The sequence below is a fragment of the Megascapheus bottae genome, chromosome 22 (genome assembly GCF_031878675.1).
Source record: "Megascapheus bottae isolate mThoBot1 chromosome 22, mThoBot2.hap1, whole genome shotgun sequence".
Lineage (NCBI taxonomy): Eukaryota > Metazoa > Chordata > Mammalia > Rodentia > Geomyidae > Megascapheus > Megascapheus bottae.
Window position 1 is genome coordinate 16,713,949 of NC_143530.1, and position 260,380 is coordinate 16,974,328.

General features: G+C 40.3%; 26 protein-coding genes, 1 long non-coding RNA gene, 29 other non-coding genes and 4 pseudogenes across 63 annotated transcripts; 28 read left to right on the plus strand and 32 right to left on the minus strand.

Moving 5' to 3' along the window:
* Window positions 1-5,048: 5,048 nt before the first annotated feature.
* LOC150048233 (putative vomeronasal receptor-like protein 4) lies at window positions 5,049-5,939 on the minus strand. Its single transcript, XM_090355272.1, has one exon. It carries the CDS (start codon window positions 5,937-5,939, stop codon window positions 5,049-5,051), a length of 891 nt encoding a protein of 296 aa, XP_090211398.1.
* Window positions 5,940-16,427: 10,488 nt separating this feature from the next.
* Window positions 16,428-17,327, plus strand: LOC150048234 (vomeronasal type-1 receptor 4-like; annotated as a pseudogene).
* Window positions 17,328-24,765: 7,438 nt separating this feature from the next.
* On the plus strand, window positions 24,766-25,707 carry LOC150048235 (vomeronasal type-1 receptor 4-like). Its single transcript, XM_090355273.1, has one exon. It carries the CDS (start codon window positions 24,766-24,768, stop codon window positions 25,705-25,707), a length of 942 nt encoding a protein of 313 aa, XP_090211399.1.
* Window positions 25,708-26,527: 820 nt separating this feature from the next.
* On the plus strand, window positions 26,528-30,281 carry LOC150048236 (putative vomeronasal receptor-like protein 4; annotated as a pseudogene).
* Window positions 30,282-37,708: 7,427 nt separating this feature from the next.
* On the plus strand, window positions 37,709-38,680 carry LOC150048237 (vomeronasal type-1 receptor 4-like). Its single transcript, XM_090355274.1, has one exon. It carries the CDS (start codon window positions 37,709-37,711, stop codon window positions 38,678-38,680), a length of 972 nt encoding a protein of 323 aa, XP_090211400.1.
* An 8,422-nt stretch (window positions 38,681-47,102) lies between these two features.
* LOC150048238 (putative vomeronasal receptor-like protein 4) lies at window positions 47,103-48,005 on the plus strand. The gene has a single exon (XM_090356201.1). It carries the CDS (start codon window positions 47,103-47,105, stop codon window positions 48,003-48,005), a length of 903 nt encoding a protein of 300 aa, XP_090212327.1.
* Window positions 48,006-52,791: 4,786 nt separating this feature from the next.
* LOC150048239 (vomeronasal type-1 receptor 4-like) lies at window positions 52,792-57,855 on the plus strand (annotated as a pseudogene).
* Window positions 57,856-63,551: 5,696 nt separating this feature from the next.
* LOC150048240 (putative vomeronasal receptor-like protein 4) lies at window positions 63,552-64,454 on the plus strand. Its single transcript, XM_090356199.1, has one exon. The coding sequence runs from the start codon at window positions 63,552-63,554 to the stop codon at window positions 64,452-64,454; it is 903 nt and encodes a 300-aa protein (XP_090212325.1).
* Window positions 64,455-65,118: 664 nt separating this feature from the next.
* Window positions 65,119-65,212, minus strand: Trnai-uau (transfer RNA isoleucine (anticodon UAU)). The gene is made up of 2 exons: window positions 65,175-65,212; window positions 65,119-65,154 (listed from the first exon to the last, which is right to left on the minus strand). It is a non-coding gene; the product is annotated as a tRNA-Ile (tRNA).
* Window positions 65,213-68,157: 2,945 nt separating this feature from the next.
* Trnav-aac (transfer RNA valine (anticodon AAC)) lies at window positions 68,158-68,230 on the plus strand. The gene has a single exon. It is a non-coding gene; the product is annotated as a tRNA-Val (tRNA).
* Window positions 68,231-71,700: 3,470 nt separating this feature from the next.
* Window positions 71,701-71,773, plus strand: Trnaa-agc (transfer RNA alanine (anticodon AGC)). The gene has a single exon. It is a non-coding gene; the product is annotated as a tRNA-Ala (tRNA).
* Window positions 71,774-73,492: 1,719 nt separating this feature from the next.
* On the plus strand, window positions 73,493-73,565 carry Trnam-cau (transfer RNA methionine (anticodon CAU)). Its single transcript has one exon. It is a non-coding gene; the product is annotated as a tRNA-Met (tRNA).
* A 4,309-nt stretch (window positions 73,566-77,874) lies between these two features.
* Window positions 77,875-86,078, minus strand: Znf322 (zinc finger protein 322). The gene is made up of 3 exons (XM_090356184.1): window positions 85,831-86,078; window positions 84,989-85,074; window positions 77,875-82,077 (listed from the first exon to the last, which is right to left on the minus strand). Exon 3 carries the CDS (start codon window positions 81,887-81,889, stop codon window positions 80,684-80,686), a length of 1,206 nt encoding a protein of 401 aa, XP_090212310.1. The 5' UTR covers window positions 81,890-82,077; window positions 84,989-85,074; window positions 85,831-86,078; the 3' UTR covers window positions 77,875-80,683.
* Window positions 86,079-91,382: 5,304 nt separating this feature from the next.
* Abt1 (activator of basal transcription 1) lies at window positions 91,383-94,757 on the minus strand. The gene is made up of 3 exons (XM_090356243.1): window positions 94,505-94,757; window positions 93,729-93,928; window positions 91,383-93,591 (listed from the first exon to the last, which is right to left on the minus strand). Exons 1-3 carry the CDS (start codon window positions 94,740-94,742, stop codon window positions 93,229-93,231), a joined length of 801 nt encoding a protein of 266 aa, XP_090212369.1. The 5' UTR covers window positions 94,743-94,757; the 3' UTR covers window positions 91,383-93,228.
* A 1,524-nt stretch (window positions 94,758-96,281) lies between these two features.
* Trnay-gua (transfer RNA tyrosine (anticodon GUA)) lies at window positions 96,282-96,371 on the minus strand. The gene is given in 2 exon segments: window positions 96,282-96,317; window positions 96,335-96,371. It is a non-coding gene; the product is annotated as a tRNA-Tyr (tRNA).
* A 1,174-nt stretch (window positions 96,372-97,545) lies between these two features.
* Trnay-gua (transfer RNA tyrosine (anticodon GUA)) lies at window positions 97,546-97,634 on the minus strand. Its single transcript is given in 2 exon segments — window positions 97,546-97,581; window positions 97,598-97,634. It is a non-coding gene; the product is annotated as a tRNA-Tyr (tRNA).
* A 2,054-nt stretch (window positions 97,635-99,688) lies between these two features.
* Trnaa-agc (transfer RNA alanine (anticodon AGC)) lies at window positions 99,689-99,761 on the plus strand. The gene has a single exon. It is a non-coding gene; the product is annotated as a tRNA-Ala (tRNA).
* Window positions 99,762-101,605: 1,844 nt separating this feature from the next.
* Trnay-gua (transfer RNA tyrosine (anticodon GUA)) lies at window positions 101,606-101,693 on the minus strand. Its single transcript is given in 2 exon segments — window positions 101,606-101,641; window positions 101,657-101,693. It is a non-coding gene; the product is annotated as a tRNA-Tyr (tRNA).
* A 2,561-nt stretch (window positions 101,694-104,254) lies between these two features.
* On the plus strand, window positions 104,255-104,327 carry Trnak-cuu (transfer RNA lysine (anticodon CUU)). Its single transcript has one exon. It is a non-coding gene; the product is annotated as a tRNA-Lys (tRNA).
* A 589-nt stretch (window positions 104,328-104,916) lies between these two features.
* On the minus strand, window positions 104,917-104,988 carry Trnap-agg (transfer RNA proline (anticodon AGG)). Its single transcript has one exon. It is a non-coding gene; the product is annotated as a tRNA-Pro (tRNA).
* A 1,073-nt stretch (window positions 104,989-106,061) lies between these two features.
* Trnai-aau (transfer RNA isoleucine (anticodon AAU)) lies at window positions 106,062-106,135 on the minus strand. Its single transcript has one exon. It is a non-coding gene; the product is annotated as a tRNA-Ile (tRNA).
* Window positions 106,136-106,714: 579 nt separating this feature from the next.
* Trnaa-cgc (transfer RNA alanine (anticodon CGC)) lies at window positions 106,715-106,786 on the minus strand. The gene has a single exon. It is a non-coding gene; the product is annotated as a tRNA-Ala (tRNA).
* A 3,755-nt stretch (window positions 106,787-110,541) lies between these two features.
* LOC150048255 (high mobility group nucleosome-binding domain-containing protein 4-like) lies at window positions 110,542-116,324 on the minus strand. 3 transcript variants are annotated; one of them, XM_090356244.1, is made up of 2 exons: window positions 116,088-116,324; window positions 110,542-112,186 (listed from the first exon to the last, which is right to left on the minus strand). In XM_090356244.1, exon 2 carries the CDS (start codon window positions 112,133-112,135, stop codon window positions 111,860-111,862), a length of 276 nt encoding a protein of 91 aa, XP_090212370.1. In that variant the 5' UTR covers window positions 112,136-112,186; window positions 116,088-116,324; the 3' UTR covers window positions 110,542-111,859. The 3 variants fall into 3 exon arrangements, with proteins under 3 accessions (XP_090212370.1, XP_090212372.1, XP_090212371.1); XM_090356246.1 differs by lacking the exon at window positions 116,088-116,324 and adding an exon at window positions 115,941-115,972; XM_090356245.1 differs by lacking the exon at window positions 116,088-116,324 and adding an exon at window positions 115,883-115,942.
* A 121-nt stretch (window positions 116,325-116,445) lies between these two features.
* Window positions 116,446-116,518, minus strand: Trnav-cac (transfer RNA valine (anticodon CAC)). Its single transcript has one exon. It is a non-coding gene; the product is annotated as a tRNA-Val (tRNA).
* A 532-nt stretch (window positions 116,519-117,050) lies between these two features.
* Window positions 117,051-117,123, minus strand: Trnar-acg (transfer RNA arginine (anticodon ACG)). Its single transcript has one exon. It is a non-coding gene; the product is annotated as a tRNA-Arg (tRNA).
* Window positions 117,124-120,521: 3,398 nt separating this feature from the next.
* On the plus strand, window positions 120,522-120,595 carry Trnat-agu (transfer RNA threonine (anticodon AGU)). The gene has a single exon. It is a non-coding gene; the product is annotated as a tRNA-Thr (tRNA).
* A 2,848-nt stretch (window positions 120,596-123,443) lies between these two features.
* Window positions 123,444-123,526, minus strand: Trnal-cag (transfer RNA leucine (anticodon CAG)). The gene has a single exon. It is a non-coding gene; the product is annotated as a tRNA-Leu (tRNA).
* Window positions 123,527-125,965: 2,439 nt separating this feature from the next.
* Window positions 125,966-143,633, minus strand: Btn1a1 (butyrophilin subfamily 1 member A1). Of its 5 annotated transcripts, none has more exons than XM_090356248.1 (9): window positions 143,324-143,633; window positions 140,910-141,179; window positions 138,796-138,822; window positions 131,163-131,510; window positions 130,113-130,394; window positions 129,144-129,287; window positions 128,547-128,567; window positions 128,433-128,459; window positions 125,966-127,771 (listed from the first exon to the last, which is right to left on the minus strand). In XM_090356248.1, exons 2-9 carry the CDS (start codon window positions 141,031-141,033, stop codon window positions 127,098-127,100), a joined length of 1,647 nt encoding a protein of 548 aa, XP_090212374.1. In that variant the 5' UTR covers window positions 141,034-141,179; window positions 143,324-143,633; the 3' UTR covers window positions 125,966-127,097. The 5 variants fall into 5 exon arrangements, with proteins under 5 accessions (XP_090212374.1, XP_090212373.1, XP_090212375.1 ...); XM_090356247.1 differs by lacking the exon at window positions 143,324-143,633 and adding an exon at window positions 131,726-131,813 and having other exon boundaries at window positions 140,910-141,048; XM_090356249.1 differs by lacking the exon at window positions 138,796-138,822.
* A 4,363-nt stretch (window positions 143,634-147,996) lies between these two features.
* Window positions 147,997-157,301, minus strand: LOC150048261 (butyrophilin subfamily 2 member A2-like). Of its 2 annotated transcripts, none has more exons than XM_090356253.1 (7): window positions 157,066-157,301; window positions 155,611-155,958; window positions 153,241-153,522; window positions 151,863-152,027; window positions 150,840-150,860; window positions 150,719-150,745; window positions 147,997-149,601 (listed from the first exon to the last, which is right to left on the minus strand). In XM_090356253.1, the coding sequence occupies exons 1-7, from the start codon at window positions 157,142-157,144 to the stop codon at window positions 148,979-148,981; spliced, it is 1,545 nt and encodes a 514-aa protein (XP_090212379.1). In that variant the 5' UTR covers window positions 157,145-157,301; the 3' UTR covers window positions 147,997-148,978. The 2 variants fall into 2 exon arrangements, with proteins under 2 accessions (XP_090212379.1, XP_090212378.1); XM_090356252.1 differs by having other exon boundaries at window positions 151,851-152,039.
* Window positions 157,302-161,743: 4,442 nt separating this feature from the next.
* LOC150048262 (uncharacterized) lies at window positions 161,744-166,534 on the minus strand. The gene is made up of 4 exons (XR_016539236.1): window positions 166,434-166,534; window positions 165,655-165,819; window positions 164,880-165,010; window positions 161,744-162,282 (listed from the first exon to the last, which is right to left on the minus strand). It is a non-coding gene; the product is annotated as an uncharacterized LOC150048262 (long non-coding RNA).
* Window positions 166,535-168,946: 2,412 nt separating this feature from the next.
* Trnaw-cca (transfer RNA tryptophan (anticodon CCA)) lies at window positions 168,947-169,018 on the plus strand. Its single transcript has one exon. It is a non-coding gene; the product is annotated as a tRNA-Trp (tRNA).
* A 1,725-nt stretch (window positions 169,019-170,743) lies between these two features.
* On the plus strand, window positions 170,744-170,815 carry Trnam-cau (transfer RNA methionine (anticodon CAU)). The gene has a single exon. It is a non-coding gene; the product is annotated as a tRNA-Met (tRNA).
* A 444-nt stretch (window positions 170,816-171,259) lies between these two features.
* On the minus strand, window positions 171,260-171,332 carry Trnar-acg (transfer RNA arginine (anticodon ACG)). Its single transcript has one exon. It is a non-coding gene; the product is annotated as a tRNA-Arg (tRNA).
* Window positions 171,333-171,746: 414 nt separating this feature from the next.
* Window positions 171,747-171,828, minus strand: Trnas-aga (transfer RNA serine (anticodon AGA)). Its single transcript has one exon. It is a non-coding gene; the product is annotated as a tRNA-Ser (tRNA).
* Window positions 171,829-176,335: 4,507 nt separating this feature from the next.
* Window positions 176,336-176,408, minus strand: Trnar-ucg (transfer RNA arginine (anticodon UCG)). The gene has a single exon. It is a non-coding gene; the product is annotated as a tRNA-Arg (tRNA).
* Window positions 176,409-178,492: 2,084 nt separating this feature from the next.
* On the plus strand, window positions 178,493-178,564 carry Trnaw-cca (transfer RNA tryptophan (anticodon CCA)). The gene has a single exon. It is a non-coding gene; the product is annotated as a tRNA-Trp (tRNA).
* Window positions 178,565-180,503: 1,939 nt separating this feature from the next.
* On the plus strand, window positions 180,504-180,574 carry Trnag-gcc (transfer RNA glycine (anticodon GCC)). The gene has a single exon. It is a non-coding gene; the product is annotated as a tRNA-Gly (tRNA).
* A 293-nt stretch (window positions 180,575-180,867) lies between these two features.
* On the plus strand, window positions 180,868-180,939 carry Trnam-cau (transfer RNA methionine (anticodon CAU)). Its single transcript has one exon. It is a non-coding gene; the product is annotated as a tRNA-Met (tRNA).
* Window positions 180,940-181,341: 402 nt separating this feature from the next.
* On the plus strand, window positions 181,342-181,423 carry Trnas-uga (transfer RNA serine (anticodon UGA)). The gene has a single exon. It is a non-coding gene; the product is annotated as a tRNA-Ser (tRNA).
* Window positions 181,424-182,365: 942 nt separating this feature from the next.
* Window positions 182,366-182,437, plus strand: Trnaq-uug (transfer RNA glutamine (anticodon UUG)). The gene has a single exon. It is a non-coding gene; the product is annotated as a tRNA-Gln (tRNA).
* A 1,361-nt stretch (window positions 182,438-183,798) lies between these two features.
* Trnas-gcu (transfer RNA serine (anticodon GCU)) lies at window positions 183,799-183,880 on the plus strand. The gene has a single exon. It is a non-coding gene; the product is annotated as a tRNA-Ser (tRNA).
* A 2,009-nt stretch (window positions 183,881-185,889) lies between these two features.
* Window positions 185,890-185,962, minus strand: Trnar-ucg (transfer RNA arginine (anticodon UCG)). Its single transcript has one exon. It is a non-coding gene; the product is annotated as a tRNA-Arg (tRNA).
* A 4,875-nt stretch (window positions 185,963-190,837) lies between these two features.
* Window positions 190,838-190,909, minus strand: Trnam-cau (transfer RNA methionine (anticodon CAU)). The gene has a single exon. It is a non-coding gene; the product is annotated as a tRNA-Met (tRNA).
* A 691-nt stretch (window positions 190,910-191,600) lies between these two features.
* On the plus strand, window positions 191,601-192,758 carry LOC150048276 (histone H4). Its single transcript, XM_090355386.1, has one exon. The coding sequence runs from the start codon at window positions 191,721-191,723 to the stop codon at window positions 192,030-192,032; it is 312 nt and encodes a 103-aa protein (XP_090211512.1). The 5' UTR covers window positions 191,601-191,720; the 3' UTR covers window positions 192,033-192,758.
* Window positions 192,759-198,619: 5,861 nt separating this feature from the next.
* LOC150048277 (histone H2B type 1-C/E/F/G/I) lies at window positions 198,620-199,102 on the minus strand. The gene has a single exon (XM_090356255.1). The coding sequence runs from the start codon at window positions 199,082-199,084 to the stop codon at window positions 198,704-198,706; it is 381 nt and encodes a 126-aa protein (XP_090212381.1). The 5' UTR covers window positions 199,085-199,102; the 3' UTR covers window positions 198,620-198,703.
* A 285-nt stretch (window positions 199,103-199,387) lies between these two features.
* Window positions 199,388-200,029, plus strand: LOC150048278 (histone H2A type 1). The gene has a single exon (XM_090356254.1). It carries the CDS (start codon window positions 199,482-199,484, stop codon window positions 199,872-199,874), a length of 393 nt encoding a protein of 130 aa, XP_090212380.1. The 5' UTR covers window positions 199,388-199,481; the 3' UTR covers window positions 199,875-200,029.
* Window positions 200,030-200,188: 159 nt separating this feature from the next.
* LOC150048279 (histone H3) lies at window positions 200,189-201,531 on the plus strand. Its single transcript, XM_090355387.1, has one exon. It carries the CDS (start codon window positions 200,977-200,979, stop codon window positions 201,385-201,387), a length of 411 nt encoding a protein of 136 aa, XP_090211513.1. The 5' UTR covers window positions 200,189-200,976; the 3' UTR covers window positions 201,388-201,531.
* Window positions 201,532-204,841: 3,310 nt separating this feature from the next.
* On the minus strand, window positions 204,842-206,570 carry LOC150048280 (serine/threonine-protein kinase VRK3 pseudogene; annotated as a pseudogene).
* A 4,607-nt stretch (window positions 206,571-211,177) lies between these two features.
* On the minus strand, window positions 211,178-211,558 carry LOC150048281 (histone H2B type 1-C/E/F/G/I-like). The gene has a single exon (XM_090355388.1). The coding sequence runs from the start codon at window positions 211,556-211,558 to the stop codon at window positions 211,178-211,180; it is 381 nt and encodes a 126-aa protein (XP_090211514.1).
* An 893-nt stretch (window positions 211,559-212,451) lies between these two features.
* LOC150048282 (histone H3) lies at window positions 212,452-212,862 on the plus strand. The gene has a single exon (XM_090355389.1). It carries the CDS (start codon window positions 212,452-212,454, stop codon window positions 212,860-212,862), a length of 411 nt encoding a protein of 136 aa, XP_090211515.1.
* Window positions 212,863-213,107: 245 nt separating this feature from the next.
* On the minus strand, window positions 213,108-213,425 carry LOC150048283 (histone H4). Its single transcript, XM_090355391.1, has one exon. It carries the CDS (start codon window positions 213,417-213,419, stop codon window positions 213,108-213,110), a length of 312 nt encoding a protein of 103 aa, XP_090211517.1. The 5' UTR covers window positions 213,420-213,425.
* A 3,429-nt stretch (window positions 213,426-216,854) lies between these two features.
* LOC150048284 (histone H1.3-like) lies at window positions 216,855-217,697 on the plus strand. Its single transcript, XM_090355392.1, has one exon. The coding sequence runs from the start codon at window positions 216,892-216,894 to the stop codon at window positions 217,549-217,551; it is 660 nt and encodes a 219-aa protein (XP_090211518.1). The 5' UTR covers window positions 216,855-216,891; the 3' UTR covers window positions 217,552-217,697.
* Window positions 217,698-223,296: 5,599 nt separating this feature from the next.
* Window positions 223,297-223,711, minus strand: LOC150048285 (histone H3). Its single transcript, XM_090355393.1, has one exon. It carries the CDS (start codon window positions 223,705-223,707, stop codon window positions 223,297-223,299), a length of 411 nt encoding a protein of 136 aa, XP_090211519.1. The 5' UTR covers window positions 223,708-223,711.
* Window positions 223,712-224,922: 1,211 nt separating this feature from the next.
* LOC150048286 (histone H4) lies at window positions 224,923-225,255 on the minus strand. The gene has a single exon (XM_090355394.1). It carries the CDS (start codon window positions 225,232-225,234, stop codon window positions 224,923-224,925), a length of 312 nt encoding a protein of 103 aa, XP_090211520.1. The 5' UTR covers window positions 225,235-225,255.
* Window positions 225,256-228,735: 3,480 nt separating this feature from the next.
* LOC150048287 (histone H2A type 1-B) lies at window positions 228,736-229,287 on the minus strand. Its single transcript, XM_090356256.1, has one exon. The coding sequence runs from the start codon at window positions 229,279-229,281 to the stop codon at window positions 228,889-228,891; it is 393 nt and encodes a 130-aa protein (XP_090212382.1). The 5' UTR covers window positions 229,282-229,287; the 3' UTR covers window positions 228,736-228,888.
* Window positions 229,137-230,040, plus strand: LOC150048288 (histone H2B type 1-H). The gene is made up of 2 exons (XM_090356257.1): window positions 229,137-229,354; window positions 229,554-230,040. The coding sequence occupies exon 2, from the start codon at window positions 229,586-229,588 to the stop codon at window positions 229,964-229,966; it is 381 nt and encodes a 126-aa protein (XP_090212383.1). The 5' UTR covers window positions 229,137-229,354; window positions 229,554-229,585; the 3' UTR covers window positions 229,967-230,040.
* Window positions 230,041-237,959: 7,919 nt separating this feature from the next.
* On the plus strand, window positions 237,960-238,311 carry LOC150048289 (histone H4). The gene has a single exon (XM_090355395.1). The coding sequence runs from the start codon at window positions 237,960-237,962 to the stop codon at window positions 238,269-238,271; it is 312 nt and encodes a 103-aa protein (XP_090211521.1). The 3' UTR covers window positions 238,272-238,311.
* Window positions 238,312-240,339: 2,028 nt separating this feature from the next.
* On the minus strand, window positions 240,340-241,765 carry LOC150048290 (histone H2B type 1-C/E/F/G/I). The gene has a single exon (XM_090356258.1). It carries the CDS (start codon window positions 241,750-241,752, stop codon window positions 241,372-241,374), a length of 381 nt encoding a protein of 126 aa, XP_090212384.1. The 5' UTR covers window positions 241,753-241,765; the 3' UTR covers window positions 240,340-241,371.
* Window positions 241,766-252,311: 10,546 nt separating this feature from the next.
* Window positions 252,312-253,036, minus strand: LOC150048291 (histone H2B type 1-C/E/F/G/I-like). Its single transcript, XM_090356260.1, has one exon. It carries the CDS (start codon window positions 253,034-253,036, stop codon window positions 252,656-252,658), a length of 381 nt encoding a protein of 126 aa, XP_090212386.1. The 3' UTR covers window positions 252,312-252,655.
* Window positions 253,037-253,756: 720 nt separating this feature from the next.
* Window positions 253,757-254,462, minus strand: H1-4 (H1.4 linker histone, cluster member). The gene has a single exon (XM_090356259.1). The coding sequence runs from the start codon at window positions 254,414-254,416 to the stop codon at window positions 253,757-253,759; it is 660 nt and encodes a 219-aa protein (XP_090212385.1). The 5' UTR covers window positions 254,417-254,462.
* Window positions 254,463-260,380: the final 5,918 nt, after the last annotated feature.

The window sequence follows — 260,380 nt, forward strand, 5'->3', positions numbered from 1 at the left end:
ATGGTATGTATAAAATCTTTTTGTGCTTTAAATATATAGTAAAAACAATGAAAACTATATTTCAATTAAGTTATTATCCTTTGAGTATTTCAACTAATTAATTCATAATTTAGAGAACTGAATGATCAGTTCTTGAACTAATTAATTTATTACTACTTTGAACTTAAGCAAGGTGAAGCACGGGAATATAGAAGTAGATTTTTCTATCATAAATTCCTATTTGTTTCTTTTTTATTTATTTTATTTTATTTTTTATTATCTAGGTAATGTATAGAGGGATTCCAGTTACATTTGCCAATAGATGCATTACTTCTCACACACTGATACCCCCTCTTATGTGAAAATAGGACTTTTTTAATCAAATTTCAAGACTGAATAAAATCCAAAAATTTCAAATTCATATCTGACCTACAAACTTAAACCAAACTATGGATAGTTTACAAGAATAAAATAACCCGGTATGTACAGTCTACTCATAGTATTTACATTTATTCTGCATGCTTGGAATACAACTTTTTAAGCATTCTACTTCTACTCTCTATCACATATAAATGGATTTATTATGTTTCTTTAATCTGAAGAAGGAACTTGGAAATATGAACTGTAGGAACATGGACTTATTCCTCATTTTTTAATCAGGTGACTTTAAGAATAGCAGCTACTATCTATTAATTTCTGCTTCAACTCTTAAATTCAGGTGACTAGAGAATTTCTGATACAATGTGTAGTACTCATAAACTGGCAGTTTGAATTGAACACCTTTGTACAACTAAAGATAATTTTAAAATTTTAAACAGACTTTCTAGATGCATTAAAGAAATTAAAACACAATCCCAAATTTCTGCCACATAGTGAGTTATGCCAGTTTCAATAAGAACAAAATCATTGCTTAATATAGCTGGACTAGTATGGGGTTAATGTTAACTGCAATATCAGGAGTTCTTAAAAATGATTGTACTTGTTGGACATGGTGCTACATGACTAGACTTCTAACACAAAGAAGGCTGAGACAGGAAGTTGGAGAGTTGGGAGCCAGTGTGAGCTGCACAGTGAGTCCATATCAAAGAAAGAAAAATATGAGTATCTTTAAAAGGTCTAGAACTCATGATGAACTTGATTGAAGCTTTTTCCTTATATCTTTCTATAGATTCCCAATATTTCCCAACAATTACTTCACTGTTTTACGATTTCAAAATCTTTAACAAAATAACAGAAATGTACCAAATAGTGGATAAACAAATTTTATGGCTTCTAATGATGCTGACAGTCATAATATTAGCAGGCAAAATTGGATACCAAAAAAACAAAGACCTTCTGTCTTCACACTGGAGAAAGCACAAAGTGAGAATCTTATGGAAAACTCACTGGGGAGCTTTCTCCTAGATCCTGAATCTCAGGTCAGAGATGTTCAAACAATTCTAGAAGAATATCTACTAGAATAGTCTCTTTCATTTCCTTGATCACAGTTGAGACCTTAGACATTAGAAAGGAAAGTAATATCTAAGACTAATAGGTCCTCTTATCTATTCTCTGTGTTAGTCAAGGCAGATTAACATTTATATTCCCTTGGCATCTGTGAATATTTTTTTCTAGTCCTGGGGTTGAGCTGAGGGCCTGAGCATTGTCTTTGGACTTTCTCAAGGCTAGAGCTTTACCACTTGAGCCTCAGCACCACTTCTGACTTTTCTATGTATGTGGTACCAAGGAATGGAACCCCGGTCTTCGTGCATGCTAGTCAAGCACTCCACCACTAGGCCAAATCCCCAGCCCGTGAATAAATTTTTTAAAAGCACATCTACCTACCTGAGCTGTTGTGTAGACAAGTTCTAGGTTAATTCTTTTGCTACGACGAGGCTTTTCATACTGTATTTGTACTTCAAATTTTATAGAACTTCTGATGCCGAAAATATACCATGAAGACTTCAATTTGTTATGCCCCTGCCAAGAAGAAGAAAACTCTGCAGGATCTCAGTCCCTAAGGTACAACTTTTCTCTCCCTCCCCCAATTACCATATTTTTTGTCTCAGAAATTATCTCAAGTTTAATTAGGGATTAATTATTTTAATGAGTGGATGCAATATGACAAAGTGAACAACAAATCAAGTTTCTTAACTTCGCCTGCCCAAAGTTCTAAACTGTAAACCAACAAGAGACATAGAATTAGCCATGTTTTTTTTTCACAAAACACAAAAAAAAGCAAAAATGATTGTCAGATAAACAGGTATTCATGAATTGAAATAATTTATAGTACTAACTTGTTGATATTACTCAAGGAATTATACATATTAAATACAACATCTCCCAAAGTTTCAGTGATATCTTCCATGGTAAGCAGCTATCAAATGGATATGGAAGCAACAAAAGGCCAAAACAATTTTTAAAATTGAACAATTGAGTTAACATAGTACTTGACTTTAAAATATAGTACAAAACTATATTAATCAAAATTTTATATAACTGTATATAAACTAATAGAATAAGCTCAGAATTATCCTCAAATATATAGAGTCAATTGATTTTATAGGACACTAAGAATATAAAATGAGGAAAATGTAATTAAGTCTCTGCAATAAATGATGTTTCAAAACTGACTATTCACAGAAAGTGAAGTTAAATCTTTATTGAAAAGTATTAATTGAAACCAACTAAAGTTGCTATAAATATTGAAGCATCATACTTGGAACTGTAAAATTCCTAGAAAACAAATGAGAAGCTCATTGAAATTGTCCTAGGCAATAATAATTTTGAAAACAACAGAATACACTGAAGCAATAGTCATACAGGTTTATATTAAATAAAAAGCTTCTGTACAACAAAGAAACCAATCTATAATTGAAACAATATGGCAGAAAACAGTTATGAATTATATACCATGTAAGCATACACACACACACACACACACACACACACCACCACCACCACCACCACCACCACCAAAAAAAAAAAAATACCCTTGTTTAATTTAACCTAGTTTAATGTAACCCCACTTGAAAGAGCTTGGAGTTCCTCATACGATGACTCTCAACAGACTCTACAAGCAAGCATCTTACTGTGGACCAGAAAAATAAATAAATAAATTACCAGGAAAAGCTTACCTACAAGACAAAAGTTACAGTGATACTCAGTGGGCACTATGTTGAAAATGAACTACACCATTTGTGGGGGAAGAGGGTCTGGAGGGGAAAAATTGGGAGCAAATGAGAGAACATGTGACATTGTTCAACAAGAAATGTACTCATTAACTGACTTATGTAACTGTACTCTCTCTGCCTGTCACCTTCACAATAAAAGCAAACCAACAGCCAACACCAGTGGCTCATGCCTGTAATCCTAGCTACTCAGGAGGCTGAGATCTGAGGATCATGGTTCAAAGCCAGCCTGGGCATGAAAGTCCGTAAGATTCTTATCTCCATTTAATCACCAGGAAACCAAAAGTGGTGCTGTGGCTCAAGTGATAGAGCACTAGCCTTGAACTGAAGAGCTCGGGGACAGCACCCAGGCCCAGAGTGCAAGCCCCATGACCCTCCTACACACACACACACACACACACACACACACACACACACACACACACACACACACCCCAATCAGATAAAATAGCCAGGAAGAGAGGAAAGGACAATGCTTCTCATCAACCCAGCATAGGGCTTGTCATCACCCACAAGGTCACCACTGGGAATCTTCTCCTAGGCTGCTCAGTCAGTAGGGGTTCCATTGAGCCCACAGGTTTTCTGGTCATTTGGGAAGAGAGTGACTATTACACTTTCAGCAAAGCACTGTCTTCACCCTCAGTGCCAGTGGCACCAGTGATGTTCACAGTGGACCTAGACACATTTCACATGGCAGTGGACATGCAGCCATGGATTTGGGGCAGGCGCCTGGGAATTCCTAGGCCCCTTTGACGCAAGCAAAAGCTTTGTATGTTCATGGTAGGCCATGCAATAAACTTGAACAGAAATGGAGGTCAGAAAAAGAAGTTCTTTGCTGCACTTACACGGTATATGTGACAGGATGTGAGTTTGAGCCTCAACTGGAGAGTCTTTTTCAAATGCAAAACAGTGTCCTTTGAAGGAGAATCTTTCCCCATGCTTTCCTATGCATTTGGTATATTGGTATGTCTTTGGTATATTTTGAATTGACTCATGGTGTGTGTGTGTGTGTGTGTGTGTGTGTGTGTGTGTGTGTGTGTGTGTGTGTGTGTGAAAGAGAGAGAGAGAAAGAGAGAGAGAGAGAGAGAGAGAGAGAGAGAGAGAGAGAGAGTATTTTCTGATATCCTACATCACCATTTTGTACTTCTTCTGTATTTCTGTACTCACCAACAGAACTTTTGTACTATTTTGTTCATTGTTTCTTGTATATTCCCTGGCACATACTTTGTGAATACTGAGTAACTAAACTGAGGAGATGATTTAAAGTTCATATAAAGGTGAAAAATAGTGGGATGTTTCTACTTGATTAAACGCTTTGGGAAAAAATAAAATAGTGATTTCTGGCACAAGAGACATCTGCTACATTTTCCCTCCATGTAAACAAGAAGCCAAAGTCCCATTATAGAAATAGAATGGGATATAATGAGTGATTGTTGTCCTTAATGTACTATGTTATTTCTCATCTCTTTTGCTGTCCCTTGTATCTCATATTGTTACAATATTTCACCTTGTTAACTGATATATTTTATATATGCTTAATTGGTTATTTGAAATTGGATAGGGAAGGGGGGAAATCAAGATGAGCAGAGGGAGGGGGAAGGGAAATGGGGACCATGACATGAAAAAGGGTATCAGTGTATGTGAAGTAATGCATCTTCTATCTGGTAAATATAATGTAACCCTTCTATTAATTACAATAAAAATATATGGAAAAAAGAAATTGAATGGAAAGCTAAAAATCTGGGAATAATCTGTATTTTCAACTTGCTGAAAACTCTGAACTAGTCTTAGGTTGCCTAGTACCAGTATTATCTTGAAAAATATTACTGTAAGCTTTGATTATCTTTAACATGCTGATAAAATAAAACATTGGGTATAGAAAATAACTAACTGTATTTCTTAGTGAAAATCTGAATATTTAGCAGCATGACTATCTCTGATGATCAGGACTAAGGGGCTGAGACTGGCATAACCAAGTACTAGCACAATCTTAATATTCATTATGTTGGAATCGTTTGTAATAGTGGAACCTGTGTAAAATGATAAAATGAAATCTGCCCAATAAAAGATAAGGAAGCAGGCCATGAGAATGAGAGTACTTAAAGTAGCTCTGATTTCTGGGCTGGAATGGTTTGCCAACCTGGAGCTATGAAGGTAGAGGACTCGCTTGTGATGTTTATACAGATAGAAAGCCATGTACCCACTGCTCCAGCCCATGAGACTCTGAAAGAACACATCCCGAAGAGTCATGAGGGAGAGGAAAAGCCATCTAACTATTTGCCTAGATGGTAGCATATAACAATGGCTAACTTCAGATCTGTTCATATTATTGACTGCTGTGATATAATGGAGCAAATTGCAACTGATCAGAGAATTAAAGGTCCAAAAGAGGAGGAGATAAGTAAGAACTTGCCATGCAGTCTGTGGTTTGAGCTTTCTCCACAAGGTGGTTCTGGGACTGATGGTGATGGCCTGGAATGTGCTGAGGAGGCAGGTGGTGCAGATGGACAGACCTCGAGCCACTCTTCCCAGATAAATCAAAGTTTTACAACCTGTATTTCCTATAAAGTTTCTGAAAGAAAAAGCTGTGGCTATGTGTCTTATCCCTGTGCTACAGATAAGGATTGCATTAGAAAAAGCCAAATGGATGATGATAAGGTCTATGGGTTTTCTTTCAGCACCAGTGACAAAAGTGTACACATGTATCACAAACACGAGGATGTTCCCCACGATTCCAGGTCCAGTAAGAGAAAGGTAGATTATCCTCTGAATGATGCTTCTCCACATCATCTCTGGACTTCATGCTCTGCACTAGGAGATACATTTTGAGAAACACAAATGAGTGGAAGGGCGTGTTTCAGGTGTCTGAAGTGTCTCTGTGTGTAGTGATAATAGGTTCTGAACTATGTGAATGTGCACACTTGTTTCCCAACAGGCACATGATATCAATATGTGCTTTTCTTCTTCATCTTTTCTTGCTACCTTTCATAGGGAAGTGAGGATAACGACAATTTGGACAAAATTCTATGTCAGCACCTCCATCTTCCTTTCTCAAACATCCTTCTCTGTGTCCTGCATATCTAAACTTTACATGATGATTGACTTGATAGACAAGTGCTAAATGAAGAGAATCTCATTTAAATGTCTCCTTCTTTGTAAAGTGAATACCGAAAAAAATATGATTCTTGTGGGTTTTGTTAGTGCTCTACCCAGGCTGGTTTTTCCATGCTATTCATATTCATTCATCAAGGAAATATTAAGCAAACAAGAAGTTCGTAGCTTCTCCAAAAATTATACCTAGGCAACTTTAGAGCTTTCCAGGAAATATCCTGTGATGTCCTCCTTCTTCCAACTGAGTTTAGATCTGGGCCTTACGTGCAACAAATGGTTGCATGTATTGGAGAACAATCCAGTTCCCCTTACCTCAAAATAAGAGTAAGATTCTAATTAATTTGTGCTCACAATCTTCTATATATGTAGAATCTGATTGCAGCTGATTTTTTTCTATTACATGTGCTCTATTTTTGCACTTTAATTTCCTGAAAAATCTCCCGTAATAAAATGTCATGAGAAAGTGGTGCTGTGGCTCAAGGGATAGGGTGGTAGCCTTGAGCTGATGAGCTCAGGGACAGTGCCCCAGCCCAGAGTTCAAGCCCCACTACCAACGACAAAAAAAAAAATGTCATGAAATAAAAAATCCACCATTTTGATTCTGAGGTGCTTGTCCTAAGAACTCTAAACTAAAGACACAACTTCTGATTCTATATTTCAAATGTTGTCAAATCTAATATGTATCTCAGTCAGGAATTTCCTGCCTGTGAGTCAATTCGTACTAGCATCTCACACTGTATTTTGTGAAACAACTTTATAAATGTTTTCTCTCTTTTGTTTTTTTCTTGCATATTATATTCCAAATGAACTTTTGAATCAAAAAAATCCGTTCCTTTCACTTCGCTTCTTACAAAACTGTAAAAGCTACACGGGACAATCTTAACAAATTTGTCCTCGTCAATTTGGAACCCTCTCATTACCAGAAATAAGTCTAAATTTATTGTATTTTTGAAACAAATGTAACATTGGCACTTACCTTGCTGCACGAGTATCCATAATGATCCAAAATTAATCTGTAACTAACTCCAGTCACCACACTGCATACCTAATTGCTATCAATTTATCATAAAGCAGCCTAGAATTTGGTTTCATAAACTTGTCCTGAACTTACCAGAATCATGCTGTATTGCCTGTGTATCTCCTGCTGCTCTCCACAGGACTATGAGAATACCTGAGAGATGTCATCTTTCCGACTCGTAGCTAAGTTACCTAACAGCTCCACATATCAAGTGCTCAAAAAAATAATTTAAAATCTCCAGCTCTGGTATAGAAAGTAAACTGAGCCAGATTTGGAGGATTAAAGGGCATATTTTTTATGTCATATGTGACCTAAGAGATCTCTAAGGGAAGCTTGCAACAGCTAAGCACTCTGTTATTAGCAGTACTAAGTATTATGGCTGTAATACAAAATGACTAAAATATAGAACAGGCAACATAGATCTGTCTTACTCTTTGAAATAGGAAAATCTGGAAAATCTTCACAGATGTATAGAGACAAAAAGAATAAAAGACAGGGGCTGTGAGTATGGCCTAGTGGTAATAGTGCTTGCCTAGCATGCACGAAGACCCAGGTTCGATTCCTTGGTACCACATACATAGAAAAAAGCTGGAAGTGGTGCTGTGGCTCAAGTGAAAGAGTTCCAGCCTTGAGAAAGTCCAAGGACAGTGCTCAGGCCCTGAGTTCAGTCCCCACAACTGGCTAAAAGAAAAAAGAATGAATGACAAAAGGAAATACTGAAGGTATTTGAGGTAGGCCTCACACACCTTATCCACTCAAAACCATTGTCTAAGGACTAGGAGTCACTAGACTGGCAGGACTGTATGAATTTACCCAGCTCAAAAACTGTAAAATACCAAGAAGAATCACACGCACGCACACACACACACACACACACACACATACACACATTTAAATATGGCAGATGTAGTAGACATATCTATATATCTATATATGCATACATGCACACACAGATATATTTGGCTGATATATATCTATATAAATGTTTATATATTTCTGTGGATATATTTCTCCATTATTTTCCAGCACTCATTTTACCTTTCCAAAATTTTTAAAAACCTCCTCTAAAAGATGGCCTTATAGAGAAAAATACAGAAATGCACCAAAAATTAAATTTTAAAATATTATGGACCTTAGTTCTGCTGATAGTCATAATATTAGCTGGTGACATTGGAGGCAAGTGAAAACAGAGTTTTACCTAATGGCCTGAAAACCCCTTGTATCTTTCTTTTCAAAGACCACAGAGAAAGAGCTTTGTGGTAAACCTACCTTATAGCTCTCTGATGATGCCAGATCCTAAAACATAAAGTCAAAGATATTCAAGAATTTTTACAGGGACATGAGGATTATACTCTTAGTTTTACCTGGCTCAGGTATATAGCTTTAGACATTAGTAAAGAAAAGAAAATACTAAAATCATAGGCCTCCTCATTAAGTCTTTATAGACTCAATCAAATATATAAAGCATAAAAATTAGCATTTATACTTCAAAGTGAAACTCACATGGCACATGTGAATAAATTATACTACTATCTGTTCTACTCACCTCGTAGCTATGATCTAAAAAGCACTGAGTTAATTCTTCTGCTATGATGAAGCTTCCCATGTCATATTTGCAACTCAGAATTTGTAGAGCCCTTGTCTCCCATGGAAGATCATGAAGGCTTTAAATTTCTCTATTATTAACCTGTCAGAGAAGGAAACCCTCTGTAGAATCTCAATCAGTGAAATAAAACTTTTCTTTTCCCTCTACAATTAACTACATTTGTTTGCCTTGGAAATTATCTCAAACTTAATGAGGGTTTCATTATTTTAATAGGAGGATATGAAATGGGAAAGTGAAGAGCAAAACAAATTTCTTAATTTCAACTGTCCAAAGTTCTGTTATCAACTAGCATGGAGAACAGCTCCTGAAAGAGAATGGGTCAATTTCATTTCTTTGTCAAGCATTCTTTTCTTTCCTTTTCTTTTTTCCAGTTCTGGGCTTGAACTCACATCCTGGGCACTGTCCCTTTGAGCCACAGCACCACTTCTGACTTTTTCTGTGTTTGTGCTAGTGAGGAATTGAACCCAGGGCTTCATGCATGGTAGGCAAGCACTCTGCTACTAGGCCACACTCCCGGCAGCTCTTTCTCAAGTCATTCTTTAAACACAGGAACTTAATAAATGCTGGTCATTATTGAGGGCTCTGCCTTCTGAGAAAGTCACAATCTGAACAAGACAAGAATAATTTTGCCTTATTTCTGCTCATTGGTACTGTTGGTCTTTATAATAATTAAAAAAAATAAGAATCCAGCACCAGAATTTGAATCAAACCCTTTCATATTTGCTTTCATGGCTGGTTTTCTACCACCTGAGCTACATACCTAGCCTGAGTTTTGTTGGTTATTTTGGAGATGGGGATTTCTATTTGGATTTGCTCCACCCACAATCCTCTAGGTCTCAGTCATTTTCATTTATGGCACAAGTATTTTGAACCTCTTTTTATGCCAAGTTCACTTCTAGGTAATGAGAATAAAGTCATGTGAAAGAGCACTACCTAGCAGCCTACTTCCCAAGCCAGCCAAGTGCTGTTCACACTTCTGGGAAATACTGTAATTCTCACTTGTAATCTCAGCCCTGGATTTTCCATCCTCTCTGTCATGGACTACAGAGTTCCTCTTCAGCAGTAGAAAGGGTATATTTGGTTACAAATATGTGCTTGGGTACCAGGAGTTTGGCCTGGTGGTAGAGTTCTTGCCTAGCATCCATGAAGACCTGAGTTTGACTCCTCAGTATCACATACATAGAAAAAGCTAGAAGTGGTGCTGTGACTCAAGTGGTAGAGCTCTAGCCTTGAGAAAGCCCAAGGACAATGCTCAGGCCCTGAGTTCAAGCCCTGAGACTGTGTTTGGTGCCTTATACAGAATGGATTCATGCACTTGTTCTTAATAAACAAGGAACAAATAACTACTTATGGGAAACATCTTGAACTTCCAAGGTAACTTTTCTCCTCCAAGTCTGTGTTTTGCAACTTGAAGAGAAATCACAGTCCCTGTTATTGATCATCACTCTATAGATCACTTTATGTTTCTGTTTAGAAAAGAACTTGAGGGGAACAAGCAGAAATGACTTATTCTTTGTCTCAGCCTGTGACCCCCATGCTGAGGAACAGCTTGAAACTGCAACCAAAATAGAGATCTAGGAAATGGAAAACTCTAGATAACAAGATTTGGCTAGTTGCTTGCTTTCTCAATTCAGTTTTCCTGTCTGTACAATTAGACCCTAATTACACTAAGTCAGTAACTGAGTCAAACAAATGTAATAGTTGTGGAGCGAGAAGGCAAGTTTTACTTTAGGGAGTAACAGTCTGCCATGGGCTTCCTTCCCCTGACAGGCTGAAAATGTCTGCTGTGGAAACGGAAGCCTTCATGGTACTTTAAAGCATCCAACAGCTCTACAAATCTAGAAGTTACAAATAAGACATGGAAAGCTTCTTCATGCTAGAAGGACCAAACCAGGGTTTGTCTGCGCCATGATACCAATGTGAGTAGAGCTGAAATTATTTTACTTAGATTTAAAAGTAAGAAAACTATAGAAAGAATCAACAAAACAAGGAGTTGGTTCTTTGAAAGAATTAACAAAATTGACAAGCCCTTAGCAAATCTTACCAAAAAAAGAAGAGAGCATATCGAAATAAACAAAATCGCAGATGAAAATGGTAATATCACGACAGAAATTACCAAGATCCAGAATATCATGAGGGAATACTTCTCAAACCTTTATGCCAACAAATTTGAGAACCTAGATGAAATGGATGAATTCCTAGCCAATATTAACATACCCACACTGAACCAAGAAGAACTAAGCCAACTCAACAGGCCTATTTCAAGCTCTGAAATAGAAATGGCAATTAGAGAACTTCCACCTAAGAAAAGCCCAGGGCCAGATGGATTCACAGCTGAATTCTATAAGGTCTTCAAAGCAGAGCTCACACCAATACTCCTCAAGCTCTTCAACGAAATTGAAAATGAAGGTTCCTTACCAAACTCATTCTATGAAGCCAGTATAACCCTCATCCCCAAACCAGACAGAGATTCATCAAAGAAAGAGAACTATAGACCTATATCTTTGATGAACATCGATGCAAAACTTCTCAACAAAATACTGGCCAACCGTCTACAACAACTCATCAAAAAAATTATACACTGGGCCCGGGAGTTTGGCCTAGCGGTTAAAGTGCTTGACTAGCATGCACAAAGACCCGGGTTCGATTCCTCGGTATCCCACATACACAACCAAGCCGGAAGTGGCAGAGACAAGACAGAGAGCGAAAGAAGCCAGCTGAGCTGAAGTGAACAAAAAGCCCAACCGAGTGGTGGCCGGAGCGAGCAGGACCGGAGCGTGCGGGAGCGACCCGAGCCAGAGCCAGTGAGGCCGGAGCAAGGGGGGCCAGAGCGAGAAGGGGAGCGAGCAGAGCCAGGAGCAAGCAAGAGCTGGCCGGGCCAGGGCGAGCAGGCCAGAGCAAGCCAGGGCGGGAGCGACCCGGGCCCGGAGTGGGAGTGAGCGGGGCCAGGAGCAGGGCCGGGCCGGAAGCTGGAGCGACCCGGGCGGAAGCAAGCAGGGCCAGAGCGAGCGGGGCCTGAGCTAGAAAGGGGGCCTAGCCAGGCCGGGGCCGGAGCAAGCTGGGCCAGAAAAAGAGAAAGGGGCCAAAAAAAAAAAATTATACACTATGATCAAACTGGATTCATCACAGGGAGGCAAAGCTGGTTCAACATACGCAAATCAATTAATATAATTCAACACATCAACAGGAGCAAGAACAAAAATCACATGATTGTCTCAATAGACGCGGAAAAGGCATTTGACAAGATCCAACACCCCTTTATGTTAAAAGCTCTGGAGAAACTAGGAATCCATGGAACATTCCTCAATGTAATAAAGTATGAGAAACCTACTGCTAGTATTACACTTAATGGTGAAAATCTAAAGCCATTCCCTCTAAAATCAGGAACGAGACAAGGATGCCCACTCTCTCCACTACCCTTTAACATAGTATTAGAATTCCTAGCCAGTGCAATAAGGCAAGAAGCAAGCATAAAGGGGATCCAAGTAGGGAAAGAGGAAATAAAACTATCCCTCTTTGCAGATGACATGATTCTGTATTTAAAGAATCCTATAGACTCTACTCCCAAGCTCCTTGAGCTGATTCAAAGCTTTGGAAGAGTAGCAGGCTATAAAATCAACCCTCAAAAATCAACTGCCTTCCTTTATGCCAACAGTGAGAGGAACGAGGCAATAATCAGGAAAGAAACTCCTTTCACAATAGCCTCAAAGAAAATAAAGTACCTAGGAATTAGCTTAACTAAGAATGTAAAGGACCTTTTTGACGAAAACTTTAAAACCCTAAAAAAGGAAATTAAAGCAGAACTAAGAAAATGGAAAAACCTCCCATGCTCCTGGATTGGAAGAATCAACATTGTGAAAATGACAATCTTGCCAAGAGCTATCTACAAATTCAATGCAATACCCATCAACATCCCAATGTCATTCTTTAAAGAAATAGAAGAGGCAATCCAAAATTTCATATGGAATAATAAAAGACCCCGTATAGCAAAAACACTTCTTAGCAGAAAGAACAGCGCTGGAGGAATTTCAATTCCAAACTTTAGACTCTATTACAGAGCTATAATTCTCAAAACAGCTTGGTACTGGCACAGGAACAGGCCTGAAGACCAATGGAATAGAACTGAGGACCCAGATATTAAACCACAGACCTATGGCCACCTAATCTTTGACAAGGGAGCCAAAAAAATAGAATGGAAGAAAGACAGCCTCTTCAACAAGTTGTGCTGGCAGAACTGGTTAAGCACCTGCAGAAAACTAAAGCTGGATCCTTCTTTGTCACCTTGCACTAGAATTAACTCCAAATGGATCAAAGACCTGGAGGTAAAAGCTGACACACTGAAAACTCTACAGGAAGGAATAGGAGATACACTAGGCCTCCTTGGCACAGGTCGAAACTTTCTTAATAAGGACCAAGAATCACAACAAATCAGAGAAAGGCTGGATAAGTGGGACTGCATTAAACTGCAGAGCTTTTGTATGGCAAAGGACATAGCTAGTAAACTAATCAGGAAGCCTACAGAGTGGGAGAAGATCTTCACCAACCAAACAACGGACAAAGGCCTCATATCTAAAATATATCAACAACTCAAAAAATTGAATCACTCCAAAACTAACCTCCAAAGTAACAACCATCCCATTAACAAATGGGCCAAAGACTTAAAGAGAGTCTTCTCTGAAGAAGAAACAAAAATGGCCTATAGACACATGAAGAAATGCTCAACATCTCTGGTCATAAAAGAAATGCAAATCAAAGCAACTCTAAGATTCTACCTCACTCCAGCTAGAATGGCCAGGATCAGGAAAACGAATGACAACAGATGCTGGAGGGGATGTGGCCAGGAGGGATCACTACTACACTGTTGGTGGGAGTGCAAACTCATTCAACCACTATGGAAAGCAGTGTGGCAGTGCCTCAAAAGGCTAAACATAGAGCTCCCCTATGACCCAGCAATTCCACTACTTGGCATTTACCCAACCACCCAGAAACAAGGACATACTAAACCCACTAGCACAACAATGTTTATTGCAGCACTATTCACCATAGCAAAGATATGGAACCAACCTAGATGTCCCTCAGTTGATGAGTGGATCAACAAGTTGTGGTATTTGTACACAATGGAATTCTATGCTGCTGTCAGAAAGAATGACATCGCCCCATTTGTTAGGAAATGGAAAGACTTAGAAAAAATCATATTAAGTGAAGTAAGCCAGACTCAAAGGAACTTAGGCTCAATGGTTTCCCTCATTCGTCATAATCAGTAGAAACCTTGGGCTCTACTAGCAGAGATTTGCAATAGAGCAAAATCTTGATACATAAGGACATATAATGTAAGCTAATTGAAAGGACCTCTAGGATAGTGAAACAAAAGCCATATAATGAATGATTGTTGTCCTTAATGTACTATGTTGTCTCTCATCTCCTTTGCTGTCCCTTGGTTATCTCATATTGGTATAGTATCTCACTTTGTTATCTGATATAGTGAATTTATTTGTATTTGGATATTTGAAATTTGATAGGGAAGGGGGGAAAACCAAGAAGGGTGGGGGGTGTGGGGGGGGGAGGGAAACGGGTACCAAGACATGTGAAAGGGTATCAATGTATGTGAATTAATGCACCTTCTATCTGGCAAATATCATGTAACCCTTTTACTAATTACAATAAAAAAAAGATTTAAAAGTAAGATACATTTTTGTATATGTCCTATGTAAAACTTCTTTACAAGAATGATCTTAATTTCTCTTTTAGTATGTGAATTACTGAGAGGATTCATAAGCCAGAAGGACCTCACTCTTCTAACAGCTTGGTATGTTTAATTGAGGGATAGGTTGATACTTTTAATAGAAGTTACTGCAGCAATACTGGAACCTCTTGTCCCTATGTTCAAGGTAAGTCCTTGTGTTGCTCCAAAAGTTAGAATGATAGAAGAGCTTTGTTTTGTTTGTTTTTAGATTCCAATGTCATCATCATTATGCCTGTCATTATTATTAGCTTTCATAAAATGTGTTTACTTCTACGTTTGTTACATTTCTACATTTCATTTATTTTATGTTACCTGTTTCCTAGATGCATATGCATATGTATTTACTATGTTTAAATACATTGAGGCAGTCTTTATTATATTTCAGGAAGGAAACAGAGTTCAAGGCACTCACTGTCGTTCCTACAGTCATGAGGTTATCGGGTACCGAACCCAGGTAAACCCCCATATTCACACAGTTCATCTACCAGAGATCTTTTGCACAGGGAAATGTAAATAAAACCTTTAATGTTGAAGGAAGAAAGGAAGCGAGAAGCCTTGATAGTTGCCTCCCAAGTATATTAAATTTACACAAATTCTGAGGATTGAATCAGCCATTCTGGCTTCCTTAACTGGATATACTGCTCATCGTTTGAAATATTGTGAGGCTGGAGATTTTAGATGCAAAGACAAAGTATCCTATCCAGGCCTTCAGTCTGAATATCAGAAACTTAAAGAGTTCACAATCATAATAGAACTACTACTAATGATGTTAAAGGAAAAAGCCCACTTATAAAATTGGCTGTCAGTTTAACCAAAACCTTTATTTTTCACAAGGTCGTACAACAGTTGTCAAATGCCAGCATGATTCCTTTTTTATGACCTCATTTCACAGTGATGAAGCCCCTATTTACTTTCCTCCAAGAAGTTATTATAGATGATTAAATTCCTTCTTCTCATGACAGCTCATAGCAAATCCTCTTCTACCTAATCTACTCTGATACGTTTCAATACATCGAAAACAGATGCAGGTTTTTTAGGCCTCTGAGGTCACTGAAAGGAACCTAGACATCTCCTTGAAACATATTTAGAAGTCTAAGCTTCTTGGAGTTCACTTCCCTGGCTGCAGTCAGTTGACCATATAAACTTTTTAAAGGACATAATCCTGGATATCTTTGGTTCATTATGCTTAAATTTAAACTTGACACTGAAAAATAAAACCAAAAAATCACTGAAGTTTGCAAGCATTGAGGTGACAGGATTAGTTTAGTTTAAAAAATATGTAACTCTGGCCAGGCATCAGTGGTTCACTCCTGTAATCCTAGTGACTCAGTAGGCTAAGGTGAGCAAGAATTGAAGTTCAAGGATAGTGTCTGGATCCTCAGTTCAAGCCCCAGGAGCCAGAAAAAAAAAAAAAAAAAAACCTGATACCAGATGTTGACTCATGCCTATTATTCTAGCAGACTAAGATCTGAGGATGGTGGTTCAAAGCCAGCCTGAGCAGGAAAGTCTATGAGACTCTTATCGCCAATTAACCACCAAAAAGCTTTTGGAAATAGAACCATGACACAAGTGGTAGAGTACTAGCCTTAAGCACAAAAGCTCAGGGACAGTATGTAGGCCCTAAATTCAAGCCCCAAGACAACACACACACACACACACACACACACACACACACACACACATCATGAGTGCCAAAGGTATACCATAAATTGTTATAATGTGAAATTTTTGAAGGTATGTACGTGATCATTAGTGGTGCATTCTTTTAAAGGTATCTATTGGATCCAAGTTTCTCTGCCTATGAAGCAATAAATAGTTTTGAAGCTGCTCAAGGCACTACTTTTCGTCCTTCTAACAGGACTTGGGATTATAGGAAACATGTCTGTTTTTGTGTATTATCTGTGCGGTTTAGGGGACGGAACTAAGAAGAAATCTATACAATTGATTCTCATCCATGTGGTTCTCACAAATATCATAATACTTCTTTCTAAAGGATTGCCAAGCACTATAACAGCTCTGGGGTTGAGGAAATTTCTAGATGCTCTAGATTGTAGAATTATTGTTTATCTGGAGAGGGTGTCACAGGGTCTTTCCATCTGCACCAGCACTCTCCTCACTGTGGTCCAGGCCGTCACCATCAGTCCCAGATGTTCTGTGTGGAGGAGGCTCAAGCCAAGGTCAGCATGGCGCCTCCTTGCCTTGTTGCTCTCCTTTTGGATACTCAGTTCCTTCATTAGCATGAACTCGCTAAATTCCATCATAAATACTAGTTTAGTCAAATCTCAGTTTGGTGGAAATGAGTACTATTGTTATGCTATACCAAGAAGTCAGAAAATAAACAGTATTTTCCTCATTCTCGTGGCTATGAGAGATGCTGTGTTTCAGAGTGTCATGGCTGGAGCCAGCGGCTACATGGTATTTCTACTCTACACGCACCACCAGCGTGTTCTATATCTTCAAAATTCCAAGCTTCTCTACAAAACTCTTCCGGAAATAAAAGCTGCTCAAAGTGCTCTTCTGCTGATGCCTTTTTTTCTTTTCTTTTATTTGACAGGTTGTTTGATCTCTTTATACTTAACTATAACCTTAGAGCCAATTTCCATATTAATACGTGCTCAAGAATTTCTGACCCTTGGTTATGCATTTCTCAGTCCATTTGTTCTGCTTCACAGAGAAGGACATCTGGCTAAATGTTGGTGAGCTTAGTGCAGAGATAAAGACTGAGAATGTCTGAGCTTCATCTTTAAGCTGGGCTGAAAAACTTTTCCATTGTGTTATTCTGTATGAGAACTAAAAAGCAAATCAAACAGTTTAACATATGATCATTTTTTTCTCCAACAACAATCCTTTTGACCTGTTTGTCTGAGCTGATTCAGAGTTCATATAGCTACCTAGAGTGAAATACAAATCTTACTCTCTCAATTTTCATGAATCCTATTAGTATTTCTGAGTCCTTTATGACCACTGTTCTAGTAATAGAGAAAAAGACAAAAAAAAAGCCAGAAAACCAGACAGACAAATTTTATCAAAATTACTCACCTTTAAAAACTTTTTTCTGGAAATCAACTTTCCATAAACTAGGAGAGATTGTGAGGCATGATTTTTATTTTTAGTCTTTGTGACAGGATATAATGTAATTTGATAAAGTGAAATTATATGTCTAAGGTTAAAATTGCTTTTGTTGTTGTTTTGCCAGGTCTGGGGCTTGGACTCAGGCCTAAGCACTGTCCATTAGTTTCTTTTGCTCAACAGTAGCATTCTAACACTTGAGCCACAACTCTACTTCCTGTTTTTTAGGTACTATATTGGAGATAAGAGTCTCATGAAATTAACTTTCCTGCCCAGTCTATCTTTGAACTGAGAGACATATCTCTCGGCCTGCTGAGTGGCTAGGATTACAGGCATGAATTATCAGCACCTAGTATAGGTTAAAATTCCTTTTTGTTGCATTTAGAATAGTGCTATACACAGAGTGGGTGCTTGAGTTGTTGGGATTTGTTTGTTGTTTTTCTTTACTGCAAACTGGTAAATATTGTGTTTTAGATTGAAACAATTAGTTTACATTTGTTTCTGATACCTTTGATAAAAACAGATGCACAAAAAAGACATTTGATGAATTAAAGCATTTTTTTAGACTATGGAAAAATTACTAGTGCATTTATCCCTTTTGTCTAGTATTTCTATTTTAAGGAAATTAAACTACAAATACTCCTTGAGAATTACATAAGTACAACATTATATAATGTAGTATTCATTATTTCCTAAACATAAGTTAATTAAAAATAGAAAATGGACCTACTTTTCCCTCTTGGCTGCTGGACAATATTCCTAAGAATCCACCTATAGAATTGACTTTTATGGAATGTGTGAACCCAGTGGAGACTTCAGTCTGTATGTAGAATGACATGCAAGATGTAATTTTAATCCATGGAAGATGAATACAAGACTAATGTGATTCAAACTTGAATCCAATATGTTTAATTTGATGTTAAATACATGAGGAAACTGAGAAATAGAAGAAAAACTTTACTTTTTATGCAAAAACGTAATGAACAAACAGTTGGAAAGTTTGTTTTAGTATTGTGTATCTGCTAAATTGTTAAGATGTGAATTTTGTGTTTTTCAAAATGAATAAATTATGTTTATAAGTCAATTGTGGCTACTTTCTAGATATTACTTATTCATGTCTTAGTGTTCTCAACAATACAACGCTATCAATCTTTTTATTATAAAAGCATCTATGAAGTTGGTTGTGTTAGCTCACACTTGTAATTCTAGCTACTCAGGAGGCTGAGGGTTACAGTTCAAAGCCAGCCTAAGCAGGAAAGTCTGTGAGACTCTTCTCTCCAATTAACCACCAGCAAACTAGAAGTAGGACTGTGGCTCAAAGGTGTAGAGTGCTAGTCTTGAGCAAAAGAGCTGAGGGGACAGAACCTAATCTCTGAGTTCAAGTTCCATGACTGACAAAAAAAAATGTGACTAGCTGAAAATAAATGTAATTATAAATGAAAATTTTAATTCTTGTTTTCTTGTGGTGAAGCCATTAAATACAGGTATTTGAATGTGTAGTTCTAGCAACTAGGTATCAGTTGAGGACGTTTAAAAAAGCTATTTATGATACTTCACTTATTGTAATAGACTAAGAGCACAAAATCTTTTCATTCGTACAGATAGGTTTACACTATATTCTTTAAAGAATTCTATCAGATTTCATTGTTATGCCTGACTATTTGGCTTAAACAACTTTGCTTAACCAAGGTGAATGATTACTTCACTTTGTTTGTTTGTACTTTATACACATACTTTTTTAATATATTCCATTCAATTTCTCTACCATTTAATTCTTCCTTGGATTTTTTGATTTATATACGTTGTTGAGTAGGTTTTCACAGCTTCATGCTTGGTTGTCATTGAATTCAATAGAATCTGTGAAGAAGAAGAAAATTACATTTGTATTGTGAGATAAAAACAAGTCATGAGAATGAGAGCTGTTCTGTTTTGTGGGCTGGAATTGTTTGCAATTCTGAAGGCAGAAGAACTTGCTGTGATGTTTATGCAGATGGAAAGCCATGTACTCACTGCTGCAGCCCAGAAGACTGAAAGATCACATCTCAAAGAGCCATGACTTACCTAATTAATTACCTAAAGTAATATAAAACAACACTCAAGAAGTAGAAAAAAAGAAAAGAACATAAGGAAGAGAATAATTTTTAAAACCCTATTACAATATAAAATTTTGTAAATAAAATTAGATAAAGTAAGGAGAGGAATAAAAACTTTTTTTTCTTTTCCTTGAGCTTGAATTACTGAGGCTTGAATTAGGCATTGAATTAGGTATCGCCCCTTAGCTTCTGCTAATCTGTACTGACACTCTACCAGCTTAAGGCATAGCTCCATTTCTGGGTTTTGCTAATTAGCAGGGAGATAAGAGTTTACAGGCTTTCTGGTCAGGACTAACTAAACACTGCAATTCTCAAATATCAGGCTCCTGAATAACTAAAATTATAGGCATGAGCCACAGACATCCAGTTCATAGGACATCTTGAAAATTAAAATATAAACACACACACATTTATGTATAATATATATGTATGTATATGTGCAGTTGTTGCTTAAGGTTTAAGACAAGACAAAGAATTGGAGAATTCTCCTCTGGTCCTCTAGCATTGCCATGTGGGGAAGTGGTGATGTGAAGATGGACACTATTATACTTTCTTCTGGTCCGGTTGGTTTTACATGTGAGATCATGGCCAGGCCAGTCCAGGGTCAGTTGTCAGCTCCGTTTCATGTGGAGAACTTTTGCTGGTCTCAATAATCAACGGACTATGAGCTAGGCAAGTTTCCACTTGTCTTAAAGACCAGCTTATGCAAGAATGGGTAATAAATATCAAAATGAGCTATGTCCTCTAAATGGGAAAGATAGGATACTGACTTCCTTGACATTAAATTTCTAAAGAAGGCCCTGAGGTCTTGAAAAGAAAAAAAAAATCTCCGTTGTCAAACTAACACGTGCACTGTATAGCTTTTAAATAAATATATGTGTGTATATACACATATGCAAATATATGTATAAATATAAATTCAGATGTGCTTACAAAAGAATTTTCAATTTTCAAAACAATGTAATCTAGTAAAAGTGCAAAAGAGGAGCATTCTATTGCACCAGGAAATTTAGTGACTTTATATAATTACTTTATATAACCATTTGTATTTTCTCTTACACATATAATTTTCCAAGTGCTTAATTCATCTCTGCCTTGATTGCCCTATTCAAATAAAAGGACCAAAACCAGAATTAACTCAAAAACCCATCTTTTTGTGGCACAAGCATTTTGAGTGCCTTTGTTAGGTAAGGAGAATACAGCCATATAAAAAAATAAAGTCAGACCAGTGGCGAGGAGCCTGCTTCACAGGCCATCCATAAGCTATTCACATTTCTGGAAAATGTGAACATTCATTTCTAATCCCAGCCTTGCGGGAACATATTTTGCCATTTTTTTTTCATCAGGAACTAGAGAATTCTGCTTTGACAGTAGAGTCAGAAATGAAAGACTATTTGGGGATATATTTGAACTAGAAATATAGTTGTTGTTATACTATATATAGCAATATGTGGGCTTATCTGATTATTGAGTCTATTTGTTCATTAATAATCAAGGAATAGCTGGGCGCTGGGCTCACACCTATAATCTTAGTTATTTAGGAGTCTGGGATCAAAGGATCATGGTTCGAAGCCAGCCCAAATAAGGAAGTCCATGAGACTCTTATCTTTAATTAATTACCCCTCAAAAAGCCAGAAGAGGAGCTGTGGCTCAAGTGGCAGATTACTAGCCATGACAAAAAGGTCAGGATTAGTGCCCAGGCCCAGAGTTCAAGCACCAGGAAAGACATACATACATTGTACATACATACATACATACATACATACATACATACATACATACATACATACATACGTAGTACGTACATGTGTATGTACGTGCGTACATACATACATACATGCATACATACATACATGGAATAAATAAACACTAGGAATAAATAACCACTTATGGGAAACACTTTGACCTTCCAATGGGCCTAGTTAGATCAAGATAACTCTAGTCTCCTCCTTTGTATTGGTTGCTTGATGTGAGATCACAGTCCCTGGTATTGATCATTTTATATTCCTGAGTTTGAAAAGAGGCTTGAGAAAAATTGAAATGATTTGTTCTATGTCTTAGATTCTGGTCTCCCTGCTGACTGATGGAGTGTTATAAAAGCAAATATTGGTCTGGGAAATGGGATACAAAGATATGGCTAGTTGCTCAATTACTGAATTCAGTCTTCCTACCAGTACAATTAAATCCTAATTACACTAAGACTTCTGAGCCACATAAATTTAATAGTTGTGGAGGGAGAAAGAAATTTTACTTAAGGGATTAAGATTCAGCACAGAGCTCCTATCTACCTGACAGGCTCACAACTGTGGAATAATGAAGCCTTCACTACTTTATGGTGACCAAGTGCTCTACAAATCCTGAAGCTACAAATAACACTTGGGAAGTCTCTTCTTGCCAGACAAACCAACCCAGTAACTACTGGGCAGCTACGAAGGGGTGTAGAGTCAATAATACTTTGATTTACTTATAGATCCCATATAAAATTTCCTTACAAGCATCAATCTTAATTTCTCTTTTCCATGTAAGGTAACGTGAGGATTTGTAATCCGTAAGTATTACACTCTTCTAATATCTCGGCATAACGTAAATGAATGATGGATTAGAGGATAATAGCTAATATAGCTAATATTTTTGCAAAAAGGCTTGAGTATTCTTGACCTTATGTTCAATGTGAGTTTTTGTATAAAGTTTTCATTACATGTTCTTTCAAAAGTCAGAATGGTATAAAGCTTTGTTCTTTTTTAAAGATTCTAATTTCATGTCACCATTATTAACTTTTAAAACTTAGGTTTACATCACTTTTGTTATATATCTGTATTTCCAAACAGATGTTCGTTTTATTTTCTTTCATGTTCCCTTCTCTCTATCTCTCTCTCCATATATATGTATATATATATGTGTGTGTGTGTGTATTTAGAATGAATGTATTCTTTCTGCATCCATCTTCAAATTTCTCTTTTAAAACATACTGTGATATCATAATGTAAATCAACTTCATTCCTTAAATGTTTGTTTGATATAGGACCTACTAGCCATTATGAAAAATATATAAGTGATCTTTTAAGAATTATAATTTTTCAGGCTATTAATTATTATAAATTTAAGTACTTCAATTGCATTTTATGTATGTTTTATGAAGCAAAGATTAATAATAACATTCTATTACTGAAAAAATTTTAAGTCTTCAATGTGTGTATTTACCTGCCTACCTTCATTATGAATCTGACTATAAAACTTGCCTTTTTATTTATTTATTTATTTTGTCGGTCATGGGGCTTGAACTCTGGGCCTGGACATTGTCCCTGAGCTCTTCAGCTCAAGGCTACTGTCCTAACCCTTGAGCCACAGCCCCACTTCTGGTTTTCTAGTGGTTAATAGGAGAGAAGAGTCTCACAGACTTTAGTGCTTGGGCTGGCTTTGAACCACTATCCTCACATTTCAGCCTCCTGAGTAGCTAGGATTACAGGTGTGAGCCACCGCACCTGGCTAAAAGTTGCCTTTTAAAATTGTGTTTCTCTAGCCAATCTGGGACCACAGTCACCTCCCCCCTTTTGGATATTATTCATTTCATTTCTGCAGAAAGAAAAAGTACTGAGGTTTGTCAGAAATTTTCCAGATCTGCTTTGGAGGCTACTATTAGAGAAGTGAGAAGAAACTGGAAAAAATAGAAATCTAAGGATATATATTTTAAAATAGTTCACCACAGGTTAACTATAGTTCCTATCAGGTTTGAGATATTTTCAGTGCATCCATTTAAGAGACTTCAATCTCTGAAAGATTTAACCAATGTAATATTTAACCAATGTTAATATTGCCATACTGCTTGTTAAAGCCCATCATTAATTAGTATAAATGATATTTTACCCAATCAAGATTTTTTAATACAATCAGGATATCTTTAGGTTCTTCATATTTAAGAAGAAGAAATAGAGATTGAAAGGCACTAACTGACATTCCTACAGTCACGGACTATCTGCTCTCAAGTCCAGGAGCCTTCAGGACAAAAAGAAATTGTTAAACCTTTAATATTTAGTAGGAAAGACAGGAGGAAGTCTTGACCATTGTGTGGCAAGCATATAGAATATGAACAAATCACAGATGAAACATTTTGGCTACATTTATCTTGGATATATTATTCATTTGAAACAATATGAGACTAGGGATGCTAAGTGTGGAAAAATAATATTTAATGCTGGTTTGAAATTGATAATCAGAATCTTAGATAGGTAAAGATCAAGTTGTACTACTGCTAAGAGAGTTTACAAAAGGATACAGGTGGAGCCAGGAGTTTGGCCTAGTGGTAGAGTGCTTGCCTAGCATGCACGAAGACCTGGGTTCAATTCCTCGAAACCACATACATAGAAAAAAGCCAGAAGTGGTGCGGAAGCTCAAGTGGTAGAGCTCTAGCCTTGAGAAATTCCAAGGACAGTGTTCAGGACCTGAGTTCAAGCCCAGGGCTGGCAAAGAAGAAGAAGAAGAAGAAGAAGAAGAAGAAGAAGAAGGGTAAAAGAGGCCATAAATTTAACTGAGATCATTGTTTTTCCAAAGACTGTGAAGCAGCTTAAAATGCCATCATTTGGCCACTTTGGTGCCACAAAATAAGGAATAGGGTTCTATGTATCCTGCAACTTTACATATATCAGAAAAGTGCCATAATGTGACTTTTTTTGCAGATAACATATACAATGATTACTGATTTGTTCTTTAAAAGACATCTGATGAGTTCTGGAGTTTGGCCTAGTGGTAGAGTGCTTGCCTAGCATGCACAAAGCCCCGGGTTCAATTCCTTGGTACCACATACATAGAAAAGAAAAAAAGCCAGAAGTGATGCTGAGGCTCAGGTGGTAGAGCTCTAGCCTTGAGAAAGTCTAAGGACAGTGCTCAGACCCTGAGCTCAAGCCCAGGATTGGCAAAAAAAAAAAAAAAAAAAAAAAGACATCTGATGAATCCAAGTTTTCTGCTTCTAGGGTAAGAAAATGGATTTGAAACTGATCAAGGGACTGATTTTCCTACTTCTAACAGGACTTGGAATTATAGGGAATGTCTCTGTTTTTGTGAGTTATACGTGCAATATCAAGCAAGCTACCACTAAGAAGTCTGTACAATTGATTCTCATGCATGTGGTTCTCACAAATGTTTTAATGCTTCTTTCCAAAGGATTGCCAAGGACAATAACAGCTTTGGGGTTGAGATATTTTCTAGATGTTACAAGCTGTAAAGTTATCCTTTACGTGGAGAGGGTGTCACGGGGTCTTTCCATCTGCACCAGCACTCTCCTCACTGTGGTCCAAGCCATCACCATCAGCCCCAGAGGTTCTTGGTGGAGGAGGCTGATGCCACGGTCTGCATGGCATATCCTCCCCATACTGTTCTTCTTTTGGATGCTCAATTCTTTCATTAGCATGAACTTGATCAATTCTGTTAGAAATTCAAACCTGAATGAATCTCACCTGATTAAAAATGGATACTATTGTTTTGTTCTACTAGGAAGTCAGAAAATAAACAATATTTTTCTCACTTTCATGGCTATGAGAGATGCTCTTTCTCCAGGGCTCATGTCTATGGCCAGTGGCTACATGGTATTTCTTCTCTACAAGCACCACCAACGTGTTCTCTACCTTGGAAACTCTAAGCTTCTCTACAAAACCCCCCCAGAGATGAAAGCTGCTCAAAGTGTTCTTCTTCTGATGCTTTGTTTTCTTTTCTTTTATTTGATGGACTGCTTGCTGTCTTTGTATTTAATTGTTACTTTAGAGCCCATTTCCATACTAGTACATGTTCAAGAATTCATAACCCTGGGTTATGCATTTCTCAGTCCTTTTTTACTGATTCATAGAGATGAACATCAGCCTGAATGGTGCCAGGCTTGGCGGCAAAAAAATGGCATTGAAAATGTTTGTGTTTCATTAATTCTTTAGCTTTCTCAGGTTATTCTGTATGAGAAGTTAAAACACTTTAAAATGCAATTATTCATTCTCAGCAAAACAATCTAATTGACCTGCTTGACCCAGGTGACAAAGATCTCATAAACACCTAGAATAAAACAGAAATCTTGTTCTCTGAAATCTGCCTAATTCTGGCTAATTCTCTGAAGTAGCCTAATATTTGTCATGACCACCATTCTAGTAGCAGAAAGTCAATAAATAGACAAAGCTAATTAAAAATTAAAAATTTTTAATTAAAAATTAGCTTTCCTGTAAGCGACAAGAGAAGGTAGGGCAACTTGTGAGGAAGAAGCAGTGATTTTTATTTTTAGTCTCCGTGAAAGGTTCTATTGAACCTAGCACACAGTGTGTGCTTGAGGTTGCTTTGTAGTTCTTGATTTTGTTTTGACTGTAAACTGTAAGTTTTGTGTTTGGATTAACTACGTTAAAATTGTTTCCTAGAAGATTTGGTCTATTGAAGAAGTTTTTTGTTACGGAAAAATTATGAGTGAATTTGTCCATTTTGCCAAGGTTTCAATTTTGAGGATATGAGATTACAAATGTACTTACTTTTTGAGAATTCCAATAAGAAAATATACAATTCAGTGTTAATTATTTTGTAAGCATCTCTTAATTAAAAGATAGCAAAACAGGCATTTTCCTGGCTGTTAGAGAATATTCAGAAGTACCAGTATATAGAATTGGATTTTGTAAAATTCATGAAACCAATGACTTCAATTTGTATTCATATAGAATAAAATGATGGTGCAATTTTAGTCAATAAAAGATCAATGCAGTACTAACGGGATTCAAAATGGAGTGTGCCATGTTTAATTTGATGTTAAATACAGATAGAAACGGGAGCAAAACAGTAGAACTAAGTAAATGAACAAACAGAAGAAAAAGTACGTTTCATCATTATATATTTCCTAAGTTATTAAAATGCAAACCTCAGGTTTTTTCAAATTGAATAAGCTATGTTTGAAAAGCATTGTGAATTGTTTCTGGACATTACTTACTAGTGTCTTGGTACTCTCAATAAGACAATGCTGTAAGTATTTTTAGTGTAAAAGTCTCTGGGGGGGGGCAGGAGTTTGGCCTAGTGATAGAGTGCTTGCCTAGCATGCACGAAGACCTGGGTTCGATTCCTCGGTACCACATACATAGAAAAAAAAGCCAGAAATGGAGCTGAAGCTCAAGTGGTAGAGCTCTAACCTTGAGAAAGTCCAAGGAGACAGTGCTCAGGCCCTGAGCTCAAGCCCATGACTGGCAAAAAAAAAAAGTCCGTGAAAATCATTGTGATTATTTCTTAGTTTTGAATAATTTAATTTTTCACTTCTTTTTTTATATATTTTTATTGTAATTAATAGAATGGTTACCTTATATTCACCAGATAGAAGGTGCATTACTTCACAAACATTGATACCCTTTCTCATGTCTTGGTTCCCATTTCCCTCCCCCAACCCCTGCCTAATTTTTCACTTCTTAAAGAGGATCTGACTAGTACAGTACAAGTGTTTGAGTTGAGTATGGAGTTCTGGCAATTAGATATGGATTGCAGCATTTGTGTGCGTGTGCTTGGGAGGAAGAAGAGGAAGGGGAGGAGGGGGAGGAGGGGGAACCAGTGGAGGGGGTGTGCTGGTCTTGAGACTTGAACTCAACACCTGGGCTGAGACACATCACTTCTAGCTTTTTGTGGTTACTTTGAGGTAAGGGTCTCTCAAACTTTCCCTGCCCAGGCTGGCTTCGAACTTTGATCCTCAAATCCCAGCATTCTGAATAGCTATAATTACAGGGATGAGCCACCATGCCAGGCTAGATGGAGGGCAGTTTGAGAAGTTATTAATGCTAATTTACTTTGTATAAAAGCTTAACAGGACACAAACTTTACATTGATACAAATAGGTTCACACTATATCTTTTAAAGAATATTTCTACCAGATTTCATTATTGTCCCTGAACATTTGTGTTTAAACAACTGTACTTAACAATGAATGATTACTTCATCTCAGTTGTTTGTAAATTATATATGCTCAGCTTAACATACACGATGCAATTGCTCTTCTATTTAGTTCAACCCCAATCTTTTTTGTTTACATATTTTCTTTTATGAGGTAAGGTTTCCTAAGTTCATTTTGAGCTGTCCTTGACCTCATAGTTCTATAGAGTCTGTGTAGAGAAAGAAAATATTTTTACCATGAGGTGTAAAAAATTAGCAAAAATGACAACAGCTTTAATATTTGGAATAGAATTGTTTGGAAAGCTGGAGCTAAAAAGGTAGAGGACTCGCTTGTGATGTTTATTCAGATGGAAAGCCATATACCCACTGTTCCAGCCCCTGAGACTTTGAGGAATCACATCTTTAGTAGCCTAAACCACCTAACAACACCCAAGAAGTAAAGAAAAAAGAAGAAGATGAGAAGAAAATAATATAAAAATATCTGTTTACATAATAAATAAAATATATAGATAAAATTAGAGAAATCAAGAAGAATAAAAACAAAGGACATAAAATGTTTTCAAATAAAAAGAAACTATTGACATATATGTGCTATAACATATATACATTTATTATTTTACTATATGGAGGGGTTATAGTTACATTCGCAAGATAGAAGGTGCATTAAACATATATACATTTTTAAACTACACATACGTGTGTGTAGTGTGTGTGTGTGTGTGGTTTAAAAAATGAAAGAATTGGAGAAGTCCTCTGGGTCCTTTGATACTATAACCTGCCAAAGGTGGCAGTAGTGATATGGTGTTAGACACTATTGTATTTCCTACTGTTTCAGTTGGTGCTGTATGTAGGCCGAATGCCAGGCTAGTCACCAGTCGGTTGTCAGCTTCAGGGCATAGTGGGAGCTAAAGCTGGCTCTAATGAGATTTCTCTTTCTGTGGCATATATGTTCATAATGTCATTTTGAATACTAGTAGGCAAAAATCTAATTTTCTTCCCAGATTTTTTATCTTCATAGCATTAAAAAATTCTTCTTTGTACAACTACTTGAAGATAATAAAAACATTTAAGTAAAAGTAAAGTGTCATGTTAAGAGTTTGGCCTAACGGTAGAGTACTTGCCTAGCATGCACTAAGGCCCAGGTTCAATTCCTCGGTACCATATACATAGAAAAAAAACAGAAGTGGTTCTGAGGCTCAAGTGGTAGAACTCTAACCTACCACTAGGCCAAACTCCCGGCCCCGAGGTCATAAATTTATTAGGAAATAGCATGTTATATATAATGTTTTTCAGGAACCTTTTCATTAAAATAAATAGAAAAAATAATCCCTTAGTTTTGATTGTTGTTGCTTTTTTGGCCGTCGTGGGGCTTAGACTCTGGGCGTGGGCCCTATCCCTGAGCTTTTCAGCTCAAGGCTATCACCCTGTCCCTGTGTCTGGGTGTTGTCCCTGAGCTCTACAGTTCAAGGCTACTGCTCTCCTCCTTGAGCCATAGCACCACTTTCGGTTTTCTAGTGGTTAATTGGAGTTGAGTCTCATGGTCTTTAGTGCCCGGGCTGGCTTTGAACTGTGATCCTCAGATCTCAGCCTCCTGAGTAGCTAGGATTACAGTATGAGCCATAGCACCTTCCCCTTAGTTATTTTTGATTCTCAAACTGTTGATGTTGTTATTTTTACTAGATCTATTCGTGGAGTCGGAAGATGCATGGACTAATTTCATCCAGAGAGTGATCTTCCTTTCTCTTAATGGAGCGGGAATTGTAGGGAATACCATTATACTAACGAAATACATGTATACTCTTGTCATAAGTCCTGAGAAAAACCTATAGGCCCTATCCTCATCCACTTGGCTTTTTCTAATTCAATCACTATTTGTAGCACAGGGATAGGAGAGATACATAAAAGTGATGCTTTTTATTTCAGAAATTTTCTAGGTGATATTGGTTGTAAACTTGTCATTTATCTGGGAAGAGTAGCTCGAGGTCTGTCCATCTGCACCACCTGTCTCCTCAGCATGGTCCAGGCCATCACTGTCAGTCCCAGAACCACCCTGTGGAGAAAGCTCAAACCACAGACTGCATGGCAAGTTCTTCCTTATCTCTTCTTTTGGATCTTTAATTCTCTGAGAAGCGTGAACCTGCTACACTATATCACAGCAGTCAATAGCACAAACAGATCTGAAGTTAGAAAGAATGTTGGCCATTGTTATATGCTACCATCTAGGCAAATAATAAGATGGCTTTTCCTCTCCCTCATGGCTCTTCGGGATGTGATCTTTCAGAGTCTCATGGGCTGGAGCAGTGGGTACATAGCTTTCTATCTGTATAAACATCACAAGCGAGTCCTCTACCTTCATAGCTCCAAATATGTGAACAATTCCAGCCCAGAAATCAGAGCTACTCTAAGTACTCTCATTCTCATGGCCTGCTTCCTTGTCTTTTATTGGGCAGATTTCATGTTCTCCTTCTACATGGGTTCTACCTTGAGAAATGATTTAATAATGCTAAACATTAAAACATTTCTAGGACTTGGATATGCTGTTTTCAGCCCTTTCGTCCTAATCAGTCGAGATATCTGGGTTGCTAAATCCCAGAGGGCTTGCCAATAGGTACAGAAGTTATTTTCCACTCTAACCCCTCCATGAGCTACAGGTGTATACATTAGGAATCACCCAAGTCTGATAATAGGAAAAGTGCACTGTTCACTCAGCAATTCTAGGAAGCTGGGCAGATTCTTGTCAGCCTCCCATCTCTATCAAGTATGTGACGTTTCGCTTCTTTTTTTCCCTGGGAAAAATACTTGAGGTAACATCACTGCCAGAAACCAGTATTTCCTTTTTTTCTCACCAAGTTTTTTTAATCAACTAAGCCTCCCAAACTATTTGCCACCTTTGTATTCCCTCAAATGGGCTCAATCCTTGTCAGCTCCACTCATACTTACTAAGTGCATGCAGAGGCCTAAAAGCACATGAGGAAGAAGAACAGTCTCAGGCAATATTTATGGGAAGCTGAGTTGTAGGACGAAATAAACATGACCAGTGAGAGACTCTACACTATTTAGCAAAATGGATTCAGCTGACTATTGCTTTTTGTTACTTGATGCTAAAAGCCTTAAGGAAACTGATGATAAGAATAGACAGTATAACCCACTTCCAAACACATTAAAGAAAGCTTCTCCTTCAAAGGAGGCTATGTAGAGTTTGAAAAGGAAGCTCTACATGGAAGACACATCTGTAGTCGGTGTCCATACAGCAGTATTCACAATAGCAAAGGAATGGAAACCCCTTGAATGTCCATCCACTGATGCAGGGATTTTTTTTTTTAAAGAAAACATGATACACAACATAACAAGGCTCAACCTCGTGTTGGTCACATTAAGCAAACTAAGCCAGGCTCTTCAGGACAAGCACCACCGCATGATCTGACTCTGTGGTAAGATGTCAAAAAGGGATGTCAAACGAGTTGAGAGTGCAATGGTGGATACCAAAGGCTCCAGAGGAGTGCTGGAGAGAAGAGGGTGGGGAAATGTTCATCAAGGGATACTAAGTTAAGTGTGATCTGAGTAAGGAGTTTGGGGGTCTCTAAGGGGAGTATAAAACAATGATAATATAATGTATATTTCTAAAATGTCGAAAGAAAATATTCTGAATGCTTTTTTTAATCATAGATAAATGTTATTCACTGGAAGAGAAATGTGGGTTTGTATTGATGTAAATATTATACAATGAATACATATGTCAAAATAGCAAACAGGGCCGGGTACAGTGGCTCACACCTATAATCCTAGCTACTCAGGAGACTGAGATCTGAGGATCTTGGTTCAAAGCCAGCCCAGGTACTTATGACCATGAGACTCTTATCTCTGAAGAACCATTAGGAAACCAGAAGTGGTGCTGTGGCTCAAGGGGTAGGGCAGTAGCCTTGAGCTGAAGAGCTCAGGTACAACATCCAGGCCCAGAGTTCAAGTCTCACGACCACCAAAAATAAATAAATAAATAAATAACAGCAAACAGTGCCCTTAAATATGTATCACTTTGTGTCATTTAAATAAACAAATACATAAAAAGAAATGAATTAAGTTGATGAAACATCTCTCCCAGAAGCTGAAAGTTTGAAATCCTCTCAAGTTTTACTGAAAGACCTATATCTCTTTTTAAAGCTAAGACACATACATGAGGAAACCTGATTATCTCTCAGCCAGTATTGCCTTTCTCCATAGGGAAATATAAGAGCCTCAGTAAGCTATGTTAGCAGTCTTCCAGAATTTAAACATAACTATCTATGCTGAATACCACGACTAGAACTCTTGATCTGACACTTTCAATCATTGGCTGGTGCTCTACCAACTGAGCCATGCCTCCAATGCCAAATCTTTTCTTTTCTTTTACCAGTCCCAGGGCTTTGAACTCTGGGCCTGGGCACTGTCATTGGACTTTCTCAAGGCTAGAGCTCTACCACCTGATCCACAGCACCACTTCTGGCTTTTTCTATGTATGTGGTACTGAAGAATCGAACCTGAGTCTTCATGCATGGGCACTCTACCACTAGGCCAAACTCTCAGTCCCAAACTTTTCTTAGGTGACATTTAAAGGACAGTTCTTTAAAGACATTTAAAAGGAGACCATGGTACATGCCTATAATCTCAGCTAATTGAGAGACAACAATCAATCAGAAGGATCATGGTTCAAGACCAGTACAAGGGGAAAAAAATGTTTTAAGTAGCTAGGTCTCATTTCAACAAAAAGGTTGGATGTGGTATGGATCCCAATTACATAAAAAGTACAGGTAGACCTGGAAATTGGTGGCTGACACCTACCATCATAGCTACTCAGGAGGCTGAGACCTGAAAGCAGCTTGAAGGCCGCCTGGGCAGGAAAGTCCATGAGACACTTCTCCCATCAACCGGCAAAAAGCTGAAGGTGGAGCTGTGGCACGAGTGATAGAGTGCTACTCTTGAGCAACAAAAGTTCAGAGACAGTGTCCAGTCACTGAGTTCAAGCTTTAGTATGGGCACAAAAACATAAAGAAAAACTGGGGGGGGGGGGGCGGTGGAGGATCAAAGTTCAAGGCTGAGCCACAAGCAAAAAATGCTATACCCAGTCTGAAAAATAAAGCCTAAAAGGAATGAGGACGTAAATCAGTGTGAGAATGTTTGCCTAGCAAAGGATAGGCCCTGAATTCAAACCCCAGTACTACATGCGCGCACACATACACACACAAACACACACACATGAAAAGAAAAAAAATCACTAAAAATTTAAAATAGCAGGGAGTGGCGCTGTGGCTCCAGGGGTAGGGTGGTAGCCTTGAGCAGAAAAGCTCAGGGATAGCACCCAGGCCCAGAGTTCAAGCCCCACAATTGACCAAAAAAAATTTTTTAATACCAATAATCTGTAAAATTACCTAGAATAATGCTTATATATACTTGGATGAGAAGTGTGCATTAAGAGTAACATATTAAAATAATTATTTACTTATATCAAAGCAGATTTCTACAGAACTTACTGAAGAAAATGTCAAATTCTGTGAAAGGGAAGTATAAGAAAAACTACTATAAATAAAACTCATATTAATTATACTATGAAATTACTATATGTAATACCACGAAGTTAAAACAGAATAACTTAAATGGAACACAAGTTGAAAGTGAAAGAGACTAAAAATAGAGAATTTCAAATGCAAATTTTATTTTGTTCACTGATGCACATAGGTTAACAAACAGAAGTCATAAGTAAACATATCACTAGTTAGAAGATGAAAACCCAGAAACTTTAATCTATTGTTAAGAAATCATCATCAGATCTCAAAATGTATGATAGCTTTCATGTATAAATATAAGTGAGAGTGACAAAGTTCTAAAAAATATCCATTTTACATTTTTAATCATCATCAGAATGTGAAAAAAACTTATTCCAGATTATTTTATTTGGTGTCATATTAGTTTTTCAAACCATGAAATCATCAACATAGTTATTTTATAGTATTTCTGAAGATAACACTATTAAAAATTGTAATGAAATTCCATTACCACAAACAGAAGACTATTTATCGGCTATCCAAAAAAAAGTTGAAGAGAACAGTCAACATTCATTAAAGATATTATATGGGGAAAAAACACCTAATGGGATAGAATCTCACATCTATCTAACTAAAAAATATTGGCAAATGCCTAAAACATGCAATACGGCTATGGGAATAAAGAGCAACACTCAACATAATTCTATCACAAATTCATGCTGTTCTACTTGAGTTTCCATGCATCACTCAGGCATAATCTTAAAACCTTAGGTTATTCATATCTCAAAGAAGCTTCAAAGAGCTCGGCATCAGTGGACTTAGGCCTGTAATCTTAGCTGATCAAGAGGCTAAGGTCTGAGGATTGTGATTCAAAGCCAATTCAGTCAGGAAAATCCATAGGCTTATTTCTAATTCACCACCAATAAGCCAGAAATAGAGCTCTGACTCAAACAGTAGAGTGCCAGCTCAGTGAAAAAGCTAAGAAACAGCACCGAAAGATTAAATTCAAGTCTCAATATAGGCCAAAAATATACAGAGAAACAAAACAAGAAACTAACAATAGATTTTTTTTCATCAGGAAAACAACTTTAATCATCTTCAAACAAAAATGTAAGCACAAGTAAGAATTTGAACATGATAAATGTTAAAATTGGTTCTAAGCAAACAAAATTAAAGTTGTGGGAGAAAATAAAAGCAACTAAAAATGTTCTAATCTATTTGTTTCATCCTTATAATAACATTGAGAGAACATCATACTCTCCATTTAACAGATGAGGAATTTGAAGTCAAAAACTTAATGAATTTGTTGACACTCTCTAACAATAGATTCTAACACACAAGATGGATGCCAAGTACATCAAAATGAGGTGGCTCTAACTAAACTGAAGGTCAGAATAAGAGCCAAATTGGGAATCACAAGTCATTCTTTCCGTGTTATCTAATAATTCGATTTCACCCTCAGTAGGGCCAGTTAACATCAATGGTATGAACGGTGATAGAGAGTGGAGGACATCTGAGCAGGTTCTAGGACAACTACATTGTGATGTAGAGTCAGAAAGATGATAAGCTTCCATGATTGATCTTACTCTGTCTCTCAGAGTATGGTCTCCATGGTAATTCACAGCTTGGAACTGGGAAGGCAAAGACAAGTGTGGAGATCTGGAAAACTCCAGATATGGAAACTTGCTATGTGTGTTCACTTTCTCACTTCACCTCCTCCTACTAATTAAATCCTAATTGAATCTGAGAAAACTTCTGAGTCAAATTGGTGTAGTAATTGTGAGAGGGGAGGAAAAGTTGTCCTTCGGGGATTTACAACCTTTACAGGGTGCCATTTGTGAAAATTCATGTCTCCATGGTGCTTTCTGAGAGCCAGGAGTGCTACAAATCTTGAAGGTACAAATAGGACCTGGAAAGTCTCTTCTTGACAGGACTAACCCAGAGTTTGACTGCACCACAGCTACCAAGGTAATTAAGCCTTCTTATTCTTGGATGTGCTTTCCCATGTAATTTCCTGAGAAGAATAAAATTTAATCTTTCTATGATTAGGCAAAGAAGATATAGAGGATCTCTGATCCATAGGACCTTACATATCTGGAACCAGAAAGATAGAGAGGACCAAACTTACCAATGACATTCAAGAAATATTTGAAGCTGGGTGCAGTGGCTCACGCCTGTAATCCTAGCTACTCTGGAGGCTGAGATCTGAGGATCAAGGTTCAAAGCCAGCCCGGGCACAGAAGGATCTGAGACTCTTATCTCCAATTAACCTCTAGAAAATGGGAAGTGGCCCTTGGCTCAAGGATAGTGTGATAGCCTTGAGCTGAAGAGCTCAGGGACAGCACCCAGGCCCAGTTCAAGCCCCATGACCCCCCTGACCTCCCAAAAAAGAAAAGAAATGTTTGAGCATCACTGTTGCTGTGTTCAGCATCTAGTATCATGAGAGTGCTCTGGGGTAGATCTTTCGTATTCTTTACCTTGTCTTCTTTCAAGTACCAAAAACATGAGGTTTTCTTCTTCAGGTTGCTAAGGAAAAATCTCTGTTTTCCTTAATTTCACCTGATACTTTGACACTGTCAGCATCATTAGATTTCATAAACTTTGTTTGTGTAAGATTAGCTGAATTATTATATTTTCAATCATGTCATCTTTTCCCTTTCCATTATGTTTCCAACTCCCTCAGTGCCTTTGTCTGTAAAATGAAATTATTTTTTCTACAACTACCTTTAAAGCTTTCCTATTCTAACACACAATATTATCCCATACACGAAAGACACCTTCTTTCCTTAGATGTCTATTTCTTGTGAGGGTATGTTAACTACTATAGTAAGTATTTTTCTTTGTGCACACACACGCACACACACACACACACACACACACACACACACACACACACACTTGTACTGAGACTTGAACTCAGGGCCTGGTTGCTGTCTCTGCTTTTGAGCTCAAGCCTAGCATTTTATGACTTGAGCCATAGCTGTACTTCTGGCTTTTGCTAGTTAATTGCAGAGTCTCACAGCCTGCACGTTGAAGCTGCTTCAGACTTTCAGGTGAGAGACAGTTAAAGCAATCTTTAATAATTCGTGGGAAATAGCTGAGGTAGGCTTCCTTAAGAGGCCTGTAAGTCACTCAGTTGTACTCAGATAATTCCTAAAGACCATAGGTGAGTGTAGAGCCTTGTGCCTATAATCCTAGTCACTCAGGAAGCTGTGATCTAAAGGATCAAGATAAAGCCAACCAAGGCAAAATATTTGTGAAACCCCTTCTCAATCAGTAGCTGGACTGGCTGCATGGCACGCACCTATCATCTCAGCTACATAGGAGTCCATGACAAGGAGGGTCACAGTTTCAGACTAGCCTGCTCAAAAAAGTTCAGAAAACTCCCTCACAGTAAAAGAAGCTGAACATGTTAGCACACATTTGTCATCACAGCTATGTCAGAAAGCCTAAAATAGGGGCCTGGAACATAGTGGTGGAGTGCTTGCCTAGCATACCCAAAGCCCTGGGTTCCATTCCTCAGTACCACATACACAGAAAAAGCTGCAAGTGGTGCTGTGGTTCAAGCGGTAGAGTGATTGCCTGGAGAAAGCCCAAGGACAGTGACTAGGCCCTGTGTTCAAGCCCCGGCACTCACAAAAAACAAAAGGAAGCCTAAAATAGAACTGCAGTTCTATTTAGGTGAGTTCTATTTAGGTGAGGGCCAGCCAAAAAGTAAGATCCTATCTCAAAATAACCAGAGCAAAAACAGGGCTGAAGGCATGATTCATCCGTAGAGTGCCTAGGTAGCACCTATGAAGCCCAGAGTTCAAACTCTACTACCACAAAAAAAAAAAAATCAGAGCAAAAACTAACTCTGAAAATAATTATGTCACCAAAATGTAAGAGTGAAATGAAAACAGAGCAAAATAAGAAACAATATGGAAAATTAAATGTGGCTAACATTGAGACATTTAAAATGTTGAAAGAACAGGATTTTGTGAGTGTTTTAATATAGGGTATGAGAAAGGCAGACAGGTTACATTTGGAGTGGATTGATTAAAATATGATAGATTGGAACAAAAAAAAAGGAAAGAATAAGTTGTGGTTGGAAAAATTGGGATTTAATTAAGCTGTGCTGAGACTGCACACAACTGGATATACTAGGGTCTGGGCAAGAAATTGGTTTTGCTGCTGCAAAGCTAAAAATAAGCCTGGATAGAAATTTTGAATTTTTGTATGTTCTTTTATCGGATTTATGTAAGTGTAACCCCTCTGTATATCACCTTTTTTATAACAATAAAAATTAAACAGAAAATTTAGATTTTTGAATGTTATTCTTCAGGAAGGCAGAGACTGTATAGAATGACCCAGAAAGAGTGACACAGAAATAGAGTTCTCCTAGATAAAAATTCGCACCATTATGTGTATAATGGTTACTGTATATGTACCAGAGCTATGATCTGAACTGAATTTTGCAGATATATATCATCAAGGAGGAATTTGCTGGATCCAACCTTTTCTGCCTTCGACCTAAGAAATGGGATTGAACCTAATCGAGGGAACAATCTGCATTTTTCTAACTGGACATGGCCTTGTAGGAAACATCTCTGTTTTTCTGAATTATATTTTCAGTTTCTGGGAAGGTACCGTGAAGAAATCTGTACATCTTATTCTTATCCATTTGGCTTTGACAAATATCATCATGCTGCTTTCCAAAGGGATGCCAAAGATATTAGTAGCTTTGGGCTGGAAAAATTTCCTAGATTCTACAGGCTGTAAGATGATTGTCTTTCTAGATAGGGTCGCTCGTGGCCACTCAATCTGTACCACCAGTCTCCTCACAGTGGTTCAGGCAATCACTATGAGTCCAATAGCCTCCCGGTGGAGAAGGCTTAAGCTGAGGTCTACTTGGGACATTCTTCTCTTCTTGCTTGTCTTTTGGATTCTCAATTCATTGATAAGTACGAACTTACTCCATTCGATCAGAAATATCAACATGAATGCATCACAAATCAGTATAAATAATTACTATTGTTATTTCCTACCAGGGAGAAAGGAAATACAATGGATTTTTCTCATGCTCATGATCCTCCGTGATATCATGTTTCAGAGTGTCATGGGTGGGGCTAGTGGTTACATGGTATTTGTTCTCCACAAGCACCACCAGAATGTTCTCTACCTTCACAACACCCAGCTTCTCTCCACAACTCCTCCTGAGATGAGAGCTGCTCACAGTGTTCTCCTTCTCATGCTTTGTTTTCTTTTCTTTTACTGGACAGAGTGTGTGTTTTCTCTACTTTTAAGTTCCTCCTTGGAGAATAATCCTATGGTGTTAAGTATTCGAGAATTTCTGACCCTTGGTTTTGCAATTCTCAGCCCATTTGTGCTGATTCTCAGAAATGGAAATCTAGCTAAATGTTGGCATTCTCATTGGGAAAGAGAGAAGTTGAAAAAAATGTCTACTTCATTCAACTTTTTAGTATGTAAATTTGCAAGAACTCTTCCTTAATTCTGTTATTCTGGGTTAAAACAAGATCGAATCAATTTGCTTAAGTCTGTAATGATTTGGGGTCAGCCAAACATGCTAATAACATGGAGCCCTGAGTTGGTCCAGAACTTATAGACAGTTATGGTAATGCAAAAACCACATTTGCTGTTCTATCACTCTCATAAAGAGGGCTTAATTAGAATTTGTGGGACTTGTCTCTTACTATCACTATTCCAGATACCATTTTGGAAATTTTATCTTCATTACTTATGCATGTGTCCTTTTTACTCTAGACTTCTATATCTAGGATCAAACCATACAGATATACTTGTTCTTTGACAATTCCCATTTTTTTAAGTGCATACATTGCATTCTTTGTTACTTTATAAACACAATGTGATTGAAATAATACCAGAACTTGTGGCAAGGTGAGTGCCAATATTATATTTGTATGGCTGGGATTTAAAGCAATTCAGAAGTTTAATAAGTAAGGAATGCCAAATTGTGGAAGACAAACAGAATTGACATCATCAGGAGATGATATAAACCTAAAGAAGCAAAATAAATGGCTTTCTGTTTCAACAATTTGAATATAACAAAAGAGAAAGAGAAAAAGGATACTATTTCTAAAGATGTTATATAAATCATAGCACCTTGTAAACAGATCCCATGTGTAATTCTCATGAAAGACTGGGAATACAAATTAAACCACAGTTAGTCCTTTTATGAAACAAAAGGCTACATTTTCTACTTCTCAATTTAAACTTCCTCTATCTCATCATGGCAGGGTCTACCTACAACATTCATAAAGAAGGATATAGTATATGACCTACCCAAGTAAGGTGCTTCAGTTGACCTACTAGCTTGGGGGTGTTTCTAGAGAAAACTAAAATTCTTTATTAGCTCATAAAACTAAGCATAGAATTACCCTATGACCCAGCCATGCCAGTCTTGGGCATATAACCAGAATATGACAAATCAGGGTACAGTGAAGATGTTTGCATATCCATGCCCATTGCAGCAGTTTTCACTATAGCCAAGTTATGGAAATAGTCCAGATGTCCCACAACTGATGAATGGATCAATAAAATATGATATAGATATATAAATATAGATATTGCAATTTTACTCATCTCTCAGAAAAAAATACTGTCATTTTCATGGAAATGAGTGGACCTAGAAAAATTATAAAGTTAGGCTAAGAAAAACAAATGGCACACATTTTCTCCCATATATGGAAGTTAGATCCAAAATACAAACATGTTTGATAACACATGCAGAGTTTTACATATCTATATACAAACTGATGGAAAAATGGTATACTTTGAGGAGGTATGATTTCAATGTTGTAATTCCTCTGAGCATCTAACAAATTTTTTCACAAAACAAATAACCAGAAAAATAGAAATGTGTTGCCGGGGCCAGCCAGCACCGAACTGGGATTCCTGAAATAGGGGGCAAAGGGGCAGGGACTTGGAAAAGAACTAGACAAGAGACAAACAGATGGGGTCGGGAAGACTACAGCCCAAGTCAGCAGCCCAAGAAGGCTGGGAGCTTAAGACTGTAGCACTGTTCATTTCTAAATCAAGTCTTATATACTTTCTTGAAACCAGGAAACTGCCAAGGGTTACATTCTTACAAAGGGGTAAATCTCAGATCAGTTAAGCAGGACAAGGCCATAAAGCAATAAATTGATAAGGTCAGGGAGCTCACAATACAGACAATGTAGCTCAAAAGTTCCTAGGCATGGCACCATACATGACAGCTCATATCTTTGTGTGGTTATCTTACTGAGTTATGCAGCTTCATGGGTCAGTCTGACTCCATACTCTGGCTCCCAACAATGTGTTGGGGGAGGATGCAGTTGTATACAATGTACACTATGTAAAACTTTAACTGCTGTAACTTGAGGGGGGGATAGAAGGAGGAAAATGGAGCAAAAAATTGAAGAGATGACATTCATCAACATGCATTTTACTCATAACTTGACTTGTGGAATTGTAACTTCTTTGTACAACTACTGAACCTCAGCAGCCTGGCGAGGTTGTGGAGAAAGAGGAACCCTACTGCACTGCTGGTGGGAATGTAAACTAGTTCAGCCACTCTGGAAGGCAGTTTGGAGGTTTCTCAAAGAACTGAAAATAGACCTTCCCTACAATCCCACCATACCACTCCTGGGCATCTATCCTGAACATCATAACCCAAGATATGATAAGGACACCTGCTCAGCTATGTTCATCTCTGCACTATTCACTATAGCCAGACGATGGAAACAACCCAGATGCCCTACTGCACATGACTGGATACAAATATCGGGGTTTTTAGCACTTCTTGCCTCCTGACCCACAGGAGGGACAAGGAGAACACGCCGAGGCCGAGAAACGTTAGGGCCGGCTGGCCGCCTTCACCCAGCCCTCCCTCTCCAGAGGGAAGACGCAGACGCGCCAGGGAGACTGTCACAGCAAGACTCATTTATTGGGAAAGTACAAGGGGCTAAAGTAGGATCAGGAGTCTATCAGCATATAGGTGGGCAGGGCAAGGGGAGGTAGGTGCGGTCCGAGAGGGCAGCGGGGCCAATCCCAGGGTTCGAGGTAGCCTTATTTTACATCACAAACCACAGCCAAACCTCCCAACGAGGCGACAGGCAGGTTGGCCCACTTTCCTAATGTGACGTACCCTATATACAAAAAATGTGAAAAAAATATATATATATATAAATATATATATATATATACACAATGGAATTCTAAACAGCCAACAGACAAGATAAAATAATGGCATTCGCTGAGAAGTGGATGAAACTAAAGCAAATCATGTTGAGTGACATAAGTCAAGACCAAAGGAACAAAAGGCGCATGGTGTCCTTAATTTGTGGATATTAGATCCAAACAGCACAAGAGCAATGGCTCAATATTTGGGTACCCAAGGTTATGGACATGGTCTTGGAGATATAAACATAACTACATAAACATAAAAATCTGTGATGGGCTATATACCCTATAGACATAATGTTTTATTACATAGATTAATATGTACCTATGACATACAAACCCTCAGCTTAATTTTAATTATGTTCTAAAACCTAAGTTCCAGTGATTGTACATAGAGATTCCCTTCTTGAATACTTGTTTGTTAATCATGACATTTGAAGTATGATGTAAAAATCAATGTTAATAAATTCTTTAATAAAAAAAGAAACCTAAAAAAAAAACCTCAGCAGCTGAAGCTGGGAATTATAGCTAACATGTAAAGCAATTGTCAAGCATGTAAAAGGTGCTAAGTTTGATCCCTACTCCTATAAAAGGAAGCTCAATAGCAAAATAATTCACACAACATTTTAAAAAATGGCAAGAAGAACCAGAAAGAAAAAAAACTTTCTTGAAAATGGCATATTTGTGTGTATACACATTTCCTAAAGAAAACATAAATGTTCAACAAAATACAAATTACAACTATAGTGAGATATCACTTCCCTCCAAGTAAAATGGCAATCATCAATAGACATGATGATTCAGTGAATGATATGATAAGGGCATTGAAAATTGAACTCTTAAATGCTGTAGGTAAGAATGTAAATAAATTTAGACGTTATGAACATCAATACAGAGTTTCCTCCAAACACTGAAATAGAACTACTAACTACTATGTTCTATCAAAACAACTACTGGGTGAAAATCAAAAAGAAATTAAAGCAGCAGTGTAGAGAAGAAACACCTGCATGCCTGTATTTACTGCAAGCAATACTTAGCTAAGAAATAGAAACAACTTAAATTCCTACCATTGATGCAAATATAAAATGTGTTTATAGGGGCCGGGAGTTTGGCCTAGTGGTTAAAGTGCTTGCCTAGCATGCATGAAGACCTGGGTTTGATTCCTCGGTCCCACATACATAGAAAAAAGCCGGAAGTGGTGCTGAGGCTCAAGTGGTAGAGCTCTAGCCTTGAGAAAGTCCAAGAACAGTGCTCAGGCCCTGAGTTCAAGCCCCACAACTGGCAAAAAAAAAGTATACAAAATAAAAATTAAAAAAAAATAAAAAAGAAAGTATATACATTGTAGTCAATAAATAAATTCAGCCATAAAAGACACCATGTCATTTGGAATGACTTGGTTGGAACTGTTATTGGTTGACCATCATATTGTATAAACAAAGCCAAGCACCAAAAGGTAATTCCACAGGATCTCACTCATATGTGAAATATTAAAAAAAAGAGAAGTTGATATCTTAGAGGTTCAATCTAGAATAGTTGAGTGGATGCTAGAGGCTGGAGAGAGTAGTAAAACGTTAAGGATAAGGAAAGTTTGAGCAAAAGGTACTAAATTATAGCTAGAGCTTAAAGTTCTGTGGTGTGCTATTACATACCTACATTGCATACATTTCAAAAGCTGCAAGAAAAATATTTTGCATGTTTTAACTATGAAGTAGTAAATATTGGAAGAAACCTATATGTTCTGATGTGCATGTTATACAGTATTAACAAAAGATCAAGTCTTAACAAAAGATCAAGTGGTGCTCTGCTCTGGTGGCTCTCATCTGTAATCCTAGGTACTTAGGAGGCTGAGATCTGAGGATTGTGGTTCAAAGCCAGCCCAGTCATGAAAGTCCATGAACCTCTTATTTCCAGTTAACCACCAGAAAACCAGAAGTGGCATTATGGCTCAAATTGGTAGAGTGCTAGCCTTGAGCTAAAGAGCTCAGGGACAGCGCCTAGACCCATGTATCCTATTGATACTGAATGAGAGGATTTTTTTGGTGACTACTTAGTTATTGTTCTTTAAACACATACACTCCTCACCTTTTCAGCAGGATATGATTTTGCAACTTGAAGTTTCCTTTCAGGTCAGTGTAGGACTTGTATCACTTCTAAAAACATGATGTTATTCCCAAGTTAACCTAAGCAAAGTGGTCATATTTATTTACATTCCTTTGCATCAAGGACTAAAAAAAGTTCTCCTTGGCAATAAACTCAATAATAAATACATAGAACATTCCTAAGTGCATATACATTATAGAAATGTTCTTGAAATTTCACATGAAATGATTTTTTAGAGGTAGGCCCACATTTTTCACTTCATTTATTTAAATCTCTTTCTTGCTCATTTCTTCTTTACTTCTCTACACACTTAGTGTTGCTGAAGATTGAAACAGGGCCTTGCCTGTGCTAGGCAACTTGTCCTTACTGAATTACATCTTCAAGCCTTACCATGTTTCTCAGCACCATTTGTGTAAGCAGAGAATATACTAACTTATAGAAAGATCTTTTACTGCCATGGGACACAGATAGCACAATGTGATGGTAGTCCCATGCAAGTATTTAGTTGCACATAAAGCAGACTTTCCATGAGTGGCCATCATTTATTCTGTTTCAATGTTTATAGAAAGCTTTGAGAATTAAGTGACTTGGTCTCTGTCTCAGAGCTCATCTCCATGCTACTTCACAACTTGTAGCTTTGAGGAGAATATAGGCCTGCTTATTAGATAGTGAAACCAGTGGCTCAGAGATAATAAAAACTAAATACAGAAGTTTGGCTTGTTGTTCATGTTCTCTTTTATCCTACAAATAAGTCCTAATTAAGCCTGAGCTTACACAATAATTGTGTAGGGAACAGAAACGTTCTACTTCGGGGACTGAGATTCTGCAAAGCTTTTCTTTTCCCTGACAACGAGACAACTGTGAAAACTGAAATCACCCTCACCCTTGATGGGAGCCAAGAGACTCACAATTGCTGAAGGTATAAATCTGGCCTGAAAAGCCTCATTCTTATCTCCACTAACTACCAAAAGAGCCTGAAGTAGAGCTGTGTTTCAAGTGGTAGAACACTTGAGCAAAACAAACTCAAGAATGGTGCCCAAGCCCTGAGTTCAAGCCCCAGGAACAGCACACCAAATGTAAGTAAGTAAATAAATAAATAGAAGAAGACTACTTTGTAAGAAGGAATAGAATTCTTTGGACAAGAAATCTGTACCAGATTATACACTAGAAAAAAAAAGCTATGTCATAAAACTGTATATCATCCTTACTAATGCTTTTTTTTTTTTTTCAAAAAGATGTTTGCTAAATCCAAGATTTTCTACTTGTAAAGAGGCAGAGGAATCAGGTTGCAAACCTTGTGAAGGGAACAAGCTGCATTTTGCTAACTGGACTCTGGTTTTGTGGGGAACAACTCTGTGTTTGTAAATTATGTGCATAATGTGTGTAAATTATATGTACTGAGAAAATTCCTATAGCCACTATTCTTAGCTATTGGGTTTCTACAAATGCCTTTCTCTAAAGGGATTCCAAGTACAATAGCAGCTCTCAATTTGAGAAATATCCTAGGCGCTATAGGCTATAAGAATGTTGTTTAGTTGGACAGTGTGGTACCAAGCCTTTTAATAAGCACAACACTCCATTCAGAGTGATCTGAGCTGGAGATGCTCCCGCTGAGATCTGCAAGACACAACTTTCCCTTGTTCATATGGTTGCTCAGTTCCTTGATTAGCATACACTTATACTCCCCCAGAAATACCAGTATAAGTACATTATGCAATAGTGCAAACAGCCAGTTATTTTCTACCAGAAGTACAAGAAAGTCAATGGATTTTTTTTCTCCCAATGTAATGCTACATTGCTGACTGTTATGAAATCGGCCAGTTGGCTACATGGTATTTCTTTTCCACAAGCATCACCACCTCATGTTCTCTACCTTTGGAACTCTGAGTTTCTCTACCAAACTCCCTGAGATGAAAGCTGCTCATGCATTCTCCTGATTCTTTGTTTTGTTTTTTCTTTCTCTTTTTGTTTTTTTGACAGACTGTTGGAGATTTTTTCCTCTATGTTTAAGTGCCTCCTTGGAATTGGAGAATAATTTCATGTTGTTACTTATTCAAAAATTTCTGATCCTTGTTCTCTAGTTCTCAACTTCTAATGCTAACTCACAGAGATGACCTTTTGGATTCATGTAGACACACTTAGTAGTAGAGAAACACTGAGAAAATGTCCATTCCATCTACCTATTAGTAAGTGTGAAAGAGCTTTTCATTGTAATTCTATATAAAAACAACCAGAGTGCGACACATGTTTCTTTCACTCCACCATCCACAGATGTTGAATTGAATTCTAAATTTCTTGATACTGATTTTTCACTGCTCTTATTCAAGTAGTATCAAGCAGTACAACCATTTGATACATTTTTATCAAGATTATTAGTGCATATGTCCTTCCATTTATTGGAATTTATCATACTCATTGAGAATTACAATAGGAGGGGCCAGGAGTTTGGCTTAGTGGTAGAGTGTAGAGTGCTTGCCTAGCATGACGCTTTGGGTTCAAGACGCACTGGGTTCGATTCCTCAGTACTGCATACACTGAAAAAAAAAAAAGAAAGAAAGAAAGAAAAAGAAAAAAAAGCTGTAAATGGTGCTGTGGCTACCATTGACCTTGAGGAAAAGCCCAAGGACAGTGCTTAGGCCGAGTTCAAGCCCCGGGATTGGCAAAAAAAAAAAAAAAAAGTAAAAAAAAAAAGAATTATAATAGGAAAAAGTATACATTACAAACATACAAACATAGGATAACTGAAATACTAGCAAAGGAGATATTTTTGACTAATTGAAATATCCATAGAAATTCAACTAAGGAAAGATAATTCATAGAACTTTAAAAATAACACAAGCCTGCCACGGGTGGCTCATGCCTATAATCCTACAGTGTTAGTCTAACCGGACCCTTCTAGTCGCTGTCTAAATTACTTACATTTTATACACAAGGAAGTTATTCCATTTGGTCTAAAACAAGGAAGTTATTCCATTTGGTCTAAAACAATTTTTCTGGAGAAAAATACAGCTCTGTATTAGCAATATATTCATTACAAAAATGATTTTTAGGGTGATAATGAGAATCCTAGTGGACTCCAGTACAAAACAGTGACATTTGTTGTCTATAAATAATAAAAAGGAGGACTTGTCAAAGCTAGTAGTTTGGATCATGTTGGCTTATTGTTTTTACTCTTTTTATTGCAATTAATAGAAGCGTTACAGTTATGTTCACCAGATAAAAGGTGCATTACTTCACACACATTGATGTTTTAGTCCCCATTTCCCTCCTCCCACCCCCTCCCTCATGTTGGCTTAATCGAGTGATGCTGCCCTTGGTTTAGCTTTGTCTCTAAGAAGATAATCATCTAAATTTTAAATAAGTAGGATACAAAGAGGGACTTTTGTAATGGTAAGTGAATGTATGACCAGGGAATTTATTTCCAAACTGTATTTATCATCCCTCTGTATTAGAGAAAACAGGTAAAGGAGTACAAAAGAAAAACAATGAGACCTGCTAAGAAATACATATATATTTACATGTTTTAGAAACTGTTCTTTTCCCTATCAATGGAAAATATATGCTTTTAAGTCTGTCATTGATATTTGTGTTTGTTAAAATGAATTTCCTAGTTCTGAGTATGAAGTCTGAAGATGATATGGAATAAAGTAATTCAAAAAATCATCTTCTTTACTCTCACCGGACCTGGAATTGTGGGGAACATCTTTATGCTTGTGTTACATGTTTGTACTTTTGTTATGGGTCTTGACAAAACACCCATAAATCTTATCCTCATCCACTTGGCTTTTTCAAATATGATCATTATTTGTAGCATAGGCATAAGAGAAATAGCTATCACTGCTTATTTCAGAAATTTGCTAGACAATTACAGTTGTAAAACTGTCATTTATCTGAGAAGGATGGCTCGAGGTCTGTCCATCTGCACCACCTGTTTCCTCAGCATGGTTCAGGCCATCACCATCAGTCCCAGAAACACCCTGTGGAGAAAGCTCAAACCACAGACTGCATGGCAAGTTCTTCCCTACCTCCTCTTCTTTTGGATCTTTAATTCTCTGATAAGCTCGAACCTGCTACACTACATCACAGCAGTCAATAGCATGAATGGATCTGGAACAGAAATGTATATGGGCGATTGTTATATGCTACCATCTAAACAATGGATTAAATGGCTTTTCCTCTCCCTCATGGCTCTTCGGGATGTGATCTTTCAGAGTCTCATGGGCTGGAACAGTGGATACATGGCTTTCTATCTGTATAAACATCACAAGCGAGTCCTCTACCTTCATAGCTCCAAATATGTGAACAATTCCAGCCCAGAAATCAGAGCTACACTAAGTACTCTCATTCTCATGGCCTGCTTCCTTGTCTTTTATTGGGCAGATTTCATGTTCTCCCTCTACATAGGTTCTACCTTGAAAAATGATTTCATAAAACTAAACATTAAGACATTCCTAGAACTTGGATATGCTGTCCTCAGCCCCTTGGTGCTGATCAACAGGGATGTCCATATTGCTAAGTCCTGGGGGGCTCACTGAGAAGGACAGAAATCTATACTTCTAATGCTATACTCTGTAGACCTTCCATACATTCAAGATACATGTATTAGGAATTTCTAAGCGCTATTGTTCTAATATCTCAGAACATTAAATTAATCAAGGGTTATACCAACTGATAAACCTTGTTTTTTCACTAATCATTTCTTAAGCAATCTAAATCTCATTTAATGGTTCTAGGAATTGAAAAAATCACTATCTTAACAGTCTCCAATTCTACCATCCCTATCATGTGGCTCCTATTTTTAAAAAATACTTTCTAATCATTATTTTGTTGTTTCCTTAAGCCAGAACTTAAAAAAAAAACACAAGAATTTACTTTTTATTGTTCTATAACATAGAAAATCCACAAACAAGATGCTGGCAGTTTATATATCTAGTGAGGGCAGTTTCTGGTTCCCAGATGATACTTTCTCTTGTTTTACTTTTTTGCTTGAATAATTTTTATTGTTATTATAAAGGTGATATACAGAGATTTTGATTACAGCTAAATAATTCAGGTAATGAGTATATTTCATGATAGACAACGGTCTCCCCTTCTATCTCTCGCTCCCAATTTTATCCTCATCATCCCCAGTTGTATACTTTTTTTGCCGGTCCTGAGACTTGACCTCAGAACCTAGGTATTACCCTTGAGCTTTCTCAAGGCTAGCACTCTACCACTTGAGCCACAGCACCAGTTCCAGCTTTTCTGTGTATATTGTACCAAGAAATTGAACCCAGGGCATCATGCATGCTAGGCAAGCACTCTACCAGTAGGCCACACTCCAGGCCCTGTATAGTTTATTTTAAACACAGTGTCTACTGAGTACCATAGCTGCATTTTGTTCACCTTTGCCCTTCCTTTATTGTGTCCTCTTACCCTTCCAAAGACATAAACAAGACAAAAAGAAAACAAAAACATCCACAAGTAAGTGAAAAAGAAAAAAAAAGAAGAAAGAAACTCATTTCCATTTTCTGAAAGTCTTTTTGATAATTATTATTTTATTTGACACAGACATTGTACCTTTGTGTTTCTCTCCCTCTTTTGGTCTCATTGTGTGTGAATGCTTAGAGTCTTGAATAATTGATCATGCCTCACTGTATTTTAGATCTAGCTTCTATATATGATAGAAAACTTGTATGATTTGGGTCTCTGAGTTTGGCTTACTTTGCTTAACATGATTTGCTCTAGATCCAGCCATTTTTCTGCAAATGACATAATAATATTCTTTCTAATGGCTGTGCAAAATTCCATTGTGTATAGGTACCACATCTTTTTTTGTTCCACTCATCTATTGTAAGATATTTGGGCTTTTTCAATAACTTAAGCCAGAACTTTTAATCAGGTTAGAGACCCTTACTATTTACCACTTGTGTATTCCTGAAAATAGATTTTATCGCTCATTTTCTAAAGGTAGTAACTTAATATATACTGTGTTCTTTGGACTCGATAAGGAACAATAAACCTAAGAGCAAAACCTTAAAAGCAAAATAGGAAAAACAACTGTTCAGAGAGAGCCTTTATTTTTTTTTTGTTCAGTTGTGGGGCTTGAACTCTAGGCCTGAGCGTTGTCCCTGAGCTCTTCAGCTCAAGGCTTGAGCCACAGTGTCACTTCTGGTTGTCTAGTGGTTAATTGGAGATAAGAGCCACTCAGATTTCAGTGCCCAGTCTGGCTTTAAGCTGCAATCTTCAGATCTCAACCTCCTGAATAGCTATAATTATAGCTGTGAGTCACAGACCTGAGACTGGCTTTTAGGACAAAGAAGTGATGATCGATGAAAGAAGCTAACTCACGATAGCACAAGAGATTCAATGCACAACTGATTGTCCTTAGTTGATTCCCAAAGCACTGTGAGACAAAAATTCCAAATACGCTCAAAATGTTGAAGTGTGGTCACCAAATACAAAGGAAAGCAGGAGCAGATGGTTTTCTTTCAAAGGATGCTGCCTATCTGGGGTTTGAAAATAATGTTCCAAGTGAGACTTAAACTTCCCCTTGTACATCCATCCCTCTTATGTACACTAAAGTTTAATGACAACATGCCAACTGATGGTTCTCTTCTAGCCATCTCTCGCTGCTGCTCACATTCATTACATGACCCCACTCAGAACATCCAGCATTCTTGCCAAGATCTCCTGCATATGTAGCTGTCAGTCGTCAGACTATATTTTCCCTGAATGCCTGCAAAGGTTGGCTGAACAGCTCTGAAGTTCATAGTGACCGCAAGTTTTGAAGGCAAGTTAGCATGCTCCAAGGTGGCTAAGGAAAGTTAGGACACTGGGTATTTCCATTGCCTTGGGAGACTATGTGAGGATTCTCAGTGGTGACCGGGTGGGTGAGAGGGTCCCTGGGGTGTGTGTGTTTGAGAGCCCTCCTCTTTCGCTGCTTCCTGGTACTTCTCTCTGTGTTGGATGGTGATTATTGGCACATAGGGCCAGAATAGACCTGTGAGAAAGACAAAACCCCTTCAACAAGGGGATACCAAAGTCCTTGCTTTCTGCTAACTCCCACTCCCCCCTAACAAATGTATTAGAAGGTGAAGAACATGGGGGGGGAAGAATTTCAAGATAGAAACACAGAACTTTCCTGTGTGCCTAGCAATCAAACATCAATTAGGAAACAAAACAGCCATTGCATAACACAATGACAGTCACCTGTCATGGAAAGGCAAGGAAGGGCAACTGTAAATTTTAAACATTTAAAAAGCAGATAAATCCAGAAATATTGAATTTCAGATCTATAAAACAACCCTGACAGAGCACTAGGCATGTTGAGAGTAAAGGAGGAGAATCCGGCCCCACCCCTAATACCAGTGGATTTACAAGCAAAAAAGAAAAGAAAGATTGGAAAAATTCAGAAACGTGCAACAAATGTCACTCTACAAACATAAATTTTAAAGCAGATGATTGACAATGCAGATAATGATAACAGGGCTACGAAATTATTTCAGAAGCTATCTTAGTCAAACCTCTTGGATGGGGACATATTGAACATTTTTATGCATTCAAACGTCAGAGACTTATCACTGACTAAATTAATGATAACCAGACCCAGGAATGATTACGGACCCTGGAAACTGGTCATGACTTGCCCTCAGCTTGCTTAACACAATCCACTATGAGCTGACAGCTGAGCTACAAAACAGAAATAAAGACTGAAATACCAAAGGTGGAAACAATTGTACTGCAGCAACACAAAGTGTGAACAAATGCTGGTTATCTGAGAATAAAAGCTAGGATGTTAAAACAAAGAACTGGGAAGCTAGAGCACAATCAGAATCAATCAGAATCGCATGCCTTAGCAAGCTAACAAAGGCAGTTTGGGTTTGAAAAAAGCGCCTTTGAAGTTGCTTTGTACACTTCCACGTGGCTGGAGAGATTGATGGAGAACAGTTGCTGCTCAGGATTATCTGCAAGGAAGAAACAGAACTGGAGGATCTTCGGGATTAATTGGCAGATTCTGAACACCCTGCACCAACTCCTATACATCCAATTCTTTCCATACTGAAACAACTCTATTGACTCCTTGTATTTCCATTGTATTGCTAACTCCTCTTAAAATCTTCTTACTCATAATATGCTGCCCTCATATGTCAACATTCTGACATGCCTATTTGATGGAGAGACTAACAACTCAAAAGACTGAATTATAATTTCTCTTTCAAGAAGTCTTCCTGTGAAATTTCCAAGCTGTGAGTTGCTATCCCCTGGAATTACTCACTATGATTTTATCATAGTGTTTTGCATCCAAAAGCAAAATCCTGGTTTCTGATTGAGAGAATTGACTGGAGAAGCTTGGTCCAGATAAAGTGTTACCCATATATCTGAATGCAAAGCCTATCTCTGAAATTGATTTCCCAAAATAATCCTGGAGAGCAGTCACCAGGATGTTGCTTATTGGGTGTTTCAGAAGTTTTTCCCAAAGATGTTTAAGAACTGATATAAGTGTACTCATTGTCTTACTTATCTAATTGTAACCCCTCTGTACAACATCTTTACAATAAAATTAAATTTCAAAAAAAAGAAAAGGCAAGAATTGATAAAGATGAGAAAGACATAGGTAAAGAACTCAGGGCCTGGGCACTGTCCTTGGACACTTTTTGCCCAGGGCTAGTGTTCTGACACTTGAGCCACAACGCCACTTCTAGCTTTTTCTGAGTATGTGGCACCAGAGCTTCGTGCATGCTAGGCAAACACTCTACCACTATACCAAACTCCCGGCCTTTTGTTCTTATTTTTTTTTAATCAAGAAGAGTTTGTTGTTGTTGTTTTGCCAGTCCTGGGCTTGAGCTCAGGGCCTGAGCACTGTCCTTGGACTTTCTCAAGGCTAGAGCTCTACCACTTGAGCCTCAGCACCACTTCTGGCTTTTTTTCTATGTATGTGGTACCGAGGAATCGAACCTGGGTCTTCGTGCATGCTAGGCAAACACTCAACCACTAGGCCAAACTCCCGGCCCTCAAGAAGAGTTTTGACAAAGTGAAGACAGGTCTAGAGCAATGGAAAACCCTAGATACAGAAGCTTAGTGAGTTGTTCACTTTCTCCTCACATATCCTTTGAGAATTAACACTAAGACAACTTCTGGGATATACAAATGTAGTAACTGGGGAAGGACAGGGAGAGCTACACTTTAGGGACTTATTCTGTGGAGGATTTTTCTATTCCCCAACAAATTGACACTTGTGGAACTGAAATCTCCATGGTAAAACACATCCAAGCTGTCCGAGTCTGTACAACAAAAGGTACATATACGATCTGAGAAGCCTCCACTTACAAGGACTAACCCATGACTTCTCTGTGCTACAGCTCCCACAGTAAGTAGATCTAGAAATACTTTGATTCATGTGTCCTATGTAAATTGTTCTCAGAAGCATAAGTCTTGATTTCTTTTGACTATGTTCAGGAGAAGATCTGTTAATTCCAGGACCTACCATTGTTTCTGGTATCTCAGTACATATACCTGGGAGCACATGAAGGAGACCATTTCCCAGAAAATGCTTTTTCTCTGGATTCAGAAGAAGGCTTTGGGTAAGACTTTGAATAAGATTCTACCTTTCCCTTCTTCTAAAAGTAAAAAAGATATAAAGACTTCAGGTTACTAGGAAAAACTGAGGAGGGAAAAACTCACATTACACATACATTATACCTCTCTCAGAATTATGGATTTTCACAAAATTTGTTCATCTAAATTTTGCTGCATTTTATATTTTCATTATACACCATTCACACTTAGTTGTATTTGTATTTAATCTGAAGGCATTCTTTCTGCATTCACCTTTAAAGTTTTCCTGTTCTAACTTGCTATGGCTCCACACATATAAATTAGCTTCGCTGTTTATATGCCTATTTAATCAGTGGATTTACGACAATTATAATGAATATCTAACTGTTTCTTCAGGAATTGCTAATAATATTACTGTGTCTGACTTTGTTACCTGGTACGTTGTATATCAGTTTATTTGTTTATTTGAAATAGGAAAGGGAAGAGGGGAAAACAAGATGATTGGGAGGGGATTGGGGGAGGGAAATGGGGACAAAAACATGAGAAGGGGTATCAATGTGTGTGAGAAGTAATGCACCTACTGCCTGACAATAAAAAAAAACCCAACAATAAAAAAAAGAATTGCTAATAATAATTTTCCAAGCAGCTACTAGAATGTAGGTATGTTATTTTGTTATTTTCCCTGGACCCAAGTGTTATACAATAGGGAGAAATGGTTACATTGGATTACTGGAGAAAAAGCAACCTGTATCTACCTCATCTCCTGGGTGTTAAATCTGGATGGGGCGATACACATGCATCAGAATGCAAACTGTCTTTTAAAATTGTTTATGGTACATTTTTTTTTTTTGCCAGTCCTAGTGCTTGAACTCAGGGCCTGAGCACTGTCCTTGGGCTTTTTCCTCAGGGACAGCCCCCTACTACTTGAGCCACAGCACCACTTCCGGCTTTTCTATGTATGTGGTACCAACGAATCAAACCCAGGTCTTTGCGCATGTTAGGTAAGCACTCTACCACTAAGCCAAACTCCTGGCCTGTTTATGGTGCATTTTTAAGATGTTTGAAAAATTATTCATGTCATTTTCATTTTATTCCCTCAGATAGTTCTTAATATATGGAACTACATCATATAAACCCAGGAACAGGCCTGGATTCAAACTGTTCATGCTGCCAGGGACCTTCAGGATAGAAAACCTAAAGCAACCTTTCAATATTAAGTTTGGTTTTGGGGTTTTTTTTGTATTGTTTTAAAGCACAAGGGGAAAGCTTTAAAATTGTATTCCAAGGATGTGGAATGCATACTAATTCCAGAATGAAGTTTCTTTCATTCTGGATATACTGTCTATAGTCTGACAGATGTCCTTTTGTTAGATGCAATGTTGGAGCTTTCAGATGAGAAAAAGTAATAACCTATATTCAGTCCTGAATTCTGAAAATTAGAGGTTTATACTAATAAAAATCAGAATATCATTAGGATGAACCAGGAAAGGCAAGAAGGCAGGAAGGGAGAGCCAGGAGCATAACCTAGTGGTAGAGTGCTTACCCCTGGTACTACATACATAGAAAAAGCTGGAAGTGGTGCTGAGGCTCAAGTGGTAGAGCACTAGCCTTGAGAAAGTCCTAGGACAGTGCTCAGGCCCTGAGCTCAAGCCCCAGGACTGGCAAAAAGAAAAGAAGAAAAAAGGAAGAAATACTTGCATTGTATATTCAAAAGAATAATCCTGCACCATTAATAAAGAAATGGAAAGACTTGGAAAAGAAGTGGTAAGAGAAGTAAGTCAAGCCAGGCTCCTGGTAGTTTATACCTGTATCCCTAGCTACTTAAAAGGCTGAGATCTGATCATCACGGTTCAAAGCTAGCCTGGGCAGAAAAGTCTCCCTGAAACTCTCATCTCCAATTAACCACTCACGAACTAGAAGTAGCACTGTGGCTCAGCCTTGAGCAAAAAACTCAGGGACCATGCTCAGGCCCTGAATTTAAGCCCCATGGTTGAGGAGGGGTCAACAAAATAAATACCAGGAAATGGGTACTTGCAAGGAGTGGGCAGGAGAGAGGGATAGAAGAATGAACAGGAAATGAAAAATAAGGAAAGGGTTGAATCAAAGGGATGACACAGGTAAACATACATTGTATATATAAACTGCTTTTGTGAATGGCAAAAAAAATATTTGATACATAAACTAAAAATGAAGGAAAGTGAGAGAAGGGGTAAGATGGGAGGGGCAGGAGAGAATGTTCAAAGGGATGACAATCAAGAGATACTGTATTCATTAACTGCTCTGTTGAATAGCAACTCCTTTGTCCAACTACTTAAAAGAAAATAAAAATGGATTAAACATAAAAAAGAGAAAGAATGAAAAGACACAAGGGAACTCAGTTACAAATTTAACTGAAATTCTTTTTCTCCACAGTTGTAAGATGTCATTATAACCTCCTGAGTGATCTCCTACAAAGTGGTGATGCCACCACCTTCTCTCCTACCTGAAGGTATTATTGCAGATTCCTAACTGATAACTTCATCTCATGACAATAACAACTAATTATATTGTCCTAATCCACCTTGATATATATCATCACATTCAGAACAGATCCAGGCTTCCTTTTGGAAATGTCTGCTGTCTCTCAATGCTACTCAGACCTCTTCTTAAAGGCTCTCTTAGGCAACATTACAAGAGTCCTCTAGGACACTCTCCCTGACTGCAACAAGTCGATTATACAAATTTCTCAAAGACTTGTTTTGGATATTTTTGGCTGATTATATTTGATCACTGGAACTGATAGCAAAAGCTCAAGCAATTTAACTTCAGACTAAAGACTGAACAAAAATCACTGAATAGCGAGCACGGTGATTCACGGCTGTAATCCTAGCTACTCAGGAGGCTGAGATCTGAGGATGAAGATTCAAAGCCAGCTTGGGCACAAAAGGACCTGACACTCTTATCTCCAATTAACCTCTAGAAAACAGGAAGTAGGGCCGTAGCCTTGAGCTAAAGAGCTCAGGGACAATGCCCAGGCCGAGTTTAAGTCCAATGATCCACTGAAAAAAAATCATTGAATATTTGTTTAAAAATCACTGAATATTTGTGAGCATGGAAATTACAGAATCCATTTGAAGTTTAAATAAACCACATTTCCAGAAACATTAAAGTACATGCATCAAAGATATATAACATAGGACCAAGACCAAAAAAAGTAGAAACTGACATGCTCATCAAAATGTAAGATAAAGTAGATCATTGAAAAACCATAAAAGAATGTTGAACAAAATATAAGACACTGAAGGTGAAAGGCACTGGTGATTCACTTTTGTAATCCTAGCTATTCAGGAGACTAAGATCTGAGGTATGTAATTCAAAGCCATCTCTGTCAGGGTAGAAAAATCTATGAGTCTCTTCCATCTTTAAAAAGCCATAGAGTTCCAGCCTTGACCAAAAAAAGCCAAGTAAAAGCCTGAGACACTGAGTTGAATACCCAGTCATGGTGCACATACACACACTCTAAAAGAAGATATACCAGAAGCTGCAATGTAGATAAATTTTATATATTAAAGTTGAAGCAACATGATTTTACAAGTATACATATGCAGTATGTGAGAGAGACAGTTACCTATGAATCCCAACCTTTTCAAATTGGATGATGAGAATATACCTTGAAATTAAAAAAGAACGAAGAGAGAAATTCAGATTGAGAGCAGTCATAGCTGTCAATAAAGGCTAAATAAGAAATTCAGATCTTTTTAACCCCATGTATACCATGAAAAAGATCAGCAGAGAGAGGAAGAGAGAGTTCTTTGGATAAAGTTCATCCTTACATCCATCATGAAATATTTTTAGATGCACATAATCATTACTGATACTTTTTTCACAAAGGTGTTTATCAGATCCACGTTTTTCTGCCTGAGAAGAAACAAATGGGGTTGAAATTGGTCAAGGGGCTATTTTTCCTTTTTCTAACAGTATTTGGCCTTGTAGGAAACATCTCTGTTCTTGTCACTTATATGTGTCATTTTGGAAAAACCACTAATGAAAAATCTATACAATTTATTCTCATCCACATGGTTTTTACAAGTATTGTAATTCTTTTTTCCAAAGGATTGCCAAAAACAATAGCAGCTTTTGGCATAACAAATTTCCTTAGTGATACAGTCTGTAAAATAATTGTTGATCTTTCAAGGGTGGCCTGGGGCTTTTCAATGTTTACCAGCAGTCTTCTCACAGTCGTCCAGGCTATCATTCTCAGTCCCAAAGCTTCTGGATGGGAGAGGTTCAAACCCACGTCTATCTGGCATGTATATCCTTCATTGGTCTTCTTTTGGCTATTCAACTCCTTTATAAGCATAAACTTGCTCACATCAGTTACATGGCTATGAATACGTCACAACTTCATCAAAGTGACCACTATTGCTTTTTTACACAAGGAAATGAAAAAGGAAACAAGATTCCTCTCACTTTTATGGCTCTGAGAGATTTTGTGTTTCAGGGCATCATGGTTGTGGCCAGTGGCTACGTGATATTTCTTCTCCACAAGCACCACCAGCGTGTTCTCCACCTCACAGTTCCAAGCTTCCCTGCAAAAATCCTCCTGAAATAAAAGCTGCAAAAAGTGTTCTTCTTCTGATGCTTTGTTTTCTTGTCTTCTATTGGGCAGATTGCCTTGTTTCTTTATATTTAACTTTCTCCTTAAAGAATGATTCCATAATTCTATATGTTCAGGACGCTTTGACCATCGGTTATGCAATTCTCAGCCCCTTTGTGCTGATCCACAGAGATGGACATTGGTGTACTCACAGGAACAGAAAGGTATTGAGAGTATTTCTATTTCCTTCCTGTTTTAAGTCTGAAATTTAAGTCTAAGAATTCCAGTTCTGTCATGCTGTATATAAAATAAAAATCACAAGGAAGGAATCAAACATGTGAGAGTTTATCTGTAACAATCTTCTTGTCAGAAGTCATTCCCACCTAGTATGCAAATAATAATTTCCGAAATAACAATTTCCACTGCCATCCTCCTGAAGTGGTTTTAATTCCATTAGTGGAAGCATGCTCTTTCACTACCACTGCGCTCCAAAAAAACACAGCAATAATTTGATCAAGTCAGGCACCAGTGGCTCACACCTGCAATCCTAGCTACTCAGCACTGAGATCTGAGGATCAAGGTTCAAAGTCAGCCCAAACACAAAAGTCCGTGAGACTCTTATCTCTAATTAACCACCGGAAGTGGCATTGGAAGTGGCACTGTAGCTCAAAGTGATAGAGCACCAGCTTTGAGCTGAAGAGCTCAAAGAGACGGTTCCCAGGCCCAGAGTTCAAGCTCCATAACCAACAAAAAGAGGGAAAGAAAGAAAGAAAGAAAAAAAGAAAGAAAGAGAGAGAAAGAAAGAGAAAGAAAAAAAGAAAGAGAAAGAAAAAGAAAGAAAGAGAGGGCAAAAGAGAGAGAGAGAGAAAGAAAGATAGAATCTCTGGATCAATGGAAGAGAACCTACAGACTTTGAGAGAATCTTGTAAATTCGCATAGCGGAGAAACGATATTTTCCAAGTTGTCAAAAATACAATTTTTTAATGAACAAATAAACTACATTTGAAAACAAATTGTAGTTTGAGCCTAGCTTTCATTACTTACTGCCCTGGTACTTCCCACAATGCTCAGTCTCTATTATTAAACAGCTACAAAATAATCTAGTTCTACATTAATTTAAATAGGGAATTTTGCTCTTTGTCTCTTCCCCTGCCATCATCCAACAGAGATATTTAGGCTAAATACATGGCTCTCACAATCTGATATGTCATGAAGTAATTTTGAAAAATAATGACAGTCTACTCATTATAGATGCTTAGAGGAAACAAAAATCTTAGAATTAATACAAATAGACAATCAGCTCATTTTTAAAAGAATTTTCCATCTTTTTATTTTAGCAGTACTAGGGATTAAACTCAAGTACCAAGCAGGCACTTTACCACTTGAACTATACCTCTAGTCCCTTTTTACATTTTTTTTTAAAGAGAGGGTCTTGCTTTATGCCCAGGCTGGCCTTGGCAGTGACCCTGGGGATATTATCCTATGTTGCCTGTGATAGCACTGTGTACTTTCCCAGAGCTGGGATAACAGGCACACAGCACTACATCACTGCACACAGCCAATAAAATAAAGTCCCACAAACGTTTTTTTTTTTTTCCAAGCCATATTCAAACTTCAATAAACCAATCTCTGCCACACAAGTAACTAAGATTTCAGGCTTAAGCTACTCCCCAGGTATACTGAGGCTTACATTGCTCTAGTTAATAATGGGGAGGAGAAAAGAGAAGAAAGACGAAGGAGAGACAAAGGGAAGGGGAGAGGATGAGGAATGGAGAAAAGAGGACAGCAAGCAGAGAGAAGGGGTTAGGACAGGAGGAGTGGAAGGGAGGGAGGTAAGGCAATACTGAAAAGTGAGAATTAAGTTGAGAAAATCAAAGTGAATCTAAAACCCTGAGCATAGGGCTGGGAGTTTCACCTAGTGGTAGAATGCTTGCCTAGCATGCACAACAACCTGGGTTCAATTCCTCAGTACCACATACATAGAAAAAAGCCAGAAGTGGTGCTAAGGTTCAAGTGGTAGAGCTCTAGTCTTGAGAAAGTCCAAGGACAGTGCTCACAGGCCCTGAGCTCATGCCTAGGACTGGCAAAAATAAATAAATAAAAAAGAAAATCCTGAGCATAACCAAAAATAACTACGTGATGAAAATTGTTGCAAATCTAAATGAGTGGGAAGCAGAGAAGAAAACCAGGAAACATGACAAATTAGAACACACCAATGTGGCTAGTAGCTCTGATAACCGTCTTTCATTTATCAACGTTATAGATTTGTAACCAGGAATATAGAGGTAAGAACATGAACTCTGCAATGATTTTGCTCATAAAATCACACATGAGATTTAAAGAGCAAAATGGCTGAAGACATCTTAAATCTGGTGACGTGAACCTTCAGATCAAAAAGTTAAGATTTAAGGGCCCAGATCCAAATTCCAATAATAACATGTATGTTATTATTTGTATTCACGTAAGGAACCACCTGAATAAAAATGTATGCAAGCAGATCTACCAGATTGTTTTCAGTGATAGATACTCTGTGTACGTGATGAAGTAGTGGTGTGCTTCATTTCCTGGTGCTAAAATGGTTTCCCAAAAGGAAACAGTGGAGAAAGTAAGTTCGTGGGTATATTTAGATAATGGATATGACTATTGCAGTAAATGTCTGTATGTTTATGTGATATTCTCTCTCTGAGTGTTTTTATATTGCAATAGTGAAATATTTAGGCTGCTTTTGTATATTTAACAAATATGTATTTGATGTAAACAATGTGATGTTTTAATACAGTCATTACAACCATTGGTAAATAGCCTATTATTCATATAGAGAACTCTGAGAGAGGACACTTAAATATATATCATTCAGCAGGGGCGCAGGGGCTCACGCCTGTAATCCCAGCTACTCAGGAGGCTGAGATCTGAGGATCAACATTCAAAGCCAGCCTGGGCACAAAAGGACCTGAGAGTCTTATCTCCAATTAACCTCTGAAAAACAGAAAGTAGGGCTTGGCTCAAGGGTAGGGCTGTAGCCTTGAGCTGAAGAGCTCAGGGACAGCACCCAGGCAGAGTTCAAGCCCCATGAGCCACAAATATATATATATATATATATATATATATATTTCATTCATAGACAAGCCTCAAATATATGATATGAGATGTATTCATTGAAATTTACTGCATATACTGCTTCACTGAAATCCTTCCTTTTCTCTCTCTTTCTTTCTACCCTCCAAGGCCACAATTCTATGAATTTGAATTCTTTCTATTCTAGATGCAAGTGTTATCATGAAATATTTATCTACCTTTGGTTTATCTCATTCAGCATAGTATTCACTAAGTATACCCTACATGATCATAAATGGCAGAATTTGCTTTCTTTTTCAGACTTTGCCCACTCATCCAACAACAACATTAAGATTGTTTTGTCATAAGTAAATGTACCAAGTTACACTCCCACCATCAGTGTATAGAGGCTTAGTCTTTTCCACTTCCTCATTGACACTTATTATAACTGGGCCTTGGGATGGGGGTGTTTTGTTTTGTTGGTTTATTTTTTTGTTCCAATACTGGAGCTTGAATTTAAGGCCTGGGCCCTGTCCTTTAGCATCTTTTCTCAAGACTGGTACTCTGTCAATTGAGATACAATTCTGCTTCTGGCTTTTGATGGTTAACAAGAGATAAGAGTCTCACCAATTATCCTGGCCAGGCTGGCTTCAAACTTTGATCATCAGATCTCAGCCTCTTGCGTATTGAGGCTTATAGGTATAAGTCATAGTTATCTGGTTCCATTCTAACAAGAGTGAGATAGTATTTTGAAAATGTTTAGCAAGCTAACCTGGAAAGGAAAATATTTGAGAGTATTATCCCCAATAAACTGCTCAGAAAAGACCAGAAGTGGTGCTGTAGCTCAGATGGTACCTAGGCCCTGAGTACAAGCCCCAAGACCAGCAAAAAAAAAAAAATCAAAGACACCTGAACCCTTTGGGAAACCATTCATCATTAGAGTGCCTCATTATCACACATTCACAATGTAATTAAACTCAGCAAGTTTCTGGGCTCTGCAAATGATAGAGCAATAGGGGGAGGGCAGAGTTGTGCCTCAGAGAGAGAGATTTATAAAAGAAGCCTTTCCCTTTGGTGAAGCCAAAACTCATGGAAGTAACATCTTGACAATAGCAAGAGTTGACTGTGAGCATGGAGACTTAGAGAAGGGTAAACAGGACCTGGCTGATACTGCTTGATCAGAACACCTACCCCCAGCTACAGAGAATACATAGGTGAGTGCTCCTCACACGGAGGGTTGGGGCTGCCTCTGCCTTTGGAAGGAAAACTGCAGAGGCTGTGCTGCTCAGGGTCTGCCTGGTTAGAGGGAAATGTCGGAGCTCCTTTGTCACTTAGGGAAGCAGAAGGTGTTAGGAACTAGGAAAAAGACTGCCTAGCACTTCCCATCTACCACCCACAAGCCTCTGTTTCAGTGGCCCATGAGGGAGCCTCTGTACAGCAGTGTGTATGATTCATGGTATCGGAAATGGCTCTTTCGTCCCAAGACAGGGAGGTCATCAAGACACTAGGCCTCGATGCTATGTCATCTGGACGTGGGAAAGCCCTCGCTCTCTACATTCTCCCTGAAGCCTTGGTATGCTTTTTATTCAAGTTTGCATTTTCAGGATGGGGCTTTTTATGCCCTTTTTATTTTGATTTTATTTATTCCATTTTTTAAATTCCTAACCCTAAAATATGGCAAAGCTGTAACTACAGATAATTGTAGAAAAAAAGCCTCAAGGACACTTCACAACATTACCTGGATGTGGAGAGGGGAGTACATTTAATATTGTTGAGCACTTACCTAAACACTACATAATCTCAGTTCATTGAATTCTGAAATTTTACTTGTATACTACAAAGCATCATTCCTAGTTTATAAATGAGAACACTCAGTCTTAGACCACGTATATTACTTCAGTCATGATTGTAAGAATTGGAAAAGGCAGCATTTGAACTTCAGAGCGCTATCTGCATAAACCTGTTCTTGTGACTCTTTAAGTTTATACTTCTCAAATTTAAGGATAACACTAAAAATATCTAAAATCCATACCCACATGTATACCTGCTGTAGAAAACTCTGACTTGGCTAGATGCATACAGACTGTATTTTGTTATATTTTTATCAGGAAAGGGGGGAGATAAAAGCTTCCCAGGAGAAATAGAAAGAACAGAAGATGAAAGAAGGAGAGCAACAGAGCTTCTATCTGCTGGCACTAATGTGGAAGATTGGGAGGACAAAATTTATGACATAGTCCCACCTTGAGGCTGGACTTTCTCATCCCTCTATCTAACTAACCTCAGGGCTACTTACAACCAGGATGTGCATTCAGTCAAATATAGGCGGGTATTTGGAGGAGCTATAATTCTTTAATATTCTCAATATTCACCTGAGAAACGAGTGTGTATTGGGGGGAAAGAGGAATCTGGAATCTGGGGAGGTTACCAATAAACTCCATTAAAGTGAGAGAAATTATTAGATATGATCGTGAAAAAGGAAGAAAGCATCTAAACAAATACTTGGAATGATGGCTTTGAAGCTGACAAAATGATGTTGCCTTTTGTTCAGCTTTTATCTAGGAAGAAAATGGTCATGAATTTTAGAAACAGAATTGTGGTTTGGGAGGGTGGAAAGAGAGAGAAAAGGAAGGATTTCAGTGAAGGAGTATATGCTTTCAAGTAAATAAATCTCTCAGAATGGTAAGTGGATGCATTATCTTGGTATTTGTGTCCAACTATGCTTATTGTGTCCACGTCATGGGAAGCAACAGAGGAAGCAAAAGGACAAAGAATGAAAAGAGATACCTGCTAAGCAATATATATATATATATGTTTAAATATTTCAGAAACTATTCTTTTTAACATTCATTAGAATAAAGGCATTTACTTATATTTTTCAAAATATTTGTCCTAGTTTGGTGAATGAAGACAGAAGATGATTTGGAATAACATCATTCAAAGAATAATTTTCTTTTTGCCTAATGTCCCTGGAATTGTGGGGAACGCCTTTTTATTTGTGAGACATGTACATGTTTTTGTCGCAGGACCTCACAAAAAACCCATAGACCTTATCCTCATCCACTTGACTTTTTCTAATGCAATCATTATTTGCAGCTCAGGTCTCAGAGATATAGCCACCATTTTTGATTTCAGAAACTTTGTAGATAATATTGGTTGTAAACTTTTAATTTATCTGGGAAGAGTAGCTCGAGGTCTGTCCATCTGCACCACCTGTCTCCTCAGCATGGTCCAGGCCATCACTGTCAGTCCCAGAACCGCTCATTGGAGAAAGCTCAAACCACAGACTGCATGGCAAGTTCTTCCTTATCTCCTTCTCTTTTGGGTTTTAAACTCTCTGATAAGCTCCAACTTGCTCCATTACATCACAGCAGTCAATAGCATGAATGGATCAGGACATGTAATGTACATTGATTATTGTTATATGCTACCATCTATGCAAATAGTTAGATGGCTTTTCCTCTCCCTCATGGCTCTTCGGGATGTGATCTTTCAGAGTCTCATGGGCTGGAGCAGTGGATACATGGCTTTCTATCTGTATAAACATCACAAGCGAGTCCTCTACCTTCATAGCTCCAAATATGTGAACAATTCCAGCCCAGAAATCAGAGCTACTCTAAGTACTCTCATTCTCATGGCCTGCTTCCTTGTCTTTTATTGGGCAGATTTCATGTTCTCCTTCTACATGGGTTCTACCTTGAGAAATGATTTAATAATACTAAACATTAAAACATTTCTAGGACTTGGATATGCTGTCCTCAGCCCCTTGGTGCTGATCAACAGGGATGTCCATATTGCTAAGTCCTGGGGGGCTCACTGAGAAGGACAGAAATCATGGGCTATGCCATTCCTGCATAAACTCTCTCTCTCTCCATATGTGCGTGTGTGTGTGTACACATATATACATATATTCATATATGTGTGTGTAATGTATATAGTTTATATATAAACAGTATGTATACACATATAGAAATGCTTTACGCTAATGTTCTAGTGTATCTGAACATTAATCAAGGCTTATAACAATAGGTTCAATTTAAAAAAAAAAAAAGGAGTGAGTCTGGGACTAAACCATCTAATTATTTTGCAATTTCCGGGCAATTGGATAGGATTCTTTTCATCTTCATCCTATCTGTCGTGTGGCTTTTAGCTTTCAGGTTTCACTGGGAAAAAATACTGGCAGCAAAGGTGTTTCCGGATATCAGTTTTATTTTCCCCAAAGCCAGAGCAAGAGAGAAATAGGGAAGAAAGGGGTCAGACAATAAACCCTTCCCTGAGATGGACTTGCAGAGGAGAGTGATGAAGACAATGACAGCTTCTTCTGCAGCACACCGGATTCAGCTAGGCAATCCTGCGGCTCTGAGTTTCATACGCGCTAATGAAACTAATAATAAATGCGGCGAGACCCTCCTACGCATGTTAACTAACTCTCTTCTCAGAAAGATTCCCCCTTCAAAATGAGGCTCGGTCGGAATTGAAAATGATGCTCCAGGTGAGGCTCGAACTCACAACCTCGGCATGGCCCGCTCACATACTGTTATATAAGTACCGCGCGCTAACCGATTGCGCCACTGGAGCACCCTGGCTGCATTTCCGGTCGTTTTGTACACAGGAGCCTCGGCCGTCTCGGCTTACGTCACTATGGCCTTAGGACTCCCCGCTAGGTGGAGCCGTGGAAACCGGGACAGCGTCTTCCCGGACGCCCGAGCGGCGGACGGCGCTCCGCTGCAGGGTCGCGGGCGCTCGGGCCCCGCGGGCGGCGAGCGGGCTCTGCCTCCAAGGCCAGGCATAGAAAAGCGCGGTGGCCTGGCGGTCCACGGAGTGGCGATCTCTGGGTCGGGCGAGAGCCCCGGCCTCTCCCCGCCGTCGCCGGCCTGCCTGGCGGTTCCGTGCCGGGAGCCGGTGGGAGGCAGCTCCGAAAGAAACGCGGCAGGAGAAACCCCCGGATCTGGAGAGTTCAAACGAGGGGATTACTACTGCACCCCGCCATTCTAGGCCCACTGCGTGAAATGAAGCTAGATTTAAAAGAAAAACAACCACCACAACACGCTGTAACACAGGTTAAAAACATCCCTGTATTACAGTGTTTTTTCTTTTCTTTTTTTTTGGGGGGGGAGTGGGGGGACCCAGAAGTGAATTCCCCAGAAGGGAATGCCTCTGAGTTTACCCAGAGGTGTGGGTTCTCTTTCTCATAAGTGGGCTGGAGTGAGAGCAGTTTGTTTTCTTTATGCTTGTTTTGCAGTTTCAAAAAAAAAAAACGGAATATATGGTATCTATTTAAACATAGATGAGAGAGATCTACACAGTGAAATAACGTTTGATTAATATGTACAAGGTGAAATGACCCCCAAAGCAAGCTAGCTAAATAATTTTGTGGGTGTATGAGAACACCTGAAATCTCCCGTAGCTAATTTCCAGTATTAAGTAGTTATCGGTGCTGAGCATTAAGTCGTAAGCTTATTCATTCTACGAAATCAATTAATTTTTATTATCTTTAGTTGCACAAAGGGGCTTTCATTCAACAGGTCGGTTTGTGGATACAATGTATCTATGGGCCATTGACCAACAGCTCTTCATTTCCCCACCTCCCTACACCTGGTAAACATAGGTCTACGCTGTTTTTATGCATCCTTTTTTTGGGGGGGGGAGATGGGGGTTGGTCTTGTGGCTTGAACTTGGCCTGGGCCCTGTCGCTGAGCTCTTCAGCTCAAAGCTACCGCCCTAGCCCTTGAGCCACATCCGCACTTCCCCTTTTCTCATGATTAATTGGAGATAAGAGTCTCACAGTCTTTAGTGCCCGGGCTGGCTTTGAACCACGACCCTCAGATCAATTCAATTTTTTAAGGCTCAACAGAGTGACATGAAATTTTTTTTTCTTTCCCTTCTGGTTTGTTTCACTTAACATAATAACACTATCTTTAATAATACCTCCATTTCTAAGAATAAAATTTCATTATATATTTGCTTTATTCATCAGTTGATAAGGTTGGCTATGTGTCTTGGCTATTGTGAATAATATTTCAATAGGAAATGGCACTGTGGGTCAAGTGGTAGAGCACTTGCCTGGAGCTGAAGAGTTAGGGAACAGCACCCAAGTTCAGAGTTCAAGCCCCACAACCAACCAAGTAATAATGTTTCAATGAACATAGAAGTGTAGGTATCACTTACAGGTCCCTGATTTTATTTTCTTTGAGAATATAAAATCCTGTATCTCTTCATCCTGAAGAGGCATAGCTGGATCATATGGCAATTCTATTTTTAATTCTTCAGGAATGTCTAATATTGTTTCTCATAACGTTTTCACTGACTTGCATTTCATCCCAACACTATACAAGAATTTCTTTCTCTCCACTTCCTCCCTTGCACTTAACTTTTGTTTTTAAAGTGTAGTTATCTTAAGTGTGGAGATCTCATTTTGGTTTTGATTTCCATGCCTGTGGTGGTTGGTGATGATGAGCGCTTTTTCATACACTTGTTGGCTGTGTGTCTCCTCTTCACCCCAGCTTCTTCTTTGGCTTCCTAGAGAGGTAATCTACCACTTAAGCCATGCTCCTAGCCCTTTTTGCTTTGGCTATTTTTCTAAGGAGGGGCCTTTTCCCCCCAGGGTATTTTTCACCCAGGCTAGCCTCAGACAACCATGATCGTCCTATCTATGACTCCCCAGGAATCGCCTACCACCTCATCTGGCTTATTGGTTGAGATGGGAATCATGATTTTTTTTTCTTTGTTTGCCAGAACCTTGCCTGAATTGAGATCCTCCCCTGCCTCCACATCCCCAGCAGCTATGATTATAAGGCATGAAAGCTTTTCCAGCTTTCTAAAAGTGTCTATTCATACTTTGTTTTTTAATCATATTATTTGACTTTTTTGGTACTGAATTGGGTATGTGTCTTACATATTTCGGAAATTATCCTTTATAAAATAGTTTACAAACGTTTGCTTCCATTTTGTCTCATGTTACGTATTGTTTTCCCCTGCTCTTATAGTTTGACCCTATTTCTATGTTTTTGCTTTTATTACCTGCATTTTTAGTGTGGTATCCAAAAATTATCACTAAGAGCAACTTCAAGCACATTTGTTCCTATTTTTTTTCTTATTCTCAAGGTTTTAGTTTCAAGTCTTCCCATATTTTATGCATTTTGAGTTGCATTTTCTGTATGGCATAAGGGCCCGATGTCATTCCTTTGCCTACAAATACAATTTTCCCAATTCCATTTGTTGAAGAGCATATTCTTTCCCTGTGTATTTTTTATTTGCTTATAAAAATCAATCGACTGTGTATACGTGAATTTATTTCTAATTTTTAAGTGTTCTCTCTACAAGAAAAATGCGATATATATATATGTGTGTGAGGTAAGGATTATATTCAATTCACTTGATTTAACAACTCCACAAGTGTAAACAAATATTGAAACATTATATAGTATTTCACAAATACATACATTTACTGCCCAATTAAAAATATTTTAAAAACTTGCATTGAATACATCTTCTGAAATTCAGAAAAGAGCCACCTACAGCGGGTTTCCGTAGTGTAGTGGTTATCACGCTCGCCTAACACGCGAGAGGTCCTCGGTTCGAGACCGAGCGGAAACAATCTTTTCTGTCCCCACCAAGCTTAGATTTGAGTTTTTGAGCTCCTTTCAGAATTCAAAGCCAGAGTCCACCTCCCAGCTGGCCACGCCCACTACATTCTCATAGGCTAGCGCAGCTCTTTGGAACCAATGAAAATCCAACTTCTTTAGTGTTGCCATTGGAGAGGTTGCAATTTACCGAGTGCTCCCCTGAGTTGGGGCATGCTCATTTCTCCCAGGAAATCTGAAAAGTGAAATTTGACGAAACCGAAGTTTCCTTTTTTTTTCTAATTATCTTTTCTTAATGTCTCAGTTATTTTCACACAGATACGTTTTGTGCTCTTGTCCTGGGCTGTTTTTGAGTAAATACATACTTAGTGGAGTGTATTTAATATCCTTGATATTTACTGTGTATGAATTGCGGGCAATAGCAGATAGTGAATTTGAGTGAAATTGGATGAGTGCGTAGAAGGTGGAGACTTCAAGTGGGGGATTAGCTCACGTGGAAGTGTCTGGTTAGCATGGAGAGATAGTGGGATCAATACCCATATTCTCCAGAGTTTACTATTTAGACTGCAGATTTTCTGATCTCTTGGGGGAAAGAAAAAGGGAAAAGAATGTTTCAGACATCTTTATTAACGACCTATGAATAGAAGTAGTCAGGGCTGACAATGGTCCCAGAAGCCCCTGAGAATAGAATGTGAACATGGAGATTATTAGGGAGTAGGCGAAAAAAGTGAAATTATTTACTGAGCACAGACTAGGATAACGAGAAAGCTCTGGACATAAGAACTGCACAATATTTGGAATGTTCTTACTAAATTGAACACTTAATATAACAACCTGGGAAAGTGTGATATATTCCATAAGGGAAATTAAACAACGGAGTCACAGCCATCTCGGCTCCTACCCAGATTCTGGGGCAATAAATAATTGAGTCCCTGACACCCTGACAGCTGGCCAGGAAAGGGGAAATCTGCCCACCCGTTTCCAGGCCTAAGAGCTATATCTGGCTATAAGGGGAAAGCCGAGAGGGCTTGCTCCGAGGAATATGTTCGGCTAGTGGAAGGGAAGCCCTGCTCCCTGCACTATGCTCAACACCCAGATGAGGCCCACTCTCTACCTTTGTTCTCCTTCAAGGGCCTGCGGTTCACAGACCAGCTGATTAGTCTTTAAAGACAAAAGTAGATAGGCCAAAAGGGAGTAAAAGTCCAAAAAGTAAAGTCCAAAAAGTAACCTGATCAAAAGCTGTTAGATTCTTGTGAAGGGAAAGGGAAAGTTATCTGGGCTGTAAACTTTGTTTCTCCCTCATAAGTCACAGAGGAAAAGGAATGTGAAATGTGAAATGGTTCCCCAAGTAAGCATTTATCTGTAATTCCTAAATTTAGTATTTGTTTGAACAACCATTCATTAAATCTCTAGATTTAAATGAGATTTAAATCTCTAGATTTGTAATTGATGTAACATTTATCATCTGGTATCTGCATTTGCCTATCTGTAATTGCTAACACAAAATTTTGCTTGTCTGCATTCTTGCATACACTCACCACCTGCATGTGGTTCTTAGCCTTTAAAGACCCTCTTGAGTAAAAGCTTGGGGCTACATTCTGCTATCCGACTAGTTGGGTGTAGTCCCATGATAAAGAACCTCTTGCTCTGCTTTTCTGAGTTGTTGGCAGTATTTTAATTGATGGCAATGTTTTTGAGAATTAGGATTCTCATCACTTAACCTTTATTATACTTTTACCACTTTATCTTCCTTCAGCTTTACCCATGTCCTTAATGATTTTTCTCTATTCCAGCTCATTCATTCTTTTATTCATGTAATGAAATATACTGACTTGAGTGGCACAGTAGCTCATGCCTATAATCCTAGCTATTCAGGAGGCTGAGGATATAGTTTCAAAGCCAGCCCAGACACAAAAGGACCTGAGACTCTTATCTCCAACTAACCTCTAGAAAAATGGGAAGTGGGGCTTGGCTCAAGGATAGGGTGGTAGCCTTGAACTGAAGAGCTCCGGGACATCACCCAGGCTGAGTTCAAGCCCTAAAGCCCTATGACCCCCTTTTCCCCCAAAAAAATCCTGATGCTTTCCTTCATCAGACATTAACTCAGAAATTCTTCTGTGTCACCTAGGTTTATGATTTGCCCCACAAATCTCAACACCTAATGTGTTTGTAAATTGTAGATACTTCCTGCACACATTTTCTACAATCTTTCATCTTTCCCATCCTCCATCTCTTCATGCATTCTGCTGTTGTGTTGCTGGATGATGGATTCTGTATCACACACTGAAGTGGGAAGTGGCCAAAAGGCACACTGTTCTATTACAGACTAGACAAAAGTAATGTGACCAACCTTCATCTATAAATATCTTCAGAATTTCACTTTCTGTCTAATTTCAGGTTCCTATTACCAAGCTCTGCAAAATTCAAACTAAAAATCATACCCAAAAATGTTGCTTTAAATGATTTAAGCCATCTGCTCAGATTCCCACACACACCTAAAGTTCTTCAGCTTGTATAATAATCTGATACATCTCAAGGTGCCCATCAGTCCTTCTTACTCAATGTGTACTTTACACACACACACACACACACACACACACACACACACACACACAGAGAGAGAGCTCCACTGAACCGGTATAGTTCTTCACATATTTATTCTTGAATCTAGTTCACGTCTCATGCGCATCCTTCAATGTACATTTCTTATTCCTTCACTTTGGTATGATCTTGCCCTTTTTTCTTTACAGTTTTTATGTGTCATTAGTCTTTGCTGTTCTCTCATTAATTGTAGATGTCTAACTTCTACACCACATGACTTTGCAAGAAGTGAATACCTATTTTGGACAGAGGGGATAAAAAGAGTAAGCAAGGTGGTTGCTGTAGCATAATGGTTATGAGAGGCCTTTGGTTTGAAACTGGAAACAGGTAGGCTAAGCTTGGTCTTGTGTCTTTTTCCCAAAAATTTGAGAATCTGAAAGAAACACACACACACACACACACACACACACACACACACACACACACACACACGCACACACACACGCACACTCACACTGCCCACACCAACCCAGTCTCCTCCTCGAGCTTTAGCTACAGGAAACCAGTGATAATCCCACACCACCCGCTCCTGTTCTACTTCTACTAGAATAGCTCTTTCCCTTCTTCTGGGTGGAGTTTTAGCTGCAACATACTTGTTGTTGTTGTTGTTGTTGTTAATTGTATTGTGGGGGTATTACTTCTTGCCGTAACATACTTTATTCAGATCTGGAATGTAAGCCTTGAGATCATGGCTATTCCAGAGTTTTCTTGCTGCAATATATTTTTTTTCTTTTACCTTTCTTCTTTTGCAGCAAATGCATGGCCACCGTGTCCTGGTCTTGGGTAATGAATGAGGAAGACCCTCAATCCAGCAGTAGTTTTCAAGTCCCATGTTCTGGACACTTGAGTCTCAGGAGCAAGGTGAAAATTAGGACATCCAGTGGGGAATTAGCTCAAGTGGTAGAGCGCTCGCTTAGCATGTGAGAGGTAGTGGGATCGATACCCACATTCTCCAGGTTTTACTGTTTGAACTTCAAATTCCTAATATCTTCTAATGCAATAGCAATCCGGACATTTTTCTTCTACAAGATACAAGTCTGGCAATATGCCTGCTGATGAACGGTTTATCCATTCTACCAATATGTTTTCTAGATTTGTGGAGTCATCAATGTGTTTCTCTTTTTTCTGCTTTTATTATTTTTTAATCCCAAGAAACACACAGAAACAATTTTTCCAAACTCAATAGTCTGTAGTCTGTACTCTGTACTAAGTGACTGACACCAGTCTTTCTACTTTTTAACTTCCCCTTTAATTTCCCTTAGAATTGCTTTTCAGTCCAACTGAGACAGTAACCATATTTTCACTTTAAGTTCTCTCATAGCTGCAGTCATGAGCTACTCCATTGTATCTTTGGGAAACATTTGATTTTAGGAAATGGTGGCTTTTGTAAAAGACAAGAAAGGTTGTTTACCATCGGGTTACAGACCTATTGTGGATGGATTAAGACTGTCTGGATGGATTGAGACGGGCTGTCCTGAACCTTCACCATTGGTAAGAAGCAGTTGCAGGCTACAACAGCTGTGTCCTAATTCATTTTCTTTTGCTTTGCTTTTTCTCTATCTTCCTTAAAGATCTTTACATTTGACTGACACTTGCCTTTTTTTTTTCAAATAACTAACCAGATCTTATTTTATAGTTTCCTCCTCTGTTTTTCTTGTGTCATTTTTATTATGTTGAGTGCACTGACTTTTTTCAGTGTTTTGTAAATAAAGAGTAAAGACATAATTTTAGAGATCGGTTTTTGCATAACCTAAACAGCATGTCAATTATAGGCACCCATTTTCATTATCTTCTAAGAAAACAAAATGTGCTTTTAGGTTTTTTTCTAAAGTGAATGAAAACGAATCTCTTCGGGATGCTTTTAAGTCTATTACTTCAATAATACTTTTTCATTTTATTTTATTGTATTTAAATATTAATACTTTTGGATTTTATTATATTGATCTTTTGCATTAACATTTTATATGAATGTGTGTACACAGTTGAACCCATATGTTAGTTCATTAGTGGACCATATTGAGGAGTACATACAACCCCTTATAGTTTATTTCTTCTGGCTTCAACTATAGCTTGCTGGCTGTACTCTGAAAGGCCATCTCACCAGTGTTCCAGGATTCTCTCAGACTCCCTAGTGATACCTTTACTTTCAGTTTGCATGATTATTTCAAGACCAACAGGATATCATCCTAACCCATAACTGCATCTCTTCAAACCTGTGTTAGTAGGAGGAAGAAATATTCACTATTGCCAAAAGGCACCATCATCCATACAAATACCCAAGCCACAGACATATTTAAGAAACGCACATTTAAATTAATATATCTGCAATCCTGTTTATTTAGGCATGTTTGGGAACTATTTGTTCATTCAACTGCTCTTCAGTAATAACCTACAATTTTGGCTGAGTATATTTATGCATAATGAAATCATCTATTGACAACTGTGAGAGAACAAAGATCCAGATCAGTTTAAAAGGGGAAATTTTAATATAGAAATTAGTATATATCATAACTTCAGTGTGAGGCTCTTTTGAGCAAGAATTACAAAAGGAATCTGTTGTCTTCTTTGGAAATATCTAAGGACTAGTGAGCCAGGGCCAAGAGATCCAGAAAGTAATCTGAAGAAAAGAAATAGATGATTCTTGTAAAGTCAGTCTAAGTTCCATTTCATGTCTGTCCTCTTAGCGCAGTGGGCGGCGCGTCAGTCTCATAATCTGAAGGTCCTGAGTTCGAGCCTCAGAGAGGGCAGTTTTTAAACCAGCTTTTGTTTTCTTTACACAAACTTCTCTTAACATTAAAATCACAAGAATGTTCTACAGTACCTCCCTTGGCTAGAGCTGGAACTTCATACCTTCTTTCCTAAAACAAGGAGACAGTACAATTGGGTCAAACCCAATTGGAGCCTCTATGGTTGGGGAGGGAGTCTGGATCCACTTCTTAAAGTCTAGAGGCCTCCCTGCCTTCAGTTGGATTACGCCTTGGAGGCGGTGGAGCACTGGAGTATATTAAACTGTCCCGAAAGGCCAGGTGAAGTGGAAAACTGACTAGATCAGAAATAACCAAAAGAACAGAAGCAGGATCCTAAGTCGCTGGCACCGTCGGAGGAGCCTAGAACGCCCAAGCGGGGGCTGGGCTACTCCACTCTTGGGTGAACCGGTTGACTTCTTTTATACGTCTGGATAAAGATGGAGAAGACACTAAATTTCTTTTTAATTTCATGGCATATAGAGCAGGAAATACTGGACTTCTCTGACATTCTGAAATCCGATCGTTTCTCGTTTCCCCTCCAATCCATACTGCAGGGCTGGTAACGTCTTAATGGACCCACCAACAGACAGTAAGCCGGGAGATGAAGAAGGCCAGGAAAGACCAAGGAAAGGTCTCATAGATGCTCATAGAGGAAGGGCTGAGCCCAGCGTGGCACTTCCATCCCTGTGATGTTCCCTGCTTTAGGCGTCTAGAAATACAAGTCCCCAACTCCATAAATGAAGGAGCCCCGTGCTGCCTGGAGAACTGAGCTCCGAGACAAGGAAAGCAAAAAAAGAGAACCTAGAGTATGGGAGAATAAGTGGACTGAGGTCTCAGTGTAGATCTGAACTTGAAGGGGTATTGGTTGCGAAGCATCCCAGGTTCTTACATTCAGAGACATTTATAGGAGATAAATTCACACAGGAGAAAGTTGGAGAGGGCAGGGAAGCCTGGCGTCATGAGCTAGCCCAACTGCTGGGTTCCCATCCCCACCAGACTTGTCACGTGTAATGCCAGTGGAGCAATAATCTCAGACACACTCCAATGATAAAGGGAAATGGTATAAGGTCAGGACTATTTGTGAAGGGAAAGTGCTGAAGGTTCCACAACAGGGGTGGTTGAAACTACCAATGCTTTATGTGGAGGAAGACAGCGACACCTTGTGGTGCTAGTAATTATTTATCCTTAAATGTCATGCACTCAAAAAAAAAAAAGATAAAGCAATCAAAAATAGAGGTTCTTTATTAAATCTTCGTTCTTCAGTGGAGATCTATGATCCTGTGTGAACGAACAAAGTGAAATTAAAGCACTTCGGCTATTTATCTAAAGAAGGCACATGCCAGTACTGGGACTTGAACTCAGAGTAACTCAAGGCTAATAACATACCACTTCAGCCACAACTCCACTTCCAGCTTATTGCTCGTTAATTAGAGATAAGTCTCAAGTACATATGTGTTCAGAATGACTTCAAACTGCAATCCTAATATCATGCCCTTCACAATAGCTAGGATTACAGGTATAAGCCAGCCTTGGGTGACTTTTGAGCTGCAAACTGTTCAAGCTGGATGTTTTTTTTATTATTATTTCATTCTGAACCTTTTTTGGGGGGTAGGGGTGGGGGGCATGGGGCTTGAACTTGGCCTGGGCTGTCCTTGAACTCTTCAGCTCAAGGCTACCACCCTTCCCCTGAGCCAAGCCCCACTTTCTTCCCATTTTCTAGAGGTTAACTGGAGATATGAGTCTCAAGTTCTTTTGTGCCAGGACTGGCTTTGAACCTTGATCCTCAGATCTGAGACTCCTGAGTAGTTAGTATCACAGGCTTGAGCCACCGCCCGGCTTGACTTTTTTTTTTTTTTTTTTTTTTGGCCACTCTTGGGCTCAGGGCCTGAGCACTGTCCTTGGACTTTCTCAAGGCTAACACTCTACCACTTGAACCTCAGCACCACTTCTGGCTTTTTTCTATGTACGTAGTACCAAGGAATTGAACACAGGTCGTGCATGCTAGGCAAGCACTCTACCACTAGGCCAAAACTCCTGGCCTGGCTTGAACCAAAAGAACAAATAGCAATCAAAAGTATGTGTGTTTGGGCTATTTGAAAAAATTTTCTCAAAAACCAGAATGTGACTTCAATAAAAAAAAAAAATTCCTTCAGAATACTTCCAGTGGGGTAGGGAGATATTTTCAAGTGAAACATTAGCATTTGGAAAATTTCATGAGCTTCTAGTTTCACAATCATTAGACACCTGATGACACTGCATGGTATTAAGGAATGCCATATACTGAAAGTATTCAACACCTTGAAAAACTAAGTATCAGTGGAACAATATCACTAACACCTAACAAACTTTATTATAAAATTAAACTATGTCCTTTGTCACCTGAAAAATTAAAGTTTTCTAACAACATACCTATGTAGATATGTTTTGCTTAAACCAAAACCTATTATCTACTTCAACAATTTGAATGTTGCAGGCATAAAAAGTTAATTATAGCTGGGCGAGGTGGCTCTCGCCTGTAAATCCTAGCTACTCAGGAGGCTGAGATCTGAGGATTGAGGGCTCAAAGCCAGCCCGGCCAAAAAAGACTGTAAGACTCTTATCTCCAATTATCACTAGAAAATAGGAAGTGGGGCTGTGGCTCCAGGGGTAGGGTGGTAGCCTTGAGCTGAAGAGCTCAGGGACAGCGCCCAGGCCCCGAGTTCAAGCCCCACCACTAACAAAAAAAAAAAAAAAAGACCTATTAAAGACTCAGGCCTGGTTGGAGTTAGTAGAGAGCCAATTCTTAAAATAGAATTTGTTGGATCACAAAATTAAAACATTATATTGGGGTGCTAACACCTTAGAAAAAGCTTTGATTCCTTCTGTTTGTCTGCACAAAGGAGTAGCTTATCTTGTTTTGCTTCCAGTTTTGAGGCCAGTTGCTGTATATAATGAGTAAGTACAGATTGGTAGTTTGGCTGGCTATAACAATATTCCGGGGGGAAGGGGATTTCTAGGGATTGAACACAGGGTCTTGGACATGGCAGTCAAGTTCTATATAGTGCACTTACTTTAACATCCTCAGCTCAACATTTTTAACACATCTTTTGTCTCTGCTTTCATGAGCATATTAATTCTCCATTAAAATACCAAATACTAATACCGACAGCTGGGCACCAGTGGCTAATGCCTGTAATCTTAGCTAGAAAAGAGATTGAGAGATCAGTTTGAAGTCAGCCCTGTGAGACTACCTCTAATTAACTAAAAAAAAAAAAAAGCCAGAAGGGAAGCTGTGGCTTAACGTGGTAATAAAAGCTCAGGGAAGAGCTCAAGCCGAGTTCAAGCACCAGGGTTGCCACAAAAAAAAAAAAAAAAAAGCCCATAAGGGGCTGACATTGTCCCTGACTTACCTGACTTACAGAATTATAACCCCGTACTACAACTCCTCTATAAGTATTTGTTAGGGACCAGGAGTGAGGCCTAGTGACAAGAGTGCTCGCCTAGCATGCACCAAGCCCTGGATTCGATTCTCAAGTACCACACATACAGAAAAAACCAGAAGTGGAGCTGTGGCTCAAGTGGCAGAGTGCTAGCCTTGAGCAAACAAAAAAAAAAAAAAAGTGTTCAAGGAGGACAAAGGCTCTCAGTTCAAGACCTGGGACCAGAAAAAGAAAGAAAGAAAAAGAAAAAAGAACAAAGTTGCAATTTCCATTTTCCTTTCTTTTCATCTAGCCATCTGTCACAACTTCCCCTCTTTCTCCTCACAATAGAAGCCTCTTAGAGCTCTAGAACTTATCTTCTAGCAAAGCAAACAGATACGAACTGGGGGAAAAAAAACGCTGTGTGTGTTTATGTGTTTATGTGTGTTAGTGCAACCATTTTTGTAGCACCTCCCTCAATTCCAACTCAACAAGTAAGTAGAACTGAAGCCAAGTACAGAATTTACTAGAAACTGCAAACTTAAGGCTCTTCCTTAATTTTGAGCATGTCAGATATGCACATGAACAGATGTTTTATTAGCTACTGAATTTTAGAACCCCACATACACTCAGTTCAAGCTACTGTTCCTCCCTATACTATTCAACACACTGAGAGAGGCTCCAAGAGGAACTGATGTCCACAGAAAAACCTAGACAATACTCCTTTTCACGTTTTCCATCCTCGTCCCTTCAGTATCAAACAAATTGCAGAGATGGTCCAATGATAACCACATCACCAGGCCTAAGCATCACATGAACATCTGCTTTATGCTAATACAGGTGTGCAGAAATGCTATTTTCTCACAGCACAATAGAGACAAAAACTAGAGCTTTTCAGAACAAATGTTTATTTAAGGATTAAAGGAAAACAAAAACTTTAAAGCATCAGAGTACAACTGAATACAATTTACCTCATTTGGTCTGAATCTTAAAAAAGTTACTCTAACTACTTACCTGAGGTAGATTTAGGTTGGCACTGCTTCAAGGGAACCTCCATCCATCCCAGAAGTTACCTTCTAGCTTTAGTTACAGGCTCCCAAGTGGTCCTCTCCAACCTCAGGTCATGCTACATGTTATATCAACACCTTTCCTTCCATGGTTAAAAAGCACTCATACCCCCAAAGTTCTCCATTTGAGGGATGGTCCATTGTTAACTTACTTACAGACTAGAAACAATTATAAGTAAAATTAGTTGAAAGAAGAGGCAAATAATTGCCCTGCTAATGATACCAACTGCACCCTTCCATAGTGATAATACACAGCCATAAGACTATTCTTCATTACCATTATGCCACACAACCAGTATTCTTTTTAAGTATTACAACTGTCGTAACTCATATGAATGATTCAACATGGTTTTTCACTAAAGAGGAAAAAAAATTTGTACTTATCACAATAGGCAATGTTTTTCATGGTATAAGCTAGTTATAAAAATTACTGAAACATGTCAGATCAAATTAACTTACAGTACTTGTATCCTAAAAGAAAAATCCTAGAATCAGATTATTTACTATCTTTATAAGCTATATCCACTGACCCTAAGATTATCATGATCATCATCAGGATCAAAGCTCACAGCCACAGTTAGCAGTGGCCAACTCTCTGAATCCAAATACCAACAATTCTTCTTTGGAGTTCAGGGATCTGTTGGATAAATTAAAGCCAACAGAGGAGTCTGACTAGCAACAAAATATTCACATTTAGAGTCCTATTTGCTGCAGAAATCGAAAACATATATTTAAAATTGTCTTTTAATCTGAGTGAAGAAAAAACTGAGAAGGAATCATTTATATATGAATACAAAATTTCTAGATAATGTTAAAAAAACTGTAATTACCCTGTTTTAACACATGCTTATCCTTAAAACTCCAGGGAATTTGTCAACTTCTTTCCCCTTCTACCACTTAAAATCCTGTATTCCAAGCCAAATATATACCTTATTATTGTGGTGACTGCAATCCTTCCCCTGGGATTAAAAGGTACTGTTCTCTTTCCTTGGCAGAACTGAAATAAATGAAAAATGTATCATTATGTGGCTTGATTTCTATAAAAGGAGAATGGAATGAAAATGATGCCAGCTTTGGAGTCAAGATGTTCAAAGTCTTACTCCAACACTAATAATGTATTATGTGTCTTCTCTGTGCTTAGAGTTAAACTGATCTTGACTTCCTAGGAGATAACTGAGGGTACTAATCATTGGAAGAGATGACAAATCAAACTACAACATTGTAACTATTATCCTGGAATTTGTATTATGAGTTGAAAAGAAATAAATCTCTTCAGTTTAATATGTCAAATGTCAATAACCTGGAAGACATTTTATGAAAGAGAAAATATTTCAGAGTAGGCCTCCACCTCACTACAAAACAAACAAACAAAAAAAAACCTGAGTAGTCTGCTGCTTTATGAGACTGATTCTGCAAAGGGAAAGCCATTGGAATAGTTCTGATCTATGATAACTACTCCTAACTTTTAATTCATTCTTTTCACAGCCTGTAAGAGTCCCATGTTATTCCTGTAGCCAAGAATAAAAAAGGAAATAACCAAGAAGCAAAATCTATAGTCCTTTCCCTCAACAGTAACACATCCCATATCTTATATCACAAGATTACAGTCCTTTCATTTACTGGATGTTTGAGTTTTAAAAAGTGAAAGTAAAGCAATCATTAAGTGGTTCAGATAAACAAAAATCATCTTTACCTGAGTAACCCATCAGATTTATCTGATCTGCCTTAGCTCCTTCCAGAACAAGCATCTGGGTTTTTTTTTTTTTTAAAAAAATGACTTTCATACTAACTGCATTTAAAGTTATCTCTATCATAGGGTTCAACTATGAGAACAGTTCTCATACAAATAATATGTACATAATTTCTCACCCACAATTAGAACTCACTGGAGCAAACTTTTCTGCAGAATAGGTTCTTTGGGGGCTCAACTAAGTAACACCAGAGCTTCTAGCAGTTTTTCAGACTCAAAAGTGTATATGGTTTATTTTGTTTTGTACTTATGAGTTCCCTGATGTACTACCACAAGAGCTGATCACAAGCTTTTCTCCTTCACATACTTCTAAGGTCTTCAGATTTTTTTCTTTTGGTGTAAACGGAAGTAAGGCTCTCCAACAAATGTTTTTGCCACACTCAAAACGAGTATATAATTTTTCACCATTACTCTGATGGGTAAGAAAGTCAGAGTTCTTTTGGAAGCCTTTTCCACATTTACTTGTCCCAAGGGTGTGTTTTCAGATGTCCAATGAGATGTACATACTGGCTGAACCACTGTTGACACTGACGGAATTTTGTTTTCTGGTGTACATTCTTTTAGGAGGAGAGCTAAGCACTAGAAAGCTCTCTTACTCACATGATTAGGGTTCCCTACCTATATCAATCTTTCTGTGAGTTATCGTTTGAACTCAGACTAATGGTTTTCCAAAACACAGCTCATTTCTCGAGTTTCACTGGACTAACAGATAAGGTTGTTAGGAGAGCTCTGTGAGTAAAGCCTTTCTGACACTTTCTACAAGTGCAAGTTCTCTGGTCCCCACTGAAGTCTGAGCACTGAGGAAAGTCTGAGGTTCTCCAGAGATCTTCATCTTAGTGAGTTCTCTGGAATGTGAATGCATTTTGTGTGTGTGCATGTGTGATGGTATAACTTCTTTTCTAGTCAAGACATTTGTGACACTTCAGATGCATGTGGTGGGTTGAGCTCAAGATCTGTCTCACTCACATTACAGATATATGGCTTTTCACCAATGTGTACTGTCTGATGTTGAAGGGCAGGGGTCTGATGGTAGCTTTTATCACATACACTGTATTTGTAACAGAGCTCCTCTGTCTGAGTTCTCATTTTCTGTTGGGAAACAAAGTCCATCCCTAAGAGGAAGCCACTCTCACACGCAGACCACTGATGTGGTTTCTCTTCCATGTGAATTCTCTGGTGTACTATAAGGTCTGAGCCACAGTCAAAACTTTTTTCATATTCAAGGCATTTAAAAGTATGAGTGTGAGTGGCCTGGTGTCTAATTAGGTTGGCACTCCGAGTAAAACTTCTCATACATTCCAAGCATTTATACGGCTTCTCACCTGTATGGACTCTCTGGTGGACAATGAGATCTGATTTCTGGCCAAAGCATTTTTCACAGGCACCACACTTATAGGGCTTCTCCCCAGTATGAACTCTTTTATGCACAATGAAGGCTGAACGGTGTCGATAACTTTTCTCGCATTTATTACATTTGTAGGGCCTTTCACCAGTGTGAGTTCTCTGGTGGCTAATAAGATCAGATTTCCCACTAAAAGCTTTTTCACACTCTAGACACTTAAATGGTTTCTCACCTGTGTGAGTTCTTCGGTGCCTTATGAGGTTGGTACTACGACTGAAACACTTATCACACTCACTACACAGATACGGTTTCTCGCCTGTATGGCTTCGCTGGTGGACAAGCAGATCTGAACTCTGGCCAAAATTCTTGCCACAAATGTCACATGTATAGAACTTTTTACCTGCATGGGTTCTCTGGTGACCTGAAAGGGCTAAATGGTGCCAAAAACTCTTCTCACATTTGCTACATTTATAAGGTTTCTCATAATTGTGGATCCTCTGGTGTGAAAGAAGATCTGAGCTTTGGATGAATGTCTTCTCACACATATCACATCTGTAAGGTTTCTCCCCCATATGGATTCTCTCACACATAATAAGTGCTAAGTTTTCACAAAATTTTTGTTCACATTCAAGGCACTGGTGTAGGTGATGATCTATTTGAGTAATTTCATGTACATGAATAAAAATCTTTTTACCCTTCTGAGGGCATACATGATATAACTTCCTTTTTGGAGTTCTCTGATTATATCTCTCTTCTGAAGTGTACATTTTCTATGGCTCTCTTCTAGGAACTTTTCCACTGGTCCTCTTGACCCATCATTGCTTTCACAGTCATTGTCTTGATAAGAACTTAGAAGATATATCTGTTTCAAACCTTTCGATCATAAGTAATTCACTTTTACCAGTTTCCATTTCCAGTATCATCCACATTATTTTCTTATTTGGTATCTCCAAATCTGTGAAACAAAGTAAAGACCTTATTAATATTCCTACAACTAAGAAAAGAATTATCAGGCAGAGAGTGTGGCCTAGTGGTAGAGTGCTTGCCTAGCATGCATGAAACCATGGGTTCAATTCCTTGGTACTATATACATAGAAAAAGCCAGAAATGGTTCTATGGCTCAAATGGTAGAGTGCTAGCCTTGAGAAAGCTCAAGGACAGTGTCCAGACCTTAAGTTCAAGCCCTAGGACTGGGAGGGAAAAAAAAGAATTCTCAAAATTAAAGTCACTGTATGTAGAAAAGACATAAATTCTGTCTTAGTGTCCATAAATGTTCTGTTTTGCCTGAACCCATTACCTGAAATGCTTGGGAACAGAAGTGCTTTGGATTTCAGAATATCTGCATAAATATGAAATGTCTCTGTCATTCAAGTCTTTACAATGTACCCAGAGGACAAACTTCAATATAGTCTACCTGTCTAGCTTTTTGAATGCCTGTCTTTTTACAAGTTCTACTCTTCCCTAGCTGTTCCTCATTTACATATATAGCACTCCACCCTTCGTTTCTTCTTCCTATGGATTTCTTTCTCCAGATATGTATGTGGTTCTTTCTTAATGCCTTCAGTGACTATCTTTGCAGATACCACTTCTCAGGGAGCTTTTTTCTAGCCACATTACTTAAAGTTGCTAATTGTCCCAACAATATCTACTCCCCTTTTCTGCTTTATGTTTCTCAATGTCACTTACCATATTCTAACAAACTATATAATTCACTTATAGTTTGTCTACTGTTAAAATATGGAAAGGGTATTTGTTTTATTTGATATTATTTTCATTACTACTAGCACACAGTACTTAATCTGCACAAGCTGTGTCTGAGTGAATTTTCATTGAAATTCTCCTTTTTTCTTCATTTGGTAAAGAAAAAGGACTGAAATTTTACAGCAAATGGAAGCCACTCGAAAGCAATACAGTCTGTAAGCTAGTAAAGGTACATTTCAAAAGACTGAAGAAATTGTTTTGCATCTGATTTATAAATGTAGACATATGTATTTATACATTTGCCCTAAGTCTTTAAGAAAGCTGTACATAGCAATGCAAGCCTGTAATCCCAGAACTCAAAAGGTTGAGACAGGAAGCCTTCAAGTTCTAAGTCATACTGGGAATATAGTGAATCTGAGGCCAACATTGATTACACAGAAAATCACTCAGTTTCAAAAGCAAGAGAGAAAAACAAAATCCATAAGATACGTAATATAAAAAGTGAACCTTAAGGCTGGGAGTTTGGCCTAGTGGAAGAGTGCTTGCCTAGCATGCATGAAGACTGGTGTTCCATTCCTCAGTACCACATACATAGAAAAAGCTAGAATGGTGCAGAGGCTTAAGTGGTAGAGATCTAGCCTTGAGAAAAAGAACCCAAGGACAGTGCTCAGGCCCTGAGTCCATGCCCAAGACTGGGGGGAAAAAAAAGTGAACCTTAAAGTAAACTATGAAATTTGATTGATGAAGTGTCCATGCAGGTTCAGGGATTATAACAAATGTACCACTCTCGTGTGGGATACTAGTGAGTGGGAAGCCTCATCCTGTGTGTGTTTTAGAGGGACAGAGGACACATGGGAACTTTCATACTCTCTATGAACCAAAAGTAGTCTAAAAATAAAGTCTATTAATGAAAGAATCAAAAAGAAAATTGGGTGTGGTGATATTCTCCTATAATACTAATTACTTAAGAGGCAGAGGTGAGAAGATCATAATTATAGCCAGCATGAGTGACACAGTGCAACCCTGTCTCAAAAAAAACCTAGGGCTGGAAAAAAATACCTGAAATACTGTTTTTAACAAATCAAGTTGGCACACATTCAAAGGTATGATAGTATATACATATATAACATACACAAATACATATATGGGGGCAAATATATTTACATGTTGCTGCTCACAGATACAACCTGCCCAGAGGGAATAACTAAGTATACTTTCACACTTGACTCACCAATCCCATTGTGACTGAACATACACTTCCAATAATATGAAAATATAAAGTCACCGTTATTCAACAGAAACAATGTTTATAACTGAAAACAAGAAACTTAAAACAATTTAAAGTAAGTAGTTGAAATAAACCATGGCATAGTTACTGAACAAACCTTGGTACACCCAATATAATGGGATACCAGGTAGCTATAAAAGGGATGAAGGGAAATTTCATAAATTGACAAAGTAATTTCCAGGAAAAAAAATAATAAATTTTAAGTTGTAGCCAGCTTGGGCAAGAAACTTCTCTTAGTTTTTTTTTTTTTTTTTTTTTTTTTTTTCCGCTGGTTGTGGGACTTGAACTCTGGGCATGAGCACTGTTCCTGAGCTCTTCAGCTCAAGACCACCACCCTACCCCTTGAGCAACAGTGCCACTTCCGGTTTTCTGGTAGTTAATTGAAGATAAGAGTCTCAGGGACTTCAGTGCCCGAGCTAGCTTTGAACTGTGATCCTTGGATCTCAGCCTCCTGAGCAGCTAGGATTACAGGCTTGAGCCACTGAGTAGGGCTCTGAGACTCTTACCTACACTTAACCACCAACAAGCCAGAAGTGGAGCTGTGTAAGAGGCTAACAAATGACTGCTTTCTTTTTCCATGTATCTTCTCCCATACCTTTTGATACTGTTTCCCTATCCCCAAACCCACATTAATATAAAAATGTACAACCTGGCCGGGAGTTTGGCCTAGTGGTAGAGTGCTTGCCTAGCATGCATGACCCAGGTTCGATTCCTCGGTACCACATACATAGAAAAAAAGCTGGAAGTGGTGCTGAGGCTCAAGTGGTAGAGAGCTCTAGCCTTGAGAAAGTCCAAGGACAGTGCTCAGGCCCTGAGCTCAAGCCCAGGACTGGCAAAAAAAAAAAAAAAAAAAAGTACAACCTACAATATCACTTACCATAGCAAGAAACTCAAGATTGTTTTACTTTTGATGTCAAAACGTCTCTAGTCCAGAACTATCACAACACTCAATGCTTCCCTCTCCTAAAAGAAAAAAAAATCAGTAATGTAGAAGACAATTTTGTTAAGTTATTTTTTTCCCCACAACTAGCCATTTAAATATCGTCCCATTTACTTTCTAGTCTTGGCAGCATTCTTTATACCTTACTTCTTTCTACCATTGCTTAGTTTCCCTGGCAAAAAGTTCATTCCTCATCTGCTCTACACAAAATGTCAAGAACCCTTCTGGATGACAAAATATAATTTACTAAAAAAAAAAAAAAGCCCTAAGCCTTGTTGCCTTGTTTCTGTTTGTGTTCATTTTTCTCCTTCAACTACAGCCACTACCTGGACCACAAACTGTAACTGTGATTATATATAATACAAAATTATATGTACTATAGGATCTCCAAAATAGTATGAAACGATTAAATAATTCTGCAAATATATTCCAATGCAACAAAACTAATCCCTTCATTGAAGACTGAGGAAGGTTCTGTTCAACGTCCTTTTCCCCCAACACTTTCCAATATATACGAAAGCTACAAATTTCTTAGAAAATTGTTTATTATGATATCTAGGATCGACAGAACTAAAATCTATCCTTTTAACTTTCCACTGAGCATCTACTGTCAGCCCTCCGTCCCCAGGGAGCCGGATCCAGGTTCTTGTAGACTCAGAGAACAGACCCCCTCTCATCCGGGGGGTCCCTGGGTGCTGCCATGCATTCCTGCCCCCCGACACAGACCTGTCTCTGGGCTGTGTAGGCCGCATCCCCAGAGCCCCATCCGCTGCGCTTACCGGCAGCGGCCAGTGCCGCCCCTCGGCCTACGGAGGGCACTTCCGGTTACTCTCCAGACTCCCGACTCTGGGCTTTCCGGCGGCCGCAGACTCCGCGGCGGTGGACCCAAGGGCCCAGCTTCCGGAAGACAAGGATCGAGAAGTTTGGGGAGCTGATGACACCTAGGAGCAGCTCCCTTTGCACGGCTAGGCTAGGGCCAGGTCGCCCAGGGGGCACTTTAAGGGCTTCCAAGGCCAGCAACGCTAGCCCTCACGGTCCAGCTGAGAAATCACCGACCGAACTCCGCCTCCGCAAGTCACGTGAGTTCCAGCAGGACTCCGGCAGGCCGCCCCCAGGTTTGGGACCAATAGGATCCGAGCCTAAGGAAGGGGGCGGAGCCTAGAGACGCCTGCGCCCTGGGGTCTTCACTTATGCGCTGGGGGTTGTGATTGCACAGTGAAAGACTGAGACCACTGGTTTTTGCGACCCCACCAACTCCTTGGTGCTCTACAACTGGAGTCTGCAAAACTTAAGTAGTCTCCAGAATGGTTGAAACAGTTGGTTCTGTATTTGTATTCTGGGCAGTGAGAACTTGGAGGGGAGTGATGGGACTGGCCATTACACTCGTCATCCGTCATTTCTGTTTCACTGGTTTCTTGAAGATGCTCATATCAAGTTCATAGCATCTATTTCCACCTGAATACCAATTTAGCCATCTCTACTGGCTCTGTGTTTGACAGCCACAAAGGTGCTTATGCTGCCCTCTTGATGATTTTGCTCTCAGGTCAACAAGAAAATGAAGAACTTCCTTTCTGGAACTGGGTGAATATACACATACACCGCGCCCCCTACTCCCCACCCATGGTTCAGACACTTTCCCTAGGTGGCCCTTTCAGCCACATCCTGACAAATTCAGAGTTTTAGCTGCAAAGTTCCTCACCACACAATTGCTATGCCTTTCTGTGTACAGGACCTTTCCTTTCAAAGAAAAGATAAAAACAAGAGCAATTTTCAACAGAGTATTCCTTTTTTTTTTTCTAGTCCTGGAGCTTGAACTCAGGCCTGGGCACTGTCCTTAAGCTTTCTCAATGCTACCACCCTACCACTTGATCCACAGTACCACTTTCAGCTTTTTCTGTGTATGTGGTAGGAAGGAATCAGATCCAGGGCTTCATGAATGCTAGGCAAGCACTGCACTAGGCCATGCTTCTGGCTGGCATTCCAATTTTTAAAACCACTCACTTCTAGTAGCAATGATTGAGAACAAGAGATTAAAATTCTGTCTTCTAAAACACCAAAGTTATACTCAGATCTACAGAAATCTCTACCGTGTTTGTGTTTTTCCTCTCATGTAGATGAGTAGAAGAAAAGGTAGGAAAATGGGGGAGGGTATACCTAAAATCTGAACAAGAAACTAGAAATGATAGAAAAGAAATTTGCTGAAGATCTGCGTAAATCCATCTCAAGCTCACATGAGCTCAAGACACGGTTTTTGGCAAAAAGCTTTCACACTTTGTGCATCACAGCTTATTGGTTGGCATGTTACTATGGAGCAGCTATGCTAATATGTGTGGCCCCCTTCTAATTGTGCCTTTAGCCAGAATAAGATGGTCTAGTTTTCATCATATTCTGCCCCCACTCCCACCCCCACCTTTTGTTTTGCGTTTTGTTGAAACTTGAACTCAGAAGCCTGGGCATTGTCCCTTGATTGCTCAATTCTGGCACTCAGTCACTTAAGCCACAACTCCAGATTTTTGGTGGTTATCTGGAGAGAAAAGTCTCTTATATTTGTCTGCCTGTACTGACTTTAAAACTTACTAAGTATTTGGAATTAAATAAGTTTTCACTGGAGAAGTCAAAGATACAATACTGATCTCAAAAAGAAGGAAAAAATGAGGCTTTGAAAGGTTATTAGTAGAATAACTAAAAGATGTATCTACAAATACCAATAAGGACCACTTCCTATTCAAAAACTTAAATGAAACTAATAAAATGCATGTGTTTGGATTTTTTTTTGCCAGTCCTGGGCCTTGAACTCAGGGCCTGACCACTGTCCTTAGGCTTTCTCAAGCTAGAGCTCTACCACTTCAGCCACAGTACCACTTCCAGCCTTTTATATGTATGTGATACTGAGGAATCAAACCGGGGTCTTCGTGCATGATAGGCAAGCACTCTATCATTAGGCCAAACTCCTTCCACTAGGCCCAGCTCCTGTGTTTGGATTTTTAAGAAAACCAATGAATTACAAAGATAAATACTATAAAAACAAATAATGAAAGTACATTACAGCTTGGTGCTGCATACCTGTAATGTTAGCACCTGGGAGATGGAGACAAGAGGACCCTAAGTTCAAGGGCAGCCTGGGTTACGGTGTGAAAAAACATTTCCCTTTTTCTTTTTTCTTCATGGTATCCTCTGATCTTTTCAGTCACCAAGAATGTTTTCATTATTTTGCATTGTAAGTGGGTAGTACTGGAGCTGGGAGTTTGGCCTAATGGTAGAGTTATTGCATAGCATGCATGAAGACCTAGGTTTGATTGCTTGGTACCACATATACATAAAAAAAATCCAGAAATAGTGCTGTGGCTCAAGTGTTAGAGCTCTAGCCTTGAGAAAGTTCAAGGCCCAGGGCTGGTTAAAAAGAAAAGTAGGTAGTCCTACCATTGTAAGTTTATCATACTATTTTTAAGTATGTGTTCCAATTATACATTATTCCATATTTAATTTATATGCAATTTTTAATGTAACAAGATGATTTAAGAAGTACTGATTGGGCAGGAGTTTGTCCTAGTGGTAGAGTGCTTGCCTAGCATGCACAAAGACCTCGGTTTGATTTCCTTGGTATAACATATGTAGAAAAAGCCAAAAGTGGTCTGTGGCTCAAAGGATAGAGCTCTAGCCTTAAGAAAGCCCAAGGACAGTGCTTAGGCCTGGAGTTCAAGCCTCAGGACTATCAAAAAAAAGGGTGATGATTAAAATAGTGAATGACTTTGGAAATATGTTAAAAATAAAAGGAGAACTTCCGTGACTTAAATATGTCGAAATCAAAAATAGTATGCTGAGGGGAAAGAATGCAGTCATACTATTCAGTTATATCTCACAAAACTAGAAAATCTGAAAGGGGTCAGGACTAGGGAGAATGATGAAAAAGGTAATACAGAATAAGATGAACTGTACATATAAACTGACATGTTGAATGATAATCCCTTTGTGCAACTACTTAAATACAATAATATGATTTAAAAGATATAGTGAGCCCAGTGCTGGTGGCTCCTGTTTGTAATTTTAAGCTACTTAAGGAGGGTGAGATCTGAGGATTATGGTTCAAAGCCAGCCTAGGAAAGTCCATGATTCTTTATTGCCAATTAACCACCAAAAACTGCAATTGGAGCTATGGCACAAAGTGGTAGAGCACAAAACCTTGAGCACAAAACCTTGGGGACAGCACCCAGGTCCAGAGTTCAATCCCCACAACTGCCAAAAAAAAATAAAAATAAAAAATACAAGGAATAATGAGTTGATAGAATGAATTATTTCTCAGTGTAACGGTGAAATCAAGACTATTTCCTATTTAATATATAATTGACTCATCGTGTATTTTATATATATATATTCTTAGTAATAAAATTTTAACATTATGCTATTAGAGTATAGAAGTCCCAGTATATCTCTATAATTTGTATTAGTATTAAATAGCTATGTTAGCTAGCTTACTACATCATTTTGATGGATATGTAATACCACTATTAAAAATTTTTGTCAGATGTCACCAAGGTAACCAAATGACTTTGTCCTTTGGAGTCTGCTAATCACGGTAATTTCTACCTTTCACTACTTGGTACTTTGCTTCTAGGTCTCAGGGAAACACATGCAGTTTTACACTTTTCCAATTAAGTAATTATTTAACTAGGCTCCCTGGGTCTTCAACTTTGTCAGACTCATTAAAAGTTTTCAGTTCCCATAAGATACTTCATTTAATGAACCATTAAATGCTGTTTTTACCAGGAAGTTTTCCTCTTTGCTGAACCTCAAGACCCAAGTGCTTAGCAATCATCTAGCTGAGATGATCACCTCTTCCAGTGTCAGAATAATAGGACAACTCAAGAAAGTTTCTGGAAAGTTTAAAACATACATATAACAGATCTCATTATGAAAGACAGATAAGAAATGATACTATTTAACCTAATAATGGACTGGTACAATATACAAGTTCAAACAAAAAAGTTACTTTATTACATTCAAATAGTTATACAAAATGTTTCAATTTATCCACTTACATATACAATGCATCTGGTCTCCTATTCCATCATTCTCCATCCCTCTTCTACCCCACCTACTGGGAGATTGTCAATATTATATCCTTTCAAACTTTTTATTTTTCTTTTACCCTATTACCTGAGTTCTCTTCCTCTTTGCCTTTTTTTCTGTGATTAAAGTTTTTCCCTTCTACAGCTATTTCTTCAATCTTTTTCTTCCTCTCTCCCATACTTACTTGACTTTTAATTCCCACTCCATCTTTTTTTTGTCTGTTGTGGGGTCTAGATGTTGTCCTTGAGCTCTTCAGCTCAAGGTTTCTCTGCCTTACCCCTTGAGCCACAGTGCCACTTCTGGTTTTCTGGGATTAATTGGAGGTGAGTTTCAAGTACTTTAGTGCCCAGGTTGGCTTTGAACTGAGATCCTCAGATGTCAGTCTCCTGAATAGCTAGGATTATAGCTGTGAGCCACCGCACCCAGCTCCATATTTTCTACTGTTGTGTTGCCTATTTCAGAAACTTTCATAATAGCCCTTATATGTTTGTGCTAAAGTTTACACTGTCATTCTTATTTTGAAACAAAAATTATGTTGAAAGAACGAAGTCTCTCAAATCACAGTGGCAGGAATTTTCACACATAAATCCAGATGGGAAAAACAAGAGAGAAAAAGTGCAAAAGCAAAGTTATGATATGAATACATGTCAAGAGTGATGATGTAACAAATGGGAAAGTTGAACCTCACCTAACAAAGCAATAAATTCAAGAATCAAAGTGATGAACACCACTTTCTAAACTGCTTAGAAACAAACTGCAGTGGATTAACTCTGAAAGTAGTTGAGGGAGTTAGTATGAAGGATGAGGTGCTAAAAACCAGAATTATTGTCAAACCCTTCCCATGCTATCCTGGCAAAAAATTGAAAGCTTCTTATGGGGCGAGAATAGCAGAAGATTTGTGGATTGGGAGACACACTAGAGATATTAAGGAATTCAATTCAAGCTGGGCGATGGTGGTTCTCGTGGCTCGTGCCTTTAATCCTAGCTACTCAGGAGGCTGACATCTGAGGATCTCGGTTCAAAGCCAGCCAGGGCACAAAAGTCTATAAGACTTTAATCTCCAACAAGCCACCAGTGGCACTGTGGCTCAAGTGGTAAACCACTAACCTTGAGCTGAAGAGCTTAGGGGCAGCACCCAGGCCCAGAGTTCAAGCCCCATGACTGGCAAAAAGAAAAACACACACAATTTTAGGCTAGTTTTAGAAAAAAAAAATATATATATATATTATATATGCATATATGTGTGTGTACATATGTACATATACACATATATGTACATATATGTGTATATATACTGTATGTACAGATCTGATAAGATTGAATCTATGATTTTTAAAAAATCTGTTTTGAGAGCTTTTTTTTTTTGGTCAGTTGTGGGACTTGAACTTTGGACCTGGACACTATCCCTGAGGTCTTCAGGTCAAGGCTACGGCCCTATCCTTTGAACCACAGCACCACTTCCAGTTTTCTAGTGGTTAATTGGAGATAAGAGTCTCACGGACTTTAGTGCCCAGGCTGGCTTTGAACTATGATCCTTGGATCTCAGCCTCCTGAGTAGCTAGGATTACAGATGTGAGCCATTGCGCCTGGCGCTATTCTGATTTTTAAGTTAGAAATTGAAGATAATAAATCTAAAGAACACACATAGTAAAACTTAAATATTTATAATCACAGTCTACCACTTTTGGTCTGGATAATTTATATGAGACTGTGTAAAGATTTCTTAGTTTATAATGATACCCAAGCTTTTCGCTCCTTTTACTTAAAATATTTTATTGCTACTACAAGGGTGACGTACAGATGGGCAGCAGTTACAGAAGTCAGGTAAAGAGTACATTTCTTTTTGGATAATGTTACTCTTTAGCTCCTTTTAATGTCTTAACCTGACTAAGTGAGGCAATCACTTAGTTTGTGAACTAGTTTGTGAACTCCTCAGCTAATCCACAATGTGAGTGCCCCTCAGAGCACTGTTCTCAACTCTCTTCCTGGTATTTGCTCACCTTTACAATGATTTGAATACACTTTATACAGGAAGTACTGTTCCCAATTGTTGGAGCAAACCTGAATCCTTTGAGACTTCTGCTGTCATTTTCCCAGCTCAGTTTCTAGGAAAGAACTAGGAAAAGTTGAAATCTAACCCATCTCTGAAGACTGATTACAAACCAAATCCATACTGAAAGCATTCCACCACTACCATGGGCCCCACTCTACCACTTATGTGTTTCTATCATAATACCAATTGTCACTGTTTCCTCACACAGTGGCTTAATATATGTTGCATTATATGATTGATAAACTGAGCTAAGAAAGTGGGTAGAAAAAAAAATCTGAATCAAAATGATGGACTACAGATTCCAAGACAAGGAGACAGAATGAATGTAAATGAATGGAAGATAGAAGTCAGTCTCACCTCTAAAGCCAAAAAGGCTCTGAAGAGGGCCAGGAGTTTGGCCTAGTGGTACAATGCTTGCCTAGCATGCATGAAGGCCCAGGTTCGATTCCTCGGCACCACATACATTAAGGAAGAAAAAAAAAAGCCAGAAGTGGTGCTGAGGCTCAAGTGGCAGAGCTCTGGCCTTGGGAAAGTCCAAGGACAATGCCTGAGTTCAAGCCCAGGACTGGCCAAAAAAAAAAAAAGGCTCTGAAGGTATTAAAAAAAAAAATCTACAAATATATGTTGGAAAGAGGTTCCCAACCCATTAGCTATATCTGATAATTTTTTCCTAAATACAATACATATTGCTCCTACCCTTACTGTAGTCAATATACAGACTAATGTTGACCACTCTAGTTGAAACTAAAGACCACTTAGGAGGCCAGAAGTGACCCCACCAGGAAAAGGACAAGAAACCAAAAGTCAAACAAGATGAAACAGGCATTTGCTGCAGTCATAATCATGTTAGTATGACTAAATTATTTCATTCTGGCACTTACAGAGTTGAAGTACAAAGAAGCTTAACAAAAATTCCAAGTCTGAGACTTCACCAGCAACTTCCTGGACTGAGAAAATGCCCTGCATGGGCAGTCCTTCATCACTCTAGCATGAGGTAGACAGAAAGCAGGGCAGGGCTGGATGAAGGCCACTCTGTCCTTTAGGAATCCTTGTCTTGCTAGGATTCCTCTGTATTCTCTGCAGATGATGGGGCTCCAAAAATCCTGGCAAGGAGACCTCGGTTAGAACGAGCCTGGTCCTGGACATTAGCTAGGCGAGCCCTTTCACGTCCTCCTGGACGTGCAGCTTTCCTGGCCCTGAACTCCTGTTCTGTGGGACGCTGGGCAAATGCCCAGGAGCTGTCAGGCCGAGCAGTATCACCATCAGCAGCAAGGAAGCGTTTTCCTCGTTCCACACTTTGAAGATAGAAGTCAGTCTCACGCTTGGCCTGAGCCACCTCTGCTCTTAGGCGTTGCCGGCGTACCTGGCGCTCAAAGGCAAGGTGTTCACTGAGATGGGACCATGTAAAACGGTGCAGATACTGTGGGCAAGGAAATTTAAGGGAAAAAAAAAGTTCAAAATAGGGCAGATCAAATGGGCCAACAAGCCATCACAGGATCAGGATCTCTTGGGGAAGAGGGAGAATGAGAAGTATAGGACCCATGCCTATATCCTCACCTTAAGATTCCACAGATCATAACGGAAGGGGCTGCGCTTGCGGGCACCCATGGGCGTGTTGTGGAGACTGGCTGCCACCCTCTTGGCTATGCGCTTGTCTCGGAACTCCACCCATCCCTCAGTATAGTCCTTGCTGTATTTGGATCCCTTTTTTCCTGCCGAGGCTGCTGCTGCCTTCTTCTTGCGTCTCACAAACCGATCTGGGGAGGGGGATCAAAGACAAAACAGTAGTCTAGGAGTCCCAGGCAATATTCCCTCTCACGCAACCTCCCACTGGCCAGAAGTTTTTCACAATAACCTGTGAGGTCTCACTCAACCTTCTATTCAAACAATATTCCTTAATCAGGCTTCTGAATGGACCCGAATCAGCACAGGCTTCTGAATGGACCCGAATCAGCACCTAACCCCAGTTCCAAATAATGTCTGTAAATGGGGGCGAGCGACGGGTAATCACACGTTCTCCTTTGTCTCCTTTGTAGAAACACCACAGGCTTATTTCACTTGTACTCATTTAACAAGTCCATAAAAACTGTGCTACAGAGGTGTGAGGAGCCAGAATTAGAACTCAAATATTAATAATCCAAGAATTAAGGCACCACAAGGAACCTGAGACTAGGCCGCCGCTTTTCCCCAGCGCCCGCGCCCTCGCCTCCTGGAGGTTACCAGCCAGAAGCAGGGAGCTAGCGCCCCCTAAAAGCCTCAACCCGGGTAGGAGACGGGGCGGCCAGGTGTGCACCCCCCTCCCCGCCCATCCCCACCTGGACCCAGGCACTTACCTTCAGCCTGGAAGAAAACGCGTCCGACCTCACCGTAGGCGCTGAGAAGATTGCGGACATGCAAGGGCCGGAATCGCGGCGGGATGTGGCCCAGATAGACAATTCCTGGAACTATCCGCTTCTTGTGGCCGCGAGCCGCATCTTCGGGTTCCTCCTGCTCATCCTCCGACTCTGGCTTCGGGTCTTTCCCTTCCAGAAGCTCTCGCTCGGGAGAGGCCTTCGAATCCTCGGCCTCCATGTTGGCTGATACGAGTAGCACGACAGCCGTAAAGGAGCGAATTGCCATCTGACGCGCGTCGCGTGCGACGGCCTGCAGTGAGAGGGCGGGGCCAATGAGTCAATTACCCAATGAAATAAACAGTATACTTTGGCTTGCGGTGGCGGGCGGGGCCGAGGAGGCAATTACCCAATGAAATGAAGCCATACTCTCGGGTACCGGAAGAGGCCGGGAGTAGTAGCCAAAGGAAGTGTGGTGTCCGGACCGAAAGTGGGTTTGAGTGTTGGAGACGGTGTGGGAAATTCTCCAGCGGCTAACAGACATTATTCCTGAGCTGGCGAAGAAGCCGAAGTGGAAGTAGATGTTGGGTTGTTACAAAAACCAAAATTTCTTAAGAGGCAAAAACGGCGTCGCAAGGGCCTTCCAGGAACTCTAGAGAACTTTTTGTTTGGAGTTTCTGTCTTCTCACGAACAAGAATTCTGGTGCGAGTGCCAATGCGGCTGATGTGTCTTAAAGCTTATAAGTTTCAAGCTACAAGTTGAAGTGTTGACGTTCTCATTTTTTTTCTAGTTTTGTCTTTTTTTTTTTTTTTTAACTATCAAAACTCTTTAGCCGGGGCCAGTGGCTCACGCCTGTTATCCTAGCTACTCAGGAGGCTGAGATCTGAGGATCGCGGCTCAGAGCCAGCCCAGACACTAAAGAACATGAGACTCTTCTTTCCAATTAATCACTAGAAAATGAGAAGTGGTGCTGTGGCTCAAGGGGTAGGGCGGTAGCCTTGAGCCGAAGTGCTCAGGGATAATGCCCAGTCCCAGAGTTCAAGCCCTACAAAAAATAAAAATAAAAAACAAATAAAATAAAATATATAGTCGACTTTAGGGTGCGGGCCTAGGATATTTAAGAACCGTGGAAACATACCGATCCTTGCTGTGGCTTAACTTCCTCCTTGCTCCAACCAAGTAACCCAGAGGACAGAAGCTGGGGGTTAAATGTGTCCAAAGTTAGAGATGAAAATATTAGCTGGACGGGCCTTGGGCTCATTTCTAAAGCCCCAGGGAAGTTTTTGCATGCCTGTTTCATTAACTTTACTGAGAACGTTCTAGCAGCTGCCTGAGTTTCTTTCATAACAGTGCGCTTTTAATTCATAACACTGAACGTCTTCCAACAATATCTGTGAGTGAAAACGGCACATCATGGGGTTACTTCAAAAGATCAGAAACCTAAGAGATGGGGATTCATGGGGACCGATAGTACTAGCGTGTGTCCTGAGTGTCTATATGTTAAATGGTAGCCTTCAGTGCTGCTTTTCTTGTTTTGTTTTGTTGTACTTCATATGTTAGGGATTGTTAGTAATAACATGTCTATTAACGTTAAGTACTAATGTGACGGAAGGGCCTAAAGGGCCCAAGGGCCACCCAAATCTCCAAAAGAAAGTGAAAAAAAAAGACATGCTTGTTGATCCAAATTGTCTCTCATTCCCCATTCCTGCTGTTATTTCTCAGTCGTCGAAAGTCTTGTCTGCTTGCTGTTGACTTCAGTCAGACATTCAAAATAAGTACTCCTTCGAGCCGGATTCGAACCAGCGACCTAAGGATGACCAACTTAAGAAGCCCTACAGTCCTCCGCTCTACCAACTGAGCTATCGAAGGAGACCTATCAAGGAAGTTTTTAAACAGTCTAAAGTAGTTTAAACAAGTGGTAGATGGTTTTAATTGATGCCTGTACTTTAGTCCCTTTTGATTGATAACAACAGTCAAAAGTTCTTGATGTAAGGAAACTTGTAAAGCCGATCAGACTAGTAATTATACGATCATATGGAAACCTTTCCTTGAACATTGAAGGTTTGTGCTTTTTGGTGTGTTTCACATTGGCCTTTAAAAAAAAAAACACCCATGTATTTTTATTTTAAACCCATGTATATTCCCTGTGGAGATATATAGGTAGAACTACCTCCTTTATTTTACTCATCCTCCCAACTCGTCTCCTTAGCAAAAGTGAGGCCTCAGCCTTCCATAGTTGCCCAGAAACTCCGTGTACCGTCACTGTGGAGCCGACTAAGAAGATCCCCGCAGTGTCCCTCTTTCCCCTCACCCCCCCTTCTTTTCTAATTCATGCGTATATCATTCATATATATATATATATATGAATATATATCTGCTGGGGTGTGGATGACATTGCTGTACAATTTCTCACTCCGATTCGTTGTAATCACCAAATGGGATTTCTTCCCCCTTTTCATCCTTAACGCCGATTTTTTCTGAGCACCGCATCCAGGGGTGGGGAATCTTGATTAGGAGTGGTAAGATGGGGGCGCGTGAGGCGAAGCGGGCTGAACGAAGGTGAGCGCCGAACTTTCTTTTGGTTATGTTTGAAACGGTCTTGAATCAAGTTTATCCAGAAAGCGCCCGGATTACAGAGGGTCCCAAAGGCTGTCTCCTAGCTTGTCTTCAGTAAAGAAGAAGAAAGAGAAGTGTGGGACTCTTGCAGGTCGGTGGCATTTCTCACCCTTCCAGGCTCTCACTGAGCTCTGGTTCGCGTTCGCTGGACTTAGGGTTAACTCAATAAGAGGAAGGGAGGGCGGGGTACTGCATGGAGGAGAGGGTGTTGTGAGAAATGGAGGAAGTAGAATTTCCTTCGAAAACCCTTTTCCAAAACCAAACTACCCTTGCCATGTTTCTGGTTTATTCTGGACAGACTTAACACACATAAAAGAAAAAGACCGGTTTATGTCTGAAAGCATCTGAAAACCAGTTTGCTTCTTAGATCATTATATTCTTATTTTAAACAGCTTTGGTCTAAAGGTTAAGAAAAAAAATGTTTGTGTCCTTCGAGCCGGATTCGAACCAGCGACCTAAGGATACCCAACGCAGATCCGCTACAGTCCTCCGCTCTACCAACTGAGCTATCGAAGGAAACACAACAATACCTCCTCTGGAATGTCCTAAAATAAAGTCCATCATGATTATTGTTTGATTAAATATCAAGTATGTTGTTAGAGAAGTGTTCTCTGTAATGATGTTGATAGTTTATTTCACAGGCTTACATATGTAAAACCCATTTTAATTTTGTAGAGTTCTTCAAGACATCAGGACATCTTAAAACAAAAACCCTCGTAAGATTTCGTCTCCTCCTCCTCCTCCTCTAGATATTTCGAGTGAATCTCATAGATGCCACCTAAGTCCTGCTGTGTTGATTGCTTCTCATTTGTCTCTCAGAAGTGCCAAAGTTTGTTTGATAAATAATAGTTTGCCCTAAATTCAGACAACTAAGGTGAAGAGGATCCTAGGGCTGTAAACAGAGAATGGCAGGGGTGTATTTGGTGCCTCTCTCCTTTCAGAAAGTCAATTGGGAAATTGAGTAGTTTAATAACTAATGAAAATTGAATGTGAACTGTAAGATGCTCCAGATTTCTCCCACACTTCTGGACATGCAAGATGTTGAAGAATTTGATACTTAATCCAATGTTAAGGAAAATCAGAACTCCCAACTCATGGCTGCAATACTCAAACTAGTCAGTTTAGTCAGTGGGACCAAGCTATGAGATTGGGTTAATATTCTTTCCAATTCCATTCTGGAAGGAGAGATTTTAAATAAAGCCTACACCAGGTAAAATTCATTAAGGAACATGTAAGGAAAAAATTAAGTTGGTCAACAATATTTGATAAGTATGAAAAACTAAGATTTTCAAATATTTTAACTCATAATTTCTTAGATACAATAACAATGTATCTCTGCCTATAAAAATTAGTAAATTAAAGGGAATCTTCTCTATACTAAGCACAAGACAGATTATTTTACTAAAATTATTTAACCTCTCTCAAATTCTTTTTTTTATTTTTTTACAGATTTTCCCTGTTGAATTGCACCTTAGTGTAAAACCTTAAATTAACTATAAAACATTTTTGTGAAACATCAAGGACATGTTTCTCTATGTTACACACTTTTCCAAATGGTTTTTAATGGGGAACTTTATTGTTAGTCAACCTTCCTTTAAACAGGAACTTTGAAGGAAGGACTTCTTCCCACAGGGACATATACCCCACTTGTGAGCCCTGTTTGTAATGAAAAAAGAAAAGGGAGAAGGAGAAAGAAGAAAAGGAAGGAAGAAAGGAAGGAAGGAAGGAAGGAAGGAAGGAAGGAAGGAAGGAAGGAAGGAAGGAAAGACGACCAGCCACCAAGTATTAAGGACAATCCAAAGAAAGTCTTGGAAAGTCTGCTAGGAATGGCATGGAGTCATTTTCTTACATAAATGTCACCTCCATTTCAATACTATATCATCTTGCTCCAATTTCACTAAACCCAGAAGAGGAAGTCTCTTTTGATGGAATTTCGGGAAAAGAAGCAATCAAGACGTCATGTCTCAAGCCGTAAATAGATTAGCTTATCTTTGGGTATATATGTATACTCTTGAAATTTGGATGTCTTTGCACATTCTTGAAATTCGGCCTACAAGAGCCAGAATGAAGAGAAATTAAATGATGAAGAGCGCCCCCTCGAGGCTATGCGGGCCCCGACAAGCAGGTCTTTCGAGGCATTCAAAGGCTCCTACTTAAATGCAAAATATGCGTTGGGGACCAGTAAACATTTTAGGGGTTCGAGGATTGATTGGGAAGTATTGTGTGAGCAAAAGCCAAGCCTCGTTGCGTGAGAATTTTTAATTTTCCTTCTTGGTTGAATCCACTGTTTTCTTCCAGGACCTGGTTTCCAATCATAGGATCCCAGCATTGAATTCTTGCTCAAAACACTTGCTTCTGCAGACTCGGCTCGAGGGTCCATCAGACTCTGTGGTCCTTTCGGGTCAGCACCCGGCATCTTTCAAAGTTCCGGGTGGATTTGACTGTCCAAGAGCTGCAATCCCACCCTTTTTCTTATTGGTCCATGGTAAGTGTCAATCAAAATGTCAGCGAGTCCTGAATGACTTCCTGATATCAAAAAGAGTAAAGGCTACAACGCAGCAGCACCAGGTGGGGAATTAGCTCAAATGGTAGAGCGCTCGCTTAGCATGCGAGAGGTAGCGGGATCGATGCCCGCATTCTCCAGTTTTACATTTTTTTGGCCTTTACTTCCATATTTTTGGGGGGTTGGAGGGTTGGGGTAATGTATTGAGAGAGGGGTTACAGTTACTTTCGCCACGTAATAGGTGCATTACTTCTCACACATTGATACCCCTTCTCATGTTTTTGTCCCCATTTCTCTCTCCCCACTCCCTACTTCCATATTTTTACCACTGTCTTTTGAAACACGAACAGATAACAACAGATGGGTTCCTTGAAGACCCAGATTTTTCGCTCATCAGCCATGAAGAGTTAGGAAAACGGGGTGTTTTTATGAACCAAAGGATTTCCTTTATGCTTTGCGGATCCGAAGCATTCAAAGATCTGAGTTTTGGGTTCCTGACAACTAAATTTGCAAAGCTACATGTTAATTATTTATGTGTTAATATTCCATTTTTGTTCACAGAATCTATTCATAGATTTCAAATAGTTATGATTAGCTAATGCACTTAGGTTTCCTTATCAAATGGTGGGAAAAAGTCAAAGATTATGTATGTTTGAATTTGGTTTTATGGTGTTTTATTTTGTTTTGTTTTGTTTTTTCCATCCACTTTCCCTGTTTCCTAGCTGTGTCTAAGTGGTGGTAGTGGTGGTGGTGATTCCGGTTTACTACAGGCAAAATGCTGCCCAACTGTAGCCCAGAAATTGTAATCTACTTCTTTGAAAAGGAAATTAGCCGTTTTCTTTTGCCCTAGACTGGCTTTCAAAAAACAAGCTGTCAGATTAGACCTTTCTTTAGCCTTGTCTAAACAAGAGTAGTGTGAAATGCATTTTAGGAGTGTTCTCAAACCACAACCCTAATTCAACAAGCTTGGGGTTTCTTCTATAGTCATCATTAATTCTCCAGATGAGTATGATGCATTCCAAAGTAATAGAATTATTGACTTAAAACATAAAAGCTACACATACTGCTAGATACAAAAATCTTCATACTTTTCTGTATTTTGATCTAACATATTTAGCGTTACTTTGATGAAATATCTGCATAAGCAAGGATTCTTCCATAGGAACTAAGATCACATTTTTAAGGGAGGCCTTAGATTAATTTGAGATTGGCACAAATCTCAAATTTTCAAGTGAATTCTACTATTCAGAGATTCTCTATTTTTTCCAGATAAACCCCTTGTGGACAGGAAATCCGTTTTTGCCTTATTTTCTTAAAAGTGTTTTGTTTTGTTTTGTTTTTTCTCTTTCAGCAAGGTTATAAAACCTTTCAGTACATTGAAAATCCACCATGCTATTTGAATTACCACCACCTGGGTCTCCAATCCAGCGTGGCCCAAGCACAGAAGGGCTGTGAAAAACTCCTCCAGGTGATTCTGATGTGCACCATCTTTCACAAGAGCGGTCCCCAAAAGATGACATAACTAAGCAAAGGCCTGAATTTTATTCCTGCCCCCAGACCCTATGGGAGGCGCACACCGGCGTTCCAGCTACTCGGAATTTTCAGCCACCAGGGGGCGCGCGAGGACCACCGATTACCGGCTGGCCCGAGTATTTTTCTACCAGTGGTCGCTACGCCTGGCTGGGCACCCAAGGTGGAGGAGTGACGATGGTCCTCTGGACCCCAAGTTTAATGGGAAACGCCTCTGCTTCGCTTTTGTCAGGACTGCGGACTTTTCTGAAGATTGAATTACATGAACTCCGAGGGTCGACGTCAGATAGGGAATACTAAAATCTGCTCGAGGATTAACGTTGTACTTTCCTGGCAGATGGACAATAGTTTCAAAAACTATTGGTGCGACCGGAATAGATCCCTGGGAGAAGGAGAACCTTTCCGAAAATGCAAATGTTCCATATGAAAGTGGAAACCTCCAAAAAGAGTGAATTCCTTCGAGCCGGATTCGAACCAGCGACCTAAGGATGACTGGGATTGTCTTCTACAGTCCTCCGCTCTACCAACTGAGCTATCGAAGGACTCACACGAAATGCCTCTCCCGCTGGGGATGCCATCTCTGTGCCAAGCTGGGAACGCGAGAACGTTATTCAGATTAGTGGCAGTTACTTTTGCTTTTTAATTTGATTTATATATTTTTTTTAATTTATTTTTAATTTAACACTCCTCTGGAACACACTCGGAAGCCCCAGTGCTGCGGCGGATGCTTTTGCAAGGGAAAATATTCCAAGGAGGCAACCGACAGCCTCAGCCATAGATCTCTTATAGTGATTAAAGACCCCTCAACTTCATCTAGAAGCAGAATTTTAAATGACTCAATCTACAGTGTCAGCGAGGCTCCCTGGCAAGATGGTTCAGAAGGGGAGCAAGAAACAGGTTAATGGAACCCTTCAATACCTACTAAAATGTTCTTTCTTCGACCTAAGTTTCCTGTAAATCAAATGATCACATTCATTCTTAACGCTGCAAAATCCTACCAAGGTGGGGCTACAACAATAGATTTTTAATTGAAACATTTAAAGTAGTAGTTTTCAAATATTACTTGATTTGGGATTAGTAATACAATTAGTAAATACTAGTTGGTTGACTATTGCATCCCACTTGGTTCTGGTTTTCTGTGACTCTCAAAATGGCTACCATACTCCATTGACCGTTGTTGAAGAAGGCATCGCCATGAAATATTTTAGTAGGACCCCTGTATTAAATATGACATTGTTCACACAATTGACCGAATGAGAAATCCTACTTTACAGATGTATTTAATATTGTTCATTGTGTCTGAACACTTTTATAAAAGGTTACATGCACAATTATTTTACTCACAAATTTATACTCATCGAAGATTTAATTAGTTAATAGAGAACGATACTGTTGCATCTACTGAAATTCTAGTATTATTTGCAGAAGCATAAAGCAAAGCTTCATTCTTCATTCTTTCTCTCTCTCACTCACTTCCCCTTTTCTCTTCTGCCTCTTCCCTATCACTAAAGCCTTTAGAGAGACCAGATCACACAGAACTTTGATCATGAGACTTTCCAGCCTACACACAGTGGGAAAATGAATTCCTGTTGCTTGAGTCACCCCGTTTAAATTCTTTTTATTATGGCAGTATTTTTTTTAATCCCTATACTCTTCAAAACTTCAGTTGCAGTTTAAAGAACCAGATCGAGTCAAATTGGTTCGTGCTCAGAGCTGGCTTTGGCCTTGGACATGTGGCCGTGAGTGTGGGGCTCAATTAAGTTTTTATGTTAACCATTAAAAAAAAAATACAGCCAGTGACCATAACAATAATACTAATAATTTTTAAAGATAATTCATTTCAAACTGTTTTTGTTTGAATCATCGATTGCTGCACACCACAAATGAGGACCTATGTCTTATTAAAATTAGCAATATTGTTTTCATATTTAGGACACTTCTTTATAGTGCTTCGAATACTCAGAAAATAAACATTAAGCAGAGATTGCTATGTGAGTTTTGGACTCTAGAATGAAACATAGAATAAGTAACTACAACATAGTCTGAATTTTCATGATTATCTTTGAATACTTTTAGCAAGTACAATATTCATATGAATCAAATATATTTGCTTCTTAGAGTTTACTGGATAGACATAGAAGTTTTAAACCATCCATTCTCATCATTATCTCTTTTTCCCCAACTAGTCTCTCCATTTCTGCAGTGCCAGAAAGTTAGAATGTATCTGAGGATTGAAATATTATTGTATATATCAGTCTACTGTCTTAGGCATTATCTTTAAGTCAGGGGCTGAGTTATATTTATGTTTTTATTTACAATATCCAGCACAGAAAAGATAATAAAAATGTGTTCAACTGACAAAATGTCGAAAGGCATTCTTTAAAGGCGTATTGGAAAGCAAGTGGTCAGTGAACTTTAGGAACGTAACTGCTGTGGTTAAATTCATTTTTATATTGACTCAAGATTCTTAGTACGCACCAGTAATACATTCAAATACTAGAAAGTCCATCTTTCCAATTGAAAACATCTAATCCCTTTTCTAAACTATAGGGGCAATTTATCTAATAGATAACCCTGCAATCGTTTTTGTTTTTATCTGAAGAAATTATTTTTAAACTCGATATAATACATTCCATGGAGCAAATGATATATTAATGTGATTGTCATGTATTGTCACAAGGAACTTCTTAACTCGTACCTTGTTTGTATAATTGTCTCCTAAGACTATGTTCTAAACACGAAAGGCAGGAGGGGGCAAAATGGACCAGATGTAGAAAGCCTCAGTAAATTACAAAAAAAAGAGCAGAGAAAGTTTCTGGACTTTATGAACTAAGCTCTAGGATTTTTCTCCCAGCTCGGCTAGCTCCGAAAATTATCATTGTTGGTGACATTTAAGTGGCATTCAGAATCCCATCTTAAATCCTGTCTATGCAAATTGCTAATAAGGAAAATGTAAATTAAGGCGGAATACATGTAATATGCTAATTATTTTAGTTTCATTTCATTTCACCTATGAAACGAATGAAATTGTCATAGTTGTACTTTAAAGGCAAAAAAGTTACGTAGTCTCCTAATATGTTAGGGATAAGCACCAAACACAAGTGCCCGGCTAGCTCAGTCGGTAGAGCATGAGACTCTTAATCTCAGGGTCGTGGGTTCGAGCCCCACGTTGGGCGCTAAACCTTTTCATCTTCGGGCTTTCTAAGGGGCATATTTTTGCTCTTCTATAAGTTTCCCAGAACGATTGTCAAGTAAGTTTTCATAAGCAGTTCATTCTTTGATGGAGTTTGAAAATACTGTGATCTGCTACTGAAAACAGAGAACTTTTACAGCCTGCTCTTCTTTACAAAGTTTAATCTCCAGGATTCCTGGCGGTAGGTACTTCTCCAGCCACTTAGAAATTATAAAGCATTCACATGGGCAAGTTCTATCTGATACATGTTATCAGGTAGAACGGTGGTAAAGAATGAACGAACTTTTTACGTTGAGTAAATTCTTCAGGTAATTAGGAAGGCTAAGTCTCGCCGAAAAGCTTTTATGATGTAGAGAAAGTCAGAACTTTCCCCAAGAAACGGTCATTTAAAATTTGAAAATGCTCTCCTTTTAATTAGAAGTGATTTCAACAAAGGAAAAATAAATGGGATCAGAGTTGCTAAATTCCTAAAGGTATGCTAGGATTGGTTAGTTTAATGGAAGCTGTAATTTAGATTATGGGACAATTGTTGTAATTTGGCGGTAGAAATCCAAAAGACGGTAATAAAAGCAGGGCTCGTCCGGGATTTGAACCCGGGACCTCTCGCACCCTAAGCGAGAATCATACCCCTAGACCAACGAGCCACATGGTAAGTGCGGCTCCTTAGGGGTTTTAAATATGTAATACAATTCTCCGCCTCGTGCATCTGAAAGTAGTTGTAATTACATTACCCTTCAGAGGAATAAGGTAATACAGTCCTAAAAGTTTTCCTACATAATACGTCAATATAATTTAAGGACTGTAAAAATACTCGTCTTCACAAGGGACACTTGCCCTATTGTTTAAAAAAAAAAAACCCTGGCGTTTACTAAAAACAAGCAAACCTTGACTTCTTTCTCAAATCGACTGAGTCAAAAGTCTCTGATCGGCTGCATAACCGACCCATCGACGTGAACTTGACACTAGCTGGAGGCCCCCTCTTGCACTTCCTAAAATCCACCCTGAGCCTCATGATTTCATCCTGGCAGATTTCATGAAATATAGTCAAGTATGAAAATTCCTTCAACAGAATTGCCAGCGATGAGACTGAGTTAATAGCGAGGGATCGATGGGCAAGGGATTCACTGGGATATGTAGTTGGATGTGAATAGAAAATAGACTTACACAGAGGCAGGACACCAGTGAGTGTGCCAGGACGTTTGACAGAGGCTTAAGTCGATTCTGTAAAGGGCTTAGTTCTTTCTCGCCTGAGAAATTAGAAGATAGACAGTTTTTAAAGTTTTCTATTTTATTTTTTCTCTAATGGATGCGTGCTTTTAGGTTGCAGAGAATCTTCCACTGGAAAATCGGAGGATAACGGGCATTGCCTTCTCACACATACTCCAACTTCTTATTTGCTCGATGTTTTCGGAGTACTTCGAAGGCAGTGTTTGACCACTAAACAGATTGATGACGCCCTTTTTTCTCTTCTACAGAATTTAAACCGAATCCAAAGGTGCCATCGTTCAGTTTCTGCTTCTCTAGATAGAGAAAGCTAGTAGCACTTTTACAGGGACAAGTACTTTTAAACGTCCACAGAGACAGCCTTATGTGTGCTCATTTATTTCTTTTTAAAATATTTGTGGCAAAGTGACAAAACGTTCAATAAGAATGTTTTACTTTTTCTTAGTAAATATTTGTTACAAGGTCATGGGGATTAAGATGTGTAAAAGCTAAATGGCCCGTACGGGGATCGAACCCGCGACCTTGGCGTTATTAGCACCACGCTCTAACCAACTGAGCTAACCGGCCACTGCGTGGGGAACAGCTTTAAATTTTTACTACTGAGTATAGACGTTTTAATAAGTTACCGTATTGATGGTAAAATGAACTACATTGGATTTACCTATAAGAAGCTACAATTGGGAGGTAATGTGTGTAAGTAATGTTCCTATCTGGCGAATGTAGCTGTAACCCCTCTATTAATTACAATAAAAATGGGAAAAAAGCTACAATTCATCCTTTCCTCAACATCTGTCCTAATTTTTTTTCAATCTCTGACATAAGTAAGAAAGTAAACGATTTTTCCTTCATATATTTTCCCTATCTTCAAGCCAAGATCGTTTCCAGCCATACTTCACAAATGTTCATTCATTTGTGGGTTCGGGTCAGTTTTCCAGACTGCTCCATTTCTGCCATCTCTGCACTAAATGTGGATTTTAAGCTCCAAAACCGTTTGTCCCCCATGTCTTACAATGTCATAAAAGCTATCCCATTTCCCTTACTACTGACAGTTCTGTACAGGGTGGCTGAACAAGAGAATCATAGCAAAATCATCCAAAACATGGAAGAGCGATTTTATGGTCTCTTAGTGGTAAGTAAAATATGTACTGGAGATGCCGGGGATCGAACCCGGGGCCTCATACATGCGAAGCATGCGCTCTACCACTGAGCTACATCCCCAGGTCCCTTCTCCACCCCTTGCTGATCTCCACACTTCTTTGAAACTGGCTCACTGCCCGCTCTTTCCCTGCCTTTCTATATCATCAACCCCGTTTCTGAAATTTCCTTTAATCATTCAACAAAATTCTAATATGAGATGTATCCAGTCCTTGGATATTTGTCAAATTCCGTATTAAGAAGCTAGCTGAAAAGCTGGCCAGACAAAAAAAGAGTAAGACTCAAGAACATTTTTCTAAAAAACAAAGAATAAAAATAATCGAAGCTAAAGCAGTCAAAAGAAGTCTTGCCTTTTTCGTTTTAGTAAAAAGCATCTAAACCAAGAACCTACTAAACTGAAAAGATTTCTGTTTTTCGTTTTACCTTGAGGTCCAAAGTGTGTTTGACTTACTCCCATAAACCCTAGCAACAGATCAACTTTTGCTTGTGCCTAAATGTAGTGGGATGTATGTGTGTGTAACAAAAACTGTGCTTTAAGTCTTGACAGAATCCCCTGTGTTGTATTTATTTGTATATGATGTATGTGGTATAGCATCTACCTAGTGTTCGTGATACCCGATTTCTACAAACCATTTATATACTAGACAGCCATTAAGTGACAACAGGTTAAACATTGTTTCCACTTCTCACTATTCCAAATCTCTGTCCTCACTATTCTCTTCACCTTGAAATCTTTCTCGAAACCATTTCTCTCCATTACTTTGGATATCTTCAAAAGCATAAGAACTACTGACCAGAATTTATCGTTGAGACTCATAATTCCCTGTGGGTGTTATGTTTTCATGTCTTGAGCACTTCTATGGTGCCTCTTAAGAGCTGGTGAAGGTGGTTGGGGGGAGAATTTCCATCTTTCAAATATTTATCCTGTAATAAAATTTAATATTTCCTTCATTTTAGAATAGAGAAAACAGACCACAGTCCAAAGAGAACTACGTCTTTTTTTTTTTTTTTTAATTCGGTCTTGGGGATTGAACCCTGAGCCCGGGCACTGTCCCAGTGCTCAAGGTTGCCCCCCTACCCATTTTCTAGAGGATAATTGGAGATAAGAATCTCAGGTCCTTTTGTGCCCAGGCTGGCTTTGAACCTTGATCATCAGATCTCAGACTCCTGAGTGGCTCGAGAGTCTTCGTGGTCGACTGTACTTACATCTTCATTACCATGAAAAATCATAGCTTCCATTCCACAGTAACCTTTCCAAATATCTAACATTTTAGCCCTAGAACAAGACTTGGTGTTTGATATGAATGACAAAATGAAGCAGACATAGTACTATGCAATTGTCTTGATTGATAATTTTCAAGCATAATTGCCTTTTTTCAATGTTTTTCACACGATTTTGAACCAACCAACCAACAAACAAACAAACAAAACTCTAGAGCATTATCCTGAACTTTGAAACTGAAGACGTCCCGCAAATGCTCCTTACCTCGTGAACAATCCCCCTCCCTAACCCCCACCCCAAACCCCTCTGCCTGGTGTGCCTTCTGCTGTAACTCCACTGAAGAGTGCGTGGAATCACGAGGGAGTGAAACCTGACTCACGTGTCTGAGGGGCTGAGAAGCAGTAATACCTTAAGAGAAGTCAGGGTTGCAGCTTCCCCTATCAAACTAGAGAAGGAGGAAGCCATCCACTCACCTGCCCCAGGTGACATGGAAGGGCGGAGATCAACCAGAGCCTTGGAGTTGCCGGAAAGAGAATTCAGCTTGAAGATGTTTGTTTGTTTTTGTTGTTGTTGTTTTCTGGCTTTTCCCTGGGGCAACTCAAGAAAGGAGCCCCTAGGCCCTTTTTATGAGCTAAGATGACTGGTTGAACCATTTTGAGACAGGAGTGGCAGGACTGTACCACGATCAGTGGAACCAAAGTTGAGGAGGAGGAAATGTAGAGGCACAAAGGCAGATAAAGATGTCTCCTTCCCTCTGGAAGGCCTCCAGGGCCAGTGCCACGGGCACTGATTTTTAAAATTTAATCTTAAAAAAAAAATCTCTTCAGACTGATTCACATTAGGCACCTGGTGATTATAAGACAGGATGTGAATTTATGAGTTTACTGATAGGATGATTGGCTCAAAGCTATCTGTAAGGTGATCAAAGAGGTTTGAAGGGAGATGTATGTTCCTAATTTAACCTTCCTCACCTCAGGAATATTGCCTATGTGAGTATATTTTTATTCTTAATCGACACATAATGATTGTACATATTTACGTGTGGTATTTCAATGAATGTACATCAATGTGTTATAATTCGATAGGGTAATTGACATTTTTATCCCTTCAGATATTTGTCACTTCTTTCTGTTAGGAACATTCAAAATCCTCTTATTTTGAAATATTCAGTTAATGATCATCAACCTGTTATCTGTGCTACATATAGAACACTATAAGTCATTCCTTCCATCTATCTCCTGCTTCAAGAATACAAGATCTGTGGGTCGTAATTTGAAGCCAGACAGGCAGGAAAAGTCCCTGAGACTCTTATCATCTTCAATTAACCTCAAAAAGTCAGAAGCAGAGCTGTGGCTCTAGGACTAGAGTGCTAGCCTAGAGCAAAAACAGTTCAGGGACAGCGCCCAGACCTTGAGTTCAAGATCCAGTACACACACAACTATCTTCCTTGTGTTGCTGGAGAGAATTAAAATTATAAATTCCATAATTATGTTTCTACTGCCATTTCATTACTACCCTGTTTAACTACAAATTACTATTGTTTAGTTTGTAGAGTACTGTTATTCTATTCTAATGCTATCTTAGAGTTTCTTAATTTACTCAAAACCCAAACTACATAATATATAAATATAAATATGTATTTTTGTGTATGGAATAAAATGGAGTAGGGATAGCTGAAGAGAAAAGATGGTAATGCTTGAATAGAATTTCCAGAAATTCATTATTATAAAGGAAAATATATAATTCTAGTTTCAGTGTATACAACACTGATTTTAGTAAAGGAACCTCTTCACATAAATTTGTGAACTTTCTCAACCTTCCTCCCATCTAGAAAATAAGCTTCAAAAAAGCAGCACCATTATTTTTTCTACTACTGTATTTCCAGCACCTAGAGTACACTGAGTACTGAAATTAATATACAAAGAATATATGGTTGTGAGTAGCTCACAAGAATACATAGATATAAGGAGTTTAATAAGGTGGCTAGATACACAAACCACAACCAGCAATTAGCTGAAAGCAAAAAACAAAAAAACCCAATATACACCAGATATAATAACATCAAATAATATGTACTAGATATATACCAAATGTAACATTAAATATTATAACATCTCCAGGAAATATTAACACAAGGCATTTATGGAGGTTATATAATTTATTAAATTTATTAAAATATTTAAAAGGCTTAAATATTTTGGAAGACTCAACATTATAAAGATGACATGGCTCAACAAATAAATCTATCAAAATTCCATGTGATTTAGAACTTATCTAAGAAGCAAGTTAGAATTTGTTAATCTAATATAAATAGTATAGAAGAGAAAATAATAAAATTGCCAACATACTCGGGAGGAAGAAAAATTTGGTAGTGACATTGAAGGTAGAACTGATTAACATTGTGATAAAAATGTATAGGCATCTTGTTCTATTGTTATTATAAAGGTAACATACAGAAGGATTACTGTTTCATAAATTAGATAACCAATACATTCCTTTCTTCCTTTTTCCTTTCTTTCTTTCTCTTTCTTTCTTTCTTTCTTTCTCTTTTTTTCTTTTTTCTTTCTTTCTTTCTTTCTTTCTTTCTTTCTCTTTTTTTCTTTCTTTCTTTCTTTCTTTCTTTCTTTCTTTCTGTTTCTTCTCTTTTTTTCCTTTCTTTCTTTCTTTCCTTCTTTCTTTCTTTTGTCAGTTGTGGAGCTTGAACTCAGGGCCTGGGTGCTATCCCTGAGCTCTTTTGATTAAGGCTAGTGCTCTATCACTTCCAGTTTTCTGGGGATGAATTGGAGATAAGAATCTCATGGACTTGCCAACCCAGGCTCTCTTTGAATCATGATCCTCAGATCTCAGCCTCCTCACCAGCTCCCTTCCTTCCTGCATCTTGATTTTTTTTTTTTAGGCTGTAATAACTAGGATTGAGATTAGACAAGATTAGACAAACTAGCCATTGAGATAGATAGGAACCATTAACAAACTCATAATTGCATAGAAAGTGGATTTACAAAAGAACCAATGCTCTAGATCAGTAAGAGGAAGGGGAAAGACAAACTTTTCAGTGACTAGCATATGGAAAATTATGAAATTGAATTTTTAGTTCATAATTTGTACAAGGTCAACTCAGGGTATTCTAAAGATGTGTACAAAGGAAAAGCTTTTACAAGGCAATAAGAATATTTCTCAACTTTGGGTATAGAAATAATGTCCCTTCCCACAATCCAATTTATCCTTAGCTTTGTATACTATGTTTCAGAAAGTTACTTCCTGTAGGGCTGAGGCAACTTTTTATATCTTCAAAGCTCCAATTTCCCAAAATGTCACTGTAAAAGTCAACAAAAAGTCCTTGGAACAGGACAAGGTTACTGAAAAGGGTGGGCATGTCACATGAGGCATACATATAATCGCCACAAACTGTGGCAGGATTCTCACCAGGATGATTCAACAAAAAGCCAGAATCTTGGCTTATCCAAGATTCAACATCAACTTGACGTTATCATTAGAAAGCTTGAGTGTTGTCAATTTCAGGGCTGCCATGGCCAAGACTGTTGGCTCAATGCAGGTATGACCTATACTGATGGAGTAAAAGAGGAGACATCAAGTTCTACCCCTCCCCCCACACACATTGTAAGGCTTCTTTGCCAGATGCTAAAGTGAGAGAGAGGAAGACACTCTTTCCCAAGAGCGAAGGACAATCGTCAAAGACCAGGATAGGAACTCCTAGTTTCTGTCATTTCAGTTCATCTTCCGAGACATACTTTATTAGTGGTATTTTCCTTTTCCACAAAAGACAACAACAAAGTGCTCTGTGTACTAATAAGATACCTTTCAAAAAAAAACCCCAAATTTTACGTTTTTATAAAACTTGATTAAAAAAAAACTTGTAACAGATACTACGTAGAAAGCTATCAAAAATACACACTTCACTTGGCATCCCCAGTGCCTTCTGCTTTTTGTGACTGGACTGTGGACGCCTCCTGGGTTTTTGCAGGGTTGTTCCCATCTTTGCCAGCCTCTGCTTTCCCCTTTCTCCCTTTGGGCAGCTTTTCTCCTTTCTTGGCAGGAGCCTTTGTAGGCCTGGGCTCTGGTTTGGGAGGGGCAGGCTTAGCAGACAACCTAGCTGATCTTCTCTTCGGCTGCTCATCCTTCATCTTGGCTTTATCACCTTTAGCATCTCCTTTGACCTTTCTCTTGGGCATGGTGGCAGCAGATGGCTTACCAGTAACAGGATGCTTCTTTTTCTCACGTTCCTGTAGAGGGTTATTGAGCAAAGACATAAAAGATGTAAGCCAGAAAGGGAAAATAGGGGCAAATTTAACATTCAAAATTAAATTAGAGACTGTAGACAGTAGAAAGCATGTCTAGCAAGTGTCAAGCCAAGTTCAAATTCCAGGACCATCAAAATTATATATATATATATTATATATAATATATATATAAAATATATATAATAGATATATATACAGACACACACACATACATACATAGATATTATATAGATTAGAGCTGGGATGTAGCTCAGTGGTGAAGCACCTGCCTAAGAAGTACATACTGGGTTTGATCCCAAGTGCCAAAAAAAACAAAAACAAAAGAAAAGAAAAAAATATATTAACAAAAAACCCCACCAAAATTAGACTAAAGTTATGTGTAAAAGATGTAAAGAGAGTAAAGTTGGGCAAAGATATTTGACACACAAAGGGTAAAGGATTATAATCAAGAATAAAATTTAAAAATATAAAAATGGTTTGCAAATCCCTAAGAAAAGAACAAAATGTAAATTTGAAACCTAAAGAAAAAGTGACAAGGGGTTGAGGTATGGCTTACTTGGCACAGCACTAACCACTGAGCCAAAGGGTTAGATACCAAGTTCAAATCCTGGTCTCACACCTTAAAAAGAAGAAAAGATGACAAAGAAAGTATTTCCTTTGAAACATAAATGGTAAATACACACACAAAACATGTAATTGGGAAATAACACTGAAGCAACAGTGTATATATTTCATCCCCAACAGATAGGGAAATTAGTTTTGTTTGACAATACAAAGAGATCATGAGATACAGAACAATCAAAACACACACAACACTGCTGCTGAGATTATAGGTGTGCAAATTAGTGTACCCGTGCTAGTGATGTTATATAAAGCAATTTCATTTCTGTGAGTTTTCTTAAGGAATTATTAAAGCCATGCCTACAGACCCCTATAAATGCATTTATGGAAGTATTATAATGTATGTGTATGTGTGTATGCCTCTGTGTGTGTGTGTGTGCCAGTACTGGAGATGAGGCCCTATCCCTTAGATTTTTCGCCCAAGGCTGGTGTTCTACTACTTAAACCATGGCAGCATTTCTAGTTTTTCCTGGTTAATTGGAAACAGAGTCTTGTGGACTTTTCTAGCTACACTGGCTGGCTGTGAGCAGTGATTCTTCGATGTCATCCCCCTACATCCCTAAGATTACAGGTGTGAGTTACTGGCACCCAATTAGCAATATTATAATTTCAAAAACTAGAAACTGTAAGTGGTGCTGTGGCTGAAGGGGTAGGGTGGTAGCCTTGAGCTGGAGAGCTCAGGGATGGCTGAAGAGTTCAAGCCCAAAGATCAAGCCCAGAGACAGACAAAAAAAAAAAAAAAAAAAAAAAAAACCAAACAACTAGAAACCACCCAATGTCTATCAGTGGAGTGGAATGGTAAATACATTTTGGCAATATTCAGTAGCAGAAATAAATAATTATAGCTTTATGCAAAAACAAATACAAACATGATGCTAAGTATTGCAAATTGCAAAAGAATAAGTAAAATGTAGATCCATTTATAAGTGTTAAGTCTATGGCAAGTTTAGACTATAGATAATTACTAAAGCAAAAATGAAGCCAAAGATAAATATAAAAACTGGAATGGTGATCAACTTTTACAGGGTTAGAAAGGGAATGGGGATTAGGTTCAGGAATATGAGGAGGGGGTAAGATTGGTATTTCCTTATTTGAAAAGGGGTAGAGAGGCACCTAGCTGGTGTATTCTCCATATACTGCTCAGAAAACAAAAAGTTGTGCTTACTCAAGAACAGAGTACTAAAAAATACACGTAGTCCAAAGCATAAATTCATAGCCCCACAGGCAGGAATATAATGTTTCTTCTCTGTAGCTATTGAGGGTAGAAACATCATTCAATACTATAAAATTAGACTAGCTGGGTGGGGGGTAGGTAGTTCCATAGCAGAGCATTTACAGGAAGGGAGGAGAGAGGAAGGAAAAGAAGGAAAGGGAAAATGAGTTCCGTTGCAGACTTTCATAAGAAATGTCCAGCAGTACGGAAACTACGGAATGTGAAGATACACAATTTAAAGCTCTCACTTACGCTTTTCTCTGTCGACAGAATGTTTCCCTTGAGTAATTTTAACAAATATTTAATTAGTCCTCAACAATGAAAGGTTATTGTCATCATGTCTTTGGAAAATAACTCCAATATCTTGAAGTTTCTTGCCCTTCAAAGTCATTTCTCAGTTTGAGGCAGGAAGACTTGAGAACATACTGGCTTGTATACTCAAGTCTGTCTAAGGTGTCCATGAGCTAAGTCCATCTTATCTGACACACACTCCTGCTCTATCTCCAGCAAGGCTTATTTTACACCTGCAAGGCTTATCCTACGTTCTCTGGTGGTTACTGAACTGAGTTTGTGGGAGGTAGCTTCAGTTTGGATTCTATTCTAACCTACTCCCAAATCAGAAAGGTACCTGCCTGACTCTTAACAATGGAGAGGATACTCTGAGATAATTCATATGTGTAAGTATCTCCAGGAGAAAGAGGCCCATGAAATCTCCAGGGCTTATTTGTTCTTCAGAAGCATGAAAATGTCATGTAAGCTTCTCTTGGAGTTGAGAAAGAATGGGGATGGTAGGGAAGGAATGAGTGGGTGAAGAAGGGCAAGGTAGTTAAAAAGATTGGACTGCTGCAGTAGCTTGCACAAATACATATATCTGGAAGGAAGAAGAGTGAACCATAGATTCCCAGTCCTCCACCTGCAATTGCTGCAAAGCTTCCCAGCTAAAGTACTTCTGCCCATGGCCATGAAAGACTGGGAAATAACAATGCTGTCATATTTTTAGGTCCTGGGACTTTTGTTCCCCCTCAGATCACCACATTCATTTGTATTTCTGGATGACACAGAGGGATTTTTGATAAAGAAGTATTGAATAAATTGCTAGGGAGTACAAGCCCAAACTTCTTGTCTTGCTAACCAAGACAAGATCTAAAAAACAAAACAAAACAAAACATGAAAACACTAAATAAGTGTTTTTCAGAAAAGGTATATCAACAACAGAGCAACAGAGTTGGGTAAAGTAATACCTACCCAAGATGCCAGTTTTAGATAAAAATGATAATAAAACATCATTGGATAAGAATTTCCCCTGCTTTTTTGTCTGCTTTTGTTTTTATGGTCCTAAATACATCGCACATCTGCATCAGTTACCCAGGGAACTTTAAAGCACTAAATTCCTAGGTTACACCTGAGGCAGTTAGATGACGACATAACCAGGCATTTTTGTCATAAAAGCCATCATCCAGTGAAGATGGAGGCCGGCCATATGTCAGGGAGGGGGACGAAGGGCAAACACCAGCGCGTTTTCAAACCCAAAAGTCACAGAAGCTGCAAGTTAAGCCACGGAATCCACAGTTCTGTTTTTAACTTGGGGATTTGTACTGGTGTATGTATTTAATTACTTCATTTTGTGGGGGGAGGGAAGGAAACAAGACCAAAACGAAATAAGACAGCCCCCCTTCAGCGTCCCCTCGGCGGGCTTCCTAAAGGAGCTTACCGGGCCTAGGCCAGGCTAGCCCAATCCTGCCCGCCACGACCTCTCCCAGGTCACAGCTTGAGGGCTCAGTCCTTTCAGATTTCTTCCAGTCCTCCCTCCGATCTGCTCTCTAATGGCCCCGGGGACTACTCACGCCCAAGGGTCTGTAAGTTCCACTCGTCCCGTGGCCTCGGCCTCACCCACGGACTCACCCAGGATTGATGCCGCAGATGCCCAGGAGCTGAGAGGGGCCCGGCAGAGGCCCAGGTACGGAGGGCGGAGCCCGCCTCCGCCCCCCCCCCACACACACACCTTTTTATTCTTTTTGCTCGGGCACTCAGGCCCCCCGAGGCACCTACCTGAGCCTCGTGGGCACCCAAGGGCCTAGGGAACCGGAGCTACCGTTAGTCACGCCTCTGGCCCGGGCGAGTTAGGCCGGCGACCTCGCGGATCCTGGAGATGGCAGAGGCCAGAGGCTTAACCAGGCCGGCAGGAAGACGAGGGGAAGCAAGGATGCTCTTCCGGGGCTGCGGCCCGCAGGGTAACACGCGGGAGCCGGGGACTGCCGGTTTTCCCCACGTGGCAGCTGCCTCCGTCCTGAGTCCTGGAGCTGGCAACTGAGGAGACCTGGGCCGACCTGCGCTGCTGAAAGGGAAGGAAATGATTTCAACCGTTTTCTAAAAGTTCAGTAAGGAAAATTTTAAAAATGGAAGACTATGTTTCCGCCCGGTTTCGAACCGGGGACCTTTCGCGTGTGAGGCGAACGTGATAACCACTACACTACGGAAACTCACTGGCAACAAGTGCCCTCTAGCTCCTAGTTCATGCAAGAAAACACGCCCTCGGCCCTCTGGCCAGTAAAAAAGTCTATTATGTGCGCATGCGTCTCTCGACGCCTCTAAACCCAAAGACTACAGGAGCAAAGCATTGTAAAGCATCTCTATCTAGCTTTTGTACAAATTGTTAATTTATCCTACAAATCGCTCGATGGGAGGCAAATAGAGACTTTTTATTGTTATAATTGCTTAATCTGAACGCCCAGATTTTCATGCCTTCCCATTGCCTACTGGATTAATTCAACTTTATTATTCAGTCAAAATGAACCCGCGTGGCGCAGCTTGGAGACAGAGCGCATTTTTTAATCAAAAAGTTGGACAGACAACTTGTTCAAAAAATAATTGTTCCCTCTCTTGTCAAAAGGAACACGGCACTTAGGTTTCTGTAATTTCATGCTAAAGGTTGAGTGTGGATGCATTTTCTTATTTTGCTTATTCCAACTGCTGTTGGAATCCGAAGGGAAACAAAAAAGTAGCTGCGTACACCGAGCCAGCCAGGAGTCGAACCTGGAATCTTCTGATCCGTAGTCAGACGCGTTATCCATTGCGCCACTGGCCCCACGCATGGACGGCATACTGGCGGATGTCGGGTTGTAAGAAATCAAGCTGCACCTGCACCGTCTGACTTCCAGGCGCACAGATTCCTAGCTACGTTTGCAACACACGCCATCTTTACTCATATTTTGCCTTATTTCTGCAAAAAAAAAAAAAAGACTGTGAGAGGCAAAACTCGCATCTTCTCTCTGCTCCATGATCACGTCGCCATTCATTCCACCAAAATGACTGCTAAAAACCTCAAAGAGATGTTTACTCCTGTCCACAACAACAATAACAGTAGTAGTAGTAATAATGCGACCGTGGTGAGACAGATGGCAAGACACTAAATAAATAAACCGTGATAAGACTTGGAGGGGAAAAAAAAAGAATAAAACTGTAAAACAAAACAAAACAAAAAACCCTGGCAGGCTTAGCTGCCAAATTGTTTTTGGTTTTGTGGTTATTAAGTATGGACATCGTGAGGTGACATCATAAGGTGACGTCATACGGCGGCTCTCCCACCTTCGTGTGGGAAAGTTCAGCTCCACGGAAGATCGGGGCTGCTCTCTATAGACAGTACCTGTGCTATTAAATTGACTCCTAGCTCGGTTCACTGAATGCTGGTGACTATTGCTGGGGGATTCAGAGCCCCCCAAAGTGGCGGGGATAGTACAAAAACAAGGAAAGGGGTTTAGGAAATTGAAAGTCGTCAGAGTGGTTTGATCTAACTTTTTTCTTGTATCTCTGTCGTTTGTTAAATCCTCCCCCCACCCACCCACAAAATTCCAAATTCCAAAATACAAAGAAAAACTATCTTGTCTGTATGATTTGAGAAGAAAACCAGTTATAGCAAATTATGTTATAAATTACTTTTGAATTGTGATGGATTTCTTTATTAATGTACTAGATATATAGCCTTCTCTATCTAATAAACAGATTCCAAGTTAGTAATGGAATAACTGACATTTTAACAAATTTGCAACAATTACATGTCAGTGTGAGAATATGATTTCCAGTAGTGATACTCCTGAGGACTGAAATACTCTGTGATTTGAGGCCTGAATTCACAATGGAAGAAAACAAAATTATAGGAACAAGTTAGATATTTATCTTCCCATTAGTTTAGCAGACTATTCTATACCTATTTAAAACAAAAAGGATATTTCTAATCCAAAATGGGAGTTGGTGCTTGTTTCAGAAATGAAGCAAATTTGGGGTAACTTCTGGCCCAGTTTTACTCGGGTCGCATACCAGGATGAGGAGGCATTGTCTGGAAGTTCTGGGTCCTGGTCTGTGTCCCTCAAATGGCTAAAACCATCTATCCATGTTTGCTGTCCTCAGTATTTACATTTTTTAATCCTTCATTTGTTTTGCATATTTGGAAAGCTGACTTAAATTTTACAACCATGTTCACAATAAGGTATACTTGCTTTAAGTGTACAATTCCATAAATCAGGTTATAAATTCAATAAATCTCCTTTTTTTTTTCCTTTCATGGTCATTGAGCCTAATCTCAGGGACTAGGCACTGTCCCCAACTTCTTTTGCTCAAGGCTAGCACTCCACTGCCAGTTTTCTGGTGGTTAATTGGACAGGACTTTGCCTGGGTTGGGTGGTCCTCAGATCATCTGAGTAGCTTACAGGTGTGAGCCACCAGTGCCAGGCCTGTGACTCTTTCTCTGGGAGTATATATAATTTAAATTGGTTTACTGGATTAGTGGTTCTGAAACTCAGAGTCAATCTCTTGAGCACCACCACACCTGATTAATGTTTAATTGAATAATCATGTACTACAGCCTAGCCACATTGATATACAAAACTATGAGACAGTGGAGTGTTTTCCTGTTTCACAGTGCAATGGGTTTTACTTGTTCGCTTTTTTGCTTTTGTTTTTTAAGTTTTGCTTCCATGTAAACCTGTCTGCCACTCTCACATTTCTTTACATTCCTATCAGCAGTACAGGACACAGAGATCTCCGAATTCAGCTGTGTGGAACAGAGCCAATATAATATTTCCATGGTCCTATCTAGTCATAATGGAAACAATAGAAAATGGGGTTCACATTCAGATTTGTAAGAAAGGTTTAGTTATCTTCAAGACTTGTGTCTGACTAAACAATTCTGTTTTCTTGGAAATTCTGTGCAAGCACATCAGCAGCTCGTGAAATGAAAAATGAACCCAAATATTAGCTCTGTTGTTGGCATCTACCACCTTTTGGTGAAAGCTATATTAGAAGTGACTATGCTGTTAGGATAATTTTGCCTTCAAATACAGTAATAATACGACAGCTCTCAAGTAAAACGATCAGAATTGAAAGTTCACTTGGGAAAAGCTTGTGACTTGTCAGTTTCACTAAATTCCTTCGTTAAAATTACATCCCAATAACTGATTTGATAGGTTGGGAACAAATAAATATACTCCCATAAACCACCATGATCATTTAGAAATTCAGATTTAATAGATACCTGAGTTAAGTTGGGAACAAATAAATATACTCCCTCTCATAAGCTACTATGATCATTTAGAAATTCTAGTGAACATTCTCGACATCAAATCAGATCTTTAAGCAACATCAGGACTAGTAGCCTTCTGTCCCTTTAGAGTTGTAAGGTAATTAACAATGTTGTGACTGGTTTTTGTTTGTTTTGTCAGTCGTGTGGCTTTGACTCTGAGCCTGGGTGCTGTCCCTGAGCTTTTCAGCTCAAGGGTACCCCCCCTACCCCTGGAACCACAGCTTCACTTCTTATTTTCTAGCTATTAATTGGAGATAAGAGTCTCACATTCTTTAGTGCCCGGGCTGGCTTTGAACCTCGATCCTCAGATCTCAGCCTCCTGAGTAGCTAGGATTACAGGCGTGAGCCGCAGCGCTGGGCTACTTGTGACATATTCTTAAAAGGACACTCTGGAATTCCATTCAGCTTAATCTCAGGAGCAAAAAAATCTGGGAGATGAAACCAAACTGGGGTAAGGAATGATCCGAATATTTAAATCCAGTGTGATTTAAAAGTCATGAAACAGCTTGCTTCTTGCAAGGATCGGGTTTTGGTGCTGGAAGTGTTGGGACACAAATGCGTCCAGAGATCTCTCCACGCCCACCCACCCCCACCTGCACCCCCACGCCCACTTCCTACTTCCCCCTCCCTGGAAGCTCCAGGTCAGGCCGGTTTCTCTGCAAAGTCCTCTTGCGCAAGCCCGGGTTTCAGACAGAAGCGCATGCCTCTCCTAGCCCACTCGGAGCGGACTGTGCTCCGGCACAGGGGAACGGTCTCCAAGGTCATTGGGGGAGAAGAAGGGCGGGGGGCGGGGGGAACTAAGATTCATCTTTAGGATTTGGAGAAACATCTACCAAGTTAGCAAGTGACGGTAACAAAAGCAAACATCATTCCTTTTCTATGTTGATTTGAAAAGCAGGAAGCGTGCTGGCTCCGTGGCTTAGCTGGTTAAAGCGCCTGTCTAGTAAACAGGAGATCCTGGGTTCGAATCCCAGCGGGGCCTTTTTGATGCTCCTTTGGCTTTGAGTTGAACGTACGACAGAGTTTATTTCCAGGGAGAAATTTACCAAACTATTTTATATGGATCCAGCACTTTCAAATTTTCGTTCTACATGCAATTTTTTTTATCTGCAAGTCCAAAAGAAAGCAAGAAGAACAGATAGCAAATTTTCAAAAGGCTAAAAGACCATCATAAAAAAAATAATACAAAGAACATCTTAGCCTATGGCCATTCTACTTTATTTTCTGAGGAATTCCCAAATAAATGCACTCTCACAATCTATAGGCATGTTTTTTGTTGTTTGTTTTGTTTTTAGAAAAGCCAGCCTTTGGAATGAGGACAGTATATAACTAAAAAAGTGAGAAGCTAGCTATTCAGATAAGGTGAAACCAGTTTAGAGTTTGCATATGCAGTTTTGAAATTTTTGTCTAGATATAACCATAGGACTGTAAACATATTCACCATTCAAAGCCTTCTGTACTACACAGTGTTGGGACAGTTGAAAAGAGTCAAGTGTTTCATGCTTTCATTTAAAAAAGATAAGGTACTGCCAAAGCAATTGCAGATGGTATGTGAATAGGTTTATTGGGCCTCAAGCTGGTCTACCATCTTACCCCTTGAGCCACAGCCCCACTTCACTTTTTCTACTGATTAATTAGAGATTAATTGGAGATAGTGCCCGGGCTTGCTTTGAACCCCAATCCTCAGATCTCAGCTTGAGTAGCTAGGATTACAGGCAGGAGCCACCGTGGCCGGGTCATGTCTATCTTTGTACCAGCCTATCTACTCCTGGATACAGGGGCTCTCTGTCCTGTTTCTACTTACAACAACACAAACCAGCACAGAAACTAACCAGCCACTGTGGGATTGTTCATGTGTCAAGTCAAGAGACCACAGGATTATAGATTAAACACTTTTTCTGGGTTATCTCTGAGGCCGAAATTAGCCTTTAAATCAATGTACTTAGTGCAGTAGTTTTCCCTCTCCATTCTGGGTGTGCATCATTCAATTTATGGTTAGTAGTGAATGGCTGAAGAGGTGGCACATCTCATGTCTTTCAATTTTACCTTTGCAAAAAAAAATATATACCATTTGTCAGTCATTTTTTAATCACTAGGCACTTTTATAAGAACATTATATATAATAATTTAGGCAAACAGGACAGCATACTTCTGAAGTAAGGTACAAGGATGGCCTGCATTTTAAAGTAGAGGGCACTGGGCACAAAGATGAAGTTGGTTGCTTGGAAGGTCATGTAGCTCATAAGTGACCATGGTTGAATTCACAGCTGAATCCAGGAAATCTCAATAGAATCGCACCAACGTGCCAGCATGCCAAATACTTTCAAGTGGCTATTACTCTAGGAGTTACACCGTTTTGCCATTTCCTGCTTTATATTAAGTTTCCAGGACCAAAGTCCTGGCAAAGTCAATATCTCATTTAATAAAACATTGCAGTGGGTAGAAATTGAGTGACTTATGTGCTAGTTAGATATGGAGAGGGAATCTCATTTGTTCTTTTCTAGTCTTGTTGATGTCTATCAACAACTGAACACCAATTCTTTTTTCTGATGATGATCAAATAAGATATAAATTCATAATTCTGATAGTTTATACATTAATCTGTCAAGTCAGACAAATTTTGAGTATCAATGACCAAAAAACAGATTTACCTATTTTATAGGTTATTATTATTATTCGATGGAATTGTTTTTACTTTAAGTAAAAAAAAAAATCCATTCATCATAGGTTTTGGGTTACTTAGAGCTTTGCAATGATTCAAAATGGATATATTGTACCAAGACATGTGAAAGGGTATCAGTGTATGTGAATTAATGCACCTTCTACCTGGCAAATATCATGTAACCCTTTTACTAATTACAATAAAAAAAAGAAAAAAAATGGATATATTACATGCATTTTTTGTAATCGCAACTATTTATGCTTGATGTGAACAGATGAGACATTTAAAAAAATTCTTAAATTTGAGAGATATTTCTGGCGACATTATCAGCTGTGAACTTCTGTACCTCTAAATGAGCCTTTTATTCTGAACTATAAAATTAGAGGATTGGGAAGTGGTTTTGTGGCTAAGGTAGGGTGGTAACCTTGAGCTGAAGAGCACAGGTACAAAATCAGACCCAGAGTTCAAGTCCTGCAAATGATTTAAAAAAAAATAATAAAATTAGAGGATTGCCAGACTTCATCACCTGAAATTCATTTCTATTGTTCTTTTCTTAAGTAAAATTCTTCTGTATTCACAAGAGAAAATACAAGAAGATGTACACTGATAAAACCCCTGCTTTGTAGTGGCGAGACATTGGACCCAATCTGGGAGGCATTCTTGGGGCAGTAGGTAACTTCACACACTAGCTCTCTCCGCAGCAATTAAAAGCATTTGGTCTTGATCACGCTCAACAACATAGCTCAGAACTGTAATGCCAAAGGAATAAAGTAAAAATAAAAAAAAAACCTATAACATTACAAATTATGTATCTTAAAGACGTGCTCTACAAAAAAAAAAGTCCATTTCTGGGTAGTGGGGATTTGATGGTGGTGGTGGTGTGGGGGTGTAGGATGAGGGGAAAAGACTGAGAAAGAGAATGGAAACAGCCTATAAGTAAATAAAACAAAAAAGGTGACTTGTGACCATCAATGAGTATTCTGTATACGGTGTAAATGCCAATTAACATTCACTCATCATTGCCTTTTCAAGAGAGAAGAAAAATAGAGCTAGGAGGACGTAGAAAATAGGACTAAGTACAGAATGTTTTCATCCAAGTGCTTAAATAATTCACAGAGATAGCATCTAAGTATGGACTTCTAAAACCTTAGACGAAACAAAAGGCTATTGTCAGGAGTGGGATTCGAACCCACGCCTCCAGGGGAGACTGCGACCTGAACGCAGCGCCTTAGACCGCTCGGCCATCCTGACTTCCACATGTTTCGGCTTTCCAAACTCACTTTTGTCTCTTTCTAATGTTATTTATGCTTCCAGTCCCCCTTATCCTACTTGTTTCTTCTCTTCTTTTCTCTACGTTAGATATTTTGGCGGTATTACAGTGTGAACTACTACGTGACGTGGCGGACCTGAGGGCGACGCGGGGTGGATAGGAGTGGCCCGGGTGGCAGAGAGCCCCGATGTGAGCACCAGCTAGAGCCCGGGTACTGGGCCGCTGCAGCGGCTGAGAGCCTGGTCTGCACCGGGCATCGACAGGGCATGAGGAGGTTTTCTTTCCACTCTCCAGAGTTCTCCTTAAAACATCGATAACCCAGGCTGAACTCAAGGTGCTAAAATGCCTTGCTTACATTGACATCTACTTCCCAGAGGCTTTACACTTATTCCCCTTTGTACTGAAATTGGATGCTCTGCTGGCCCTCCTGGATCCTCTGGGTTCTACTTTAAATCCCCCAGTTGCTGTTGACCTTAACCACGGGCATTTGGCTTCCTTGTATACACTAAGGATCTGTGTACTTTCCTGTGTGCAGGTTATAGTACATACATATTTTAAAATACACACGCACGCGCGAAACCAAAACAATGTTTTCGTTATCTACTAAGCCTAGAGCGTTAGTGTCAGAGGTCACCCACTTCAATTTTAGCGTTTAGCAGTCAGGAATGTTAAGCGAACTAGAGTTCAGGTTTCAAATAGTTTTAGATCTAGTCAAGCCTGGAGGATCTTGAATACCTCATTTTGCCTCTGTGGACCTGAAAAACCACTTTTTGAATATTTTCCAATTTGTTGATTTAACTGCTAATTTCATTGTGAATTATATTTATAATTATGATTATAATTATATTGTGAATATTTCTAGAAAATCAGATAAATCCAAATTCTCTGCACTGTTTGCTCATACTGGGTTTGAGGTTTTGCTATTTAGCTCATGGTAATTATGATTCACACCCTACTTGAAAATATTCCTCACCACATTAGCCAGTGAAAAAATTCACCAACAATGCTTTGGGCACTGTCCCCAAGCCTCTTTGTGCTCAAGGCTAGTGCTCTACCATTTGGACCATAGCACCACTTCCCCCTTTTTCTGAGTAGTTTGTTGGAGATTGGAGTCTCTTGGACTTTTCTGCCAGGGATGACTGTGAACCTAATGGTCAGAACTCAGCCTCAGGAGTAGCTAGGATTACAGATGTGAGCCATGGGTGCTTGGCTGATATTTCATATAATCCTCTAAGACACTAGTTCTCTTCTGAAGAGATTTTTCAGAACTACCACCTTCCCTATCTCAGACCAATGAAATAATGTCTGGTAGAGCCACCTAAAGTGGATTTTTTTTTTTGGCCCTTGTTACCTCCTGGTATTTCTAATAGTATCCATGTTTTAAGACCATAGTAGTAAGGTTCATTTTAGATAAAACTTTGAGTCGTTTAAGGAGTCAAAAAAAATATCTAAGCCTATATAACACAGAACTCCAGCCCAAAATATTTGTAAAACATGGTACAGAGCAGGAAAAAAACAAACAAACAAACAAAAATAGTTTACAAAGGTTGCTCAAAGGCCGCATGTGCCTGTATACCAACGTTGAAGGATATGAATCTCTGTAAATAACCAGAAATGGCCACATCCAAAAAAAAAGTGTTTCATAGTGCCTGAAACAGTAGAGTCCTTTTTTTTTTCTTCTGGGAGATAAGATGGGAATAATCCATAGAGAATACTAAAATCCAATTATTAGATTAGATTAGAGAGGATGTATGATTATGTTTCTCTTCATCTTAATGCCAGGTCTCTCTTAGACAATGCAGGTATTCTCTAAACATGTGACTACCAGAGTTGGCATTTGTCAGCATGAAAGAGCTATTATTTTAGTGGTATATTGTCATTAGTCTGATCTTGGGTAGTAGAGTGGAAAAGCTTGTTTCTGGTTTGACTAGAATAACTACATTAGATAGTTTGTGGAAGTGAAGCAAATGCTTCTGACTTCATAGTATCACTCATTGACTGCCTCAAGTGACAGGCATTGGTGAGGTGGCAATTCTTTTCTTTGAGGCAGCTTGGAAACAGAATCAGACTACTGATTCTACTTCCTCATCATTGGGCTACAGCTCTGATACCTGGTGCCAGCTGGCAAGGAGCCATTGGCAGATTCATATATCTGATAACTTCTTCCTCAAAGGTGTGACATCCAAAGAGGCTATACTTGGGATACAGAGAGGAAGAAACATAGTGTTCCCTAAGATTGTATCTCAGGACTAAGCTTGGGATTCTATCACAATAGAAGCTTGTGATAGAATCCCAAGGTTAGTCTTGTGATAGAATCTTGGCACTGCCTGGCCAGTCGTATTCCTTAGGAGATCTCTCTCCTGTTTTGCATTGTTTCAGTCCCAATTGTTGGGATAAAGAAAGTCCAGAGATTTCCTTGATTGATCAGACAGACTTATTTATTAGGTAAAGATGGGCAACCCCCAATCTGAAAGCTAGAAAACTACCTTGGAATTGGTACTTAAGAGCTTGGATACATGGAGTCACTGGCAAAAATGAAACAAAAAACAAAACAACCCCATGTATACAGAAAAAGCTCAGGGACAAACATAAACAGGTTTGATCAATCCAGCTGTGTGGAGCACATGGTATAGCGTTTGGGAACCCTTAAGATGCATGTAAAATGAGGGTAGAGAGCTGGGTGAGGAGACATTAAGCAGTGGTAGAATGCGGAAGTGGATGTGGCTCACTGAAGGCATGAGAGGTTTGGACACTGGACTGAGGACTGAGAGGGTGGACTGAGAGGAGGCTCATGTCACTGTAGGATGCTAAACCAAAACATGAGAACAAGAAATTTGTGGCCTCAACAAAGTGAGAATGGGTTGACCCTCAAGACATAGGAAGAAATAGGAAGGTGTAGAGAGAGAAATAGGGCCTGAAACAAGGCTGTGTAGACAACCTGTGGACTTTGTTAAACATTTTTGCCTCTTTCTGACTAGTCCTCTGGCTCTGCTCATTCTGCTTCTTTCTAGTCTCCATTCCCCATGGCTCAGTTCCACAGGTATAGAAAAAAAAAATCTACCATGTAGGATATAGCTCAGAAAATGATTAGAAATTTTCTAGAGATAGAATAGTATATCTCATTTTCCTTCATCATAGTATCCAATTTCCTTAAGGGTATTTTACCCTAAGGTCTTCCATTTTCTAGTACCTTTTGGGTTTTCTTCTTGCTTAAAACCTCATTCTTGCCATGCATCTATTTCAAACACAGAGATTTTCTGCCACAACCCTAGCTGATGGAAAACCGTCTCTTTCAGCTGTTTGCTTCCACTTCTTCCCTGTGGATTCTGGTCTTAAGGAATCAGCGAGAAAAAAAGTAGTTCAGGCATCACCTCCTCCCCACCCTCCAATATTGGTATAGAAACAGATTAGCAGTAGCAACATAATCATCCTAGATGACATAATCAATATTCAGCAGGAAGAACAGGGCCTATGGGACACTGTCAGCTGAAGCCTTGGGGTGATGGAGGAGAGGAATCAGAGCAAAAGAAAACTGATGAGCAGGGATACTTCTTAAGGAATCCCTTGGTTGGATTGGGGAGGGATTAGTTTTGAATGGAGAGTGTCAATATCTCCAGAGGGAGAATCTTCCTTCATAGGGGACAAAGGGATACCCTTAGAAAGTTCCTGACAATTAGCAATGACTGTAACCCCCTCAGGCCTATCAACAACCGGACAGATGGTCAAGGGTTTTTTACCACAGGACCATAGGCAAAAGAATGGCCGGAGAGGGCCAGAGAAAGAAATGCTGGGAAAAGTATAGATATGCGATCCATCAGTCATGTTATAGAAGGAGATGTCCCCTGATTCATAGTTCAGGAAAACTCCAACACGGCGAGGCAATCCTGCTAATGGGAGAGGGGTCCGAAGTGGTGTAAGGGCCCAGTACCCATTTCCATACAACTCCACAGCCCAGAACCCATTTTCAGGAATCATGGGGTCAAATCCTTTCTTTATCACATTCTCCCTACACACACCGATAGCCCAATCGGTCCTGTCTCCCACCTCCACCTCCCAGTAATGGCTTCCAGAAGTGAAAGTCTCACGGCCTAACACACAGGGCCAGGAGTCAAATCTTTCTGGTCTGTCGGGCAGTTTCTGTCGTGAATCTTCCAGTCGAACAGATTTTGAGTCTTCATACAGAAAGAGGTGAGGATGGGCTGTGTCTGGATCCAGAGTCACATCAACTGGAGACAAAAATATGAGCACCAGTGAACGTTAAGGGACCCCCCACCCCTCTCTCTCTCACTCTCTCTCCCTCCTGGGTGCTGTCCCTAAGCTTTTCGGCTTCCACCCTACCCTTGAGCCAAGCCCCTCTTCCCTTTTGTAGAGGTTAATTGGAGATAAGAGTCTCAGGTTCTTTTGTGTCAGGCTGGCTTAGAACCCTGATACTCAGATCTCAGCCTCATGAGATTACAGGTGTGAGACAACAGAAAACTGGAAGTAGTGCTGTGGCTCGAGGGGTAGGGAGGTATCCTTGAGCTGAAGAGCTCAGAGACAAAGCCCAGATCCAGAGTTCAAGTCCCACCCGACAGACCAAAAAAAAAAAAAAAAAGGAAGTGTTGTTAAGAGCTGGCAGGTGTCAGGGGAAAGCTGCCTTGCTGGCTTAAGAATTTGAATATTCCTCCTAGGCTCCAAACTCATTAGTAATAAGGTAAGGATTGATCAACCCTAATGGGATGGTGACAGAAGGGGCCTGTCTCCAAGGGGCCTCTGGGAGCTTCAAGGAAAGTGCTGGGGTATTTGCTATCACCTTGTCCCCTTCTTTTCCAAGTGACTACATAACTTTATTGTCATGTCCAAGCTTCACAAGGCCTCCAAGGCCTTGAGAAAATCCGAGCCACTAACCTGCATGCAATGTAGCCTTTTTCAATTCTGCAATGAAACAGAGAGATTGTCAGTGACCAGTTATAAAATAAGAGAGAGAAACTCTGAATAAAATAATGACCAGACAGAACTTACTGAGTTCTTCCAGCAGTTTCTCTGGAAAACAAACAATATAACTTTAGTGACGTTTTTATAATAAAACAAATGGTAAGGAAAGCACATAAAGGAGGAATTGTTTGCTCATGACTACCTGATTGCTGCAATGTTACCCATAAGTAAGGAACACTATTTGGTTCTATTTTGTTTTCTAAGAAATATTCAGGAAGTTCCTTCTGACTTGGGATTAGCTCTTTAATAGTAAAAAATATTACAGGGAAACTAAGAAGCCGAGGCAATGAGTAAATATCAATTAGAACTAGCTTTGAGATTTGGAGCCTTGATTCAGTGGCTAGAGCAATAGCTAAAGGACGTGTCAGGTACCAAATTTGAGTACTAGTTTGAACCAAAAGAAAAAAAAAAAAGACAAAGAACTAGTTTTGACTCTAATTGTACCCCAGATCTCTCTTCATTATATTAGGTATCTGCTATTTAAGAAGACTTATAATTCTTTCCAATTTGCAGAATTGTACAATCAAATATCTTCTGGTTAAAAGGTATTTTAAAGACCATGGATCTCAACTTCCTCTGAAACACTCCTGACAAGTACTAGTCCTTGTGGGTTCCATGACTTACCTGTAGCACTGGATTCACTTTTCTTCTCTCTTTCCTTGTATAGTCTCCAAATAAAAAATATAGAGCCAATGGTGAGAAATCCTAAGACGATTAGCACAAGAGCCACAGACACAATCCAGGGAGTCAGTCTTGGGAAGAAGGGAGCTAAAACAAAATCCCAAAAATACTGGTTGGGAAACACTAAGTAAAGCTTTTCTCCTGATGCTACAAGGAAAAGGAAGAAAAGATGGGACCCTCCCATGGCAAAATCATGCCTATAATACCACTGTAAAGTTTTCAGAAAAGAAAATGGAGTTTGGGAAATGCATAGAAGACAGAGAGGTATGAAGAGTCATTTGGTAACAGAAAATGTGGGATAAAGGATATTATGATCTAAATCATGTTATAGAAATTCCTGTGTTCTTCAGGGTAGGAATTTATTTTTATTCTTCTGATTAAAAAAAAAAACAAGTTGTTGGCTGTCGCTGGTGGCTCATGCCTATAATCCTAGATACTCAGGAGGCTGAGATCTGAGGATCATGGTTCAAAGCCAGCCCAGGCATGAAAGTCGTGTAAGACTCTTATCTCTAGTTAACCACCAAAAAGTCCAAAGTGGCATAGTGGCTCAAAGTAGTAGAGTGTTAGCCTTGAGCTGAAGAGCTCAGGGATAGTGTCTAGGCCCAGGGTTCAAGTCTCATGACCAAAATTAGTTGTTCAAAGGCTTTACCACTCAACATATCAGTTTATAAGTACAATATGCCTTGAGAATTACAGATTTTGCTTGTCAACTCAGATATATTTTCTAAAATGAAAAATCGGAAATTTCTATGAGTTTTAGGTATTTATGCTTTCAGAATCCTTATTCTTCTGGTTAAGTCAATGAACAAGCTCTTAGGTAGGAAGAGTAGACAACTCTGCTATGAGATCATACCTTAAGGAAGTGTATGTCCCTGAATATCAACCCAGGATTCCAACACTGGTTGCACTAACCTGGTATGGAAATTCTTGCTTCCTTCTCCTGGCCAAGAAGGAGATTCTGGATAGAACAGGACACATTCTCTGTGGGGTTACTTCCAATGATCACGGAAGCTACCACAGTGAATAGGCCTTCTTCATCAGGATTCTTGGACTCTGACGTGGATGATAAAGCCCCTCCTGTGGGAGTTCTCCACTGCACCTGAGGCTCTGGATACCACCCCACCGAGGTGCACTCTAGCCGCACTTGTCCACTCTCTTGAACTTCCATACTGATGTGAGGGTCAGAGCCTAGAGCTATAAAGAGAGAAGCTGGACTTAATCTTTCAGTGGATGACCTTTTGGGAGCCTCATAATCATAGTTAGAGGCAAAAGAGAGGTAGAAAAAAGAATGGGAGGCTGGGAGTTTGGCCTAGTGGTAGAGTACTTGCTTAGCATGCATGAAGTCCAGTGTTTGATTCCTCGGTACCACATACATAGAAAAGCCGGAAGTGGTGCTGTGGCTCAAGTGGTGGAGCACTAGCCTTGAGAAAGCCCAAGAACAGTGCTCAGGCCCTGAGTTCAAGGCCCAGGACTGGCAAAAAAAAATGAGGGAAAAGCAGAACATAATTGAAATAGCCAGGCATGGATGGTAGCTCATGCCTATAATCCTAGCTACTCAGGAGGCTGAGATCTGAGGATCAAGGTTCAAAGCCAGCCTGGGCACAAAAGGATCTGAGATTCTTATCTCCAATTAACCACTAGAAAAGTGGGACTGTGGCTCTAGAGGCAGGGTGGTAGCCTTGAGCTGAAGAGCTCAAAGACAGCACCCAGGCCCAGAGTTCAAGCCCCATGACCACCTCCACTAACAACAAAAAAGATAATTGAAATAAGGCTCTGGAAAGATGATATTTCACTTTGTTTCCCCTACTGAGCTCACACCCCTTCCCAGTTATCTCCAACTACAGACCTGCCAACCCTCTGCAAATGATTTGGGGATGAATCTGATGGCTTCCATAGTAAGAGACCCATAGGAAAATAAACTCAGCATGGCAGTTAGGAAATGTGAGACTTCAGAGCACTCACCAGCCACTTTCAGATGCAGGATGGCCTCTTTATAGCTTTCATTCTCCCTGAAAAAGCATCGATACTCCCCATCATCTGAGGCCCTGACACCATGTATCCTCAGGGCAGCATGCCCAGTGGTGATATTGTCCTTCATCAGTGTCACCCTCCCTCGGTACTCAGGCATCTGCTCCCTGTCCTGCTCCTGCTGGTTCTGGTACAGGAGCACTGCCGGTGACAATGTTTGTCGGAACCACCGCAGCTCCATGTGCTCAGCACTCACGTTTCTGGAGAGATGACAAGGCAGCTGGGCGTCTGCACCCACCGCAGCTAGGATGGGCTCCTGGGGTCCAATCACATCAAAGTAAGCTGCCAAAACAAGCAGGGTCAGACCAGATGATGGGATGGGAATTGGCCACCCATTGAGAAAAGGTCCCTATTAAGAGGCAGCATTCCTTGCACTGATTTTTTTCCTGTGGTATTTTGAGGGGAGTCCATCTAGACCCCTTTGGAGGTCTCTAGAGACCAGTTTAATGTAGTGGAACATTTCAGAGAGAGAGAAAAAAGGGCGGGTGGAGACTTACCTGAATCCAGCTTGGGTAGCTGCAGGAGCATGAAGGAGAGCAGACACCCGGAGAGGCAGGAATTTGAAAAAACTGCCATCTGACCTTTCTGAGGCAAGAGGACAGGGATGTGAGTCTGCCAGGAGGTTCAGCCTGGATGAACAGCCAGGAAGGAACAATGGACTCTGTAGACCCTGTGTTCTGCATTAATCAATAAGTTCTCACCCCACCCGGAGGGTTCTTGTCTTTTTTATTTGAAGACCCGCTGTGCCTCTCAATCCATGGTATCAACCATCAGTCCCTAGCCTTCCTGTTTGGTCAAGCACATTCAAAACAGTAAACAGGGTCCTGCTGTACCAAAACAGACATAATCTCCAGACAGGAGCTGTGGGGTACTATAGGCATTAATGAGTTGCATGTAAATGAACACATCTTGGAGTCACTGTATTAAAGAAAAATAATAAAGGTTTATTTATAATAGAACAATTCCTTATTAGTTCTTAGAAATGATATTAAAAGCTGGGTGCTGATGGCTCATGCCTATAATCTTAGCTACTCAGGACACTGAGATCTGAGGATCATGGTTTGAAGCCAGCCTGAGTAAAAAAAGTCTATGAGACTTTTCTTTTTTTTTTGGTGCCAGTCCCGAGGCTTGAACTCAGGGCTGGAGCACTGTGCTTGATCTTTCTCAAGGCTAGAGCTCTATCTCTTGTACCACAGCACCACTTCCAGCTTTTTTCTATGTATGTATCCATGAGACTTATCTCCAAATAAACACTAGAAAACTGGAAGTACAGCTGTGGCTCAAAGTAGTGGAGTACTAGCCCTGAGCAGAAAAGCTCAAGGACAGTGCCCAGGCCCTCAGTTCATGCCACATGACTGACCAAAAAAAAAAAAAAAGCGGTAATAAAGAAAAAGTCATGAGGATTGAAACAGACAAGTGACAAGTGTTGGAGAAAAAAAAAGAGAGAAAATGAGGGGAAGAGATAGAAGAAGAGGAAACTACAGAATGTGAAGAAGGCCCAATATTAGTGAAGAAGTTGGAAAGAGGTAACTGTACCTTCCTGCTGTTCACTTGCAGAGGGTCTAAGTAACAGCATCTACTAACTGGATAATCTTAGAGGAGAAAGCACAAGGAGTCACTGGCACCAAGTGAAAATGCTGGTTCTGATTCTGAGAGCAAAAGTTAAAAGCCAGCAGAAGGAGGAAGGGGGAAGTGCTCTCTGGAAAGCCTACCAGGTGGCCTGGTATATTTATTTGTAGGGGGGGAGAAGTTTTCCACAGACATAGAGAGCTATGGATTTGTGATCTTCTGCTCAGAAATCAGAATATCCATAAATGAGATGGATACAATTACTGAACTTCAGATTATATGGGGAAGGAGAAATGAATCAGCTAATCTTGCGATTAACTTTCAAGAGAGATTTTGTTTCCCAAGGAAAATTTACAAACAATTGTCACCATGTCTTTTTTTTATCCTCATCATTAAAATGCTATCTTTTTTCTTTTTTCTCATTCTCATGTATGTTGAAATTTAAATTCTCTGGTAAGTTGAAACTGGGAATTCTGAAGAAATAAAGAGCCAGTGGTCCACACATAGTAGTGTGTGTGTGTGTGTGTGTGCATTTGAAGTAACAGAAAGGCTCATAAAAGATTGTTTTTGGAGCAATGGCAAGAGGGATTCAAATTTGCCAACCACTTTTTATTAGTTTCTTTGGAAAAAAATATCAGCAAAATTAAATTAAATAATTTAAATAATGTATGAAGTCATTATCATTGAATGTAAGCTGGGAATGTATATATAAAACATAAAATGAAATACCTGTTTCTTTCTGTGAATAGTTGATTACTGAAAAAATATCAATAAACATGAACTTTCTTATTGGTTCAGTTCTTTTGTTCTGAGCATTCAACAGACGTTCCTTTTGGCTTTAGTTATTAAAAGATTTTCCTGTACTGAGAAACTGAAAGTTTGGGGCCAAGTTTAAGTGCGTACTGGGAGTCTGGCAGTCAAGTCTGACTGCCTGTGGTCAAACTGTCAGCCAAGTTCACCAGCTATCCAACCAGGTAGGTTAACTGGTACTTTTTACAACATGGATATCCGGCAATACAAAGGAATTCCACACACTAGGAAGAATTGGAAGGTGAGCATGTGTCAGAAAAAGGTAACTAGAGATTCTCACTGAGGTTCTGTAACTATTTGTTACAGGATTTAGGCTTAGGTTAGAAGAGTTGGAGAAAGTTCTATAATGAAAGAGCTTGTTCCTGAATGTCAAGAAGTGGGGGATATTTTTATTTATTTATTTTTTGTCAATCCTGGGGCTTGAACTCAGGGCCTGAGAACCATCCTTGGGTTTCTTCTTCAAGGATAGATAGCTCTCTTCAACTTAAGCCACAGCACCACTTCCAGCTTTTCTATGTATGTGGTACCAAGGAATTAAATCCGGGTCTTTATGAATGCTAGACAAGCACTCTACCAGTAGACCAAACTCCCAATTCCAGGATAATTCTATAATTGGGTATTAGGTTTTATTAGGTTTTAGAAGTGGGAGGAACAAAGTGGACTAAAGTTATAATTAGTAAAGAAGCAGCTTGTCAGGTGCAGTGGTTCATGCCTGTAATCCTAGCTACTCAGGAGGCTGAGATTTGAGGATCAAGGTTCAAAGGCAGCCCAGGCACAAATGAGACTCTTATCTTCAATTAACCTCTAGAAAACAGGAAGTGGGTCTTGGTTCAAGGGTAGGGTAATAGCCTTGAGCTAAAGAGCTTAGGAACAATGCCCAGGCCTACAGGTAGGGTGGTAGCCTTGAGCTGAAGATCTCAGGGAGAGTACCCAGGCTGAGTTCAAGCTCCATGAACCACAACAAAGAAAAAAAAAAAGGAGCATCTGTCATTTTGATTAGCTGAAAGGAAGAGGTGACCATTTTAGTTGTGCAGTGTTCTTGTCTGCGCTGTTAACATGGCTATGGAGTGGTCGTATTTTAAGTTATCCAATCACAATGTCAGAATAACCTTGCTTTTTAATTGGTGCAAAAAAATATTTAAATAGGAAACATATAACTTCGTACTGCCTGGCCAGAGCCTGCCAGGCTTACTTTTGTTTTTTTTCAGTCAGAGCCTATAATGTCTTTCAGCTCTATATAGGTATTTGATGATGGCTTTTTGTTGCTTCTTTGTTGTTTTGTTTCCAGACAGGGTTTCACAGCTCAGATTAGCCTGGAACTCACTATGAAGTCTAGGCTAGCCTCAACCTCACAATTCTACTGCCTATCCTTAGTGATGGGATTAAGCAGGTACTACCATGCTATTTATTCAAGGCTAGCACTCTACCACTTGAGCCACAGTGCCACTTCTGGCCTTTCCCATTTATGTGGTACTGAGAAATTGAACCAAAGGCTTCATGCATGCTAGATAAGCACTGTACCACTAAGCCACATTCTCAGACAACTTTTTAATATTTTAAAGCAATGTTAAGGATGAAATCTAGGGCTTTGGGGCCGGGAGTTTGGCCTAATGGTAGAGTGCTTGCCTAGCATGCACGAAGACCCAGGTTCGATTTCTTAGTACCACATACATAGAGAAAGCCAAAGGACAGTGCTCAGGCCTTGAGTTCAAGCCCTAGGACTAGCAAAAAAAAAAAAAAATCCAGGGCTTTGTGCATGGGAAGCAGTTAATCTTTGACTTAGATTCCCACCCCATTTTTGTCAGTGTGTAATACTTTTATGAAAACAGGATTCTTATTCCACTATTTCCACTGACTTCATTAGGTGTATGTTTGTGCTTTATTAAAGTTTAAAAATATAATTTGAAAATGAATAGAGCTCTAAAACCCTAGCCTTCTCTTTTATTATGCACTGTAATTAACTTAGAACATAAATTCTCAGACACTTCAATCTCATAACTTCTTTGTGCTCTTGAAAAATATATATTTTATTTACTTATTTTTATTTATGTGGGTTAGATTTATCAATAGTAAATTAAAAATTAAAACAGAACATTTTGTATTAATTTTCAAAAATAAATGCAATATTACAAATGCACACATTTCAGGTATCAGAGAACAACTTGGAAAATGCCAAGGACCAGAAGAAAAACTTCAGTAAAAGCCAGGTGATGGTGGCTCAAGCCTGTAATCCTAGCTACACAGGAGGCTGAGATCTGAGGATCTGTGCCCCAGCACCAAAGTCCCTGAGACTCTTATCTCCAATTAACCACCAGAAAACTGAAAGTGATACGGTCACTCAACGTGCTATAGCACTAGACTTGAGCTGAACTGCTCAAGGACAGCGCCCAAGCCCAGAGTTCAAGCCCTATGACTGACCAAAAATAAGTAAATAAATAAATAAATCTCAGGGACAGTGCCCAGGACCTGAGTTCAAGTGCCAGGCCTAGCATGCACGCATGCGCACATGCACACACACGCAATGAAAAAAGTGAGCTAGATAACATTAAAAGAAAATAATCTATAATACAACATATTATTTATACACATATAAAGAGTGGCTAGGAATCAGAAATGTAGAGAAGGATGGTGAATGGTAAGAAAAGCTGTTTGAAGGTAACAGTGGGAAGACTGGGCTTGGCAAACAAGAAGCTAAGTATCTGAGTGATGAGAGTATTAAGTAATAGTTTCTGTAAGATGAAAGAAGACAGAACTCAGATCAAGATATGGCAAGTGGAAGGAATATGGAGTTGGGTCACTCTTGAATTCCACCCAGAATCTCCCTAATACTGCTATGTTGAAGATGCACTCCATCCTCATATCTCTAAGCTTGTCTTTGTTAGCCTATTATGTGGAGTCAAAAGAAGGGCTGAATTTTGTTACCCTCATAGGTATAGAACACAAAAAAATCTAGAAAATGTATACCTGCCAAATTCTACGAGGCCATCCTGGGTTTCATTGTTGGTCTGGTTTGTCCTTCTCTTTTTTTGTGTCCTGTCTGGGTAACATTAAATGGGCTTCCTTATAACCTTCGTGTTCCCTCTTCACTCCTTTTTTTATGTACATAATGCAAAGCATACCCCTTCATATCACTGTTATTCTGGACATCAAGCTGTTTCCTGATGCACTCTTCCAGTCATTCTTAATTTGATTTTTATTCCCAATATCTTAAAACTTGCCTTATTTAGAGGCTGGGGGTTTGGCCTAGTGGTTGAGTGCCTGCCTAGCATACACGAAGACATGGGTTCAATTCCTCGGTACCCCATACATAGAAAGAGTCAGAAGTGGTGCTGTGGTTCAAGTGGTAGAGCCCTAGCCTTGAGAAAGCCCAAGGACAGTGCTTGGGCCCCAAGTTCAAGCCCCAGGACTGGCAAAAAAAACCAAAAAAACATAAACAAAAACTTGCCTTACTTAAAGCACATGAAGAAGTCCCCCTATAATCTGCCAATCCAGTTGTATCCCAGTTTTCTTAAACCTAAACCCTGTTCAATACAGGAAGCAGAGGGTCTGGATGGTAGGGACAACTACAGTCTCAGGAGAAAAGATAGATACTAGAAAGAGGTTCAAAAGCTGAGGCCACTGGTTAAAATGGATGGCTGCTTAAAGGATCTTGCAAATGGATTGAAGTCTACCCCTATAGGCACTTTTTTTTTGGTGGGTCATGGGGCTTGAACTGTGGGCCTGGGCACTGTCCCTTAGCTCTTCAGCTCAAGGCTACTGCCCTACCCCTGAGCTACTGCCCCACTTCCAATTTTCTAGTGATTAATTGGAGATAGGAGTCTCACATTCTTTAGTGCCTGGGCTGGCTTTGAACAGCGATGTTCAGATCTCAGCCTCCTGAGTAGCTAGGATTACGGGTGTGAGCCACTGCGCCCTGCTCAGGCAGACTTTTTTTTTTTAAATGGCAGACAACAAAATCTCTTTAAAAATCCCTGGGTAACAATAACTGACCCCTTGAAGCCCACCAAAAACTGGACATATGGTTAGGGGTTTTTTGTCAGAAGACCACACACCAAGAATAAAGGATAAAGAGCACCACAGAAAGAAGTTTTGGGGAAATATACATATGAGATTTGGTATTCACATTGTAGAAGGAGACAGTTCCTGATTCATAGTCCAAGAAAATTCCAACCTTATCAGGGGCTACTGTCACTGAGAGAGGGATCCGGGGTGGAAGAAGGGCCCAAAACCCTTTATCAGACAACTCTATAACCTAGAAGCCCTTCATGGGAGACATGAGGATAAATCCTTTCCTCTTTGAATCTTCTTTACATATTCCAACCAGCCAGTCTGTCCTGTGTCCCACCTTCACCTTCCAGTAATGTCTTCCTGAAGTGAAAGCCATACACCCTAACACAGAGGGCCAGGAATCAAACCTCTCTGGATTGTCAGTTGGGTTCTGATGTGAATCTTCCATGTGAAAAGACTTAAAATCCTCAGAGAGAGGAAATGGTGGGCTGTGTTTGATCCAGAGTCACATCAACTGGAAGGAAGGAGAGAGGACAACTAACCATCAGTTAGTCATGAGGCCAACTTCCCTTCTCCCAAGAAACAGAGTACTGTTCTAGAGCTAGCAGGTCTCCTCAAGGGCTAGCTGTCTAACCTGCTCAGGGGTTTCCATTCTCCCAGGCTCCTAGCCCAATCAGAATCTATGGGTATGACAGCTGACAGGGTCTAGGTGCTGCAGTGCTTAATGTGATCTCCTCACTAGAAGCTTGTCTCTGTGATATCCTCTTTGGGAAATACCAGGTTTGCTCCTAGAACTTAAAATATATCTATGTTAGCCTAACACAGTAGCTCACACCTGTAATCCTAGCAACTCAGGAGGCTGAGATCTGAGGATCAAGGTTCAAAGCCAGCCTGGTTACAAAAGGAAAAGGATGGGCACAAAGAGTCTCAGAACTCTTATCTCCAATTAACCTCTAGAAAAATGGGAAGTGGGGCTTGGCTCAAGGGTAGGGTGAGCTGAAGAGCTCAGGGACAGAGTCCAGGCCAGAGTTCAAGCCCCATGACTGACAAAAATAAATTAAAAATATATATATATATATGTTCCTATGCATCTTAGTGTTTTCCATTTCCTCTTAATCTTAGAGTTTGGATTTTTGGGAAGTCAGATCTCAAAGTCTAAAGGAATGCCCAGTGAACTAACCTGCATAGGATCGGGCCACTTTCCATTCTGAAATAAAACAGAAACATGAGTCACTGTTAGGTTACAGACTGATTTTTTTCCGGCATTCTACAACAAAAATCATATTAAAACAAATAAAAAATCTAGGAGTCTTTCTATACAATGAAAAGAAATACCTCAAAGGCCTTTTGAGGCTTAAGACACAAGGAACAGGAAAAAAGAAATGAGTAAACAAGATATAGCGAAGGGCTGTTACCATCTGACAAATAAAATCTCATGAATGAGGAACGTGAAGTATTTTTGTTCTTTTAGAAGTAACATGGAAATGCTTGGTGGTTTGGGATTAGATCTTTAGTTAAGAGAATGTTGCTTTAGGGGATGAATTAAAGAAATACAAAGGGCTGGGAGTTTGGCCTAGTGGTAAGAGTGCTTGCTTAGCATGTATGAAGAACCAGGTTTGATCCCTTCATACCACATAGAGAGAAAAAGCTAGAAGTGGTGCTGTGGCTAAAGTGGTAGAGCACTGGCCTTGAGAAAGCCCAAAGACAGTGCTCAGGCCCTGAGATCAAGCTTTAAGACGGGCAAAAAAAAAAAAAAGTGTGGTGGGGGGGAAGAAAAGAAATTTGGAAAACCTAGTATCCACTTCTGGACAATTCTACCAGAATTCTATAGAACTTTTACACAAAAGTTAGTTTAACACCATTTTCCATCACATTTTTTTGGTCGGAGGGCTTGAACTCAGGGCCTGGCCACTGTCCTTGCTTGGGCTTTCTCAAGGCTAGCATTCTACCACTTGAGCCAAAGCACCACTTCCAGCTTTTTTGTGTATGTGGTACTGAGGAATCAAACCAAGGGCTTCATGCATACTAAGGAAGCACTCTACCACTAAACCACACTCCTGGCCCCTACTTCTCTTTTGAGGATGAGGGGGTCTGAGATTTACTCAGGGGGGCTGAGATCTGAGAATCAAAGTTTGAAGCCAGCATGGGTAGAACAATCTATGTTACTTTCATTTCAAATTAAACAGCAAAGAAACCAAAAGTGGCTAGGCACCAGTGGTTTACACCTATAATCTTAGCTTCTAAGGAGGCTGAGATATAAGGAAGACAGTTCTATTCCAGTGGGAATTGAATACTCTTTTTTACACTCACACACACATATGTACACACAGTCAGAAATGGAGCTGTGGCCCAAGTGGTAGACCACTAGCCTAAAGTGAGAACGGTAAGGTACATCACTCCAGGCCCTGAGTTCAAGCCCCAGTATCAACACCTCCCCAAACAAATAAAAAGCAAGCCTGGAACTAGTGGCTCACACCTGTAATCTTAGCTTCTTAGGAGGCAAAGATCTGAGGATCACAGTTAGAAAAGCAAGGCTCAGGAAAAGAAAGTTCCAGAGAGACCTACCTCCACTAAACTACCAAGATGACTAGAGGAGGAACCCAAAAGATTCTCCCAAAAGATACACAAAGTGAATCTTTTGGGAATATTTACATAGGAATGGAGAAAGACGAATTACAAAAATCTACTGGAAAAAAATGCATTCAAAGAGAATGAGGAAAGTGATTTATTTATAAACAGTTTCTAGGAAGGGAATAGTCATGAGGCTAACGTGATCAAGAAAGCAGAGGATAGACCGGGAGCTTGGCCTAATGGTACAGTGCTTGCCTAGAACATACGAAGACCCGAGTTTCTTTCCTTGGTACCACATACATAGGAAAAGCCTGAAGTAATGCTGTGGCTCAAGTGGCAGAGCTCTAGCCTTGAGGAAGCCCAAGGACAGGGCGCAGGCTGAGGTCAAGCCCTAGTTCAAGGACTGCCAAAAGAAAAAAATTGTCCCAGATGCTATGGCCTTGAAACTGGTTGTATCTGTAGTAACCTGTCAGGATTAGCTGTCTAAGTCTGTCTTTTTTTTTGTAAGAATACTTAAACTGCTTGACGCTATTTTCCTGGTGAACAGGACCACCTATGTGCGGCACTGTCCTTTAAAAGCTCAGCCCCACTGAAGGTCGGGGCTGTGCTGCTATTAAATGGACTCCTAGCTCCGTTCACTGAGTGCTGGTGACTCTATTGCTGGTGCATTCAGGGACCCCAACATGGCTGGGATATAACAGTATCAACATAGGTGCCACTGACCTGGTATGGAAATTTCTGCTTTCTCCTGTTGGTTCTGGATGTAGCAGAACACATTGTCTATGGAGTTGTCTCTGATGATCACTGAATCTGCCATGACAAATAGGTCTTCTTCATCACGATTCATAGTGTTTGGCACTGATGATAATGTCTCTCCTGTGGCAGTTCTCCACTGCACCTAGGGCTTTGGGTACCATCCCTCTGAGGTGCATGTCAGCTGGATCTGTCCATTCTCTTTAACCTCCATACTGATGTGAGGATCGGTACCAAGAACTAGAAGAGAGAGAAGCTGGGCTTAATTTTCAATGACTATCCTTTTGGTAGCCTATGGTCTTCATATGTAAAATCGTGGTATACAGGAAGACAGGAGCAGAGACATCTCAGCTCCTCTGTGTGTACGTGTGTGTGTGTGTGTGTGTGTGTGTGTGAGAGAGAGAGAGAGAGAGAGAGAGAGAGAGAGAGAGAGAGAGAGAGAGAGAGAGAGGGCGAAAGTATGCCCTGGAGCTTGAACTCAAGGCTAACATTCTACTACTTCAGTCATACAGCTCCGCTTCCAGTTTTTCCTGTTTCGTTGTTGTTGTTAGTGTGTCTGTGTGGTTGTGTGGTTAAGTGGAGATAAGAATCTCACAGGCTTTCCAGCCTGGGCTAGCTTCAAAGTGCTTTCCTCAGATCTCAGCCTTCTGAGTAGCTAGGATTACAGGTATGAACCACTGGTGCCAGAAATTTCAGGAAAGGTGTGGAAGGAAAAAGAAAGATGCCATTTGGAGATCAGGCACAAGTCTGGCTTCTAAAGGAATGAAAGGCATTTGGGATAACCTTTGAAATATGGATCGAATTAGATGAGCAGACAGGAGACATGCTGTTCTTTTTCAGGCAAAGGGAACAGCAAGACTAATGGCTTAGGGGTGGGCAAGTCCTTAAGATTAGGAGCTATAGCAAGAGCTGAGCTGGGAGAAGGCAGAACATGGGTTACTCTTTGAGACAGGCAAGAAGAAGAGCAACATCATTTCCTTTGCTTCTCTAATATCCATGGGAGATGCGGTGAGCATGCTGGTGGAATAGCATCCCAGATGTCACCTTCAGGGGTTCTTGTCAATCATTTTTATTTCATTGAAACTATGTCCTCTGAGACTTTTCTTTCCTTCAATGTCTGAGTCTTTTCTTATAATTTTACTCTAACACTGGGCATGGTATCTTATGCCTGTAATTCCAGCTGCTCAGAAGGCAGAAATTAAGAAGATGATGATTCAAGACCAACTTGGCCAACAAGCTAGCAAGGCACCATTTCAATAAATAAGCCAGGCACAGGGGGTCATGCCTGTTAGCCCAGCTAATCAAGAGGTCATAGAGAAGTGGATCATGATCTGGAGAGGGTCCAGCCAAACAAAACAATACATGAAATTTTATCTGAAAAATAACAAGTAAAATTTAGATGGCTCTTACCTGTAATCCTACTCAGGAGGCTTAAACCTGAAGGCCTTGGTTTGAAGCTAGCCTGGGCAGGAAACTTTGTGAGATCCTTATCTCCAATTAGCTACCAAAAAACCAGAAGAGAAGCTGCAACTCCAGTGTTAGAATGCTAGCCTTGAGCAAAAAGATTAGGGACAGCTCTCAGGCTCTGCATTCAAGACATAAGACTGGCACAAAAAAAAAAAAAAAAAAAAAAAGAACTGTGGTTTATGAAAAAGCCATACAAATTTCACCAAAATTTTGGATTTTCAGAAGTAGTTTTTAAGAATAGAGAAGCACAAGGCCTGTTTGAGCTGCTGCCACAGAAGTTTCATTGTCCTTCAGCTGAGATTCAGATTTTATCAAGATGGTTCATGCCTGCCTGCCTGCCTGCCTGCCTGCCTTCCTTCCTTCCTTTCTTGGTGCCCTGGACATGAACTCAAGGCTTGTGCCTACTTGGCTTTCTTCACAGCTGGCCCTTTACCACTTAAGCCATGCTTCCTGTCTGGCATTTTGCTGGCTAATTGGAGATGGAGTCTCAGATTTTTCTGCTGAGGCTGGCAGCAAACTGCAGTCCTCAAATCTCAGTCATCTGGGCAGCTAGAATTATAGGAGTGAGCCATGGGCATTCAATCCACATTTGTTTGTTTCTTGGTGCTGGAAATAGAAGCTTACACTCTGGGCTTCTTACTCTTGCTTGGCCTTTCTGCTTCAGGCCATACCTCTACTTCCTCAAGGTATTTTTTTTAATGAGAGATTTGTGTAACTAAAAATATCAAAAACACTTTTATATTATACATGTGATATATTTTAGATTGATTTGAGTAGCTAAAAATATAAAAAAACACATATATTTTAGACTATCTAAATGTGGTGATAATGAGTGACAATTCTGTTATATTTATAGTTTATAAACCACATTTTCATATATCACTGCTATTACTGAAGAAAAAAAACTGTCCACTCACCAGCTACTCTCAGATCTATGAAGGCTTGTTTTTGGACATGATTATCTCTGAAGAAGTACCCGTGTATCCCTTCCTCTAAGGCCCTGAGGTGATGTGGTCCTTCACCAGTGTCACTCTTCCTTGGTACTCGGGCATCTGGTCTTGTTTCTGTCCCAGATCTGAGCACACCAATACTGCTGCTGAGAATGTATTCCGGAACCAGCGCAACTCCATGTGTTCCACATTCACAGGAGATGAGAGGTGGCAAGGCAATTCAGCATCTTCACCCGCTAAGGACTGGATAGGCTCCAGGAGTCCAATGACTTCAAAATGTCCTGTCCAAAAAAAAAAGAGTAGAGCTGGGTGCTGGTGGCTCATGCCTATAATCCTAGCTACTCAGGAGACTGAAATCTCAGGGTCCTAGTTCAAAGTCAGCCTAATCAGGAAAGTCCCTGAGATTCTTATCCCCAACTAATTGCCAGAAGACTGCTTGGGTGGCACAGTGGCTCAAAGTGGTAAAGCATTAGTCTTGAGCAAAAAGAGCTTAAGAGTAGCACTCAGGCCGGAGTTCAAGCCCCATAACTGGGGGGTGGGGGGAGAGACGGGTGCGAGATGGGGAAGCATAATCTGATAGGATGTAGACATGGGGATTACATTCTGATAGTAAGTAGGTGCCGGAGCCAGCTGGCAGTGAACTGGGATTCCTGAAATAGGGGGTAGGGACTAAGAAAATAGAAAAGAGACAAACTACAGCCTAAGTCAGCAGCCAAGCCTCCAGCCTAACACTGTAGCCTAAGGCCGTGAGCTTAGGACTGTAGTACAGTTTCAACCTTACTTTTCTTAAAACCAGGAAACTGCCAGGGGCTACATTTGTACAAAACAGCAATCAAGTCTCAATTAAATGAGAAGCGATTAACATCACCCAAAGTCATCATGGTAACAGCTTACTTCCTTGTGTACACAATTGTTCAGGTCCAAGGGTCCAAGGTCACTGACCCCACAGTCGGCCCCCAACAAGTAGGTACAAACGAAAGGCAGACGCCCTCATGCCATTTCTCCTATTTCTTGTTGTATAGTATCCACTGGGATCCCAGTGCTGGGAAGAACCTCTGTGATAGTTTACATTTGTAAGAAAACGTTTCACAGCCAGTTGCTGGTGGGGGCTACTCAGGAGGCTGGGATCACAGTTCAAAGCCAGCCCAGGCAGGAAGTCTGTGAGACTTTAATCTCCAATTAACCACCAGGAAACCAGAAGTGGAACTGTGGTTGCAAGTGACAGAGTGCTAGCCTTGAGCAAAAGAACTCAGAGACAGCACCCAGGTCCTGAGTTAATCTCAGCAAGCTAGAAGAGAAGCAGGTGGGAAAAGAGAAGGGAATTTACCTAAATCCAGTTTGGGCAGCTGTCAGAATATAAACATGAGCAGATATCCAGAAAGGGAGTTTGGGGAAAATGCTTTCCACATCTTTTCTGAATAGCAGGATACTGATGCAAGTTTCCTAAAATCTTTAATATAGGTGATGAAATGGTTAGGAAGTAACTATGCACTCTAAACCCTCTGTCCTCAACTATTTGAAATGCTCTGAACATTGGCATGTCGAGCTTCTACTGTGACTCAAGTGGTAGAGTGTTAGCCTTGAGCATTACAGCTTAAGGTCAGTGCCCAGGATTCCTTTGAGAAGTTAATAGAAACATGTGGGATTGAGATAAGAGGATGCTGAGATAAGAGGATGGTAGTTTAGGCTTTTTTTTTTTTTAAGTTATTGGGATTCTGTTTCAAAAAAACAATCCAAGCTGGGTGCTAGTGGCTCACAGCTGTAATCCTAGCTACTGAGGTCACAGTTTGAAGCCAGCTGGGGCAGGAAAAGCTTTGAGATTTTTATCTCCAATAAACTACTTTAAAAAAAAAGCCAGAAGTAGAGCTGTAGTTTAAGTGGTAGAGCACTAGCCTTGAGCACACACACACACACACACACACACACACACACACACACACACACACACACACAAGCTGGCTTTCAACCGCAGTCCTTAGACTTCAGCCTTCTGAGTAGCTAAGATTAGAGGTCCGACCAGCAAATAGGAATATGCACCTGATAAATTTCATCATGCAGGCCGTCCTCCTACCAGTAAACTCCAACTTCAGGAAATGCATGCCCTGAGTCCTCTCAGTCCTATCCTCACAGGCTCACACGCACAGCACCTCACCCCAGTCCCTGTGCGAGTCCTCTGCATGCCCAACCTGCTTTTCCCACCCTCTTCTTGCAGGCCTATATGATAGCAGGTACTTCTAAGTGCCTATGGAGGTACTTACCTCTTAGTACTTCATTTGAAAACCACGGTCCACAGAAGGAGGAGGGGGGGAAAAAAGGTCATCACGAATCTGCCATTGCTAAAATAAGAATTTCGGTCAAATTAAATTTAGTAGTGTTTCACTGAGCCAAGGATGAACCAGGATCCAACTAACCAGGATCCGGCTAACGGAAAGGAGCCGGCTTACAACATGGGCGGGGCGCCGGCGGGGAGGGAGGGCAGGCCGAAGTAACGAGCGATGTGATTGGTTAAAGACTCCGGCCTTTCCGTTCCGTTCCGTGAGGCTTCAGATACACAAGCCTTCCAAAGCCAAAGTTCAGATTGCTTGATCTGCAAGTCATGCGCACTCGTTCTACGATCTGGCAATATTTTGCGACACACTTGCTTTTTGCTCTGCTCAAAAGTGGAATTTATCAGTTTCTCCGTGGCCGCTACTGGGGAAAATTAAGTGAAAATTCAATTCCATCGAGTTGGGCACACTGAGGGTGCTTAATTAAGCATTTGAATCATTGGTGTCTCTATGGCTGTAATAAGTATTTGTTTAAATGCAACTTCTTATTGTCTTGTAAGAGAAATATTAGTAAAAAGTGAGTAGAAAAAGATTTTAATGAGTGAAGAGAGGAAGATTTGTATTAAGTAAAATGATGCTACAGCAATACACTAACCTCTTCATGTAGTTGTCACAGGGAAGCGAAACCTTTTATGTCAGAGCCAAAAGAAAATATGAAGGAATTTTCTTAAATTTCACCTATTTTAATATCTCCAACATCCAGGTCTCAAGTCATTACAAAATTAAATAATTTCTGCTTTCCACAAGTAGAGCTGTCAGTAATTTCTTGCTATGTCTAACTTTTTCAAATTTAAATGAAATTATTTTGAGTGTTGCTGCGCATCTTTATTTACTCCCAACATCTTTTTTGGTTGTTTGTTTTAGATGAGGGAGGACTATATTGTTTTCCATGGCTATTTTTTAGTTGCCCAGCTCTGAAATTGAGAAAACTGTTAATAGTGTCTTGGTAAGAGGTACTTGGAACAAACTTTGGTACCTAGCACCTGCAACTTTACTTGGATCACAAATTTAAAAATAATAAGTACAGTCCCCCAGGACTTAGCTATAACCTGAACTGGTACAACTTGGTTGTTTTCTAATAGTTTGAATTTAGATTTTATTGGTGAGGTGGCTTGTAGTCTGTCGATTACTCAGTTCTCTTGGTAACCAAATCTCTTGTTGTAATTGCAGTATGCTTGAGGTAGGTTAGTTACAGGGAAAGAATGCTGAAACCAAATCTCTTTTCTGATTTCACACTAGAGTCTCTGACAACCACTCCTACTTAGGGGTAATTTGTGGTCAAGTTGTGGTAAGTATTTCTTAGTATAGAAAAACTTTAGTCCAGGGCTTGCAGTGTGGCCTGCTGGTAGAGTGCTTGCCTAGTATGCACAAAGCCCTAAGTTTGATTCCTCATCACTACATATACAGAAAAAAAGCCAGAAGTAGTACTGTGGCTCAAGTGGTAGAGCGCTAGCCTTGAGAAAGCCCAAGGACAGTGCCCAGGTCCTGAGTTCAAGCCCCAGGATGAGAAAAAAAAAAAAAAACTTTAGTCCAGTTCTAAACTGAAACACCTGCACCCTTCCTTGACCAAGTACTACTGAGCTTCATGCATCTTAGTTTCATGTCATATACATAAAACTAAGGGATGGCAGCCTTGTAAATGAAAAATCTGCCATTTCCCAAAGATCAGCCCACTGTCATTATCATGAACTCATCTTGGGGCTTGAACTCAGGACCTGGGATCTGTCTCTAAGCCTCTCTTGTTTTTGTTTCTCCTATATGTTCTTTTATCCCAACAGATTAAAGACAAAGAAAGATTTGAGAAACTAGCCATCTTTTATTAAATCAGGTTTTAGATTTGCAAAAATACTTCTGAAGAAAATGTATTTTGCAAAAAAAAAAAGAAAATGTATTTTGCTTTGGACATAGTATTTTTTTATAACACCTGCTATTTATATTAAACTATAGCTTGTTTATTAATATAAATACATTCAAAATTTTTTTCAGATTCAATCTCAAATAACATGACTAATAACAGATATTAACTCAAACAAACAAAGCCCCTATGGATTGATTAATCGTTTTTGTTTTTTTTTGTTTTTTTTTTTTTGCTGGGCTTGATCTCAGGGCCTGAGCACTGTGCTTGGGCTTTCCTCAAGGCTAGCGCACCACCCCTTGAGCCACTGCAGCTCTTCCAGCTTTTCTATGTATGTGATACTGAGGAATCAAACCCAGGTTGTTGTGCATGCTAGACAAGCACTCTACCACTAGGCCAAACTCCCGGCCCTGATTAATCATTTTATTTTGTTTTTGGTTTTTTGGTGTGTTTTTTTTTTTTTTTTTTTTTTTTGCCATTTCTGGCTTTGAGCTCAGGGCCTAAGCGCTGCCCTTGGATTTTTTTCAAGGCTAGAGCCTCAGCACTTGAGCCTCAGCACCACTTCTGGCTTTTTTTTTTTTTTTTTTTTTTTTTTTCTGTGTATGTGGTACCGCAGAATTTAACCCGGGTCTTCGTGCATGCTAGGCAAGCATTTTACCACTAGGCCAAACTCCCAGCCCCTGATCATTTTTAAGTATTAAAAGGCATCCTGAGTCCAAGAAGCTTTAAATTTCTAGCTTTTCCTTTACCCTAAGCCCTGTGGTAAACTGGCCTAATACGCACCTGCTCGTCAAGTGCCTTAAATATGACATTTTTCTTAATGACAGAGTACTGACTTGTTGCACTGATGTGTGGGCCAGGCCAGATCCAGATGCATCCTTGTTTATTCTTTCTGATCTCAGGCTTAGGCCTGAAGATGTATGGTCAGGAAATCTTGGGAGTTGAATGGAAATGGGCCAGTAACTCTTGTGACTCCAGTCCTGATGGGAATTCACTACAACCTTGGTTCCCCCCTTCCTAGCTTTCTAGACCATTTCTTCTACTTCTCACCTCCATTTATGGTTCTCCTTTCCCTTTCAAGCTCTATGAGGCCTCCTTCCTCCTATATGGCCCTCATCCCAAGTTCTCAATATCTGGAGTCAGGTGCTCAATCTTGTTCATTGTTGCTTGTTGCTGAAGTAGATTTTCTTCCCTTCACCTTCTCACACTGTTCTTTGCTAAGGGCTGTGGAACAGCAGTAGTTCCCTAAGAGTGGGTCCTGTTCCATAGTTAAAACTAAATGAACCACTAAAGCCACAGCTTAGTGAGGGAGTGAACTGCTGGAGCCTGGAGCGAGTGTGAAGGAAGCAGCTGGATGGATGTCTTCTATGATCACAGGAACAAGGGCCTGTTTGCCACCAGACACACTGTGTAGTGGTAGCTGAAATGGCCATAGCATCCCTACATGAATCGGAGACCAAGAAATTGGTTCTGTGGGTGGTGGTAGGTCTCTGCCCTGTGTAAAATGAGGCCACCTTCAGGTACTGTGACCCCTCGAGCCCCTGTGAATGCTGGGCAGATGAACAGAGGACTGTCATCAGAGCCCAGTCTGAAAAAGGGTCTCAGAGGACCAGAAAAGTTTGAACGGGGACATGTGTAGATGTGTGACCTGTCCCTCATGTTGTAGAAGGAAACATCTCCAGCTTCATAGTCTAGGAAGACAGCCACACGGCGGAGGCGCTCTTTCAGAGGAAGGATCTTCTCAGGGGATGACAGAGCCCGGTACTGGTTTCCAAACATTTCCATGGTCCAAAAGCCATTTTGGGGAAGTAGCAAGGCCTCCCCTTTCCTCTCCACACTGTCTCTGCAAATGCCAACTGCCCACACCATTACATTTTCAACCTCCACCTCCCAGTAATGTCTCCCAGAGGAGAAGCTCTCCTGGCCCAGAACACAAGGCCGACAATCAAATCTCTCTGGATTATCAGGCACACTCTGCCGAGAAAGACCCCGTCTCACACTTCTCCAGTCTTCTGATAGAAAGAGCTCAGGATGAGCCGTGTCTGGGTCCAGAACCACATCAGCTGTGGAAGAAGTGTGAAGGTTAGTAGCTAGGATCTCACGATCCCTGAAGATTGTATGAGCTCTTATCCCTGGAGACGTCCAGAGGGCAGTTGGAGAATTCCCTTATGTAGTAGCTCTCTCTCTCTGAAGACTGCCCAACCTAGGCAGTCTGTCAGTTATAAGAGGATTGCCCTCAGTAGAGGAGAATTGGAGTTCTAAGAAAACCAGAAACTGTAGCATGTGTCAAAATTAATATTCCTACTTTTAGCATTGTCAGTTCTACCCCCATGTTTATTTATAATCTTTGGAATTCTCTTTAGTTAGAAACAATGCAACTTACCTTAAGCCATCAAATAGATTTCCTCTCTCCCTCTCCCCAATCTTAAATCATGATTCATTAACCAGCCAATAGCACTTTTCAGAGAATATAAAGTCTCCCACTGGGCTGGGAGTGTAGTCTAGTGGTAGAGTCCTTGCCCAGAATGCACAAAGCCCTGGGTTTGATTCCTCAGTACCACATACATAGAAAAAGCTGGATGTGGTGCTGTGGCTCAAGTGGCAGAGCACTAGCCTTGAGCAAAAAGTGTCCAAGGACAGTGCCCAGGCCCTGAGTTCAAGCTTCACAACTGGCAAAAACCCAAAAACCTCTTCTACTTGCCCAAATCCTCTTCCCCCCAAAAATTATACAAAGAAGCATCTGAGGGAATTTCTAGGCACATCATGGTATAACTCTTCAACTTTCTTGATTATTCTATTACATTTTTTCCACTTTGGCGTTTGAATGTTCAATGTAACCATCTTCTTCATTATAAATTAGCTAAGACAGTATTGTCCTCTTCTAAATCAACCCAAGATCCAAGAACAGCTTCTCTAAAAGTAAACTCTTGCAAAGGTCTTTTCTATAAGACGACCTCTGGTAACTATGGATTATTCTAAAGGAAGGGATTGTGAAAAGTCAAGGACTGATTAAAATATATGGAGAATTCCCAGTTTTGGTGGACCATTGCTGGCAAACTACTTGCTTCCCTACTGCAGCAGCCTTCAGTCCCTTGTTCATGTCTTCTGAAGAATCCTATTGGCTGGTTCAAGAAAAAAAAAAAAAAGCACAAGATCTAATGGAACATCGGACACACTCACCAGCATTCAAGAGAGTTCTTCTCCATCCTGCAAGTGACAAAGAGAAGAATGTCATGAAATAATGGCTAGCCAAGCAGAACACAAATAGTGCAAGGAGTAGTTCAGGAAAGGCTAAACTTACGCAGTTCTTCTTGGAGTTGCTCTGAGAAAAGAAACAAAAACAAAATAGTGAGTACAAAAACAAAGAAAATAGCCAGGCACGGTGGCTCATACCTGTAATCCTAGCTACTCTGAAGGCTGAGATCTGAGAATCAATGCTCCAAGTCAGCCTGGGAACTAAAGCTCATGAGACTCTTATCTGCAATTAACCACCAGAAAACTGGAAGTGGTGCTGTGGCTCAAGGAGTAGGGCAGTAGCTTTGAGCTGAAGAGCTCAGGGACAACAGCCAGGCCCAGAGTTCAAGTCCCACAACCAACAAAATAAAGAATATGTGGATCTGTGATCAATGATATAGAATTGTTCTTTTTTTTTTTTTAATGATATCAACACTATCCCCCCTCCTCCCATCCTGGGAATTGTCAGAAATAAGAAATGATATATAAACAGGTCACTGGACAGTATCTTTCTCTCCATATACATATATATATATACATTCATATGTACATATTTACATATATATATGTATTTCTTGCCCTTCCTGGGGCTTGGACTCAGGGCCTAAGCTCTGTTCCTGAGCCTCTCTGTTCTCAAGGCCAGCACTCTACCACTTGAGCCTCATTACTACTTCTAGCTTTTTCTGAGTAGTTTATTGGAGATAAATTTGAACTTTTCTGCCAGGGCTAGCTTTGAACCACAAGCCTTAGATCTCAGCCTTCTGATTAGGATTCTAGGTGTGACCCACTAATGCCCCGCAGTAGCAATACAGTTGAAGGCTTGCTTTTCTTGAAAAATTTAGCATTATTAAAGGCAAGGGCATAAATATAACATTAGCAAGTCAGAAGAAAGCATGATCATAGGGATGGATAAGGATGTGAGAGTTTGGAGAGTTTCAAGACCCTGTTGCTTTCCATATATCCTTCTTCCTTATTTTCCAATCTTCTAACAGAACCTTGTCCTTTCCGTGACAATAAACTGTCTTTCCACCTTTGTACCTTTTATTTGAGTCTTTCTCTTCTTCCACATACCCTTAACCCAGTTCCTTACGTGTACTTTCTTTTTCTTCATATTCAACCTCTTTTTCTGCTGACAGACTTTCCTTTTTGCTGTGTAGTTTCTTGATGAAACAGACGCTTCCAGATAAGAGGATCAGAATAGGCAACACGACAGCCAAGACCACTATCCAGGGAGATAGGCTGGGCATGAAGGATTCTGAAAGGGGAGCTGGAAAAGTACTATTTAGTGGGAAACAGCATACCAGAGGCAAGGATGTTCCTCAGGAATACATGAAGAGCTCCCGTACATCTCCTTTCTCAAGTAGGAAAAAAGGTGGTGGCTCTGTGCTGGTGGACCCCATAATAACTACCAAGGTTAGAGCTCAGAAAATCAGAAAAGCAGAACACCTCAGGTTACCATGGGAAGAATTCCACTGAATAAAGCTAACCAGCCATGATTAATCAACACAGCTGCAACCTTGGGCACAAGCCACTCACCTCTATCCTGTCCTGTTTTTGTGCAGTCTGTTTTGCCCTTGCCCTGTCAGTCGATTCTCAATAGAGCAGCCTGAGTTCATGTTCATTCTTTGCTAAACCCCCCAAATGCTTTCCTATCTTATCAGACTAAATGCCAACATCTGTGGCATATACTGCTATATATAATACAATCTTAGAGAATTCATCTCCTCCCGCTCCTTGTATTCACTCAGCTCCAGACATAACATAGCTTTACCATTCTGGGCTGAAACTCCTAGGTACCTTCCTACCCTGGGATATATTGTTCCTATTACCTATGTTGCTCAAATCGCTCAAATTTTTAAGTATCTGCTTTGCTTAGTCTCTCATTTGTTTATTTCTTCTCTCTCTCTCTCTCTCTCTCTCTCTCTCTCTCTCTCTCTCTCTCTCTCTCTCTCTCTCCCTCCCTCCCTCCCTCCCTCTCTCCCTCTCTCTCTCTCTCTCCCTCTCTCTCTCTCTTTCTCCCTCCTCCCCTTTTCTCCCCCCCCCCAGCTCTGGGGCTTAAACTGTGGGCCTGGTCACTGTCTTTGAGCTTTTTCAAGGCTACTGCTTTATCACTGTGAGCCACAGCACTACTTCTGGCATTGTCTGTGTATGTGGTACCAAGGAACCAAACCCATGGCTTTGTGCATGCTAGGCAGGCAATGTACCACTAGGCAGTGTTCATCACTCTATTATATAACATATAGTTTATTTGATGACTGTTCTCAATCATCGTTGCATTTGTTGTTCACTGAGATTTCTCCTTGTATGAGGGAAGAGGCCTCAGCTTGGCTTTATCTTTCTGTTTTTCAGGGTTTTGGCTTCCACTCACACTCTTATCTCACTCCAGTCCTAGCTCTCACCGCCAACTTCAGTCTATCTGCTGAGAACTCTACCTTCATATGTGAGTTTTTGGAGGGCAGAGAACTGACCTGGAATGAAAATCACACTTTCCAACTCCTGACCAAGCAGAGTGTTGTTGATGGAGCATGTCATGCTCCTCACCGAGCAGTCTCTGATGATCACAGTCATGGTGACCATGAAGAGACCATCTCTTTCAGCAGTACAGGACTCCTCCAGGGCAGGCGTGACTTCATCATATGGGTCTCTCCACACCGCATGTGGCTCTGGATACCACCCTCCAGACGTGCACTCCAACAGGATGCCTCCATCTTCATGGCCCTTCATTTCAATAAAAGGCTTAGAGCCCAGGCCTAGGAGGGAGAGCAGGGCTCAGTGAGCAATGCAGTGGTTGAGTTGATGATATGGTTCAGTGGTTAGCTCAGTGTACATGTTCAGTGCCATGCCTGGTAAGCACAAAGCCCTGGGTTCAATCCCCAGAAAACTACCAAATAGCCAGTGCTGTTTTAGTCATTGCATCTTAGAAGATCAGCTTAACTTAATGGCAGAAGCCAAGGTAAAAGGGAGAGTGCAATTGGGCAGCCCCTGGGATACTGAAGATGCAAATTCCACGCATTGCTGTAGTGTGACTTCTGTGAAGAGAGGAAGGGAAAAAAAAAGGATAAAGTGAGGAAGAAAAAGGAAAAGGGGAAAAAGAAGGAAGAACAAACCTTGATGTTGTAGAAGACCAATACATCAAATAAAACGAGATCTCTAAGAGCAAAGGATTACATCATAATCTTTTTCTTGTACTCCACCTTCAGGCACCATCACAGCATTGTGGTTCTATGATGTCTGCTGTAATGCTAGTTGCTTTATTCTTCCAGAGATTTTAATTTTCTTACTTCCAAATGGGTATGTCCACTCCAACCTAAAACAGATAAGCTTAGGGCTTCATTTTCTGCTCCTTGGGACATCTTCTCAGTAACTTTGGCTTCTTGAAGTTGTAGAATAATATAACAAGGATGGAAACTTGCCAGGCTTCCATAATCCTGTTATCTCAAGACACTCTCCTTCTCTTCTGGTTCAGGACTTCACACCACAATTTCTTTCTTACTGGCCAAGGGGAGTAAAGTAACGCTGCCATGGCTACCTATTAACTATAGGAGCTGCTATTTTTAGGAGAGTGGATAAAGAGATCCTGTAAAGCCAGCCCTTATCCTAATTCAGAGAGATGCATACCTCTTTGAGAGGCTCAACAACTTAAGTAGCTTTTTATAGGTCTCTCCAGTTCATCTGTTAGGAAGACCTAAATACATTATTGCTATAATAACAATACCATTCCCTGTCATATGCTAGCAGAAGATCATCTAAATATATATATATGCATACATACATATATATATGTATATATATATGATCAAGCTCATGCCTATAATCCTAGCTACTCAGGAGGCTAAGATGTGAGGATCATGGTTGAACTCTGGGCCTGGGCACTGTCCCTGAGTGTTTGAGCTCAAAATTGAGCCACAGCACTACTTCTGGTTTTCTGGTGATTAACTGGAGATATGAATCTCATGGACTTTTTAGTGCCCATGCTGGCTTTGAACCATGATCCTCAGATCTCAGCCTCCTGAAAGTAGTTAGGATTTACAGGCATGAGCCACCGTACCTGGGTCGATCATATAAATTTTTATACAGTAGTTCCTCTCTTAAGCCTACTCAATAAATTATAAAGACAGGAAATTCAAGCACTCACTTTCTTTGAAGGACTCAAATACCAAAAATGCCACCATCAATTCTTCTATGTCTTAAAGGCTCTTCCAGTCTCCACATGTTTGTCTTAAACTGAACTATACTGGCTTTGGGGAGTGAAGTCATTCCTTAAAGTCATTATTAATACACTCTTAGAAATCCAGGATTTATTGTTATTTCTATTTTAAAGCCTACCAAATTTCTGCTGGCAGAATGTCACTCAGTGTCTCTGTGGATCTACCAGACTTGGTACATAATTTTATCCCTTAACCTTGCTTTAATGAAATGATCTGTGTACATGTCCTATGTACTCTACAAGATGTATTTGGGAAAGGGGGGGAGCAAGAGTAATATTGCAGAATAAATGAGGAGCATCTATGTTATAGTTCCTTAGACAGCTGTCCCAGCATAAGTACTGACAGTACTGTCTGCACTCTCAAAAATAACCTGTTTCAATTATAAAGCAGATATAAGCATTATCTTCAGGGATTGATGATAGTCCATTGCTCAAGGTCACAACTTAGTTCTATGTGTGCTTCTCAAGAACCAATATCCACAGCTTAACAGGACAAACCCACTCATAGGTTACCCTCTGTATGTAAAGGGTTGCAGAAACAAAGAAATATATCTGCTGCTCTTCAAGGCCTGAAGTTATGAGAAGAACTTTCCCCAAAAGTCATGCTGGAGAGCAAATTGAAGTAACTTACCGGCCACCACAAGACGCAGGATGGCCTCATCATAGGACCAGCCTTCTTGGAAGTAACAGTGATAGATGCCATTGTCATGGGCTGTGACATTGTGAATAACCAGTGCCACACTTCCCTTGCTGATGTCTTTGCTTATAAAGGTGGTTCTTCCTTGATATTCCTCCATTTGTTCCTCTATTCTCTCTCGCCTGCCCTTATACACCAGCACTGCTGAAGAGAACTGAGACCGAAACCACCGTACCTCCATGTCCTCAGCATTTTTCTCAGGCGACAGATGGCAGTGTAATGTGGTGTTTTCTCCCACCATAGCCTGGATTGGATCCGTTAGCCCCACAACAGAAAATTGGCCTGTCCAACAAAGTTAGAAAATTAGACAAGAACTTCTGCTATCAATATCCTAGATGGGAAAGCACATAGCCATGCTAAGAGATGAATGAATTCTTTGTAATGCAACAGGGGCTTCCTGGGCTCGGGGTCCTGGGGACCAGTAGCCGTGGCTGATTGAGAAGCAGTCCTGGGAACAGGCCTTAATGTTTCATAAATGAAACACTGAGATCACTGAGTCCATTATATAGAGCCTGTGCTGACAGAAAACATTTCCCCCTCTTAAATTAGTGTAGTGTTTAGGTACAGTTTACATTTGAATTATCCAGGAGGGGTCCCAATGAATTGTTCCAATGAAAATGAAGTGTATATATACAACACATGAAGGATTTTGAAGAATTGAGTTTTTGGGTTTTTTTTTTGTTTGGTTTTTTTTTTTTTTTTTTGCCTGTGTATGTGCCAGTCCTGGGACTTCAACCAGAGTCTGTGTACTTCTGCCCCTTACCTTTTTTTGCTCAATGATAGTGCTCGGTGGCTCACCTGAGCCACAGTTCTACTTCTGCCTCTTTGGTGGAGATGAGAGTCTCATGGACTTTCTTGTCTGTGCTCTCAGATCTCAGATCTCAACCTTTTGAGTTGTAAGGATTACAGTCATGAGTCATACTTTCTAACATCTATAAAGACCTTATTTTTAAATAAAGACCTCATGTAGCCCTTATCATTGCAAACTAGAATTTAACTACTGATATGAGCCACTGGGGCCTAGTGAAAGAGTTAGAATGTACAATTAAATATTTCCTTCGTAATATTTTGCCATAAGTACTTAAATGTTAATATTTAATTATTGGCAAGTCAATAAAATATTAAATTTCAAACATCACCACCAACAAAAAAATGAAACATTTCATCTTTTTCTTATTTTCTGAAATGTTGCTGCTTTCAAATTTACAGCTGTATGTGCAGCTCTTGTCTGTGTCTCTCAATGCTTTTCTACTGGACAGCCTCTTAAATCCAGAATTCAAGGATGAGTCTACACAGCTTGCAGTCCTCCCTCCAGCTCTTGTTTACAGAGTGATGTATGGAGGGTGCTTTTTGAAAAGTTGATTACGAGCAAGTGGAGTACAGCCCTACCTGAGACCAGGGCAAACAGGCTGAGGAAGAAGAGAAGGCAGGCAGGCAGGCTGAAGTGCAGAGAAGCAACTGACTCCATAAATATCCAGGATGCGATTCACCTAGGCCAGGTAAGGTCCCAACGCCTAGGGTTACAGAGGAGGAGAAATCAGCCAAGTCGATTTGACGTCACAGTTTTTACCGAGGTCAGACTTTCATCCTAACTTCTGTCTCGGGCAAATTCCTTCATTTTGTGGTTCCAGTATACCCTGATAGATAGATAGGTTCATTAAACATTCCATGAAACAAAGGAACAGAAACATCAGACAGACAGTTTTCTACCCTCATTTCTCTTTCCAGAGTCCGGTTTCTTCAGTTGTCACTTGATAGTCTTCTACACCTTCCCTCCCTTCTCCCTGTGAGACTGGCCGATCGACCCCAGGTAAAACCCAGGCCCCGCCTCCCCACATGGTCTTTCTCCACAGAAGATCGGGTTCTCCCACCCCCAAGTGATCTGTGGACACTTCCCTTCCTTTCTTACCTTCTGGAATGAGCCTGTATTTTTGTTTCTTGTCTCAACCACAAAGGACAATTTTACCGCCATTCCTCTTCTTCTCAACCCGTTCGTGTTCACAGTTACCGTCAGAGAACACTACTTTTCTTCGCCTAGCGTTAGTTATAGGATACGGGAATTCCGGACCCCAGTCCTGGGAAGCGGTCCATTCGCATTCCTAACCCCAAATTATCCATGAGTGGTCTGGAGCTCCGGATTGGGCCGCGGAGGCGGCTCAGTATCCAATGGCATTCATCAGCCTGTGCGTCATCAGTTACTAGGTAGAAAAGCGGGAACGGCTGCACCTCAAACAGCTTTGTGAAAGTGTGGCATTCTAGCTCCTTTTTGCTGGTTCAGAACTAGGTACTATTTTCTGTGGTTGTTAAGGCTGGTTGTTAAGGCTGAGATTTCAAGCTAATTGTGGCTGCTGACGAGAAGTGGGTTCTGTGTGGAAACGTCTCACAGGACTGGAAAAGTCAGCATACGATGTGAACACGGGTCATCCGCTTTCTGTAGTAAGAAGAATCTTATTCGAGTTTGTTGTTGTTGTTGTTTGTTTTTTCTGTACGGCAAGAAAACGGAGAGGCCACATTTTAAAAGGCTGAATTTTGGAGTCTTTTTATATTCAAAGACCGGCGCCTGCATGGTGGACTCCTGTCTCAAAGACCAGCAAATACACAAATACACTTAACACTATCAGGAAACTGAGCCAAGAAGGTGGCAGAGGAGAGAGGGGGTGAGGGGGAGAGGGAAGGAGGGAGGGAGGGAGAGAGGGGGGAGGGGGAGAGGGCGAGGGAGGGAGAGAGAGAGAGAGAGAGAGAGAGAGAGAGAGAGAGAGAGAGAGAGAGAGAGAGAGAGAGAGAGAGAGAGAGAGAGAAAACCAACAAACCAGTTTAGCTCCAATGGAGAGCTGGAGTGGGACGCCATGGTGAACGGAGGACCGGGAGACAGGAGGCAGGAGGCATCTGTTGTGAGGGCCTTGTCCCTCATTCAAAGCCTACTGGAGCCTGAGCTGAGATCTGGGAATTAGAATTCAGAGTTGATATCATGTGGTAAAAACCAAGTCCCAGACTAGCAGGATGTCCTGAGAAAGTAACTCTTCTCTACAAGCTTTATTTTGAACCTTGCAAAGTTTTCTAAGGGTCCATATGAAGTTTTCATGTGGAAAGACTGAAATGTCAGTCTGTTTACATCACATTTCCCACTGTTGTTCTGTTATGCAGGTATCAGAGATGATCACTTTTAGCCAGGGGCTAGAGGCTGAAATCTCAGGATCACAATTTGAAGCCAGTGGGATCAGGAAATTCCAAGAGACTCTTTTCTTCAATAAAGTGCTCAAAATAGCCTTAAGTAGTGTGTTGTGGCTCAAGTGGTTGAGCAGTAGCCTTGAGTAAAAGAAACTCAGGGATAGTGCATTAATTCACCTGTCCTTCATTTCTTTATAATATTGAGATGACCCATTTAAATAAAAGATCAGACAGACATCCCTTTCCATCCTTCTCATCTTTGTATCTGTATTTCTCAACTCTGTTTTATTTTTGTTTCTTTTTCAGTTTCCTGCTGGGATGACAATGTCTAATGAATCTTCCTGATGAGACTGTGGTATTGGACTGTTGTTCCTTGGCCATCTGTACCACACAGACCTAGAACAGCTTACACTAGCCCCAATTTTTGCCCAAACCTCCAGAAGATTCAGGAAGAAAATGCTGCATTTCTGCACACAAATATCAAACAAGCCGGGCATGGTGGCTCACATGTGTAATCCTAGCTACTCAGGAGGCTGAGATCTGAGGATTCTGGTTCAAAGCCAACCTGGGCACTAAAGATCTTGAGACTCTTATCTCCAATTAAACACCAGAAAACTGAAAGTGGTGCTATGGTTCAAGGGGGAGGATGGTAGCCTTAGCTGAAGAACTCAGGGACAGAGTTAAAGCCCCACAACTGACCAAAAAATAAAAAGAAAAAAGAAAAAGAACTCAGATTTAGGGATGGGAGTTTGGCCTTGTGGCGGTAGAGTGCTTGGCTAGCATGCACAAAGATCCAGGTTTGATTCCTGGGTACCATATACATGCACAAAAAAAAAAAAAAAGGCTGGAAATGGTGGTGTAGCTCAAGTGATAGATCTCTAGCCTTGAGTTCAAGCCCCAGGACTGGCAATAAACAATAACAACAAAATGCAGATTCCATGATAATATAGTATTTAAGAGTAGTTGTACTTAGAGATACATCTATCCATCTTTTAAAATAATTTTTATTGTTATTATAAAAGTGATGTACAGAAGAGTTACAGTTATGTAAGTCATAAAGAGTATGTTTCTTGGGCTGGGAGTTTGGCCTAGTGGTAGAATGCTTGCCTAGCATGCATGAAGACCAGGATTTGATTTCTCAGAACCACATACATAGAAAAAGCCAGAAGTGGTGCTGTGGCTCAAATGGCAGAGTGCTAGCTAGCTTTGAGAAAAAAGGCCAAGGACTGTGCTCAGGCCCTGAGTTCAAGCCCTAGAACTGGCAAAAACAAAACAACAACAAAACCAGTATGTTTCTTTTTGGACAGTATCACCCCTTCCCTTGATCTCTCCCAGTTTTTTTCTCCCGTTCCCTTGCACAAGGTGTACAGGTCATTCATAAATAGTGTCTAGTGATTACCACTGCTTCATTTGTTTACCCTTTGTCCATCCCCTTATACTCCTAGACTTATATACAAACAAATAAGAAAAAAGAAAAGCAAACAACACCTAAACAGCAACAAAGGAAAAAAATCTCTTGTTCCCATTCCCTAGAGTTCATTTTGATACATTTTGCCTTGTATGATCAGAGGCACACATAGTATCTTATTTTTCGTAGAAAGAAATGTGAGAGGGAATATGTACTTCACTGAAGTAAAATGCTTTTGAAAGATTTCCTGAAGTCCAGTGAAGAGTCAGAAGTGACTAAAAGTGACTTCTAAAGTTCAGCGCAGAGTTCTTTCCCACGGACTGAACTGAAGGAAAGGCCAGGCACTGTTCACCTCTGTGGCAGATGGTCAGAGGAGCTGGGTGATAGAAAAAGAGACAGAAATAGGGCTTGAGGGGCTGAGAGAAGGAGGCCTGGGGAAAGGTATAGATGTGAGACTTTTCAGTCACATTATAAAAGGAAACATACCCAGCCTCACAGTTCAGGAAGATTCCAACCCGACTGAGGGGGCTACTCAAAGGGAGAACAGTTGGGGGTGAGGTGAGGGCCTGATACTTATTAGTATAAAGTTCCATGACCCAGAATCCATGTTGAGGTGACTCTGAAACCCACCATCTATTTTCAAAGTTTTCTTCACAAACATCAAGTCCCCAGAAATCTCTGTCTCCCACTTCAACTTCCTAGTAATGTCTCCCTGAAGAGAAGGCCTCCTGGCCCAGTACACAGGGATCAAATAAGAACCTCCTGGGTTTTTCAGGCAGATCCTGCCATGTATTTTTTCTCCTCACGCTTCGGCAGTCTTCAGAAAGAAACAGCTCAAAGTAGGCTGTTTCTGGATCCAGAGTCACATTAACTGCAGAAAGAAAAAAAAAAGATACACACACAGCACCAGGTAAATCTGACATCTCAAGCCCCTCAATGACAGAGTAGAAAAAGAAGATGGCATTAACCCATAAAGAAACCCCGGGAGAGCTCAGGTGCTTTCACAAAGAGCAGATCTCACATCCCACAGCATTTTGTATAAATCACTGCTCTGTTTTACGGTACCCTTGTCTACTAAATTAAGACCCTCCAATGGTAAAGGCTCTATCTCTGAGTCAGTTACTGACAGGATTCATCTCAGGAAGTTTATGTGGGAAATCTTTCATGAACTTATCAAAGGATGGCTGCTTTCCTTCTAGAGACTCAGCTGAATGATATTTTCTAGTCTCTGCATAATGCAGAAGACTTTGTTCCTATCTGCGGAAAGAATATGAAAGAAGGAAGTAAATAAAATCTTACTATGTTTATCTAATGAATCTTGAAGCTTGTTATAATAGGCTAGCCTGATGCATCTAAGCCATGGCTAAATATCAATTCCTTTTATAGAATTTCTGCAAGAAGACAAATGGCCAGAAAGCATACCTATATATGATTCATGTCACAAACAACACACCATAATATGTCAAAATACATTTGATACAACTAGCCTACAGAACATCAAAGCTTGGTAAAATGATATGCTGTAGATGGTTGGTTGAGAATCTTATTGCACATTGCTAGTCGAGGAAAATTCAAAGCAGGGTTTCTGTAGAATGTATATCACTTACACATAAACACAAAGTCAAAAAGAATCTCAAAGTGAGCCATAAATCTGTTCTGGATTCTGAAGATTCCCAGATGATAAATCACAATCCCTGACAATGTTTTTTTTTTTCTTTCCTCTTTTCTTTTCCTCTTCTTTTTCTTTTCCCTTTTTTGTGGGGCTTGGGCACTGTCCCTGAACCCTTTTGTGCAAGTCTGGTGCTCTTTTACTATGAGTCACAGTTAAGCTCCACTTCTGGTTTTCTGATGTTTTAGTGGAAATAAGAGTCTCATGGATTTTCCTGCCCCGGGCTGCCTTTGAACCACACTTCTTAGATCTCAGCCTCCTGAATAATAGGCATGTAGTTGTGTTGGGTGGTAACATTTTCTTCTCCTCTTCTAACAATTCAATGGCCACTCACCAGGATATGATTGAGCTTTCCTCCAAGCTGCAATAGAAAGGGAAAGAGAAATGAATACTCTCTGGCTAGACTTACAAATTCCTTCATCTGCTGGGCACTTTTGGCTCACACCTGTAATCCTAACTACTCAGGAAGCTGAAATCTGAGGATTGTGCTTTAAAGCCAGCCTGGGCAGGAAAGTCTCCATGAGACCCTTTGATTGTTTTTGTTGATAGATGTGTCACTTGAACTCAGGACCTGGGTATTGTCCTTCAGCTTTTTTTCTCAAGGCTAGTGCTTTACTACTTCAGGCCGCAGCTCTTCTTGTGGTTTTTAGATAGCTAATTGGAGATAAGAAGAATCTCATGTCCTTTCTTGTCTGGGCTGGCTTTGAATCGCAATCCTCAGTAGCTAGGATTACAGGCATGAACCTTTAGCAACCCAGCCCCCATGAAACTGTTACCTCCAATGAACCAACAGAAAAACCAGAGGTGATGCTATGGCTCCAACTGGTAAAGCAAAAAGAAACTCAAGGACAGTGTTCAGACCTTGAGTTCAAGCCCTGTGACTGACCAAAAAAGAAAAAATAAAATCCTTGGTCCACTGTGTACTCGGATACCTTTCCTCACAATATCTAGACACTGTCTGGCATGAGGAAGACATAAGGAATGGGATATTCAATTTCCATTTCTTGGCTCCTAAGTATAGCCTTGGATTCCACTTTTACTCATCTCCCATTTCCTCTCACATTAGTTTTGTGGTTTGTTTTTAAATCTTTATATATAAAATGCACCAGCATATACAAATTATGTGACCGCTTGGGATATGAACCGGAGAAACAGAATAGACTGGGTTTACTCAGTGGTGGTATTGTGTAATGAAGTCTGCTGTTTTAACAATATGGCTATGATGGGAGCCAGTGTAGGGTCAAGCTGATCCATGCATCACTGAGTAAGATATGAGCTGTCAGGTATGGTGCCATTTGAGCTACAGGGTTGGTATTGTGAACTCCCTGACCTTATTGCTTTATTGTTTTATTGCTTTATGGCTTTGTCACTTTCTGCTTAACTGATCTGAGATTTACCATTCTGTATGAATGTAACCCCTGGCAGTTTCCTGGTATCAAGAAAGTATATAACACTGGAACTAGAAATAAACAGGGCTACAGTCTTAAGTTCACAGCCTTAAGCTACAGTGTTGGGCTATGGACTTAAGCTATATACCTCCGACCCCATCTGTTTCTTGTCTTTTTTTTTTCTAGTCCTCACCCCCTAAATCAGGAATCCCACCTTGCTGCCGGCTGGCTCTGACATGGCTAGTCTTGATTGGAGAGATAGATGGAAGGAAATAGAGGACCCAAATAAAAAGCTACCATAACACTCCAGCAAGACAGGAAAGAGGGCTTGATATAAGATATTGGCATGGAGCTGGGAAAGTGAGGAGTGTTACTATTAGTAATAGTTGATATGGAACCTACTATAATCCTGGTATTATATTTAGGGACTTACATATATTAACTGTATTTACATTAAAGGTTAAATACTATTGTTTCCACAATCTTGTTTCCCAAGTGCAAAGAAGTTTAATAACTCATCCAAAGTCATACAAGTAGTCACATGAGCAGTCTGTCTCTGGCTCTATGTTCTACAGATGGGTTTACCATTAGTGCTATGGGATTGACTATGAGAGAGCAAGAAAAGGTGAAAATGACTTAATTGATTTTATTGAGTTATATATTGAAAGGGACAAGGATGGTGGCAGGTTTGCGTTTCCTTTTTTTGGTTAATTTACCATAGTGTAATGTCTCATGCCTATAATCTCAGCATTCAGGAGGTTGAGGCAGTATGATTACAAATTCAATGCCAGTCTGAGCTACATAATAAGACCTAGTTTCAAATTAACCAAACTATCCAGGCCCAGGTGACTCACATCTGTAATCCTAGCTAATCGGAAGGCTAAGATCTGAGCATTGCCATTCAAAGCCAGCCCTGGCAAGCAAGTCCATGATGCTTATGTCCAATAAACTACTCAAAAAAGCCAGAAGTAAAACTGTAGCTCAAGTGGTAGAATACTCAAGGATAGTGTGTAGGCCCAGAGTTCAAATACCAGGACTGGCAAAAAAAATGAAAATAAAAAATAAAATAAAATAAAATCAGATAGACATTCAACTAATTTGCTTAAAATGGAATATATTTTTAGAACCTAAAATATATACTAAATTTGATTTGTGTTGGGAGCAAGAGTGGAATCAAACTGTACTTTGATTTGCATCAAAATCACCTGGCACATGTCCACGCTGTGGTAAAGGGAAGCACTGGGCTAAAGATTGCAAGTCAGCAACAAATCACAATGGCCGCCTGTTTTTGGGACACTGCAGAAGGGGCCAGCCCCTGGCCCCGCAAAACCATGGGGCAGTCCCTCCCTCTTCTCGGCCACAAGTGCATCTTCTAACAGATTTGGACATAGATTTTAAAAACCTCTGAGATATCTATGAATGGAGAGCCAAACACTAAGGCTGGCTAAGACTCCAAATTGTCTAAAAGCAGATGACGCTTCAGGGGGAAAAAAAAAAAGCAGGCCAAAGTTAACTTTAGTGATGTCCTAGACTAAATAAATAAATAAATAAATAGTTCCAGTATGCTCACCATTCACTTCCTGGACTTTCCTCCAGTCTGAAGTAGAACGAAGACATTTTGTGAGATAAATGGCATGTGACAGGGATTCAAATTATACACACGGCAGAGTAAGAACTTACTGAGTTCTCTTTGGACTTTTTCTGCAAAAGGACAAAAAAAATGAATCAGTAGCATTCACATTAGAGAAGTTAGGCAAAGGACCTCTAGAAGACCTGTGTGAGAGTCCCGTGAGCTATTGCAGACTGAGGAACTCCAGGACATAGGCCTGATTATAGTTTGGGTGGAGTAAATGGAGTAAGGTTGATGGTAATGAATGGAGAAAATGTCAGTAGAACCAGGAGAGGCAGTGCATGTCTGTAACCGCAGCATTTGGGGGAATGACACAGGAAGATCAACTTCTCAGACCATCTGGACTTCATAGCTCTGAGTCAGTCCTTGTTCCATAGGAAAACCTTATCTCAAAAAACACCTAAAACCTTTCAATTAAGCCCAAACTGGTGGCTGTAAATCCTAGATTGGTTAAGTTGAGAGGATTAACCACCCAAAAGTCAGAAGTAGAGGTGAGGCTCAAGTGATAGACTATCAGTTTCAACCAAAAAGCTAATGAACTGGGCTCAGGCCCTGAGTTCAAGCTCACTAAGAGAAACAAACAAAAGAGAAAAAAAAGCAATAACAAACAAACCCCTTTTCAGTTAAACAAAGTTTTCCTGATCCTCTTCTACCCTCCTTCCCATTTCCTCTTTTGGATCTCTCTGCCTTGGTCTTGGTCTTCTGATAGCTTTACCTTTGGTCTGACGTTCTTGTTCTTTCTCTTGGTGAAGTTTCCAGATGAAGCCAAGTGCCCCCACCAGAAGAATCACCAGAACAAGCAAATGTGATGTCTGAGTTGCCACCCACAGAAAGTCCTTCATTAAGGGAGTGGCCATGTTGGAACTGCTAGAAATAATTCCTGGGGAGACACACAGGACAGCATCAAGAGCTGGAGGGTGCTGGAGCAGCACCAGAAGAGGCATCGAGGATCCCCTGTGTGTCAGGGGACACCTCTGTCATTTCTGAATTGTTATTCTTTTTTGTCAGTTATGAGGTTTGAACTTGCGGCCTGGACACTGTCTCTGAGCTCTTTTCCTCAAGGAAAACTTTGGTAAGAGTCTCATGGACTTTCCTGCCTGGGCTGGCTTAGAACCAGGATTCTCAGATCTCAGCATGAGTACCTAGCATGGGTACTTGGTATGAGCACCAAGTGCCCAGCCCATTTCTGATTTTTTAATTATATATTTTTTTCCTCTGTTCCTCCTTCCATACTGGTTCTGGGAGACAAGAGCTGGGTTCATTTTACAAGCAGAGATCCCCAGACTACTTGCTAGGAGCCAAACCCAGAGGATAGACAGAGGGAGGCTCCCTCTTCCACTCATATTCCCACCCTTCTCTATTTCTCACCCAAATATACCTAGAAGTTTCCTCACAGGCCATTCTCAAACCCTTACCTCTCTTCTCATTGACTTTGGATCACTTTGGAATTCAGCTACTGCCCCGGGCCAAAACTTCAATAAAAACTCTTCTTACCTCCAGCATCTCAATCTAGGATACAGGTAGAGGCAGGGAAGTGTTGGGGTGCTGAGCCAGGTTCGACATTAAACAGGGCTCTCCTGTGAACTTTATATAGATTTGTCTAACCAGGATGCCACGTCTGCTACCCTTCAGCTTTGAACCAGATGATGACAGGTTGAACTCTGTACTGTGTACTCTTTCCTCCTGCATTTATGATGTAAGATAGTGAAATTTTCAGGGAAAAAAAAAAGCCACGTCTAGAAATCAGCCCATATACAGCCAACATCACACTGCCAACTGGAATTCGTATCATGAAGCCTTTCAACTCAGATGGGCCAGTTGGCAGTACCCCAGACATGTACTTACAAACATTCAGATGATATATTTGGGGGTCTTGGAAATGAAAAACAAGCTGGAGAAAAACAATTTTGTGTAGCCCGGTGCTACTAAAATCTTAGCTCTCCAGAAGGCTGAAATCTGCGGGTCATGGTCAGAAGCCTGTCCTGTGAGACTCGGGTCCAATTATCAAAAAGTCAAAAGTAGAGCCATGGCTCAATTTGTCAAATACCAGACTTGGGTGGAAAAAGGTTAAGGGAAAGTGCCCAGGTCTTGAGTTCAAGTCCCATCAATCATCACCAAAGCTAGGCATAGTACTGCATACCTAGCTTTCACCTATAAACACCGGGGTTCAGGAAGATTTCAAGTTTGAGGCCAGATAAAGTTAGCAAGATTCTAAATCCAAAACAAAATGCAACAAAAGGTCTGGGGATACAGTTCAACTGTTGGTGTTTATATTGATGCACATTTCCAGATTTCTCTACAGCCTGCTGTTATGGCTGTTCTGTCTGCTCTTAGTTGCCACCTGGTGTCTAACTTTCGTTCTGTTTTTTAAAGAGAAAGAATAATTCTAACACTTGAAATAAGTAAATTTATTCAAGTTTGTTTAGTAAAACCAAAGTTAAATTATGGGGAGAAACTAACAATTGACAAATGTAAATTGTATCATAACCTCTGCTGAGGGACTAAAAGTGACATGGGAAAAAGTAAACATTTCTCCAAACTTTTCAGTTATTATAAATTATAATATCATCAATTAAAAACCCATTTATGTGCCAAGAATTGTTCTACACAGATATAAACTCATTTAGAGTGCATTACATATATAAGTCTATAGTGATGACGTTAGGTGGGCAATGTTATCAGACCTTTTTGCAGATGAGAAAAGTGAATTTCATGTCTAAAAGTAATTTTTAAGTCAAAAGTAGATGTGAGCCTGACACAGAGGCTCCTGCCCGAAATCCTAGCTACTCAGTGGAGGCTGAGATCTAAGGATCTGAGTTCAAAGCCAGCCTGGGTACTATAAATCACTAGAAAATTGGAAGTGGGGCTATGGCTCAAGGATAGGGCACCCAGCTCGAGGATAGGGCAGTAGTCTTGAGCTGAAGAGCTCAGGGACAGCGCCCAGGTTCAGAGTTAAAGCCCCATGACTACCAAAAGAAAACAAAAAGTAGATGTGACAAGCCAAATCCTCAGATTCCACTCTTTCTATATGGGTTTGAAGATCCTTCCAACTCTGGATAATTTATCTGCTTGAAGCTGCTTAATGACATTGCCAATAGCACCCCAAAGTCTAACCTACTGCTTGTTCAACAGTGAATATCCCTATAAAACCTACCAAAGATAGTCTGGTTCAGACATAAGCTTCTTCAAAACACTATTTATGATATTTACAATTCCCAGTAGGAACCCTGGGCTCTGAATAGAGTTTTCAAGATGGAGAAAGGGAAATTTTAATTTTTAGACGAAATAGACTTTATTTCAGAGCAGTGGGTAACTGTCAGAGTATATTGTTCTAGGAGTTTCTATTTGCAGAGATGATCTAAAAGAAACAAACAAAAAGAAACTCCTTTTGGGTTTGGCCTTTTCCTAGACATGCATTTTCTTTCCCTCTCTTTTATTTTTTAGTTTATTTATTTATTTTTGCCAATCCTGGGGCTTGAACTGAGGGTCTGGGCACTGTCTTTGGACCCTTTTTGCTCGAGAAAAGGGCTCTACCACTTGAGGCACAGTGCCACTTCTGGGGTTTTTGTGTGTGTGTGTGTTTTTTGTTTTGCTTTGTTTTTTCTATAGATCTGGTATGGAGGAATTGAACCCAGGACTCTCTACCACTAGGCTATGCTCCCAGCCCATCTTTTCTTTGGTTCCTTTCTTTTTTTTTTTTTTTTTAACCCCATTTCCATTTTTTCCCCCTTTCTTTTCCACTAAAAGCTCAGGTGCAGAATAACCACTAGCTCCTTTACAGCAAGATTTCTTGCTCTTCTTAGGTTCCTGTCACTAAGGCAGGATACACTGGTTATTACTCACAGACAACTTTGGAAACAAGTTCAAGCCCCACCTGGTTTTAGAGAGAAGAGAGACGCCAAAGAGGGTCCTTTATTTTAAACTACCTGGTGCCTGATCTTCACGAAACTCTGAAGAGCAATTACATGGGATGCATTAGAAAGTATTTAAAGCACACAGTTCCACGGGACCTCGTGGCGCAACGGTAGCGCATCTGACTCCAGATCAGAAGGTTGCGTGTTCAAATCACGTCGGGGTCAAACGTTTTAGCCAGTGGAAAAGGTAGAGTTCAAAGTCCAATAACTTCGTGAAGAATGGGAGGCCCCGTTTACAGTACCTTCCTTTCTCAAAATACTCAGAATACACTGCCCACGTTGAGTTTGTGGGTCCATGGAAACATTTCCAACACTGGAGCAAACATTCTGAATTTATCCCTACTCACCCTGATTTTCAACTCTCCCCGCTTGCAAGTCACACACGTTGGGATATCTTTTTCAAGTTGAATAAATTCCAGGTTCTCATTTCTTCTCCGAAGGAATCAGTTCGTTTCTGGAGGCAGGCAACCTGAACACAGTCATTTACCAAGTTTAGGCCACTCTTGTATCTTAGACATTTCATCCACGGCCTAAAACCCTATGTTTTTAAGGTGCCAGATTGACAGGAGGGTGAAACTGGGGAAAGCAAAGGAAGAGGTAACTGTATCTAAAAGAGAAATGTGCTCATTACCTGAAATGGTAACCCCTATATCACAATACCTTAATAGTACCAATACAATTATATATTTTTTTAAAAAGTGCCAAATTTTCTCCTGGGGCTCCATATCCTTCAACAGATTATGAATAAGCATTTTGCAGCAAGGAAGGAAGTAATAAAAGGAAGACATATTTCTTTCTTCCTTCTTCCTCCCTCACCCCACCCTTTTGTTTCTGTCATGGAGCACTGCAGCTGAGCCCCTTTTTCTCAAAGGATAGCTCTCTATCACTTGAACCACAGCATCACTTCTGGCTTTTTCGGTGATTAATTGCAGAGTCTCATGGACTTTCCTGTCTGGGCTGTCTTACAATCGTGATCATCAGATCTCAGTCTCCAGAGTAGCTAGGATTAAAGGCCTGAGTAGCTAGGACTACAGGCGTGAGCCCCACTCCCCACCCACCCCCACTTCCCACCTCCCGGTCAAGGGGCTAGAACTCTGGGCCTGGGCGCTGTCCCTGAGCTCTTCTGCTCCAGGCTACAGCCCTACCCTTGAGCCACAGCCCCACTTCCCATTTTCTATTGATTAATTGGAAATATGAGTTGCGCAGTCTTTAGTGCCTCGAGGGCTTTGAAAAGAGATCCTCAGATCTCAGCCTCCGGTGTAGCTAGGATTACTGGCGTGAGCCACCCTGCCCGGCTTCCTTTTCTATTTTTTACTAGACTTTTCTAAGTACTTGACGACCATAGGCATCAAGTTAAAGAAATAATATAGCGGGGAGGGAAATGGGGACCAAGACATATGAAAGGGTATCGATATATGTGAATTAATGCACCTTCTATCTGGCAAATATCATGTAACCCTTCTATTAATTACAATAAAAATATATGAAAAAACAAATAATATATTCCTTTGGAGAAAAGGTAACATAATTACACAATTTAGATAAACTGGTAAACCAGGCAACAATTAAATAAGTAAAACCGGGCGCGGTGGCTCACCCCTGAATCGTAGCTACTCTGGAGGCTGAGATCTGAGGATTGCATGCTAGCCCAGGCACTAAAGACTGTGAGACATTTATCTCCAATTAATAACTAGAAAACGGGAAGTGGTGCTGTGGCTCAAGGGTAGGGAGGTAGCCTTGAGATGGAAAGCTCAGGGGGAACACCCAGGCCAAGGGTAGCCTTGAGCTCTAGGACTCAAAGACAGTGCTAAAGACCAAAGGTCAAGCTTTAGGACCCACAAAAACAACAAAAAAATAAGTAAGTACAAAATAGTACAATTCTCGTGTGATAGCAGAGTGGCGCAGCGGAAGCGTGCTGGGCCCATAACCCAGAGGTCGATGGATCGAAACCATCCTCTGCTAAGCCCGTGCCTTTTGAATCACAGCATGACCTATCACTGTGCAGTATTTTTGTTTTTTTTCAAGAGCAAAAGTATGTATGTACACGTATACGTGTATGTGTGCGCATGCGTGTCATGCACTGGGTTACATGTCCGTCGCAGAAAGGAACACATGTAAGCAAAGAAAAAGGGATCCAAGTGACAGCGGTTGTTAAGTAGAGTTTAACTTGAAAAGAACTTAATTGAGTATTTCAACAAAACAGAGCAATCTTCTACTCTGTATTGTGAGCATTTCCCCCCATTTTGTAGAAGGTGAAAACTCTAGAATTAACCTTTAAGCAACACACAGATGTTTAACAGTGTAAGACAGAAATTTTAACTGATTTGTGGAACATTAGTTCTAAAAGTATGAAAAGGAGATCTACGAGCCAGCCAGGAGTCGAACCTAGAATCAAAAGGAGGTCTACGAGCCAGCCAGGAGTCGAACCTAGAATCTTCTGATCCGTAGTCAGACGCGTTATCCATTGCGCCACTGGCCCACCTACGGGGGTTAAAGGGTTACTCCTTTTGGAAAAAGGAAATTAGGGAACTATAGCACTGCAAAGGTTAACTGGTGTTTCTGATTTATTTACCCCTAACTATCAGTAGTTTGAACACAAGAACACTTGAGAGCTAAAACAATAAGTTCTCCTTACAGTATCTTCTGACTTACTTCACATTCTTCAAGGAATGATTATTTGGATGCAAAGAAGGGCTCATTCTCTAAAGAGTGGAGGCTGAAGTTACAACAGCGGATCATTTCAAAAGTCACGCTTAAGGGGTGGGGGGAGGGAAATGGGGACAAAAACACGAGAAGTGGTGTCAGTGTGTTAAGTAATGCACCTTCCATCTGGCAAATATAACTAGCTCCTTTATTAATTACAATAAAAGATGTGAAAGAGATGCACAATCGTCGTAGTCGGCAGGATTCGAACCTGCGCGGGGGGACCCCAATGGATTTCTAGTCCATCGCCTTAACCACTCGGCCACGACTACAAAGTAGTGGCTACTGTTACCATATTCCACATGTTACCATATTTCTCGCTTTGTGACCCACCTCGTATTTCATTAGAGATTTTGTGAGAATTAGCTTATTAAGAGTTTAACTCTCCGGCGCGATAGGCGGCTCACACCTGTAATCCTAGCTAATGAGAAAGGGATTGAAATCAGTCGAGAGGGAAATGGGGACCATGTCATAAGAAAGGGTATCAATGTATGTGAAGTAATGCCTCTTCTACCTGGTGAATATAATGTAACCCTACTATTAATCACAATAAAAAAAGAAAAAAAGAATTAAAAAAATTAGTCGAGTAGAAAAGTTCATGAAACTCTTATTTCCAATAAATTATTTAGAAAAAAACGGAAATGGCACCTGGCGCAAGTGGTAGAGAGCTAGTCTTGAGCACAAAGAGGCTCAGGGACAGTGCCCAGGGGCTGAGCTGAAGTGGTATGGCCAGTAAAGTAACAACAACAACAATAATAATTTCACTCCAAGTATATGTAGTAAACTGAATTTTTTCTAGGTCTTGTCTAGAAAACAAATCAGCAATATATTCCTAGAACTCTTAAAAGCCTACTATATTTTGCTATGATCCTCATCATTATTTTAAAATTCAGAATTTAAAATTAAAAAAAAATCAAGAATCTAGATCTACCAAATAGTCTATAGAAAAATTCTACCTCCTGTGGTTTTTTTGTTTTTGTTTTTGTTTTTGTTGGTCGTAGGGCTTTGGACTCTGGGCCTGGGCACTGTCTCTGAGATCTACAGCTCAAAGCTACCGCCCCTCCCCCCACCCCCCTGGAGCCACAGCCCCACTTCCGGTTTTCTAGTGCTTAATAGGAGATAAGAGTCTCAAGGTCTTTAGTACCCCAATTGGCTTTGAACCGCAATGCTCAGATCTCAGCCTCTTGAGTAGCTAGGATTACAGATGTGAGCCACTACACAGGCTCCTCCTGATTTTTAATATGGTTTTTAAATGTTTAATTAGAAAATTCTTCTGAGTAAGTTGGACAGTTAGAAATATTTCTGAAGGTCACATTCTTTTCACTCGACAGCCTTTTCTAAGAGAATAATATGTTAAAAATATATATATACAAAGCAAGTATGAGAATTAGGCTGTCTTGCTCCAAGATAATTATTCTTTGTTGTATGGAACAGTGGTTTTCTGCATATGCCCTGCCCTGAGTCATTCCATTTTATGAAACAGCAGTTTTTGAGTGCAAATGCTGAGACAAAAGGAATCTGTATTTTGTTGTACACATGAAACAAAACTATCTGTCCAGCAGAAGCCATGGGACCGACTACAAACTACATGAAAATAAAAGACTGCAATGTACAAACTTCTCAAAGTAAACTAAGAAATCGTGGACATGTAGTGTGTCCAACCCATATCAGAAAAACTAAGCCCATGAACTTACTGAACACATGATACCCAGGAATAACATATCTCTTTCACCTTTATAAGGAGGGGTATCTAAAATTGAGTTATCCTCGTAAACTGGCAGCAGATTGTCAGTGTATCAAGGACTAATGGACTGACTCCAGGACTTCAGCTCAGCTCCATCCCCTTGTTAGACTTAACCCACTGGAATTGTTATTTTCTGAATTCAGTAAGCTTGAAATCAACTTTGTTTCTGGAACCAGCTTCTAACTTTGAAGCAGCGTTGTGGCTAGCCTGGGTATTGGACATCACCGGGCCTTTCACATCTATGACTAAATTCTTCATGTTAATAGCTTATCCAATCACCAGTCGTGAGTCTGCATCAGTACGGCCTCTCGCTTCTGGCATTAAACAAGGCCTTTTTGAGTGCTACAATCACTTTAATCTTTCCAAACAATCTTTAAAACTGTGAGGTATAGTCAAGTAATCTGAATTTCTAAGATTGGAGAGAAAGAACCTGTTTTCTAGCGGGGTGAGGTGGCTCATGGCTGTAATCCTAGCTACTAAGGAGGGTGAGATCTAAGGATTGAAGTTCAAAACCAGCTTGGGCACTAAATACCTTGAAACTCTTATCTCTCATTAACCTCTAGAAAACCGGAAGTGGCGCTGTGGCTCAAGGGATAGGGTGGTAGCCTTGAGCTGAAGAGCTCAGGGACAACCCCCATGCCCAGGGAAAGGACAGTAGCCTTGAGCTGAAGAGCTCAGCGACAGTGCCCAGGCCCCAGAGTTCAAGCCCCATTACCTGGAAACAAACAAACAAACCTGTTTTCTAATTGGCTCATGGCTATTAAGCAAAATTAGCAGAACATGGCTAATTAACATCAATAAAATTGATGTAGCTTGTAAATGTGTTGTTATTCACCATATTCTGACATTGTGGAAATAACATGTGTCTATATTTCTGAAATAATTCCTTCATGACACCTAGAAACTAAACATTTGTGGAACTATGCTACCAACACTACAACATCTCCCCTTTCTCCCTTTCTCTCCCCCCCCACTGTGTGTGTGTGTGCGTGTGTGTGTGTGTATGTGTGTGTATTAGTGAACATATAGGGCACTCTGGTTTCATCAATGGCTTCAATGAACAGACGAAAATATGGCATGTTTGATAAACCACTCTCATATACAATGGAGAAAAAAATGGTCTTCACTCCAGGCTTTTCTTTTGAGCTTCAGAATACTGAATTGTTCTGTGATTTCTAGGAAACAAACAAACATAAAAGCAACACATTCAAAGAGGAATGTTCTAGCCTTCCCCTCAAACTTCAATCTCCTTCCATGTTTTAGGTAAGATTCTAGATTTAAAAAAAATAATAATACTTCAGATTCCAGAGTTAAGGACCTAGAACTCTTGACTTTTTCCCTCTCTTTGACTCTCTCCTTACTAGATCTTCAAATTATTCATATATATTGCTCAAATCTGGCTTTTCCTTCTCTGCCTCAAGCCTATTTTCTTAGATCACATTCTCAAAGTTTCTTGTGTGAGTTATTGCAATAATTTCTGAGAAGACTTCTGGCTTCTATTCCCTGATTCTTTATTATTTCAAAAATTTTATTTGGAGCAGAATCATATGTAATAACACATTTACGAATACTTCTCATTCAGAGAAACAGAAAAATATGGCTACCACACTAGGGAATTTCTAGAGTTAACAATTTCAGAAGAGAGAATAAACTTGAATACTGAGTAATTTGGCCATTTGGGTTCATAGGAGGGCATGCCAGATGCCATCCACAAAGGTTTTAAATGTATACCATGAGAGTCACTTCTTAACTCCTTAACGTTCATGAAGTATAAAGAAATATTTTTACATTTGTCAGCCATATTCAACAATGAACACTTTACCATCTTAATCTATTCACTTTTTTGTGCAAATTATATGAGATTAGTTTGTAGACAATGTTTTTTTACTTCACACCTAACCATGCATTTATATAACATTATATAACATTATATATATAATATATTATATTATATAACAATAAATCCATGATACAACTGAAAAAATAATCTAATACACAATAATTATTTAAATTTCTCCAACACATCAATTATTCTGAGGATCAAATTAAAGTTTAGTTATTGCTTTTTTTTTTAAGTAAAATGTGTTTTAGAATGTTTCCTCTTTCTTCAGAGTTCCCTCTTTCTAATTTCATCTTCTTGCTAAATGCCTAAAGGATTGATTGGATTCTATAGATTAGAATGATTTTGTAACTTGACACAGGATATCCCTGTGGTGCCACCCATAAAGCAGTGCCCTGGAACACTTCATAATTAGTTAGCAATCTTTGATGACATTGTTTTCTTGTAATCCTTTATTTGAAATTCTTGTTTGTTTTGAAATCCTTGATATCCTTTGCCAGATTTTTAAAAAAATATCTCTTGGGGTTGCTAATTTTGATTCTTCTACTTCTATGGTTTGTTAAACTTGTCTTTATTGCCTTCTTTTAGCTTCCTGAACTTTCCCCAAGAGTTTCTGGTGTCACTTTCCTTTTATCACCTTTAAAACAACCTTGGAATTCAGAAGGAGGTTAATTGTTTTGAAATTGTGAATGGATGTGAGACCTTTACATTTTAGGGTGGGGTGGCAGAAAGAACTGAAGAAACTTTATGCAGACTGAAAAATCTTTAAATAGTTCTCATACCATTACAGTAATGTACAAAGGAATTGCTTTTAGAGCAAGTTGAAATCTAGATTCCTAAACTAGAGCCACAAAGCTTCTAATTTGCAGGTTGAGAAGAACCGGGATTGGGATGAGAGGGCTGAGGCCTAATATTTGTGTTTCTAGAAGCTCATAGAGAATACTAGGGGATAGGAAAGCAAATTTTGACTAGGTTGGACTAGAAAGAATGGTACCATTTTATTGTAGAATGCAAAGATAAAACATGACACTTGCAATGGAAATCAGAAGCAAAATATATGAAGGAAGCTAATCTGAAGGAGAAAAAAGTGTTATATAAACATGAAAAGAAGTAGGTAATTTGATGGATTTCCCTGAGAAAAGAAAGTTACACGGAAATATTAAGAGCCCACTTGAGTAGTACCAAAAGTGAGATTCAACCACGAAGGGATTCGAACCCTCAATCTTCTGATCCGAAGTCAGACGCCTTATCCATTAGGCCACGTGGTCCCACACTAGTACCACTGTCTGGCAAAGTGTAAAATTTATTGCAGAAAATACTTCTACAATTTTTGAAGTGTAAAATAATTACCAAGAACTTACCAACTGAGGAAAGAAACTTAATTTTAATATTCTAAAGAAAACTATCACTGGCAGAAATGTAGTGTTTCAGAACATCGTGTGCTTTGCTTTTGTTTCCATGAGAAAGGCCAAGCCGAGGGCAAATGCTTCTAACTGATTGCTGAACGCTAAGGTAAAAATAGAACCGTCTTGCCTTGAAGGCCCAGCGAATCAGAGCTGCCATGCTTTGCTCAGGTAACGATTATGGATTTAATGAAGAATTTACTTTTTTCCCATTATTTAGAGAACACTTCATTAGTTTCTGTAATCAAACCCACATAGATAAGACCTTACATATTTATTTATTTAATATATTTTTTATTGTAAGACCTTACATATTTAATACAGTGTGTTTACCCCTGTATATGAGGGGGAAAAATTAAGTTTAACGTTACCACATGGCTCTCATTCTCATCTCCTAGGCAAACTCAAGAAGTGTCAATAACCCTGGCTTCATCTGGAAATTGCCGGTGGATGCTTCATTTTCTATTTGGTCCTCCAACTCCTTCAAAATTGTATGCGGAAGCCATCACCTTTAGATCTTCAGAATGTAACTGTATTTGGAGATACAGTTTTAAAGAGATGATCAGGTAAAAGGTGTCTGTCCACCATTGGGCCCTAATCTTCAATAAAAGAGGTTCTCTTAAGAAATTAGAATCATTGGGAGAATGAATATCACCTAGTAACTGGGTGTGCCAATCGCTGAAACACGTTTTGCTAGTTTATTCAGACAAATGCTCTGCACGTGGAGACCAGAGGTCAAATCTCAAATCAAGACTCTTGGGGTATATGGTTTAAGAATATTTGTGGGGCCGGTTCCGTAGCTCACACCTGTAATCCTCACTACTCGGGAGGCTGAGACCTGAGGATCGCGGTTCAAAGCCAGCCAGGGCATTAAACACTGTGAGACTCTTATTTCCAAATAACCACTAGAAAACCAAAAGTGGGGCTGTGGCTCAAGAGCTCAGGATCAGTGCCCAGGCCAAGTTCAAGCCCCATGATCGATCCCTTCTCCGCCCCCCCTCCAAAAAGTATTTGTGGGCTGTGCAGACAGGAAAGGTCATTGAACTCACAACTCAAGGGTTGTTAGCTGCTGACAACTAAAAGGTAAAATCTTGTGGATTTATTCTAGAACAGAGAACAGGTGGTGTACTCAGGTTTTCCTTGGGTTTCAAGAGCAAGATAGATCCAGAGTAATTTCTTTAGGTTGGAAAGCAGTGATTTCCAAACTTTTCTCTGTGTGTCACAACCATGTAAAAGTTTGGTTAAAACACATGCTCCTGGGCCCATATGCCCACCTTCTGATCCAGTGGGTTTGGAGTATGGCCGAAAATGGGAATTTCTTCATTCTCTGCAGTGGTTGGGCCTAGGAGGATTTCCTGAGAATCGCTGAGCTGGGGTGCAGGAAAGAGAAAAGAATTCAATAAATATGGTCTATTTGTTGGGGTTGTTTGTTGTGGCAGACCAGAAGCTGCATGGATTCTGAGTAGACATGCCAGTCAAGAGAGGCTTTCAACACCTTCAGGTGGAGGATGCCCCCAGCATGCTGATAGGCTTGGGCTTGAGTGGGTATGGGAAGGGGCATGAAACTCTTTTCCAGAAGAAGTGTAGTGAAATCGAACTTGGAAGGAAAGTAGTATGTAAACTTCGCAACTATTTATTTTAGTCCCTTTTCATTTCACGTCTCAATGCAATACATCCTCGATTTTTGTCGAACAGTAGAAATTTGGCAATTTGAAAGACAGGAAATAACTGGAGGTTTCCTTGTCTGGATCATTTGGGTTTGGGGGTTAACGTTGAATGTGGTAAATTATTTTTGTCATTAAACCTTTGATGAGGCTATGCATAGTGGGGAGAAAAGGAAGTAATAGTAAAACAAAAATAAAAACAAAAACTTTAAACCTGGAAATGGACAAGGAAAAATAATTTCCAGTCCTTTAATTAAGCAGTGAAAAAAAAAACCGGAGACCTGTGACCTCGTGGCGCAACGGTAGCGCGTCTGACTCCAGATCAGAAGGTTGCGTGTTCAAATCACGTCGGGGTCAAGAGGCCTTTGACTTTTGGCCAAGGATTGATTGGATTGGTAAGCAATGAAACTCGAGTGGCCTTTTCACTCGGAGCTGTAAAAAATTTTCCAAGCAGGGTATTTGCTGAAAACGAGGCAGATCTCACCTCCCTCTTTTGATGTGGGCTGGCTACTGGGATTCTTAAATTGAAATAAACCAGGCGCCCGCGTTTCCTGCCTAATTACTCGGGAGGCTGAGACCTGGGGATTGCATCTTGAAGCCCGCTCGGGAAGAAAAATCTATGAAACTCCTATTTCCAATTAATTATCAAGGGGGAGCAGAAGTGGAGCTGTGGCTCAAGTGGAACAAAAGAAATAAAACAAATGAATACACAAACTGTTGACACCTTCCAACCCCATGGCTACTGGTCACCCCTTAAAAAGAAATACAGTTAAAAAAAATTCAACCAAGGATTTTAGTGAATTTATTGTTCCTAATATGTAGCCAGTTTAAAAGTAAGTATTGTACACCAGTGAAGCTGATTTTCACATTGATTTTATATGGAGCAATTAATAAGCCACTCAGGATAAATTAGAAAATTACATAAAATGTAGTAACTTTTTCCCGAAGCTATACATTCTTATTCCATGACACAACTTTCATTCTGTTAAACTTTGTCCCCCAAGAAATTTTAACTCTTTCTTTTCGTTTTTTTTTTTTTTTTTTTTTTTGCCTTTTTTCCTTTTTGACTAGATGATATAGATGATATTCCTTTTCCATTCCTTTTTCATGGACTTCTAAATGTACCTGTAGCGCCCTCACCTGGTTTGAGTTCTAGGGCAGGCCGAGACTGAATAGGGAAAATGTAGGGCCTACAGTAACCAACACGTAACTGCTGGCTAATGAACACCACATATTGCACCTGAAATCTCCAATAGCTATCTTTTTAGAAGCCTTCAAGATACTAAAGTCATGCTCTCAGACATCATTCCTTTCTAACGGCTTGTTTTCTTCTTTCAGTGGTAGTCTTTGTCCTAAGAGCATTATTTTTAGACACTCCAGTTTTCTATTTGTCTGTTGCCTACTCTATTCTTTTCAAGAAAACCAATAGTAGTGTCTTGGCTTGCTGTTTGAACTTCTTGCCTTTCTTCCCTCCAAAGCACTCAATCCTAGCTGCCAAATAAATCCTCCCATAACATGACATGTTGTGGGAAGAATAGTAGGAGGGAGTCCATTTTCTTCCCCAACTTTCTCTCTCTCTCTCTCTCTCTCTCTCTCTCTCTCTCTCTCTCTCTCTCTCTCTCTCTCTCTCTCTCTCTCTCTCTCTCTCTCTCTCTCTCTCTCGCTTTCTTTTGTACAGGCAGTCATTTATGATCCTTGCTGGATAATGATTTTCGATGTGTCTAAAGTCCTCAAATACAAGGCTCAAATACCATGTTGGCTTTTGTTCTGAATTGTTCCCGTGACTGCATCAACTAGAAGGTCATCTTCTCCATCTTCTACATACAAGGACAGTTTCTGAGAACCAGAATTTTCAGAAGTGTTACTTCGTTATCTTCTCCTCCAAGGGACTGTACCGTCCTTATTAAAGTGTTCACTGCACACGAACTTTACCGCAAAACATGTTAAATTGGTCTTTCAAAGGATGGAGAGTACTTTTATTTGGCATATCAATCGAAGTAGCTTGCTTCTTAAGTGAGAGAATTAAGCAAAACGATTGTTTTTTTAAGGATTTAAAGGTTTTAAATTTGGAGAAGGATAAGGAAAGATATTTTTATAGCTTGGTAGTTACTAAATGTTAGCATATTTTTAGTGTTTTTGTGAACTGAAGATTTTTTCTAAAGTGGTTATATATACTTTTTTCTTTAGTTGGAGTTTTGAAAGACCTGCAGAACAAATGACACTAATATTTCACTAATAACTTTAAAGTAATGGAAATGAGACACATATGGATAAACAAACAGACCGTCTTAAGTGAGCATTGGTGGTTCAGTGGTAGAATTCTCGCCTGCCACGCGGGAGGCCCGGGTTCGATTCCCGGCCAATGCAGCTGTTTCTTTTTCAAGTTAAGCAACGACGGTTCTGAACCTAAGATGACTATCGGAAAAGATCTATTTTGTTTTTAAAAATTCTACCAATCAGTATACTAGCAATCAGTATACTACTGGTGTCTCAATAATTTTTCCATTGAACTATCTGAGGAAGAATTCTAAATCTGTGACATTTTGAAATTGAGCAATGGTTGCACACCATTTATACAAATATTAAGAAAACAGCGACAAATGCGGACTACTGACAAGCACAGCTTAGAATAAGGCACCAGAAGAAAATACTGCCAGTTTAGCAGAGTGGCGCAGCGGAAGCGTGCTGGGCCCATAACCCAGAGGTCGATGGATCGAAACCATCCTCTGCTAATATCTTTTCAAAGTAGATGTATAGGACCTTTAAAACGTGTTGCGAACACCCAATTATTTGGGCGACGAAACCTTTTGGTGTAAGAACTGCAAGGACAGGTAGTCCTCAATTACTATGAATTTTATTAAGTACCTTGTGAGAGTCTTTTCAGGTTTCCAGATTTGCATACTAGTACATTACTTTGGGTTTGACATTTGCTTTTCCTAAGACTTCATATATCTTATATCAGAGTTTTGGTATTAGCTATTACTCGCTTAACGATCTCAGTCTTTAACATTTTCAGCTGTATATTGTGAGATTAGTAGGATCGAACTAGTTGTTACAATGTTGAAACAATGTAGTTGATAAAGGAACATTTTTACTTCTCTTGGGATTATATCCAGACCTATTAATATCAACTTGTAGTCGTGGCCGAGTGGTTAAGGCGATGGACTTGAAATCCATTGGGATCTTCCCGCGCAGGTTCGAATCCTGCCGACTACGTTTGGTGTTTTCTTTGCAGTTATAATCCTTCTTCAACGGCATATATAGTATTTTTCTTCCTTTACTTTTATCCATTAAATTGTAAGCAAGTATTTTATTCTTTTCCAGGGAAGCAAAACCTGAGAAATCTTAGTAACTGTCTATGGAAATCAGTGTGATACAGTAGGGTTTTCTGAAAATTTTAAAGATTCTCGAATAGTCATGCTTTTTTGTTTTTCAAATTTTGAATTGCTCTCTCCCTATTAGAAATCTAGTTCATGTCTAACTTTCGAAATGTTTCCTTTAGCATCTTCTTTCGGGTATTCTATCGAGCATTTTGTTACACCCAGTACGTCACTGTTCTACTCATAGCATGTTTGACGTTTTGGAATCAGGATTTTTTTTCCCCCGGAGGTCATAATTGTTAAAAAGGAAATGCCAAATAGGGAACCTTTTAAACTGTTTTAGATTTCGCCTAAATCTTATTTTAAAACATCCTTTGCTATCTAAAACTTCCATTTACTCTTCCCAACACACACATACAGAAACATATTGTTGATGCAAATAAAAATAAATGTAATCAAATTCGTGTTAGTAATATTAATAGAGTAATCGTTCAATTAATGAATAAACTAAGACAAAGAAGGAAGTAAAATTTACTTAGGTAAAAATTACATAGGAACACAATTTCATCCCTGAAATTAATAATAAATTCTTGGTGTCTGGTATTTAGGTCTTTTCTTTCTGAAAAGATGTTTTAACATTTCTTAAATGCAGACACTTTCCTTTATGAACTTGAAGCATGTTCTTGGTCCAGGTTTATTAAGTAATTGCAGTTTTGATTTTGTTAAGTGCTCCGGTAGTCAACGTACATGTAGATAGGATCAGAGAAATCTTCCACAAGTCTGTCCACAGCATTTGATCTTCTTGTTAATCCTTTTCAATAAGCTTTTCCTCGCCGCGGGCCCCATGGTGTAATGGTTAGCACTCTGGACTTTGAATCCAGCGATCCGAGTTCAAATCTCGGTGGGACCTTCTGAGTTTTTAGTGCATTTGATCATCTATACCCCTAAAAATGCTTCGTAGTTTGCAACTGTAGCGAATTCCTTCGTAATGCTCCACTTTGCTCTGAAATATCACGTGCTATTGTCTTTTCATTTTTGGAGACCAATCCAGATTAAAAAATTTATTTTATTTTATTTTTTATTATCGGGGTAAATGTACAGAGGGGTTACAGTTAACACTCTCCAGGTAGTAGGTTCATTACTTCGCACAGATTGACTGACACCCCTTCTCATGTTTTTGTCCCTATTTCCCTTCCCCACCCCCTCCCAAATCATCGTGTCCCCCCCCCTTCCTTTCCTATTCCAAATAAATAAATGTATATAGAATATACCAGGTAACAAAGTCAGATACGAGTGTCATGAACTTTGAGCATGAGTTTCGTCTATATCAGGTTTTTTTGTTTGTTTGTTTGTTTTAAGAGAGGGGAGCTTTTTGTATGTGCGATTCAAGAGGAAATACTTTTACATTTAAAATGTCACTACACTTTACGATTTATATTTTATTCCTCCCAAGGTGTAAAGGTTAGCAGTCTGGACTTTGTGTTCAGTAATCTGAATTCCAATCTCAGCAGGATCTGCTGTGGTTCACAAGAATCCTATTGTCATTTTCCCTTCTCAACTCCTTGCTCTCATTTCTGACATGAAATGGTCAGAATTAGAGGTTAACAATTTATTATTCAAACTCTCTTCCTGAAGTCTTTTGTATCTCCGTTGAAATGTATTTTCACATGCAAGAATTGTAGTGATACACACACACATCTATATCTACATCTCTCACCTATAATGTGATGGTTAACACACAGGGATCCAGTTTCAGCAATCTGAATCCAGATCTCTTTGGGACTTACACACCTGCCAGGGTTTCAAATTCTCCGATTTAATACCCCCCCCCCCCCGCCCCTTTTCTTGGAACTTACTTGAAGTGCACTATTGGTCTTTTAACACTAACAAAAAAATGTGATAGACTGTGTATTTGGTACACGCATATGCATTTTAGCGATTCTGCTGTCTGTATGCAAATATCAATCTAAACTATGGCGGTGTTACCGCAGTGGTTTTTAATTTTATTTTTTGAATGTTAAGGTCTCATGGTTCAACATTCCTTCAGCAATCATCCAGCTGGGGGGTCGTGTCCCCTCCTTGTCCTGTTTTCTTTTCATTTTTTTCAAGAAGGCCGTTTACAGAAAGAAAGTCATTTGCTTAACCAATAAAGCCATGAGATAGAATGATCGAAATTGAAAGATAAAACTTTCGCCTAAAAAAGAAAAAAAAAAAAAAAAGGAACGGACATAAAGCCACAGATAGTCTATCCCAGGCAGCACCCCCACAGGTGACGAGGTGGCCGAGTGGTTAAGGCGATGGACTGCTAATCCATTGTGCTCTGCACGCGTGGGTTCGAATCCCATCCTCGTCGTTCTTTAAAGTTTTAATCTTCACACTCCCCGAAACTTTTGTACTCTCCGCAAACTCACCCGACGGCTGCTCCGGGTCTGAACCTGTGACCCTGACATCCTCCCTTCCGATCCCATCCTTATGGCCGTCCGAAGCAGCAGCCCACCCTTTGTCACCAGTCCACTAGCTGGGAAGTTTCCCCTACTTCCAAGCCACCTCTCCTCGGCTGAGGAGCGGAGTGTCGTTGGTCGACACTCGAATGTGGGTCTCCTGGGTTGAGAACCACCCACTTGTGTCCCTCCCAGGCTGGGAACCGTCGTGCTGATCGTCTTGATTTATCCCCTTGCTTCCGACCCCATTGTCGTGGTGCCCAGATTATGCCTCTGTCGTCATTCAAATCCTCCTTTACCTTTGACATTCCGGGAAGTTTGTCTTCTGCCAAATAACCTCCCAGTCCCCGCTCGTTTCCTCCCTCGCTATCCTGTTCCTTCTACCAAAAGAACACGTCCCCACTGGCAAGTCCTCTGCACAATTCAGACCAAATGCACCCGCTTTATCACGAATTCCATTTTTACATTAACTTTGATTGAAGATATTCCTCTAACATTCCAGCTGCTCTTTCTCCCTGTTTTGATCATCTCCCACATTCATCTTTTTTAATCCTAAATTAATTTTATTGTAATTAATAGAAAGGTTACAGTTATATTCGCCAGTGAAAAGGTGCATTTTTGTCCCCATTTCCCTTCCCCCTCCCCCTCCCACATTCATCTTAATGTGGGTATGTAATCCCATAAAATCTCACCCCAATCACTCACTGTATATGTCTTTCCTTTCTCCTGTTCCACCAATCCTCAAGCTTAAGGATATAGATTTTTAGTTCAGGAGATTTTCTTATGCAAGTCAAAAGGACCGAGATTAATTAGCTGAGTTGAATTTCTGGAAACTGGTGCAAATGGTAGGGCTTTTTTGGTCATGTGTGTGTATGTGGGTGGGTGTAAGGGTGGAGGGTGAGAGTAGGCTTTTTGTGACATTAGAACATTAAAAAATACTACTAAATATAAAGGTGATGTATATGCCCTTGAACTCAGGACCTGGGCACTGTCCTTAACTTTTGTTGAAAGCTAACATTACTACTCGGAGCCACAGCTCTACTTTTGATTTTTAGGTGGTTAATTGGAGAGAAGCGTCTCATAGGGACTTTTCTGCTCTGGCTGGCTTCAAACCACTATGATGCTTGAGCCTCCTGAGTATCTAGGATTCTAGGTGTGAGTCACCAGCGTCCAGCCATTAGGACATTTGTCAATCCAAGAATTCTTCGGGTATCCAGCTTTTCTTTTCTCTTTCTTTCGTTTTTGGAATTTACAGGTGAGAAAAGAAAACTAGAATCAGACAGGAGAGCTAAGAAGGTGGTTGTGGGAATATTACTGTTTTAACATTCATAATTTAGGTTTAAAACAGAAAAATCTACATCCTCCACGAGATGCAGCCAGTAGTCAGAGCTAGAGGTCACATATATTTCTCCATGGTGACAACAGTTAGAAATTACATCTCCTTGAAGTAAACTTTATTTTTCAAAATATATTTTTGTGCACATTACACATATGTTTTCTGATTGTGTTTTATAATTTATTTTTAATGGGACAATATTTCAGGGCTTTTATTCTGCAGTGTGGAAAGTCACACCTTTGCCCACTCGACCACTTATGCATTTTAAATGATTTTACTATTTCTATTCCACAATTTAGGATTGGTTACAAGTTGTCCTTTCCTCTTGATGTCCACAGAAATCAAAGCAAAAAAGAAAAGGTAATGTGTAAAGAGAGGGAAAGAAACAGTTCAAAAACAGCCCAAAGCCAAAACGTTGCATACTTACTGAGAAACGTGGAGAGAATTGCATACAAGTGAGAAGCTAAAGAAAAATAAAAGAAAGAAAGAAAAGCCAACATGTCTATGATAACCCCTGGTGACTGGGATCTAATAATATTCTGTGAAATAAGTACCATAAACAAAACAAAAGCTGGTTAAAAAGACTAACCACGAAGGGATTCGAACCCTCAATCTTCTGATCCGAAGTCAGACGCCTTATCCGTTAGGCCACGTGGTCCCCGTTAGGAAAGGTTTGCTGTAATGCTTAGAAATAGGATGAATTTTCTGTCCGCGTTCATCAAGCATTATAGCAGCAAGACAGGGTGACGTCTGCGTCGCTCTTGCTTTTTTTCTTTGTCGTGAGCTGTGGTGTGTGTGTGTGTGTGTGTGTGTGTGTGTGTGTGTGTGTGTGTGCGTGTGTGTGTGTGTGTGGGCGCGCGCGCGTGCGCTACAGCGTGGGCTTTATGAAAGGTTGGAATTGCTAATAATTTCGATCATGTAAGACGCGGCTATTTCATGAAAAAGAAAAGCTCTGTGATTCCCCAGATGTCAGAACGCTGTGTTTTTGGTTTGTTTCCAAGGGAAGCTTACTCAGATTGTCTCCCTTTTTCACGATCGTCCACACTCACCCTTGAAGACGGTAGGTGTTTGGGGGTGTCTGCGCGGGCTTGGACCCTTGGAGCACAGCACGTGGGTAAGGTCACCTCGGTGAACTCATGCAGGGTGGGTGTGAGTAGCTAGGCCGGGCTCCTCGCCCCTCATTCTCCAGGTTTGTTCTCTGCTTGTTATAATGTGACGTCGGAGAACTCCCTGCCCAGTGATTTTTGAAGGTTCCCGTATACTAAGGAGGGAAGAAACGTACGACAGAATGCAAAAATCTTATCAGCAACTTTTATGTTTACCTGACCAATCCATACGAAAAGACAGGGCAACAGAAGTCGTCCAAAAGATGACAGTCAGCCCAGTTCCCCACCCCCTGATCCCCGAAAGCCTGCTTCTCACAGTCCTTGCTGCTTCATTCAACCCTCTCTTCCAATGGCCCTGCCTGACAGTCAGTGCTTCTTCCATTCTGGCTGAAGGTGAATGGAACTAGTTAATACATAGGGCCGGACTCTACTACGCTGGCTAGAGAACAGTGTGGAGTATTCTTTGTTCAGGCATTTCCTATTAGGAGCAAAGCTCCTCATTCACTAATGGGTGATTTAGGAGGGTAGGTGATTTAAATAAACATAGACCCCCCTCTCTCATTCTTCTCTCCCTCCCTCTCCCTACCTTCACCTCCATGCTCGAGTATGAGGAATGGATATTTGCTATGATCGATTTTGCAGTGTCATTTATTCTTCCTTTGAAATGTAACCATTGTGCCTATGTATACTGTTTTCTTTTGACTAGAGTGTGCTTGGCCGTTGTCTCACTTGTCTTGTCTGAAAACCTGCCACAATTCCTGAAGTTGATAATTATAAAGTTAATGCAGCAAAACATTATTTCCTTAATATTTATTGACTCCTATATATAACGACAATGGACACAGTCAAAAGTGAAACATTGTAATGTTAATATGATCCCTGGAATATATCATTCTGTATTTCTGGAGCAATGAGACTTTATGTTCTGGGTAGACAGCACATTTGATGTAAACATGACAATTCAATTCATGTGCATCTAGTGTCTGGTTAAGTGTCCACCCCACAAATCCTTCAACAATGTCAACTCCAATATTCAACTGGACATTTCTTGGCCAGCACAGCTAACTGCAGCTCTTAGCTGAAGTAATAGAGTGCCTGTGTCATCACAGAGGACAGAGGACAAGAAAGCCTTCACCAGAAATCCTCCATCAGCTTTTACATATATAATATAAATATATATTATTTTACATATATTTGCAAAATCAAATTGGTAAAATAAAAAATATCTCTCTTCATTTGGCATTGTCTCCTTCACTGTAGCAAATACAGGTTGAGCTAAGTGCTTTCCCTGGTCCCTGAGCTGCAGACAACTTCATTCATCAGTTTTTCTTATTTCTTCTGCACTTCATGTAATATCCTTTAAACTAAATAATGCTTTTTCTCCCCTTATTTGCCTGATGCTTGAACGCAGGGCTTGTGGTTTTTTACTCATGGCTAGAACTCTACTACTTGAGTCACAGCAATGTTTCTGCTTGCCTGCCTGCCTGTTTGCATGCCCTCCCTCCCTCCCTCCCTCCTTTCCTCCTTCCTTCCTTCCTTCCTTCCTTCCTTCCTTCCTTCCTTCCTTCCTTCCTTCCTTCCTTAATTGGAGGTAAGAACCTCAAGGAGTTTCTTGCCCAGGGCAGCATCCTGAGTAGCCACTGGTGCCTGGCAAGAAATAGTGTTTCACTGCAAGTATTTTCTTGTTTAAATACATGTCCTGGTGGGCATGGCAGCTCCTGTGTGATAGCTTCTCCTGCTACTCAGGAGGTATGGACCTGGAGGACCTTCATTTGAGGTCAGTCTAAGTCAAATATTTGGAGATTCCATTTCAATCAGTTAAAATTGGGTACAATGGTATGTATGCCTGCTATTCTGTCTAGGGTAAAAAGCATGAACTGGAGGATTTCTGTGCAGGCCAACTCAAGCATAAATATGTATTTAGCTAATATGCATCAAAACCAATGCAAGAAAGCCTAGGGGCCAGATTCAAGTAGAAAAATGCCTGCCCAGGAACTGCAAATCCGTGAATTTAAAATCCTACCACCACCAGAAAAATTAGATAAAGATTTTTCAATATTTTACAAAAATGGAATGAAAAAAGTCAGTATGACACAACAGCAAAGACATTTTAACTTACTATCCCCAAAAGTCATTTTGTGGGATTTTGTTCCTTTAAAAAAATCTTTTTTTTTGTATACACTGATAATGCAAGAGGGTTTCATTGTGATAATTTCATGGGTGTGTGCAGTGTACTTTTTTTTTTCCTTTGGTGAGTCATGGTGCCGGAGCCAGCCGGCCAAGGGTCCTCGAAGAGTAGGGCTGAGAGGCTAAAAGGAAAAATAAGACAGAGACAGAGGGGTTCGGGAGGGCCAGAGCAATTGCTGCATCTGACAACTTTATTAAACAGCTTGTCTATTTTATACCTTAGTAGAAAGCATTTGCTTATGTTGGCAATCAAGCTACAGTTCCATACTTGAATAATAACAAGAATTTTCAGAAGACTTATTGTTTGTATAAAGAGTCATCTAGTCTCAACTATCATGTTGTTCTCAACAAATCTATCTCCTGGAGGGAGAGGGTAACCAAATAAGTCTGGGAATACTATCAAAGCACACTGTCATGACCGTGAAAATATAGGCAAAAAGGTCACTCCACCCTTGCAAGAAGGCAGGCAGATTGTACTCTTCACCCTTTATCCTCAATATAGGCCTTTCTAGTATAACTCTGTTAGACCCCAGACTCATATTGGTTTCCCACATCATGGGGTTTGAATTTTAGGCCTGAGGCCTATCCCTGAGCTCTTCAGCTCAAAGCTACCACCCGACCCCTGAGGCACAGCCCTACTTTCCCTTTTCTAGAGATTAATTGGAGATAAGAGTCTCCAGTTCTTTAGTGCCTGACTGGCTTTGAATCTCAGCCTCCTGAGTAGTGATTACAGGCATGAGCTGTACAGTGTACAAACTTCATTTATTATATTATCTTTCCCTATTTTCCAAAGCATCTTTGGAAGGTTTCATTATACTACCTTTATATTACCTTCTGCATTCCAACAATAAAACTCCAAGAGTAAGATTATTATAATTTATAAAGGGCCCAATCTTTTGCACAAAACAAACTGAATTCTCAAGAGAGTCAATAGTTAATTTCTTTGTGATTTCAGTGTCCTACTGAAATACATTTCTGATTAATTCAGTAAATTAGCAAATAATGAAAAGGGAATTCTAATCTCAAATGAAAAATAAAGAACTTCATCTACTGGGTAGATATTCCTAAATATGGTTTCAAAAGCATAATCTTCATTTTCTTTCAACATCAAATTAGGGGATTATAAAGCTAGAAAAACAGATGAATTTGTTGTATAGCAGAATGAAAGGGAATTAAAATATGTGAGAAATACAGAGACATTTTAGTTATGTAGTTACATTTTATTTAATAAGAGGTAATATGTTGAACTGCTGCATTTACTTATGTGGTCAGTTATTAAATAGTGTTTCATTCTCATTTCTTGGTAAAAAAGGCACATTAGATCACTCATGAGTAATAAAAAATATTCTCAAAAAATAATTGACGCAAAGTAAGCCTTATAAAAATACTGTTAGAAAAAGGCATGCTTAAGAATTCTGAAAATATTAACTAGTGACTAGAAAAAGTTGTGTACTTGCCTTTACTACTATTACTACTACTCTAATACTCTAGTACTACTACTGTAATAAGAACCCAGTAATCCATTAGAAGAGATCTCAGAGCTCCATTAGAAGAGATCTCAGAGCAGCCCAGTTTACTTTAACAAACAGTTGAGCATCTCCTTTGCCCCAGCCTGCCTGCCTTGAAGAAATGATGGGTTCTCATTTGAAAGGTATACATTTCTGCCCTACTTCATCTACTATACAACTAGTCATTTAACTTTCCCCTTCCAAGGCTCAGTCCATACAATAAAGCACAAAATAAACACAGTGCCTATTAACTAAACAACTCAACACAGGTATGGGTCAATTCTTCCTCCAGAGCAAAATCCAAAACATTAAGGCTAAGGAGTCAGTAGAGTTGAGCAAACATCTTCGATCAAATGTTTGTTGGTGAGCGAACAGGCAATAAATGTGGAAGTGGGAGGCTCACAGATACATTGGAGAGAAGTTATGTGAAGAAGAGGTTATGTGACGTTATGTGAAGAACTAGATAGATGGGCAGAGGTGGATGTATGTACAGGCTACGGATACTAACAAAGGATGATTGCGACACAGTGAAGTGACAGGACAGTGTAGATAAAAGACAAACAGCAACAGTCATCTGTTTGTGACAGAGGCAGACAGGATGACAGGCTTGGAGAAAAGGAGAGAAAAAAAGGAAGACTGTTGGTATGAGGTAAAGTACAGGCCTACAGCGAGTTCAAAGGTAGCATAAATTATTAAAAGGTTGAGAAAGGAGCAAGAAGAAAATTAGCAGGATAGCAGAGGATGGTTTCGATCCATCGACCTCTGGGTTATGGGCCCAGCACGCTTCCGCTGCGCCACTCTGCTCTGCTGCGCACGCGTTTTCCTAACAACCCTCTTAACGAGTAGTCCTATGTGCTATGTAAGCATTGCCTCTTGAGATACTTGGTTACTGTAGGCTGCCAATTGTTTGGAAGAATGTTGCTACTAGAATCAAGAAGACAAAAGCAAGACTGGAGAAACAAAAAACAACATGCCATGGACTTGTAAGGGTAGTAAAAAGTTTACGTACAATGGCACATTTTAATAAACAAGGAAAGAAACAAACTAGCCGGAAATCGAACTCGAATCTCAGCGCACGTTAAGAATCATATCAAAGAACCAGGATCCAACCAAGTACTTTGCTTCTTTTGGGAAAGTCTTTTTCTGTTCATATTTCCCTTAACTCTGTGATAGGAAGACTATCTTGCAATTTTCCAGCGCTTTTGCAGGGTACTTTAGTTCCTTCACAGCAGGAAGTGGGAAGTTTATAAATCCAGGGTCCATATTTAACAGTAATTGCAGCAGTCCTGTTTGTGTTACAGAGCAACACTCCTCAAACCCGAAAGAATCTCCATCGGAAAATGATAATCAGTAAACTATTATTTTTTTTAACCTTAGTCTAACTAAAAACTACTGAAAGGAACTTATAGGGAGGGCTCGGCTGACGATAGAGTTCCGGGAACGGAAATGCAAGTCGTTGGTGACGTCATACCACGTGTGGTTCGAGGGGCGGGGCCGGGGGCGGGACCAGAGTGCTGGCGCCTCCAGTCTTCAATTAGGTCCGAAATCTGTGCATATAAGGCAAGAGCCACTTCGCTCTCCTGCGTTTTCTGAGGGTTTCTCCATCGTCTTCAGGATGTCTGGACGAGGCAAGGGCGGTAAAGGCCTGGGAAAGGGTGGCGCTAAGCGCCATCGCAAAGTCCTTCGGGACAATATCCAGGGTATCACAAAGCCTGCAATTAGGCGTTTGGCTCGCCGTGGCGGAGTGAAGCGGATCTCGGGGCTGATCTACGAGGAGACCCGCGGGGTGCTGAAGGTGTTCCTGGAGAACGTGATTCGCGACGCGGTCACCTACACCGAGCACGCCAAGCGCAAGACCGTCACCGCCATGGACGTGGTCTACGCGCTCAAGCGCCAGGGCCGCACTCTCTACGGCTTCGGCGGCTAGTAGACTCGTACCACCTATCTTACTCAACAACCAAAGGCCCTTTTCAGGGCCGCCCACATTTTCCTATGAAAGAGCGGACATTTTCTTTTCGCCTCTATTCTCCAATGTAGCTTCCTCCGCTTCACGAAGATTATCTAGTGTGGTCATTTCGCCGTTTGGCACCCTAAATGCGCACTCGCGTCCTAGTGGGAAGCCATTTTAGTTGTCTGGCAAGGAGTTGAAAGGGTTTGTCTTTGGGTCCAGTGATCTCTGGGGACAATTCCTGCAGCTCTCCTCCGGCTGGGACTAGTCTTAGGCTCCGGGTTACGTAGCTCAAAATGGCGGAACAAAGAGTGCCCGCGCCCGGCCGGCGCCCAGCCAGGCCCGGAACAAAGTGCGTTCGTGAGCGGAGCTGCCCCACGGGCGGGGCGGGAGCTGGCGTCTGCGGCCCAGCTGTGGGAGGACAGCGCTTCCCTGCCTTTGGGGCCTGTGCTGGGTGAGGAGGATTAATGGAGGTAGAATTGAAAAGATCTGATGAGACGTTTCATTCCGACTTCACATGGAAGCATTAAAAGTGCCTCGAGGGTGTTAACAGATGCATTTAATCAGTGTGAATTTTTAAAAGAAGCGTAGGCATGACAATTTACATGAAAGTTATGCAATATTTCAATGTCTTTTTCTTTTAAAATTAAATTCTTTGATTTTTGTTATCCAAGCCCACATTGAGAACATCTCAGTTTCACCTATTTTAAAATATAATTTGGTGGTTTCAAACATGTAACACTTGTCTGGTTCTGTCTCCTGCTAGGGAATCGTTGATACAGATTTTCTGGGGATCAGACCTAGCTAACGTGTTCCTTCGGTTTTGCTTTTTTGATGGATTTTACTTGCCTCCTAATATCTGTTCGTTTCTAAAAGCTTGGTTGAGATGGTTAGTATTACTCGAAAGTTTACAGATGATATCTATACTCTTGCACCATATCAGGAACGTAAGATAATTCTAGTGTCAAATGGGGTTTTTCTTCCTTGGGAATAATCTATAGGGTCATTTGGAATTAAGAAAGCCAATGGTGTTAATTGATTTCATCTTTAAACGATATACATTCTTGTATCAGAAGAATCAGATTTAGATGAGCAACTTTGAGAAGAAAATCTTATTTTAAAAAATTGAGCCTACAGAATGCCCCAGGCACTGTTTTGTGCTTGTAGAATTGTAGAAATTGAACTTGTATATTCACCATTTATATTTTAAGAGTGTAAAGATGTAAGCAAAACAAAACAGTGCATCTGATGATGCTAATTACCATGGTGGTGAGTGAAGAAGGAAAAGGCTTAAAATGTATCAAGAGAAGTAACACTTTAAGTGATATGATCATTCAAAGCTTCATCGATAAAGTGATGGGAAAAGATATTGAATTCTAAAAGTAGGAAAACCTGGGGCACAGAGATAGGTTTAAGAAGCAAAATGGAAGTGAATAATTCCTGTATGGCTTTGCATGTTTATATTAAGTATTTAGTTTTTACTTTGACTGAGGTGATAGTTGTGAGTAGAGGACTGACATGGTTCTGATTTATAGTGTGAAATGAAATGATCTATTTTCCTGCTTGATGTAAAAAATAGACTGTCATGGAGCTGGATTAGGGCAAGGAGGCGACTTCATATCGTGTCTTGGATTAATACATTAGTGGTAGTTAGAGTCTGTGTACATTTGGAAATATTTAACACTTTGTACTTACTCTTTTTTTCTGAACAAATGATGTAGGGGATGAGAAAAAGACAATTCATAGATGATTCTAATAATTTTAGCTATAGCCACTGGAGGGAGAAAAACTATTACTCATGTAGAGAAGAGAATGAAAGAACTACGTTTTGGAGAGAAGTAGAGGCTTAATTTTCGATATCCAGAGAGTTTGAAACAGTGTTACATATCTAAAAGAAAATATGAAATGGTTGGATATGAGTCTGGAGTTTTGGAGGAAGCCTAAAGACAAAATATAATTACTATGAGGATAAAAATCAGATTGAATGTTCTCAGGAAAGAAATTTGATAATGAAGAGAAGCAGCTGAAGGCCTGAACCAGGCTAGAGAAATAGTGTTTATATTCATGTCCTGTTGATTAATACATTATGATTTTATGAGTTCTTCTTCAAAAAAGTATCTTTCTCTTGGAATTCTCAAGGTAGAATATAACATTACTTTGCAGTTGTAGGAAAGTGAGTTTAGCAGTATTAATATGTAATAAAAAGGCAACTTATACACACCCTTTCCACAGATTTTGGGTGATCTATGAAGATCCATTTATCTTCCCTACCGATTTTGCAAGCAGTCCCAGAGTGTTGGGAACATTCTCCCCCTCCCTGAATTCTTAGCTAAGAATGCCTGCATAGTCCCTTGTCCTAAAGGCAACATTTTGTAAATTAGGTTAGTAAGCAATGCATACCTGCTTGTGTTGATATGCAAACATCCTACCACCTGACCTCCTACCCCGAGCAGTATCCCAACCCCCTCTTGCCTCTCCTGAAGAGGTATATAAACCCCTGTGTGAAAAATAAAATTCGCAGCTTGATCAGAACGCTTGTCTTTGCTGCCTTCTTCGTGTCTCCTGTCCCTTTCATTCCTCCCTCTAGGTTCTTGGCCCTAGTTGACGTCCCGCTGGATGGGACACCAGAGAATCATTTGGCCTCCTGAAACCTTTTGTTGAACTCTGCTTAACATTTTCATACTTGATGCTGTCTTTTATCATGCCTGAACCAGATGGCTCCAAGAGGATAGATATTTGTTGAAATAGTCATGGCTTTGCAGAAAACCTCATTGCACTCAAAACCCAAAGTCCTTTCAGTGACCCCAGTCTCTAGCCCATATTACCTCTTTTAATTCCTTTTGATCCCATCTTCACAAATTGGAGAACTTTCTTGAAGTACATGTCTACTTTAGGCCTATGCACTGGCAATTCTCTCTGTCTGGGAGAGCCAGTCAACTTCAAGGTCTTTGTATGTGACTGGTACCCCTATAGGCAACTGCTACCCCACTTTTTTCAGGTTTGTGTGCATGCTACCCTTTCCATGAAGTTGTCTGTAACTAAGCTCTTTGCAAACTCCATACCAGATCTCAGACTTATTTTTCATTGTCTCGGGGTGCCTGCAATTTTCATTTTTGAAAGTCAAAACATATCACAATGAAAAATAAAGCAGGAATAGATAGTACGAAGGATGTCCAGTGAGAATGTAGGTCAAGTCATTGTATATTGTTGTAAGGTACAGAAGAAAACCACATTTTGAGAGGTCAAATCTTGGAGTCTTCATTAAAGTGCTAGCTGTCTGCAGGCAGCCAATTATTACAAAGAAAGGTAATCTTCCAGGATGAGTAAATGGAGCTGGGAGGGAATATAATCAGGGTAATCTTGCTTTTTTTTTTTTTTTTTTTTTGCCATTCCTGGGGCTTGAACTCAGGGTCTAGGCACCAACCTTGGGCTTCCTCAATGCTAGCAGTTTACTACTTGAGCCACAGCACCACTCACCACTTGCAGCATTTTCTGCATATATGGCACCAAGAAATCGAATCCAAAGCTTTATGAGTGCTAGGCAAGCAGTCTACCAGTAGGCAACATTCCCAGCCCATCCTGCTTAGTTTGAAACACCTATGGAATACTAGTTAATGTAATAATTAAAAGCCTTATCACCATATTTTCTTTTAAGAATTGCAATTGTTTAATAGTTCTACAAAAGGATTTCAGTTCTTTAAGTCAGATTACGAGTACAAGGCTTCTTGGTCAAAGTCTTCTATTTCATCTGAAAAAATCCTATCACCTGAAAGTATAACTGAATTTAGAGATATATTCTTTAAAGCTATAAAATAAAATTATATTTTCCTTTAATCTGATCTATTCCAAAAAGAGATTAGGACACCAATACAGAGAGGATATCATGTGATGACAGAGAAGATAGTCATACGCCAGCCAAGAGAAAAAGCCAAAGATGTCAACTGTTGCTACAGCGTTGATCTCAGATTTAAAGCCATCAATATTGTGAGAAAATAAAGTTGTCTAAAACACTCATTTTGTCATACTTTCCCTAATAGCCCTCAAAAACTAAACTTAAAAAACAAACCAAAAAAGCCTGAGGCAGAAGTTTGGCCTAGTGGTAGAGAGCTTGCCTAGCATACATGAAAACCAGGGTTCGATTCCTAAGTATCACATACATAGAAAAGCCAGAAGTGATGCTGTGGCTCAAGTGGCAGGGCACTAGACTTGAGGAAAAGCCCAAGGACAATGCGCAGGCCTGAGTTCAAGCCCCAGGCCTGGCAAAAAAAAGAGGGGGGGGGAGGAAACCAAACCTACAACACACATGTACACTTTAGCCATTTTATTTTATTTATTTATTTATTTTTGCCAGTCCTGGGCTTGAGCTCAGGGTCTGAGCACTGTCCTTGGACTTTCTCAAGGGTAGGGCTCTACCACTTGAGCCTCAGCACCATTTCTGGCTTTTTTCTATGTATGTTTAACCATTTTCACTCTACAATTCACTTGCTTTGGATCTTTGCAGTGAACAGCTGAATCAGTTCATAAAGATGAACAAAAAACAGATACACCCATAAGTATCTTTTCTTCCTTCTCCTCTTAGGTCCATTAGCTAGTGTGCCTGTTACAAAATATTTTGATGACAAAATCACATACATTTATTTAACTTAACATGGCCAGGGAGTCTTCATATGGAAATTAGTCAGGCTTGAGTAAAAGCAGTCACATCTGTGATTTTATGCTACAATTGATGAAGCGAGTGGATGGTATTGCAGAAACAAAGAACAGAAGATAATGGTAATGAACTGAAGATGTTGCAAAAACATTTTGCTTAGATTCCTTTTGGGGATTAGCATGTTTTACAGGAGATTCTTATGGTCTATATTAAGAGAAAAGAAAAACAGAATTTCTTACACATGCAATTTCTCAAATTTCTTTTCTGTAAAATATTATGTCAAGATGCCCACAAATATATACTCTGTAGGTGCTTCACAAGAGGTTGAAACTATGTTTTGGTCCTTTTAGAACCAATTTAGAAAACTATTTCCTTAAGTAATAATTATTGTACAGGGAGTAGCTACTAGAACGAGAGTCAAATACTTCAACCCTGGGGGTTGACAGAGATGAAGTTCTTCAGCTCTTTAGGCATAGAAATGTACACCAATTAGTTTTCTTTGGGTTACTCCAGGCCAATTTAATCTCATCAGGTAGCTATATCCCTATGTTCCAATTAAAGATCAAATTTGTGAAGTTTTAGAAATTTTTCAGAAGCACATCCACCTCTCTTCTTGCCAGTCCTGGGACTTGAACTCAGGTTCTGGGCACTGTTCTTAGGCTTTTCTCAAGGCTAGTGCTGTACCACTTGAATCACAGCACCATTTCTGGTTTTTTTGTGTGTAAGTGGTACTGAGGAATTGAACTCAGGACTTCATACATGCTAGGCAAGTACTCTACCACTAGGCCACAGTCCTGCTCCTCAATTTTTTGGGGGTGGGTGGTGGTGGTGGGGTAGGGGTAGGGGAGTTAAGATGCACTAGTTAAGCCAGGCATGGTGGCTGACCCCTGTAATCCTAGCTAGTCAAGAGGCTGAGATCTAAGGATCGCGGTTCAAAGCCCTCCCGGCCACTAAAGTCCTAAAGTCCCCGAGACTTTCATCAATTAACCACCGGAAAACCGGAAGTGGCGCTGTGGCTCAAGGGGTAAGGCTTGAGCCTTCAGTTGAATTGCTCAGGGACAGTGCCCAGGCCCAGATTTTCAAGCCCCATGACCGACAAAAAAACAACACAAATAGTCCCCCCCCTAAAAGGATACACTAGGAACACATTAAAACAAAACAAAACAAAAAACTACTGAAGAAAAACAACCATAGTGAGGCAGTAAAGGGAGAAGGAACAAAGAAATAAAAGGAATAAGAAAGCAAGCAATTCTAAAAATTCTTACAACTCAACATATCTGATTTGTGCATTAAATATTGTGAAAAGCGGAAGGGCCCATCTTCTGACAGGGTTCACATTTAAGTCAAATTTGCAACTTTTACAAGACTAATCTCTGCCACTACAGTCATTGGAAATTTATTTCCACCCACCACCCCAGTAAAACTCATTTCTTCTCCCACCCCCAACCCCCGCCTTCTGAAACCAGTTGTATGTTGAAATTGACCAATCACATTGAGACTTGATTATCCGTTAGAATCCCTCATTTACATAGCTCTTAGTTCGGGAACCTTAAATTCCCTTTTTTTGAGAAATATTTTTAGCTTGCTTTCCAGACTGTGATTTGCAAACTGTACCAAAGCTTGCCATTTTATCTTAAGTCTGTCCTTAGATTTTGCCGAAATGAGTAAATAGGCGTTCTTGTGAAGCCATTAAAGGTTCCTGGAAAACAATTTGCTGATGAGAGTAGTTTCACGTTTTTCGGGAATTAGGATGGCTCTCAATACATCAGAGAGCGATCTTCATTATTTGCAGTTAAAATCTCTATTCCTGTATGACCCTCGCGATCCCACATCGTGGGAAAACTGCTCGACCTTACTTCCTAAATGTTGTTATAACATGTAGAGAGCTCTAAATGCATACACTGTCAACCCGGTAAAGAATGTGTACAGATCTCTCAAGAAATAGTGGATGGCTCTTAAAAGAGCCTTTGGGTCGGTTTGGATTTCCAAGTAGTCAAACCTACTTGGAGCTGGTGTACTTGGTGACGGCCTTGGTGCCCTCAGACACGGCATGCTTGGCCAGCTCTCCGGGCAGCAGCAGGCGCACGGCAGTCTGGATCTCCCGCGACGTGATGGTCGAGCGCTTGTTGTAGTGCGCCAGGCGAGACGCCTCGCCCGCGATGCGCTCGAAGATGTCGTTCACGAACGAGTTCATGATGCCCATAGCTTTGGACGAGATACCGGTGTCGGGGTGGACCTGCTTCAGCACCTTGTACACGTACACCGAGTAGCTCTCCTTGCGGCTGCGCTTGCGCTTCTTGCCGTCCTTCTTCTGGGCCTTAGTCACGGCTTTCTTCGAGCCCTTCTTAGGCGCTGGAGCGGATTTCGCTGGCTCAGGCATGTCTGGATTACTAACTCCTCCAAGCTGCAATAAGCAAGTGCAGAGAGCCAGCAAGCGCCCTAATTATTTGCTTGTGATAGATGCAAATTAGTACTTGTGAGATGAAAGATTATGGTTGGTTCTTTTTGAATCTTGGCCAGGGATAGGCTACTTTATTCTACTCCCTCATTGGCTAGTCTTCTGATTCCACTTTAAGTAACTTTACCTTTCAAAGTGAAGCGTTTATGTAAATTAGGAACAGAGCTTATCCTTAGATCTGCTGTTTGATTGGCTAGAATGTGAGGGCTCCCTATGCCATTCGTTAGTTCCGAAGCCAACCGTATTGTATAAATATGAAGCTGTTGGCCGCTTTCGCATTTTGGAGTTTCTCCTAGCTTCTTATACTTGAGGCTGAGGCATGTCGGGACGTGGGAAGCAGGGAGGCAAGGCCCGCGCCAAGGCTAAGACTCGCTCCTCTCGGGCTGGACTGCAGTTCCCTGTTGGCCGTGTCCATCGTTTGCTTCGGAAAGGCAACTACGCCGAGCGAGTTGGTGCTGGTGCCCCGGTCTACCTGGCAGCTGTACTGGAGTACCTGACTGCTGAGATCTTGGAGCTCGCAGGAAATGCAGCCCGGGACAATAAGAAAACCCGTATCATCCCTCGACACTTGCAGCTGGCCATTCGCAACGACGAGGAACTCAACAAGCTGCTCGGCAAAGTGACCATCGCTCAGGGCGGTGTCCTACCAAACATCCAGGCTGTCCTGCTGCCCAAGAAGACCGAGAGTCACCATAAAGCTAAGGGCAAGTAAAACAGTCCGTGTAAACGCCACATTCAGACCCAAAGGCTCTTTTCAGAGCCACCCACAGCTTCATATAAGAGCTTGTAACAATTGGTTGGAGAGAGTGCCTCACAAATTGAGTGATTCCTTTTGGTTGTAAGGTGAGTTAGTTGTACAACGTCTTGTAAAAAAATATTGCAGTTGTATACGAAGGCGTTGTAGGACGCAAGTTTAAGTCATGAGAAGTAGAATTTCAAATTGTTCCACTGTTAAGTGTCCTTGTTTAAAGGAAAGGAAACAAGATAAAGGAATTCCTTACACATTAGGCAGTGGGATGTACATTTCCCTGGTGAAAGTGGTAACCTGGTGTAAAGTATTAGGATTTAAAGCACGAGTTGGGCAGGCGGCAGTCAGCCAGGGGTTCATCCTGAGCACAAGACAGCCAAGATTTGGAAGTAAATGAACAGTTGTGCACTCACTCTCAGGTCCAGTGCTTCCAGGTGATGCCATTGGTAGTCTCCTGGCCCCCAACTGCTAGGTGTGAGACCTGAAACTAAGCGAAAAGTAGCCAGTAAACGTAATACATGTTTTCAAGGGGTACGTTTTAGAATTGATGCTACCACGTATGGAACTAACATATCCCGAGTTTGGTTCTTATGGGATCAGATATAGGGAAACATTCCCTGATTTCACACCACAAAGTAATGGAAAAATAACTCCTTGGTGGACATGTGACTGACTCCTCTGTACCTCACTTTTATAGAACTTAGAAAATGGAAATTTGAGAAAATCACCCATGACACCAAGATCCAGTCTAAATACTCTGTTCTTTGTCTTTAAACTTCTTCCTTTTGATGCATAATTATTTGTTTAAAAATATTGTAATGGTAGACGCCTAGCATAAAATTTGCAGCCCTTCAAAAGAAAAAATACCGGAAAAAAAATTCAGTAATCTATATACTAGTTTCAAAATTCACCAATCACCTTGCTGCTTCTTTAGCCAATAGTTTTATTGGGCGGGACGTTTGAAAAATCAAAAAGAACAGTTTAGGCCAATCAGAACAGACCTACGAATATATAAGGGCTGCTATTCCCTTTCCACCTTCCTCTCCACCTCCGTTTCATCACCACTATGGCTCGTACCAAGCAGACCGCTCGCAAGTCGACCGGCGGCAAGGCGCCCCGCAAGCAGCTGGCCACCAAGGCCGCTCGCAAGAGCGCGCCGGCCACCGGCGGCGTGAAGAAGCCCCACCGCTACCGGCCCGGCACCGTGGCGCTGCGCGAGATCCGGCGCTACCAGAAGTCGACGGAGCTGCTGATCCGCAAGCTGCCGTTCCAGCGGCTGGTGCGCGAGATCGCGCAGGACTTCAAGACGGACCTGCGCTTCCAGAGCTCGGCTGTGATGGCGCTGCAGGAGGCGAGCGAGGCGTACTTGGTGGGTCTGTTTGAGGACACCAACCTGTGCGCCATCCACGCCAAGCGGGTGACCATCATGCCCAAGGACATCCAGCTGGCGCGCCGTATACGTGGGGAGAGGGCATAAGGTGCTGTTTACATTGGCTGAAACTCAAAGGCTCTTCTAAGAGCCACCCACAAGGTTTGAAAGGTAGCTGTAACTGCTTTCGACAGCTTTTCAGGACTGGATGGTTCTACAAAGAAGTTTGTGGTGAGCGGACTGTAATATGCTTTCTACATTAGTAGACAACCAACTTGTCTACCTACGTAGAGACTATCCCTGACTATCCTGCTCTACAGATCCGGTTTATGAGGTAAAATAATACAAAAGCTCATTCCCTTCTGTTCCTCACGCAGTGGTCTCAGCGTGGCAACTGATGGAAGAGTTTATAGATTTACCTTTGCCTGGGAACCTAGTCAGGATATTAACTTGTATTTTTTCTCTCTGGGGCTTGAACTCAGCCTCGCCCTGTCGGTTTTTCTACTTGGTGCCCTACTTGAGCCACGCCTGAGTCTAGGTTTCCTTTAGTCTGAGAGGAGGCCTAAGAGTTGTGAGTAGATATTAAAGAGTAGTGATTGAGAAAATGCTTAAATTGAAGTCATGCTCGTCTGATTTAGTAAGGACTTACATAATCGGTGCTGACTTTTCTGTAGTTGGCTCTCCAGGAGAGGATTTCTTGGTTTGTTGCAGCAAGAGTCATATGGCACTTAAGGAAGAGTTAGCCAATGCATGAGTCTAGGCTTGACACATGCTTTCATTGCGTGGTACGATCAATGAGCAGCACTGGATATTTTCTTTTTCTTTTTTTTGCCAGTCCTGGGCTTGAGCTCAGGGCCTGAGCACTGTCCTTGGACTTTCTCAAGGCTAGAGCTCTACCACTTGAGCCTCAGCACCACTTCCGACTTTTTTCTATGTATGTGGTACCGAGGAATCGAACCCGAGTCTTCATGCATGCTAGGCAAGCACTTTAACCACTAGGCCAAACTCCCGGCCCCAGCACTGGATATTTTCAAGGGTGGGTGGTATAAGGAAAAACGTTCCGGGCCTCATGGCAGTTATCAAAAATTCCCTTCAATTGGCCCATCAGCATAAGAGACTTTTTAAGTCAGTTGAAACTTCATGGTTGCCGTGGCAATTTACCATTTGTAGAAAGCTTTTAAAAAATCATGACATTTCCAGACACATGCAATAGTAATTTAAAGCACACTCATCCAGACGTCCAACATCATTTGGCAAGTGCATTTTGTTGTGACCATTTTATCCCTTTGCCTTCTAAGCCAGGAAAAGCTTTGTCTTTGACATTTCCCTTTTATAAGTCTTAATTATTATGCCCTTATATTTTGCAATATTGATGATTACATAGTTACTTGAAAGAAATGGATGAGTTGAAAATTTATTCAATCCAAACACATTTGTTAATAGTGTCTGTGCTTTGAAATTGCATCTGGGGAACCAAGTAATTTTAAGTTTTTCACTTTTGTGCAATGTATAGTTTATATGTATTCTTTCCTTTACCAGCCTTGGGCTGGAACTCAGGACCTGAGCAATGTCCCTGACAGTTTTTACTCAGTATTATACTCATACTACTACTTTATCTCTTGAGCCACAGTTACACTTACAGTTACTTGTAGATGAGCATTTCACAGATTTTCCTTTCTGGGCTGTTTTCAAACCTCAGTCCTAATATCTCAGCCTCCTGATAAGCTATGATTACAGGTGTGAGCCACCAGCAACTGGCTGCCCCCCACACATAGTGCTATACAGCTTCAATTAATAATAACTCTGAACTAATTTTCTCTCAGTGGCTCAAGTATGCATATTTATAAACTTTTGTTATTTTTTTCTTTAACTGTAGATTGTAGATTCTATTGCAACTAAAATTTATGAGATTGGATAACAAATAATTTTTCCTTCACTAAATTGGGGAGAAAAAAGGAAAAGCTGGAAGCACTTTACTAGTTTTATTGTTATAGGCAAATTCTGCTCCCAGGTATTGGAAATTTGAGCACTCTTTGAGAACTGATTTATTGTAGGGGCAATAAAGTGAGTGAACTATCAGTTTTCCCCCTCCAGAGGATTATTTCGTTAGTACATGGTTTGGTGGAATCTAGAACATCCAGCTAGCATTCATAAGCTCTATATACCTTTGTCACTTAAATCATTTGAGACATGGAGATGTTAGGGCTTGGAGACATGGCTTAGATGAAAGAGCACCACAAGGATGATAGAGGCTGGAGCTGAAGTTCAAATATTCTTGAAAACGCTCAAACAAAAGAATGAAACCAAATGGAAATATTAATAATACCTTGCTTGGAAACTGCCCAGATGTTTAGCCTAGCAGTCATGATTTTATTACCTTGAAAGTCTCTAGAAGGCTTCAGATAAATGTACAGTATCTGTGTGGATTTGAGGTTATTATTGGGCCCAGTATAAGAACTAAGAAATGATGGGGGCCGGGAGTTTGGCCTAGTGGTTAAAGTGCTTGCCTAGCATGCATGAAGACCCGGGTTCGATTCCTCGGTACCACATACATAGAAAAAAGCCGAAGTGGTGCTGAGGCTCAAGTGGTAGAGCTCTAGCCTTGAGAAAATTCCAAGGACAGTGCTCAGGCCCTGAGCTCAAGCCCAGGACTGGCAAAAAAAAAAAAAAAAAAAAAAAAGAACTAAGAAATGATAGTATAGTGTATTGAACTGGCTCAAAGGGGCTCATTTAAATAATCAAATCTTGAACATTTGTTATTCCTGGAGTTAAGACATTATAGACATGTATTGCATTCACATTTATTTTATTACATTCATATGCATTTTTATCTTTACTACATAATTTTACTCTTTTAACTAAGATTGTTTGGGGAGTTGAGGTCAAACCTATCACTTGCTAACCACTTGCTCTATATTCAGGTAAAAATTATATTTTGGATGCTTACTATGCATTCAGTCCTGTTGTACTTGTGGCAATCAGGCAGTGATTAATAGTCACAGTCCTTTCTGTGTAGAATTTATTCATATTGCCTTGGGCTACAGAAATAGACAAAAAAATTTAAAAAATGGTATACTAGTACTTTTTTTTTGTGGGTCATGGGGCTTGAACTAGGCCTAGGCGCTGTCCCTGAGTTCTTCAGCTCAAGGCTACTCCCTTACCCTTGAACCTAGCCCCACTTCCATTTTCTAGAGGTTAATTGGAGATGAGAGTCTCAGGTCCTTTTGTGCCTAGGCTGGCTTTGAACCTTGATCCTCAGATCTCAGTCTCCTGAGTAGCTAGGATTACAGGGGTGAGCCACAGTACCCAGCTTAGTGCTTCTTTTTTGTTGTTGTTGTTCCAATAAAACAATTTATTACTAAAGTCTAGTGGTATGAGGGTAGAAGGGAGGCATGGGAGCTTAGGGGAGGGCTGGTGTCCTTGCTGCCCACAGCGCCCAGCCACCACAGACCACAGGAGGGGCAAGGGGCAGCTCACATTACCAGAAGGGTCACTCCATTTGGATGAACTGGTAGTACACAGGACTAAAGAAATGCCTTGAATGCACATTCATGGGAATTTTCTAGAAGCTTCTCTGTGATAAAACACCAGGTTGTTTCTGCTTCATGATGTCCTTGGCATTGGGAAGGCAGTTTGTCCGTGGCAGGAACCTGTACAGCCACTTCAGCATACAGTCCTCCAGGGTCTGGAGGTTGCTGCGGCTGGACGGGCCACAGCCCTGGTGCATGTCCAGGCTAATGAACTCCAGGTCCCCCTCGTGCAGCTCTTGCTGCCTTCTGTGTAGGCCACATGTCTGCCACTTGGGCAATAGCGGAAGGAGAAGCCATAGCCAACCAGGGTGACCTGGTTGAATCCTCTGGATTCATAAAGACACACGCAGCTGTCAGATTTCCATGAACATACCCATTTTCATGGAGGAACTCCAAGGCATCCAGCTGTATTTGTCTTTGTGAACACCAAAACTGAGGCAGGTGAGGATGGTGAGCAACGGGGTTGAGTTCAGCTTCTTCCATTTGCTCAATTGCACAGGCTTGGTGGCCCTCTGGAAGAAGTTCTGCTCATTGAACAGGCACCCATCCTTGGCATCCAGTTTGAGGGAGAAATAATGTTTCCCAGGCAGGCCTAGACCTTGCCTGACTGGAGAAGGAAGAGACAGACTCAGCTTCATAGAGAATGCCCTGGTCATCCCGGCTTTGGAAGGTCCCCAGCTTCCAGTTCGGCCTGCTCTTGTCTGTTAGCTCTGTCCCTGTGGGCAAAGCCTCAAGTGAGGTTGTCACTTGGCTTCGCTTCGGTGTCTGAGGGCTCTGCCTAGTGGACTTCGGTTGCTTCTGAGGGTTGAGGGTCTACTCCGGGCCCCTTTGGGTTTCCAAGTGGTGCTCAAGGTAGCTTCAGACTCAGAATCGTGACCATCGGAGAGGAGGGTTGATCTGTGGCAGGAAACAGCGCATGACTGCCTCACTTTCTTGGGAAAGGTTTCAGCACTGGAGCTCAAGTCTTTCCTGGAGCCTTGGAAAGATGACTGGAGTGGGCTGACACAGCTTGCTGACCCTTCCTCTGTGGGCAAAGGGTTCCCACAGTATGGGCAGAACTTGAATGCTGCTTGAATACTTTTGCCACATTCTGGACAGAAGGAGATTATGCTTTTTGGACCCACAGTCTGGTCCTTGCACCCACTAAAGTGGAAACTCCATCCTGACAATGGCCTTTCTCCCAGGTGGGTCTTGAATCACGGTTCTGGTCCTCTCCATCTCTGCCTCCAGAATAGATAGGATTCCAGGTGTGAGCCACCAAAACCTCTGCAGCCCTGCGGAAACTTCCTCTAGGGCAGGAGAGTGCTTCATTTTTGTACCGAAATAAAACAAAACAAAACAAACTATGGGGCTATGACTTGCGCCGCCTGTAATCCTAGCTACTCAGGAGGCTGAGGTCTGAGGATGGAGGTTCAAAGCCAGCCTGGGCACTAATGTCCATGAGACTCTTATATCCAATTAACCACTAGAAAACTAGAAATGGCACTGTGGCTCAACTGGTAGGGTGGTAGTCTTGAGCTGAAGAGCTCAGGGACAGCACTCGGGCCTAGAATCCAGGCTCCCCAAACAAACAACAGAAACAAGCAAGCAAACACAAAACACGTAGATACGGTGAATAAAAGCTGCCAGAGGGCAGTTGCAATTGAAAATAGCTTTGGGAAGACATCAGGACACTGAACATATGCCTGAAATTTGAAAGGAGTGAGGTCTTCACAAATTTGTAAGAAGATTTTTCCACAGAGATAAAACATTGTACCCCATTCCAAGTTTGGACGATACCTGAGATTATGGGTTGCTATACTGAACTAATCTTGTTATTTTCAATATATTCCAGGTTCCTGAGATAGTGGACAAAAGAGCCAGAGGCAGAAACAAAGGACTATTAGCCCCTGGAGGACTGCCTGATTCAGTCACGGAATGTTATGTGATAATTTCCTTAAAATTAAGGAGAGATTTGAACATGTACAAAATCAATATTACAATTTTTCTGTTCAGAAGAAGGACTAGAAAATGTAATAGTTCTCATACACTTTCTTTCTTTCTTTCTTTTTTTCTTTCTTTCTTTCTTTTTTTTTTGGCAGTCCTGGGCTTGAGCTAAGGGACTGAGCTCTGTCCTTGGGATTTCTCAAGGCTAGAGCTCTACCACTTGAGCCTCAGCACCACTTCTGGCTTTTTCCTGTGTATGTGGTAGCGAGGAATAGAACCCAGGTCTTCGTGCATGCTAGGCAGGCACTCTACCACTATGCCAAACTCCCGGCCCCATTTCATACACTTTCTTATAACAGCATATTTTCAGAGACTTCATTATCCTAGGTATCTAAAAATGAGTTTCGATGTACAAATTAAACTGCTTTTTTGATTGCCATTAGGCAATATTCACTGAAGTACTTTAAGAGTTCTGGGGTTACAGGAAGCACAGTGACGATGGCACAAAGGGTGAACTAATTTAGCAGTGATATTCACTAGACACTTTTTGAAAATGAACTATACTTGTGTGGGAGGAGGGTCAGGAAGGGAAAAAGAAGTGGGAGAAAATGAGGGAGGGAGTGGCATTGTTCAAACAGAAACATACTCATTTTCTGACTTTCATAACTGCAATCCCTTCGTATAAATAAAAACGAAAAGAAACATAGTTTTGCTGGGCACTGGTGGCTCATGCCTGAAATTCTAGTTACTGAGGATCATGGTTTGAAGCCAGCCTGGGCAGAAAACCAACACCAAATACAAATCTAAAAACAAAGTTTTGACATAATGGCAAAAACTATAATTTAAATGTAAATGTTTTATTATTCATCTTTAAGTACAAAGCCGTTTCAATTTAACATGTTAGATTACCCATAGTTGTGTGTGGGTGGGTGTGAGTGTGTGCATGTGGAGTTTTGGGGCTTGAACTCAGGGCCTTGCATAGTCACTGAACTTTTTTGCTGAAGGGTAGCACTCTACCACTTGAACCACAGCTCTACTTCTGGTTTTGGTAATTAATCGGACAGCAGATCTCAGCCTTCTGAGTAGGTAGGGCTACAGGCATGAGCTCTGGGTTCCCAGCAATCTTTAAAACAAAGGTAAATACATTAACATTATTTATAATACAATTAAAACACATTATATTTAGTTGCTGTTTCATTCCCCCCACTATGATTTAAATTGAGGGAAAGGGTCCAATTGCTAATCTTGATCTGAATTTTCCAAAGTTCTTTTTCTTCTGAATGGTTAATATTAAATGTGAGACTACAGTCCAATACAAGATTCACAGAGTTCCATTAACATGTGTGGACTGTCAGTTACTCTCCCTTTTTTACAAGTGGTATTAGGAGAACCACCTAGAAGTCTGGGTCCCTTCAGGGTTCATAGATAAAGCTTTCTTTTCCTTGTGTTTTATTGACAGGAAAATCAACCACAGTTTGCTCTTTTTCTGTTATGATTTAAAGTCTACTTGAAAGGATGAAAAAATACTTAGCTAGTAAAATGTTAATGTCCATCATGGGCTGGCTTAAAACCCTGATCCTCACATCTCAGCTTCCTGAGTTGTAGGTGTGATCCAACAATGCCAGGTTTCAATGTTTCTTTTCTGTGGAGAAAACTGAAAATGATTCAGAAATAAATTTGAATCCAGGTACCAATGGCTCACTGCTAGAATCCTGAACTATTCAGGATCTCTTGGCCCTTACTTGCAAATCAAATCTGTATAAAATTGCAAAACTAAAACTTCAATGGCTATGATTTTAGTCTCATTCTTCTCCTTGGCCCATGACCAGTCCTGGGGTTGAGCTCAGAGCCTGAGAACTGCCCTTGGGCTTTGTCAAGACTTAAGAGATCTACCACTTAAGGCACAGCACAACTTCCAGCTTTTTCTGGGTATATGGCAATGAGGAATGGAGCCCTGGTCTTCATGCATGGTAGGCAAGCACTCTATCACTAGGACAAACTCCCGGCCCCTCTTTGGCCCACTTTGAAACCTCATTTCTAAGCCTTTCTTGTCGTTAGACATTGCCTTTTAGCAACGACCCAACCATTGAAATGGACATAAAAATAAAATTTAATATTCCCAGGTCTAGGGTATACTAACCTGTACTAAAGGTTTTCCATGCTTTTTCCCCCCTAAGTAAATGTGCAAACATGTTTAGGATAGCTGAACCTTCTGGGCCGCAGAACTATAGCTTGGGGAAATAGAAATTAAATGCAGCCTGATTTAGATCATTCCATACTCTAGAAGACTATAGGAGACATGTTCACATTTCCTGTTTTCATTTTAACTGTATGGTACGTAGCTAGGCTGGGAACAAAATTTCCAGGAACTCTCTGGAAACTCCATGATAGACATCTAAATGAGACTTTTCTTTTGTCAATCATGGGGCTTGAACTCTGGGCCCGGGTACTCTCCTTGAGCTCTTCAGCTCAAAGCTACCACTCTACCCCCTGAACCACAGCACCATTTCTGCTTTTCTAATGGTTAACTGGAGATAAGAGTCACTGTCCTTAGTACCTGGGCTGGCTTTGAGCCGAGATCCTCAGATCTCAGCCTCCTGAGTACCTAGGATTATAAGAGTGAGCTATCATTCCCAGCTCAGTGAGACTTTTATCTCCAATTAACCACCAGAAAACTAGAAGTGGCACTGTGGCTCAAGTGGTAGAACAGTACCATTGAACTGAAGAGCTCAGGGACAGTGCCTAGGCCCAGAGTTCAAGCCCCACAATGGACCAAGCAACAACAATAACAACAAACTCAGGGTTGTTTTAAGTGCCACAACAGTCCAAGCACTGAGCACCACCTATAGGTCAGGCTTTTGAACCTAGTACCTTTCATTCAACCCCAGAAGCTCAAATGTACTGAGTGATGACTCTATCTTTGTACCTTAATACATGTTGTCCTCTAATTACTGCACCAACCACAGGTTCTCAGCACTAGTCTGGCTCTTAGGATAGTGTGGAATTTGAACACTCAGGGGATGTACATACCCACTTCATGTACACAGTTTCAGAGCTAGGACACTGAACTGCAAGAGGACTGGCACCTTAATAAGAGCATGTAGTCTGTAAGAGACATTACAAGCTGAATTATGTGCTCCCAAAGTCTTTGTATTCTTTCGTGATCATATAGAAATAGCAATGAAATAGTAAGAATTCAGGTTGGCCTGGGTGCTCACAAAACAAAAAGCCCATATGCATTATTTTTATTTTATAAACAAATCACTCACTCTTGGGCCTACAAAGGTGACTAATGGATCACCTTCTGATATGTGAAACTGAAAACCCCATCCTCAGATCATGCTGATACAATTTTCTGAATATGTGTCCCACGAAGAGCCATGAAGTATAATTCTGCATGCATTGGTTGCTTCTAGTCATACTTGGCCCACAACTCATATTGCCCTCCTTCTTTATTCTGAAGTATTCACAAAATAATCCTTTGACAAATTCAGAGGACTGGAATCTTGGGTCTTCTACCTCTAGGTTTGGTTGCTTTGGGAATGAGCACTTCTGCCAAAATTGTTTCAATGATTGGCACCCTGTACTTCTGGTTTTAGTAGTTAAAATAATATTTTCCTTTGTTCCCTATCAAGTATTTTTTGAAGCTTAATGAACTCTCCAAATTTTAGGCATATGTAATTTGGGGGGCTTAATATTCTTCCCCTATTTACACCCTGTTATAAATAATGAAGGGTTAGGCTGGTAAAGGGCTCTGATTTTAGTCTGTCACCATGTTAATGTTGGTATTTTGGCATCTAAAAATCAAATTCAGGGCCAGGAGTTTGGCCTAGTGGTAGAGTGCCTAGCATGCATGAAGACCGGGGTTTGATTCCATAACATCTTTCCACAGGTATGTTAGAGCAAACAAGTTAAGGAAAGCTTTTAAGACATGTTCGATAGGGCTTGAACACCTCAAAATATGTAGAATGACATACAACACCGCCTTCGCAGCATCAATCTAGACAACCAGCGTCTTCTGAGTTCCTGAACAAAACTGAACTTAAAAGTGTTAATAAAATCTAAAAAAGAAAACCTAAAACTTAATTCAGTCCTGTGCCTAATTCAGTCATCTCGACCATCAGTTGTAATTAAGCCAAACAGATCAAACTGTTGCCATCAAAATAGGGAAAAAACAGCCAGCTCCCACCAGACCAAACCAACCTTAACCCAGGTTTTGTATGAAATTAAAGCAGAGGCTATCAGTCTATTCAAAGACCATCAGACCTTAAGATTGGTTACAGTGTAATGGAGGCCATAAACAATCCTTCCCCCCACCCCACGCCCCCGAGCTGTCACAAATATAATTACGGAAACTTTAACTCCAAAGTATTAAGAGCTCTAATAACTGAGGTATTGAATGGCTCTGAAAAGAGCCGTTTGGGTTTGGGAACAAAAACAGTTCACTTGGAGCTGGTGTACTTGGTGACGGCCTTGGTGCCCTCGGACACGGCATGCTTGGCCAGCTCTCCGGGCAGCAGCAGGCGCACGGCAGTCTGGATCTCCCGCGACGTGATGGTCGAGCGCTTGTTGTAGTGCGCCAGGCGAGACGCCTCGCCCGCGATGCGCTCGAAGATGTCGTTCACGAACGAGTTCATGATGCCCATGGCCTTGGACGAGATGCCGGTGTCGGGGTGGACCTGCTTCAGCACCTTGTACACGTACACCGAGTAGCTCTCCTTGCGGCTGCGCTTGCGCTTCTTGCCGTCCTTCTTCGGGGCCTTGGTCACCGCCTTCTTCGAGCCCTTCTTGGGCGCAGGAGCGGACTTCGCTGGCTCAGGCATGGTCAATACTACAAACAAAACGTAAACGAAACGAAGGCATACTTTTGTAGGTTCGTTATGCAAATATGGTTTTAGCTTTCCTCATCCCTGATTGGTCTATATAAGCCCATGAAAGGCCTTTACGCAAATTAAATGGTTGATTATAAGTAATCTTTCCTAATCTCCTATTTCAACGAGATTGCAAGGCAGTAGTTTGTTTCAGTGTTGAGATGTTTTCCCCCGGTGGTGCATTGGTAGGAATTCTGAATCTGTAGATTTAGAGAATAATAGGGGAGCAAAATACAAAAAATTAAGTTTCTCCCTCCCCTCCCCCTCCCGGCTTAAAATTATCTATGAAGAATTAGTAAATACAGAAGTCAGTTATCTAAATGCCCAAGGCACAATTTTTGTGTACTTTGATCACAGTTTGGAAGACTAAAAGCTTTACAAGAATGGAAACAGCTATGCATTTCAAAAGCGGTATGTTTAAAAATATTCCCTAAGAATTGAGCGTGGCGGGGCGGGGGGACGGTGCGGGGTGGTGGTGGAAGGCAGTGTTGTCACGAAGATTCAATTACAAAATAAGTGAGTAAAAATGAATGAAAACTGAGATGGACCAGTTAGGTTCAAACGCGCGATTTTTGAAAGCTTAAGAAGCAAGGAATGTTCACTTTCGTTTTTTTTTTTTTCTGAAAGAGAGTAAGAATAAAGTAAAAGCAAGTCATACATAATGCACATAATAGCGTACATTTCAATAGGTCGATTATTTTAAAATTCCACACCGGTAGCCAATCATCAGGCTTTGTGTAATTTTGCATGGCGCAGAATTTGAAGATTCGGACCAATCAGCAAGACCTGGCCTTTATAAATAGTAATGAGAAAAGAAAGCTTTATACTTCCTACTAATTGTCACCATGGCCCGGACCAAGCAGACCGCTCGCAAGTCGACCGGCGGCAAGGCGCCCCGCAAGCAGCTGGCCACCAAGGCCGCTCGCAAGAGCGCGCCGGCCACCGGCGGCGTGAAGAAGCCCCACCGCTACCGGCCCGGCACCGTGGCGCTGCGCGAGATCCGGCGCTACCAGAAGTCGACGGAGCTGCTGATCCGCAAGCTGCCGTTCCAGCGGCTGGTGCGCGAGATCGCACAGGATTTTAAGACGGACCTGCGCTTCCAGAGCTCGGCTGTGATGGCGCTGCAAGAGGCGAGCGAGGCGTACCTGGTGGGTCTGTTTGAGGACACCAACCTGTGCGCCATCCACGCCAAGCGGGTGACCATCATGCCCAAGGACATCCAGCTGGCGCGCCGTATACGTGGGGAGAGGGCATAGGGTGCTGTTTACATTGGCTGAAACTCAAAGGCTCTTCTAAGAGCCACCTACAATTTCACTTTGAAGAGCTGGAGCATGGGAGATCATGCACATTCGTGTACCAAAATCCTTGCGTTATTGCTAGTTTTATTTTTAGACTATAAGTCCCAGAAATCAATGTTTCACAAGTGACATGCTCTTCACGTGACGCAGTGGGTGGCCCTGACAAGGGCCTTTAAGAATGCATGCATTAAGAGGGATTAATCTTAGCCGCCAAAACCGTAGAGAGTCCGGCCCTGGCGCTTCAACGCGTAAACCACATCCATGGCGGTGACAGTTTTACGCTTGGCATGCTCTGTATAGGTGACAGCGTCACGGATCACGTTCTCCAGGAACACTTTCAGCACTCCGCGAGTCTCCTCGTAGATCAGTCCTGAAATACGCTTTACCCCACCACGCCGTGCCAGACGACGAATAGCTGGCTTGGTGATACCTTGGATATTGTCCCTAAGCACCTTTCGATGGCGCTTAGCGCCCCCTTTCCCAAGACCCTTGCCACCTTTACCACGCCCCGACATACTGGAATGAAGTAGTGAGCAACCTTACCCTTGCGCCCTCTGCAGTCCCTTATATAGTGGCGATGCGGACCTTTTTGAAAACTGAAATGGCGCTGGCGGGAAAGAGACCTTTGTATACGCTTCTCCTTTACCTTATTGGGTGCAATCTACCATGTGAGTTCTGAATTAGGATATCTGAGTATTCTTGCATCATGCATGCATCCAACTGTCACTGTACAAATTCAGTCTGTTCTACAATTAGTATTATATATATATGTTATAGCACTGTATTATATATATATATGTTGTAGCACTGTAGAAAACGATAAACATCCAAGCAAAAATTTTTTTTTTCATGGCTGATCACCAGTTTTACAGCTACCAATATCCATTTTGCCATTTTATCCATACTGAACCCTTGTGTTTGATAATGGTATATACAGCACACTCTTCAGTAGATAGGGTCTTCTAGTGATGGTCCTAATGGGAGTTGAGTTCTTTGTTCAGTTTCTAGAATGTCTGCATTATAAAGAATTCCAGGCTGGAGAACTCCGCCTCTTCTACATTGTATTGCTGAGCTTGACCTTGAGTGTCCTAATCTTGCCGCCCATTACTGCTGCATTAGAAAAGCATTAGTAGTGGTATCATAGTGAATAGCATTTGCTAGGTAATAGGATTAACAAGAGCTGGCATAACACATCTTGTGAAATGCCCGAATAATAAATTACTGAAGAAATGCTCTATTCAAAATCAGTGTGATATGTTTGTACATTTGAATAGTGACTTGTATTTAATAGATATGTAATTCAAAATAAAAATTTTTCTCTGCTTTTGCTTATTTTTCAGGTACTTTGAAAGAGAAGTGTTCATTTCCTGAATTTACAATTCATTTACAATTTAGAGTTCGCTCAATTACCCTCTAACTTAGACGTGTTTATCTCCTCGTCTCTCATTTTACATGGTGGCACCAACTAAAAGGTTTGTAGGGTAGTTTCATCTATTCAGTGTATGTATGTGAGTTTCCCTGACAGTAAGTTAAAATAAGCTTCATTTCTCATTTATATCCTGAACATATTTGATTCTAACAAAATTTTATCTTCCTTTTATTCATTTTTTGTTCAGTTCTCTTTTGTCGTATTTATTCTGTATTCACTTTTGGTGAACTCTTTGAGATTCATTGTTCTGTTTTGTAATTCTTAGGAACAATTAGTATAGAATGACGGACTGAACAATACTCCTATCTCTTGGGCATTTATTAAGTTAACAGTATGTGTATGTTGAGTGTTGACCCTAATCTGAGAGTTCTTTAAGCTCATAGGAGATATAGCAATTATCTAAGTAGCTTTGTTTAGCTTTATTTAACACCTTTACAGCAAATATGACAAGCATTACAGAAAAAAGGTGTTTTTTTTTGTATATGTGGAGATTGACTATAAAACAGAAACCTTTCTGTATTTGTTGACTATTCTACAAAAGTTGTAATTGTAACTGTAACTGTAATTGAAAGATTACAATTCTAAGGCCAAGCCAGCTTTCTAACTTTTTGCACAACAAAAATGAATTCACCATGAATACCTCAACATATTCTTTCTATATACAGGTAAGGAGTTTTTGGGTTCACTTTGGTCTGTATTGCTCTCCAACAAGTGAAGGGCTTTTTTAGATATTGGAAGTATCATTAGTTCCAATGTCTTCGTAGTTATTGAGTATTTGATCATGAAACCTAGTAGGTTTGGCAGAGAATTAAATGAGACATCAGCTACTCAAAGATATCTAGCTTGGTTATTGGTAATCTGGTCATCAATAATTCAACTGTAATTATTGCAATCATAATCACAGTTGCCTTTCAATTTCCTTTAGGTCTAGGGTCCAGGAAATATGAAACTATATATCCCAGAGGTCCTATGCCTGTGACAATTTCAACTCATTCTTTAGCTGGCTTAGAAGATACCAAATAATCCCTTCCTCAAGACTTCCTTGTTTCTTAGAGACCTTACTGTTGTTTCTCTAGTTCTGTTAAATGATATCCTTTAGACAGTTTTGTTTATATTATATAGCAGTACCTTATACCCTAAACATTGGTTCCAACCTTGTCATCCAATATTGTTTAAATGAAGTTGTTTTTGTGGAATGAGTGAAGTTTGAGAAAATGATATGAGAAAAATTTTCAAATAGTCATTGAGAATAAAGCCAAATTGTTTTGAACTATGAATATTTGCTTAAGGAAACAATATTAACATACATTTCATGCTCATTTTAAGAAATACAGAGCATCACGTTCACATTATTTAGAGATTGCTACTTTTGTGCTTAATTATCCAACTATGAAATAATTTTATCAGATGTGTTGTAACAAGGTAAATGAGATCATTAATGATCACTCTTGTTTGCCTTAGAAGTTTTGTTCGGGTTATTGGGTAAACATATAGCTTGCAGTTTATATATACAGTAAGCTCAGTGACAATGTCTACTTTTAGAAAGTGATTTATTTTTCCTTTCAGATTCTTTATGGTCAGGTTTGCAGGATTATGATTTGAATTATGATCTTGAAATATAGGATGTACACACGTAATATATATGTACATGTAAGAGAGCAAAATCCTTAATACAGTGTCTCAGTTGTTACCATATTAAGGAAATGGGACATGAGGATGAATGCATATCTGATAAAATATGTCATCGTATTATTCTATTATTCATCAGTTGTGTTTTTTTCTTTTCTTTTTGGTAGATAACCTTATTGATCACTCATATCCATTCTAGGTTTGGAAAATCTGTTTAGAACTCTTAGGAGAGAAATGGAACAGCTGTACCCCCATCACTAAGATATGAGAACCAAGCCCAATATGCATTTTGGAAACTCAAATACTTTAAAAATATATCTGTCTTTTAAGAAATAATCTGCCTTGCTGCTTCTATCCCAGTGCCAATTCCTAGATCTTGCTGCAAACAGCTCGAGGGAGAGTCTGTGCTATTGCTTCTGCGAAAAAACTTAATTTTCCTAATCACTTGAGTAAAACGAAGTTTATTTATATAATTTTGGGAAGATAAGAATGTGTACAACAATGTCCCGATAAAAACATTTGAAAATGAAACTCTGAGAGACGGTATTTTTAAGGAAAATCCGAAAGTTGTCTGAATCAGACCGAAGTTTGAAAGAGAGTTGGGGGAGTCAGGGAAGTTTCAGGGTGCCAGTTCTGATGCTAGGTGTAGAAAGTAAGGCAACTATGAAGCCGAAACCCTCTCGGATCAGTTATCCACAAGTTCCTAGTTATTTCGTACCTAGATTTCTTATATTTTTATTCTTTTTTAAGTGGCAACAAACACAGTCACAAGGCAGAGCCGAGGAGTCCTCTTCCAACCGCGCAGTGCTTGGAGCAGGGAACCAATCATCACTCAGCGTCTCTCTATATAAACCCAGAGCCTTCCGCGCAGGAGACAAGCCGATCCCTCAGTTTGAGCTTACTTTTAGCTCGTCTTACGAGGTAGAAATATGTCGGAAACGGCTCCTGTTGCTCCAGCTGCTCCCGCACCTGCGGAGAAGGCACCTGCGAAGAAGAAGGCGAAGAAAGCTGGCGCTGGGAAGCGCAAGGCGGCCGGACCTCCGGTGTCCGAGCTCATCACCAAGGCTGTGGCCGCCTCCAAAGAGCGCAACGGGGTGTCCCTGGCCGCGCTCAAGAAGGCGCTGGCCGCTGCCGGCTACGATGTGGAGAAGAACAACAGCCGCATCAAGCTGGGGCTGAAGAGCCTGGTGAGCAAAGGCACCCTGGTGCAGACCAAGGGCACCGGCGCCTCCGGCTCCTTCAAGCTCAACAAGAAGGCGGCCTCCGGGGAAGCCAAGCCCAAGGCCAAGAAGGCGGCTGCGGCTAAGCCCAAGAAGCCTGCCGGCGCAGCCAAGAAGCCCAAGAAGGCGTCTGGCTCTGCCACCCCGAAGAAGACCGTCAAGAAGACCCCGAAAAAGGCGAAGAAGCCTGCTGCAACTGCTGGAGCCAAGAAAGTTGCCAAGAGCCCGAAGAAGGCGAAGGCAGCCAAGCCAAAGAAGCCTGCCAAGAGTCCTGCGAAGGCGAAGGCCTCCAAGCCCAAGGCTTCCAAGCCTAAGGCGGCCAAACCTAAGCCTACAAAGGCCAAGAAGACCGCCCCAAAGAAGAAATAAGATTGTGGTAGGACGTCCTGCTGTTAAATCTCAACGGCTCTTTTCAGAGCCACCCACGCGTTCAAACCAAAAGAGCTGAGCTTTGGTGACATTTTGAGAATGTTTGATAGGTGGTAATCTAGGCTCCCGATCCCCCTTACCCTCGGTGTGTGCTTTATGGGTTTCACGCAGGGCCAGACAGCCGTTTTTTTTTTTTTAGATGTGAAATACTCTTTAGTGCTGTTCACTACGCCGTTGTTTGCAGGCAATCCCTATCCTGTAATTGTGTCTATTTACTATCTGGTTTAAGTCCCTATTTCAGGATAGGCAGAGCATGAAAGCTAATGGAGAGTCGAAAAACTAGTGCAGAGGAAGGGCGTTTTCCTCTTTTTCGCGCCATAAATGTTAAAGGAGCCAACTCTGTGTAAGCCAATCAGGGGATAGAATTATAGGCCTGCCTGCTGACGTGAACTTCGCTTCCCAATTGGTCCGAATGTTGGGTTTTAGTGACGCGGTTGAGATTTATCCAATCATGCTCCTTTTGGGCGGGATTTTTTTTTTTTTTTTTGCCTGAGGAGGAAAGCTGCGACCACCTTATTAAAATTCGCTTACGTGGCTTGGCAACCAATTCATGGGGCTGCATTCCCTTTCTCTCCTAGGGACCTTATCAAGTGGCATTCTCCCTGTTGTCAGTCTACTCGCGACCCCTCCCCCCCCCGCGATTCGAACATACCATGCTAGTCCAGATTTTTTTTTTTTCCAGTCCCAGGGATTAAACTCAGGGCCTCGGCTCTGTCTATAGGCTTTTTCAAGCCTACAGCTCACCACTTGAGCCACAGCACCACTTCCGGCTCTTTTCTGTATATGTGGTACAGAGCAACCAAATCCCTGTCTTGGTGCATCCTAGGCAAGTACTCTACCACTAGGCCATACTACTAGCCCCTAGGGACATCTTTGACAGTGATTCTCCTGCACCGCTATTACCCGCGTTTCAACTTGCAACCCTGGAATGCTTGCATGGAGTGAAATTGCCGAGCTGTGTTTGCAGCTGTTTTTCATCTTCCACATTGCTTCTTCACAGATTAATTAGGAGATCTTGGAGGAGCTGTGGATTTCTGTTTCCAAATACCTATTTGGCCAATGATTGCCTAAATTGGACAAAGCTATAGGAATAAGAATTGGTTTGGGTGGCTTAGCATTTTATCGCTGCACATGTTTGTATGTTTTCTTTGGATACCACTTAATCTTGGTAACTATCCTGAAAACATGAAGTGTGGATGCTTAATATAACAAAAAGTACATCTCAAATGCAGTTCAGTAGTGAGTTAACATCAATTACAGGATTTTGAGGCAATGTTATTGCTCTACCATTTGAGATACACTTCCACTCCCTGTTTTTTTTGTGTTCACTTGGAGTTCAAGAGTCACAAGGACTTTCCTGCCCCAGGGTGCTTTAAACAGCCATCCTCAGATCTCAGCCTCAAATTGCTACAATTCAAAGAATAAGCCTGCAGGGCATGGCTCCTAAACCTGTTAGTCAATCACCAAAAAACGTTTTTATTTCAGACTATTCCTTCCCCCCCCCAAACCAGAGATGGGTCTCATAATTTGTCTTCATAGAGAAAATGAAAAAGTTCTAATCTCTTTAAATTTGTGTTGTTGAAAAGGAGATGTGGATGGAGGAATTTGAAATAGTAAAAAATTCTTTGAAAAACAAGATATTGAGGGCTGTTAATGTGGCTTGGTGATCAACTGCTTGCCTAGTGTGCATGACGTCCTAGTTTCATTACTCAGTTCTATATAAATAGGAAAGAGCAGAAGTGACTTGGCACTGTGGCTCAAATGGAAGAGTGCTAGCCTTCCTTGAGCTCAGGGACAGTGCTGAGAGCTTAAATTCAAGCCTTAGGATTGGGAAGCAAAGCAAACCAAAAACCAATATATGAGCTTGAATCAAACACAGAAAAGGTGAAAGGAAAGGATCTGGGACAGGCTTTTGCTGAAGATAAGGTGTTAAGGTCAATAACATCAGTAATCAAACTTATTACCTTCTTTTTTTGTGGTAGAGTTTGTACTTAGTTTGTTTCTAGGGAAGCAATGCACCTTTTACCACATCCCCAGCCCTTTACCCACCCCCTCCCTGGGGGCTAGTTTGCATTGAAGGTCTTTTACCTGAGAGTCCTTAGTAATTGACTGAAGTTCATTTATCTGACAGTCCTCAATAACTGACATGGCAGATATGAACTAGATTGTTTTTGAAAGGGATGATATCAACTTTTTGTTTAGGCTGGCCTTCAATGATGATCTTCCTCATCTATCTCCCTGAGTAAATGTGGTTATTGGTGTGGTCCACAAGTTTTTTCAGTACTTTAATGTTCATAAGTTCCTTGTTCTATTGCTGCTACACTTCGGATTTTTTTACACAGTATTGGCATTAGGTGTATTTAATGCTTATTTTACACTAAAGGACATTAAGGAAATTGTGGTTCAGAAGCTGCAATTACCTGATAGGAATATTTGTTCTCAGCAATAAATAAACCTGTTTCCTCATACTGCTTCTTACTTGTTATGGAAAAGGAATACATTATTCCTGTTCTTTTTTTTTTAGTCTCATTGATGGCTGAGTTTACTGCTTTTATGGTTTGTATTTGAAATAATAACACTGTTTTGGACCAGCCACCCTGAACTTTCCATTTTCCCTGTACAATGGTCTTTTACATAATTATCTTCTGAAAAATTGATATGATTTTCCTTCATTGACCAATAAATCCATAGTTGTTTTGTCTTGCTTCTTCCTATGTTGTTTCTATGTGACTGACATTTTTTCTTGTTGTTTTTTTTACTTTGTGGGTCCTGCGGCTTGACTTCTGGGCCTGGCCTCTGTCCCTGAGCTCTTCAGCTCAAGGCTACAGCTTTACCACTTGAGTCACAGCATCACTTCTGGCTTTTTGGTTGTTAATTGGAGATAAGAGTCACAGGCACTTAGGGATTTTATTGCCTGGGCTATCTTTGAAGGGTGATAACCAGAGCTCAGCCTCCTGAATAGCTAGGACTACAGGCATGAGCCACCAGGTGCCTGGCTGTGATTAAGTTTTTAAAAAATGATCAACTGATTTACATTATTGTAAGGAATTAATCTGATACACTGATTTCCTTTTGTTATTATCTATGACAAAGGTAGAATTATAAAGTTTTTACTTCCTTATGTAATCTTCTTCTCTGAGGCTTTGTGCCTTGTTTATTGAAATATCTCATCCTACAGTTTGGATAAATGTAAAACATCAAACAAAAATATTTAAGTGAATCTTTGGAAATAAAAGCATTTTTTATATAAGGAATGTCAATATTTATCATGGTTAGATTAAGTGGAGAAGCTTTGGGGAAAATGAAAATGAAATTTCTTAAGTCTCTTTTGTCTTAGCTACCATTCCTATTGGATAATACTATTGGTTTATTTATTTATTTTTCAAGGTTCCCCCCCCCCCCCCCCCTTTTTCTTTTTGCTAGTCCTGTGATTGAATTCAGGGCCTGGGCATTGTCCTTGGACACTTTTTGCTCAAGGCTAGCACTCTCCTACTTGAGCCACAGCACCACTTCAGGCTTTTTCTGAGTATGTGGTACCAAGGAATCGAACCCAGGACTTCGTGCATGCTAGCCGAGCACTTTACCACTAGGCTACTCTCCCGGTCTATAACTTATGTTTTTGGCTTACATCCTTATAAGAAAAAACAGGTTAACAAACAAGATATTTGTAAAGGGCAGAAACCTAGGGAAAAGTACATGTTGAGTCTTTTTTCTTTGTTGGTTTTTTATTTTTTATTTTTATTTTTTTGCCAGTCCTGGGCTTGGGCTCAGGGCCTAAGCACTGTCCTTGGACTTTCGCAAAGCTATAGCTCTACCACTTGAGCCTCAGCACCACTTGTAGCTTTTTTTTCCTATGTATGTGGTACCCAGGAATTGAACCCTGGTCTTTGTGCATGCTAGGCAAGCACGCTACCACTAGGCCAAACTCCCAGCCCTGTTGTTTTTTTAATTTTTAATTTTTGTTTTTATGAACTCTGGGCCTGGGCAGTGTCACTGAGCTCTTCGGGTCAAGGTGACCACCCTACCTCTCAGCCACAGCCTTGGTTTCTTAATTTTTATGATGGGTCTGTGGCTTGAGCTCTGAACCTGTCCTTGAGCTTTTTGTCTCAAGATTTGTATTCTACCACTTTGAGCCACAGTTCCTCCTTTTGCTTTTTGCTTGTTAATTGGACCTGAGACTTTCACAATTTAGACTGGGATAGCTGTGAACCATGATGGTACGATCTCAGCCTTGTAAGCAGTTAGGGTTGCGGGAGTATGCCACCAGTAAACTGTTTTTTTATGATCCTGTTCTGGGAAGAATGAACAGTCATGTAGAAATAATGGTACTAATGGATGCAATGTCCAGATTCTCCTTGGCCTGTCTATGTGTCATTCATTTTGTCACTTGTTAATCCTTCTAAAATGGATTTAGTATCAGTGAAATTAGGTAGAGAATTTTGTTATAGACTGTTTTATGTCAAGTCAGTAATGCCAGGAAATACTACAATATTAAAATGATTTGGGGAAAAGTATCTCTGGTCTCTATTATCTGTATAGAAGATGACTTACTTTCTATGGCTTACCTCGGGAGAAAAGGGAGCAATGATAGGACAGTAGATCAGAAAACCTGTTTCTGAGGCTTTCACTTTGGACTGTTTATTTTTAAAGTTACAATAATGCTAAAAGGCGGTCACATAACCTAATGTACATAGGATATAATGTGCCAACATGAACATATCAATTGTATGTGAGCATTTATGATCTTCCAAAATTACAACTGCAACTCATTAATAAAAAAATATCTGATATTAGGTATTACTTTGCATAAACCCTTAAAAACAAAACAAACCCAAAACATCGTATGTGTGTGCTCACCTTGGTGTCATTGTGTGAACCTATCAAAACTGAGTGCTGCATAGAAAAAGGAAAAATTTCAGTATTTCTGAATTAGTTCATTCATACCATTTTCTGAACCATAGTATAATGCAACCTCCCAATCATACAGGACTATAAACTTACAAAGGCGAGCCATTCATTTTAGCATATACAGCATGAAAAGTTGTATTAGTATAAAAAGTTTGTTAGCCACTTTTTGCAGGTGTTATGACCATCAGTAATGCCCTTTCACCACCAGCTAAGAATTTTATGTGGGAATTTTTAGTGTCGACAAGACTGGTGCTGCATAGATAAGACATCTGTGTGGAATGTCTCTCCTCTCACTAACGGTGTTTTACTTACCCTGTTTTTCTTTCCACTATCCTCAAGTATTTTCTCAGTTAAGTTTCCAGAAGCGCTCTAACAACGATTGTACTAAGTTTCCCTTCAAGGATATTCAAGATTGATTCCTCTAGGGGTCTAAACTGGGATAAGAGCTGCTATCTCACGAATACCACAGGACGTTTGGGCTTACATTTTTGGGGAGTCCTGGCTTGAACTCTGGGCCTGTCCCTGACCTTTCTACCACTTGAGTCACAGAACCACTTACAGGTTTTCTGGGTATATGGTACCGAGAAATATAACCAGGGCACTCATGCTTGTTAGGCAAGCACTAGGCCAAGGTCTGGCCCCTTTGGGCTCACTGTAAGGCAAGTGCTCACCCACTAGGGGACACAACGCCACCCTCGAGCGTCTGCAGCGCTTTCCAGAATCAGTGGTTGGCTCTTAAAAGAGCCTTTGAGTCTTCGATGCCCACCAGGAAGCTACTTAAGCCCTCTCTCCGCGGATGCGGCGCGCCAGCTGGATGTCCTTGGGCATGATGGTCACCCGCTTGGCGTGGATGGCGCACAGGTTGGTGTCCTCAAACAGACCCACCAAGTACGCCTCGCTCGCCTCCTGCAGCGCCATCACAGCCGAGCTCTGGAAGCGCAGGTCCGTCTTGAAGTCCTGCGCGATCTCGCGCACCAGCCGCTGGAACGGCAGCTTGCGGATCAGCAGCTCCGTCGACTTCTGGTAGCGCCGGATCTCGCGCAGCGCCACGGTGCCGGGCCGGTAGCGGTGGGGCTTCTTCACGCCGCCGGTGGCCGGCGCGCTCTTGCGAGCGGCCTTGGTGGCCAGCTGCTTGCGGGGCGCCTTGCCGCCGGTCGACTTGCGAGCGGTCTGCTTGGTACGAGCCATTGGCTCCCAGGGAAGACAGAGCCGAAAGCCAGAGGCGGCCTTAGGTCTGTGTATTTATACCGGAAGCCAATGACTCCGGTTGCATTGTGGGCAATTTTTTTTAACTCTTGTGTTGGCGAATACTGGAAGTGGTTCGGAGCTCTGCGATTGGATTTTGTTTACCGTGCATTTTGTGATTGGTCAAACGCGGTTGCTTGACTATTCCCTTTATTTTCTTTTCTTTACAAATGGTTTATCCTCTCCACTTTTGAAAATTTATTTTCTTTACCGGTATTTACCCCAAATAGAAATCGGTATCATTTTTTATGAAAAAAAGAAAAATCCAGGATTGGGTGTTTGATTCGGCAGAACAGTTATCTAGTTTTCTGGCGTTTGGACTGCCTTCCCAGCATCCCCAAACATAAAAAGTGGCATTGATAAACTTGTTTAAAAACGTTACTTCCATTACATGTGCATTATAGTGAAGAAATAGAACTCAGTCCTTTTAACGGTACTCTGCTCTTTTTGACAGCCAAAAAAAATTCAAGCCATAAAACCTTGAAATTCTTTACTTCAGTGATATTTCCTTATCTCACAGCAGCACTTAATATACGGAGTTTGCCTGAGTGCCCACAGATTTTATGGACAAATTAGGACACATTAGTTTTTTCCTGGACTTTATTATCTCATAGGAGTTAATGATGGCGATGATTTAAGAAACATACTAAGGACGTTAAGTGGAAATTCTTACTGAGCAAAGGGTCATTCGGTGAATCACCCTTTCAACTGTTAGTTTGGACTTTCCAGGTAAAGATTTGAGGCTCTAACTTTTCGACCAATCAAAGGTTAGAGTCACAGAACCTCATTTGCATAATCTGGGTTAAGGCAATCTTTACAGGATTGAACACTGGAAGATTTAGTAGTTTATTTACAGGTAGTCAGTCATAAAGTGGCCTCAATAACATGCTCAAACGAAATCACAACTCATTCTCCTGAAATGAATAGGAGCTCTTGGTTTTTGTCTGCAAAATGAAACACGAAATTAATGCCTGAGGTATTACCTGCAAAAATGGCTATTTGAGTACTTTTAGGGAACCCACGTTGAACTCTGCCAAGTATCCTTAGACCTAGAGCCAGGTTAGTCAGAGGGAGTAAAAACCCAAGTGTTTAGCGCTTTCGTTATGAAAGGTTAGATGGCCCTGAAAAGGGCCTTTTGTGATGTCAGGCTGAAGGAGGTTAGCCGCCAAAGCCATAGAGGGTGCGGCCCTGGCGCTTGAGCGCGTAGACCACGTCCATAGCTGTAACCGTTTTGCGCTTGGCGTGCTCGGTGTAAGTCACAGCGTCCCGTATCACGTTTTCCAGGAACACTTTCAGCACTCCGCGAGTCTCCTCATAGATGAGCCCAGATATACGCTTAACTCCACCACGGCGAGCCAGGCGGCGGATGGCTGGCTTGGTGATCCCCTGGATGTTGTCGCGGAGCACTTTACGGTGGCGCTTGGCACCACCTTTTCCAAGGCCTTTACCTCCTTTACCTCTACCAGACATGATGACCAGAGCGACAAAACAAAGTCTGTAATGACCGTGGGAGCAAACTCATACTTAAAATCACACGGCGGACCCTATTGAAAACTAGAGATGCTGGCGGGAAAGTGTGAGAGGCGGGGTCAAAGAGTCATACCCTCCCATAGAAGTGCCTCTGGCGTCCTCCTAGTGGTGCAGAGAGGCATTTGTGTGTTCTCATTTCCTGATTAGGATAATTCCTCTTTTTAGAGCATTTAAAACATTTCTTTTAATCCTAATTTTGCTGCTGTTGCAACTAAGCAACCACCTACTTGTATAGAGAATGTTGGAAAACCTAAAAAAAAATTGCCATCCATTTTCAAAGCATACTTGAATCTCAATTGTTTTTGATTCAAAATAAACTGTGTACAGGTACAATACTTGGTGTTCGGATGATGATCTAGGGGGTGAATATAACCTACATTCAGGCATCATTGTACAAGGATTATATCTTTTTCTTTACTAATCTTGATAGGCTGGGCTTTAGAATTAATTATATTTTAAAGAAACAACATGGACTCAAGTGAACATGAAGCAATATATGAGGCATGTTTAGAAATGAAGGGAGTTTTATCAAATATATACTTGATATTGAAGAGAATATGGAAAGCTGTAAAGATAATTCTTTTTTTTTTTTTTTTTTTTTTTTGCAGTCGTGGGACTAGAACTTTGAGCTCTTCAGCTCAAGGGCACCACCCTTCCTCTTGAGCCACAGCCCATTTAAGATTTTCTGGTGATAATTGGGGATGAGTCTTACATTTTTAGTGCCTAGGCTGCCTTTCAACTGAGATCCTCATATTTCAGCCTCCTCGGTTGCTAGGATTACAGGCGAGAGCCACTGTGCCCAGCTTCATTTTTTAATTTTTAAGAGGCAGCATATTAGTAGATGGATACTAGTTGAAAAATCTGAGCTATTTTTTTTGCATAATATGTATTTTCTTGAGACATAAAATACAAAACAGGTTCATTTTTTCTTGTTACATGTATTTTGCTATTTCATGTCTTCTTTTGCTTTCTGTCTAAAAAACATTTAAAACAATTATTGTCCCCAGAATGTTAAGCCTACATATCAATATATTTATGTTGTGTTGTTGTTTGAAAAATAATATGAAGCTGGGTACTGGTGTCTTAGGCCTGCCTGTCTTTGTAGGTACTCAACAGACGGAGGCCTGAAGGTCATGGTTCAAAGCCAGATTAGACAATAAAACATGTGATACTCTTATCTACAAGTAAGCATGAAAAGATAAAAATGAAAACAAAAACAAACAAAAAACAACTCCAACAAAAACAAACACCAAGTGAGAAGTGGGAATTGTAACCCAGATGAAAGACTGCTAGCCTTGAGCACAAAGGCTCAGGGAGAAGCCACACAGGTACTGAGGTAGAACTGGAAAAAATTGAATCTTCTGAAAGTTCAAAAATAATTCATGAAATTAAACCCAAAAGACTTAAATGAATGTATCTGAAAGACTCAAAATCTAACAAAGATGAAAAGTGCCTTTTTTGAGGTCAATTTACTATTGTATTTGTCAAACTAATTTTCTTTGGTGTTTATAAAGAATTAAAAGTTAAATTATCTATTACTTGAAGAAACAGTACAGTGAGGAATAGTATACTGATAATTTTACAAGATTTCTCTTGCCAGCATCATTTAATATATTTTTTTATGGAGGAATGTCAGTATAATAAGAAACCTTAGACCTAAAAGTAAAAAAGAACAAGTATAGCTAAGAAAAAAGACTGAGGCCTCAAAAACTTTTGTGGTAAAATGCATTTTCCTCGTCTCACTATATCCTGTTCATTACAGTTAATTTGTGAGACTGCGTTTATCTGGTAGTAATGCAAATCCAGTTAGTGGAATAAATATTCTTCCAAGTAATTACTTTTTGATTTTAAAGTTTCTGTTTCAATCAAATTCCAAATTTTTAATCTATTTGTTATTTCTCATATTAACTACAGAAATTTTGATGTCAGAGAAATATACCCTTGCCTGACAAATATAACTGTAACCCCTCAGTGTATTGCCTTTTAGAATAACAATAAGAAATTATATTGAATGTGGAGTTCTGTGGCTTTCTTGTTTTGAATAGCCTTTCTTTCTACTTCCATTTTGTTTTGTTTCTGATTACACATAGGGGCCATAAATCCAAAAGCCTGAATACCACAATCAAAATAATCTATTAATATCTTATATCCTGTTTGACACTTTCCAAAATGTTAATTCATGAATTGTTGCATTAAAATCTTCTTATGTCAGTGCTTTTTATATTTTCTGAATCACAAACTTATCTTTTAATAAACAAGATATTACGGTTTAGGTGTAGCTTAAGTAGAATACTGGACTTTAAACCACAGTACTACTACAAAAAAAGGCATATAACTAAACTTATGTATTTGTATAATATGTAAAAGAAATTTTGTTTGAGGATGAATAAGTGCCAACAATAGTTTCTTTAAGGAATTGTCATTGGTAAGCTTGTACCTAACAGGAAAGTGGAAAATATCAGCAGAAAATGAGCTCATTTTCATGCGCTTTTGGGAAATACAAACACTAGTAAAGATAAAATGATGGCTTTGTTTTGTAAGATGATAGTCTAAAAGGAATATGCTTATATTGAACTGTACATGAGAGCCACATATCTGTGTTTAGTTGTTCATTTGTAATATATTGACAATACTTTTGTCCAATTACAATTCACTTATTTCTGCCTTGTCTAAAATATCACCTAAATTTTACAGTTGTGCCTAGGACTATAACTACTTTAATGCAAATTTGTTTCAGTATGTTTCAAACTCTCATACACTATATATTGATGTTTCCTCCTTCCCTTGAATCTTGTTTGCCTGACTGATTTTTTTGTATTCTTTTTGCCAGTCCTAGGGCTTGAACTCAGGGCCTCGAGTATTTTTGCTCAAGGCTAGCACTCTGCTACTTGAGCCCACTTCGGGCTTTTTCTGAGTATGTGGGACTGAGGAATCGAACCCAGAGCTTTATGCATGCTAGGCAAGCACTCTACAGCTATGCCACACTCCTGACCCCCTGACTAAATGATTTAATGACGAATTATATATTAGGATTATATTACATGAGGCTTGCTTTATAATTTTTTATGCTTTCATACATGGTTTCATTGTTAAGTTGTGGCCTGTCAGGGGATATTCAGTTCCAATCATTAAGAATTTGTTACTGTCATTCCTAGACTTCCAGACTTCAGTTACACAGCTCTCTTGTGCTGGTTATAACAATGGGTTGGGTGGTTAACACCGGCTCTCCTTCAAGGTACCCTTAATAGCCAATTCCTTGCACAAATAGCTAGTTTTAGGAGTCTTGGTCTTATGAGACTAATACTGAGAATGACAGAGGTAACTGTCTTGTCACGTGCTTCTTGGTTTCTGCAGTCACCTTACTTAGACGAAAATAATGTGTTTAATCGCTACGAAATGCGGTATAGGAGCAACATTTATGATTTAAATGTTTTTGCCCAGCCTATGACCAACAATTGCTTCACCGGGAATCTTCGAAGCAACGTAGATTTTCCCTTTGGCTTAAGTATTCCAGCACTCGAATGAAAATGTAGGTGGCTCTGAAAAGAGCCTTTGATGTTTAGGCAGAGGTTCCAGCAGGCATGGTAAAGCATTTTACTTGCCCTTTGCTTTGTGATGACTCTCGGTCTTCTTTGGCAACAGCACGGCCTGAATATTGGGCAGAACACCGCCCTGCGCGATGGTGACCCGGCCGAGAAGCTTGTTGAGCTCCTCATCATTGCGAATGGCCAGCTGCAGGTGGCGTGGAATGATGCGAGTCTTCTTGTTGTCGCGCGCGGCGTTCCCGGCGAGTTCCAGAATCTCGGCAGTTAGGTACTCAAGCACCGCTGCCAGGTACACTGGGGCGCCAGCACCCACACGCTCGGAGTAGTTCCCCTTGCGAAGAAGACGATGCACTCGCCCCACAGGGAACTGAAGGCCAGCGCGCGACGAACGTGTCTTAGCCTTAGCCCGAGCCTTTCCTCCTTGCTTACCACGTCCAGACATCGCAGTAAATTGTTTTAATAACCAAGACAGAAGACAGTGAAAAGCAGCAGTGATCTAAACTGGCAGTAAGAAGGTACTTATAGACATAGGTGGACTTGTAAAAAGTGAGGGCAGATTGGTTACTTTCATGTTGTCCAAATGAACCAATGAGCTTCTGATCTCTTGAAATTTGCATATTGACATCAGTAAGGCTTAGTCGAATGAGAAATGTTATTTCTTCAATCCCTATTTGCATACAAGTATTCTAAATGCTGACTGCCTACTTTCCACAGCTCATTTCACTCCCTCTACATCTGTGTTTACCATGCCTGATCCTGCGAAGTCCGCTCCTGCGCCCAAAAAGGGCTCGAAGAAAGCCGTGACCAAGGCGCAGAAGAAGGACGGCAAGAAGCGCAAGCGCAGCCGCAAGGAGAGCTACTCGGTGTACGTGTACAAGGTGCTGAAGCAGGTCCACCCCGACACGGGCATCTCGTCCAAGGCCATGGGCATCATGAACTCGTTCGTGAACGACATCTTCGAGCGCATCGCGGGCGAGGCGTCTCGCCTGGCGCACTACAACAAGCGCTCGACCATCACGTCGCGGGAGATCCAGACTGCCGTGCGCCTGCTGCTGCCCGGAGAGCTGGCCAAGCACGCCGTGTCCGAGGGCACCAAGGCCGTCACCAAGTACACCAGCTCCAAGTGAACTGTTTTTGTTCCCAAACCCAAACGGCTCTTTTCAGAGCCACTTAAGATCACAATTTAAGGTGCTGTAGTGCTTTGCCTTCCCTTTGTAGAATGGTAAAAATTTTTAGAAACTATTAGACCCACAATTTTCGTTTGTCAGCTGTGTTTGTTCCTTCACTTTTATTCTACCACTCCGGCTGTTAATATCAACAGTAAATAGCTGCAAGTCTCCCTAAAAAATTGATCTGCATTTGCTATTTTGTCACTGGATAACTGGAATGTATGCAAATGTAGTGTCTAAAACGGTAACTATTTGCTGTGGTTCCAAGTGAATTCAGTGACACACAGTAACAACTGATTGGGTAAAATGTCGCAGCTGGTTCCTTATATGTAAATAAAGTGTTTGTGTACTTTCCTGTGAGTGGATAATATGGCACAGCTCTCAGCCAATCAATGTTTTTGATTTACAATCCACTGAACATGCATACGTGCTGCACGTTTACGTTGGAGTGCTTTCCTTCGACGTTTCTTGTCAGTATTTCAGAATGTCTGGAGGTGGAAAACAGGGTGGCAAAGCTCGAGCTAAAGGTAAAACACGCTCCTCTAGAGCTGGTCTCCCAATTCCCCGTGGGCCGTGTCCACCGGCTTCTCCGAAAGGGTAATTACTCTGAGCGTGTTGGAGCGGGAGCCCCTGTGTACCTGGCGGCGGTGTTGGAGTACCTAACTGCTGAGATTCTTGAACTTGCTGGCAATGCTGCCCGAGACGACAAGAAGACCCGCATCATCCCACGCCACCTGCAACTGGCCATCCGCAACGACGAGGAGCTGAGTAAACTATTGGGCAAGGTCACCATAGCGCAGGGTGGCGTGTTGCCAAACATACAGGCCGTTTTGCTCCCCAAGAAAACTGAGAGTCATCACAAGGCTAAGGGCAAGTGAGATTTCTAAGATGTCATTTAAGTAAAGGCTCGTTTAAGAGTCACCCACTCATTCATCAAAGGAGTTTGCATGTCCTGGAAAAGTTTAATATTTAATATATATATACACACACACACACACTTTTTCTTTTTTCAAGTTTAGTATATAATACACACACTTTTTCTTTTTCGTTTTTTGTGCCTGTCCTACCTTGAGCTGGGTGCCTGGGCACTGTCCTTGGGCTTTCTCAAGGCTGGAGCTTTACCACTTGGGCCACCGCACCACTTTTGACTTTTTCTACGTTGTTGGTACCCAGGAATCTAACTCAGTTCTTTGTGCATGATAACCACATTCCTCTCCCCTAAAGAGTATATTCTGACCTGAGCATATTTATGGTCAACCCTCAAACTATCCATTATTTAAAGGTATCAAATGGGTTATCAGTTGAACATATCTAAATGTAAAAGGGGGCAAAGATCACAGAAAGTTATCCTTGAAAGTTATCTCAAATGTCACCATTTGTTATTTTTGCACTGTAGTTATTTCACCAGTATCTACAAAAGTACCTTTACAAAATAATGAAGAGAGTTATTTTATTTTATTCTTTTGGTCTGGGTGTTTGAACTCTGGGCCTGAGCAATGTCCCTGAGGTCTTCAGCCAGTATTTCAAGGCTAGTACTCTACCACTTGAACCACAGGTCCACTCAGGCTTTCTGGTAGATAATTGCACATAAGAGTTTCATTGACTTTTGTACCCAGGCTGGCTTTGAACTGTGATCCTGAGATCTCATCCTCCTGTATAGCTAGGGTTACAGGTGTGAGTCACTGGTGCCCAGCTAAGAAAGTGAATTTCTAACACCTACATTTAGATTTTTTATTCAAACCTCAGTCATCCCATGATATGGTAAATATCTCAGTGCACATGCACCCCCCCCCCACATACACCTGAAAAGTGGATGAGTATGACATGAAGAGGTTGAAAACAGCAATTTTAATTGGTGGATCATGTAAATTGCTGAGTGGTTTAAACAGGAGTTTCATGTAAGTTAGTATGTTACCTAAATTCTCTTGCTGTTGAGCGAACCAACTCAACAGTATCTTTGCAGGGTATGGTAAAGTACCATCAAGCTTGTCTAATTAGACCTAAAGTTCCTCTCAATATGATCATGATTTATTAAGCAATTAAAAAATCTAACCTTGGGAAAATCTTGTTATGATTTTTATTATATTTAATAACTACATCCACCCAATTACAGAATAGGGTGATTTGTTTAAATGATATTTGAGATATGACACTGTTAGGTGAGAATACAGAGAAGCCACATTTTTTTTTTTTTTTTTCCAATCCTGGGTTTGAGCTCAGGGCCTGAGTGCTGTCCTTGGATTTTCTCAAGGCTAGAGCTCTACCACTTGAGCCTCAGCATCACTTCTGGCTTTTTTCTATGTAAGTGGTACTGAGGAATCGAATCCGGGTCTTCGTGCGTTTTGAGGGCTCAAATATTGGAGTCTTTTATTAGGGCAGTGACTGCACGGAGGACTCCATACACTTAATAAAGTTAGGAAACAGTCCAGAGAGAAAGAAGCAACCAAAACAATACCAACAAGCCAACTTAGCTCTGATGGACAGATGCATTGGGACACCATGGTTACTGGAGAACAGCCAGATAGGACACAGGACACGGGAGGAAATGGAGATTTGTGGCATGGCATAATGGTGCCTAATCTGGTCCAGGACTAAATAGGCTTAGGTCAGGGGGGCAGGGTCACAGAAACTCCCAGTCCCAGGAACTGGACTGACAGGTCTAGTAACCTATCAGTCAGTGCCTACCCCTACTTCCAGGGATTCAAGCATACCCATTCCTTGAAGGGGTGAGTGTGTGTGGGTTGTGGGCTTCAGCTTCCTACACCAGGAAGATGCCAGACCTTCATTCTCCATATGCAAAGCTTTACTGAGGTTATGCCATCCGCATTTCTTTGAAGCACAGCCCTCATCTGGCATTTAATGAATAGCCTCTCACCTCTAGGCTTTTCAGCACTGGGTGGTGGGAATTCTCCACCCTGCTTGAGGCAACTGTATGGCTGAAAGAAGTTACTTTTAGGCTCAGCTACTGAGGAATGTATAGCTTTGAAATGTATAGCTTTTAACTGTTTTAATCATAATTCCCAGGATAGCAGAAGTGACTCCATTTTGTGTAGCAGCTGTTGTTTAGTTATAAAAAGAAATTGAAAAATAACCAGCAAGATGTTCCCGGTCAGAGTGACCGAGGACTGAGTTGTATAAACAGGATAAAGATAAGGAGTATGTGAAAAACATGTTATGACCAGGAGAAGGACACGTAAGTCCTTCTCTAGCCAAGAAGGAAAATTCCACTACTGCCCAGAATAAACCCCCAGCCTCATTTGAATTAACCAATCCCTACCCTGTAACCATGCTTCTGCTTCTGTAACCCGCTTCAGCTACCCATAAATACTCCCCTCTCCCCAGCCTCGGCGCGCAAGTCTTCTTGGAGACTTTGTAGCCCCGAGCGCTCGTGTAAATAAACCTCTTGCTGTTTGCATCCGACTGCGTGGTGTCGTTGTTTCCTGGGAAGGGTCTCCATCTGTAGACATCCCGCTGAGTCGGGGGTCTTACACTACCTTACTTCAATAAATCACATGTCTGCCAAATACACTGTTTATTACCTAATTTATTAATAGAGTAAATAATAGTATTTACTTATAAGTTGGTTTACTTATAAGTTGGTAAAAATAAAGGCCTTAATGTTTTGATCTCTCCATTATTGTTCCCCTCAACACTGCCGATTTTCCCTTGGTAAAGAATCACTCTGTATTCTTTTCATGTACAGTAAACTCATGGAAGATATGTGATAAATTCTTTTCTTTTTTGGTCTACCTTCTGTTCCCCTTTAGGGAATACAGGTTCCTTGGAGGATCCTTGGACTCTCTAGCCCCTGCTCTTGTCCCCCCCTCCCCTGGACTGTTGTAGCCCCTGGGTCCTGGACCCCTCTCCAATCAAGACAGCCACCACCAGATCTTCTCCTGTCATTTATGGCCCTTTCACCTTTTTAATTCATTATCCTTCAATCGTTTACACCAGGTAAGAGGAGTTGGTCAATTGCCTTTCTTTCTCCTGCTCAAAATTCTTCCTTGGCAGTGTGAGGCCTAAATTAATTTTGAAGTTTGATGAACTTCAGTAAAAAGTTATTTCTAAGCAGCCTCCATTCTGCAGAAGTTAAGTCTGAGAAATGCCCTGTTTCTTCTCAGGAGAACGGTAAGATGCACCATCAGTTGTTTACTCAGACAGCTAGCAAGGACATTCAAAGGGAATCTCTAGGACTGCAGCTGTGTTCCACAGCTAGCAAGGCCATCCTGACCTAAATTCCTCTGGAAAACAGTAACATAAAAAATGATGGAAATGTTCCAATGTAAAAGTTAATCAAAACCTGAGGCTAAGGCTGTGAGAACTAAAACTAAAAAACTTGTTTGTTCTGTACTATAAAAGCTGTGCTAACTGTACTCGGGGCCTCCAAGCATCACTGGTTTCTAAGGCAGGAGGACCAAGCTCAAGCTTGCTAATGAACAGCTCTTTGTTGCTTGCATTGGTCGTGTACTCTGGTGGTTTTTCGGGGGGATTGGGAACTTTGGGTTCAACAGCAGAAAGCCCCAGGACTGAGCACAGCGACTCTCACAGGTCCGTGGCCCAGGATACTGGGGGTTCTGGGTGACAGCCCTATCCACTATCTCCCTTCTTTCTGACTAGTTCACTGTAGAGTAGGGAACCCCGTCTAGTCGATCCTAGGTCGCATTGGACCAGGAGGGTCCCATGGGGCCCCCTCAGGAATCCCTCCATTACCCTATCCCATCTACTTTTCATAGGCTACAGGATGCCCTGCCACAAGACCCTTCCTTTCCCCTGCCTGACCTTGCCAGCCCCTTTCTTCTCTATGTTCCTGAAAACCAGGGACTTTGCTTTTAGAACCCTGGGACACTAGTTAGCCCTACTTTTGCTCCTGTGGCCTCTTTTTCTAAACGTTTGATCCCCACTATTAAAGGCTGGGCTCCCTGTCTTACATTACTGGTGGCTGCCTCACTATTGGTACAAGAATCCAAAAAATAACCTTTGGTTCCTCCCCCGTACCCCCTCACCCTGTTTATTTCACCACCATTTGGCCGACTTTTAAACATAAAAGAGATTGCAGACCTTGCCCCCTCTTGTATATTTTCTGTTCAAGTTTCCCTGAAAGAGGTGTGTCCCTCTCCTCCAGCTACCCTCATTCCCAATCAATATGTCATTTCTTCCCTCCAGGAACATTCCTGCTTGGACACCCTGGGCCTCCTTTTTTCATGTCCCTCTGATCTTCAGGAAGTTCCCCTGCCACAACCCAAACTCCTCTGTTACACAGATGGCAGCTCATTTCTTCAGGAGGGACAATGGAGAGCTGGCTGGTTACCCTTTCACTGCCACTGACCTTATGTGACTTTGGAGATTTGCCCTACAGGTAGCCCCAGCAGCAAGACAAACAAGAGCTGCTGCCACCATCACCTCAGTGGTGCTCTGGAAGGAGCACTGGATCATAGTTTAAAGCTAGCCCATCACTTTAAGAACTCAAGGAGGAGGTAACATAATTCCTTGAGACTTCTGGTGCCCCCATTGGACTCCAACAACAGAGCTCTCTAGGCTAGGTCACTCTAGAAAATTGAAGGGCCCCGGATCTTATTGTCACTGGAAAGGGAGGCACCTATTTGTTTTGGGTGAACCAAGTTGCTATCACGTTAACCAATAGGGTAAGACAGAACAAAATGTTAAGACCCTCAAGAAAATTGGCAATGCCCTTTCCTCTCTGAGGGAGGAGAACATGACTTTGTGGGCTTTGTACAGCTAGGATCCATTGCTTCCTGGCTTGTGCCACTTTTTAGCCCTTTAACTGCCCTGCTGACATTGCTACCCTGCCTTTTCAAATGCTTACAGGTGGTGCTTCTAAATCCGCTAGAGTTTTCACCAATCAAATCAGATAAACCATCAATCAGATGCTCCTACAGGGTGAGTAGAGAGGCGAGGGCCAACTTTCCACCCATGAGTCTGATGGATGTCTGGACCTTCAGGAGACCATCCTATAGGGACATTCCTTCAGGAGGAAGCAGCTTCAGAAGATAGACCACCACCCCTCATCCTGGCCAATAACAAACAAAGGGTAGAATGGTAGCTGTGGTGAAGTCATCCTGCGGTGGCCGACATTCACACTGGACACAGGACAGGATGTGGAGACATTCGCAATGGCAAAATGTGGCCCCAGTGATGGGGCCTAAATAGGCTCAGATCATGGGGCAAGGTCACAGGAAGCTCCCAGTGTCAGGCCCTTGGTTGACAGGTTGAATAACCTGTCAAGTGTCCCATTTCCCCCTCCCCACCAACCCCTTGTCTCCAGGATTTCAGTCTGGAGGAGGCCTTCATCATCTCCCCACCATAAAAACAAGATGCCAGAACTTAAATGGACATAGTCATGTACCAGCATAACTTTTCCATCTAGGGAAGATAGGCCTCAACCTTTTATATAGGGTGTAATTATATGCTATTCAGAGGCTGATGATTTAAGCTATTTAAGGAGCATTTAATTAATGTACAATCAGAGCATTCTTTGTATGCAAAGCTTTTCTAAGGCTTTGACATCTGCATTTCTCTGAAGTTCTGCTCACCTGGAGCTAAGCATCTACATTCAAAGAATGGCCTATCTCACCTCTAGGCTTTTCTAGGCTGGCTAGAGAATTCTCTCCACCCAGCAGGAGGTACCAGAATGCCTGCAATGTTTAAACTTAGACTTAGCCCTGTACTTCCATGTTCCAGTTCAATGAATTCTGAAAGCTGAAATTTATATAATTAGGACAATCTTTTAGGCTCATCAGTTAGAGTCGGAATTCCTCAGGCTTAGCTATGAAGCCAGTGTCATCTTGGAACTTGCTGTGTAACCCAGGGTGTGCTCAACACTTTGATCCTCTTGCCTCAATTTCTTGAGTGCTGAAATTACAGATTAAGATGAGGTGCCATGTCTGGTTTAAAGAGGTGAATCTTGGCTGAAAGTTTGGCCTAGTGGTAGAGTGCTTGCCTAGCATGCATGAAGACCTGGGTTGGATTCCTTGGTACCACACACAAAGGAAAAAAAAAAAGCTGGGAGTGGTGCTGTGGCTCAAGGGTAGTGCTCTAGCCTTGAGGAAAGTCCAAGAACAATGCTCAGGCCCTGAGTTCAAGCCCCAAACTGGCAAAATAAATAAATAGGCAAATCTTGAGCTATTTTTGTGTGTCATAATTATGTAAAGTAGTTGCACATATACAATTCAAATATTCCAAGTGTTTTGAGTGGCTTGTCTCTTATATGTGCACTAGAATTATGTTGTTATAATATTTACAAGGAAATAATATAACATGCCTAATGTCAAGGTTACATTTCTAGTATGTGGTACTTAGCAAAATGAATGGCTCAATATTGGTCTGAGAAACAGAATGTGATAAAAGACACAATGGTAAACATAATTACAGATACAGCCAAACTAAAAAATCTTCTATTCACTGATTTAAAAGATATTCAGAGATTTGTAATGTAATTTTACATAAAAATTTCAATCGTTGGTGTTTTTTTCACTTGACTTTTTAATTCTGTAAACTTTTTAAGGCCCTCAGTGAGCCACTGGGGCACAAACATAAGTTATAGACCTTAGGCTTTTAAAAAGGAGCACATTACAACTGCATTTAAAGCACCTTAGAAGTAAGAGCATATTCTGGGAATTTTGAGGAACTAATGTCTGATTTCTTTGTTGTTACTGCATTAACTACACAAAATAAGTATTCTGAACCCACATTCAATCGTAGAAGTATATAACTTACAACTCCAGCATATGTTATTGTCTCTGGCTCCCCTCTAGCAGTGCTTTAGCAGGAGTTAAAAGATCAGAAGGGAACTGTGGGCGGGGTTGTGGGCGGGACCTGACTAGGGTTTCCACCCCTAACCTTGTAGTTCTCAAACAGGTCCGTCATGGTCCTATAAAAGCCCTGACAGGGCTAGCATGTAGTTTAGGCTTCTTTGCTCTTCAATTGTTCTACCATGTCTGGTCGTGGCAAGGGTGGTAAAGGCTTAGGTAAGGGCGGTGCTAAGCGCCACCGGAAAGTCCTTCGGGATAATATCCAGGGGATTACCAAGCCGGCCATTCGTCGTCTTGCTCGCCGCGGCGGAGTCAAGCGCATTTCTGGTCTCATTTATGAGGAGACTCGAGGTGTTCTCAAGGTGTTTCTTGAAAATGTCATCCGTGATGCTGTCACCTACACTGAGCACGCTAAGCGCAAGACCGTCACCGCTATGGATGTTGTCTATGCGCTTAAGCGCCAGGGCCGCACCCTTTATGGCTTTGGGGGCTAAGTCTTCAGCTTGAGCTTGTTTACACCAAATCAAAGGCCCTTTTCAGGGCCACCCATCTTTTCACTTTCAAAGAGCTGTTCACTGCCTCCGGGTGGATTTATTATTTTAATGTCTCCAACCTCCAGACATCAGTTTAGTGCTACTATGTTCTGGTGGTTTTAGCTTTCCTGTCTGAGCTTCATGGAGGGTATCTTCTGCAGAGCCATGAGTGTAGTAAATCCTTCGTTTACAGCCTGTAAAGCACCACAGGGAATATAGGTACTGGTACTTGAAGGGCAGTAAATTTTCACGTGTACATTGGCATAAGGAAAACTAGAACTCGCCTTGAATCACGGTTGCAGGCTTATTAGGCGTTTGCACTCTGGCTTTTACAGGGCAGGCCTGGGAGGGTTCTATATGTCTGTCAGGTGGAATGCTTTTGTCCAAGTTATTTAGTCCTTCTGAATTTCTGTACATTTTGGAAGTGGGTGCAATTAAATATTTGTTGAAGAAGCATATTTTTAGGCTAAGAGAGAAAAGGAGTTTGATTAATGTATGTATTTAAAGCTCCTGGGTTGCTATGTTTTATTTCTGTCCTTTGTTCAGCCACTGTTATTCTCAAGGTAAATAACTTTCATTTGGTTCCCTTTTATCTCAACCTTTTTACCCTCTGTCAGGGTCATTCACCAAGTGGCCTCTGCTGATGCCAGCATCTAATATCTCTAGACCTGCAAGTTCCCCCCCCTCTATTATAAAGGAAAAATAAACCTCACCAACTTGTTTCTTCATACAAGTAAATTTATCAGTAAATGATTTCGGTTGTTTTCACTGGCTTCTAAATAACTTGAGACAGTTTTATGCTCTGTAGTCCATAGTGGAGTTGAGCTTAAGAACCTCCTGCCTTAGACACCCAGATTCATCTGTTGCTTTTCCTCCCTCTACCTGGCTTTCTTTTCTTCCGTGTGTGTGTGTGTGTGTGTGTGTGTGTGTGTGTGTGTGTGTGCTTGAACTCAAGGTCTGGGTGCTGTTGCCTAGCTTTTTTCCTGAAAACCGGTGTTCCTATCACTTGAACCATAGCTCCAGTTCTGGCCTTTTTTGGGTGCTTAATGGGAGATGAAAGTCTCCTGGAAAATCTCCTTAGCAAGTTTTCTTGCTAAGATTGGCTTCAAATCGTGTTCCTTAGATCTCAGCCTCCTGAGTAGTGAGGATTAGAGATGTGAGCTACCATTGACTGGCTTTCATCCTACACTCAATCCCATAAACTCAATGTCTAGATAGCTGTTTTAAAAATACTCAAAATTTCAATAATGTAGGGTGAAAAAATATTTGGGTATTTTCTTGGGACACAAAAATGTCCCAAATGTTCAGGTACCTGGTTTAGCCCCCACTTACCAGGATTTATTTACATTTGAACATTAATAGTCCAGAACATGTGTCTCTTTAGCACAACTCCTTTCTTGTTTATCAATATTTTGAATAAACAAATAGTTACTTTGGCTTTTATTTCTTAAGTATTTGTTTCTCTAAAGCAACTAATAACTATCATAGCTCTTGGTTTGTATATCATAGACCTTAGAACTCTAGGGTATTTGAAATTATCTTCCTGTGTTGTGTATTAGCTTACTGTCTCTTCTCCCATGGAAGAGCTGACTGCCAGTCTTGATCTGTGCTGTATCTCAATACAAATACAACAAACACCAAACTAAATTATTTGATGAAATACTGAAGAGTAATTTGTTTCTTGCATTCACTACCCTAATATTGTTAACATTTTATTACTTGCCTTTCAGTATTACTTCCCTCTAGTCCATTCTGTACCTTGCTACAGTTTAATCTTGTCAGTCCTTGGTTAGAAGCTTACTGCAACGTTTCTTTGTAAATTCAAGCTTCGATATAGACATTTTGTTATTGGATACCATAATTCTAAATATCTTTATGACAAGAATTAGGCCGAGCCTAGGACACTATCCAACAGAAAACTGGGATTGGGTCCCTTAAGCAAGATGCCGTATTCTTTGGTGTGATAAGATTACATCAGTAATGAAGGCACACAGTGTGAGACAAGCAAGCAAGCAAGCAAGGAAGCAAATGGACAGCACATTTTATTTGAAAGGCTGGATAGGAATGTTTCTTCGGGACAACTAGCAGGAAAGTAGTGACCAATTCTCTGGTAAATTCCATTTTTCCTTTAATGAACAAGGGAAGAGACCTTAGGTTTGCTTCTTGAATAAATGAGTTTAGAGGCTAACATGTTTACTTTCCAGAGTATTATCAGGAAATAAAATAAATTTTAGACTTCTAAACTCCTACCTAGCATGTAAATGTTGCTACACTCAGAAGCCAAGTGCAATTTCTGCTTAACAGTTTTTGGAAGTCTCCACCAGCAGTTTTCCATGCTTTCAGACCAGCCTAAAATTAGTTCCATTATCTTTCTCAGTATCTGCCAAGGACCAGACTTCCTTCTCAGCGAGATTGCTCCACAATTGTTAAAATCAGCAGGAAAAACAAGCAGGGTAAGAGGACTTGAGAGCAGACACTTCCTATATTTCATAACTATGACAATGGGGAAATTGGAGTGGTTGAATCTATTTCCATGAGACCTTACAAAGTGAAAATGGAGTAGAATCATGATCTTGGCAATTTTGAAGGAAAAAAAAAAAACCCAGCCAACAGGCTTCTTAATCATTAAAAAGGCTAAACGTTTTGGTGCAGTATTACATAGGTGTACTTTCTTCCAACTAAAATCTGTGTGCATCTATAGAAAGATCTTCTAAAACTATCAAAACTATGTTAAGGAACGGAACCACGATGAATAACGCAAACAAAACAGTCGTGTGCAGAAACTCCTGCTTGCAAATTCCCGGTGTCCTGAGCAGGATACAGTTGGCACATACAAAATGGCGACATGACGTCACCCAATGTCCCCACCAGCACTTGTACTTCCTGCCAAGCATACCGCGGTGATCACCCACTTGTTTGGCACGTGGTGGACAACCCAAACTGCGCCCAAAGTGTACCCAACACAACTTAGCAATGGAACAAATGCATACAGCCCAGACAGTGAAAATTGAGTGGCTCTGAAAAGAGCCTTTTGGTTTACCAGTGGGGCTGCAGAAGTAATTTACTTGGAGCTGGTGTACTTGGTGACAGCCTTGGTGCCCTCGGACACGGCGTGCTTGGCCAGCTCTCCGGGCAGCAGCAGGCGCACGGCAGTCTGGATCTCCCGCGACGTGATGGTCGAGCGCTTGTTGTAGTGCGCCAGGCGAGACGCCTCGCCCGCGATGCGCTCGAAGATGTCGTTCACGAACGAGTTCATGATGCCCATGGCCTTGGACGAGATGCCGGTGTCGGGGTGGACCTGCTTCAGCACCTTGTACACGTACACCGAGTAGCTCTCCTTGCGGCTGCGCTTGCGCTTCTTGCCGTCCTTCTTCTGTGCCTTAGTCACGGCCTTCTTCGAGCCCTTCTTGGGCGCAGGAGCGGACTTCGCTGGCTCAGGCATCTTCGGTGGTGTCTCCTAAAGAGAAAGTGGAGCTCAGTCCCGCAGATATTGTCCTCTTATAGACAGCCTTATGCAAATGAGTACTTCAGTTTTTCTGTCCCTGATTGGTTCATTTGAGTAAGGCAGTTTTTCACCAATCAAGCTTCTTTAACATCAATACTCCCTCCCCCGCCCTTATCCCCTTGTCTCGGCAGGGAAAACCTAACACCTAATGTTCTATTAACCGGTCCAAAGCTGGAAGTGAATCTGTGACTTAAGTGCTGCCTCTCCAGGCCCTGAGTTGAAGCCTGAGTTTCTGCACAAAATTAAATAAGTACATAATTGAAATCCGAGGACAATAATCATTGCAGAAACTAAGTTGAAAACTAGAAAAGCTATAGTTTTACGTTCTAATGCAGATTCTCGAGACAGAAAGGAGGAACTGAATTTATCCACAAGATTCCAAAGACCGTTTACTGCTGAATTTGTGAAGTATGAAATGGAGTGGGTAGCAAAGAAAGAAACAAGGCAGGAAAGCATTTCTTCCACAGTATGGCTGATTATTTTCTCTGGGAATGTGAATTACAGCTTGTTTAGTCACAGGACTAGGGTAAGAAATATTTAATCTGATAATTGAAAAGATTAAAAGAAAAAATGTCTTAAACAAAAAAGCTTTATTATTCCGGTATTGTTACTGTTGAAGCAGGTTTACTACTTCTCATTTCTTCTCGTTCCAGGGTTGCTTAACTTCATTTCTAAACTCCCTCCTGCCAGGCCTCCCACTGATAGGTTTAAGCCTTCAGAAGACAAGATGTTTTCTACACTTGGCAGATTAACATTGAAGTCTTTTGTTTCACAAAGCCTGCATTTGTTTTTCTCTGCATTGGTGAGCTGAAATGTTTTTGAAAACATGAAGGCTCCATTCTCAGTCTTTACTTTATAGCAGTGTAGGGAATTGCAGTGAACATGCTTTATATAATAATAAATGCTCCCATTTTTTTTTTTTTTGTCAGAAACTCATTCCATACCACATAGATTTTTTTTTTTTTTGCCAATCCTGGGCTTGTGCTCAGGGCCTGAACACTCTTTGGGCTTTCCTCAAGGTTCTACCTTGAGCACCACTTCTGGCTTTTTCTACATATGTGTTACGTGGGAATCCGGGTCTCCCTGCATGCTAGGCAGGCACTCTACCACTAGGCCCACAGATTTGTTTTTATAACAAAACAAACTTTGAAGGAAGAAATCTGGTCAATTTTTAAATTTTAAATTTTATTTTTAATTTTGTGGGTTATGGGGATTGAACACGGCCTGGACACTGTCCCAGAACTCTTCAGCTCAAGGCTGCCACCCTACCCTTGAGGTAAGCCCCAATTCCGGTTTTCTTGAAGTTCATTGGAGATAAGAGTCTCAGATCCTTTTGTGTGGGGGCTGTCTTTGAACCTTGATCCTCAGATCTCAGCATCCTGGGTAGCTAGGATTACAGGCATGAGCCACCTGTGCCCTGCAATCTGGTCAAATTTGACATTTATCTGAAGATCTTAAAAATCTTTCAAGAAGGCAGCACAGATGGCTCATGCTTGTAGTCCTAGCTAGTCTGGAAGCTGAGAGCTGAGGATTGTAGTTCAAAGCCAGCCTGGGCAGGAAATTCTGTGTGACTTTTATTTCCAATTAACCACCAGAAAACTGCAAGTGGCTCAACATGGTAGAGTGGTAGCCTTGAGTTGAAGGAACCCAGGGACATTGCCCAAGTCCACAGTTCAAGCCCAAGGATGAAGGAAAAAATCTTTTATGAAAGGCAACAGAATAAAGAAAATCAGGCAGCTGCTGTATCTTTGATAGAAAATAAGTCATACATTTGCATGCACTCCTCCACTCTTTCTCAAAAATACGTTTCAAGGTGGGCATGGTGGCTCAGGCCTGTAAGCCTAGCTGCTCAGGAGGCTGAGATCTGAGGCTCTCTGTTCAAAGCCAGCTGAGGCACTAAAGTCCATTTGACTTATGTCCAATTAACCACCAGAAAACCGGAAGTGATGCTGTGGTTCAAGGGGTTGGGTGATAGCCTTCAGCTGAAGAGGTCTGGGACAATGCCCAGGCCCAGAGGTCAATACCTAGACCGTCTCCCCCAATAAAAAAATTCAAGAAACACCAGTGAAACCACATGGGCTCCCCTTAACAATTCAAAACTTCAGCAACAAAATTTACGGGTATAGCAAAGACCAAATATGACAACACAAATAAGTACTTCATAAAATACACGTTTTAGTCCTAGAAAACTAAAATGAGGAGAGATTCCCCAAAAGATAGCATATATATACAACAAGGGCCATGGTCGACGCAGGCACCACAAACTTGTCACAAAAAGCTAATTAACATGTAATATTTCTTGAACAGTGCAGTTCTTCAAATTAGTTTATGATTCATATGCAATGTCAGACATCAAAGTCACTTTTTCTCAGACATCATTTCTTCCTCTACAACTTCTCCATAATTTTCTCTAGCAACACTTTTCTTTTCTTTTTTTTTTTTTTGACCAGTTGAACACAAAAGGCTTTTTCTCTCCTATCTTAAAAGGGAAATTAATACTCCAGGGCAGACCTCCATCAGTGCATTTTACATAGTGCCTTCACAAATGTAACAATAGTCTGTGACGTTTGTCCTTAGGATTGTTTTGAGCTAGAACTAGAAAAACAAGAAAACCCACCAAAAAACAAACATGCAAAATGTTTATATGAAGATGTCCATATACAAGAAAATTAATGCTTGTAATAGCTAATGTATAATAGGAACTAAGAATCTACTTTTGCAGATTCTTTTACTTGGGCCTGTTAACTAAAGACAGGCTAAAAACTGGATATCTCAGCTTCCATTTTGTATATGTTTCCTTTGCAGTCGCTGTGATTTCTCAAAATGACTAGCGTGAGGGACAATATATGATGACACTAAAACTTCCCCAAAACAGCAATAGTGAACACTGAAAGACATCATTGCCTTCCTCCACTGAGGACACATACCTGTGATAATAAGGCTGCATTCCAGAACAGGAGTCCTCAGTTCATGGGAACTAGATTCCTCTTTTTTTTTTTTGCCAGTCCTGGGCTTGAGCTCAGGGCCTAAGCACTGTCCTTGGACTTTCTCAAGGTTAGAGCTCTACCACTTGATCCTCAGCACCATTTCTGGCTTTTTTCTATGTATGTGATACCGAAGAATCGAACCCAGGTCTTCGTGCATGCTAGGCAAGCAATCTATCACTAGGCCAAACTCCCGGCCCCTAGATTCCTCTTTTTTAAGGGATGGATGATGATGAATGATTTCTTAATCCCTTATAGAACCCAAACTGAGACAATAATCAACTGGGCCTCACTTTGACTGGGACTTTGTTTTATTTATTTACTTGCCAGTCCTGGGCTTGGGCCCAGGGCCTTGGGTTTTCTCAAGGCTAGAGCTCTACCACTTGAGCCACAGTACCACTTCTGGCTTTTTTCTATATATGTGGTACTGAGGAAATGAACCCAGGTCTTCGTGCATGCAAGGCAAGGTCTACCACAAGGCCAAACTTGCAGTTCACAACTTAATATTTCTTTGCTGTAAATAGTCCCCCAAGTCAAAAGCTAATTTCACTACTCTAAATATGTGGTGAAATACTATCTCTCTTTCCTCATTTGAAAATCACATTAGTACATATTTTTTTTTCTTTTCTGAACTTCATTGATGAAAGCAGAAACTCAGAAAATCACATGGACACCAAGTCAGATATATTAAAGTTTGTCATCAATAAGCTGATAGGCTAGCACTCTGGAGATTGAGAGTAGCAGCATTTCCTATGCAAGAGATATGGTGATTTTGTGCCAGGAAATCTAAAGGCAGGAGAGGGAGAGTCTTAAAGCTGGACAATAGAAATACTGTGCGGGCCATGACAGAATCTCCTGACTGCAGCAGTCGCATTTTGCCCACTCAGCTGGGGGCTAGAGATAGTGCAGTTTAGGTGAGGTGGGTAACTGTGGCCAGGCCTGTCCTGGGTTACCTGATTTGGGGGAAAGGGCAGAGGATCTAGGATGGAGGCTATCAAGTCAAAAGAGGGGCAGATATGCTAATAACGGATACTCTTTTCTTCAGTTGGAATATTGGGGCCAGTTGCTGAACCTGACATTGGAATCCTCAAAGTTGGGAAGGGCCCAAAATATTTGTTCATGTGAATTTTGCAAACCTTTATCTGTCTAGTTTGATTAACTGCTGTAATCTATCTTTTTTTTTTTTTTTTTTTTTTTTTTTTTTTTTTTTGCCAGTCCTGGGCTTGGGTTCAGGGCCTGAGCACTGTCCTTGAACTTTCTCAAGGCTAGCACTCTACCACTTGAGCCTCAGCACCACTTCCAGCTTTTTTTTGCTATGTATGTGGGATACTGAGAACTTGAACCCGGGTCTTTGTGCATGCTAGGCAAGCACTCTACCACTAGGCCAAACTCCCGGCCCCCCTGTAATCTATCTTATTCCACTTTCATTTCATATTCTCTTTGCCCAACTCAGCATATGTATAAGCTCAATTCTGTTTCTTTGGATCGATTTCTGTAACAACTTCTGTGCACACATAAACTTCTATAAAATATGCATCTTTTCTCCTGCTACTCCAGTTTAATTGTTAGGTCCTAATTCCATGACCTACGAGTGGAATGAAAAGGTGACAAAATTGGATTGTACCTAAAAAAATGTTTTACGTGAAATCCAACCTGTTCTGAGTAGGGACCCATAGTATGCAGGCAGGACTGTGGATGCTACATACTTCAGGCTAAGACTGCAGATTTCAGGTGCCTCAGGGAAAGAGAAAATTTAAAGTTTGGCTAATAATCATTTTGTTTCAGTTGATCAGTAGGACAGTTGATATAATTGTTTATGATACAAATGAGGCAGGATTACTTCTGTTGAATGCAACTCAGAAACTTAGTATTTAAAATCACAAAGCAAAAGCAACAGATGCGTTCCTTCCTGAGAGACACGGTTTTCACCTCAAGATTTAACATTTGTTTGGCAGTATATATACCTTCTTGAGAGAAATGTTTCACCAAAATCGAAGTAATCTTTTACCCCAAATGTAGACAATAGGACACCTTCCTTATCTCAAGAATAAGCATCTGTTTTATGGAAGGATGCATTCTTACTTGGAAGAAATGCCCCAAACTTCCAGGAACTCAGAAAATATAGCACCAGAAATAATTAGAGCAAAGATAAAAACTATATTTGCTTAGTTTTAAAGTTAGAACCCCTGTCTTTATCATATATTAATACCCCTAACAGCTAAGGAGCTGTGTGCATCTTTCTCTTTCTCTCTGAGAGCACCTGCTATTGGTTACAGGTGCCTCACCCTTTGTGCTTGTCTGCTTGTCTATTTGTCTGCCTCCCAACTTGCTTACTTACTCAATAAAGCTCCTCCAGGTTTTCTTACCATTGTGACTTCTCCAGAAATTATTTTTCTTGGATCCAAGTCAAGAACCCTAAGTGAAGAGTCCCTACTTTTAAAGGGAAACTTCAAAATCTTCCCTTCCGGTTATACTAGGACTCAGATCATAATTAGTCCTTTCAGTTGCAATCAATTACATTGCATTTAGATCTTGCTGGTGTGTTAGTTATTAAATGAATAAAATGTTCAACACAATTGCAATTGCTTTTGTTTTAATGTAATCCAGATTTATTGAAATGTACTCAAACTGAGTTTTAGACCCCCGGGCCTAAAATCCAGCCATCCAAAGTTTGGTTCAACCACTCACCTTCACATGTCAAATAAAGAGACATGTTGGAGAACAGAGAAAGGAGATTACTGATGTCAGCCATGGGAAGGCAGGACTTTACTACAGCCATCTCCTGAGGTGCAGACATTGGCTTCAGGTTAAATAAGGAAGCTTGGGGGTGGAAGATGGTAGGCCTAGTTAATAATAGTCTCAAGTGGAAAGTAAGATCGTGGTGACCATTGGCCTAATCTTTGCTCCAGCTGGAACTCCGGAGAAGTTAGTACTTTATTATTAGAACAGGACAGGAAGAATGTAGTTTCCTGAGTTTTGAACGGCTAGATTTCAGTCTCAAAACCAGAGATGACACTGTCTGTTTGAAGGGCAGTTTGATTTCCACATAAGATGATTATCTGGCTTTCCTGGCAATAAATAATTGCAAAGGGAGAGCAGCAGACAACAGTTTAGATCAAAGGGCACAGATACAAGGTTGTGGGACTTTTAAAATCTTTACAGATCTGGCAAAAGCATCTTTTAAGCTATCTCTTACAAGATATCAAAGTATGTTGTATACCATTGATATTTCCTGTCCACATAAACTCCAGATCATTTGATGGCTACTGAAAGAATGTAACCACAACTTTGTTATCTTAAAAGTACTCTTTTTATTAATAAATTTGTCAGATAGTCTTATTTCTAGTATAATTCTACCCACATCCAAAATCTTTTTTTCATGTGCACATAAACTATCATTTGAAGATGTTAGCTATAAGTTTAATTGCAATTTATTCTATTTTGCCATATGATTGTGATCTCAAGAAGGTATGATTTTATCTTGTTTTTCTTGGATCATGTTAGACTATATGCAACTTGGCCTTTTTATTTTTTATTTTTTGCCAGTCCTGGGCTTGAGCTCAGCACCTGAGCACTGTCCTTGGACTTTCTCAAGGCTAGAGCTCTACCACTTGAGTCTCAGCACCACTTCCGGCTTTTTCTATGTATGTGGTACAGAGGAATTGAACCCTGGTCTTTGTGCATGCTAGGCAGGCACTCTACCACTAGGTCAAACTCCTGGCCCCAGCCCCCGTATTTTTTTTAAATAAAGCAAATGAATGTATGCAGTAAGATATGCTTTATTGCTTCTTTTATGTCAGACTAAAATTACTGAAATACATTATTACTTATATATTAACAAACATGCTACTCTAAAACAAATCATGAATAGATTTTAAAAGATAATAGAAATAAATATGTAGGAAAATATGCCCGGGAAATGTTTACCAAGACCATGCAAGTAGAGTCAATATTAATATTGTGACAAAATAATACTCAAAACAAAAGGCATTATTAGTGATAGAGAACACTGCAGTAACATTTATTTACAATGAGAAAATTAAATATTCTATAAAGTTCTTCTGAAGCAAAACCACTAAGGAGAAGTGAAAGAAAAAACACAGTAACACACACTTACCCAACTTAAAAGAAACATATTTTTTTCTAGAGGCCCCAAATAATAAAAACCTCAGAGCTGAAACAACGGTGATAAATACATCAGCTTCTATTTCCTGGTTCAAGTACCAAGAGATTTGGAGATTTGGACATTAGTGTACTCCTTGGGGAGAAAGTTCTAGGCTTTTAAACAGAACTAAGACATCTAGTATAAATCCACAATCACTTGAGAAAGTGTAAATTGTAGAAAATGTGTAGCTAAGCCTTCTGGAATAAGATTTGTTTATTTTTGCAGAAGAGTGTAGAGGAAATTTGTCCCAAAGATTTATTTACCACTCTGATGTTTTCAAGGAGTGGCCTGGAATTAAAGTGATGTAGTTTCGTAGCGCCCCCTAGTGTCCTAAGGCTGAGATCCAGACTGTTAATGAATTTTCCTCCTATACATCCTTCAGGTAGGAAGTGTAACTTATATATTGAACAATTATTTATTGGGCAACTATTATGTTCCAGGAACACTTTGAATAACTAAATAAAAGATAAAGTAAATGTCACAAACCAAATATGTTCTTTGACATAATGGAGACAGGTTTGGAAACATAAAAAATGATCTTTAGATCTATCAGTTTCTCAGACATACAAGGAATTTCAGAGACTAAAATTATGTCAGATAATAAAGAAATTATTAAAATGTAAAGAAATACACAAATTAAAAAAGGAAGAAGCAAAGGAAAAATAGTAAATACTTAAAATTCATCATACATATATTATACACGTGTTGTATGACAACTACTATTCCATTTCAGACACCAAGTATGTGATTAGGTCTGCCTATCCATTTCCTCCCCCTCTCTGGGATATTCTCTCTCCCATTCTGCTAAGGCATCTCTTCTCATCTGGAAACTCCTCCCCTTCTATTGTTGGTTTACTTTTTCTATTCCTTCTCTGAGTCCTTGATCTCTGTCACCTGTCTCATGCTATTTTCTTAAAAAATAGTCATAAATGACTATCAGAGTTATGAGCTATTATATCTATGAAATATCTTTTTTTTGCCAGTCCAGGGGCTTGAAGTCAGGGCCTGGGCACTGTCCCTGGATACTTTTTGTTCAAGGCTAGAGGGGTAGAGGGACTAAAGTAGATGCTTTTGCTCATATAAAGAAAATAAGCTCTTCATTCCCCTGCCCTCCACTCTCCCTTGCTAGGCCTTATTTTTTCTCTCCTATTTAGCACTGGATGTTACCAAAATGAATTTCAAGAACTTTAAATTTCCCTCAGAGTTGATTTTTTTATCCTTAATCTTTTCTTTCAGCTGGATTTAATGAATGTAAATCAAAGAGAATACTCCTAATTGTTCATTTGAATAAAATATTCCCCTACCCAAAACAATTCTCCAATGAGAATTTCTAGGAGCACAGTTAATATAAAAAATGTTTGATATGAGAGAACAATAAAGACTAAATAGTTGTTTTACTTGGTTATGTTTAATGATATGGAAATAAAACTTGAATAAATATGTTCTTAACAGCATGGGTATTGTACCTAAAGAGTGGCTGTCCTTGGCTAGGAGGTCAGCTCAAGGCTGGAATTGCTGCCAAATTTTTGTTTTGTTTTGTCTTGTTTTTTTAAACTGAGGACCAGAGTTACTTTGTTAATCAAACCATGTCATTTGAGTGGGAGCTTTGGGACTATGCTATATTTGTAATACCTCTGGAAAGACAGAAGACTAAAGACCAGTCATATATGCAGTCATTTCTTGGCATGTGATTCAGTGTGAGTTTTGCTGGTTGTGACTACTCTGGGTACATATTGTTCCAAACCTTTGACAGAGATATTGTGTTTGAAACATTGATGCATTCTGCTTTTGTTTCTTTACTTGGCTGATTTCAATGTGTGTCCTTGTGTGAAACTGTAATTGTGTGTACCATACAGTTCTGTGAGGGGCTGGAATGTGGCCTATTGGTAGAGTGCTTGCCTACCATGCAGGATGCCCTGGGTTTGATTCCTTGGTACTAATACACAGAAAAAGCTGGAAGTGGTGCTGTGGCAAAAGTGGTAGAGTGCTAGCCCTTGAGCAAAAGAAGCTCAGATACAGTGGCCAGGTCCTGAATTCAAGCCCCAGAATTGGAAAAACACAACCAAACCACCACCACCAACAACAACAACAAACATACAGTTTTGAGAGTAAATTTTTTTTCTAGTTTGAAGGTGTTTGGGGTGACATGGCCTTGAAAACTCCATTTGATGTCAACTTTAAGGGAATCTTAGGGACTGTTTCTGAATTTCAAAACATGTAACAATAATAATATTACTTTATTACTAAGAAAATTAGGGGAATATTTTTCTTTAAAGAGGTTGGCAGCTTCTATGAGGACCCAAACCCATTCAATTGCTTGCAGAATTCCAAACTAAGAAGCATTTTAGGTCTAGTGACTGGATAATGAAAGAAATTAGTTCGGTGATTGAAATCACCAAGAGGCAAAGACTTTTTCCTCTTTTTATCCCCTGTATTAACTATAGTACATAGTGTAAAGACTTGCAATGACAATTTCTTGAATAAACTCAATTATAAGCAAGCATGCTGTGAACAAATCAGTTCTTTTCTTTCTTATCTATCTATCTATCTATCTATCTATCTATCTATCTATCTATCTATTTTTTTATCTATTTGCCAGTCCTGAGCTTGAACTCAGGGCCTGGGTTCTGTCCTTAGGCTTTCTCAAGGCTAGCGCTCTACCACTTGAGCCACAGCATCACTTCTGGCTCCCCGGTACCCAGTAGATATATGTTGCCGAAAGATCGTACCTGGGGCTTAGTGCACCCGAGGCAAGCACTCTACCAACTAGACCACACCTCAGAGCACAATTTATCAAAGATTTGGATGCAGTTCAAATATCTTGTAATTCATGACTAAATTCTTTTCTTATACTTTTACTTTCCTCTTAAGTCTGTTTCCGTACAATATGTTTCTCTTCATTTAAATTATTTCTGGTCCTATTTCTATTTGAAGAATCACTCTCTACTGGAATTTGGCATTTCAGGCAGTATCCCCTCCCCCTCCCCCGTCCCAATCCAGCTTCATCCATTTCATGATTTTATTGTAAGATTCTGAACTAGGTCTCAGCTATTCCTTCCTTGTCTCCAGCAGTCCTTTTTCCTAGGTTGAGGCCTTTTTAGACCCTACCCCTTCCTTCTTCCCCCACTCACCTACTTAAAACCACGCTGAAATTAGCTCAACTGAAAAGCATGCACTCTATTTCAACGAAAGCTCACATCCTAAACCCATTTCTATTTCACAGATCTGTACAGCTAAAGAAAAAAGGAAAAGGGAGGCAATGCTAAAATCAGAATACGAAGACGAATTCATGATCAATTTGTAGAGATAGACATTTACGCTAACACACCTATTCTATGAGTAAACAGTTATGTTGAACTCCACTTTATTTTATAGAACAAGCACGGGCCTGTAGCGTGTGCAGTGTCTAGTCGGTTATTGTCTACACATTATTTTCTGCACAGCAGTCAGAATGTAAACAGACTGCGGATTACAAAGGGCGCAGCGGCGCATGCTCCCCGGGAAGCCAGCGAGATCGAGTTCCGGGTCATTCACAACTATGCGAAAAGACAGGCAGTGCAGCTTCTAGTTCAGTGTGAAAACTTTCCAGAGAATATGGGAATGGCAGGATTACAGCTCATTTGCAGAAATCATGCATGGCTCTTAAAAGAGCCTTTTGGGGTGTAAGCTGAAGCTTACTTGGTTGGCAGGTTTACTTGGAGCTGGTGTACTTGGTGACAGCCTTGGTGCCCTCGGACACGGCATGCTTGGCCAGCTCTCCGGGCAGCAGCAGGCGCACGGCCGTCTGGATCTCCCGCGACGTGATGGTCGAGCGCTTGTTGTAGTGCGCCAGGCGAGACGCCTCGCCCGCGATGCGCTCGAAGATGTCGTTCACGAACGAGTTCATGATGCCCATGGCCTTGGACGAGATGCCGGTGTCGGGGTGGACCTGCTTCAGCACCTTGTACACGTACACCGAGTAGCTCTCCTTGCGGCTGCGCTTGCGCTTCTTGCCGTCCTTCTTCGGGGCCTTAGTCACGGCCTTCTTCGAGCCCTTCTTGGGCGCAGGAGCGGACTTGGCGGGTTCTGGCATTATAGCACAAGGAGATCCCTTAGAGTAACCAAAGGGAAACACTGTCTCCCTAGCGCTTTAGGCCACCGTCATTTATAGAGCCGGTATTCAAATAAGGTTAGGAAGATTTCCTTTTCGATTGGATTACTTTACTGTGTCGTCACAAATGGGAACGTAAAAGGCTCTGTCCAACCTCTCATTGGCTCTTTTTGTTGCAGCACTCACCCAATCGGAACCCTAAGCTACTGAAAGCAGTTCTGAAAAGAACTTGAAGTACTATCACTTATAATTTGGAAGTTCTGGGTTGAACTGTTGTTAAGTTCTTTTCTGGTACATGGAATGGCACCTAAGCTGATAGCTATTCCCCATCTACCCTCTTTATCTGATATCCTTACTTCAAAAGTATACGGGGATATTAAGCATTTATTTTATGAAGTTCAAATTTCCCACAAATTGGTAATACCCTCTCATGCCTATTTCATACACACTTGGTACCAGTTGGCGCATGCAAAAGTAGGAGCCATAAGGATTGGTTAGCCAGAGACAAGTTAAGGGGTCCCAGTGTACCCTTCCCGGCAATCCACATCGCTACGTTGGCCCTCCCAGCTACTCGCAGATGCCCGCCCCTCCTCCTCCTAGCAACGCCCACTCAATGTGCAACAGCTCTTTTACTGAGATGGGTGGGTGGCTCTGAAAAGAGCCTTTGGGTTGTGTTGTGCAAAGCAGTTGGCCAAAGGAACTTCACTTCTTCTTGGCTGCCGCCTTCTTTGGCTTGGCTGCCTTGGGCTTGGCGGGTTTTGATTTTGCCGCCTTAGACTTCACAGCCTTAGCCTTGGCTGGGCTCTTGGGCGCCTTCTTGGGCTTAGCTGCTTTTGCCTTTTTCGGGCTCTTCGCCTTTTTAGCTCCTGCAGCTGCGGCTGGCTTCTTTGCCTTCTTTGGAGTCTTCTTGGCGCTTTTCTTAGGGGTTGCAGCCCCCGTGGCCTTCTTGGGCTTCTTCGCAGCGCCCGCAGTCTTCTTGGCTTTAGCCGCACCGGTCTTTTTCACTCGGGGCTTGGCTTCCCCGGAGGCCGCCTTCTTGTTAAGCTTGAAAGAGCCGGAGGCGCCGGTGCCCTTGGTTTGCACAAGGGTGCCCTTGCTTACCAGGCTCTTCAGCCCCAGCTTGATGCGGCTGTTGTTCTTTTCCACGTCGTAGCCCGCAGCTGCCAGTGCCTTCTTGAGCGCGGCCAGGGACACCCCGCTGCGCTCCTTGGAAGCAGCAACTGCCTTGGTGATGAGCTCGGACACTGGGGGGCCTGACGCCTTGCGCTTCGCAGCACCTGCGGACTTGCGAGCCTTCTTCTTCACGGGCGTCTTCTCGGCGGGGGCCGGGGCAGCCGGGGCGGCAGGCGCAGTCTCGGACATGTTGACACGGGCTTGTAGAGAGCAATTCGAGCCGGAAGCAGAGGCACTGGCCAGGACTCGGGCAGTGGCGCTGCACCCTCCCGTTTATATAGGGCGGAGCTGCTCCGTGATTGGTGCGCTGTCCAGCCCGCCTCGCTGGCAGACACAGAGTGTCCTCTCCGATCCCGAGTTGTGTTTGTTACACCTCAAAAAAGGCCAAAAATGTCAAAATTCTCTACATAGAATTGCGGGATTTTTCATAGATAATGATCCCCGAAGTCTCGGGCTTCATGCACATCTCAAATAGTGAGGAAAGGACCAAACCTTGTGCCAAAAACAAGCAATATTTCCCGCACGGCTCTGCAAATTTCAACTCAGAGAAACAAAACTTTCTATTTTCTTCGTAAATTATAAACTGATCTTTAACTCTGAAGTTTTTTGACCTATCAAATATTATTCTCCAAGTTGTTAGCTTCTTATATATCCAAGATCCATGCCACTGGCATTAAGATTTTTATTACAAATCTGCACTTAAGTGAAGGAAGTAACACAGGCTCCTCGGAGAGTCCTGCCTATTGAGCCGAGGGCATTTGAGTTCATCAAACTGGTTTAGTTTAATGCAAAACAAATAACTGCCCATTTGGGGTAAAATTTTGGACCCCTAAGACATCAATCTATGCAACCATGGATTTATTTCGTTCTGATGTGGCTAAGTTTTAAAATAATTCCTTGGGATAATTCTATTCCTTTCTGCTCCCAAGGGTTGGGGGCGGGGCTGTTGCTTCTCTCTTGCTTTGGACAATTACTCCATAGGTTGGGATAGCTTAAATTTATAATATTAGAGAAATAAAGGAATGTAAAACATACCTTGGACACACATATGAAAAAGGATAAATTTTAAGTAACACATCAATGATGTTCATAAAGTCATTGGAAGGAAAAGTGCACTTCACTTTGAAGAATTTGTCTGCAGCCTTGTTGAATTCTTTTGGCATATGTTTCAGGATTAATTTGCAATGTGGTATCTACAAATGACACAAAAGCATTGATCATAAGTTAAAAAATGAATGAGAAATGTAGGTTGGAACATTACTATTCTCATTGCTGGAGAAACAGAGCTCAATATTACTGAATATCTGATGAAGCCTACCCACTGTCTATGGTTTCAGTCCTCATGATGATTATGACCTATGTTTCCAAGAGGACTTTGAATTAAAATGACATATACACATTGAATGAGAAGTACAAAGTTTCTAGTCACAAAGAGATCTTGGGAAGTTATACTGGCTAAGTAATTGCCTTCTGAAAACTTTCTTGGCAAGGTGTTGAAATACGGTTTTGTTAAAATAGTTAAGTATTAAAAAATAAGTTGATAACAGAAGTCTAATGTAAGGAAGTATATCTGGGAAGGTATGACTGGAATTGTCTTTTTAAAACTGTAACCCACTCACTCGAGACACAAGGAATACTAGTACTGCCAGTCTATTTGACACAGTTTTCTGGATATGCCTGTTACATATCATTGCATATTACTTTAATTATTAGCTCCATTGCTCCAAGCATTCATGTGCACAAAATAAATCTTCAGAAATGTGGAATGAAACCAATACCAAATAAAAATACAATGCTAACTAGGTGTTTTAAGCACTGCAGCCTTGTTAAAGTTAATGTTAAGTGATACAATTGTTTTTGTTTTGTCAGTTGTGAGGCTTGAGCTCACGCCTGGGAGCTGTTCCTGAGCCTCCCTTTGTTCAAATCTAGTGTTCTACCACACAGTGCCACTTTTGGATTTGAGTGGTTAACTGGAGGTAAAAGTCTCATGGGGACTTTTCTGCCTGGGCTGGCTTGAACCACAGATAAGAGCCTCCCAAGTAGCGAGAATTGCAGGCGTGAACTACAGTGGCCTAGCTTCAAATACCTTACTTTTAAACTCTGTGTTTTGTACTTTATGCAACTTTCAAAATTCTGTAATCTTTCAGTTCATATCTGATGATTGAAGATTAACTCCCATTAAGTCAAGTTAAAAAATACCCCCTCCCCTTTTTTTTGAGTGAAATAAGAAACATACCAAAAAGTTAACCTATTCCTAGGTGTGCTATTGGGGCTATCTATATCCAAATTACATGTGTACAGTTACATCTTTATTCATATGTTCAAATATAAATTTGAGGCCAGAGCTTCAGATGAATTTGGATCTAACAAATCTCTAGTGTGTCTTAGAATATAACTGTTTACCAGGTTTTTCATGCTACTGTCATATCCAGTCAACTTTGAGAACCACAGTTACTTACTGTTAAATAACAGGAAAAATCTACTTCCTTTCATAAGAGATTTTCTCTAGATTTCTGAATTTGCCTGTGCAACCTTAGAGTAGCTATCCAGGTTAGCTATGACCATAGGTTGGAAAGGTAAGACAGCAGCAATTGAATCCTTGTGTTCATTTGCGGCTAATCACTACAGTAGACACAAGAAAGGGAAAGAAGAATGAATTAAATTCATGATTTTCCATTCAAAGTGAGACTGAACTTCAACTACTGATGTGCTACTTGAATTCGCTAGGACACCATTGCCATTTTTTACATCATTTGATTATGCTTAATACCAAGTATCTTTCAGGACTCTTGTTTGTCTTCTCTCCTGATGGAGAGCTTTATTACTTTTTATGGCTTTCCTTTCTTTTTCAAAGAAATTCATTCTGTTTACTTAAACACTTACAAAGATAATATTTATTTATTTGGGTGACAGAGTTTTGCTATGCAGCCTAGGTTGAATTCATGATCCTCCTGCATTAGCCTCTGGAAAATCGCAATTTTAGGCATGAGCCACTATTCCCAGACCCCTGCATCTATTGAAAACTGTACTGTGTGACACATGAAGGATCTTCTTTAACCAATATAAAACTCTTCTTCTATGCTTAATGTCACCATTTCTAATAGGACAAAGAGGACCCTAAAAAGCTAAGGAAACCAGGGCAGAATGTTGGTAAATAGTTAATTCCAGATGACAGCTCATAGCAGTCTGCCTTCAGAACATGTGCTGTTATTAACCAGCGTTTTCTACAACATTACAGGTCTTGAAAAGCATTCACATGAATATCATAGTTCAAGGCTAATGGGTTTTCTTACAAAGATTTTGGAAATGATACAAAATGCTACAATGCAATGTATATACATTATTATGTATAAACCCAGACCTACCTCCCTTTTCATATATAGGACTTTTCTTCCTGTGTAGTCTCACATGTCCACAATCTCGGGGACAGTAGATTCAATCCACTGTTTTCATAGTCATGAAATAGTCTCAAATGTATTATTCTTTTTTTAATTTTTTAATTTTTTTAATTTTTTAATTTTTTATTGTATTTAAAGTTACAATTCGCCAGTTAGAAGATGCATTACTTCTCACACATTGATACCCCTTTTTGTGTTTTTTTCCTCACTTTTCTCTCCCCACTCCCTCCCAATCATCTTGTTTTCCCCTCTTTCCTTTCCTATTTTAAATGAACAATATATACAATATGCCAGGTAACAAAGTCAGATAGGGTAACAATATGAGATTAACCAAAGGGCAACACAAGAAAAGAGAGAAAAACATAATACATTAAGAATAGCAGTCACTCATAATTAAGCTCTTATTTCCATGTCCTGGAGGTCCATAAATTTAGGGTTTGAGATATTGTAATCTTCTGTTAGGAGAGTTCCAGATGTGTACTGATTATTACAAATGAGGGAAAACATTGAGCCTATGTTCTCAAGTGCATTATTCTTTAATGTGTTAAAAAAAAGAATCTTGTATTTCTGAGATTTCTTGAAGCCTCTAAAGGAATCCTGCCTGATGAAAATGGAAGCCCCTTTGATTATTTCCATTGTAGAACATATACCTGGCAAACGTTCTAGAAGTAATAAAATGATTTATAGAAAGGAAAAGACAGGTTTGTGCTTGATTCATTTTACTGCATACTTGTTTGTTTCAAGTACTCATTTTTGGATATTGATATTTTAATATGATGTGACTGATTATTTATAAGGCAGAGTTTGGAAAGACAATTTTTAAACTAGACAAAGAACTTATGAGTTGTTTTACATATGCTTTTTTAAGTCAACAAACCAGAGCTACAGGATGCATGTCCACAATTTTTCACTGCAACAATGTTTGGAAAGGTATAATATTAGAAACAATCTTAAAACTTAGATGTGTGATTAAAAATTTAGGGCATAATCAAAAAGGAATAATACACATCTACAAACATGATTAGGGAAGATCTTTATGGATTAAGATGTATTTAATTTCAAAAGAAATATTTAACTGACCAGAAACAGAAAAGATCCATAATAAGATTCTTTTTGTTTGAGAATACACACATGCTATGGGGATATAAAAAGGCAACTTTTGCTCAGTTATGTAGAAAAGATACAGGAAAGATAAACTAAAATCTAAAAATATTGCTGACTTGTACAAGGTACATAAGGGGAAGAGAAAGAGATGGAGAGAGGGTGATGGGAAGACAATAAGAAAATGGAGAAAGATTGATAACTAACTTACAACTCTAATAATGCTTTACATACTGGCAAGATAAACTATTGAGTGAAGAAAATGTTCAAACCCACAGGAATAGGATAAAAATAGTGCCAGTGAACCAAGCTGTACTAAATTAATAACATAAGAACACTGAAAGGATTGGGAAAATAAAAGTGAATAACAGTGGAGAACAACATTGTCCTCTAAGACCAAACTGATATTGCATTCCAGTAAAACTGCTTTTTAAAGAAAGGGATGTGGCTTATCAACTTTGAAACTATGTAGGCACCTGCACTGAATAAAGAAGTCCAATTATCGATATTATTATTTTTTTAATTTTATAGTCACTATTTCATGAAAGCTGAAGTTGTACTGAGGGCTCAGCAGCAGTAGAATTGTAAAAATAATAATAATCATCATCATAATGTTTGTGTCTGGATATCTCTTTTGGGAGCTGGAAGGGTGGTATTGTACCTGCTGTACTAGGTCCAGTTCTAGGTTTCCAGGCTCACTCAACATGCCTCCCTACCTTAAAAAAAAAAAAAGTGCAACACTCAGTGCATTTCCTAGTCCCATTCTCCCAAATATGACAGTGGGAACAGGAGTAGAGGAGAGAGAAGGAACAAAGTAGGAATTGATACTGAATTATTTGACTTTCCCTTATAGTGCTCTTTGCCCAAGCCAGAAGCAAGAGGGCTTCAACATACTTGAGCACAGTGTCCACTCCCCTTCCCCTTTGCAGAGGGAGTGAATTATAGTCAGCAGCTCCCACTCCATCCACTGTATGGGACCCCTTACAGATGGGAGCGATTTCAGGCTGACCTTAATCCTCTGTTACTTCCTTGAAGTGAGTTTGACAAAGAGGAAAAAGGAAAGAACTATACCAAGCAGCAGTTGCAAGCCATGGAATGGAGGAAAGGCAGAGAGAAGCAGCACCAGAGGCCAGGAGACAGTAGAAAGGGCCACACCTTGTTTTAAAAAAAAAAAATCTGTAATTTGGAAGAAGGTGGTAATTAATTTCCAAAATACACTTTAGAGTGCCACCTTCCACACGGCTTCCTTACTCACAGCCCTTTGGTTTTTTCAGACAATATTTGAAGAGCCCTCATAAAGCCAGAAGTATTGATTATCCCCTCAATGCACCAAAACCAGTGTTGACTTCAACCCCTTACAAAGGTCGATAGACTTGTTTCTCCCTCTACATTTGTCTTAAGGCTCAGGGGTAAGGTGGCTGTAGAGACCCACATCAGGGGATAAGTGGAAACAGGAAACAAAGGGGAAGCCCAGCCCGTGGGTGCAGGGAGGGGTGGGGAACACCACTTCCACTTTCCTTTGTCTTTGCCTTTAAAAAGAAGAAAAGAATAGAAAAGAAAAAAGAAAAGAAAAGAAAAGAAAAGAAAAGAAAAGAAAAGGCAGGGGTGTGATTGGTTGGAAGGGTAGAGACCAAACCCCAGAACAGTGCATGAG

Excerpts from the sequence above, each read along its gene's own strand:
- LOC150048233 (XM_090355272.1), bottom strand. The coding sequence starts at position 5,939 with ATGATGTGGAGAAGCATCATTCAGAGGATAATCTACCTTTCTCTTACT.
- LOC150048235 (XM_090355273.1), top strand. The coding sequence starts at position 24,766 with ATGGATTTGAAACTGATCAAGGGACTGATTTTCCTACTTCTAACAGGA.
- LOC150048237 (XM_090355274.1), top strand. The coding sequence starts at position 37,709 with ATGGGATTGAACCTAATCGAGGGAACAATCTGCATTTTTCTAACTGGA.
- LOC150048238 (XM_090356201.1), top strand. The coding sequence starts at position 47,103 with ATGATATGGAATAAAGTAATTCAAAAAATCATCTTCTTTACTCTCACC.
- LOC150048240 (XM_090356199.1), top strand. The coding sequence starts at position 63,552 with ATGATTTGGAATAACATCATTCAAAGAATAATTTTCTTTTTGCCTAAT.
- Znf322 (XM_090356184.1), bottom strand. The coding sequence starts at position 81,889 with ATGTACACTTCAGAAGAGAGATATAATCAGAGAACTCCAAAAAGGAAG.
- Abt1 (XM_090356243.1), bottom strand. The coding sequence starts at position 94,742 with ATGGAGGCCGAGGATTCGAAGGCCTCTCCCGAGCGAGAGCTTCTGGAA. Across the intron at positions 93,929-94,504 it reads CGTTTTCTTCCAGGCTGAAG|ATCGGTTTGTGAGACGCAAG; the intron begins GTAAGTGCCTGG and ends CCCCCTCCCCAG. Across the intron at positions 93,592-93,728 it reads ATGATCTGTGGAATCTTAAG|TATCTGCACCGTTTTACATG; the intron begins GTGAGGATATAG and ends CCTTGCCCACAG.
- LOC150048255 (XM_090356244.1), bottom strand. The coding sequence starts at position 112,135 with ATGCCCAAGAGAAAGGTCAAAGGAGATGCTAAAGGTGATAAAGCCAAG.
- Btn1a1 (XM_090356247.1), bottom strand. The coding sequence starts at position 140,963 with ATGTGTTCTGCTACATCCAGAACCAACAGGAGAAAGCAGAAATTTCCA. Across the intron at positions 130,395-131,162 it reads CCTGCATCTGAAAGTGGCTG|CTCTAGGCTCTGACCCTCAC; the intron begins GTGAGTGCTCTG and ends CTCTCTTTATAG. Across the intron at positions 128,460-128,546 it reads GAAACTGCTGGAAGAACTCA|AATTGAAAAAGGCTACATTG; the intron begins GTAAGTTCTGTC and ends GTTTCATTGCAG.
- LOC150048261 (XM_090356252.1), bottom strand. The coding sequence starts at position 157,144 with ATGGAGTCAGTTGCTTCTCTGCACTTCAGCCTGCCTGCCTGCCTTCTC. Across the intron at positions 155,959-157,065 it reads CCTGTTTGCCCTGGTCTCAG|GCCAATTTTCTGTTGTGGGG; the intron begins GTAGGGCTGTAC and ends TTTGTTGGACAG. Across the intron at positions 152,040-153,240 it reads AAGTGTGATTTTCATTCCAG|CTCCCCTTTCAGAATCCTTC; the intron begins GTCAGTTCTCTG and ends GTACTTTTCCAG.
- LOC150048276 (XM_090355386.1), top strand. The coding sequence starts at position 191,721 with ATGTCTGGACGAGGCAAGGGCGGTAAAGGCCTGGGAAAGGGTGGCGCT.
- LOC150048277 (XM_090356255.1), bottom strand. The coding sequence starts at position 199,084 with ATGCCTGAGCCAGCGAAATCCGCTCCAGCGCCTAAGAAGGGCTCGAAG.
- LOC150048278 (XM_090356254.1), top strand. The coding sequence starts at position 199,482 with ATGTCGGGACGTGGGAAGCAGGGAGGCAAGGCCCGCGCCAAGGCTAAG.
- LOC150048279 (XM_090355387.1), top strand. The coding sequence starts at position 200,977 with ATGGCTCGTACCAAGCAGACCGCTCGCAAGTCGACCGGCGGCAAGGCG.
- LOC150048281 (XM_090355388.1), bottom strand. The coding sequence starts at position 211,558 with ATGCCTGAGCCAGCGAAGTCCGCTCCTGCGCCCAAGAAGGGCTCGAAG.
- LOC150048282 (XM_090355389.1), top strand. The coding sequence starts at position 212,452 with ATGGCCCGGACCAAGCAGACCGCTCGCAAGTCGACCGGCGGCAAGGCG.
- LOC150048283 (XM_090355391.1), bottom strand. The coding sequence starts at position 213,419 with ATGTCGGGGCGTGGTAAAGGTGGCAAGGGTCTTGGGAAAGGGGGCGCT.
- LOC150048284 (XM_090355392.1), top strand. The coding sequence starts at position 216,892 with ATGTCGGAAACGGCTCCTGTTGCTCCAGCTGCTCCCGCACCTGCGGAG.
- LOC150048285 (XM_090355393.1), bottom strand. The coding sequence starts at position 223,707 with ATGGCTCGTACCAAGCAGACCGCTCGCAAGTCGACCGGCGGCAAGGCG.
- LOC150048286 (XM_090355394.1), bottom strand. The coding sequence starts at position 225,234 with ATGTCTGGTAGAGGTAAAGGAGGTAAAGGCCTTGGAAAAGGTGGTGCC.
- LOC150048287 (XM_090356256.1), bottom strand. The coding sequence starts at position 229,281 with ATGTCTGGACGTGGTAAGCAAGGAGGAAAGGCTCGGGCTAAGGCTAAG.
- LOC150048288 (XM_090356257.1), top strand. The coding sequence starts at position 229,586 with ATGCCTGATCCTGCGAAGTCCGCTCCTGCGCCCAAAAAGGGCTCGAAG.
- LOC150048289 (XM_090355395.1), top strand. The coding sequence starts at position 237,960 with ATGTCTGGTCGTGGCAAGGGTGGTAAAGGCTTAGGTAAGGGCGGTGCT.
- LOC150048290 (XM_090356258.1), bottom strand. The coding sequence starts at position 241,752 with ATGCCTGAGCCAGCGAAGTCCGCTCCTGCGCCCAAGAAGGGCTCGAAG.
- LOC150048291 (XM_090356260.1), bottom strand. The coding sequence starts at position 253,036 with ATGCCAGAACCCGCCAAGTCCGCTCCTGCGCCCAAGAAGGGCTCGAAG.
- H1-4 (XM_090356259.1), bottom strand. The coding sequence starts at position 254,416 with ATGTCCGAGACTGCGCCTGCCGCCCCGGCTGCCCCGGCCCCCGCCGAG.